Here is a 288,358-nt window from a genome sequence, read left to right on the forward strand (position 1 = left end):
CACAGAGAGTCCCCAACTCAGAAGGGTTCACATTACAGTTTTGTGGCTTTGTGATGTTGTAGAAGCAATATGCATTTGGTAGAAACGGTATCTCAAATTTTGAATTTTGATCTTTTCCCAGCCTGACTATAAGCAGTCCGATCCTCGCTGGCGATGCCGGGCAGTGAGCTGTGGCTCCCAGTCAGTCACGTGATCAAAGAGGGAACAACATTTACGTTTACAACCACTCTGTACGCATATGGCCATTCTGTTCAATTTCAGTAAAATATTCAATAAATTTCATGAGCTATTCAGCACTTTATTATGAAATAAATGTATTAAGATGACTGATATTTGTCCAAAATATTCTGCCATAAAACGTTTTTTTCTTTTCAGGTAAATATTCAGGTGTTTGTATTTTTGAACTTTTCCCATTACTTAGGTATGCATTATTCAAAATGTGCTATTACAACCTTTTTGAGGCTTTCAAGCTTGCACCCCCAGATCTGCGGGCTGTCAGCTCTCTCTTGCTTTTCCCTATTCTTCATCTTTCCTAGAATCTGCAACTCATTAGTGCATTACCTTCCTGCCAATTACCTCACACTGTTGTCCATCTATTGGCTCTACAGCGAGAAATCTATCCACCTTCTCTATTTTTATTTGTTTATTTTTGAGCTGGCACACTTTAGTTTTATTATGGGATTGTAACTTGGAGGTTTTCACTGAACATGCTGTTTCTTCCATCTTCACTCAATTTTCAGCAGAGGTCAAATTCAGTAGGTCAAATTCCCATTTCATGATTATTGTAGCGTCATTCTTTATCCTTTACTTTGTTACCTTTAGAAGTCTCTCTCAGCTGGATATAGTTTGTAAACAATGATGGTGCATTGATGTGATTTATCCTTTAGTCATACCTCACCACTTTTCAATTCCTCTAATCTCAAATTCAGGCTAGGACTGTGAGGGCAAAGGATAAACTCTAATGGTAGGAGTGGCGCTCTCTGCTGCCCTGTCTCCTCTCTCATGCCCTGTGACAGCTAATTCCAGCTTTCAAACTCTTTTTTTTTTTTTTAAGGATATCTTCTAATTTAATTTAATTTTTGGGTGGAGGGGAGACAGGTTTATTTTATTATTAACAGAAGTACCGGGGATTGAACCCAGGACCTCGTGCATGCTAAGCAAACGCCCTACCACTGAGCTACACCCTCCCAGTCGAGCTCTCTTCTAACCTCTTTATCTCTACACTTCCCCTTCCCCTGTCAGGAGGAGACCTTTCACTTGGCCTGGAAGTATTAAGTGAAATTTCCTTTGTTTACTATCAACATACCCGTGACTCTGCCCCCTTTCGCCTTGCTTCCAGATCATGCTGGCAATGCCACTTCTTTGGAGTAATTCCCTCTTCATGGCAAGACTGATTCACCATTTATCTGGTTTCCTTTCCCCCTAATTTTCAGTTCCTCTTTCTCTATCAGCATCAATCCTATGAAAAACATTTCCATTTTCTTTTCTGTTGAATTAGAAAAAAAAAAATCTCTTATCGTCATATTTGCTGAATGTATGTTGACGTGAGTTTATAACCATTACCTTAAATTCATCACTTCCCATTCATTCTTCTAGCCACTAAAATTTGTTTTCCCATTCACTTATTTTTTTTACTGTCTGTCTTCCCTGCTTCTGAAATGGATGCACCACCAGGGCAAGGGTTTGGGTCCGTTTGGTTTCGGATGTATCCCAAGCCTGAAAGAGCTCATCTTTTCTTTTGAAAGAACCCTATTTCTTGGGACAGGATGGGCCCAGTTTTTGAATGAGTGAATGGTTGGTGGACACCGGGCTGGGCACCGAGAGTTGGGAGGGGCGCACACAGACATGTTTCCGCCTTGATTATAATTTCTTCTCTTCCACCTGACCCTCCTTATCTCTTACTTCTTGAAACAGGTTCTTGCCTTGAGTTTCCTGACCTTGCACTCAATGTTTTTGCCCTCTAATTTTTCAGTCTTGTCAGGGTTCTTTGCAGGGTCTTCTTCTGTTAACCTGTTGGTGTCAACTTCTGAGTGTTAACACCTTCTTTTGTCATCACGCCTTATGCAGACCCCCTGATTACGCACCCTCATTCCCTGGCATCAGTTTTACCTAAATGCAGACCATTCTCAGATCCAAAGAACTTGCACCTGAAATTCCATCCATATTTATCTCTCCCTTCTCACCTCCAGTGGGCCACAGAATCAGGTCCTGCTCGCACGCACCATGTAGGTGAGCTGTGACACCATCTCCCCACTTTCCCAAGTCAGAGACCATGGTGACAGCCTTATATTTCCTCCATCTTTTTTTTCTTTTCTTTTCTTTTCATCACTTTTCTTTTCCAATCTATTTTATAAAAACATTTGTTGGAAGGATAAGAGATGAATTGTAATTTGAAATAATTAAGTTATGTCAGTATCTTTGAGTTCACTAATATTGAGTACACAGTTGCTAAAAGTATATATTGGGGCAATATTTTAAAGCTCTATCTTGATAGAGAAAACAGACTAGACACCATAGATTTGAGTCAAAAGCATTCTGCTTGATGGGGGGAGGGTGTAGCTCAAGTGGCAGAGCGCATGCTTAGCATGCACAAGGTCCTGGGTTCAATCCCCAGTATTTCCTGTGAAAAATAAATAAATAGACCCAGTCACCTTCCCCTCACCAAAAAAAAACAAAATAAAAAAAAATTTTTTTTAAAGCACACTACTTGCATATAGCCTATTAGTGTAAAAAAAAATCATTAGACAGGTTATGAAAACTTCACATAGAATCCTCAAATACATGTACGTTCCTATATGACTGAAGCACTGTGCTGTGCACCAGAAATTGGCGCAACATTGTAAACTGACTATACTCCAATAAAAATATATTTAAGAAAAAGAATCCTCAAATAAATATGAGTGCTACTGAACAGAGAACTCTTTCCTTGGTTGCACACATACGTTAGACATAAGCAGACAGAGTATGCTGCTGACGGGTAGAAAAATATGTTTAGAAGTAGGGAAGGTTCCCTAAAGAGAGACTCGCCAAGTAATGATTATTGGCAGTGTGTCAGAAATGTAAAGAATCTGAGAAATTCAAACTACAGCCTGACTGAATTCATCTTCATATGCTGATGTGAGTTTTTAAATACCCTACTGGCAGCTGTAAAGTGTAAGAAAAAATTTAACATGCCCTCTGTCATGTGAAACACAATCGTGTGAGCCCTAACCCTTCTTACTTCCCAGTACATTTTTTTTTGAAGTGAATAGACGTTTATTTTTAGAGCAGTTTCAGGTTTATAGACAAATTGAACAGAAAGTACAGCGTTCCCGTGTAGCAAAACAGAAATGAATTATCTGAAGCTGGGGGTAAGTGGAGGTTTTTTAGTGAAGTTTCCCAGAGGAAATGATTTCCAGGCTGGGTTCTGAGAGGGTAAGATTTTGCCAGAATAAAAGTCATCCATCTCTAGGGTTGTTTTTTGTTTTTTTTTTCTTTGCTTTGCTTTTTATTTTGTGACAATTTCAGGAGTCATTTACACTAAATAAATTTCATGCCTTCAGCCACTTGAAAACCACCCCCCATCTGTGTATCCTTGATACAATCTAGGGTTGTAGTGGAAACATGACCTGGGCACAGGACAAATAGACACAACAGAGCACAACTTAAAAGGCTGGCCATGCGTATGCAAATAGTGATGCTGTTGGCCCAATCTCCTTGTACTTTGACTTGTTTTTCTGTCACTGATGATAAAGTGTGACCCATGCAGCTGGAATCCTTTAAGGGTGTTGTCAGAGACTGTAAAAGAAAGTCATCTGTCACACACTGAGGCTGAACATATGACCCCGAGTTCTCGGCCAGAGTAAACAGTCAAATGGCTTAATGGTGGTTTGTTCAAATGTAAATATATGCACATACATGCACAGTATATATCCAAAGCCATTGCTGATTTTTCCTTCCGGCAAATTTCTATTCTGACAAAAGGAATACAGTAGAATGATTAGAGATGATTTCAAGTTTTTTTTTTTTTTTAATTTCCATGCTCCCTTAGTATGTTTTGGGTATCTGTAATTAGAAATGTGAATTAGAAAAGCACTCATAAATATTTATTGGATGAAATCATAAGTACAAGGTTTCTAATCCAGAGGGTAAAAAAATGTGAAACTAAATATCAGATTGAGATGTTTTTAAACATTTTTTGGACATTGCCCCTAATTTATTACTCAGACCCTCAATTTTAGACCATATAGTCTGGATCTTGGCAAGTAACTTTGAAGACGTAAGGGGGTCTTGGCATGAATCTATTACTTTGGGGAATTGAGGTAATAACTCTTTGGGTTACTGTGCACAGCAATCTCTCGGAGAAATTTGCAGATGATGGGCAGAGTTTTAATTGGCTTTTTGCCTCCAATCTTCTGAGAGACTCACCCTTTAGTCACGCTTTAAATAAAAAAGAAATGCAGCGTGGCTCAGGCCATTTCCTGTGCTTAAAACATTTGGCAGAAATGAGTTCCAGCGTGGTGGAAGCCCTGCGCTGGATTCTGGCAGCTTCTTTTGTCCTTTGGGTGCGTTGTAACATCTGCTTTTCCATAGTGCACATGCTAATCACAAGCGTCGTCGTCTTACTATTGTTTTTTTTCAATCCTTAAATATACACGAAAAATAAAACTCACATACGCCTTTTAGGGTGAATGATATGGTAAAATTTTTGTGGCCAAGTTTGGGGAAAACACATTTTCGTTTCATTTAAATCCAAAGTGTGTGAATGGAATACCTCCAAAATAAAATTTCCTTTTCTTCCCCATGCAAAGATCTTAATAAAAATGGAGATATACATCTCCTGAATTGCATTATTGAAGACAGTTTGTAATGACCTTGAAGGGTAGTGGAATATACCACCCCAAAATATGCCCCTTTGGCATAAGGAGTATTTTGATCTGAAGGCAATTAAGAAGTAGATACAAGAAAAGCTCTCTGTGTCTTTTTTTTTTTTTTTTTTTTTTTAGATTCCACATATGAGTGATATCATATGGTATTTTTCTTTCTCTTTCTGGCTTACTTCACTAAGAATGACATTCTCCAGGTCCATCTATGTTGCTGCAAATGACATTATTTCCTTCTTTTTTATGGCTGAGCAGTATTCCATTGTATAAATATACTATAACTTCTTAATCCAGTCATCTGTTGATGGACATTTAGGTTGTTTCCATGTCTTTGCTATTGTATATAGCGCTACAATGAACTTATTTATAAAAAAGAAACAGACTCACAGATGTAGAGAACAAACTTATGGTTACCGGGGGGAAAACGGGGTGGGAAGGGATAAATTGGGAGTTGGAGATTTGCAGATACTAACTACTATATATAAGATAAACAACAAGTTTCTTCTGTACAGCACAGGGAACTATATTCAATATCTTATAGTAACCTCTAATGAAAAAGAATATGAAAAGAAATATATGTGTGTATATGGATGACTGAGACATTATGCTGTTACCAGAAAAGTACACAATACTGTAAACTGACCGTATTGACTATACTTCAATTTAAAATAAAGAAAGATGAACAAACAAACAAACAAACAAACAAAAACAAGAAGGAAAGAAAAAGAAAAGCTCTCTGCTCTTCCATTATTTGCCTAAGAGCAGGGCATGAATTTGTAAAGGTGTCCCCTCTCCCCTTTCTACCAGGAGGAACAGAAGTTAATTCGCAGAGATCATTCTAGACGCTCATCAGCCCAGAGTCTGCACCAGAGGAATCTATGTAACAAACTTGGCTAAAACCAGCTCTCATCTACCATCATTTCCCCATGTATTTGCCATCCCAGAACTACTACCCTTAGAAGCTCAAAGTCTTTTTCTTCTGTTTTGCCATTTCTCTATAAAATTATCGTTCTTTTGTTAAGACACTGTATGAACATTAAGTTCTAACCACCCCATTACTGGATGCTGCCATGTGTACACACGTGTTCATAAATTTTTGCTTGTTTTTTTTTTTTCCTGTTCACCAGTCTTTTGTCAGTCTAATGTACGAAGCCCTAGCCAGCGAACCTAAAATGAGTAAAGCGAAAAGATATTTTTTCTTCCCTTATAACCTTAACTCTCATTGATTGGCTTTAAGTATCAGTTCGTATGAAATTTCTTCCCAGACTTGGGCACGTCTTGGCATCTCTAGCTAAGAAAGCTAGACCCCATGAGGCACAGATAGACAGAGTGCGCCCCTGTGCAGCTGTATGTGTGATTACGAAGCAAACAGCTGTTTCAGACTCCCTGAGCTATATGTTGAAGAGAAATTACATCACTCATTGCTCACTGAAAAGTCTTGGGGTTTAAAAAGCAACTTCTCCCAGGCTCCAGGGAATAGGGAGACGTTTTTAACCCATATGTCCCACAGTCCTTGTGTGTGCATAAGCACGTGTTGTTTATATGAATTAAACTTCAGATTTCAGAAGCATAGCCTGAGTGTCAAATATGCATGTACTTACTAAAAAGTTATTTTTAAAACGAATTTCATTTTGGGGAACAGTTTTAGATTTATAGAAAGATTGTGACAATACAAAGAGTTTCTATATCCCTGGCACCCAGCTTCCCCTATTATTAACATTTCAGATTGTTAGGGTACATTTGTTACAGTTCATCCACCGATATCACCCATTATTGTTAATAAAGTCTACCTGCTATGCAGATTGTCTTAGTTTTCAGCCAAATGTCCTTTTCTTGGGTATTACACTTAATCGTCGTGTCTCTGTAGCCTCCCCTTGGCTGTGGTAGTTCCTCAGACTGCCCTTGTTTTGAGTGACCTTGAGAGTTTTGGGGAATATTGATCAGGCTTTTGCATATTTCTTCCATTAATCACTCTCTTAAAAAATTATCTCGGCCATAGCCAGTGGGTAAATTTCCCTTTGTCTGAGTTTAGGGATGCAGAAGAATGACAGTAATTTCCTTGAAGGGAACACCATGTCCCCACCACACGGTCTCATTTGCAAGAAGCTTGCATGGGATAAAAGACCAGAGAGTCTTCCAGGATTCCCACTGTGTGAAGCAATATCTTTGCGTTTTAGGGAGCCTTCTTTTTTAAATACATTTTGTGAAGATGTTCTTGTAAACTGTGAAGGTACTGCTGTGACGACCTAAGTGGCTACTGAGACAATTCCGGACCATTCAGGTTATGTCAGGTGCTATTCTGAATCTAAATAAAAGCATGGCTGCCCCGAGCTTCCCTCATCTGATCGAAACACTGCATTATAAGCCGTACTAGGAAATATGGTGTGTGTGTGGGTGTGTGTGTGTGTCTCCAACAGAATACTTTGTCATTCAGCAAATATTCATTGAGCCTAACTCTTCCTAATACATTTAGGGAGAAATTTGTCCTCCTTTTTAAGGATTCACCCAGGATTTTGCCCCGTACAAAAGCTAATTGGATTAAGCCCTAAGGAGGCTGTGAGTAATTTTCTTTTCATCAATTATGTATTTTCCCCTCTTCCTCCTAAGAAAGTAGTAAAAGTTCAAAGCATCTATTTTTTTCTGGAGCGGAGAGCCTGGAAATTCTTCAAAGTGTTTCACTGTGGGATGTCCCACCAGAGCCCTTCAAATGACCTCTTCCCCATCCTGAGCAAGAAATGCCAGTGTAGGGTAGGGGGCTCTTCAGACGCTTCAATGTTTCACCTTCAAACGGAAGCCTGGAAGCCTTATGGCTACAACATAAACATTTATAGAACACTGCATTCATGAATGTGTGATACGAAATGAATGAGCATGTAAAACCCACAGACCAGTTTCTGCCCTTCAATATCATGAAAGTACAAGGTTATTAGGATTAAAAAGAAGAGAGCATTCTCTAACTCAGACTCGGGAGCAGCTCCCAGGTAGGAAGAGCTGTGTTTCTTGACCTCAACCAACCACAGAAAAAAAAGGAAAAAAACAAACAAAAGAATTCCCACACATATAATTGATTTCTTCCTTTATCCTGTGCCGGTAAACCAACAAAGTGTAGCAATTTCTGGACAAAGGTCCAAAGCTATAAGGAAGACGGTTTAATAATCTCGGGTAATTGTACTAGTTTGCTAAGATTGCCATAGCAAAGTGCCACAAACTAGGTGGCTTAAAACAGTCACAAGTTATGGTCCCACACTTCTGCAGGTAAGAAATCTGAAATCAAGTGGTGAGTGGGGCCATTCTCACCCCGAAACTCCCCCCTCTTTCTAGCTTCTGGCGATTTGCTAGCAGTCTTCGATTTTGCTTGATTGACAGCTGCATAACTCCAGACTCTGCCTTCGTGATCACCTGACTTTATCACTGTGGGTCTCTGTCCTCACATGGCCATCTCCTTACAAGGGCACCAGTCATACTGGGTTAGGAGCGCACCCCTAGTCCAGTATGACCACGTCTAAACTTAACTCATTACACCTGCTGTGACCCTATTTCTACATAAGGTCACATTTTGAGCTACTGAGAGTTAGAACCTCAACATGTCTTTCTGGGGACGGGAGAGGGTGGCCAAGACACAATATAACACATAACACTTAATCATTTACTTTTCGTCAGTTGTGCCTTACGTGGCCACCACTTGCTCTGAAAAGTGGAGTCACGTTTACAACGATAATCCTCAGTCAGCAGATCTGAGCTGGCAGTATCTGAGATACCAGGAAGAGAGGCTTCCTGTCCTTAAAAAGGTTGGAATCTCATTGAGGAAACGGACCATTTACAACTGTTGTGTGTAACGTGATCATTCTTCTAATAGCAATTCGAGCAAAGCGCTGTGAGAGCAGTTGTTGCCTGCCACATCAGTAAACACAGGGTGTTGTGGCCATCAAACCAGCAGCCACTGCAGCTGCCCCCAACTGTACACCCTGAGGGGACTGAGGATGGAAAAAAATAGGAGACTGGCCCTAGACAGTTGAGGTGCAGATCAAAGGAATGATTTCAATGAGCCCAGACTCTGGCATCTTCCCATACATAGAAAAGGGCTAAATTTACTAACTTAAGATGCCTGCTTTTGATGCTCTGGCTAGCTGAATGATAAGAAACAAGAACTTTCATTTCCCCATCCATCTATTCATCCACTCAACAAATATCTAATGAGTACCTGCCAGGCACTATTCTAGGGACCAAAGATAAAATGTGGAACAAGACAGATTATGTTCCTACCTTCAAAAAGTATATGGTTTATGCTGAAAATAGAGTCAAAGTCCCTCAAAAAGAAGCAGCAAAAAAAAGGGGTGCAACTTAAATTTTTAAACATTCATAACTGATATTTTTAGACTATTATCTCATTTACTTTACTGAGGACAAATACATATGCCTTTAACAATACTGAAATATTAAATTAATATGTAGCACCTTTCAGATGAAACAACAGTAATGCCAAAAAATAAAATCTATTCATCCCTTAAAAAAAAAAAAAAAGAAGTATACGGTTTGGAAGGAGACTAGACAAAAAGGTGAGATACATATAATTAAGTCCCTGAAATTGATGATGAAGACGCACGCGTGGTAGGAAAGCAGGAAGGTCCCACTAAAAGGGAATATTTAGGCTCTGAATCCTGAAGGAGGAGAGGGCACACACCAGACAAAAGGCAGGAGAGCTCTGAGGGGACTTTTGATGGAGAGATTCAGCAGGAAATTGGCAAATAAGGTTTGGTGCTCAAACAAGTTTCAGATAAGAGATCTACGTTTACAGGTTACCTTCAGGAAGACATTGCAGGGTAGATTAGTGCCACATTTATAATGACAGTCAAGTACTGCAACTTCCAAACTCCTTTGCCTTCAGTGTCAGGTGCAGGGAACCTTAGAGAAGCAAGCAGATGAACGAGATGGAGGCAAGGTGCGGGGAGAGGACAGTGAATTGTCAACAACGTTGAGTCGTAGAGAGGTCGTGAAAGGGTGCTAGGAAAACCCCAAGTGATTTGTCTGTACTTACATCTACATGCAAATGAACTCATGAATACGTATACCTTTTGCTTCCACAATTCTACTTCTTCACGTTCATCTTACAAAATCAGCAGAAATGTGTGCAAAGGTGTCTGTACAAAGAAATAAATTTTCAATGTGGTTTATGATAAAAAAAAATAAAGGCAAACCAAATACACACTAATAGAAAATTAGTTTAATAAATTGTCATGGATCCATGTAAGGGAATAGTGTGCAACTGATAAAAGGTGTATTATAAAGTAGCATGTCTCAAATGGTTGGTCTCAAGATTCTTTTACCCTCGTAAAAATTATGGAGAGCCCTAAAAAGCTTTAGTTTTTGTGGGCCATATCCTAAACTATTCTAATACTATAGTTCCATCCTGTTTCCTCTTTCCTGTGGGCTGGGACCAAGGTCACAGGTGCAAAACAATAACTCCTTAGACGTGCAGATACGCACAGAAGCATATCAACATAGGATTTCTATAATGAGGAGAAAGAAATGAATAGAAAGGTTTAAAAATACTTTTTATATGATTTACCACTGAGAGCTGACTCCTGAGAATTCCACACAGACTGTATGCATTAATCTGCCTCAAAACTTAGAATTGAAAAAAAAAAAAAACTAAAATAATGTACTGTCTCTTCTTCTGGGATCCCTCAAGATGGTTCCTGAGAATGCAGAAGCAAGTTTCTACGTAAGAACCTATGCCTGAATCAGGACCAGTTGTCAGGAACCTCCCATGTTGGCTGCTGGATCAGAGTATCCTTGTTTCTTGTTTAGCAATAGCCTGAACAGGCTTTACAAGATGCCCAGAAATGGTTTCATGGGTGTAGCTACAGGACAAACAGGAACTCAGAGGAAAGAACTAACAGGCCCCGCTGGTTTCTCAGAAGCACCCCAAATATTGTAAAGGCCTTCATTAGAAGACATGCACCCCGCAGCCGGCCACCCAGATCAAACCCACTGCCGGCTCGCCCCTCTGCTTGTCGGGGTTTAATCAGACAGCCTCAGGGCTGCAAGGAATCAGGGCAGCAAACCACTGTCATCCTCACGCCATCATCTTGTAAGATTTCTCATCCAGCACTGGGACTGCTTGGGCCACATCTGTCATCACCATCACCCAGGCTTCCTTTCACGCTCTGAGTGTTGGAAAACTCACTCCCTACGCCAGGCGTCTGCGCTTCTGCTGAAGAGCTCAGACGGCTCTGAAGTTGTTTGTTATGTTGAGCAGCAAAATATTTCCTAGCTAGGAAAGCTCTATTGTTCTGATTCTGTCCCCTGGGATGACAGAGACCCCCTCTGCCCCCTCTTCCTCATGTTATTCTTTCAAATACTTGGAAGCAGCCATGGTATTTTGCCCAAATATTCTTGCTTTCATCACAGATATTTATAGTTTGTTCATCACAAGGTTTTAAGTCTCCACAGCCCTCACCATTTTCCTCTGGCCATATTTTGAATTAGACAATTTCCCAGATCTGACCGTGAAAGTCTAATGGTATGCATACCGGGTGTAGTAATGAGAGGTCCTATCACATTGCACCATGCCTGTGGTATTTGCAGTTAAACAAAGTGTCAAATATTTTTCAGATACATTGTTATCTTACCTCTTTTTCTTTATTGTACTTTTTCTTTTTAAAGCTATCTCTTTTTTACTCAATATTTGAACTTTATTCCTAACTCTGTGAAGTTTACCTGTTGGTATTGCGTAACCATCCAAGGATATTCTGGTTGTCACATTTTTCATGCAAAAACTTGTCTGTCTTGACCGGCTTGCAGCAATTTGTTTTTCCTTTTGAAAGTGAAAGCACTGAAGGTGTGCTTCATGCATTCCATATAGTTTGTAAAGTTCTGCTGTAGGCGTCGCGCTGGTGCCTGCTCTGACTTCTTGACGCTCACGCCATACCAGTTTTTGAGTATTTTGAATGTCACCCACTCTTGCTTTTAAATATATTTCAAAGGACCTGAACATAGATTGAGAGACAGATTTAATATGAAACATCAGAATAATACCTCTACATGCTCTTCTCCTAAAGGATGGAGAAAATAAACTAATAATTGCTATGTGGTTTATAACATCCACATTAAAGACTTGAAAAATTATTTTCATTAGTAAATATATCTATTTTTAAAATGATGATAGTTACAAAAGTCAAATGTTATCCAACCTTCAGGAGTACATCTATTTGTACTTTTGTTTTGTTTTGGTTTTGTCGGGGGGAGGTAATCAGGTTCATTTATTTTATTTTATTTTTAATGGAGGTACTAGGGATTGAACCCAGGACCTCATGCACGCTAAGCATGCGTGCTAAGCATGCACTCTACCACTGAGCTATACCCTCCCTGCAGGAGTACATCTATTTGATGGGTATTTTTTCCTTTTTATTTTTTATTTTTAATAGTAAATACTGTGGGAGTGTGTCCAACCCCTTTCTTGGGAATGTAAGGACACTTGTTATCAATTATTCTCAGCTTTGAAATTTGGTCAGAAGTTTCAAATAATAGAAAAAGTCCCATTTCACATCCTTATACATATATACACACACACATATACATATATACACACACACACACACATACATACATAAAATAATAATTGGAACCTTATCACACCCTTTTCCATCCTACTTGATTTCCATTAATGTTTTATACTGAGCATTTCCCATGTCAAGGAGTAGTCTCCAAAAATGAGATTTATATTGGCTCATCATTTTTCAGATGATTCTTTTTCTGAAGTTCATCTCTTTTAAGCAAACGTGTTATTTAGAATGTGGAGCCCTTTCCATGCAGCTTGGTGAACATGTAAAATAATGCATCGTTCTCAACTCAGATGATTCTCTAGGACTATCTTCTTTCGATCTTTATCTTTTGTGTAGTTTTGAATCCGGATACATAATTTTCCTGCCAGAAGTTAGTGCTTACTTCTCATTTATTCTCATTTCCTGTTGCTTTCAGAGCTCCGCAGAGAGAAGGCGCTCTATCTGCAATCTCTAAGACATGTGGCTTCCCAGGGCAGATTGTTTATTTAATGAAAAAGATAGAAGAGAGGTCCACTCTATTTGTTTGGAGTTATATAAATATTCTTAAAAAGGAGGATTTCCTCATTTATTCCACTTTAGCCTTCCTGTGCAAGGAGCATTTTCAATGCACCTTTCATCACTCTGTGATGACAGCTTGAGTTCCAATTTGATAATTGTACCAAATATCTCAAAGACATTGGAAATAAGCAAGGCAAAATGGAGCGAAAATTCTGAATTTCTCTCCATATACATTATAAATGTCTAGTGGTCACATATATATATCCTTAAAACCAGTGTATCATTACAGACCAATCATAAGAGCAGCAGAGGCTGGGCTATAATACTAGCTGAATGTGGGTGGAGATTACAAAAGAGGAGACTGACAAATAATTGTTTTATGTGTCAGTCTTATAGCTCTATTTCCCACTTCACATTCTCTTCACATGAAGTGTGCTCGCCATGTTACAGTCGAAGTTGAAAAATTCTTCAAAAGGCACCAAAATAGAAGAATCTTTTCAATCAGAAGCAATATATTGTACATTCCCTTTGACATTATTTTGTGACTTCAGTTTTAAAATAAACGTAGAACTCAGATAACATTGCTACTAAATCTTAAGCTATTTGGCATGATTCAAATACAATTCTCAAATATGTAACTAAGATGGGACACAGAGGACCACCAAGAGAAGAGAAACAACGATGATTAAAAAACAGTAATGAAAATAACGTTTAATAATAACTGTTAATGCTTAATGGAATAAATTTTAATACATACTATTTCTGGAAAGATATTTCATACAATGCATATAATATTTATAATACATATCTTATAATAATTATATGATATTGTATATTTGATACATCTTTTTATAATGCATAATACGTACTTTTACAAGGTACATATGTATTTAATATAATAAAATAACATGATAGTATTTTGTGACTGATGTGTTTTAGGACCCATGTTATAGGCTTTATATATTATCTCTTTAATCCCTGTGCCTCTCAGTGAGGCAGGCCCTACTTCATCTCCTTTCTCACAAGGGGAAACGGGAGGAACAATGTCACAGGATGGTCACAGCCACAGACATATGCAGGGGTGAGTAGGGCAGAGCCCTGCTCGTACTGGACCCCACATTTTTCTCTAACCTCATTATATTAAAAAACAGACCATTCAGAGAAGTATTACCCTGACTTTGCATTTTTTCCACAAGACTTTGATTTTTGAAATAGATTTACCTTAAACATTCTATTTAGCTTAGTATAATATTGAATTGATACTGTCACTCGAGGGCAGAGAGTTTGCTGGGCGAGCAGCACTAACCAGGGCTGGGGTTTTTAATTTGCAGAGGCTAACCTAAAGAGTAACCAAATGTGTAGCTAGTGGCAAAGACATTGCAAACTGGGAGAGAGAATATTTTGAGACATTTTGACAGGACTACTGTCGGTCCCTTGAAAAGAGTTAGTATTTGGTTTTATTGAAAATGACTTGGTAACAATTTTAAAAACTTGTTCTAATAGTAAATTATATTTACTATAATGTCTATGACTGTTACTTTCACAAGGAGAAAGAAATCCAAATGAAAATAAAAATAATAATCAAGCAGAAGTTATAGCACGTGATCGTTAGTACAATAAATACCAATGTTTTACAATAGAATGTTAGTACAACAGAACCATGTTTTCTTCTTTATTGAAAAAGCTCTACAGACTCTGATGGCGAAATCCTCTGATGATAAACTCGTATGAAATGATAGATGGGAAACCACTATGTGAAATCCCCAAGAGTTAACTACCAGCCTGCACTTACGTTCCAGAAATCAGCACACAAATAACTGAAGCATCATTGTGTCAAAAGAGGAGAAATGGAGACTGAATCATGAGAGTTGTGTGATTCAGTCCTTACAAAATTACAGCAAGTTTCTAAGTCATTTAATCATATGCTAATTAATCTGGAGTCCTGATCGATAGTAACGGTACAAATACCACTTGGTCAATATTTTTGGCTCCTGATAGAACCTTAGCTTCTACTTCTTCATTACTGAGGAAATAAATGTAATTTAGTTTTCTAGTCAGACCGAACAGTTGCACTGAACATTGGAATTCCTAAGAGATTAAAAACCTGCATCCTTTTATACCAGTTTTGTCTTTTGAGTCTAAAATGTTATGAGAGTAGCCTAGACGTAGTCAGCTGGGCATTTTATACTGTTGAGGTTTGAATTACATTAGGGCTTTTTCATTTTATAAGGTGAATTACATTTTCTAGGTGAATACCAGTTACTGATTTTTTTTCTCAGAACTTTTTTTTATAGTACTCTAAACATTCTAGTATAAAAATAGTGAAGTCAGAATCTTCAAACTGGCCGTCCCAGCTCAGCATAACTACTTAAAGAAAAGAAGTTAAAAGAAGCATATAATCGTTATCTACATCATGATACCCGTAAGTGTAGATGACCCTGTTTAAGGAGAAAACATACTCAAATCACAGTGGAACAGCCGGGAAAGAAAAATGTCATGGGCTCAATGTTATGTAAGCGACACATCATGTTTTCTTTAAATAATAATAGGAGGCTGTCAGGTGTTTTATTGCAGCTTCTTGAAGTTGACACATGATCTTCAGCTTTGTGATGCATGATACGTGATTTTCTTGCAAAACCAGGAGTTGCCCTGGTTTTGTTCTGCAGTGAAGTGCATTCATTATTCTGTTATTCTTTTTGTTTAGAATTTTGGACGTTATTTCCAAGAGAGTCAAAGTTTGAAGTGCCTGAAAGTCTTTGATCTCCAAAAGGTAAAGGAAGTTGCTTTATGTCAAATGTTACGATAAAAGCAAAGTAAAAAGCAAACAGACACTGAATAAATACTGGGTAGACTTAAAGAGTTTTGTTTGTGTTCATCTCAAGCATACATGGAATGCTTATTAAACTGTATTAACTTGTGCAATAAATGTCATGAAAGAATCATGGCTCTGGAAGCTCCTTGGTTCCTTTAGGGAGAACCACATCCAAAACAAACTGAAGAGGGAGAAAGTATGATTATGCAAGACACGAAGGGGAGGCTTTCCGCGCTCCCTCAGCAGCAGCTCCCATGCTCAGCTGTTACACCTGTACTGCCTGCTCCTTTTACTGTCACATCCGACAAGCCTTTGCTTTCTGCTCCATCCCCAGGTTTGGGTGACACTAGTCTACCACTGACACGTGCCAGATGTTTCTCTGATCTAGATGGCTGGTTCTTCTCTGTCTTTCTCCTCAGGATGAAGAATTATAATCACTTGGGACTGTCACTTTTTTTTTTTTAATCAAACCTTTCATCACCATGAAGATTTTCTTCTGTGCCTTTCCAAGTTTCTCTACAGCGTTCAGAAACTACGGCTCATTATCACTGACGTGAGTAAGTGCCTTGATTTCCTAGTTACGGTTTTCTTGATAAGAATTCTCTTCTTGAGATACCTTTGAGTTGTTTCCATCTACCAGTCTCATAATTTTATATGACTTCTCCCTTCTCCCTTTGCATTTTCTAGGATATTATGACAAGAAAGCAAACGGGGGGTGAATTGAAATAGTGTGGAATAAAAGCTCTATGCTTTGAGAGAGAAGGCTCATGCATTACTGAGTTTCTTTACTGTCAGAATAGAAAGAAGGGCTATTCTTTATTTTGCAAATATGAGACTTGAATCCCAGGACTTCCGTTAGCTCAGTAAACATCCGTATAACAAAATATTTGCAACTTACTGCTATTGACAGAGTGTCAGGAATATGGAGTGACATCATTATTGTTCCTAGGTCAGTTCTGAGTCTGCATCACACAGAAGTCCACTCTCAGATCTAATCTATTTTGTTCCATGGCTGATTTGGACATTTTGTTCTCATTTTCTGCTCCTAATTTATCTTCGAGTGATGCATGCTGCTGTAACCGATAGCCACTGGGTTTCGGTCCCAGAATTTCTCACTGACTGGTTCCCCTCCATCAGTCAACACAGGGATTCACTCCTGAAGTAGGTGGTATGTCCTGCAATTAGCCTGTAGAGCAAAAGTCCCGCATGTTGAAAGTTACTGAGACTATTTTAAACAGCCCACGAAGTACACTGAACATGATTCTGCGCATAAAAACATCAAATAGTAAGAGCATACATACACTAGAATATGGAGAGTACTAAGCTGGACTAATGGGGATGGGTAAAGAAGCTCTGTAACATGCGTAGGTTTCCATGCAAACCAGCCTTCCTTTAGGACAGGCATCTAATCCCCAGCTGCGAACTGGAGATGAATGGAGGCGCCTAAAAAGCTCCTTGCTCCCTGGTGCCTTTTACTCCATTTCTGTTTTCACAGCGCACTTCACTCATGCTGATAGCGAAACGAAGGTGACAAGAGACAGCGAGGTCATCCCTGCACGTGCGGATGAGGTGCTGTCAGGTTCCAGAGTCGGGGAGCAGGTCAGCTGGGTAACGCTACAGCTGCTCTGCAATTCTCCTTTGAACTGTCGTATTGTTTTATTTACAACTCCAATGGGTTACTATAGCATCTCCTTGGGTGATTAGTTATTTTATTAGCCATCCTGTAGACTCCAGGTCTTATATGTATGTTTACCTCGATTAAAAATAGGCACAAAACAAGGGAAGGGTGTAGCTCAGTGATAGAGCTCATGCCTAGCACGCACGAGGTCCTGGGTTCAATCCCCGGCACCTCCGTTAAAATAAATAAATAAACCTAATTACTCCCTCCTAAGAAAGAAAACCCCCCAAAATACAAAAATACAACAGAAAAATAGGCACTGATAATTTCTTGTCGAATAGCTGAATTAATTCTCACCTACAGCTTTCTAACTTACCCTCTGTAGTCCAGGGCCCGTCCACTCACGTGGGCTCTTGTTCGTTTTCTTCCTTCCTTTCATTGTTTCTATTTTCTATCATTTCCATCACGCAGCCTCCACTTTCCTCCCTCTGTCCCTCCTTCTCTTTCTCTTTCTCACCTTTCCCTGACACTCCAATTCACAGGTTTCGTGTGTTTTAAAATAAAAACATGTTTTTATAAGAAAAACAATTAAACGGCTCATCAAGTTTAGCAATTCAGAAAAGCAAGTAGGAGAATGCGCCGATAAAGTCAACACCCACTGCTACCGTGTGCGAGCATCATTCCGGGGGTCTGCACCAGCCTGTCTAAGGACGGCTGGCTGAGCGGACAACGGTCCCCAAAGCAGCAGCCACCAACACTTCCTGGCACAGCTAAACATGCTCTCTGTCCACATGTATTTATCCCTCTCTTGATGTCATGACTGCAAGTCAGAACTAACCGTATGCTTACAGAATTGCACCGAATGAAATCTCTGTTGCCCAAAAAGAAGAGGCAGGTTTAAATGTGATTTTTTTTTTCCCTAAAATTAATCCAATTATACTTGCCTGGATTTTAAAAGACACTTTTATTCTGATTTAATCAGAATGCAAGTTAGAGATTTAGGACAGCCGCTGGACATTCGTGGTTAAATAAATATAACTGTGGTGAACTGTTTCACAACGGGAAATAACATTTCTGTTTTTCTGTGCCTTAACTCATGTCCTGTGGGTCTTTAATAGTAATATTTAGACTCTTAGATTTTAAAGGACCTTAATATGACATCAAAACTGAGGCCCTCATCAATCACTGTTTGGATGTTTCTCTTCCCGGCTGGTTGGCTGGCTGCAGGTGTTAGCCAGGATACTCACCTACAAAAAACTGCTATTGAATCTAAATCAGAGAATCTGCCTTTCAACTTTGCTCCAATCTTATCAGGGAATTTAATGAGCTAGGAACTCAGTCCAGATCACCCCTGGAAAACTGAGTACACGATTATTGCCTACGGGGAGAGATTATTTTCTGAATACATGTGTATAAACAAAGAATAGACTTCAACTTTATTTTTACAATTGCTTTAAAAATAAATTCAAAAGTATTTACTAGAGGTTGTGTTTGAAGTTCAGTTTCCCGTCTTCACTTTAAGGCAAAATTCAATTGGAATTTAACTCGAATCCGTCAGCACATATATAGCAATGGTGTGAAATCAAGTGAATTCATTACATAGAACTTATGAACATTAATCATTCTAATAACAGTTGTTCCAAAGACCTCGTTCTATCCAGAACTTGATTTATTATAGAGAAAATGAAGTAGAAGGATTAAATGAACTAAAATAAACTCAACTTCTCAATGTTATTTTCTTTTATAAAATATTTAGATATCGAGAATAAACACTGGCGAGGAAGCTGCTGAAATCAGATGACAGTGTTCTGTGGGTCTTGTGATTCTAAAGGGCTGCAACTACCTGATAACAGCAGTGTGTTTACACGTCTTCAAGACTATCACGAATGAGCTCATCCACAAAACAGAAACAGACCCACAGACACAGAGAACAAACTTGTGGTTACCAGAAGGGTAAAGGGAGTGGTAAGGGATAAACTGGGAATTTGAAATTTGCACCTCTTGGGGAGTGATGGACATGCTAGCTGTTGGGATTGTGGTGGTGGTTTCGTGGATGGATATACTGATCAAAACTCATCAAAGTGTACATCTGAAATATGTGTGGTCCACTGTGCAGGAACCAAACCACAAAGAAGTTGTTTGAAAAAAAAAAAACGACTATCACCACCCTTTTAAAAACAGACCTGATTCTTCTTCAGCAATTATGTTCGATGGGCAAGTAGTACCATTCTATTTTGCTTTATAATTTCAACTTTGGAACACGGAGCCCTAAATAAATGACTAAGGTGGCTTTAACTCGAATTAAAAGTTACAGCGAGAAATTCAAACTTAAAAGAGTTCATGTATCAACTGTTGACGAAATATAATTAAAAATAAAATCTTTAACCCAGTAAACCTCTTTACAAAGGTGGTAGAGAAGGAAATCAGTTTTATTAGTGAGTATGTATTAAGCCAAAATGCGACACACTGCGCCGGCAATTGGCTAAAAGACTGCGAGGAGGGAAAGGACCCTCACCTCTTAACACAGCCAGGCGGATACAGCCCACTCCAGGCTGGCTGTCAAGATAAACATAGTCCTCGAGGAAGAGGACTTGAGAGGACCCCGTGTCACACCTGAGTCATCCCAAATTTTCGTGGTAGCTGGGGAGAACCCCTGTGTTTTACCCAGAGGTGAAACAAACTTCTAGTGAATTCAAGCAAGGCTGCAGGGAAGTGAGGCTCTTAACTCCCTCACAGGGCTGAGGGGATGGGGGGCTGTGTCCCGCAGTGCTTGCATTCCAGAAAGATGGCTTAGAGATCCTTGAGGAAACAGCCCCTTGTCCTGAGACTGGCAGAGACTTATTTAGTGATTATAAAGACTTACAAACACTTGAAAAGGACAGAGGAAAAAATTCTAGAACAAAAGGGAGAGGGAAGAAGAATTAAGCTTCTTATTTTTTGGCGAGGGGGGCCAATTAGATTTATTCATTTATTTTAATGGAGGTGCTAGGGGATTGAACCCAGGACCTCGTGCACATGAGGCATTTGCTCTACCACTGGGCTATACTCTCCCTCCTAAGCTTCTTACTTTCAATTCATATTTGCCCTTAAACCACCCACAGGAATGTAGAAATAGTATTATTTCATTACAACCCCCTTCCCCTCTTTTCCAATCATCTGGAGAGCTTTCCTTAGGTGCTACCTATAGAACAGCTTTATTCGGGTGTAATTGAAGTACGAGGCACGGCACATATTTAAAGAGTCCACTTGCTATGTTCCCATAGGTACCCGCCTGTGAAACCAACACCATGCAGGGATGGAAGGAGTTCTCCAGGCTTCTAGGCTCTTTGGGCTGTTTGAATAACTAAACTGACCTAAGACAGATTAACAGGAGAAAAACAAATTTAATTACCTGTGTACGGGAGCCCCATGAGGATATGAGCCCCACAGGTAGTCAGGCAACGGAGGTTGATCTGACATCTTGAGCTAAGGAGAGAGGACTGGGGTCTGGGACTTCAAAGAAGGAGGAAGACAACTTACAGGAAGGTGGGAAGAGAAAATGTTCAGGGGAAAAAAATGTTTGTTGTGCCCTCCAGAGACAAGGGAGCCCAAGATGAATTTGAACAAACTGGCTGTCCTGAGCTCCCCAGACCACCACATCTGCTCACTATCTTTGCAGTTACCCCTGCTCATCGCTCTCCTCTTGGACTGGACCCTCTGTCCAAAGTCTTTTAGGCAGTTAAGGGGGGAGGGTTAAAAAGCTCCTTCTGAGTCTTTTGGGTCTTGATCGTCTTTAGCTCAAGATAATCCACGGGCCCAAGTGGCACATTTTGGGGAGGCTCCTTCTGGACCCCCTCCAACCATAGTCAAGACAGGGAACCTAGTCTTCATCCAAGAGCATCTCCCACTTCTCTGTAATTCCTTCCCACCACCACTCCCACTCCCCAGGCACATGCTGTTCTACTTCCAGTGACTATAAATTAGTTTCATTTTCTAGAGTGCTAGATAAATGGAATTATTCAGTCAGTACGTTCTCATGTCTGGCTTTTCATTCAGCATAGTTGTTTCGAGACTCATCCATGTTGTCACAGGTAACAGTCGGTCCTCCTTGTCCTGGCCGAGTAACATTCTTTTTAGTATATGCTACAGCATGCCATCACACTCACCTTTGAGTGGACATATGGCTTGTTTCCAGTTTTTGGCTGTTACAGATAAAACTGCAATAAACAGTGTACGTTGGATAGACGTAAACTTTCTCTTTTCCTGAGTAAATACCTATGAGTAAATGTCTGAATTATATGCTAGTGAAGAGTAGCAGAATGTGTCAGCCTAAAATGTGCCTCTTTGGCATAAGGGTTATTTTGAGCTGATTATTTTGAGAAACAGGAGACGAGAGAAGCTCTTAAAACAGAGTAGACAGTACCCTCTTGTAAGAGAAATTTACATTTATAAAGGAAGCCTTTTGTAAAGACATCTCCGTCTCTTCTAGGAAGACAATGATGAAGCTAAACCCCAAGTTTATCACTGGAGAAGGCACTGACTTAAATCTGCATAGCAAACCTTCTTGCTTATCATGCTTTTCCTGATATGTCCCCCTAAATGCCCCCCACTCTTGTGTTTTAAGTTGAAGATGGTATTCAAGCTGGAGTTCTAAGCCACCTTGGAGAGTTACTCATTTTTCCTTTGGTATCTCCCATGTGTATCCAAGATATACATGTTAATATGCTTCTGTTTGTCTTCTTCTTAATCTGTCTTTTAGTGCAGGGGTCTCAGACGAGAACTCAGAAGGGCAGAGAAAAATTATTTTTCTTCTCCTACAGTAAGCATAGCTTAACTTTCAAATAAACCGCCAAACTGCTTTTTTGGAATGCCTCTGTTTTAAATACCCATCGGCAATGTATGGGACCTTCTCCAACATTTGGTATAGTCTATTTAGTTTTTTGTTTTTTTTTTAAATTTCAGCCAATGTAATAGGTATGTAGTGGCATCTCACTGTGGTTTTAATTTGCATTTCCCTAATTATAATTATCCTGAACATGTTATTATATGCTTACTCACCAATGAAGTGCATTTGAATGTACCCACTTTGGCACATGGATTATTTTGAGCTGAAGGCAATTGAGAAGTAGCAGACACAGGAAGAACTCCCTTTCTCATTTTCATAAGAATTTTAGAAACAGCTTGTTAATTTCTACAAAAATTTCCATCAGGGTTTTGATTGGGATTGCCTTACATCTATACAGAAATTTGGGGACAATTAATATCTTAATATTGGGACGCCAACCCATGAATGAGATATGTCTCTCCATTTATTTAGGACTTCTTTAATTTCTGTAACTTGCACACATATTACAAATATGGAAACAAATCATTATGAGAAGACTGTGAGCCCACAAAGGGAAAGCTACTAAATCCTGCCTGCAGTATCAGAGAAAATTTTGAAGGGAAGGCAATCTTTCTTCTGACTCTTGTAGTAAATACTAGTGAGTTCAGAGAGGAAAGAAGCACCGAAACACTGGGGCGTGAGTTAGGATTAAACAATTAAAGATCTATAAGTATTAACAGTTTGACATATTTGAAGTCATCAGTGCATATGGGGGCTGTGAAGAGAGAGATGTGGCCAGACCCTGCTCTTAGGTGCTCCTGGGAGATAATTGATCTTTTTCCTGTGAGCAGTGGGGGCTCTTGAAGGATTTTTAGCAGAGGAACAATAAGCATGTTGAAATGATCACTCCAAAAGTTGAATGACTTGTTTAAATATTTTTAAAGATGTTTATCTTTTAAACTGTATAAACCCCTGGAACAAAAGTCTCCATATTTGTGGAATATCTTGTATACTGTGTAAATATTATTTATTTTTGTTTGACTTAAATTTCTTTTTAGCATTACAAAGGACATCTTAGCTCTGTTGACACTGGACTCTGGTGAGCAGGCTTAACCCTAACCCTGAGCGTGATTCTGTGTTGGTCATATTTTCTACAGTTTCCGTTCTTTTCAACATGTTTTCTCATATCATCATTTAACTATAAAAATGGAGTTCCTTGTTTCCCTCTTTTTGTTGGTATGCTCTGTTATAAACTCTCTTATATACCTGAATTCCTTTGTTCCTTTGTAAAGAATTGCCATGTTATCAACATACATCTTGTTGAACTTCTGTAATTCCAGGGAGTCCATTTTGCCATAGACACTGAGGACCCTGTAGGGAAGGTTGACAAGTTAGCTAACACAGGTGTGCAGGTTAACAGTTGAGTTAAGGTTTAGAGACAGTAACATCCAGCTTTCTGAATCCTCAGTCATGTGTCTTTTTCACTTTCAAGTTTCAGAGTTAATTTCTGCTCTTTCAAAGAAAACTGTTTTTTTTTTCTCTAGTTAAATATTACTTCTTCATATTTTCCCTCTTCCTGAATGATTTATTTTGGTTGTTGACTCTTTTTCCTTCTCTCACACTGAAAATCTGATTTTCCTATCTGAGCAGGTTCTTCGTTGACCTTAAAACAAACAACTCTTTTCCCCATCATATATCTACTTTGCTTGACTCTCTTAAAGAAGGTGAAAAAATATTTCTGATTAGACCTAACACTTCTGTTTACCCAGATAACTTCAAATACAATGTTTCCTAAAGCGACTATTCGATCTTAGAACACATGTCCCCAGGCTAAGCAGTGAGGGTAAATTTGTCAAATTCCACATCTTCCTTGCAAACATATTGCTTATCCTCTTTAATCTTCTAAACATTTGACTCCAGCCTTGGATTGTATCTTCATGCCTAGCGTAGTATATTCCTGCTTTTTCGTAATCAAGCCTTGCCCGACTTTAATTTCTCAAGTATAGAAATCTGGATTTACTTAGCGCATCACTGAATTGCACTTTGATCATTGGAATGTCTTATTACATTTGATTAACTTGCATTAACTTGCCGCCTACCTTCAGTTCATATAAATCAATCTCCACTTGATAAAAATTCAGGTCTTTTGAAACTAATTTTCTAATATGACTTCTGGAATGATCTGGGTCTAAAGAAATCTCTGCTTATATTGTAAACAGTTGTCATGAAATTGAGTAATATGTAGATGTGTGTAAAGGTAATGAGTAGTTAAGGTTGTTTGTTTTTTCCTCATAGTATTTTGGATAAAGGTCAAACAAGGTTGCTTAGATTAGAGTGGGTTCATAATCATTGTCGTATGATATTTGTTGAAACTTTCAACTAAGTGAGATAGACTAAACTATAAATCAAATATAGTTCTACCTGAGATTAAGGCAATCACTGTAAATAATAAATCAGCCTTGTCCTCTCAATTACACACTTCCAGATATCACATTGGACTTGACCTCATTGTATTCAAACAGATATACTAGCTTTAGGGTAACACAGTCTGAACATAGTAGTAACATGAGTTTCAGAGTCCTTTAAAGTATGCAAATCTTTTAAAGTATTTTAGAGTTAATTGCCTAAAAAATAAACAGACCATGACAATATTTTACTATAAATCCAAAAACAATTTTAAATGAACCAATGTTTTACAAATCATAACGGTACCCTCATATATTTTAAGTAGCAATATGCATATACAAGGCATAAAACCTACTTTTTATTTATCTACAGACAATGTTTGGAGCCGTTGTGGGTTCCAGACACTGTGGATGATTTTGTGTTCAGAAGGCAGAGTTTTCACTCTCCTCAGCCCCTCTGAGTTGTACCTAACCAGACTGCCCACAGGCGACATTTTGCTACGAAGAGTTCAAGGGTATGGCTCAATTCATGGAAATAGATTTGTGGCACTTCTGTATAAATCCAAGGAATTCTAGAAACCAAGCCAAGTCAACCACTGTGAGTGGGAGCCAATGATAAGTGAAAATAGCTCTTCAGGCCCCTGAGTGCTACTTGGCATTGAAAAGCCACTGTTTGATTTATATCATCTTTATGTTTGTACAAGATTAAAATTCCTTTTTTTTCAAATATACTTTGAAGAACAATTAACAATCTCTTTAAAATAACTGAGGAAATGCTGGGGAAAGTGTTGTGCCAAATTATTCAAGGCAAAGGGTAGAAGTTTTTTCTGCCTTGTGTCATGTTTTGATCTCAATGAGCCATTTATTTTTCCCTTTTAGGCATTTTAGGTTAAAAAAAAAGATTTAACTATTTCATGATGTATAATGTCTACATCCCCCTGAAAATTTCAAGTACTATCACTTTTCAATGTATTCTTCTTAAAACATGTTTTAAGAACACATGCCATGATGCATTTAAAACAAGACAATGAGGGGTAGATGGAAGCTACTAAAATCAGGGCAATCTTCACAAATTCTCTTCTACCTTCTCCCTCTCTCCTACTTGATTCTAAATATATTTTGAGGAATTGTTAAATGTAGTACTATTTTATCAAGAATACAGGCACACAGGAAACACCCCCACCCCATATATTTAATTTAAAATCTACAAAAGCATTTTATTTAACCAAGGTAAGATATAATGCAGTGCAATGGACTTTAAGGAAAAGGTAAAATCTAAGATTTTTATTTAGGTTTCAGTTTTTTGCAAGGAATGCTTTGTAAGTTTAGATATTTGGGAGGATTTTCTTAAACTAAATAACTTATACATTTGGGGAAAAAATTGACTACCTACCTCATGTCAAACATAAAACTAATTTCAGATGGATTGTTGACCTAAATATAAAAGGTAACACAATAAAGTTTCTGGAAGGAAATGTACAATAATTTTCTCACATCCTTAGAAGAGGAAAAGGTTCCTTGAACAAGACATAAAAACCACTGGTGTAAAGAAAAATATTAAGAAATTGGACTATATTAAAATGAAAAACTTTATTTATCAAAGGGCACCATTATGAGATCGGTTAGCCTACAGACAGATCGGGACCAAAGATCTGTAACTTATTTACCTGAAAAAGAACATGAGTTGCGAATACTGAAAGAACTCCTAGAAATCAGTAAGAAAAAGCTGAACCACCAAGAGAAAAACAGGCAAAATAGTTGAACAAGAACATCACAGAAGAGGATCTCCAAACGGCCATAATGATGGAAAAATGTCTAACCTATTTCATCACCAAGGAAATGCAGACTAAACCCACAGGGCAATATCAGTACACATGCACCAGGGTAGAGTTGCCAAATTTAGCAAATAAAAATATGGAAATCCTAGACATAGGTGAATTTCAGACAAACCGTGAATAATATTTTTGATGTATGTCCCAAATACTGCAAATGTTAAGTGGAAGACCTGTATTTTATCTGGTAACAGTAAGAAAAAAGGATAAAATGGAAATGATTAGCAATGTCGAGCGCCAGAGGCAACATGGGGCCCTTGGAGCTTTCCAGCACCGCGGTGTGGAGTGGCGTTTGCACAAAAGCTCTTGGGAAAACTCTTTTAGAATAGTTATTAAATTCCAACGCAGTAAATCTTAGAACTCAGCAGTTCCTCTCTATGGAATAACCAAAAGACAGGCACACAGACGTTCCCATACCCTTCTTTGTGTCAAACTGTTTTCAAAAAATCAACACAAAATAGATGCCGATTAATCATGATGTGGGCAAATAAATCATGGTAGAATGACATAATGGAATATTAAACAACGGTAAGGGGGAACAGATGCGTGCTGGGCTCCACACTTCGCTAACACTTCAAAACGCAGTGCTGAATGAAAAAAAAGCCAGACTCGACCCAGTACACAATCCAGACGGATCCATTTGTTGAAGTTCAAAGGCAAGCAGAGTAAATGTCCGTGTGGGAAATCAAGGTTACCATGAGGAAAGTTGTGGCTGGGAGGAGGCGCTGGGGCTGGGGGGAGATTTGAAAACGTTCCATTTCTCGATCTGAATATTGGTTACCTGGGTGTGTTGATTCTGGAAAACCATCATGCTGTACCGCCTTTGACTTGTGCAATTTTTTTGTGCAGGTTTGTCCTTCAGTTTTACTGAAAATTTTAGGTTTGTTTTCTTTTCTTTTCTTTTTTTAACTAAACCACTCACAGAGTCAGGAATTTGTTTTTGGTGATAGAAAATTATTTGTGAGACAGGTGACAACGTTTTTGAGGTCAACCCCCTGGGAAGGCACCTGCGCCTCTGTTCCGGGCAGCAGCCTCCACATTCCCCCTGTCCCAGCTCCCGGAGGAGAGGCAGAAGTGACTGATCTGGGCACACACTCCAGCGGCACGTGTCAGCTTGTGGAAAATAACTGTCCCGCAGGTGTGGGTCACTGTGCTGTAAATCTGTCTCCTTCACTCTGCTTTAAACATTCCCCCTCTGGGGTGCTCGCTCTAGTTTGTGTCCTTTGTCTGAATTCCAAGCAGTCAGCTGGGATTTGGCTTGGCTTTAAAGTTTAAATGTTTCCTCTTTGTCTGCGTGGGCTTCAGGCTTCATGCTCGTTAGCACTTAGGATAATCTGAACGGATAACCATACGCTTCCTCCAGCCTGCGCCCTGGATGCTGTTTTTCCAGGATGCAGTAAGACTAAAAGCATCATAGTGCAGAGAAGGAACGTTCCCACCCAGCCATGTAACTATGGGGCTCCTTTATCTCAGCACAGGAAAGAAAGAATTTACCATTGAGACTCAACTATTTATCATTAACATAAACTATAATAATAATAATAATAATAATAATAATAATAGTTACAATAAGAATCCAATGTGTTATTGCCGCTGGTATGTAGTCCTGGCCTCTTGCTTGTTTGGAAACAGATTTCTAGTCTTCTGTTGGCTCTTCATAAAACTCCCCAGACTTTAATTATTATTTATAAACTTAGGAACGACCCTTAGCTTCATATCCTCTCCATGACTCTTTCCTGATCTTCTATAAACTTAAGTACAAATCCTTTGGAATACATGTTTTTTTCATGTGGTGAAGGCTCTGGACTCAGACAGACTTGTCTGAGTACCCGGGCTCCGAGACTTTCTAGCTGTGTGAACTTAAGCTGGTCGTTCCGTGAGCATCTTCAACTCCGGTGTTAAAAATGATACTGAGATCCAGAGCACGGAGTTCTGGCTTGATTACATGAAGCATAAGGCACTTACTGCTTTGCTGTGAGTACAGGAGACTCAGACAGCGCTGGTTCCTGCCTTTCAGCCTTCCTCTTCCATTCCTACCCTTACACTCACTGCTTAGCCGGTCATTCCCAAGTTCATCCATGAACGTCCTTCAAGTGTATCGATTCTGTGATCATGACAGCATCACATCCATAGCTGACTGAACCTTTACTTCCTACAGGAATACCTTCGAATGATAATCTTGGAAGATATTTATTGAATCTCATGCATGAAACATAGGCAAACAGCAGCTGAATGAAATGATGAGGGGTGTTTCAGAAAGACAGATCACCTGGCAGGTGAGGGCACATGAGGCGGGTTCTGGGGGAGCACAAGAGAAGAGAGGGCATCCCAAAGCAAAGGAGGGTGGTGTCAGAGGGTTAAGCAGAACGTTCCTTCCCGACTCTTCTTGTGACTCTTTCCCAAGGAGAATGCACCAAACTTCCAAAACTATTGTTTCATTTTCCCCCAGTATTCCCCTTTGACTCCCTCCCCATGATAGAAACAAACAAAAAAGTTACAGGTACGTAATAAATATATATTTACTGAATGAGTTAAATAAACGTATGAAATAATGACCAGGACAGGCTATGTATAAAGCATATGGATTTGGGTACAAGAGAAAAACAGGCTTAAATCCAAGATCCACCCCTTCCTAGTTGGAACATTTAATTCAGGTGCTTTGCCTAAGGCTAGGTTTCCTAATGTGCCAAATGGAGGTAAAAATACCTGTCTTGGAGGACTGGCATGAGGATGGAGACGATGTTTACAAGGTCTTTGGCACATTGCTCCATAGTGTTTATTACTAATCCATCCACCACTTTAATTAAGACTCACTCATCTCCTGTGTCCACGTCACGTCTCACCGTCAAGTACGGATCCTTTATTTGTTTATGTATCCAGTCATTGATTCACTCAAGTATCGTTGACATACACTGTTCTGTTATTTTCAGGTGTACAGCATAGTGATTTGATATTTGCATAGATTAGACGCCACACAAAATTATTATAAAATGCTGACTACATCCCTGTGACTTTATTTCATCATATTTCATCATCTCATCACTTAAACCCCGTCACCGATCTCGCCCCTCCTCAGTGCTTTCTCCCCACTATTCTTCTATTGAGCGAGAAGGAGACCCCAGACTTGAATTCCAAAATGACACTAGGCTGCCCTTCAGAGACATGTGCTCCCTCATTGCTTTCAAGAGTCCTGGTTTGCAGACTTTTTCCAACGTGGAAGCTTTTGAAGTCACTGCCTCGCTCCTTCTCAACCCTCAGGAGTTACAGAACCCCCTCAGCTCCTTCTCTGAAGAACTGGAAAAAACTGTCAGTTCCTTTATACTCAGTAGCCCCGGCTCAGTGAATTGCACTGCACTTAAGTTACCTGCATGCCTTTCAAACTACAGATGAAAATAAACACTGAAGGGTCTAATGCAGTCACCCAACATAAAATCTCCCTGGGCTGTTAAAATCAGGATATGTGGTTCATTTTGTTGCAGTTTGTTTCTGAAACCTCGCTTTTTTATGAGTGAGCCCCATCTTCTGTCACGTTTACACAGGAGGAATTCAATAAAAATTGTGGCGTGTTGCAAACAAATATTTCTGAAAGCAGAATACAGCATTTTAGCAAAAGACAGAGCTCCTTTGATGATATTTTCAGTTGTTTTTGACCAGAAAATCGATTTGAGGATAAACTCTGTCTAACACTTTGCAGTACAAACTTCTTTCCCCTCTTTTTTGGTCATTTCCGTAACTCGAAATGTTCTGCTGTTGACGGTGCTTGTGTAACCAGCCTGACACCGGCAGGATTTGAACCGGTGCAAACATAAAGCAACTCTGCTCCTTCTCCCTAAATGCTGCCTTTGACTTAATCTGTGAAATCATCCCCTTCTATTTCTGGAAGAAGATTCCACAGCTTTTCCAGGCAGTCTTAGGAATTAATGATTAGTATGATTTTTTTAGCAAGTAGGAAGTGCCATCCAGCCAGAAAGAAAACCATCGTTATCTCAACAGATTTAAATCTCTCCTTTTCTAGTTCAGCTCCACTGCAGAAATATCTGTGGAAGGAAGGAAGATACTGGGTTGTTTGTTTAGGGTTGTTTTTTTTTGTTTTGTTTTTTGGTTTTTTTTGCACTGTTTCCCATCTTTATCTTTTGCTTCTTCCCCTCCACTCACCAGGAGTTGGGTGTGGAACTGGAGACTGGGCACCATGGACGTCAGAGGGCACCGATTCTTACCTGCTCTGTGCAGTTATAATCTTGCCACGGAGCCCAAGTGGCAGTTTCAAATGCCGGCGGCTTCCCTTGTGAGCCATCTGGCGGGCTCTTTGAAGTTCCCCCATAGGGAAGCCCATCGGCCGTTTCCTAGGGTGGGCAGCATCCACCTCAGCGGGTCCCCTTTGATGCTGGCCTCGGTCCCTGGCTTCTGGCAGCCACCTCACACTGACTGCATTTGTTGAGTCACTTAATTCTAGGCAGTGCTCCTGGGTGTCTCCCTTCCAGGGCGGCCCGAGCTCAGAGCCTTTCTTAGGGCTTCACCATGTCTACGGAAGACCTGACCCGCAGCTCTGGGACAGCAGACCAGACTCCAGGCACCTCTTGGCTGGTGGCCACAGATTACTCTAGGAGACCTCTTGTCTCCAGATCCTCAAACATGAGTCAGACACCAGACAGCATTCCTCAACTTCCCAGGGACCAGGGATCATTCCTAATTCATCCTCCTGACTTAGTGAGGGGGGCTGGGGCCAGGGGCGGGAAGGAAAGCATCCCTGGGGTGCTGTCCTGCTGAGAATCTCTGAAGACTGAAATTCAGGCTCTGCCGTCTCAATTTTCAAGCCTCTTTTTATGTACACTTGAGAAAACAAATTAAGAAATGAAGGATCATGGGACTTTTTTAAAACATCGTATTAGTAAGTTTCGCACAGGTGCTGGAAATTCTCCTTGGACCACGTGGCTCCTTGAAATTCTTTGTTCTCAGCCATGGAGGCTCAGCCGGGAATAAGACAAGAAATGTGTTTTGTACGTATGTAATAAAACCTGTGCCACGCGCGGCTGAGAGGTCTTACAGCACATTTCTGATAGGTAAAAATTAACCATAATACATTTAAAATTTAATGATAAAAACATTTACTAATGCGAGTATTGTCATTTATGACACTAACGCAAAAATGTAATGATGTACCAATTGAATGCGGGTTATACTGTTTTCTCTCCCTCTGTTTTTTAGTGCTGGAAGATTCTCCCTCTCTGTTGACCTCACCATATTTACGTGGCTAAGCTCATCATTTTCCTTTGTGATGGGATAAAAAGTTGTGAGTCTAGGCTTTGACACAAGCTGTAATTATCTATCTAAACACTCATTCTGGAAGAGGATAAAAATGTCACTTCAAAAGTTACTTGTAATAACACAAGAGATTGGATATAAAAATAGTAAGAGCTTATTATAGAAAAATGAAAAACATAAAGTGCATAACAAGGAGATTGAAATCGTCAAGAATTCAGAAAATCAAGGATAGTTTCTTTTACATTTTGATATGTATTCTTTTAGTTTCTACTTTCGCAGGGTATATTTTGATTTATTAATGAGATTGCATTGGGTATATGCGGTGTACCCTATTTTTTAATTTAATACTACACACAGCATTAACGCATAATAATAAAGGACATAAAAATATCTTTTAATGGTTATAACACCATATATTTTATCACATCTTTATTATTGAATATTTATATAATTCTCAGGTTTTATTGTAACAAACACATCAAGAAATTTCATTATACATAAATCAATGTATGTAGTTCTTATTATTGCCTTAGAATGTACACCGACACTGACTGAGATGAAGGTCAAAGGGTTTGAACATTTTTGAGCTTCTTAAAATATATATATATAATTTATTTTTTAGATTCTACGAGCAACATACGAGTACCGGTAGTACCAAACTCCACTACATTGAGTACTGCTTTTTAATGTTTAATAGTTTCACACATGAAGATGGTATTTTATTATTTGTATTTTTTATTTCTCTGATAATCATGCCTTTTAAGTGACTTCTGTTTACAGCATATAAAAGTCTGAGCCATTGGAAATATTCAATCTGAAGCCACCTTACTCAAAATGAGATATTTAATGAGACTCTTTTCTAGTGTTTTTTTAAAAAACAGTTGCATTGACCATGATGGTAGATTGGTAACTCTGTGTCTGGAAGTCTGGGCCAGAACCATGTTGACTTGGACGTGAGTTCCAGAGCTTGGTGGCCTTGACTTTCCATTTATTTTGTGTGCAGGAGAGAATTAGGCCACCTCCTAAACACCCTGCTGGCCCACCGGGAGCCCACCCTGCATGGTGGTGCCCTGCATTTCTGTCCCCTTGCCTGTCCCATGAGTGTCACCCTGATGACTGCCTTCCCCCTCCTGGTACCCGCTCTTCCTCGGGCCAGCGGCTGGATCCACTTTGCAGTTTTCCAGCACCTACAGAACTAGTTCCATCGCATGTCGTCGCATTGACTGCAGCACCAGGAGCAGGTGGCCGCTGCAGAAGTTGGGGTTCCCCTCCAAGCTCAGGGGCCCTGCCATCAGCCAAACTATTGAAAAATGAGCAAACCCTTATCAGGACACATTTAGATTTGTGGCGCACCCTGAGTGCTGGCAGCAAGCTGATGAATGCAGCATGTGGTCTTCTGGGACCTTCCGTGTGGCCCTGGGGGAGGGGAGAGCACGGATTCGGGATGTGAATTTGTAGTTGTGATTATCCGTTTTGGTTTTTAATTTTTATATTTAAATCCACATTAAGAATAAAAATAATGTAACGCTCTATATTTTTTCTTACATGTGAGCTAAATCAGGGGGCTTCCCACTGTTTTAATTTCTAAGAAGGCAGCTCTATTTAGAGCTATTACTTCTCAAATCCAGAGATGGAGAAATATGAAAATGAAATGATGCAAAAATAATAAAAATAATTCTATGGTAATACAATTGCTTCATGAGAGCTTAAATTTGGGTGGAGGGGGAAATTTTTATAAGACTAATCTTTTTCATATTAAATCCTTCTCAATGCCCCCTCCTCTGTGATCTCGTGAGCTGGAAATCGGCACACGTGAGATGGATGTTTCTGCAACAGCTGTACAGCGGTTGTTTGCAGAGTGAGTTACCCAGCACCCTACTGTAAGCTCCTAACACGTTCGCAGGTCTGGTGTCGCCCGTTCCTCAGTGCAGCTCACAAAACAGAGGCTTGCTGTGCTTAAGACTTAGGTTATGCCAGCACCTTCCATGACAATCCACTACTGTCCTGAAGCCAGACTGAGCGAAGGAGAAAAATCTCAGGGTCAACAGGCCACCAGAAACCAGGAAGGAGTCAAGCCTTCCTTCTCTGTGTGCCTGTTCTGGTTCCTAACCTGTCAATAATCAAGGGCTGGTTTCCGGGAGGAAATTATCAAGAAACTCTGCCCAGGTTTTGGAAATCCTGGAGTAGGAGGGCAGGTCTAGGTGGATCAGGGAACGTGTAAATCCACATAAGCACTTAAACGTCAGGCCTGAGCACCAGCTTCTTGGCTGAAGCCAGTCGGCAAAATGCACTGTACTTACTGAACACTATTATGGTTTCTTAGTTCCCTAAAATGAGGTTTTTAACTATTTGTTTGTATCTGGTCTACAAATACATAAAGTAAGGTGTGCATCTCCTTACTTCTTTTTTTTTAATTTAATTTATTTTTTGATATGTTTTATTGTTTTATTGATTTTGGGGGTAATCAAGTTTATTTATTTTTTATTTATTGTTTAACAGAACTACTCAGGATCAAACCCAGGACCTCGTGCATTCTAAGCATGCGCTTTACCACTGAGCTATACCCTCCCCGATCCTTACTTCTTTATTTGCCTATTTATAGTAAAACAACACAGGAGTTTGCATAAAAAGGAGGGAAAAATCCCCTGCAGTCCCAGGAAGTAACCTACCATTATTCCGTTGATCCCCTCGGGGTTACTTTTATACGTGTATGTTTACATAATTGTGATCTTAGTGAAAATACAATTTTAATTTTAATATTTTATAAACTATTGAATAAAGGCTTTTTGTAAATATCAATTTACTGACAATGTAACACACACCTTAACTATGTCATATATATTTTACATATAACATAAGGTATGTAGGATATATTCTATAATAATTATTTGCCGTAATTTAAAAGCTCTTTGTTAGAAAACAAAGCTTCCGTGTTTTTCTATTAGAAACAATGGTTGTATGAATATCTTTATCCTTTCACTCTGGGGGCTTACAGTTTGTAATTGTTACCAAAGACAGGAAAGATAAAAAGCCTATATGGGAATGAAGGCCATGGCTTGGAATTTATTCATGTAGTAATGGAATTAGTCAATGTAAGTTAAGAGTTTCTACCGTACTTTTTAGTAGCTGAGCTGGTGTTTTCTTTAACACGATTTCAGAAAATTATGGGAAAAGAGCAGGAGGCACTTCAGCAGGGCACTCTGCTTCCTGATGTCAATTTTTAACTCTGCAGAGTTTCTCCTTTGCCTGGTGGAGACCTCTGGGTAAACACAGTTGGTGACCACAGTGGAAAATGGAAGCATGGCCCCGGGCAGGGGGCGGGGGGCTCTGAAATGGTGGGTATTTGGGGCTGGGTACTAGTGGGCTCATTGTTTAAGCATCATGTCAGTTGGAAAGAAAAATATCAAGAAAACAAAGTCCAAGAAATTCCAGTGGAGGAACAGAGAGCCTAAGGGAACAAAAGCAAATGCTATGAAGTTTTTCTTCAGAGACTCTTAGATTTCATGACCAGAATGATGTTAAAGGACGCAAAAGGAGGAAGAGGAAGGTGACGTGATTGGTCATTTTACAGCATCTCCAATGGCCATTGAAGTACTCAGAGTGTAGAATGGAAGTACATTTTGCCCACGTCCAGGAAAAGTTCATTTTGATTCAGGAGGTACTATTTAAAACAGACATTTGGCTACTTCATAATGACCTGGGACACACAAAATCTGTTTTTCCCAATTTATCATTAGCTCAATTTGAATCAAGCTGCCAAAATGTTATTTTAATAGATTTTATTGGTCGGCTTCAACTCTGAGTTAAATATAAACATATACAACCATTTCATCTCAGTTTGGTCTTATTTAGCATACATGTGTCTCACATAGATTAAAAAAATCTTCCAGCCACTGAGCAGAGTTTTAAGATAAGTTGAGTTTCTTGACTAGATTTTTCCAAGAAGGGTTCCCATGGATTTTTGAAAATAAACTTAAATGTGACCACAAAAATAGGGCATTATGAAGATACTCTCCTTAATCCTCTCCTGACTCTTTCCAAAACAGAAACTGAGACTTAGTTTGACCTTTTGAACCATGGTGTTCACCATGTATTCCAAAGCTAATTGTCACAAGTGAAACATTCACTAAAACATCTGCCATGGAAAACTGATTCTGAATGAGACATTTCAGAGTCTAGTGTTATCTGTGGCATCAACATCAGATGGAACTTGATCCCTCAGAGAGTGTTTGGCACTCTAATTGGCAGTTATATATATATATTTTTTTATTTTATTTTATTTTATTTTATTTTATTATGTTATTTTTTCTTTACAATTTTTAGTAAAAATACAATTAGTGTTTTTAATATACTATTAAGTAATACCACTTTGTTACCTAAGTGTAGTTTTGACTGGAATACTTTTTCCGTTGAGGAAAACATAACAAGAATTTTTTTATTCAATGAATGATGCTGAAGGGACTCAGTGGACTCCTGCAAATTTTGATTCCATTCATACAGAAGAGCCCCTCTGTTGCCGTAACATGCACCTCGAGTTGGTGTGGACTTTCCCCATCGCTCCTGCAGTTGTCAGGGCCGTGCCTCCATCACGCCGCAGGAAAACCTGTTCGTGCTCTGTGCTCAGGGTGTGCACAGGGATGGACCGCTCACTGATTGGACACCTGCCCTCCTTGATGCTCTACTGATAGCAAATCAGAAGCCAGGATAGAGCCATCCACGGAGGCAGGGTGACTTGCTTTCTTCCCCCTCTTCCATGGTGGGACAAAATTATAAGCAAGAGTGTGTTTTTTAAGGGGATGTGAAGAGGCACTGATCGGAGATTTCTTTAAAATTTCTTGTATATTTCCACATGTAATCAGGTCACTATCTCGAAAGATATAAATAATATTATAATTTAGATAATAGACAACTTACTTAACCTCTAGGAATAGGACTTAAAGGATTACAAGGTCGACTATGAGTAGCTACCACTTAGGTAACACTTGTATGCCACGCAGCATCAACCAAGTACATCGTCTGAATCTAGGTAGACAGCTTTACTATCCCATTTTGTTGACAACACAACTGAGGCTCTGCTCAAAGATGTTTAAGTTATTTGCTCAAGGTCACACAGGAGGTAAGTAGCAGGGTGGAGATGCAAACCCATGCGCCACAGCTCTCCACAGTCAAAGGGACATTTCCCCTGGTTTCTTGGTGGAATAGTAAATGTTTATCGGGACGTGCTAAGTGCCAGGCGTTGTGCTAAACACTTGGAGAGTGAGGTATCACTTAATCAGTATCACTTGAATTTACAGATGAGACAGCAGAGGGTCAGGGGATAATTCAACTTGCCAACTATTAACACAGCTAACAAGTAACGAAGTCAGAATTTGAATGGCAGACTATTTGGGTCTACAGTTTATGCTCTTAATAATTATACCAAACTTTTAAAGATCTGGCTCCAGGAAGACAGAATGTAGCACAGTGCATTTCTCTCACGTGGACCTTGTCGCTTTATAAGCTCTGGACTATCACCTGGAAGGGTGATAGTTTCCGCAAGGACGCTGGCGACGTTGGTGAGCAGGCCCGCGCCCTCGTGTGGCTTTGCAGTACCAGGTGCCCGTGTGATGGAGGAAGGAGGAAAGCATGTGTGAAAATCCTGGAGATTCCTCATCAAACCTGGGGAGGAATTCCACTGACATCTCATAGCTCGTGGCCGCGAACACTTAGCCAAATTTCCATATTAACGTTTCTGCGCTTCGTTTGTGTCTAAATGCTTGTGTAGTCTACAGACATTTGAGTTATTAGACAGTTTCATAATACAAATCAGCAGAGGTTTGGGGGGCTTGAATTAAATAAATAGCGAAGCACAATAAGAACACCTAAGTGGATGAAATGTGTCTCCCTAGGGTAAGAACTCATCTTTATCTTCAGAAATAATAATCTCTAAAGCCTGTATCTTAGCACACACATTTCCTTTCTGGATGAGAAAATTGCAAATACTCCTGACCACTTGGGAAGGTATTTCTTCTCTTGGGGTAACTCCCTTCTCCTTGGCACCCCCAGCCAATTCTCCCAGCGCAGGGTCCACCGCTGCTCTGCTTCATCCGTGCTCATCATCCCCGGGACTCTGCTCTCCCCTTGATCGGCCTCAGCCTTCTCCTTTAGGACTTAAACACCTGTGATGGTGGACGTGCGTGCATTCGGTGTCATCCCTGACCTGCACAGCTTTGCAGAATTTTTTTGTGAGAAGGTTGATGGTCATAATCTTTTTGGAGGCAGGCACTGGAGAAGTTCTTTTGGAGTTGTGTTTACCTGGAAAGGACACTGCTTTCACTGACATTTTGTGTCTATTTGAGGAGGCTTTGGGAAAGCAGATGGAGACTGTGGAGTGTCCTAGGGCCCCAAAAATCCTCTCTTGAATTAGTGAGAATATTCTTACCCAAAAGCACGTGTTTTAGCTTTGGAATTTCTCTGAGCCGTGTAGTGTGATATGGGAGACCTAGACTTGAGTATCTGACAGATAGCATGAAAAGAAGCATAGAAAATATGCTGGTTAGTTTTCAGTTAAGGGAATTTGAAGTTTTCTTTCTTAATAGTCCAATATGGTAAGAAAGCGGGCGACGTCACTGCTTAATCTCTCACCTGTTAACATTAGGTCACCTTACAGTTACAGCCAGTGTCATGTTTAAGCACCACCTGTTACCCCACTGACTTCTGTGGAATGATGGCTATAACTGAGTGGCAGTGGAGGTCGTGTTCACCATCCCGGCATCCTCCCTGGCCCTCCTTGATGGTGTAGCTGCAAACGTGATTCGAGTTTCTCCAGCTCTAGGGGTGAGCCCTGATTGTTTCCAGACAACCAGAGTGATCCCGTGTCCCTTGGCCACCGCGATCCTTTCTTGGACCACTAAGTCGTCCAGACAGAAAGCAGTCTGCCCATGCATGCTCCAGGGCTTGGATCAGAAGTGAGCATCTCATGAAGAAGGAACTGATTGGATTTGAACTTGGAATACTTGTTTTTTTAATGACTCCAAAAAGAGAAGAGATGTGAACAAGCAGAGCCTTGTGCTTCCACACAGGAAGGGGCACCAAGGATGAGGCTGGCAGGCAGGGAAGTACAGAGCCTCGAGAATCCATCACAAGGAAATAGTCTGAGCCAAGAGCATGTCATGCCTAGAGTTTGTCCTCCTGGGCTTCCGGGTTCATAAACTAATAAACCACCTGGATTGATTTTTGTTTTTACTCCTTGCAACCAAAAGCATCACAACCATTGTAAGAGTGTCCGGCCAGTGCCATGCTGGGGCGCTTTCATAACAGTAACATGGTATCTTATCTCGGGGGAGGAAACTTGGGGTTTGTTTTCAAGACCTTACATTTGTTTCTTCCTTATTATTTACAGCGGTGGGTGCAGCAGCTGCGCACAGTGTTGTGGTTACCCTTGCTTCGGAAGGAAATTGTGATACGGAGCAATGAAGCACTTCGTAGCAGTTTAATCCATAATTACGTAGAGTTAAATTAGAGAAGAGAGAGGTTGTGCAGGAAAGTAGAAGGAAGAGCTGAACAGCACACAGTCATTTAAATGGGAAAAAGCTTCTCTCGCTACCGAATTAAAGAAAAGCACCCGGGTTAGATCTTAGAGTCGGAGAGAGAATATTTACGTCTTTGGTCTCATTTTAAAACCTCAAACTCCACAGGCACTGGGTCCTTTTAAAGCTTAGTGTATTGAAGTGAGAAGAAGGAACACTGAGAGCCGCCACTGAAAGGGGGATGCAAAGGAGGAGTCCCAGGAAAATGATAAGACCATGAGCTTGCTAATAACTTTCTTAATTATTCCAATTTTTTTGGATTCGTCATGTTCACGTATTATTAACGACTAAGAATGAAGAGTACTTTTTCTTTCCTGGTAATAATATCTAACTGTAAGTTATTTTTTAAAATCCTGGCACACAGTGGCAGGTCCCCCCAGTTTGGGGGTCTAATCCAGGTCGGGGGGATCTGTTCCTGGTAGTGAACAGGATAAGCCAGGACCAGGGGACAGCAGCTACCCCCAAGTCAGCGTCTAGTTTTTATTATTGAGCACACGGCTGGAGGCACAAAGCTGAATCCTTAGCCGGCAGTCATTCGGTTGCTAGAACTTCCCATCCTGCAAATGTCACAATTAGAGTGCTCAAAAGTCCCAAGAGATTTGAGAATGAGTTCCTAATAAAAACTCGGCATCTACATGGATTAACAAGAAAGGAAGTGCTCTCTGGAGCACTGCGAGGCGGGCAGTTTGAGGCCAGCAGACACAGGGCATTGTCGGTCCCTTCTCTGAGTTACAAAGTGCCGAGCCTCAGTTCGGTCTTCTTTCTTACAAAACATCCAGCCTCAGTTTGCAGCTGCTCTTCACTAAGTCTGCTCCTTTAAATTCTTTCCTCGTTGATATTAAGTGGCCTTGTATCTTATGGAAGGTTGTTCAGATTTTACCAATAAAAATAAATTGTATTACTTACGGTGTTTCCCCTCACTTTAGTGCCTCTGGAGTAGAAGGCATTAATTTTTTAAAGACATTAAGACCTTGGCTATATGTACTATTGAATCTTCATGTTAATAGTGATTAAAAACAGTTTCCAGACTAATTACTGTCACCTATTGTATTCAGTGACGTTTGTCCCCTGTATACTTGAAGCCCTGGAAGAGACTGGCATTTGCACATAAAAGCTCTCAATGCAGTGCCTGTGTTATTCTCCAAAGAATGCAGACACTGTAACTCTTATCTCTGACCTTGACCAAAAAGATTTCATTGTTTTATTGCTAAGGATTGTAGAAGTCTTCTGCAGACTGGCTTTCCTTAGCTCAGAGTACTTTTTTGAGTACTTCATTTACTCAGGAAAGATTCCCTTAACCCTCTGAAGATGGTTTTCTCAAGATGCCATCACCATGTGGGTAGCATCAAACTAGATTTTATGGTCACCAGTGTGAGCCCAGTATCTCGGTGAGCTCTGCGAGGCAGCCAGGGCAGCACGGGAAGTCCACCCTCTCCTGAGTGCTCATAAAGAATGTATTTATCTAAGTTGACTCATTAGCAGCAAATCACAGAAGGAGACAATCAGACATGCACCCTCTGTCCTGTTGACAAAGGGTCACTTACGTCATTTTCTTCCGGACAGATGGGAAGGTTTCTTTTTTCCCCAGTGTATGTGTTGTGGCATAGAAGATGGAAGCAGAGATAACCCAGGGAGAGCTCAGGACTCTTGGTGACTCATATCTGGCAGGTAAAGAGGATATAATTTCTCCTTTCTATGTTTCCTGTCTCTTCTCTGCTGGTAGCACCCTGCTCTGTGTACACGCAGGGCTCCCTCACGGCCATATCATGCAAGTTTCCTTCTGGAAGAAATCCATCCTTGCCTTCCAACCAGTTGCATGAGAGGAGACTGAAACTTTTGAACCTGATGCATAAAAATTGAAATCAGGAAGATACCAGAGCGTCGGAGGTCTAGCTCAGTGGTTAGAGCACGTGCTTAGCACGCATGAGGTCGCGGGTTCAATCCCCAGTACCTCCATTAAAAACTAAAAGATGAGGCTTACTGTGAGTCAATAAAAATGAAAAAAAGGAAAAGAAATTATATGTGAAAAAGAATATCAACTTGTCATTCGTTTCTTTAAAAATAATGTAAAACAGTTAAAGTCAATTTTATTTAAAAAATAAAAACAATTTCATTAATAAACTGAAGTATCCCAATTAACATTTTCACACTCATTTTCATCATTTATTCATATGCAAACATATTACACATAATTATAACCAACAAATCCATATTGCCCTGGTCTATAGTTTATGAACATTTTTTCCATCTTCAAAGGAAAAGAAAGAAGTCCCTAAGAAAGAGAATTGTGTTCAACCACTCCATTGATAAATGTACATTAAAACAACTTATCTTTTTCTAAATTTTAGAAAGGCAGAACTGATGATCTTGGAGGATGTTGGTGAGCAAGGGTTCTTCCACGTTGGCTGCAGTGGGGCAGTATTTCTGGTGGACGATTTGGCAGTAGCTATAAAAATAAAAATATACATTCCCTTTCTTTTTTTTTTTGAGGCATACACCACTTTACTTTTATTTTTTTAATTCATGAGACATTGTATTTTTTTACTTGGGGTATAGTCCATTTACAATATTACATTTGTCTCAAGTGTACAAACATAATGATTCAACGTTTTTCTAGATTATCCTCCACTTAGAGTTCTTATAAAAAAGTACACTTCTTTTCATCCAGCCATCTCATCATGAGCAATTTTTCTAATATGTGGAGACACTTTCCAATACGCATGTCAGAGATACTTTTTGAACATAGTTCATTAAAGAAAGCAATAAAAATGGTAAGTAGAGACATCCATCAGTAAGTGAATGGGAAAATAAGTTTAATCAACACATGTTTTTGAATACTTTCAAATCATTAAGGAGAAAAAAAAGTAGATCTATATGTACTTAAAACACACACATATAAATATATATATATTTATCTATTTGGTGGGGTGAGTGATGAAACTATGGCTAAAGACTAAGGAGAGGTTGCTGACTGAGCATTCACCACCTGCCACCACTTGTCCTGGCCGGTCTTTTTAGTACGTATCTGCTACTCCACCCAGATTTCTTGGATCCCCTTCTGTGTCTTCTCCGAGGGCTGGGAGCGTGCCCTGAGGTCTCTGAAGCGGTCCCTCTTCAGGGAACTGCCCTGGAGCCTCTCGAGCAGGGTTGCCAGCAGGCGCAGAGAGCAGAGGTGCCGGGAAGGTGATCACGCTTCTCTCCGACTGCTGCCTGACAGCTGTTGGGAAGGAGTCTGAAAGCCTGGCTTCCCGACCTCTGGCTGGAACACCTCTGAGGCGTCACTTTGCTTCCTGTTGGTTGATGAGATCAGGCTGAAGCCTGTCCAGCTGCGGGACTCATGCTGGTGGTCACCTCTGTGCTTGGTGTCCCCTTTCCTCTCTGACCAGCTTCCCCCATTTCCTTACCCATCTCCCCTAGGAGTCCTTCCTTAAAGAATCCCTTGCAAGTGAATTCTGGTCGCCACATGTGCTTCTGGGAACCAGACTAAGACACTTAACCAACCACATGCTGGTGCCACTCAGGAGCTACTTACCGCTATGCTGCCTCCCCTCAAACATGGCCAGGCCGTGGGCCAGCCCAGGTTGCGCTCTCAAAATGATCTAATGTGAGAAAACAGAAGTAGTCAATCCTCAGGAGACAGTGAGTGCAATTCTATCTTCAAAAAATACAGGAACATTATTACCCACTAAAACAAGTTCCAACTTCAGATGTTGGCTTCTTCGTGATGGAATGCCAAGTTCTCGTGAAATGATGATAGGGGAGGACTGTTCCAACCAGGATGCTGGCCTCGGGCCTTCCTCTCTGGAATTGCTCCGGCAGTGTGTATCTAAGACGTGAATGCCTTGGGCCCTTTTTTTCGGCTTTTTCAGCTTTCTCGGACAATTATGCTTCGGCTTTTGGACTGTGCACCATTGTTCATGAGCAACAAGCTTAGAACATTAAGTATCAAACACGTGCCAAGCAAACTGAAGTGGATGATGGGGTTCTAGGCCCGGCCCCAGCTCCTCCTGTCCCCCCCAGCCTGGCGGACGAGAGATGGGTAAGACAAGGATCCATTTCATGAGTAATTTCTGAGTTCCGTCTCATGACTCTCAGTAGTCACAAGTTGAAAGCATGAAACAAGATTAGATTTTAGGAAAAACCATTTTCACTGCAGCAAGTTTGGTGGTCCCTGCTGACATTCCTTTAACTATTCCAAACAGCTTCATCGTAATCGTATTTGTTAGAACACATGCTCACACAGGAGCTTGCTGCGTAAAAAATGTGCTTGAGATGAGGCCAAATGCGTGATGAAATTATTTCCAGTCTATGGGATTTCCATCCCAGGGGAGAGGCCTTTTCCATGGAACCTGTTGCCTTTGGTGTTTTGAGGTGATTGCACAAACTGTAACGTGCACAAATCCTCTGCCGTAACACTTGCTGTCTGTTCCCACTTATCTTTTCTCAGCAGAATTCTTTCTCTTCAGGAGAAGAAATTCCCCAAACATAAAAGCATGAAATTTGATCAGTTTGGGGAAACACTTTCACCTATGTGGCCAGAGCCCTACCAAGGCCTAAGATGTGACTATTTCTGGAAAATTCCCTCATACCTCTTCTCAGAGAGTTGCCACCCCTCCTCACAGCCAGAGGCAACCAATGTTGTGTTTGTTGCCTTTGCTGTTTCTACCTCTCATTCATTTTGCCTGCCTTGGGGCTGCACACCAGTGGGCTCGCATGCCACGGGCACTTCTGTGTCCAGCGTGCAATTAACACGGCCTCTGGGAGGGTCTTCAGTGCTGTGGAGGATGGTGTTTGTTCCTTTCTTTTTATGGAGAAATTTTCCATTGAATGGGCTGCACCATTTGTTTCTGCCACGTTGTTTATGGGCCTGGGGTTGTTTACAGTTTGGGGCTATTATGAACAAGGCTGCTGGGAACAGTTATTGTAGACGTGTGTTTTCATTCCTCTCGGGGCAACATGCAGGAATGCAGTTGCTGGTTCTGAGTGTAAGTGCGTGTTTAATCGCACAAGAAATGGCCGCATCGCCTCCCAAGTGGGCTGCGCCGTTGTACATCCCTTCCAGCCACGTGTTGAAGCGCTGGTTGCTCCCCAATAGAACTGAAGCTGTTGTCAGTGTTTCAGCAATTCTCACGGGTGCGTGGTGGTTTTTCACTGTGGTTTCAATTTGTATTTCCCCATAACTAGGGATTTTGAGTACTTCCTAAGTGCTTTTTAGCAATTCGTGTGTTCTTTTTGAAGTACCTGTGAGCCCACTTAAAAATTGAATTATTTGTCTTTTTAATGACTGGGTTGTAGGAGTTCTTTATACAGACTAGATACAATTTTTTTGTTTGTTTGTTTTTTCAGTTTGGGATGTTAGGAATATGTTTACACATTCTGTGGCTTGCTTGTTCACTTTGTTAATAGAACATTTTGATGAAACTATTTTGATTCTGATGAAGTCGATTAATCATTTTTGTTGTTCGGTGGTTCTTTCTTTTTATGTCATACTTGAGAAATCTTCCACCCACAGATGAAGAAGGCATTCTCCTGTGGTTTCTCCCAGAAGATTTGTGACCTTAGGGTTTATGTTTAGGTCTACGACTCCTCCTGAATTAATTTTTTATGCATGATATGGGGTAAGAGTTGAAGTTCATTTCTTTCCCTAGAGGATATTCTTTCAACACTATTTGTTGATGAAAATTCCCTGGAACTCCAGGATAGCTGAAGTCAATGGTGGCTGCATTGGTCCGTATCTCCCAATACTTTCCCCCCAAATACTACACAACGATAAGAAGATTCAAAAAAAAAAAAAAAACTACCCCAAAACTTGAAGACAGAGAATGCTCATACTTAAACATAACTAGAAAACGTAAATGCAAAAGCACAAAATTCTAGTCAACAATGTGTCCCTCTTTTATCCTGCTTTGAGGTTTTGTGGCAAGAAAAAGAAAGCCAAAAATTCTGTGGGAAGAGATGAGGGGGAAAGAGATGGTCCTAGTGCCATCGAAGCAGGAGTCTTGCAAAGCTCCCGGGACCACAAACATGAACAGAAAAACAGAAATACATCCACACAGAGTGATGAAAAATTAGAAAATGAATCCCAGTACGCCTTCACTAGTGAATACTCCACCCTCCAGAATGCTGTTAGTGGCCCAGCTGGACCTAAAGTAATAATTACTGTGACATTTTATACTGTAGTCACCATGCGGCCGAGGGCCCCAGAGGTGGCTGGAATGAATCACCGTGGACTGGCCATGGCCGAAGAGACACTTTCTAGTCTGTCTGGGCTGCTACAGCAACATATTATACACTGGGTGGCTTATGAACAACAGAAATGCTATTTCTCACAGCTCTGGAGGCTGGAAGTCCAAGGCCAGGGTACCAGCATGGTCCGGGGAGGGCGCTCCACCAGGTCACAGTGTCCTCACGTGGTGGAGAGTTCAGGGTCTCTGTGGGGTCTCCGTGGGGTCTCCTTATAAGGCACTAATTCCACCCATGAGGGCGCCACCCTCATGCCTTAATCACCTCCCAGAGGCCTCTCCTTTTAATACCATCACCCCTGGGGGTTAGGATTCCAACGTCCAAATTCTAGGGGGACACAAACATTCAGACCACAGCAGTGCTAAAGAGTAAACCCTTCTCCATCTGCAGACCATAAAACAAACAGTCATTCTGAGGGATTATCGCGTGATCCTGCTTTATACACTGATTTGTTATTCTTGGAGGCAGAGTATGCACTAGTGAAGATGTATTGGGATCCATTTTCTAATTTTTCATCACTCTGTATGGATGTACTTCCTTTTTTCTGTTCATGTTTGTGGTCCTGGGAAGACCCCAGAGGGTCCTGCTCGGTTACAGGTTTGGGCTGTCTTTGCAATTTCCTCCCACTCAGTGATGGAGTCCGCTCATTTTATAACTTCTTTCCTCTAACTACTGAAATCTGACCATTCCTTCAAGGCTTACTCATCCTCCCTCTTGAAGCCTTGCAGAATTATTCAAACCTTCTCTGGGACATCAATGTCATATGCCACAAGGCATCTCTACCATTTAAAAGGCACCCATCATACACCACTTCCTACCGTGAACAAAAAATACTGCAGACCGTATCACTAAACAAAGAATGCTGAAGCCATCAAGTCATCAGTGGCTGCTGCCATCCCCCAGTGAAGACAAGCCTGCAGCCACTCACCATGGTGCACCCTGAGGGGACTCAGAAAGGACAGGATACTGGCCCTAGAGAGCTAGGTGCTTGTCAAAGGAATGAATTCAATGAGCCCAAATGTTAGCTTCCTCCCATACACAGAACTTGAGATGTCTGGTTTTCTTTAGTTAAGAAGTAATATTTTAACATTCCAACTCCTTGATCTTTGTTGTAAAGCTCCTGTATATCTTAGTTCCTCCTAACTCTTCGGAGCAGTCCCTCAGAGCATCTGAGAGGCTGTCATCCCGGCTCGAAGGAGTTCGAGTCCTCAGAAATGTCCGCCAAATAAAACATAGCTCCCAACTTGTAGGCTGTGCATTTATCTCAGTCAACACTATTAAAGTTGTTAGATCCGTGGCCATCAGGCTTGTGAATGTGGGGTTATGGTGTGTGTACCTCTGGGTGCCCCGGGGCTGCAGAAAAATAATTTACACAAAACACAAATTTATTCAATGAACAAACTGACTGAGTAGTTTTGATTTTTTGTTTCCAGGGGTGGCTGGATGGTTTCTGTGTTGCTGTAGTTGGAGCCATATTTTCCTATTTATTCCTTTCTGTAAATTTTGGCCTAGATTTATTTGTTGGGCAGGATGAGTGCCACAGAACGGAAGGACACACACACGCTCATGAACATGTGATCTGAAACTGGGCCATAGCCTAATCGGTCTTAAACAGATGGCGCTTCTGGGTCATAGTTAGGAGAACTGTTGCTGGTGGATGAAGGAGCCCCTAAGTTAGGAAGCCTACCAAGGCGGGTCCTTGCCCCCCCTCCCCCAGGCTGTGAAAGAATCTGCACAGCAGAGACAGAGGGACCAAGTGAATAGCTGCTTTTACTGCTCCGAAGGGGAAATGGAAGGAAAGTGCTCGATCAGGGAGAAATAAAGAAAAGCACTGGAGGGAAGATGAGGAGCTTGAGCTGAAAGCCGGCAGCCACCTTGGCCGGAGGAGGCAGCTCCGGCTGGGACGGGCCACGTGGACTTTGATGGGAGGCTTCTGCCATCGTGCTCTCCTGCTGGCTGTGATGGAGCCAGTCCTTGTACGGGCTTTTCAGTCCTTGTGTGGGCTTTTCTGGTGGTTGTCATGGCAATCGTCAACTGTCATGGCAACCGTGGGCGTGTCATTGGCAGCTAATACATTACATTCCGTGTATGATGAGGGTCAAGGTCCACTGGGAGTTAGATCCCCCACCATCTTGAGCTCTGTGGTTCTAACCAGTTCTTGTTTCTTCTCTGCAGCTTGGTTTCTAGTTGAGGGAGGGGCAGGGGTATGATCCTGGGGGCAACAGCCTTGGTAACAAAAAGGAAAATTGCTTTTAATCAGAATCATGGCAATTTGGTGGATTCAGTGCCCTCCCCCCCCAAAATCTCTGAAGATTCTGCTCCACCATAAACAAGAGGCAGGGGTTGGGGGGCCTTAGTTCCTGCAGAAGAACTTAAAGATATTGTTATGTATATTCCTTGGGGAGGCACCAGGACCCTGCCCCGGGGTTGCACCTCTTTCTTGGCTTTTCCTCCTTCATTTCTGCACTCCCTCCTTTCCCCGATTAGCAACTGTTTGAATCTGCCCTTTGGAACTCAAGGAAGGTCAAGGAGGCTGCATGAAGCCTATTTCCTACAAAAGAGAAATGGGGGACAGAAAGGATTCGTATCAGGGAAGGCCCGCAGGGTCCTTCCTACTCCCTTCCACTGTGACAAAATTTCTCTCCTTGACCAGACTCCAGCATGACTTCTAGAAGCTCGAGACTGTGTCTCTGGGCTGACTCAGCCCCCCTTGAGCTCCTGTCTGGAAAAGCTCGAGGCCACCCAGAGAACTGACCATTGTTCCAGCTGACACCTGAGGACAGCCACCCCCGTCCCCATCTGAAAGAATTTATTAACAAAAACAAACACATGTACTATTGTAAATCCTTCCTCTGTCCCTTTGAGATGTCTGTGTATCCCCTGCGACCAAGGCTGTCTTTTCCAAGGACTTGAAAGCCATTCCTTTGAACTGCAGTCATCGGGAAGGGGAAGGATGAGGCCCCGTCCCTGGGCTCTGTAGGGGGACAGAGTCTTAACTTCAACAAGTGCTAGTTAGAAGACACAGATGGCCTCAGGGCCTTAGCATTGACCTCTTACCCAATTTTTGTAATTTTTCACTTCCCTGCCTCCGTCTGGGCCTCTGCTACCCGCTCCCCCCTCCACTCCCTCAGTCAACCTTTAAAACACCCACAAATCCGAGCAGAGTAAAGCTTGTGGGCGGAACCAACAACCCTGCAAAAGTGTAAAGGGAAACCCCTGACTCAAAAAAATAGAGCCCTATGGGCTGTTACTTTACAAATAGAGCCAAAGTAATTTCAAAAATAATTTAACGACATTCTGTGATGACTTTTGCTTATTCCAAATTTAAAGTTTCACAGAACAGTAGAGAAAAGTGAAAACTTGCCTGCTTTGCACACCTAGAATGAATATGCTGTATACTGTTTTTTAATGTGTAAAAAACTTTCCTAGGAGGTGCATTAAACTCATACAAAGGAAAAGACAGCTGTGCAAAAGGAAACTGGTGAGAAAATATAATAAAAACAAAGTATCCTTAAATAGAAGTTAAATATTCAACTCGTCAAATGTTGCCTCTTTTATGGTTTGTAATCTGGTTTAATTTACTTTCTTGTCAGATATGCTGCTAAAGGAGAGATAACTCTGCCTTTTTTTTAAGTGTGTTATTACCTATTTTTGTCTCTGCTGTGACTCTCAGTTCTCTGCAGGTAAACTGTATTAACGTATTGGGGGAAATCATGAACGTTCCACACTAAATGAAACTGGCTTGCCACCTGATATAATAAACTGGCCCCAGTCAAAGAATTTCTAGTCTCATGAAGAAAGTACGGGTTGTATCAGGGTTTGGTATTGAGACAGGATGGAAGGGGGCAGGGCACAGCCATTCAAGGAACCACAGCAATTACATCAAAATGGTGAAAGATTCAACCCCCAGTAGGCCCTGAGGCTCAGAATGATGAGAGATTTAACTTCTAGTAGATCTTGAGCTTCATTATATGTCCATTGTAATATATTAACATGCCCACAGGCGCCACGGCAGCCCCAAGGCTGGCCACAAAAGGTCACAGAATGGGAAAAGGCCAATTGCCTGGGAATCCCAGCCCCTTCCCCTTAGACTGGTCCTTTCACTTATTAGCACATGAAGCCACCAAGCCCATAAAAACCAGCAACACGGCGCCTAGCGGCTGCCCCATCTCTCCCTCATCAGAGATGGCCCACGCTCTGTCTAAGGAGTGTGTACCTACTTTTAATCTGAGCACCCAACCCCCACACCTCGTGGCCTTTCTCTTGCCTTTCAGTGTATCTCTCTGAATAAATCTACCTTCACTCAACTGTGGCTCGCTCTTGAATTCTTTCCTGCGTGAAGCCAAGGACCCACACTTGGCGGGGCACGTCCCAGGGGCTCAGCTGAGACCTGGGACACGGCCCTCCTCATGCTCCACATCTGTTTTCCTGCATCAGTATCACTACAGGAGGCTAACTGGCAGAGGCAATTTTTTTTTCAAATCAGGAATTGGATTTCGTATCTCTAAAGTCTTCTAAATCACTGCTGGACATGGCTTAATCTTAAAGATCAGATTCGTTTTAGAATCCACAGTAAGAACATTTTAGATGCTACATTGTGAAACTTCTAATTTTGGTGTTGTAATAGGCAAAAGATAGATCACCAAGAGAAGCACAAACAGAATTTTAGTAAGGCTCACCAGGCATACACAGGTGAGAGTGCTCCGTGATGCGTGACCCAAAGAGGTGGTTAGAACTTGGGTTCATGCACTTCTCAGGCTAGAGAAAAGGAAATGAGTTCTGAGAGTGGGGACTTCTGGGCGAGGGACACAAAGTAGGGGAAGTGCCCCCAAAAAGTATGGTAAGCACAGGTTGTTTAGGAACACAGTAGAAATTGGCTCTTAGCTACTTTGATGGAGTCATAGAAATCAGCTAAGTCCTCTAATTTGCTTACTTGAAATATTCGCGTTCATCTCTGCCCCTGCAATTCGCCCTCCTGCCCTTCTCACCCTGTACAGTTGGATAGGAACACATTTCAAAGAAGACAACTTGGTGTTACTGAAATCCATTATTTGAATAAGCGTTCTCATCCATGTGGTTCCTTAAACGTGGAAACAGCCCTGGTCTCAGAGCCCGAGGTGGACAGTCCGGGGGCAGCAGTCACTTGGGACTCTGGGACGGACAGGTCTGCAGACCGTGCTGATCAGTTCCAAGTTTATCTATTTCAGACAGTGATTTCCTACACTGAATAGACCAGCGATGTCAATGAGAGGGACGGGGAAGAAGCCCTGGATAAGAGTGGTTTGGGTTGGTGGGGACGGCATAGCTCTGTGGTAGGGTGCATGCTTAGCATGCCTGAGGTCATGGGTTCAATCCCTAGTACCTCCAGTTAAATTAAAAAATAATAATGATAAAACAATAAGTAAACCTAATTACCTCCCTTCCTAAAACAAAACAAAAAAAATTCTTTTTATAGAGTGATTGTGATCAGGGTTGGATCAGGTCTTCAGGGAGGATGTTATGCAGTGTTCAATAGTTTGAACACTATGTATCAGAACTCTATGAACGTTTTCTAGCTTACCTGTTTCTTCCTTCTCAGACTTTGAGCAATGATGTGATTTGTTTCCACGGTCTTATATAAGGCTCCTTCACATACAGATTTTATTTCTTCTTTTTCCAATACTTATTTCTGGATTGTATTCAGCAGGATATATTTGATTCCATGGTTCCATACTTCATATAAATACAGTCTTATAAATCACAAAGGGATAAATTTTAGCCCTATCAAGTGACCATGCAGCAGGGACAAGCCTAGACACCTAAATGGGACCTTTAAGGACGTTCCAAATCAGATCTATGCCAAACTTGTCATCTTTTTACCGATTCACTTACAGAGGCACTTACTGTTTGCAGAGACAAGTATAAACACAAATAGAAAATAGAGATGAATGTAGCTCAGACTGACTAAGAAAAAGAACTGGTACTTGAATTGGATTTTAGGGAATAATTAAAATTTCAGTAAATCTTGGTAGATTAACACTATCCCAGGTGTAAGAAACATCATAAACGTTTTTGTATGACATTTTGGCAAGGTATCAAGTTTCTCGGAATGATTTGTTTTCAGGGTGGTTGTGGAGGTCGGGTAGAGAGAAGTGTTTATTCCTTTGGGTTAGGCATAGAGAGCCTTGAAAACGTGCTCAGAGGTTAGGGCATCATTCTGCTGTTTCCAGAAAGTCATCAAATGTCTGGAGTGAGGAGGATAAGATTAGATCTGCACTAAATAAAAAAAAATTTTAATTAAGCCTTATCACCTTCTAAAAGACAATGCAACTTACTTATGTACTATGTTTATTATTTATTATTTGTCCCCAAGTCCACAAGAACAAGATTTTGGTCTGACTTTTTAAAATGGGAATGGTACAGGGAAGATATTCAATAAATATTTGGGGGATGAATGAATGGGTACCTGCTCTGGGAATTAACTCTGGTGATAATGTGTAGGACACATTGTCCAGCAATTCTGCCTTGCTCTCATTCCTTCAAGGGACCTTTATTGAGCACTAACTGTTTACAGTATTACATTTGATGCTAGTGCTATAGAGGTAAGAGAGAACGTCTGCCTTTAGGAAGATCAGTCCAGGGCAGACAGATAAGAAAATGCAATTACCTGCAATTATGATGCATTACTGGAAGCTCTAGAAAAGAATATTGAGGATCATTGCAGGGATTTGGGGAACCCAAGTGAGAGAAATCCAGTCCCCAGATAGAGGAGGCCATGACTGGGAGTGGGTTTCACGGCAGACATCCCGTAGGAGGTGATACCTGACTTGAGTTTAAAGAATTTGAACACCTGGCCCACTGAGAAAGACTGAATTTTCAGGAAGTGGAAAAGCATCCACAAGCCAGGTGGCATGCAGTGTACGGCAAATTCAAAACCCGTACGAATGACGAGGGCCTAGGATGTGGATGGGGCAGAGTCAACGCTGCTGTCTGAGAACTTGGAAAGTCGGACCAAAATACACCCAAGTTATTGTGCTCAAAATGTCCAGTGACTTCCCGTCGTGTTCATGACATCATCCACAGTCCCTAGTGTGGCTTCCAGACCTCTCTCTTAGGGTGTCTTCACTGCTCACCACGGTGACCCCTCTCATCCCCACCTTTCCACTTCCTCCCCTAGGTGGCCTGGGTCCCTTTTCTGCCACAGGGAAGTCAAAGGTGGTGTAGACGCCAGTTTTCTTCTTCTTGGTTTCTCCGTGCCGTGGCTTCAGGCCCACTCCACGGCAGAAGCACCTGTGCTCCACAGACATCAGGACCCTGCTCACAGTTTCACCTGCAGAACGGGAGACAAAACCCTCTACTCTCAGCTTCCCCTTCCACCTACACACCCTTCTGAGGAGTCACCCCAGAGGGGACACACATTTCTCGCCGTGTGCCTGTGCCTTTCTCTCTGCTCCCCGACACATCCACACTTCCCTAGGCAAGAAAGGGGTGAGTCTTCCCCTCTTCCCTGATGTCGAGGAGTTCCTGTGTCATCTTTTGGCTTTTGTTCATCCCTGGCTTATTGGAATCTTACTAGTCAATTTGCCCAGTTACTGGACCTTGTAAAATTATCGGGAGCTTAAAGCATTTAGAAAATCCTTCTTTGGGAAAAACCTTTCATTGAAGTCTTTAGGCTTATTGTAGTCTCAAAAATCTGGTATCTCAGCATCTGAATATTGACAACACTTCCTTTAGATTTACACTCTTTATTAGCCATCCCGAACCACCATGGGGCAAAAGCATGCCTTTGGTAGAACAGAGATGAGGGAGGCTGAAGGAGATGCAAAGGAAAAAAAGCACGTTCATACCATCCTATAAGTATTACCAAGCTGCCCTGGCGAGTCTGCGATGCTGGAAGGAACAGAGCAAGGTCCCAGGGTCTCGATGTGTTGATAACAGAGGTGGAACTTCAGCAGAGAAAACTTCAAAACCAGGAAGGGCTTGGGGCAGCTGCCGTAAAGGAGAGCAAGAAATTCAACCATGAAGAGGAAATATTAAATCCAGCTGAGAGGGGAAGGAAGTGGTGTCACGACAGAAGTATTAGAGGACACCCATGACCTCCCTGAATGTCTCAGCTTCCTTTATAACTGATGACATTGCTCACTTGTTTCTCACTTGTTTTGACATTTCATCAGGGGGAGTGACTTACGGGAGAGAATAATTCGATGGTATGGCATTCCTCACATCTGGTAGGATGCAAGGCATACGTTGCTAATTGGGGTGATATTTCTTGTGGTCTTTCTATAAAGAAGGCGTATAGAGAAAGTTTAGATCAGGCCTTGACCATAGTAAGAAAATCATATAGCATGAAAGCAAAACAAATGAATTTTAGGAGTAGCTTACGTTAGTGAAGGTAGCAGAGAAAGCCACGCCCAAATAAGCCTCCTGACCTCAAGATTATTTAGAGCTAAAGGCACTTGAGACACAGCAGATACCAAAGGGAGATTCTGATTTCTGCCTGAAAGCAGGAGACAAAACTCCCCTGTGAGAGACGCCCTCTCTGTACCAGGAGAAAAGAAACATTCTTATCACCAGAGATGCTGAGTTGAGACTGAGAAAAATCTGGACAAATAAACTTCTAAAAATAGCTCATCTTCCTTCAGCCTCCCTATATGTTTGACTTTTTTTTTTTTTTTTTTTTTTTCCAGCTTCCTCTCTTTGTTCCTTCTCCTAGGTAAACATTCAGCTCCTGCTTCTCTTCTTTGGGTCTTTATTTCCCGGAGGGGCTCTGATGGACGTGAAAATATTTCTATGCTTTTCTCCGGTTAATCTGTCTTGTGTCAATTTAATTTTCAGACCCAAAGACCCTGAGACGAAAACAGGTAAAGTTTTGCTGCCCCTACAGTAGCTTCATGAAAGATTCCCTGGATATTTTGATTGGAATTGCATTAGATTTATACCTAAATTTGAGGAGACATTGAAATCTACATACTGGTGAATCTTCCCACGGATTATTAACGTCTTTCTCCAATTATTTCAGTTGTATTTATGTCCACCTATAAGGTTTCATAACTTTTCTGCGTAGCAGTTTTGCATTTCTTTGATTAATTTTGTTCCTATAAACACCATGCTTGCTGCTGTTACCTCAAATGGAATCTTTCTGTATTACTGCACTTTCTTATGGGTTATTGCTGGCGTGTGAAAACACTTTTTCATATTAATTTTCTCCCTAGAATTCCTGCAGAACTCTCTTATTTGTCCTAGCAGGTTGTCTATATATATTTTTTTAATTTTTTTCTATGAAGGCAAATGTTTACAGTTCTGTCTCTTCCTTTCTTACTCTGCTGTTTCTTATTTCTGTTCTATTTTTTTCAACTGACAAAGAACTCCAGTACTATGTTGATGTTCACCTTCCTTCTAACCAAAAGTTGGATTCACCTGTTCAGAATTCTTTGGGACTATCCTATAGTATTTTTTTAAATCAACATTTAGAAAGAAAAAAACATATTATCATTGTGATAGTCATTTTGTCTTTTAGTTTATTAGAATTCAAGATTCATACACTTGCAAAAAAAAAAAAAAGCAAAACCACAGTAGGCATCGCTGCGTCTTCCCGAGAACTCGCAAAATTATTTCCTTCTTCAGGAAATTTTCACCTACCATTTTCTATGCCAAGAATGCTGTTTTGTGCACATTTTTCGTAACTTTTTCTTTCACGTCGTTCATGGCAAAGCTGAAAGCTCACCCGTGAATAATTCATGACACTCTCATGACTAATGATACAGGAACCAATGACAAACTAAGTAACCCAAGTGATTTCAGGGCAATGCACTGGCCTCAAGCTGCAAAGCGCAGAGGTGACTGTGGCTTTAGTCACAACCGGCGTTGGGACGGAGGGCTTCTCCTTTTTCTCTTTCATTTCTCAGACAAGTTCCCTCTAGGTGGTCAGCGTGGCCGCAGCCCATCTTTTACAAGCTTAGCGGCTCCACTAGATGGGGACTCTATTTCTCCATTAAAGTATCAGATTCTAATTGCCCTCTTTTAAGTTACATGCTTATCTCCAGACGACTCACTGTTCTGGAGAAAAGACACAATCCTATCTCTGTGGTGGGTGGAAGAGGCACCTTGGCCAACAGGCTGTCCAGAATTTCTCAGGTCTGAGAATAAATAGCTCACAGATCAGGCAGGAGAGACCAAAACATGTGAGGTCCACTACACTTGCTCAGAGATATCTTTCCCGACACCCCCTATCCTTTAATCCTCTCCATAAGCCCTTTGTAACCTGGATGTCACTGATCCTGATTTGGGATTCTTCGATTTACACGTGTTTCCTGAATGAGAATGTCAAGTACATGTCACTGCCTTGGGATGGCCATACCAAGTAGCAATTGGTATATTTACATCATAGTCATCTGCCGATGGACATTTAGGTTGTTTCCATGTCTTGGTGGTTGTAAATAGTGCTGCTATGAACACTGGGTTGTAGGGTTTTTTTTTAATTAAGGTTCCCTCTGGGGGAACATTTTCTTGACAGTTCTAAAATTCTACAAAAGAGGAAATGAAGGGAAAAACAAGTTTACAAATTTCCTCGAGAACAGATGATGTGTACAGTACCATTTACTGCTAGTAGATGATGAAACCAAGTTTTTAATCAGGTAGTCAGGCCCCAGTTCGTGTTCTTAACCACTTTTCTGCACTGCTTTTCAAAACACCTTTTGTATCCTGAGTAATTACATTTATACGAATATGATTCTTCTTTTCTGATGCTCATCTTGCATCTCCTCATTATTTTTCTGGAGGGCAGGGTTTGTAATCAGCCTTTAATATGTACCATCGCAAGTGTCTATAGTTGAGAGATTATAAAAATTAGGGGATGATGAAGTGATAATTCTATGGCTACGTTGGTCACCAGTTATATCAGAAGATAATCATTGCTCTTCCTTGAAATCTTCCCAGAACCATCAACCACTGCAGAAGTACATATTATCACGTTGGCTAACATCATGATGAGTCACAGTAATTCTCAGAGAGATGTGCGTATTAACACATCTTGTGTATTTCATAAGCTCTGAGTCACGGGGTGAATCAGCATAACACATCTAGCCTCTGGGTACTAAGTAATTCTTCTAAAAGATGATTTATGTTGTTTGTTATTTAATATCATTTAGAAAGTTTTCCATATTATTCTCACCTTTGCTGCATGGTAAATCTCTACTGGTTCAGGCACAATTTTTTTTTTTTTTTTTGCATCTTCTTTAGATTGTTTTACTCTGTGGAACTGTACAAAACAGTTGAAAATCTGCAGGGTGCCCGAAATCCATGCACACCCCCCGTCGACCTCACTTCTGCTTCCTCAATTTACAGGAGTGCTGACACTGAGCCCAGAGTATTATGTTCACACTAAATTACTTACAAAAGTATTTTGAATATCATCTATATTCTCATTTTTCTTTCGACATATTGAATTTTGATGTAATTTCCCAAGATCCCCAAATCTACCACAGGTGTTTTTGATATATACCTAGGAGCCCCATCGGAGCAATGTTTGTTGAAATTCAAAGTTGAGTATCTCCCATTGAAATTCAGTAGCGGTGAAGGATTGAAGTGTTTGAAATGCTGTAGGTGGCTTTCAAATTTATTCCCTGAGGTATGATCCTGTTACCAAGGAAACCTTTTTGCAACCGCTAGCAAATGTCTCGCTTAAGAGTTTTTTACATGTCCTCCTGGTTTGTGTATGCCCCTGAGCCATTTTGCAGAGAGCTGCTGACAGCTTCCACCCTGTTATATTTATAAATACATTATAGCCCCTTAAAAGAACCACACAGAATTGTGGTCTGGGAGAAAATTCTTCTGGTTTTATTTTCCATGAGAAAGCAACAAATAGAGGATAACCCTGATTAGAAATAGTTTCACTGATTTGAAAAACCTGGAATGATCACGTTGGAGAAAATTTAGAGTAAATCAAACAGAAAAGCAAATTTAGCAATTGTAATGGCAACAATGTTTAAATTAAATCATACCAAATAATCTGGAGAGTTGTCAACTTGATTGTTGATCATTTGGGGAACAATGTGACGAACAGATTAGATATCAGAATTAAAGTTTGTCTTATAATAAGATTATTTTCTGGGACAAATCAAAGACCATTTTCTATTTTTAAGGGACCTTTCTCATCGCATTAAGTGTTTAGGAGAAAAATTTGCTATTACATTTTGTGATCTGAACTCTCTTCGACTCTCAAGTTCCCAACTTCAAAGCATGTACGGGACCATAAATTCTGAGTGCAAGAGACAGCTGGTGCACCAACATGCATTCTTTTACCGATTTTGAAAAGGTAACTTAATTTCAGATAACACAGAGGGACATAAGCACACAGGAAATTAATACGCCATAGACTGGATTGGTGCCTATATCCAGTCAATATTTATATTTAATTTTTAACAGGAAATGGTAAGGGAAGCTAAAAGAGGAGCATTCTGACAATCCCGTCTATGCTTCAGTTTCTGCAATGACCAACATCTGCTACTTTGCTATGGTTCATTCATTTATTTACAAAACAATCATAGACCAATTGATTACTTACTAGATAAGAACTTGATGTTGAGGTGACAGAAATAATGTGTGGTCCCTAAAGAATGCAGCTCTAAGGGGGACATGTAAAGAAGGGAATTAAGAGTCATGTGGTGAGAGAGAGATGAGTTAGGGAGAAAGTGTGAGTGTTTGACTGACGCAGAGCCTCATTACCAGACTTTTAATTCCATGAATAGAGAGATTGTAAGGAACGTTAGTCTTGCTGTGTATGAGAAACAGCTTACTTACGCTCATTAATCTTCCCTAAATTCTAAAACCTGATGATGACATAGGGCAGGTACAGATTACAAAGAGGCGGACAACACATTTATCTCAAAAAGTTACAATGAAACACATCCTGACTTTACTGTAATAGATTCTAACTTGCCAGAAGGAGTCATATAAAAAGACTTTGCTCATTGTAAACGCTTGTGATTCATTTCACCCATGACTATGGTTTGATTTATGTGTTTGCTTTTCAGGTTTTGAAAATGGCAGCTAAGCAGACTCTATAAACTGCAATGATATCTTGAGGAAATTTTAATTAATAAATGTACAGAAAGTGGGAGCAAACTCATAGTGTCAACCTTTCCACTGACCATCACATAAGCGCAAAAAAATCTGAAAAACTTGTTGAAGAATAAATACTCACTTAAAGACATAAGGGTGAATAATAAAAAGCACAGAGACACATAAATTAAATTTCAAATGTTAGATCAATTCAAATAATTTACCTTTGCTTTCTTTTTCCAATGCATTCTTCTCTATGTTACAATTTTAGCAGACTTGGCATGGTATTTCAAGTCTTCTGTCAATTCTTATGTTTTTAAATTATTCTGAAGCTGGAGCAGATCATCCATAATTTTTCTTTTTAAATTATAATTTTACCATGTACAATAGTAGTTGATTTATAATATAGTTTATCTCTCTTTGGAATGACATAGAACAGAGATGAGTAAAGAGATTTTATCTAAAGGCTTTGAAACCCAGGGATTCACGCATGAAACGAAAGTTTCTAATCTCTAATTAAAATAGTTCTCTTTTTTATTATTAAATAGAAATTGAAAATAAGGATAAAATTTGTCCATATATCGAAAGCCAGAAAGACATAGTAAAAGGAAACATCTAAGTTAACAAAGTTTCGCTTTTGTGATTTAAATAACACAATTGGGACTCTATTGTTATTTTGAAAGTATCGGTTTTAAATCATACATTGAAACAGTCAAATAACATGACAGATGGTTGGACTAAAACTTGGTCACCTTGACAACATACTTTAATTCCCTGGAGGTTATTTCTGTTAAATATTTGACCTGCTGCGGCTACGTCTTCTGCAGGTGTTAGTGGCCAGTTCACTCAATGAAATGAAACCAGCCATGTCAGTGTTTTAAGATAGAGGTTCTTGGAATGCTGCGATGATGGAGATACTAAGAAAGCAGCTTTGTCTTCTGTCCTTTACTTTTCTGTCTCTACATCTAGCATTTCCAGCCTTTCGGCCTCCAGTCAATCATGGATAAGTAGACACAGAATGGAGCACAGGGACGTGGAACGTCACTGTTAGGACGCAGGTGACGGAGACGATGCTGTGACCTCTGCATACGTTCTCTGGACTTCAGAGTCACCACGTGTCCTCCTCACTGCCGACTCCGTGTTTACACTCCTTAAATGAGCTCAGGGGGGTCTGCGTGACTCCCAGCGAGAATCCCTAATGGAACTGGAATGGAATTGGAAAACAAAATGGAAACTGTGGCAGGGTTTCCTCTATCCTCTTCTGTTTCTGTTTTATATTTTATGCTCATTTTAACTCTACGTTTCCTTCATGATACAGTTTTCTCAAGCTTTCTAGTGAAATCATCACTCTGGAAAGATGTTAATGTTTATCTGGGAACTTCTGAGCCCAGCACACCGGGGCCCTCTTTCCTCAATGAGAAGACGGAAGACAACGACCAGCTGAGAGGTTGGCTCCACTTCAGCGGCTTCTGGGACCCATGGTGTTGAACAAAATTGCTCGAATCTTTAGACTGCATTTCACCGCTTGTAAAATTTGGGTTTTGTGTAGGTGTTCCCCCAAAACCCTGTTTCACAAAGCTGTTGAAGAGCAGGATTATACTGAGTTGGGTAACCTTTCTGCGTATTAATACACTCCCGTATGCTTCAATGTTGAGTGAAATTAGCCTCATCACTTTTTTAAAATGACATTTAAAATCCCAAACCAACGGGAGGGAGCCATCTTGTGGTTCAGGCCCGGAGCGGTTCACGTTTATAAAAGGATGTGTAATCTCTGAAAATATAATGGCCTCAGACACCTTATGAATGTGGTCTAAATTCTTAATTTACAGGAAATTAAAATATTTCAATTTGGGGCATGAGTGGTTGATCTTTAGACAGTTCTGAGGATTTGGTTTGAAACTAAAGGGAGAGCGCACAACAGCTTCTCGGTGGTGTGACTTATTTGCTTATTTAGCAAAGGCCTTTCAGTACGTTCTGAGTTGGTCGTTGTGCTGTTTACCGAGGATGCCAGAGGGGTCTGGGCCGTCTCACTCAGGAAACAACACAGGGGCCAGAACAGTGATAGTAAAACAGACAATTGCATATTACTTTATATTCTGTAATTACCTTTCTGAGTCATAAGAACCAAACACGTTGATCAGCTAAAGACATTAAGAATGGCATGGAGCATGTCATATTTTGTTCCTTAAGAATTCAACATATAACACGTATTAAAGTATGTGCATGTTTATCGTAACTAACACCAATGTAACAGCAGAAATATGCCAACCATATTAAATATGATCACATTAATATTACTTTTTAAAGTTTCCTTTTAGAAACTAAATCATATGGTCTGTTAGGTGAATTAGTCATATAAACATATTTTCCCTGATGTATTTCTATTAATAAAGTCACATCTTTCTCCATTTATCCCAATATTTTCATTAGTTAACTCTCACAGACAGTATGAAAAAGACATTTCTAACATAACCAGTTCAGCATCAGTAAGTGGCTTCCGATTTTTTAGATTCGAAACAAATTACAATGAATATATTATTTCCATGTATTTCTCATTATTCCTCTTGTTCATTCAAAAATGAAAAAAAAATACCAATAATCTGAATTGGTAAAATATTTTAATTTACTATCTGCAACACATCCATTTAAATTCCATGATTGTGGAAAAGACTGAGTCTTGTTTAGAGGTTATTGACCACCCAGAAACGGTAGTAGCAAAGTGCACGTGAAATAAACGTCTTGTCCATGACATGTGGTTTCTGCAGATGTTAGCGGCCTCCTTGCTTTGCTCCTGAACACGGAGGAGGCTCTTCTGTTTGCTGCCTCTTGAGGTTTCCATGGCCTGATCAGGACGGGCTCGGAAAGATTTGTTGAAGATGTTGATGAGAACAAGGAAGCACAAGAGATAACACTGTCCCCCAGGCAGACGTCCAGGGCCGATCTGGCATTTATTAAATATGACGTAACAGATTAAAATTGTATTTCTTTCAAGGGGGATTTAATAATCCATTATCAACCTCCTATCAGCAACTTTCTGGTAATTAAAAAATAAATCTACGCTTTTGGATTTTTCTACTCTGCTTCAAATAATTTGGCAATTTGAATAAATTCACTGTTTCCTATTTTTATTTTTTATACTTTTTTTTGATTAGTCACTTAGGAAATAGAAGGTTACAGTTGTTAGAATGATCTTTCAAAGAGTAAATATTTCAAACCAGGTCAATCTGTACGAAATTACTTTTTTGGAAAAAAAAAGTAGCTGTTTCCAAAAACACCCTGTAAATCTATAAATAGTGATTTCTGTAACTAGTTATTTAGAAAAGTCTTATTTATTTTTTTATTCGTGTGTTTGTTTATTTGGAAGTTAATGGGATCTGACATCGTCTCCAAAGATTGAAAGTGATTTTTTTATGGATGGCCTGAAAACAGACACCTGTTTGGAAGACCAGGAGCCATTAGGCTCCACAAGCAAACACTGTCATTTGATTTCTAACTAGTATTTACTGTTTGGAGAATGAGTCTTCAGACCCCTCATGCTTCGTGTCATAGCAAGGACAATGGGTGAGCCCAGCTTCCAATTCCCCGAGTCCTGAGTGCGCTTTTTAGAGCAGTGTGCTGCTGGGTAAAGACCATGTACTGAGATAACTTGGTAAGACAACACATGGACAACACATCAAATATCAGGGAACAGAAAAAGAAAGCAGCTGCATATTTCTGGTATACTGCAGTTCAGGTACCATGGCCTCGTTCCAATTTAAGTGTTCCCTGAGGGGGTAATTAACAATGTAAAATGTGCAAAGTTACAAACAAGGAATATATATAGAAAACAAGTTATCAAGGATGAAAGCAGCTGTCGACAAGAACAAACTGGGATAAAATATCTAGAGAAAAATGACTAATTTAGTGGTACTGAAAATGTGAATATAATGAGAATAAGGGAAATATTTTAAACCATGAAAACACACATCGATTTCTAAAAATTACAGTTTACCACGCTATTCACATTATGCTCAGATACATTTTGCTTAAGGATCCTTCCCCTATGGATACCTCCAGCACCTGTCTGCGGCAGAGCTCCAGTCAAGAGTTTTCACTGACGTTACAGTCTGAACCATTCAAGTGCACCTCAAGCAGCTGATGAAGGCCAGCTCATCAAGGGAAGTCACAGTGCCAACTTAGCAAGGGATTATCCATCTAGCAATTTTCCTGAACCTTGTGCAGCCAATAAGTATAAAAAGACATATAAATTATAGTTACTCCCAAAATGGGAGCCAAGTCATCTCAGACCATATTGCAATATTTTCTTAAATTTCTTACACACTAATTTTTCTCTTATTTCTTCACTATTACACTATCACTAAACCCCAACCTAATTGTGTAAAGGAAAAAAGCATGCTGAAATCCTTAAAAAAAAAAAAAAAGAGAGAGAGAGACCAACATTCCATTTTAAAATGGTCTCTCTGGGCAAGTTAAGTAACAATAGCTTATTCAATAAACAGATTTTTGAGGAAAAGACTTTCAAACAAACAAAAATTATAAATCCAATAATGCCAAATCATTTTTCTAGATAGTAACATCTACACCTTCCCTCCTTCTATTCTGGCTTCAAAATTTCCACTCACCAGCCTCCTCATGGTCCTTTTCCTATGACGGAATGCACATACTAAGGTGTCTCTGAATGATGTATCACTGGGTTTGTAATCTCAATATAATAGCTTCCATCAGAACAGAAATGTTTGACCGTTGTCAGGAAAATGACATGACCCTCTGATAAAATTTGATAAAATGGGACAAAAGAGTTATTTGCATTCTTAAAAAGTGCTCATTTTTATTGTTTTTGATCAAATTATCGACAGTTACATGACAAATACCATAGACTGTACACAAGTTAATGACTCTGATTTGAGAATTTGTTAGTTGCAGAACTGAACCAAGGACCGTACAAAGAGAAACAAGTTGATGAAACCATGCGTGCAATTTTAAATATATTTTCAGCATAATTTCCTGAAAAAATAGGACATCACCTGGACAGGAAGACAGATGGACATTAGGCTCAGGAAAATGTGTTTCAAATCTACAGAAAAACAGTGACCACTACGGGAGAACAGCACTTTTTTGATAGGCTTGTAACCATCTCGGCTCACTAGTAACAATGAATCACTGCATGTGATATTACAATGATACATGGACAATATATGGCATAGTTTCTTTACATTTTGTTTTCCACAGCATGTTATATAATATTCACAGATTGGCAGGCTACTTCTCTCCATTTTCCCCAGCATCACCCTCTATCAGACATTAAAATACACATTTAAGGAAAGCCATTGCATAATTCATAGAGCTGGAAGTGAGGGAGTGCAAAATTATTCAAGCATGTTCAATAGCCTCACCTCCAAATTCCTTCCTGGCCTTTGACTCACAGCTCCTCACTCGTCATTTACGTTACAAGCCAGGCTGGGTACCAAGGATGTAGTGGGGTGGCAGGAAGTCGCCTTGCCTAAAACCACCCCGGAGAAACTACTAAAATAAAATTTTAATAGTTAAAATATTAAAATAAAATTTTAATTGTTAAAATATTAAAATAAACAATGAAACTATTAAAATAAAACAACTCTACCCATTATCTATGATAGCTTTACTCTAGAAATATTAATTACGTTTGGCTGATAATTTTTTTTTCTATTCATATTACTTTGTAGGGTTTCATATAATATCTCGATATCATGAAATACATTTTTAAATACTTAATTTAAAATTATTACTAGGTCATAGGAAGACATTTAAAGTTACTGCATACAATTTACATAGAAATTTGTCTCCATTTCTATTTCTCTACATAGACAAGTCATTTTATATTTCATTCTTTTATAAACCTGAAAACATCTTGTCACTGTTCCACATTTAAAGTGCATTTATGAGTGGCTTAAATGAGAATAAAGCTAACATTAAGGATTGGAAAACAGTATTCATTGAGCCTGAACACAGGAAGCAGATATGAAAAAATACAGTGAGCTGTCTCACAGGAATGGAGGAGGCTTTTGGGAACTTATGAATTGAAAGTCATTCCTTGGTGAAGATAAACTGTTTTCTTTTTTAATTGCTTAGAACCGTGTCACAATGGAAGAGGCTGCCTTCAGGGTAAGGAGCTACCTACTGCCGTAAGAGCTCGAGAACGTGGGTAGTTCTGCACCAGGAAAGGACCAGGAATGGTGGGGATCCTGCCATGGAAGGGAGGCTGACCTGAAACAGCTCACAGGCTTATTTTTCATTTTAAGGATACAAAGGAGAGACAGCGAAAATGAATTTGAAGAAAGAAAAAAGATGATAAAACTTGCAGTGTTAAATCGAGTGTCATTAGAAGAGTAGGCTGATGTAGGTTCATCTCAATTGCTCTCACGTGTGGACCTTTCTCAATAGCCCAGAATTTCATGTCTTACTCTGAACAGACCAAGTTCAGTGCCTGGTGCCTAGAAGGTGCTCGAGGAATATTTAATCAGTGACTGGATTATAATCTCTTCTGTTGAAGAGCAGTTTAAAAGCACGTGAGGGAGCCTGACACACAGCCAGGAATCAGAATCGCTATTTTAAAAATAATACACCACCATCTTTAAAAGCCTTTCATTTTCTTTATGTGCGAACCATAAAACATACTACCTGTTAAGATACTATGAGATTGTCCAAGTCTGCTAGTTAACACTGATTGTCTTTTGGAAGAACTGTTTGACAGGGATTGAGTCATTCTTCAAAGACAGTCCAAGCAGTGCTTCAGAATTCTCTGGTTAAGAGTTGGAGAAAAATCTGATCCACACAGCTTTGTTCTTGTGTTGTTGAGGCAAAATGCTATATTTTCATAAATAAGAGACGGCCAAATTGAACAACAGCCCTACTCACATTTCCCCCCGGGAATCACTGACCCTGCAAAACACATCGCAGAATTCCGGACCTGTGCCCGGACAAGTGGGCTTCTTTCGCATTTGCAGTTTGGAGAACTTTACCCCATGAACAACACAGAATTGTAAGTGTGTGTATGCGTGTGTAGGGATGGTTTTGCGTGTGTGTGTGCGCGCGCGTGTGTGTGTGTGTGTAAGAAGGAAACGGGAAAAGATAAAGGTTTCTTTCTCTTTTTCTGATTTCGTGTAGAATCTTCTCCAGAATATTTTCAAATCCCGGGGGGATTATATTTGACACGTGGACTCTAAGCACCTTTGTTCTTGAAGACTGTGCATCAGCTTACTTTTTAAGTAATTAGAATAGCAGCTGTCTGGCTGCTTAACATCAGTATGTTTTTAAAGGGGAATGGGGGCTGGGATGAAAGTTTAATTTTAAAGTTAATTAAATCAATGCAATTCGTATTGTGTGCTGCTTACTTATTCACGGAGAGTTTACAGGACAACGGGAATAAAACGGATGGCTGTACTTTGTCACGCTTTGTAGTCCATGGACAGGACAGTAAGAACCAGTGTATCTCCTGAGGATGACAGCACTGGCATTGGTGTTTTCTTTGCATTCGATCAAGAAGGAACCTGCCTGTTCGTATACACTGTTTTCTAAAATATTTTATTGAAAAGCACCCCGTTGTCTTACAGCTGCATACTGTACTTCTTACCATTTTTAGCATCCCTTTAAAATGCCAAAGTGAGGAGCTGATACATTTTAAGGTCTACACTGTGTCATGGAAACAAGAGTGGCTGTGTGCTTAGTTAAAGGTTATTATTCAGTGATCACTGAAATGGACATGATTGTCCCTTCACTGCTATGAATGGCACTGTGGCCCCAAGCAGAGGATGGGTAAGGAATTAGGGAGGCCTTTTGGGGAACAAGACCTGGTTGTCATTATATTCAAAATTTCAGTCCTTTATAGAAGTCTAATCTTCACGGACATACCTTTCATGTTATTCAGAGAGATTCAGCTTAAGAAAGCGGGCTTGTCAAAAATATTGAAAAAACTGCACCAGGAGGTCCTTTCATTTTGTTTGAGCAGATTGGACAATTTGGGGTCCAGTTTTAAGAAATATTGAAATTCGTCCCTTTAAAAAATTGTGCAGTTTTTGCAACTAAATTCTTCTCTGAAAAGCACATGCCACTAGCAGATTTCGAGAATCAGGGCTGATGGCACTTAAACTTCCAATCCCTCTACAGTAGCATGTAACTCAGTCCAAAAGCCAAGCCCAGGCGATCACGTTATCAAGTTCAAAAACTGAATTCCTGAATTCCCAAATGAACAAGCAAAATGCAGTTATCATGACTGTACTTAACAGGTAAGTATAACTCAAAAGACAAGCTTGCAATTATAAAGGTGCAAAAACTCTTCTCTGAGTCACTAAGACAATTTCCAACTAACCTCAGTGAACTAACATAATGACGAGCGTGTAGGTCATATTTCCATTGACTGTATTTGCCTTGGATAGACTGTTAAAATTAAAATGCCTTGCGGGTGGAAACCTTACTCTCTGAATGTGTTTTAATCAAGTCCATTACTCCACGGCCTTCGCTTTGTCAGCCTCAGTGAACACGGACAGACTATGTAAAACCGTGTCCTGTGAACTTGGCGTGGTTGGCTTTTCTTTACTAGGTCAGCATCCACTAGATGAGAAGTACAGATGGTATATGACTATAAAGTTTAAGAGCTTTTGCTATTATCTATGTTGCAAAGTCTGCAAAAGCTATTTTAGAGTAGGAGGCACGACCTCAAAGATTGTTAATGATTGACTGGTCTGAGCACTGGGGGCACAGCCATTCTGAGTTTCATTCTGAGAGTGCTCTGCGTCATTGCCAGGGGACACCTGTGAGTTCCAGTGTTGCCAACTTCCCAATGTCAATATTGAGAGTGCTTTCTACTTTTAATATTAGCAAGTTCTTCGAATCCATTTCATGGAATGTGTGCTTTATAAATGAGAGGAAAATCTAGCTGCCAGAATAACATTCAGTCTTCCGAAGTGACTAGCCAGTTGAGGTATATCGTGTTAAGAATAGAAAAGTATATATTTTTAGATGGGATGAAAGACATTCAGCAAAGAGGATGTTGGGTATAGAGGATACACATATTTTTCGCTTAAAATCATAACTACTTTAAGTGGCCCAGAAAGGTCATTAATAACCTGCTCTCTTCTGTTACACATGTTGGTTTGGTTTTTTTTTTTTCCTTCACATTTTTTTTTCCCGAAAATTTCCATTATCCTCTGTACAATCCTGGCAATTTATAAACCTAATGTATGTACTCAGATTTTAGGTATATACAGATTTAAAGCATTTGTAATTCAAATTTAAGGGGAAAGTTATTAGAATATAACCACAGGATAGGAATTGATTACAGGACATGAGGTGAGTGGTCACAATGGTCCCTTCAAACAGCCCCTGGGCGTTGGGTGGGCTCTTCAGGTGAGCCCATGTTATGGAGATGTTTGAAAGACCCTTGGCTTTCCTGCTTCTGCAATTTTTTTCTGGAAATCTATTTCAAGTTGTAAAGAATGTTCTAGGTCCTCACTATGGTTGAGCTCCAACCCTAAGGGCTGGGCAGGAAAGGGAAGGATGGCAAATGTATGCGAAGGTACAAGGTTTCCAGCCGTGTATTTCAATGGTTGAGATGCATAATTATATTTAAAAAAAAGTGATGTAAATTGCATGTACAAAAATTATAAACTTTCTAAAGTGGCTATTTCAAAATACTTCAGAATATCCATACTAGAATTCCAACTTACCTGTGGGTGGTCAATGTCTGTGCACACATTTTGATTTTCTCACCATTCATTTAATAGATTTCTGGTTGGTTTAACTTGAAATATTAGGGTTTGACACAGGACTTATGTAAGCAAACTCTACCTCTGGCTGCTAATTACAATGTCGTTTCCTCGTTTCAAAAGGTCTATAAGAATTCATTAGAGGGGACATATTCCTTTAAATATTTTGGATTCAGCTATATTTGCTACGTCACTGTGGCCCTATGAGTGAAACAGAGTATTTCCTTCCTGTAGGTGGACAAAGGCAAGCATATATACAGAAGCACAGAGAGATTTCTACCACACCGACGCCCCTGCTGAGAGAGTGCTTCATGACTAGTGTTTTTACAGGGAGGTTTCAGGCTTAAAATTAAATGAGACACTTTTCCATATTCTTAAATATGAAAACAAAGGATGCCTATGAATTTCTTTGGGGACACAGGTTCGTTCTCCCTCTGCTTTTGGCAGAATTCACTTCATTTAAGCAATGATGAAGAACTTTAAAAGTATGACGCGTGAAGTATAGAAAAATGTATTCAAGTATTTCAGAGACATATTGACACAATGTAGTTTATCATTACTTTAAAGTGCCTGGCTTACCCTCAGAGAACACAAACAACTGATCTTGCTCTAATCTGTCTTTAGTATAAGAACATATCCACACGGTTTTGGCCTACATACCAAATGAAAACAGAAGTGTTTTGGGGGTGCACAGTTCTCAAAGCAAGTAAAGTACATAGTAATAACTTTCTCAGTTGTGATATTTGCATTAAGTGCCAATCATGTATTTTTTCCCTTATAATGTTTTGAATTATTTATCAAGGAGGGGAAATTGGTCTTTTACTAGCAAGAACTGCTACACATACATTATTTTTTTAAGTTATTTTTCAAAAAACTGCAATTAGGTAGACCAAAGTTCAATCACATTGAGACACTTTTAGCTATAAATGGCAGTTCTTGCTTTTAGTTTGAAAGTGGTGACAAAGGTCAGAAAATAGTACCACCTGGTTCAAGAACTAGCTCATTTTGTCCCTCTTACATCTGAGTTAATCATTTTCTGCGCGGTCAAACCTTTCTCTGTCAATAATTTGGCACACCGAGTTTCCAGTTAGCGAATCTGACCAGTAATTAAACATATCAAAAAAGCATTCTAGAGCTTTTAAAAAATACAACATTAAAGATAAAAATAATGCAAAAAATAGCAAAACAAAAGAATCAGAATCTGGTCAGTGTAACCTACAACTCTGTCAGTTATTCGGACTTAACTGCACTGCATGAAATGCGTTAACGCCCCATTGTAGCTGAAATCATTCCATGGGGTTGCTGATAAATTTTAAGTCAAAATTTTATTTAGAATGATTCACATCTAGCGAATGACTTATATGTTGAAATCATTAATTCAAAAATATAAATCAATCCTTTATAGAAATGACTCATTTATATAATTTAGAATTAAAATTGTCCCTTCTTACATTTGGAGCCAGGAGTTTGAACCCACACAACTTTGATGGGAAAACTGTTCTTGTAAAAAAATCCTTCATAAATCCATTCTTATTTTCATTAAATTCATTTTTTATCAAAATGTAAATACTATAATCCCATTGAATTTTAAAGTCTCATTCTAAGCTAAAATAGAAAAGTTTTACTGAACTTTGTTCAATTATATCAAAACATTAAACTTAATTACCAACAATTAAGCAACTATTAAAAATCTAACAGAACAAGGATGCTGGCTTGAAATTTTCAGTGTTTGGCAATAATTAAAAATACATAGCTATAACACTTTTTAAAACAATAACATTTTCAGTATATCCACCTACATTCATAGAGATACAAAGTTAAGAAAAGTAGATTTTGTATATAAGAAGATGATCTCTTAGGCCATTAAAAATTTTCCAAAGAGGGACATTTAATATTTTAAACAAATAAATTTATTAGCTGAACAATAAAAGTTTTAAATTTTATTCTTCCAATTTGAAACATTTTTGTTATTACCTAAGTCAGTTCGATGGCATTTGTGTGTACAATCCTCTGTCATTTTTGAGTGAGTTCCCACTGAATTATCTGATTATTTGTCTATTTTGTAACTACAGTAGAAGAAAACACTTGGAAGCCTCAAGCTAGTGATGTTTCACCTTCAACATTTGCCCTTTTTCCTTCTCCAAAGTTTACTGCACAAGATTTTACTTTTATGAGATTTAATACCGACTTAAAAAAATTTCAAAGAAGTTTTCGCGTGTAATATTATGTAATATTATGTTACATATGAACACACTGACGGGAATACTTCCATTTGTACAAGTTACTTACTGTGAAAGAACAGACAATCTTAATTTAATAGGAAACAGAATCCCCGTTTTATATACTATATATATATAGTATCCATTAAAGGAATCTTAACTGCCTTGTGACTTTGCATAGCAAATCATAATACCATCCCACATGCCGCTTGAATACAGTGGTCATCATTTGTACCACACACACCCACACCCACCCACACACACACACACACACACGCACACCTCTATGGCCAAGAAACCGTCCTTTTGAATTGACAGTGTGCACTTACATGCTCCCAGGGACTTAATCTTGTTGCTGATGAATGTCCTCATGCCTAAGAATTTTATAGATAACCCAATAGAAAATGTTAAAAATCAAAAAGGCTAACGGGAAGCAGGCTCGAGAGACGGTGTCGATCTTCTTGGCCCGGTCGATAAAGACCTTCCTCATTTCATCGGGGCTCTTCGGCATTACCTGGACGGGATGGTTTGTGCCCTTTGGGGTCACTCCATCTTTTGTTTGTAAACACGGTCCCATTCCATAGGGTGTGAAGCTAAATCGACTTTCCCTTACCTCATCGTCCTGCCGTAAGGAAAGCACAGGAAAGCACTTTAGTCGTGGAACGGGGCGTGCACAGCAGGCATTTCAGAACCATAACTTGAGTTTTATCATGGTAAATATAAACATTATTACAATGAAAAGATAAAGCGCATAAAGATGAACCGCTTTTCCTTCCTCCTCGAGTTTTATTGACATACCCTGCTGCATACAGATGTGTCCATTAAGAAATATAAAACTCTCAAGTGATATGTTTTAAATGGAAAAACTAAATATTCTGGCATTGTCTACATATTGGCAAAATATCCAAATTGAGCAAGGGAAAAAAATTACATGGACATTATGGTACACACGTTCAGGTACTAGATTTTTGTCACGTCATGTGTCTGAATGGGTACGTAAGTGATGTCAAAGGGGAAAACACTAGGATCATTGACTGAATTTTTCTTTTTCATGGAGGCAAACATTTTAATGCGTGTTTCCTACAATTTCATGTTACTTCATTGGGAAAAACTCAATACCACTGCTAGTTGCTGTTATTCTCAATGTTTTAGCGAACCTGGGCTGGCCATCTGTTAATTTAAACACGAGCTGATCTAAACCATATCCTCTGACCTTCACTCTGGCTGATGCGCTGATCAGGGGAGTCCCTCAGGCACGGGTTACCCAGTAGCCCTCCTTTTGGGAAGGTAGGAAAATGCGTACAATTCATAGACTCATTTACTCTAGCAGTTGGCAGGCCGGGTTTCACTGATGGAAAAAAAAATCTGGGCTATTTAGAAGAAGGGGCGTGGCCAGAGGAGAGTCTGTTAGCTCTCCTGATGTGGATTTTAAGACGCAGAGTGAAAAGAGCAAAAATGGGCAGGATTCACGTGGAAGAGCTCCTGGCACGTTACCGCCGGCCGGGAGGAAGGACACCTGTTGCCGTTCCGGCAGCTGCTTCCCTTAAGGTTAAACCTGCTGCTTTCATCTCAGAAGTTACATCCAGTGGTGCCAGTGGGAATGGAAACAAGAGACGCTGATCCGCAGCTGAATTTACTCCATCGGCAAAGGCGGTCAGTACAGAGAAGACGGCCCTTTGCAAAGGCCAGGGCCTCCCGGCCCAGCCCTCGGTGGGGTCTCAGGGCCGAGCTGTGGTTAACGATGAATTGCTGGGGGTGACGAACACAGCCCTTTGGGACAGCTGGGGGCCAGCGTGCGTCCGCGGGAGGGACGACGGCTGGGAAACAACAAGGCAACATTAAGAGTGGAGAAAGGCACAGGGATGTTGTGTTCGTAGGTGCCATCGTCATTGTAGAGACGGCAGATAGGAAAATAAGGGACTAAGCCATACCCAGGAGGTGGCATCGCCTTTGGCTCAATGTGTAATTGGGAAGAACCTGACACCTGGATGAAGGACTTTGCTGTTTCTGGCTGGGGCCTGATCTTGGGTGGTTCCTTAGCCCGGTCATAGTTGGAGGTACTGAAATGGGAGCCCTCAGCCTCGCCATTGTAGAAACTGTGAAACAGCACAAGATTCCAGGGCGGTACAGGGAGGCAAAGAAGACCCTGCTCCGAATAAGGACGTGTGGCAGCAATGGTGCTCGTCCCCCACTACTGTCCTCTAGAATAGTCCTGACTGGCCTCTGTTAAAAATAAACGGGTCCTGCAGACTGACTGCTGACTGACCAGGTCCACTAAGGAAGACCCCCGACAGCCTGCACCACAGCAGACGGGGTGAAAATTGTTGGGGAGTTTCAGGACAAAGGAGGCTGGTATGCGCTGGTCCACTTGACCATAGCTTTCCTTTCCACCTCAATCTAAAAAAAAGACACAGTGTGTCTTCATGTGGGGCAGACCCAACTGTCACCTTACTGTCATCCCTTAGGGAAACCTGAATTCTCCAGCATCTTGTCACAATGCGGTTGGGAACAGCTGGGTCCAGACGACAGTCAAAAGTGAGCTGGTTAGTGATAAATGATCATCCTCCCGTTCCAGGAGAAAGTCAGGCAGCGTTCAGACGCTGTAGCCGCACGTGTGACGAGGTCAAGCTGAGAGGCAGACCGATCCAGCCAAGAGCCGGAGCCCAGGGCCGTCGGTCCAGACTCTGAAGCTAGCCTGGGAGAACCACCAGGGACGATGCACTAACAGTGGCTTCTGGATCCCACAGTGAGGGAGACCCTCGCAGCGCTAACTGAAATCTGGCAGATACATTTTGGGTCTCTGTTGGCTACACTACTCAGGATGGCAGGAAGACAGACTGGACATGACAGGGGAACAAGGGATAGCCGAAGAGATCTGAGGTAGGCAACAGCCCAAGCTGCTCTCTGAGGCCTTAAAACTCAGAGACGTGAGAGATATCTGCTACTGAAACGTGCAGACTGGAGTTTCTGGGAAAAGCGCAGTCCTAGCACCCACGGTGGCCGCTGGGATTCTGGACGAGAAAACGCTCCGATGCCGTGAGCAGGACAGTTTGAATGACAGCTCCTGGCATTGTCCTGCGCTCTGTAGAAGCAGTCCCCCGACTGAAGGAACTTGAAGGGCGTCGAACTTTTAGGGCTAAGATATCAACCACGCCATGGGTGGTGCCAAAAGGCATTCCAGTCCCAGCTCCTTGATAAGATGGAAATGGCGTGTTCAGGGACAAACCAAGGGGAGTCACTTGAGGGACGTACGTCACATCCGTCCCAACGGCCCTTCTGACAATGGACCAGTGATGGAATCCGTGGTCAGGCTGCCCAGAGTGCTGTGAAACTCACGACTCCCTTCCCACTGAAGCAAAACAGGCCTCCTGGTTCACCAACAGATACTCCCATACAGACGGTCAGGATTCAAACCAGCCCCTCGATGGAATGAGCAAGTAGCTGAAGGAGGCAAAGCGAATCTACACGGCGGGCTGGCTTGAGAACCAGTAAATGTCACAGCATCACAAGAATTGGTTCTTGATCTGAGCAATATCTGGATATTCAAAGACTCCTGGGCCCTGGCCAGTGGCCTTGCCTCATCATCAGGCAAATGGGCCCTTGTTCAGTGACAATTTAGAGCGTCCCAAGGTGGGAGATGCAATTTCTTACAGAAATTCCAAGGTAGAATTAAATTAGGCCATGTAATCCCCACCAAGCTGCTGGCTCACAAGAGGACCATAGTGCCAAGACCCATGTCTTGGATTAGCCTTTGATGTGGTCATGGTGGCATCCAGGCCACACAGAAATGGACAGAACACACCCCTCTGGTACCCAGGGAAGCCACTGATGGGCTGAAAGCCTGTCCTGAATATTAACAAGATAAAAAATTTCTTGAAAATTGCCTTTGAGATGAATTTCCCAAGGACAAGAGCTAACATATAGCCAGCAGATGGAACACTCAGGGTCTTTGCCCATTGCTTTTGGAGGATTCAGTGGATTATGGCAGAAATAGACAGTGGGTCCATCTTGGGCTTTGCTTACTCTGTAACAGAAGCCACAGCTGAAAATACTTTTAATGGCTTGGAACAGGCATCTTTATACCATTCTGCACCTCTGAAATGATCTCATTAGATAAAGGAACACATTTAAACATGGCCAGTACGATCAAATGGCCCAAGAACACAACAGAATAAGGGCACATCAGACCCCATCCACTCACAGAGCAGCGGTTTAAACAGCAATTGGAATGAGCAATTAAAACACTGCTCCTAAAGGCAGGCTGAGCAGGACACGAAGGGCTGGCTGGTTCACTGGCTGAGTGGGCAGACCACGTGGATATGAGAGACAGCATGCTGGAAGGCCTCTAGGGAGGGCTCCGGTTTCTGGGAGTGGAAGCGTAGGGGCTAGAGAACACAGCTGCGACTTAACTCTGTCTTTCTCACCTCTCAGGTTTCTCTTTTGTATTACCTGATATCGCGGTTTTGGATCCAAGATCGCATTTGCATCTTGTAACTGAAGGAATCATCGCTACTTATGATAGTGTATCTATTTCTTTAGACTAGGAAGACATTCCTGCCTTCGGCGGGTGAGGGGACTAAAAGTCTTGTGTGTCTGAGTAGATGAAGACACTTTATCTGCTGTCTCCCCTGCTTTTTATCCTACCATAGAGCTGAGGAGACGCCACATGAGATGAAAGCTTATTTCTCTCTTTTAAGCATGATTGCCTCTCAAACCTATAATCAGATCTCCGGAGCTGTACTGAACAAAGCCACTTCCAGTCTGGATACTGGTTTTGATAGAAAATGACACATTTGAACAATTTAAACTTAATCATCTTCATATAGCACTGGCCCATCATAAAAGCTGGCAACAACGTGTAAAATGACCATATTCTGTGTGCGTGCCCTGATGGCAGCCAGGAGAGGACGATACTTCTCATGCGGTGGTCCACGGAGTGGCTGCCTCAGACTCCCTGGGAGGGACTGCCAAGATCCTGTTTTCTGGACATCAATTGCAGAGATTTGTACTCAGTAACATGTAGGTTGCTCCAGTCATCTGCATCCCCAAGCTCACGAGGGATGATAATGAACAGCTTATAGAAGCAAACACTTCCAAGAGGCACAATGCAGCTATCACAGTTAGCCTAAACTCACGGCAATGAAACGTCTTTTGAATTTTTCCAACACTTTCTAATTTACATTTCAAGTGGTAGTTTATGAAAGTATACTCTGCCATGACTTTTGTGTCAGCGTTGGAAGCATTATTTTATTTTTTAAGAGTCCCTTTTTTTGGTGAGGCTGTTTCTAGGAGATGCTCTATGTAAGGCCATCTGTATGACCTATGTCTTTATCCATTTTAAACTTTATAACAGGACCTAGGACTCTCGTAGGAACAGACTTTGAGCAATTATACTCTACATTGTGACTTGGTGCAGTATTGTTTTCAAGATCATCTGGAATATGATTTCACTGACAAATATACCACCAGTGGCTTTCCTGCGAATTTTGGAGGTAAAGTAATAGAAACTTTTAATTTTGATAAAAAACACTTCCCTTATTAAAATGTCTCATTCAAATATTTATTTCCTGGCAATGGTAATAGAAAACAAGATACTGAAGAACGCTTGTTCCAAGAAATGAAAATAAACTAGGGGTCTGCTCTGTAAAAAACACATGTGCTGTAGGAAATAGTTGCAAATACATTAGACGGTCCGAGTTTAAAATCTCACTCAAGACTGACATTCAAAATGCAAATGTTTTATTACGGTGAAGCAATCTCATGGCTTCGTCATTAATTGCCAGGAGTCTAGATGGCCTTAATTATTTAGCTCTCAGATTGCTGGTTTCTTTCTCTAGGAAAAGAAGATGAAACCACTGTGTAGCAGAGTTTTCTTACAGTGAGAAAGAGTAGATACAACCCCAGGTAAGGCCCTCAGATTGTTACTCTTGAATTACTGGTATTTTGTTTGTTATAATTGTGTTATTATGGACATAACATAAGACACTACGTGAAAGAAAAGTACTGAGAACAAATGGAACGATGTTGCTATAAGATACTGTAAATCCACAGAAACTAAAGGAGCACGAAGTCCTGTGCAAAACAGGCCACCTAGTTGCTGGCACCCCCGGTGGCCTCGCATTTGGGTACTTTTCACTAAAAATTAACCAACAGCGGCCACGAAAGATCACGTGGCCAAGCAAGGCCTCACTGCCCTGTTGCTGCAGCGGCCGGGCTGGGCTAGATGACTGCTGGGGTTCTTGCAGATCTGATTCCTGCAATTGAGGGGGCTTTAGCGTTGTAAGTATGTTCCATGAAACCACACAGGTATCTGGGGTGTGCCCATGAGATGAGGCACGTGGAGGGAGCTCACTTCTTCAGCAATAGGATCTCATGGACCAGATTCCAATCTGCATCCCCAGGTCATCAGAGAGAGAAACAAGAACACTTGGACTCCAAAAAGGTCATATGATTCTTTTTTTCTTTAAATGACTGGCCTTTTGGGATCTTTTAAAGGGCTGCACTTAAAAGAATAATTTTAAGCATGAATGAAGCTTTTCCATTAGCCCATCATGAACACTAGGTGACTATGCTAAAAGGTGCATTAAATTATCTATGACTCCACTAATTTCTCTGCTTTGTAAAACAATCACAAAACTATCCTGTGCTTATAAATGCTTAGAAGCACAGTGATATTCTCGATTCCAATTAGCACTCAAATATTTCTTTGAAGTAATTCAGTTTTCTGGAGATTGCTTCAGCTTGGGTTTCTAATGGACTGAAGGCCAGAAGCAAGATTTAGACAAACATCCAAAACTTTTGACAGACACTGTGTCTTAGTGAGTATTTAATGGTCATGAAATCAAGACACCATACAACTCAAAATATAAGCAACAATAAAGATTAAATAGAAAGAATTAAAAATGAAATAAAAAACATGGCTGATCACAAATATATATATGCATATGCATGGCTGGGGCAGTATTTCAATAAAAAACAAAAAAACACGGCGGATTAAAAAAGCGAAATCAAAGGAATAGCTTAATTTACCCACAAGTAAATCCTCTTAATATGCTTCAAGCAAGTTACAATGATAAGCAGCAAAAAATATAAAAAGTCATTTAGTTCACGTATAATTATTTCTACAAGAAGACTTGTTTTCAGTAAATATGGCAATAAGAAAAATGTTTCCGTAAAAATGTTTCCACGTTGAGCAACATCCCTAGTGATTTTTCACTGTATTTAGAGAATTATGCCAAAGACCAGCTCAAGCTACATGCATATCAGAATTATTCCAGATACAAAATCGAAGGGTGGGTATGGTCATTCAGTTGAATTGTTTCATCTGTGTCAGGGAACACAATACACTAACATACATGTGAGATAAGAATTATTCTCTTATCCTCGTTTGAGTCCTCAAAAAACAACCAAAATAAAACGTATTTGTGGTGAAGGCACGAAGCTTGCCAGGGAGTGCTAACAAATCATTAATCACACAAGACAGCATTCAGTGAGGGTGAATTATGTAAATTGCTGTGGGAGCCAAGAGCATTAAATATATTATTTCATCCTAATATTTTCCCCCAGCGGATACTTTTGAGGTGTTCTTTACACAATCAAGATGCTAAGTGAGTTATCCCAAAGGTCCTTTTGTTTAAATAACTTTCTGTAACTTTTCATTGCCAAATAGGAAAAGGACAGAGGAAGGAAGAGTGAATTGCAATTAATTCCCATTTATATGATTTCAAAGTGTGTAGATTTGGGGGAAAAAAATACTAATAAATGTAACAATGGCTTGGTTTGGTTGAGAAAAATCAACATCACTTAGAAAATTCTGAGGGAAGATGAAATAAGTGAATGAATTAAAAGTTGTTTTTCTAAAATAATATTAGCCTAAAATAAAATCCTCAGTTTATTACATCTATTGAATTAAACTTTCCTTGGCATAATATGTACATCAGTCCTGTGTTGTGACAAGCTTTCTATCATGAAATGTGTGAATGAATTAAATTTTGTGGTTATTTTATTTATTGCCTCTTTTGCCAAAATATCTCTATATATTTCTATACCACTCAAGAATGGAAGGCTTAAAAGGATACAATTACATATGGGCTTAAAATTATTTTATAGTTGCAAGTCAATTGTTAATATAAAATTCCTTGAAATCGAGCTCCCAGGAGAACCTTGCATTTATTACAGATGATGTATGAATTTGTTATGAATTAGCCAAGTTTATGCTTGACATATTGACTTAAGATTCAGAAATGATTTGGAGATTATTGAATGGTAAAATGTAAGCTTAAAAGGATGAACATTTCAGATGAAATTTTATGAAAATATAATATGTATACTGGGGGATTGACAAGAAATCAATGAAATAATTTTTTAAAAATCTTTTTATCTGTTTCTAGGTTCTTTCAGTGCCAACTCATAATTATGGGTTGACATAAAATAATATATTACAATAGACAACATATACAAAACATAGTGTATTTATTTTAGTTAACTTTGAGATAGACGTCACCGAAACGCATGTGAAATTAGATTAAGTAGAGATTTTATTACTTTTTGGAATATTAGTCTCCTAAACAGATATTTCAGAGAGGATATATAGCTCTAAGAAATAGTTGTGTTTGACATAAACTCAAAATAATTGTTGGCAGGAAATGATTAAATTCTTACAACTTTTGTTTCACTTGAGAGGATGAACTTTCCAACCCCTGTGTCTCAGAATCACTCAAATAGAAGTTAGTTTGAAATTATCAAGAAACTCTTTTTTTTTTAAGTTATATATCAGAGAAATTTGTAGGAAATACTTACCTATGGAAAGGATATCTTATACTCTGGAATCTAGTATAAACTGACCTTGAATGGAAACTTTATTAAATATTTTAGTGTGACCATCACATTGCTCTCAACCATAAAGTCTCATCCTTTCAACCAAAATAGTACACATGCATATTTGTATTTTCCTAAGACTACAGAGCCGACAAAATGTACAGAAAAACCAACTATTTGCTATTTTTAGAAGTTACCTTGAGTTATTTTTGAAGTAAGACAGGATATAAATATATACATAAATAAAATTATCATTTGTACACATAGTCAAAATGCAGTCAATGATATCTTTATTGAAAAAAGATAACTATCATGCTTAACAAAATACAAACGTGGTAATTATTTTTTGAATCTAGAACTAGTGGTCTAGTCTTACTTCATTTGTGTATGTCAATAATAGTTAATACACAATAATCAATGGGAAGATAGAGACACTAGAATACTGGGTGTGTTTCTGCTCAGCAAACCACTGCATCATTACAGAGCAATGCAGAAGCTGCATGAAATGCATTCAAGCAATCCCATATCATCCACATTTCTCAACAAATAACTTCTGTTCAGAAATATTTTGGCTTGTCTTTGTAACCCACCAGGACTACAGGAATGGTATCAGACATGGGAAAAGCAACTTCTAACCTAAAGACTTTCATCTCATGCAGACACCCACCCACACACGCGCAGCACTGAGGATAAGCATTTATGATAAGGTGCGGGGCGGGCAGTCAGCACACAGCAGGCTATGACAGTGTGGGGTGGGGAAATCCGGGTTCAAGAGCAAACTTGTGTTCTTTCACACTAAACAAAAGGTTCGCTCCTACCTTCATAGAGGAAAAAATAAGGTGTAGAAGATTGTATGCAGTGCCTAAGCCAATGCTGGACCAAGTTAAGACTTTTCTTGGATTAGTATGTACATCCATCCTCTGTTGTGACAAGCCTTCTATAATGAAATAAGTGAATGAATTAAAAGTTCAGGCTATTTTATTTATTGCCTCTTCTGCCAAATTAAAGTGCTAAGAAAAACTCGTGTAAATCAGTACTCATGAAAAGAAAGGGCACTGTGTCAACATTTAGACTCATTTTGATTATGTTGATTTAAAGATTTAAATTGCTCAGACCGTTTCTAAGCAAAGTACATAGTTTTTTTTTTAATGATGAATTCATTAGGCCCAGAGGGCTATTAGGTTGAGAAAAATTGTTTTCAAAAAGTGCAAATGATTAACCCCAAATTTGCATGATGATTATTAGAAAAATAAATGGGATGCATGTAATTTTTTAAAATAAGTATTTACTCACTGTTAGTGAAGTAAACCCAAATTTCTTGGTCAGATTTCTTTTTGCATTGTTTTGTAAAGCACTATTTAATTGACTATGTATATTTTACACTAAAGCTCCTATGTGCATTTAGTTATTGAAAATTTAAATATATCCCTCACCAAAGCGGCTACTATGTGTAACTATGCATATTCAAGGCTACATTTGCAAATATTTAGCCATTGTATTTGCATGTGTGTCCTTGCGATCTCTTGTTACTCAGACATTTCGAAGGATGCTACTATCAAAGCCAAAATCATTCATTTTCTCGAAAGAATCTCAACAGATCTTGACATTAAAAATGTATTCTAGAGGTATATATGCTGGACAAAGCATTTTATTTTTAGATCTCTATTTTCCGGCAAAAGGGGCTGTTTTTGGAACTTATTTGAATAATTAAATTTGGCATTTATTTTGAAATTAATGTTATCAAAGCATAGGATTATTTCTTCTATGGAGACTATGTTAAGACATATGTGATATTTCTGCTTCATATATATTTAAAAGTTATTTTGACCAAACAAATAACCCAGTTAATAGGATGAAAGATAACATTGCAGGATCTTTTTACTGAATGAAGGAAGACAAATGGAGTTGATGGGAAAAGTGAGTACCCTCAGCTGAAGAGGGATGGCATTTGGTCAGCGATAAGTATGCAAAGGGCTGTTTCCCCACCAAACACTGCCTGAGTGCAGGATGTGCCGTCTGCACTTTACTGAATGACCGCATTCCTCTGCTTAGAGTTAAGAAAGTCAATTTACCGTGTCTGAGAAACGGTAAAACTTCTCCAATGCAAAAGCTTCTGTCTGTGGGAAGGTAAAGTGGACCAAGAGGGATTGAGAAACCAGAGAATCAGGTCATAAAGGATTAAATATAATCACACAGTTGGTGTTAATTGCAGAGATCATACATATGGATCAATTAATAGATTTTCATATATGCAAGATATCCACCCCCCAAAGTAGGAAGTGAACTAAAAAAAAAAAGGTTTTTTTTTTCTGCACCACATCTTAATTACAATATTTGCTCCCTGAGTATTTCAAACAAATAATTAGAAAATAATAATATATTACTATTTTTGCATTTCTACCTTTTTCTAAAGTGCCAGTCAACTGGAAAACTTAATCCTGCTGTTATTCTGTGAGCTGAAGCATAAGGAATGTCGAATATTGTTATCCTGATACACTTAGCGGTGGTAAAACTGAATAAAGAGCTGCTTTGGGAAGGATTGTTTTTTGTTTTGTTCTGTTTTGTTTTGTTTTAAAGGAGGAACCAGAACTGAGCATCTAAACTTGCAGTCTATTACGTTCCCCACTGGCTCCTCTGACTGTGGGATGGGTGGGAGGTGGGGATGATTTCAGCCCCTCTTTGGACAACACATGCTGCACTACTTCTCATTTCTCATGTTTGCAGCACGGTGCTGACACACCCTGAATTGCAGGAAGGAGAAGAAAGGTAGAGAAAATGAAAAATAAATGTAAACCAGTGAACCCAAAGGAGAGGGAAAAATCAGTATTGTTTTACTTCTGATTAATGATGTGAGGAGGAAAAATTGTCTTTATCAGGTATTAATGGGAAAACAAGAGAGAAGAGCTTGGCCCCCAGGACACAGGATGCTTTGTCCCGTTCTGATGTTTCAGTCACGTCAGGTATCATGAGAGAAGGGGGCAAACAGGCAGCGAGGGAGGGAGAAAGAAGGGGAGGAAAGACAGGGAGAGGCAGAGCGGGCAGAGTGAGGAAGGTATAAGGAGACCAGCAGGAGATAAAGAAAAGTTCATCTCCCCATGAAAATGTTTTAATGCACAAACGATGTGCTTTTATTTTCATAAAAACTTGATCCAGTGCAAACTCTGGCATTGTTTTCCTGTCCGATATGTTACCCAGAGTATCACAGTGCTAACATTCCTTCCAAGCTACAGTGAGTCTGCATATTTATGGGAGCAGCAGTGATTCTGGGGAATCACTTAGACACACCTGAACTAAATGATCGCTTTAGAGTATGTTTAATACTGAGTTGGCTCAGCACTGAGAGATCATGGCTTAGTGCTTTTAAAAAAGTTTTATAAGTGTATGAATCACCATCAGTAATTCAGAAACCATAAGAAATTCCTTTAAAAAAAATTAAATCCTTAAAAATGCACACTCCATAAACCAGACTGTTAATTTTGAGATTTGAGAATGTTTTGACTTAAACATTTCAGGGTATTGGATTCTGGCCACAGCTTCTCCCGCCATATACAACTTTGATATTTCTATTGCTTAAGAGCCGTTTGCTTTTAAAATGTCAGCTGGCACATTCTCTTAAAAGTAAACTCAGAGATAAGCCGCTCCCTTTCAGAAAAGGAAAGAGTTTGATTGAAATTATATGCATATAAAAAAGAGATGACATGATAACTTTGAATAAAGGGTAACAACCCCATCCTGTATACCAAGATCCAACTAGGAGATCATGTCTACCATTTCCTGTGGTCTCCCAGTGACGTTCTATGTAAAACCTCTTCTGGGTTTCATTTATCAGGTGACCCAGGGCAATAATGACATCTTACCGTGTTTCCCACAGGGAGTCAAAAGAAATGTCTTAAAGACATAAAAGTATGCGTAAAAAAGAGACCACGTGGTTTTATGTAAATATCACAGTGTTAATAAACAGGTAGTATTTGATGGAAACAATTAAAGGAATTAGTTTGAAAAAAGGGACAATCTTAATAGCTATATTTGATGATTAATGTCAGGTAAACCCATCAGAAACCCTATAACATTGCAAGTAAGGATGATAGATTTTACTAGTTGAAGCAAAAAAAAAAAAAAAAAATGGTGCTGTTCCAGGACGTATATCAGAAAGAAGCTGATAAAGCTCTGGTACCAGCAGGCCTCCTGCATAAAGCAGAGCTGGATATTACCAGTTTCTCCCTGAAGCTACTTTTGACAATTTAAGCTTCAGTTGGACAAAACCAAAGGAACATCATATCATTTGGTCCCCAGTCGCCATTTCTTCTCGATTACATCCTTATTAAATATAACAAATCCACTTTCCAGGGAGAACTGGCATCCTGGAGAACTTCATACGTGCAATCACCTACCTTGTTCTTTCTCTTCCGTCGGAATCTCAGAAGTTCCTTGTGCTGTCTCGACACAAAATTTACAGCTGCATATTCCAGAAGGGCTGAGAACACAAAAAGGAGGCAGACGGCCATCCAAATGTCGATAGCTTTGACATATGAAACCTACGGGAAAGAGACAGAAATTAGCTTTGCAAGTTTTCTGTATGAGTTACATGTTAAAACTTGGGTCATTTTGGCTAACATTTTTTTTTTCCAAGAGAAGCACTAGACCAAATCTTATGATGAAAGAAAATAAGATGAAAAGTAATTTTACCTCCAAGGAAGTACATAAAACAACACTGAAATATAATTCAGGGTAGCATAATGCTTAGAAAATCATGAAGTAATATTGAAATCTAGATAATGTTGTTGAACTTTTAGCTCCATATTTCTTCATTAAAACAGTTGGTTTTTTTTAATTTTGAAGTAATTTTAACCTTAGAGACATGTTGCAAGAACAGTCCAAAGAAGTAGGTATAAGTCTCTGTATCTTAATATTCCAGCCTCTTAAATTTTTATCTGATAGTGAAGAGCAACGTCAGTACACAAAATACACATTGTGACGGTCCTCTGCGTTTGCTGGTTCTGATCCTAAAGTCCGACCATCAGCTTCCTAACAGACAATGTAGACAAGGAGCCAGGAGCACTGTGTTTACCCCATAAAAACACTAGGTCAGGGGAGCATTTTATCCTCTGAAATACAAAGCGCCCTCAGCAGCATTCTCACATGAATTACAGTGAAGTGTTTCTCTGAGCCTGGAGACCACCACCTACTTGCCATGTCAGCGTCTAGGAAGATAGCCATAAATTACCAGCTGAATGTGCAGAGCTGGGTGACTGCAAGGCCTTGTCTTTTTCACTCTGAAAAATCGGTTTCATCATGTAGGAAAAGGAATGTTAAGCATCATATGTTCCATAGAGTTTTTATATCACAGGATTTTTTTTTCCAGAAAAATTCTGCCTTCGTTCTACTTTGCAGTGTTGTTAGAAAATAGAGAAAGTCTGCTTCTTGTTGCCAAATACACACATACTGGATTTTATCATTAATCATCCTGGTTACAAAGATTGGACTCCAGTCCCCTCGGCCCTGGGGAGCAGGTGTGTCAGGGAGCCTGCCTACGCACAGCTCTCCTTACATCTGCCCTTCCAGTGATCCACGGACGTGGACATGAGGAGAATTCAAGCTGGGATATGATAACAGTAAAAAAAAAAAAAAAAACAAAACTCTGGCTTGAAACAACCAAGGTCATTCCAGGTCCCTTCGCGCTGAATGGTGACAATGGACGAGTGTGATCATTGTCATCCTCACCATGACCTCCACTGACGGGGTCGTCACTATCTGGAACACTGGCAGTGACCACAGCAGAGGAAAACCAGGGCACAGGGGGTTCTTATGTTTGGAGATAATTACCCCGGGCTAGAAGTGGCACAAATCACTGTGCTCAAAACTCATCAGGCAGAATCACTGACAGTCACCCCGACAATGACAGCCCTGGGGGGGGGGGGCTGCCCCACGTGTGCCAGCACCCGTGGCAGAGGGAGTGGCAGTGGACACAGACCCACTCTTTGTGCCTCTGAAACAAAACCGAGGATCCTTTCAACAGGCATCCCTACCAGCACAGGATGGAAGATGGGCATGGACTTTGATCTGATGGCTGTGACATCTTGGAGACAGAACCGGAGAAGCTTTGTTAAAGAGCAAAACCCACTGCTGTCGAGAGAGAAGCTGTGCATTCACTAGACGGTGACACAGAAGAAGAGACCTATCCTGACCTTCTACCCAAAATGTGTCCAAACCGCGTCAAGTCAGAGTTCAGTAAAACCAGTTGTAATCGGGGACAAATAAGAAAGTCTGGGGAGTTCTCTGCAGCGCTGACTTAATCTAGGACAAGGACCACCTGGGTGGCAGAGGGACAATGGGCAGGCTGCAAGCCAAGTTCAGGCATGGGAATGGGTTTGCTGGCATCGCAAGGCGTCCCCAAAAAGAAAAAGACGATGCTTCCAGGTGTGGACTACACCTCACCAGTTAACCACCGGACTCATCCTCTTCCCTTCCTGGTTCCGCCGGACCCGCCTTTGTGCACTTACGTGTGCTCACGCCCTCTGCAGTCGTTTGATCTTCTGCTTGCTGACTCAGAGGAACAGATGGCTTGCACGTATCTCAGGCAACTCTTCATAAATCAGTTTAATTTTATGCTAGTGTTTGGTAAGATAATTGAGTAGCAACAAGTTTGGATTGTAGTCCTTCACAAGTGCGCTGGGTGAGCTGCGTTCCAAGTGCAGTATCATACGCCAAGACTCAGAACTTTCTCTTACTCCACACTGAGGTGGTCGGAAGGATTGCCTTGGGGCCAGTGCTGTCCCATATGACAGCTGGTAGGTGACAATGAGTCCATGGGTAAATATTCATTAGATTACAACCCAGACGACTAACATAGTAATTACACTGACTAAATTTTACATTACAACCCAGACTTCTGTTAATAGTTTCTCGAAATAGAAATTTACAATGCATTTACAAGCAGCAGAGGTTTTAAGGATAAAGAAACTGATTAAACCAGAACCTGGAGTTTGAACCCCCAAAATCTCACGCAAACCAACGTGGAGGCAACTCGATGTGGCTACTTTTTCCAGGAAAGTTCATATTTTGTCTATTCTTTTCTCAAGCCAAATTTGCTTTTTATCTAACTGACAAAGAGGTATAACAAAACATCACAGTGCACACTGCTTGTGATTAGCCAAAACAGCCCTTTGATTTGGGCAATTTGTTCTCTATTGAATGACAGTCAATCTTGGTGGATTCTCCCAGTTCCTCAGAATTGTCACGTCAACTGTGATGAGTCATTCTACCCGTGGAGCAGGAAAGTGGCACAAAGCTTGCAGCTCAGTGTCTTTTCTCTGAGTTATGCTGAAAAATTTCCACTTGTGCCGTGGCTTTTTTCCTAGGGATTTTGTGTCAGATCAGATTGCCTATTTATTTATCTTTGGATTTGTAACATTCAAATTGCAGGACACTTAATCCTTCATCTCTTCCACCTGTAAAGAGCTGTGTAAGAATTTTGCCTTTTGTGACCCTTAGAGGAAAAAATTATATTCTTTTCAAAATAATTCCGAGCTTCATTTAAGACTTGAAGCCAAAGAGACAGAAAAGAATAAGAAAAAAGGAAAAAAGTAAACAATGTTTTAAGAACAGGTGCTAAAGTAAAAAGAAGCTGATACTGAAAAGTCAAAGGAAGTGTCGGCTGGACTGTTTTCTTGGAACGCTAGGCAGTGAATCACACAGATTCTGTGAACTTTGACATTCATCACCCTGGAGGGCAACTCACAACAGCACAGTCCTACCAGTGACACGTTCATACTGATTATGATCCTCGTAAACCTTAGTAAATGAATGCTGCTTTGAACACAGTATTTATTTGCCACACAAAGGTTTTTGTTTTAAGAGAGGAAATATAACAGAATTACAAGAGCGGAGCTGCATTATTTCCGAAGTGATGAACATCACCAGTCCCTTCAGTCACCAGACAAAACAAATGCCATCAAAAAGGCTAAGGTATTTTTGAAAGGTCAGCCCATTAGCTCTGACTTTCGCTTCAGTTACGGAAGTTTCACCATCGTCTCTTCCACAGGATGACACGACACTGATGTTCAACACTAAGATGAATCTGTAAAATCCACGTCGCCGGAGATCTTCCCAGGTGCACGGCAAGTCTTACTGTATTATCTTTTTCCACCTGCTCAAGTAAAGTTGAATTATATTTGTGCCTTCTCTGTCCTCTGCATTCTTGCACTGGAGGGTTTTGTATTTCTATAACATCACTTTTATTATAACCATATATCTTCTCATTCTCTTTTTTCCTGAGGTCTAAGCCTTTCATTTATGACTTCAAACAGGAATCAGGAAGACAGACAGAGCCTGTATGGTGCTTTCCAACACTGATTTGGGGACCAAATTCTTTATTCCCCTGGGAAAGGGGGAGTTTTACATCTGTTTCTATCTGTCAGGAAGGTTCATGGTATGATTCTAGGATATATGTGAATGCCAGCAAAGGAGTTTAAGACATTATTTAGGTAAAATTGGCTCAAAGTTGCACATATATCTTTTGTTTTTAAATTTAGTTTGATGCCAAAGCCATTGTATTATGTCATTTCATAAATCTTTAAGCTTTGTGATTTGGTCAGATGCTTTTTCCAAATTGCGCCATCAGATTTAAGAATTTGTGCCATAGCTCTGTCTCTATGCCAACCACAGAGGGCAGGCTGGGTAACTGATAAATTCAGCTTCATAAGATCTAATAAGCCTACCAATTGTAGGCACTCAGAGTGACTGTAGCACCAGAGATATCCATCAGTTTCTATTCTTATGATAGGGCCCACCTATGTTTAGAAATTATCTATTTACTCATGATAAATAAAACACTTATCAAATTGAAAGATATTCATATGCAGTATATCTTTTGATTCTAACAGCAAAGGTTAGAAAAAAATTATTTTTTCATCCACCGTTCCTTTTTTTGTTTTTCTCCTTTCCCTAAGTGAACGTAATAGGGAACAAGATTATTTATACAGTCAATAAAACTTTTAAAGAACTAAATTAAATATATTACATCAAATATTGTATTATAAAGTTAAATTTACTTATTAGTGACTATTTGGTCACATTAATAAATTAAAAGTGAACCCACATGCATCACAATTGTACTGAACTTGAGGGAAATAATTTTAGTTAACTGTACTTTGAATAGATACTAGAATCCTGTATTTAAATGACAAAGACCAAAACATTACAGACGATAATAGTTATCAACAGGAAAGCCTGATTATTATGCAGCCCTCTCCCCCTCGTTTAGTGACTGTTGAGATTTACAACTTACTCTCCTTTAAATCTGCAGGGTATTTTTTTTAGAAGAATGAGGACATATTTTTTGAGAAGAATGAGGACTCATTAGGTAAGAACATAATAGTGAATACCAATCCTTCATTTTTCTCCCATCCCCTGTCTTTTCAGTGTCATGTCACATACATCTCTGTGTGCCCACACCGTCCTGGTATCCGAATATAAATGTAGTGGTTAGATTTCAATTTTCTAACCACTTCTGTGGTTGCTGTCTTTATGAAAAATAGAAACTTAATATGAAGGCAATCGTTATGATTTCTACGAACCAATGGCTTTACTATACTGTAAGGTAGATACAGGTAATTTTGAAGTTTTTTCATTAATTTGGTGATTCTTAGGGGAAAATATGATTCTACATAAGTAAAGAGTAATTCAATTAAGTTTTTACACTCTCTTTGAGAAATGAAAAAAAGACATACTCTTGCTTTTCCAGCCAAGACTAAGTACTAAGTAAATGCTTAAAAGCTCACACTGTCTTTAAATTTCTGAATGGTATTTACTCAGCAGACACATATTATGCACCGACTTAGGCTCTGGGGGTAAAAATATGTAAAAGATAGTCTGTCCACTCAAAAAACTACTGTGTAGATGGTGACACTTGTGAACTTGTCCAGCTGATATGAAACAGAAAACACACACCAAAGCGGGACCTCGGCTGGTCCTGTGAAATAAATCAAAAAAGGGGATGGGAGTAAGTCTCTCACAGGAAATAACCAATCTTTGGAAGCAGAAAAGGAAGAGAGCAAGATATATTGAATATTGCTGTATACCCAGATCTTCCCAGCGTCCCCTACTGTGGATTCTTTCTAGGATCCATAGTTCACAAATAAAATTACATTTTGGCCCTTCTAGGGTTTTCTCTGTTCCTACCTGTCCTTATACCTAACAAACAATAGAAATCCCTAGGGCCAGAATCTTAACGAGGAATTAGTGTAAATCAAATAAATGCTCGAAAATAGTTCAGTGACTCACCCTGTCCTCTTGTTCACCCCTGAGTAAACCTAATTCTCCCAGGGATTGCTTGTCCACATCTTATAAAAAAAAAAAAAAAAAAGAAAGAAAGAAATCACAAAATGTTGGGAATCTCAAAAAGTTTGGGAGAAAAGTTTTGGGGCGAGTGGGTCTTGCCTTTAATTAAGCTTTCTAATCTGTGTAGGAGGAGAGATGGCCCTAGAGGAGGAAGGAGAGAAGAGACCTGAATATTCAGGTCCGTCTCCAACAGGAGGAAGAGGGCCAGCCACAAACACATCTTTTCTCCTCTTTCTGGATTTTATTTTATTCTCAGAAAAATCATCTCTGGTCTAATTCCCTGTTTCATCTGGAGGGGACTCCCAGGAGTCTGAGGCCTGGGTGTCGCTGGTCTGGAAGTCCTGACTTTTAGCCAATTCCATTGCGTGCTTAATTTGTTCTTCAAATCAATGAGACTTAACTTTCTCAAAAATGTTTTCTGTTCTTCAAATTGGGTAATTTCTCAAAAATGTTTTCTGTTCTTCAAACTGGGTAATTTCTTTAAGTTCATTACCATTTTTTTTCTTCTCTTCAGTTTGTCCAATGCATTTTTTTATTTCAGATATTGCACTTTTTAGATCTTGAATTTGCATGTCGTAGTTTCGTTTCTCTCCTGAGATGATCCATCTGTTTACTGTTGGAAGATTATTTACTTAAAGTCATTGAAGGAATTCATCATAGCTGCTTTAAACATCTGCTGACTCCAACATTTGAGTCTGTTTCCACTCAGTTATTGTTTTTTGTTTGTTTGCTTTTTGTTTTTGTGGGGGTTTTTTTATTGTGTGTTTGTGTGTGTGTGTGTGGCTGTCTTACAAGCATCTCAAAGTGAACGTGTTCGATCCCAGAAGTTACCTCCCCACAGTAACTTTGTGCCCAGTTACTCACTCGAAGGCTTCTTTCAACTCCTGCCTTTCCCCTTTTTTTTTTTTCAATATTTATTAAGGCTTATTAGTTTCTTTTTTTAACATTTTTTATTGATTTATAATCATTTTACAATGTTGTGTTAAATTCCAGTGCAGAGTACAATTTTTCAGTTATACATGAACATATATATATTCATTGTCACATTTTTTTCTCTGTGAGTTACCACAAGATCTTGTGTATATTCCCCTGTGCTATACAGTACAATCTTGTTTATCTGTTCTACAATTTTGAAATCCCGTCTATCCCTTCCCACCCTCTGCCCCCTTGGCAAACACAAGTTTGTATTCTATGTCTATGAGTCCGTTTCTGTTTTGTATTTATGCTTTGTTTGTTTGTTTTTGTTTTTATTTTTTTCAGATTCCACATATGAGCGATCTCATATGGTATTTCTCTTTCTCTTTCTGGCTTACTTCACTTAGAATGACATTCTCCAGGAGCACCCATGTTGCTGCAAATGGCATTATGTTGTCGGTTTTTATGGCTGAATAGTATTCCATTGTATAAATATACCACTTCTTCTTTATCCAGTCATCTGTTGATGGACATTTAGGCTGTTTCCATGTCTTGGCTATTATAAATAGTGCTGCTATGAACATTGGGGTGCAAGTGTCTTTTTGAAGTAGGGTTCCTTCTGGATAGATGCCCAGGAGTGGGATTCCTGGGTCATATGGTAAGTCTATTCCTAGTCTTTTGAGGAATCGCCATACTGTTTTCCACAGTGGCTGCACCAAACTGCATTCCCACCAGCAGTGTAGGAGGGTTCCCTTTTCTCCACAGCCTCTCCAGCATTTCTCCTTTGTGGATTTTTCAATGATGGCCATTCTGAGTGGTGTGAGGTGATACCTCATTGTAGTTTTGATTTGCATTTCTCTGATAATTAGTGATACTGAGCATTTTTCCATGTGCCTATTGGTCATTTGTATGTCTTCCCTGGAGAATTGCTTGTTTAGGCCTTCTGCCCATTTTTGGATTGGGTTTTTTGTTTATTTCTTATTGAGTCATATGAGCTGCTTATATATTCTGGAGATCAAGCTTTTGTCAGTTTCATCTGCAAAAATTTTCTCCCATTCCGTAGGTTGTCTTTTTGTTTTACTTATGGTTTCCTTTGCTGTGCAAGCTTGTAAGTTTAATTAGGTCCCATTTGCTTATTCTTGCTTTTATTTCTATTGCTTGAGTAGACTGTTCTAAGAGAACATTTTTGAGATGTATGTCAGATAATGTTTTGCCTGTATTTTCTTCTAGAAGGTTTATTGTATCTTGTCTTATGTTTAAGACTTTGATCCATTTTGAGTTTATTTTTGTGTATGGTGTAAGGGAGTGTTCTAGCTTCATTGCTTTACATGCTGCTGTCCAGTTTTCCCAACAGCATTTGCTGAAGAGACTGTCTTTATTCCGTTGTATATTCTTGCCTCCTTTGTCGAAGATGAGTTGACCAAAAGTTTGTGGGTTCATTTCTGGGCTCTCTATTCTGTTCCATTAGTCTTCATGTCTGTTTTTGTACCAATACAATGTTGTCTTGATGACTGTAGCTCTATAGTATTGTCTGAAGTCTGGGAGAGTTATTCCTCCAGCCTCTTTCTTTCTCTTCAGAAATGCTTTGGCAATTCTAGGTCTTTGATGGTTCCATATAAATTTTATTATGATTTGTTCTAGTTCTGTGAAATATGTCCTGGGTAATTTGATAGGGATTGCATTAAATCTGTAGATTGCCTTGGGCAGTGTGACCATTTTAACAATATTGATTCTTCCAATCCAAGAGCATGGGATATCTTCCCATTTTTTAAAGTCTTCTTTAATTTCCTTCATCAATGGTTTATAGTTTTCTGTGTATAAGTCTTTCACCTCCTTGGTTAGATTTATTCCTAGGTATTTTATTGCTTTGGGTGCTATTTTAAAGGGGATGGTTTCTTTACTTTCTTTTTCTGTTGATTCATCGTTAGTGTAAAGAAATGCCACTGATTTTTGAACGTTAATCTTGTAATCTGCTACCTTGCTGAATTCTTCGATCAGCTCTAGTAGTTTTTGTGTGGACCTTTTAGGGTTTTCTATATATAGTAACATGTCGTTGGCATATAGTGACATTTTTACCTCTTCTTTTCCAATTTGGATCCCTTTTATTTCTCTCTCTTGCCTTATTGCTGTGGCTAGGACTTCCAAGACTATGTTGAATAGGAGTGGTGATAGTGGGCATCCTTGTCTTGTCCCAGATTTTAGTGGAAAGCTTTTGAGTTTTTCACTGTTGAGTACTATGCTGGCTGTAGGTTTGTCATATATAGCTTTTAAGATGTTGAGATATGTTCCCTCTATACCCACTTTGGTGAGAGTTTTTATCATAAATGTGTGTTGAATTTTATCAAATGCTTTTTCTGCATCTATTGAGATGATCGTGTGGTTTTTTGCCCTTTCTCTTGTTGATGTGATGTATTACACTGATTGATTTGCATATGTTGAACCACCCTTGTGTCCCTGGGATGAACCCCACTTGGTCATAATCTTTTTTATGTGTTGTTGGATTCTATTTGCTAATATTTTGGTGAGGATTTTGGCATCTATGTTCATCAGTGATATTGGCCTATAATTCTCTTTTTTTTTTGTAGTGTCTTTGCCTGGTTTTGGTATCAGGGTGATGGTGGCTTCATAGGATGAGTTTGGGAGTACTCCCTCCTTTTCAGTCTTCTGGAAGAGTTTGAGAAGGACTGGTATGAGTTCTTCTTTGTATGTTTGTAGAATTCCCCAGTGAAGCCATCCAGTCCTGGACTTTTATTTGTAGGGAGGTTTTTTATTGCTGTTTTGATTTCATTTCTAGTGATCAGTTTGTTCAAGTGGTCAGTTTCTTCTTGATTCAGTCTTGGTGGACAGTATGTTTCCAGAAACTTGTCCATCTCCTCTAGCTTATCCGGTTTGGTTCCATATAGTTTTTCATAATATTCTCATGTGATATTCTGTATTTCTATTTTATTTGTTGTAATTTCTCCATTTTCCTTTCTTATGTTGCTAATTTGTGCTCTCTTTTTTCTTCTTTGTGAGTTTGGCCAGAGGTTTATCGATTTTATTTACTTTTTCAAAAAAACAGCTTTTGGTTTGATTGATTTTTTTCTATGGTTTTTAAAATCTCTATTTTATTTATTTCCTCCTTGATCTTTATAATTTCCTTCCTTCTGCTGCCTTTTGGGGTTTTTTGTTCTTCTTTTTCTAGTTCTTTTAGCTGGTGGGTTAAATTGTTTATTTGAGATTGTTCTTCTCTTTTGAGGAAGGCCTGTATCGCTATAAACTTCCCTCTTAGCACTGCCTTTGCTGTGTCCCACAAATTTTGTGTGGTTGTGCTTTCATTTTCATTTGTCTCAAGGTATTTTTTAATTTCAGCTTTCATTTCCTCATTGACCCGTTGGTTTTTTAATAGCATATTTTTAATCTCCATGCTTTCCTTTTTTTCTCCTTTGTTTCTCTGCTATTGATTTCTAGTTTCATGGCATTGTGGTCAGTAAAGATGCTTGAAATAATTTCTATCTTCTTAAAATTGTTGAGGTTTCTTTTGTGCCCAAGTACATGATCAATCCTAGAAAATGTTCCATGTGCATTTGAAAGAATGTATATCCTATTTTGGGGGGGTGTGCTCTGAAAATATCCACCAAATCTAATTTTTCTATTGTATCATTTAGTTTCTCTGTTGCCTTATTTATTTTCTGCCTGGAAGATCTGTCTAGTGATGTTAATGCTGTGTTAAAATCTCCAACTATGATTGTATTCCCATCAATATCCCCCTTTATTTCTGTTAGTAATTGTTTTATGTATTTAGGTGCTCCTACGTTGGGTGCATATATATTAATGAGTGTAATATCTTCATCTTGTATCACTCCTTTAATCATTATAAAATGTCCTTCTTTATCTTTCTTTATGGCCTTTGTTTTAAAGTCTATTTTGTCTGAAATCAGTACTGCAACACATGCTTTTCTGGCTTTTCCATTTGCATGGAATATCCTTTTCCATCCTTTCACTCTCAATCTCTATGTGTCCTTCTCCCTAAAGTGGGTCTCTTGTATGCAGCATATTGAAGGTTCTTGCTTTATTATCCAGTCTGCCACTCTATGTCTTTTGACTGGAGCATTTAGTCCATTAACATTTACAGTAATTAATGATAGATGTGTGTTTATTGCCATTTTGAACTTATCTTTGCAGTTGATATTTCCTCTTTGTTCCTTTCTTCTTCCTTTTGTGGTTTGGTAACATTCCTTTGTATTATCATGGATTTTATTTAGTTTTTGTGACTCCCTTGTAAGTTTTTGGCTTCTGATTACCCTATCCTGTAAGTCTATTAGCCCATTACTATATCTTGAACCCATCCTACCAAAAACAAAAAATTTAAAATAGAAAGAAAAAAAATACTCTATATTTTCTTGCTTCCCTCTCCCACTCCTAATGATTTAGATGTCTTCTTTTACAATTTAGTGTTTATTTTATTTGTAATTCATAAGTTATCACCATTTCGGTTATGAGTTTCTCATTTCTGTAGCATCCTGCTGCTTTTCTATTTAGAGTAGACCTGTCAATATTGCTTTTAGCATGGGTTTAGTGTTGCTAAACTCTTTTAGTGTTTGCTTGTCTGTGAAATTCTTTATCTCTCCTTCTATCCTAAAGGATAGCCTTGCTGGATAAAGTATCATAGGCTGCATCTTTTTTTCATTCAGGACTTGGAATATCATCTTGCCACTCCCTTGTGGCCTGTAGTGTTTATGTAGAGAAATCAGCTGAGAGCCTTATGGGGGTTCCCTTGTAACTCACTCTTTGCTTTTCTCTTTCTGCCTTTAGGATCATTTCTTTATCCTTGACTTTGGCAATCTTGACTATGATACATCTTGGTGTGGGTCTGTTTGGGTTCTTCCTGTATAGGACCCTTTGAACTTCCTGTACTTGGATATCTGATTCCTTCTTTAAGTTTGGGAAGTTTTCAGTCATGATTTCTTCAAATACCTTTTCAATCCCCTTTGTTCTTTCTTCCCCTTCTGAGACCCTTATTATGCATAGATTGCATGCTTTGTATTATCCCATAGGTCCCTTATGTTGCTTTCATTTATTTTAATTTGTTTATCTTTCAGTTGTTCTGATTGGGTGCTCTCTGTTGTCCTGTCTTCTAGGTCACTAATTCGTTCCTCTGCATTATCTAGTCTGCTTTGCACAGCCTTTAGATCCATTCTCATCTCAGCCAATGAGTTTACCAATTCCACTTGGCTCTTCTTTATAGCTTTGATTTCATTTTTGACATATTTTATATCTCTAAACACTATCTCTTTTAGTTCCTTCAATACTTTGATCACTCCTTTTTTGAAATCTTGATCTAGTAGGCTATCAATGTCTATTTCATTGGTCGTTCTTTCAAGGGATTTCTCATGTTCTTTTAATTGGGAATGGTTTCTGTTTCTTCATCTTGCTCATATCTCTCTGGCAGTGTGGCTTATGAAGTATCAGTTATCTATTGAGGTCCTTAAAGGAGTTTATTTATTTATCTATCTAATGCCTATGTAGGAATAAAACTTAAAAAAAAAAGGAGAAAGAGAATTTTAAAAGGGAGAAAAAAAGGTTTGAAAACAGTGTATAATCAATTATAGAAGAGCAATTTGAATCAGACTAGCATTCAAGTTGAGACATCTTTTTAACAACCCTTATTTTAAAAAAAGGAAGAAAGATAAAAAAAAAGTGATATTTGAAACCTGTTTATAATCAATAACAGGAGATCAAACCCAAAAGAAATGAAAATGAACTCAGGTGGATTTTTTTAAAAATAATCATATAACTACTTTAAAAGAAAAATTGTAAAGGAATTAAAACTAGAAGCATATACAATTGTTTAGAAAGTAGAAATTAAAAAGGTAATAAAAATAGAACAGATAAAAAAGATATGATAAAGAGAGATTTTTGGAAAAGGGGAGGAAAAATGGTTTGAAAACAGTGTATAATAAATAATTGAAGAGCAAGTTGAAGCAGAATAGCAATCGGGTTGAGCTGTCTCTTAAAACCTTTAAAAAAGGAGAAAAGAGGAAAAAATATTTGAAACCTGTGTATAATTATTTTAAAAGAAAAATTTAAAAGGGATTAAAACTGGGAGAATATGTAATTGTTTAAAAAGTAAAAATTAAAAAGGTAATAGAAAATACAACAGGTAAAAACAGATTTTTTAAAAAGGTGGGGGAGAGGGTGTTCTCCTGCACACTGTGCGCTCTGAATGAGAAGTCTTTCTGTCTTCGCCCTGTTTCGAGGGCTCAGCTTGTTTCACGAGGCCCTCTGTTGGTGCCCTTGTCTGTGCTGCTCCCAGTGCCTGTCGACAAGCAGATCGCGCCCCCTCCCAGCACAGAGATCCTGCCGGAAAGGCGGGGGGCCACCCGCCGTCTCCCGGCGCCGGTCGCCCCGCAGCTCCGCGCCGCCGCGCGCTCCGCCCCGGGTGGGCGCTCCGGCTGGAGGCCCCGGGAAGACTGCGGAGCAGCCCCGCCCCTGCTCCATGTCCAAGCTCAGCTGTTTGTCCTGGCGGCGCGCACTTTGCGAGGCACCAGGGCGGAAGGGTCCTATCTGACTGGGGCTGCAAACAAGTCACTGTCTGGCCTCCGAGGCTGCCGGGCCCCAAGGCGTGGACTCAGGTTTCGCCCCCGTCCCCACCCGGGTGCCAAGCGCCGGAGGACATGGCGGCTGCGCCTGAGACCTGCCTCTCCTGGCCGAAAACCTTCCCTGGGTTTTCAGAGCTGGGGGTGTGCACCCTTCCCCCCGGGGCACCTCAGCCGTGCTGTTTCATGGAGGGCCCAGGTGGTTCTGCCCTGGGCATCCACGGCCACGGCGCGCAGCCCCCTGCAGTCCCCTGGGGCTGCCTCAGCGCAGCCATCCCCGTCCTCCGCCCGGCTCGGGCGGCCTGTCCCGGCCCCCAGCTCCCAACTCAGGTCTCGGGCTGGGTGTCTCGGGGACCCTCTGTGCCCGTCTAACTCAGTTCTGTCAGTTAAGGGGTGCTCCGTGCAGATCCGAGCCTCAGAGGCTCCGCCTCCGGCCCACTGGCCTCTCGGATGGAGAGGAGGAGACCCAGCGAGCGAGCGCCAGTCCTCCTTTGCTGCTCCCTCCCCGCGGGACTGGTCCCACTCTGCTTTGCCTTTTCGTCTTCCTTTTTTTTCCTTTCTCCTACCAGATTTTTGGCGTCTTTGTCTTTTGAAGAGGACAGTGTTCTGTCGGAGTTCCGCATGTGCTCTGGTTGGCTGAGTGGGTCCGTGGATGTGAGTCCTGGTGCATCTGTGGGAGAGGGTGAGCCACCAGCATCCTTCTACTCCGCCAACTTGGCCTCCCTCCCTGCCTGTCCCTTAATCCTCCGTGTTCAGTTCATGAGCAAATCCTGTCTATTTCACCTCCAAATACATTTTCTCAAAAAAAAATCTACCCTTTCTACCCACCTTCTACTTTCCATCTCTGCTGCTGCCAGTCTAGCCAGACCACCCTCTGCTCCGAGCGATGGTCGTTTTCTTGGTAGCTTCTCTGCTCCCATTTTCTCCTCTTCTATCTGCGCTTCACACTGAAGTCAGAGTGATCCCTCCTCTTGTTAAAATTCTTCTGAAATCCATCCAAAACAAACTTCATCCTGACCGAATTCTATAAAACCCTCCGTGATGGGGCACCACGATCACTGCCATTTTTCCTCACTCACTCTCCTCCAGATACACAATGGAAGGAAGTGTCCCTGAAGTTTTACAACTTTGAAAAATTGCTGACAGTAGGATGCATTGTCACCCTCCTCTGGCCACCTAACACAGGCACTGAGGAAACACCGGATTGTTCCAAGTTCCAGGAAATGAATTCACAGGAGTCTCCTTGCTTTGGGCTATTTATTACATGTTTGATTTATGACACCATGGAGGCCAGTGCATCAGGAAGTGTCAGAGAGGACTCTCAGGTCTGTAGTTCACGAAACGCTGGCTGAAGGACATTCTTTGAGATTTTCTACTTTGAGACTTGACTGATTTCCAAGCTCCTTCTTATCTACAGAAGATGCACTGGCACAGAGCCTGGACAAAATACTAAGCAATTATCATAAATTTAATGATTTATTGTTTCTTCCTCCTATCTCTGATAATCCCCTATTGTTTTCCTGAATTTAATTTTGTTTTCCTCCTTCCTAGATTTTCATCAGTAGGAGAACGGTGGATGTTTCCGTGACAAGATTTTCAGGCATCTGAGGGTTCTTTGGTGGGGTTGAGAAGAGCAGATCTCAAGTTGCATCGTTTCAGACCTTTATTCCCAAATGCCAGGGTGAGCCCTCGCCCGTTGCCTTTCCCAATCATAGAATCAGAACTGCGTTTTCCAGATTTTCCTTCCCGTTTGCTGACCTCGTCTAATAGGATATTTCATGTTTCTTCTGAGACTTCTGCATCTGCCCTCCTGATTCTAACTTACACAACTGCTTACCTTCCCGCTCCTTTCCCATCACAAAGCCCAAGACGTGATTACCTTCTCTTAACATATCAGCTTGATAATCATTCTTTTCTGTGGATCAGAGTTAAATCTGCTCTCACATTTCCAGTGGCCCCAGTGCCGACGAACTGAGAGATGGTGAGGGGTGGGTGGGGGTTGTATACATGTACGTGTGTAATTGAGCTCATGATTGAAAATTTATTCCTTCTCTGAGATCACAGAGAAATTAACACTTTTAAAAAAATTTCTTTAGGGAAAAGGATGAAGTCATTCCAGACCTTCTTTCCTATCCTTTCCTTTTTTTTTTTTTAAACTGTGCCTCCTTTCTGTTTTTTTAGTTTATTGCTTTCTTTATTTCTGCTTCCTCCATTCACACCTCTCCCAATTCTGCCTTGATCTCTGTATCCAGAGATGCCTTGATACTGTGCCTCAGAGAAGCTGGAGCTTCCTGAAATGAAACACTTTGTGTTCTTCCTTCTGGTTAACTTACAGAATGAATGAGCTTTCATTTCTGTTCAGCTCATGGAGAAAATCAATGAGTAAACTGGCAATTTCATTTACAAATTGACTGTGGAACTTCAACTATTACTCAGAGCCCTTCAGACATTTATACATATATAAATAAGCACTTAATCTTATAAAGCAGCTTTACAATTTTCACTTGGACAATATTTTATAAAACATTAGTTCAAATGGATCATCTTGAAAATGTAATTATGTGGTCATAAAAGTAAACCCTATTTTGAAAGGCAATCATTAAATCTTAGCAATCTGAGCATTGCTAAATATCAAGTTCTTCCTATATTAAGTAACATCTTTCATGATAAAATGTCCTGCCATCAACTTTTGTTTATTTAGACCTTCTAATTGAATAAATTGAATCAGAGAAGGCAATTCATAGTAAGGGTTAAGCAAGGCATGACAATGGATGCATAATTTCCTCGGCATGGCAGGGAGATAACATCAAATGTACAAGAAAAGTTAATATGATTTTATGACATTAACATACATCATTGTAATGAAAAGAACTGTGAAGCTCGCTGGAAGTTATATGGCATTATTTAATTTAGATAGTAAGAGTTTCTTTCTTAGACAACATTTAGGATAAGAAAATGATTCTCCATTGCTACACAGCTAAAGGGATGGAAAGAGCTTCCTGCAGTTTATTTCAGCACATCTTTTGAAAAGAAACATTGGGTCTTTTACAAGTTTTGTTTTAATTCTGGCAACTCAGCACAGACAAAAACCATGGTTTACCTAAGCTTTCCTTTTTATTGACCTATGGCTACTTAAAAGCCAGAGTTAAAAATTACACACAAAAAAATAATAAATGCTTGACCCAGAGTGTAAGCCTGTGGGCATTTTCATACAATACCTGTGGGAGTACAAAGGCTATAAATGTTTCTAGAGGGAAATTTGGCAACATGTGTCAATGCATACAGCTATCAATGTAGCAGCTCCTGTTCTAAGAGTTCCTAGCAAGAAAATAATACAAAACAGATGTAAAGCTATGTACACACATGTACACACACATAGATTCATCTGTGTAATATTCGTTATATAAATGTTCATTATTGGGTTAGTCCTGATGGTCAGCAGATTATTATGGCACATTTATTCAATGGAATATTGGGCAACATTAAAAACTACCCTATAGATTCAAATTACATACCTTATATATATTTATATATACTAATATACATTTATTTATATATTTATATATATTTAATTATATTATAAATAAAATATATTTATATATATATTTCTAAGGGTTTAAAAATCTATAGATAATAAATTCTATACTGCATGAGTGCTAATGATGTTTAAATAAATAATTGGGATCATAACACCAACTGCACATAAAAGATATCATTGGTTTGTAGAATTTTTTTCTTTCACCTATTTCTCTGTTTTTTCTGCCTTGGTTATACGTTATTTTAAAATTGGAAATGAATGAACACAGATCTTCTGCAACTTATGATGGGGATTCCATCCCAATAAATCTATCATAAATTGAAAGCATCATTAAGTTGAAAATGCATTTAACACACCTAACCTAGCTCAGCCTCGCTTTACCTCAGTCACGCTCTGAACACTTATATGAGCCTACAGTTGAGCAAAATCATCTAATACAAGGCCATTTTATAATAAAGTGTTGTACATCTCATGTAATTTATTGAATACTGTACTGACATGGAAAACAGAATGGTTGTCTGGGTCCAGAATGGTGGTGAGTGTATTGGTTGTTGACCCTCCTGATCACGTGGCAGACGGGGAGCCACTGTGGCTGCTGGCCAGCATCCTGAGAGCAGATGGGACCACACATCACTGGCCCAGGAAAAGATCAAAATTCAAAATTCAAAGTGCGGTTTCTGCTGAATGCCTATCAATTTCACACCACCCTAAAGTCAAACCAATCATCAAGGTGAACCATTGTACAACAAGGACCCACTAGAAATGCTATTGAAAACGTTCTGGCAAGAGCTGATAATAACACACACATATTAGTGCAAACATGTGTATATGCCCATTGCGTGCACTTGCCTTCGGTAAGGAAGCGCGTGATCCTGAACTCTGTGTGGTCATGGTCAGCACAGTGGTTATTCCCAGTGCCACCCTGGCTGGAGCAGCATCCATATTGATCCAGAAGGAAACCCAGGACAGAATAACGATCAGGAGACTGGGGATGTACATCTGGATCAGGTAGTACCCCATCTGTCGTTCAAGATGGAATCGCACTTCTATGCACGTAAACTTCCCTAATTGGGTGTAAAATAAATGCAACAATTGGTAAAAATAGGCCTCTGTTATTGCATCAAATGTCACAATTCTGTTTCATCATAATTTTTCCCTAAAAAAGTCTGTTGTAATGAAATGGGATCCTAAATCATATGTGCAAATTGGCTTCTGAAAAATATTGTTCTTATTTTACTGTTCCAGGAAATAATATATAATCTTCTATGACTTACATTTGATGAACACTTCATATTTGTCAAACTTCTCAAGGGTCTGTTACTTCACTTGATTGATGTCTACTTTTGCCACTTCTATTAAACACTGTTTGGGACAATCTGGGGAAAGAGGCTTGTGTCTAGAAGGAAAGGCAATCACAAAAGGCCCTGGAGCAGGAAAGGTGTGGTGTGTAGATGAGAAAGCAAACTGCTGTGTCCAGATGACAGTGTGAGGGGAGAGAGGGACAAGAGGGTTGGAGGGAGGGGCAGGGACGCCCCAAGTTTGTGGTGCACTGTTACAGCAGCCGACCACCTACACCAACTCTGACTTCTTAGATTTCTCTAAAAGTTGCGTATGATTGCTACTGTCCCTGGAGAGCTGAGCAAGGTCACCGGTAGTGACCTGCCTGCCCTTGACCTTTGTGTTGACCTGTTAACTTTGAACTCCCTACTGAATTAGCCTTAACCCCGAGGTAAGAAAATGGCACTGACTTTTTCACCAGATATTGTGAGTTAGCTAAGGAGATAAGAGATCGGAGACCTTGGACAGTCATCCTTTGGTATCCGTGAGGGATCGGCTCCAGGACCTCCATGGATACCAAAATCCAAGGATGCAGGGAACGTGTAAATGCTGTGTAAATAGATGCCAGTGCCCAGCAAATTCAAGTTTTGCTTTTTGGAACTTTCTGGACTTTCTTTCCCAATTATTTTCCATCCCGGTTGGTTGAATGTTTGGATGTGGAACCCGCAGACATGGAGGGCTGACTGTGCTGTGAGAGGTCAGGTCACAGTTCTGGAAAATGCTGAGCCCACAAGAAATCACAGTTATGATAAGAGCAGCAGCTGATGCCAGTGGGAGGCCATACATGGCCCGCGATGGGGCGATGCCTCAGCTCCGGGCAGTTTAATGGAACTTGTAGGAGAAGGGAAGGCAGCTGGAATAGATACTGTGGGAACAGCCTGTGCCCGCTGAGAGATGTGAACAGATAATGTGAATGTACAAGTCTTTCAATCCTTGATATCAGTAACTGGATCTGATAATTAATCTCAAATGTAAAAGGCTACTATGTCAGGTGAATAGCAGGTGCTCAGTAACAATGCCTTGCAACGCATGAAATTGTGGCCAAAAGAAAAGTTGAGGCAAGTGAAGCCTTCAACAAAAGCCAATCTCTTTCATTTTTGTTAGCAAACACAATGTGTACAGCCCAAGGAGAGTTAAAAAGTACATTTTATTGCTTACATAGAAATTAAAGGAACTTTTTCTGAAACATCATTACTATGTGCCTATGGGTTTTGGGCAGAAAAAAAAATTATTTAAATATAATTGAACACCAAGCATCTCTCTGGTTCCATACAAACCAATTACGTAACAATACGCAATGAGTCGAAGCTTCTGTAAGTTTCAAAGGCATCCATTCTCTGCTCTATGACTATAAAACGCATTCAGCTACAAACTGTTAAAGTAATTAACCCAGCATGATAATTAAGAAATATCTGAAACACAAGTCAGACGTGTAATGAAGAATACTCAACCCCTACCTGTGTTGTAATGTTTAGTGCAGTATCGTAAATCTTTCTCTTCTTTCAACAGAAACTGGGGCAAAGTCAGTCCTTCTGCCACTTGAACAGGTGCCTCATCTTGCCATTCAAAAATGAGGTCATTCATGGTGTACCCAACTAGGCGAAGCAAAATAAAGAAGTATTTACAGCACAAAAGGGCATTCAGAAGAATGAAATTTTTAAAAAAATCACCTACACAGCTCACATAGAATGGGGAAGACCCAAAAGTGTCATCTTAACTTTACTGATGGAGCTAAGCATTGCACAATTCCAGTCTAAGAAATCTATTCATATGGAATATTTATCAAATAATGGAAGAAGTTGTAGGAGGCTGATAGTAAGTACGACATGGCATGTGGAAATCTTAAAGGACAAGCACATACATCCTTCCCTTGGGACAGGGAGCTACTGGACTAATTCAACAATTCATGTCGATTCCCCTCCATCAGATCTCCCCTCGCCTTTTCTCAAATTACTCAGGACCCTTTCACCAAAAGCTGAACTTGTTACTGGTTAGGAAATGACCTAACCTATTACATCCATGGAGAGAACATGCCAGAATTGCTACTTTTCTTGATTGAATCATTAACTATTTTAGTTTAGGGCCTCAGCTTTTATGTCCTGGGTCCCAAAATAGACAAAAGGGTATTTTCAGCAGAAATGTCTGCTATTCAGGGAAAATCAGAGTACAAAGAAAATCCACATGGGATAGTTTGTGGAGGAGGAAACTCTCGCATATACCATGAGCAGATTCAGAATAGAATGAAATAATGTATTTTGTAATAGGCCAGCATCTTTTAGTAAATTCATATGTCACAGATCTACAGGAGAGGTAGCTAAGAAAAGCAGAATTTTATTATTTTCTTCCCTCCAAATGAGAAGCTGTTGAAATGGACACTTGAAGGCTCTGCAGATGGAGTGCAAGTGAAGGAAATCCGTGGAGGAGGGCTTTGTCAGAATTCACAGCTGCCCTGGAGATAGGAAGAGAGAGGACAGATGGTCTGGCCTGTGGGTTAAGTCAAGGGGTCAGATAAAGGAGGCAGAACTCTAGGTTATGAAGCAGCAAAGAAGGGAAACTGTCCCAAACGAATTCCCTGGTAGCTGATGTTGCAGGGAAGAGGTTGTGTGCCTGATTAGAAACTGCTGGCACGGAGCAGGTTAGACTGAACAGACTGATGTGTATGAAGGGGAACCGATCACCCTGCTCCCTCCCCCAGTACCCGGAAGAGGACGGCCCCCAAAAGAGCTGATTCTGATCCAGCTGCAGTGGCAGTGACTGGAGCCAGACGCCCATCCCCACCCACCTGGCCCCGAGGCGCACCTCACGGCATCGGCTCCGCTGGCTATGGGGGAGGTGGTAGAGGGGCACCTGTGGTTAGAGGGTATCCTTAGACCATCTAGGGTTCTGCTGTCCAAGTTTCAGCAGCAGGACCATCATTGTGACGGCTCACTGTGGAACACGCACTGTTTGATAGAGGCGGTAAAGTCCTCCAGACTGAAGGGGACACGCCTGAATTCTGGTTTCAGAACAGACAGGGGAACTTGCAAGACTGTCCTCAAGACCCCTGGACTTAGCACAGCAAGGACTTCTTCTTGACTTGCTTACACAGGACACAGTCCATGGACACTGCAGTTACTGATTTGGTGGCTAAGAACAGAAGGTTCTCACATTCATGCCTGAGTCTTTGGATACATCCAGCATAAATAACATTTTACCTAGAGAGAAAACAGATGCACGTCTCTCAAGGATCAAAAGGTAGAAAAATGGGCACTTATTTACTTTCAAGTAGGACAGTACCCAATTCTTCCATACGTGCAACCCTTGAAGTCAGAATATGTGGGGTATTTCCCAGTGTAGACAGATAAATGGAGAAATGAACTGAAACCCCATTTTGTTTTTACGGCCTGAATTTTTCTGGAATTTTTCTGGAATCTCCCTTGAAAAGGAAGTAGGTCTCTGACACTCCCTCAGAGACAAGCCTTAGGTGGTCTCTGGGGCAGTTTACCCGCCGCACAGTCAGCTGCTCTTGTGTCAAAGAATCACCCACACTAAGTGATTTCAGCCCGGGCATTTCATTATCAAACGATGCTACTTCCTGCAGGGCCATAAAATATTTAACTTTGAAATCAGAAGGAAGATAGTGAGATGGCAAATTTAGGCAGTAACTTACAGGGTGTTCAAGGAAAACAGCCAGACGTTAATTTTGTCTCAAGGAATCTTCAAACATAACTAAAAAATCAATACTCCTACACGGTTGGCAGTGTTGTAGCATCCTTGCGCCTCTGGCTGGCAGAAGTTCATACCATTCTGAGAACAGACTCGCTTATGAGATCAAGGTTGGGAGACGAAATGCCTTGTACCATAGTAAGTTTCCCAACCAGGGATACTTCACTGAGGGGACAAAGACATCGACTACCCCCTTCAGCCAACAATTTCACGTGGTAGCTGCAGTGAAACGTGTAAACAAATGGCTCAATGCAACCAGTTGCTTCTTCAACTAGTACTTACTGAGCACTGACTGTATGTAAGGCAACCTACTGGACTTCTGGGAACACGAGGGATTTTCAGCAGGTAGGAAAGAAGTGGCCTGGGAGAGGTACAAGGAGCTGTGTGCGTTCAGAAGAGGGGTCGGTGTCACTCAGAGGCCTCGTTCGAGGTGGATCTTGAAAAAAGACAGAACCTGTGTATAACGCGAGGGTAAGCGAGGTACTCAGGCAAAGGGAACAGTATAATTAGTTGAAAGAAACTGCAAACTCCCAAGGCTTATAATAGGAATAGCAAGAACTTCATTTTTCTAGAGCCAGTTTGCACGCAGAAGCATACGGAATGAAAAGATAAATTAATGTAAGACTATGTCAAATTTAAATTCCAGGTTGAAAAGTTTGATTTTTTAAAAATTCCCTCTGGGCAATGACAAACAATGGAAATCTTTTGAGCAGGGGAGTGACATGGTAAAAATTGTGCTTTAGAAGCATTACTGTAGCAGGATTCACAAGGTCCAACCTGCTTTCATATTCATAAGACCTTGTTCGCATTTTTCATTGTGTTGACATTTGTCCAGATGGTGAAAACACAATGGGTAAAACTTCCAGGGCTTTAGCATAATAAAAGCGTGCTGGTGGTTACTGTTTTCTTTACTGCCATGCCTTGCAGTGAAAACAATGCCACTTTTGTTTAAGAATGTCCTCGATCCTTGATGAAACAGTAACAATTATAATCTTATTAAATTCTGACCCTTATATAAATGTACTTATAATTCTGTGTACGGAAATGGGAAAAACAGATAACACACTTCAGCTGCCTACGGTAACACGATGCTTCTTTTAAGAAAACGCACTGGCGTGATTGATTTGCATATAAGCCAGCTGGTTTTTCTTGAAACACCATTTTTACCTGAAAAAAATGACCAGCAAACTGTGGTTCTTGTGATCAGGTAGATGTCTGATCATTTTCTTGAAAATAAAGCTATTGAGTGAACCTATCATGTAGAGGGAAATAGCCGACATTGTTGTTGCCAATGACACAGGTTGAGCTTTCAATTCAACATCAGAATTTTGGAAAAATGTATCCCCAATACGTACAGATTTTTTTTTTTGATGAGCCTGATGGTGATATGAACAAATGTGACCTTTCGATATTGTACAATGTCACGTGTCAATATTGGAATATACTGAATAACTCATTAAGCTCCTGTCTTCCAAATGACCAAAGCATGGTGTTAAAAGTCATGCAGAGGTAAAGGATCCATTCAAAGTTCAAGACCCACAAACAGAGTAATTTACAAGAGTGTGGAGGGTTCATTGCTATGGCTCCCAATTTCATATTGCAACTAACATTTAAGAAACTATCACCTTTAGAAACTAAAGTTTTTTTTTCAGAACATAGAATTTCCTTCTTTCCAAAGGCTAAGTAGTGTCCTATTGAATGTATGCGATACAGCTTCTTCATCCACTCATCCGCCACGCAGAAGTGGTCTGTTTCCCCACAACTTGACTGCTGTGAACAACGCTGCCACCACAGCAGCGCTAATATTCCTCCAAGGTCCTGACTTCAGTTCTTTTCAGTGAATATCCAGAAATGGGATTACTGGATCACATGGTAGTCCTATTTTTAATTTTTGCAACACCATAGATACAGCTTGAGGAGAGGGTGTTAAGGGAAATAAGCCAGAGAATGTTCACCACCAAGAGTGAACCCTAATGCAGGTCTGTGGTCGTAACAAGTGTACCACTCTGGGGTGGGGTGTTGATATCGGCAGAGGATGTGCGTGGAGGCAGGTAGGGGACAGGGTAGTGTATGGGAAATTGTTACTTTTTGCTCAGTTTTGTTGTGAACCTTAAACTGCTCTTTAAAAAAAAGTACTTTTTAAAAACCTCATCTAACAAATCATTCAAATAGCACAAACAAAAAAACTTATTACTGAACTGTTGCCCAGGAATTAATTAAACTAGTTCATTAATTTCATATTGAATTGCTGAGTGCCTACTCTATATGAGGTCCTAGGTGAGGTCCTGGAACTACAGAATGCCCTGGCTCCAGTTAGGATGCTCACAGAATATGAGGTAGCTGATAATAACACAGATAAACTAACAGACTGTGAAGAGTCTCACAGAGAAATAAGCAGGGAGTTCTGTGTGAGCGCAGGAAGGGGTTACACGAAGCTGGAGAACAGGAGAAGGAGAATCAGGTTAAGTTTTCCAAAGGAATGACTGTAACAATTATTCAGGTGTGCAAGATTAAATATTTATTATATTCAGATGTGAAAAATAGCAGGGCATTTGTTTTCAATTATTTATATCTGTATCTGAATATCACACCCCCATTCCATCTGATTAGGGTAGACTTGAGAGAGAGCAACTCAGATTAACCCTCTGAAGATGACTCCATCTTTCTCCGGAAGCGTAGAGTCTTAAAAGAAAATATCTAGTCTTTCAGGCGTTCTCGCTTCCTTCATTTCTCCTAGTCAAGAAGTCGCTTGGTTATGAAGAGGCTCACCGTACATCTTGCTTTGCCAAGACAGCCCTGGATTACTTCTTTTTTCCTTATATCCTCTCTGACCCAGCTCTTGTTCTCAATTTTTCATTTTTAATGAATGGTTAATAAATCATTATTAACCATTTTTTAAAATACATCATTATTGGTTTGGTAGATCTTCGATTGTACTTCTAGACTCTCCCATGGCATGAGTATGAGATTATTTTAATACTTTTTGTTTTAATATTTTAATATTAGGTAAAAAAATCTCTGAAACAGCCAGTGTTAGCAGTGGTCCATCTGTCATTACCAAACCCTTTCAGTAACAAACTAATATTTCAAGGGCAGCTAACTGCCTATCTGAGAAGTGGCAGAAGTTTTCAACTTTGTTCCCCCAGCTGGCCACTTGGTGTACAAACCTGTGACATCCATGAAGTGTCAAAGTGCAGCAGGAGTATCACAGAAAATTTTTCAGTTAGTTGTAAATCCTGGGGTGAGGGTATAGCTCAGTGGTAGAGTGCATGCCTAGCATGCCTGAGGTCCTGGGTTCAATCCCCAGCACTGCCATTAAAAAAATCCATTAAAAAAAATGAATAAACCTAATTACCCTCCCCAAAAAAGATGATTAAATGAATAAAATTCTTTTTTTAAAAAGTTAGTTGTAATTGAAAGCTGAATAGCACTGCTGTGGACCATGTAGAAAGTAATCTGAATGCTTTGAGTTTCAAAACCTACAAACATTTGCTATTTTATTATTTGGCAACACTCATATTTTGTAATAAACTCTTCTAAGCTGCAACGGCTAAAAGAAATGAAAGCTCAATATTAATTGAAAAAGTAAGCTCCGAATTTCCATTTCACAAAAAATGTTGGTGAACGGGCAACTTAAACCGAACGTTGTTTATATTTAACGTCACAAAAGGGGCTACAGCAATAGCCTTGTCCACACAAAAGTGAGCTGAAAACGTCTTAGCATTTATTTGAAAAGTTACAGTCCTTTTACAGACACTGTCCAAATATGATCACTTGATAAATGCATTTGCAAGGGGAGCAAGTTCAAGTTTTCTTGGAAAAGTGCCTAACAGGAAATTTGTAAGCAATCAAATGATGTGAGGTTTGTTTTAGTATCCTTTCCTGCTTCAAAGAGAAAATGGATTAAATTAATTTTAAATGATCTTGATTCTTAAATCCAATTCTGTAATCAAAGTAAGGCTTCTGGAATTACATTTGTTAAGGAAGAAATATGTGATGGCATTGTAAATTCTATAGTAAAGTCTCTCTTAAATTCATTTTAGAAGTTCAACATTGAAAATAAATGTCGCTTACCTGTGATGGATCTGAAGAAAATATTTGTTGGAACTCATCACTGTGGTAAAAATTATGTTCTTACTAAATTTAAAAAAATCTATGGAGGTCCAGTATTCTTCAAATTAGTAATGAAGCCTGTATGATTTATTTTACATCCGTAAACTCTGTTACAGTCTATCAACTGAAGAGAGGCTATAGTTTTTAATATTTACATTTTTGTATCAACACAAGTAACTGAACTGTAATTCTGTGTGCATGACAAAGCTGATATTGAATTAAAACTTCTGTTTCATCATGGCACAACACACTTCCTCCAGTTAAATTTTTTTCAAATGTGAACATTTGAAGAAGTGCTTTACAGATCAGCTTACGTGTTCTGCCATGGTACTGAACTTTCAGTAAGTAGGTTCTCTAAATTTTGGCTGCATTTGTTTAAAATCAGTTGGAAGTATTTAATCAAATTGCTTTATGAATGGAACTAAAATTTTAGATTCTGAAGCTTTTTATCAACTAGGAGGAATTTAATTATGTTGTTTCCACCCAAGGACACATTGAGATTAATCCCCACAATAGAAGGGGAGACACAGTGGGGTCTCACATGATGCGCCATATTTATTTACTTTTATTTGATAACTGTGCTTTGGAATGTCTTAGGAGAAGATTATATTGACCAACTGCTTATTTTTAGTTGGATAACTTATACCGAAATGCAATGGAATTCAGAAGGCATAATTTCTAACATGCAAATTAGGTGAAGAATTTTTAAAAGATTCCTATATAGAAGCAACTAATTTGACTCCTAATGACTTTATCCTCTCTGGGCATTCTACCCCTTCTCATCTCTAAGAAACTGAGACAAATACCGTTTCAATATACCATCCACGAGAGAATGGATTTTAAATGTTACCGCATCATTTAAGATGAAGATGAACAAACTTTTCATTCTCGGTGTCAGCAAAAGTCTGTAATATGTGTAGTAAAGGACATTTACAAAGAAATGTAAAAACGAGATGATGAAACATCATTGGAATAAAGATAAAGACATGCCATGGTCTCAGGCAGGTGGACTCATGGTTGCAGAAAATGCTGTTCTCCCATGGCTGACCTGTAATCTCAATGCAATTTATGTAAAAATTCTAATGCACTTTTCAACTGGAAATTAATTCTGAAGTGTAACAGTACATACATATCAAAGGCAGTTTTGCCAAATAATAAGTAAAGAAGTAGACCTGTCTAACAAGGGACAAAATACACAAATAAAGCTATTGTGTTTAAACAGCTTCAGAATAGGGCCTCTGTACCAGGTAGATAATTGGAACAGAACAGAGTCCAGAATCAGACCTATACATGGAAATTTAAGGCAAAAAAATGACATTTCAAATCAACATGGAAAAAATTTTAATAAATGATAATGGAAAAAATTTTGATCCAGTTTAAGAAAGATTTACGCAAAAATAAAATCTACTTGTATTTGAAATGTAAGCACAACCTATGTTATAAAATGTCTAAAATATCATATTTTTGTATTTTTGTCATGTAAAAGGCATAATTTATGAAGAAAAAATAGATTTAATTATATTATGTATTACATATATATTTAAAACCCTTTGTGCTATGAAAAATATCATAAAGTTAAAATATCAATTGCATATATAAAACAACACATATAAATAAAAATGGAGTGATGTCCCTGTATAAAAATCAGAAAAGGTTTAAACAGGCAATATACAGAAGAAACAGTGACAACTGTGAAGTATGCAGAAAAAAGAAGGTTTAACCTAAGGGAGACAGAGGTACCACAAGGTACAATTCCACATCATTCAGGTTAGAAAAAAGTCTTTAAATCGGAAGTAAAATGGCAAAGTTAATATTTTGATACAAAATATTGCTTTTTAATTTTCAGTATTTTTATGCTTGAAATGTCTTTTATATTTATAACCGTATGTGGATACATATGTACTTATCCATGCACGTATTTACATGTGTATATATAGTCTATATATATAATCACACACACACGAGCAAAGGAAAAGGGGCATTGGGGCAGGCTTGAAAGGGTTTAACAAGTAAAGATGATTGCGAACTGAGGTCCCTGTTTGTTTTTCAGTTTCTATTGTTCAAATCTTCTAGTACAAGCTTGCTGATTTTGAAGACGTCATTCAAATGTACTATATACTATCATTTTAAAAAATTAAGTTATTACTGCTCATTAAAAAAAATGTTAAAAGACGATAGAAGAAAAAAAGAGGTTATTGTTTAATACTTCATACCATGAGTAACACCTAAAAGTCATACCTATTCAAGGAGGGAATGGGTGCTGAGAACACATTTAAGTTCTAAATGAGTTTTGAGATTTGTCAATAAATTACAGCTTCCCATTTAGTTTTAAAAGTGAACTAGGATCCTATTTGGCCCAGGCGCCTCAACTGAAAGAGACAGAGACTGAGATTTCTGGGGTCAACCCAGCTTGCAAATGCTCATGTTCTTAACTAACAGCTGGAGCTTGAAAAACAGAAGGAAGAAGATGGTCACAGTTGGCGGATCCTCGCCGTCCATGGCCGGGAGTGATGTTACTCCAGGAAATTGCATTGACCTGACAAGGAGCAACTGCCATGTCAAAGTGTATTTAACTAAAACAATCTTATTTATAATTTGTGCGTTTAATTTGAATAATCTTCCCCTAACCCGGGTTGTTATCTGTGGTTTCATTTAAGTTCTGCTGAACTATTTTCTTAGTAATTACACTTTCTCTAAAACTCTCTGGTATGACTCACCTGTAACCACTATTCCCCGGTACTTTGGCCACTCCTTGAAGACCTTAAAACACTTTATCATAGACCATCAGTGTCACATTTCTCCCTCTCCCTCTCTCTCTCTCAGGATAATTGTGGAAATAAAATCCGTGGCTCCTAACTGGTCTTCTTAAATGACAATGACACTGATCACTTTGCCCACAGTTTTCAAGGCTTCACAAAATTACCACACATTGAACATACAGTGTTTTAAAGTTCTCATTAGAAATCTCAACTAAAATGAGAAAAGGACCTGATCTTGAGCCCATTTTAATGAGTGAATGGTGCATAATTGGAGGGATTTCTACCCCAGGAGAGGCACAGGAAGGCTCTGCCTGGCTACCCCGTTGGAATAAACTCCGAGTCGTGGGAAAATACTCTGTCTTCCTATCAGAAGGTTGGAGGCTGAGATCTGCTCAAGTGTACGAACTAATCAGTTTACTGCATAGACCCAAACTATTCAAACAGACTCTGTGAGCCAACATTATAATTACAATTTTAAACCAACAGTTCTCCAGCAAGCTTCAGGGCTGGGAACGGTATGGATCCTCCTTACTCCTGACAAAGGCTGACAATTTGATAATGGGCTTTTTGTTTCGCTTTTTGTTTTTCAGATTTGCCTCTGGACTTTCCTTTGTACTCTGACGCAGAACTCAGAGAAATCAACAGATTGCCAGCAACCAGTAACTACAGGTGGGGTATGTTGTGGAGAAACACAGGGTCACTTGGAACTTCAGAGATCCCAGAAATCTGGCTGAGCATTCTATAAATGCCTTAGAGACTTTAAAATCTCCTGGAATGTGAGCAGCATACTTGCAACACAAGCAAGAGTCCATTCATAGTGGTCCATGACCACAGCTGCCCCGGAGGGAAAAAGTGTAAATTTGTGAATGTAAACTCTTTAATCACACTCTTGTGTTCCTTTAAAAAAAAAAAAAGATGATTTTCTCCCAACTTTCATTATATATTTTTTCTTTCTTTCATATTTTCTTGTTTTTGGTTTTGGTTTTGGTTTTGGTTTTGGTTTTTGTTGTTGTTGTTGTTGTTTTGTTGTTGTTGTTGTTGTTTTTAGTTTGGTGTATTTTCCTCTTGGTCTTCATGACAGATCATTCATGATATTATTTTTGTTCAGTTGTATTTTTTTTCTTCTTGATTCTTCTGGTAGATACACCATGGTTTCTAGATGCTATGTTTTTAATTTTACTTGTCAGATTTATGGTCTTCTATATTTAAAGAATTTATGGAGTCCTAAAGTTGAGGGAAATTTTGTTGTCATCTAATGTAATTCATTTATCTCACAAAAGGGAAAACGGAGTCTCCAAAAAAAGTAAATAGGTTTACACAGTTTTATGTATTTCTTAAAGAAAGACTTAAAGTTATAACGCACAGTCTTGAATTTGTTCTCCTAGATGGGCAGCAACAATGCATGGCATAGCTTAAGGAATTGTTGAGTTTGGACACGGGGCAACCTCTGGGGAAGGGGCTACCAAGTTTTGAAAGAGCATCAAACATGAAGGTTGGAGGAGCTGGGGTTATTTGGGGAATTAATTAAGGAAGAGAGAAAATTGTGACAGCTCTGAGCAGTAAATAGCAAATGACAGGATCACAGAAAAATGACATAATGCTTTGATTACAGGTGATCTTGGATGTTCTAAAAGGACTGCTGAATCTCATACCCATTGGGTTGGTTACAATGAAAAAAAAAATCTAGATAATATCAAGTGTTGGGGAGGATGGGAGAAATTGGAACCGCTGTGCACTGTTGGTAGGAATGTAAAACGGTGCAGTCACTGTGGAAAACAGGGTGGCAGTTCCTCAAAAATTTAAAAATAGAATTACTCTATGATCCAGGAAGTCCTCTTCTCGATATATCACCAAAAGAATGAAGAGCAAAGTCTTGAAGAGATATCTGTACTCTTGTGTTCATAGCAACACTATTCACAGTGGCCAAAAGGTGGAAGCAACCCAACTTTCCACCAGTGGATGAATGAACTGTATGAATATCACATGGAAAATGTGGTACACGACACACGATGGATGTTATTCAGGCTTAAAAAAGAAGGAAATTCTCCTGAATGCTACACCGTGGATGAACCTTGAGGGTAAGTGAGGTAATACAGTTACAGAAAGACAGACGCTGTACAAATCACTTTAGCGCGTATCTGGAGGAGTCAAACCCACAGAGACAGACAGCGCGGGGAGGGCACAGCTCAGTGGCAGAGCACGTGAGTGGCACGCACGAGGTCCTGGGTTCAGTCCCCAAACCTCTGTTAATTAACAAATAAATGTAAACCTAATTATGCACCCCCACACACACACACAAACAGACAAAACCCCACAGAAACAGAAAATAGAATGGTGGTTCCCAGGGGCTGCAAGGAGGGGAACTAGGGAGGGGCTTAATGGACAGAAAGTTTGTCTCCCAAGATGAGACGGTTCTGGAGACTGGATGCACAGCAGCGTGAATACACTGAACACTACTGAACTACACATTTGAAAATGATAAAGATGGAGAAGTTTATGTGTGCATTCGATTACAATTAAAAATAAAAATTAAAAAGAAACACATGACTGGAGGTCTGGGGAAAGCATAGCTTACAGAAGACCTTGGTGGTGTCACGGCGTGTGCTGAAAGCTGAACCTGGGGAATGCAGGCTGAGTGAGCCTGAAGGCACCTCCCCAGTCACCGCGAGTGAGGACAGCTGTTCCACGGAGCTACTGATGAGACCCTCAAAAGAATCCACGGACTAAATGCGATCACAGTGGGCCACGTTAGCTGCTCTACATAACACAGGCACACATGACTGATCGCAGTTTAGAGAAAGAAAGAGAATATTATCTTAATTTTCATCGGGATTTCTGGGGATAATAAATTGTAAACAAGAGCGACAACTTCCCTGTCCTTCAAGGAGCTTGGATGCAGTGGGTAGGGGTAGGGGGCACAATAAAAATGTAAACAGAAAGAATTAAACAAATCACTTCAGATAGTGACATGCATTATTAAGGAAATATAATATAATTGGTTAGGAGGCGACTGGAGAGCAGAGAGGTTAAGTGAGAAGAGGTGGTCAGAAGTGGCCTGAAGAGATTAAAGCTGAGAATATATTCAAGTTTACTAACAGGCACGTTCTGTGCACTGAAGATAAAGGAGCCTAACACCAAATCCACTCAGTTCCAGAGCAGTTAAAATCCAGTCCATGAGCAGGTGAGTTAGGAAGCTGTGGTCAGTAGAAGCCACCAATCAGGTCATAAAGGAAAAGCCATGCTTGTGACACCATGTCACGATCATGTCACCAAGTATGCCGGAATTTTAAGGTCGACTAGAAACAGTGTTTTCAACAAGACACTTGATGAATTTTAATGTTATCCTTACGAACAAGGATTTCAAACTCCTGTTAATGATAATATGCTTAAGTGATTTATAACTGATTCAAAGAGCAATCGTGGGAGTTTAAGATTTGCAGATACTAACTATATATAAAATAGATTAAAAAAACAAGTTTCTTCTGTAGAGCACAGGGCACTACATTCAATATCGTATAACCTATAATGAAAAAGAACATATGTATTTGTATGTGTGACTGATATATTATGCTGTACACCAGAAACTGACACAACATTGTAAACTGACTATACTTCGATTTAAAAAAAAAAGAGAGAAAAAGTGTCAATTTTTTTTTAAAGTAGTACTCAGTCTAGAGGAATACCTCTAGTGCATCACTGTAGCATTTTCTCAGACCTGACCTTTTGGGAGTGCAAAATGATATGTTGCTCAGTCCTCTGGACAATTAGCAGGGCATCAAGTTAGATTGTGGACTGACTCCAACAAGATGATATTTAACTGGGGCAAAGGCAAACTTGGCTTAGCAAAGCGAACAAACCGGTTCTGTAATGCGCAGAACTTAGCTGCGGCACCGAGCTAACCGCACATGTGGTCTGAGTCAGGAGTGTTTTGCAGCTCCCTGTGATCGTAGACTGCAAGTCACATAATGATTGGCACTGTCACCAGGAGGGGGTGCCCCACGCTGCACATCTGGGTTTAGGTCACGTTTAATACACGGCAAGGCATCCAGGAAAGAAGAAATTAGCAGAGGAAGGAACTCTAAGTCTTTTCATCTGAGAAAGCAAGTAAAATTACTGGGTATACTTAACTGTAGAGCTAACTTACGAAAGCCACAGTCACAATGTATAAATATTTTGAAATTGTCAGATAGATTTAAAAATGACTGCTGCTTGTTGTATGTTTGTGGGCAATTAATTCACAGGAATTTTCTTTGTCCACTTCATAACTGTGTGACTTTGAAAGTCACTTAAACTTGGTAAGCCTATAATTTGATGATATGTCAAATGGAAATAAAACCTACCTTGTTAAATTGTGGTTAAGATTCAATCAGATAATATAATAGACATAAAACTATAGTGACATCATCATTTTGTAAGACTTGTAATGACATTGTGTTTTTGTTACACTGTCCTGTGTTTAGAGTACCTGACAATCAGCAAAAATTCAAGCTACAAAGATGTGGACAGATTGGGAGAGAACAGTCATGGTGTTAAGCAGGATGGCATATTTAATACTTAAGCGGAGATTGACTTTCTACGTGGCTAGTTAGTTCGTTAGGGAATAACGTCTTGGGAAAACTTGCTTTCTAACCAACACTGTAACTGTTTAAGTCATAAATACTCAGAAAATAAGAACTCTCTGTATCTCTGACTAGCCAGGCAAAAGGCACACTATGATTTTGAACAATATGCACAATTTTAAATTATGAAAGAGCTTGAATAACAGCAGACATTATTAGGAAATAATTGTGAAAAGTCATTGCCCAATCCTACCTTTCGCTTTAGCATAAATTCCAGAGTAACCAGGCTGAGTCATAGCAGATGTGGTTTTGAAATGAAGCTGAAAAATCAAATAGCAAAAACCTCCCATCTATTTTTAAATATTTCTATCCAAAAGCCCTATTAAAGCATATTTCAAAAGTTTCTTAACATTTTTAGTCAGTGACTTTTTTCAAGTTGACCCTTAAAAATATCTTTTAACTGAATTTTAGGAATTCAGGCTGTTCTTTGTGAAAAAGGATCCTTTCTTCACTGAATTGTTTTCTTGCGTTTTCTTTTCCAGCTTGAATCATTAAAATTTCTTTCACATTCTCTAACTGATTATGTTTCTCTCTCTTGTTACCTCCATTCCTCTTTAGATACGAAGTACAGAATTAGACTCTTTATGGATACCGTGATCATTTACATATCCTGTATCACCACTGTTTTTTTAATAAACAACAAAGCTTTATTATTATCCAATATTCCTCTAAAATTAAAAACACCCTCCATTTCTTTCTTTTTTTTTTCTTTCACCTGGGAAAATAATTGCTCACTTAGAAAGTTTCTTTACGGCATAAACAAAAGGCTGAAAATTGAATGCTTTGTTTTTCCCTCACCCCTTTTCCTACGCATTGATTTGCACTGTAAATTCCTTAGGAGCGTAGTCTAAGTGATCACAAAGTTTGTCTCCCTCCGTCAGAGATTAGCTATTTTCAAAGAAAACAAACAAGATGCATTCAGACAACCAATGGAAAAAAAAGGATCACGCAGTTTTCCTGAACTTCAGTAAATCAGTACAATCTAATCCTGAGAAATAAGGTTACTTATCACTTGAATGTTTAGCTCATCTTCAAGAGAAATGACACTCAGTTTTATATATTACCAACAACTGCATCCAAAAATTGGTGTGTACCTTACACTCTTTCTAAAATTAAATAAAATATTTAGTGAAAAGCAGGCCTTCACTGCAGAATGCTCTCTGCAACATATGCGATTTAATATTTTATTAGGTTTCTACTGATGTGAATTTTGGAAGTGCAAGTTGTCAGGGCAACTGGCTTCTATTCTCTGGCTGAACTCTGAGAATGAAAAATGAGTATAAGAAAGAAAGAGAAATAAATGAAACTAACACAATTTCCTTACACCCCAAAGCAAGCATTCACAATATCTATTTCAGAATTCTCTTGTGAAGTTGAGTGAAAGATATTCGAGACCAGAGGAATAAATGGTATATTGGGCTTCTGGATTTTATAAAAGCAATCAGGTAGGAAGAACTCTTGTTGAGATCTGAGGAATACGGAGACTATGGGACAGGCCGTTAGATCTCATAGGGAGACGTCTGAACTTGGACCATAGAAATAGGACCACAGTCTTTCCTTTGGCTTCAGTGGACTTCTCAGTGGTGGCATTCAGCATTCCAGGTTAATCTAAGGGTAAAGCTTCAATTGTACTGTGGTTCCCCTTTCCTTGGGTCCCTCAATTTTTCTTCAGCTCATGGATGCCATCTTTCTTTTGCTCTCTTTGGGTTGTTATTTTTAATACCATCTTCAGAGTGCTCATTTATCACCATGTTTTCAAGAAACATTTAGTTCTCTGTATTTCGACCACCATTCCTAATTCAAGATTTACTGCAAAATGTCTCGTAACCTAAAATAAACTTCTACTTGAATATGTTTCACAAGCAATACCACACACTTAAGCAGAGGTCAGCTTCGACATTACTTTTCCCATGAATCACCAGCTCTTTTCTAATGTATGTAAATGAGGCAACATTCAACCCTCAGGACTGAGAGAAAACTAGGGAGAATCATCTTTATGCTTAATTCTTAAGCAAATCGTTGAAAAAGTCTGCAAACCATCCTCTGTTTTTCCCATTCCTGTCCCAGCTTTTTGAACTTCGCATTAATTTATGACAAAATTAGCGACCCACATGCATTTCTTTTCATTTTCTTTTTCAAACAAAGCTTTTGCCTGAGATTCTCTTCTGATGCCATAGCAGGAGATATGACTAGAAAAGACAGAGTCACTCAGGATTTTCCTAAAGGTTTGATACCCACTTAGCGCTTTCATTGTCATTTAATACCAAGTTTTTCTTAATTTTTTTCTTTAAACAAAGAGCCATTTAGTCCACGCTGTCGGTCTCCAGCTAACAGAATTGTATAGTAATGTATAATAATTTATGCTCACCCATAATAATTTACAGTAATTTGACACTGTTATTGATCATACTGCATTTTAATCAGCGATCACATTCCATCATGTGTGGATTCTTCAGAATTTATAGAAGCTTCCTTTGTGGCTTAGAGCAAAATTTTTGTAAATGTGCTTGTATGCTAAAAACAAACAAAAGTATGAGTTTTCTATCTATACGTAACAGTTCTGTTCAAATATTTGTACTTGTATCTTCAAGTAAATTACTGAGGGAGCTACTGTTTTCATTGCAGCCCTGCCGGATCTTGCTGTCTGGCTCAGGAAGTCACGCGGGAGGAATTTTCAGTCACTGTAGCTCAGTTTCTTGACCGACACGGCACCCAAGTGTCTGTATCGTATGAGTTTTTTTCCTACAATTTATTTTATTTTTTTCTGATATTGAACTTGTTACCCTGGATTTTTTTTTTTTTTTGACACACGTTTCTCTGATATGGATTTTTCTATCTTCCCCGATTGTCTGCATGGTATTTTAAGAATAATTTTATTGAAACAGACTGTTGCATCTTAGTAACTGTTTACATCTGGCTTGGGGAAGCTCTTCGTTTCCTTCTACGTATTTAACCCTTTGCATGTGTATTAATTGTGGTAATGTCGAGAGTTCTTTTTGCTCTCTTTCTGTGCTTCATATGTACTATATGTTATTTTTATTTCTTTTATTTTCTCCTTTCTCACATTTCATTTGATGAAACAGTAATTTTGAGTTCTGTTTTGAGAATTATCTATTCCACCTTTATTTTTTGATGCTATCCTGAGCTCATAGATTTTTTTTGTTTTTCTCATTAATTTCCTTTGAAAGGTTTCTCTTCCCCTGGACCCCTCCCTACATGCCTCTCCCCGGGAACTAAGACACTTTCCCGACACGAAGACTTCTGCATCATCGAGGTTTTACGTCTAAGTCAGGGATGCCCACTTTTATGGGTGTGCAGTCATTGCTGGTTTAGACAAAATATACTTTCCTAAGTTATTTATTCACTCAACACTGTCCTTCCTTTAGTCATCTTCTCCTTTGTGCTAACAGTATGCTATTAACATATGCTTATCACCTTTAATGGAATTATTATATTTGCATAGATAATTCCTCAATTAGTCCTAAAGCCCTTCCAAACAGGACATTTTGTGCTTTATTTTATGTGTATATTTTTATGTGTCACCAACGTATTATGTAGAATATGTTAGGTATTTGACAGAAATTTCTCAATCGACACTTAAATGCATGAGCTCTTCCCAGGTCACTTAGAACAGTCCTGACCATTGACACACACTGAACATTTACTGAATTTAAAAAGCTGGATCATCACAGGCTATTAAGAACTTTGCCTTGAAATTCGGTTTCCTTTTGCTTGTTTTCCACGCCTCTAAACCCAATCTGTTTTCTTTTTCCCCTTTGCTCTCAGAATTTATTCAACAGTAGACACCAAGTTCCTTACAGCTCTTGCTTTCCACTGAGTTGAACTCTTAAATCTTTTAACTTGCCATTTTCAGCCATTATTTTAAAAAACAAAACAAAGTGAGGAATGGCTCTAAAAAAGTTTAAGAAAAATGCCTTGAAGAATTTGACTTCAGTAGCTTCTACTTTGATAGGATTTTCTTAGCATCTGCCACAAAACAGGGACAAATGATATCTCTATCGTGAGTTAGATGACTTTCTGCTCAGAGCGCAGGAAGCGTTTCATGACTGCAGCGTGAGAGGATCTACCCGCTCCTACAGAGGAAAGAAGAAACAAGAGGAGGCAGCGCAAGGCTCTGCTTCCCCACGTTGAGTTTTTGGTTGATTTGGAAACGTTCTGGGAGAGGAAGAAACAAGAAAGGTCTCGTCACGTGAGCACCTGTATCCTGGGAACAGAGACGCCCAGGGACCCTGCCATCTCTTGGCTCTGCGCACTCTCATCTTTAATAACTACCATCATGGAACCAGACATTCCACTCACTGCTCCCACCTTCTCAACACGCTCTCCCTGTTTTTAAAAAATCTTGGAATCCAGCTTTGACCCTCGTCACTCTAGTCAGCTTGTCTTTGTCATCACTAACAATGGCTCTTTTTCAATTACTTAAAAAAAACAAAACCAAAAATCACAGCATTTGGTGCCATTAGACAGAACTCCTTGGCAGCCCCTTCTCTCTTGAGACTGAGTGACTGAGATTTTAATTTGCTATCTGTGACAACCCCTTGACTGGCGTTCCTTCCAGCAGCCTCTAAACGTAGGCCTTTCTTAAGGATTTGCTCTTCTGTGTGTGTTTGTTTTCATCTCCAGTTTCTCTCCTCTAGAAATTTCACCTTAATGTTGAACCACTCTGTTGATGGCTTTTAATAGCATATCCTCAGTTCTAACTCCTCCCTTTGGCTTTATACCTAAATTTCCCAAACCTTAAATATACTAAGATGGGATTTATCAATATTCCCTTCAGCATTTACTTCTCATTCTATGTTTTCTTTCTCTGTCAATATTTCCAATACAATTCTATTTATCTAAGCTCTTTAGCTCTGACTCATCGGCACCCAGATGAGTCTTTGCATCCACTTTGTGTTGAAGTGAATGAAGAATGGTGGAAAACGCACCCCAAAATATGCCACTTTAGCAGACGGATTATTTTGAGCAAAAGGCACTTGAAAATCAACACATGCAAGAAGGGCCTTCCTCTTTCCCTTTTTGTTCCTGAAAACAAGAGGTTAAAAACTTCCATGCAAAAGACGTGCTCTCCTTACCAGGAAAAAAGAAACATTCTTCAACTGGGGATCAAAGCTGAGAGAATTCTGTACAAACAGAGCCTGCTAAAATAATTCTCATCTTCCTTTAGTTCCCCACAGAGTTTAGTTACTGCTCCACAATTGCTTCTCTTTGTTCAACCTGGTATAAAGGCATTTAGATTCTGCCACTTACTTGACTTTTCATTTCCCTGTGATGGATCCCCCGCCATGTCAAACCTGCATTAAATAGTCTGTATCCTTTTCTCCTGTTAATCTGTCTTATCTCTGTTTAATTTTCAGGCCCAGCCTGAGGAGCCTAAGAAGGTAAAGACACCAGTTCGCCTCTTCTACAGGAGCAACCTCCACATCACTCCTCTTCGTCCTGACTTTTGTTCTTTTTTTGTGGGGTTACAATGAAACTTTCTTAAATAACCTTAGTTCATCTGGGGAATACTGACCAAGTCATTTTCCTGAATAGTTCCTCACTGCCTCTGGGGTAACCCCAGCATCTCTGGTTTAGTAATTAGGGGACCAGTCTGTCCTAGACTGTTTTCATAAGATTTTTCTTTCGATACTCTCCCATGGACCTAAGTTTGTAACCAAGATGCAGAATCAGCCTGTCCTCAAAGCGTCCTCATGGTACAGTTAAAAATCTGCACCGCTGAGAATCCCGCACTGCTCACCCCCACTGCGCCCCCAGTTTTATGGCTAAATAGCTCCCCCAACTAAAATTAGATAATTTTATTTTCCTTTAATCTAGTAATTTATCCATGAGTATATTTAATATTGAAGAACTACTTATAAAAGTAATGGATTGAAATTTAACTAGAAGGAGAAATAGTTATTTCCACCTCCTTTAAGAGAACCCGAACGTGGAGGGACGGCCGCATCCCCCATGAAGTAGGCACGCCACCTAGTGGCCGCGCCTCCACACTACAGACCTGGCCTCAGGCCTGCAAGTCTGCACACCCAGTTCAATTTTTCGCAAGGAGGATGTCAAACAAAATTTTTTTTTCGTGATGTAACACAGTACCACAAGAAAAATATGGCATGATGCTTACTGTTGGTATGGCATTAAACGCTGAAGACCCAATTACGTTTGGGCTGATTATACAGATCAGTTCAGAGAAATGCAACGTGTTCCCTGAGTTAGTGTGAATCTCTGATGCACAAGGATCCACTTTGAAAGAAAAGATTTAAAGAAACGCCTATAAGCTTGGGTAAACCTCAGATCAAGTGCGAGAAGCATCTTTTCTCCTGAGATAACGTACGTCACACAGCCAGCAGTGTTGGCTCTGGACAAACACTAGCTGAGGGGTGGCAACATGGCTCAGAGCAAGCATAGACTTTGACACCAGATGGCTTGTCACCACCTCCATAAACTGGAGCACAATCACTCAGAATGACCATTGTCACATGAGGAAGCCTGGGGGTGGCAGCATCTTTGGTGTGAGTATGAGAAATAACATATTCAAAATGTTCAGCCTGCAGCAGGCACTCAATAAAAAAAAAAACGGTGATTTGTCTTTAATGGTTATCATCCTTTTTACCTTTGATGCTTTGTCTAGAGAGAAGAGCTGTTTTTCCAGCTTAAAAACTGTTACTTCGAGTCCTGGATTTATTTCTTGATCACAGTAAAGAGTGCATGTGCTGATAAGCATCATTATTATTTCCTAAACTCGGTGGAAGACAACATGCCTATTTAGTAAATATCTGACAAAGACAATTACAAAGTAAATCAACTACATACTGCATTGAATATATGTCTACTGTATTTTTAAAAGACAAAGTAAATTGGTTACACTTACAACTTTCCAGTTGCATTATACATGTTTGTACATCCATTGGAAAATTCTTGAGATCCATTGGGCAGGAGAGTGTTAATGTCAATCTGAAAGAATTCAAAGCAAGTATTTTAAAAAGAAATTTATAATAGCATATTAATATCCTATTGTCAAAGGTACAACTGGAAAACAGTGTTGCTGTGGTGGTAACTGACATATAAATAAAATTTGCTGCAGCTTGAGTATGTTATTTACTGTGAAATGTATGTCTCCTCTTATGTAAATCTGTTCTTTGTGGGGAGAAAACCTGTGTATATAAACATCCAATCACATTTATTTATTTCTCCTTTAGAGAGGGCTGTAGATGTCCAAAAGAGGTCTATATTTTCAGAAGAGACCCTCAAGAAAGATACTTGAGCATGAAATTTATAAAATTCATACCAAAGGCCAAAAGACACACTTTCCCCCAAATCACACGGACAGCACACTTGAAGAGGCAAGTGTATGCAGGGTCTGGAGTTTGAACGTGGAAAGGCTCAGTTCAGGGAACCAAGTCTGGGTGACAATGTTCCGCTGTCTTCTTCATTACACTGAAGAACTTGTCTGCGAGCATCCAGCAGTATTTAGCAGAGGAAAACCCTGAGTCTGGAGGACGTCAATGTTCTAGGTATTCAGACGGGGCTGGGTCCCAGGTGCAGGTCTAGAGCATCTCACCAGACCTCATCGGGGCCGTGAAGGCGCCCCCGAGAATATGTGTGATGGAACTGCAATTCCACGTGCACCGAACTAAGGTCTCATGTGGCTTCACAAAAAGAGAGATGATCTGAGGACAGACACCAGCGTGCCACCGACTTTTTTCCCTCGGGAAGGTTTTCGTATGTCAGCATTTCAGATGATTCCTACTCTTGGATTTTTTTTTTTTTAATTGGAAGAGTGTATTACTGAGATATCTTCAGGGATTACCAAGAATTTGTGGTTCCCAGACATGAGAAAAAGAGGCCCAGATCCAAATAAACCAAACGAAGTTCTTTTCTGAGAACTCTCTAGAAGCCCCTTTTACTGAAAGTTTTCCCACTGAAATGCAGAATATTACTGAGCACCCTGGGTAGAGTCATTTACCGAAACTCTGTGACCACAGGCAGATTACCTCATTTCACTGCATTTCAGTCTTCGTATCTCCAAAATGAAGAGACTAATAGGACCCACCCTGGAGAGATATTGTGAGCAATACGTGAGTTCATGCAAATAAAATGCTTAGACACATGTTTGACACGTAGGCAACACTCAATCAGCATTCATTAGTAAGGACTGCTAGTACGTTCTCGCACCTCCAGACTTCCCCATTGTCCCCTCTTCCCTCAAATCATCCAGGATGCACACAAAGATGACTGAATTAAATCACTTACAAAAAATTATCCAGGCCTTAACAAAAAATAGCCATCCACTCTATGAAATATAACCACATTCTCCAAAGTGGCATTTTTCCATAGACCACAGACATAAAGTTATAATGATGTACATTTGACAGTGAATACTCTTGGTGGGATCCAAGGTACATAATTCAAGAGACATAAATGGGCAGACATGAAACTGCAGAATTTTTAAGAGTCCCAGAGGCTCATGGGACCACTCATTCAAGTCAGAGTCCATAGCACACTCAAATAATTCATGGAGTTCATTCTTCCAAAGCAATTTTCTCTTAACTCGGCTAGGTTAGGTGATCTTGTACACTTGCAAAGTTCTCTCGTAAAAAGGCAATTGTAAAATCAGGTGGATGCAATGTTCTCTGTCTTGTGAAAGGGTTTATTAGAAATGTAGGCACAAGTACACTGTGAACATACACACATTAATTTTCCAAACATCCAAGGCTCCCTGGACAGCCAGTTGCAAATGTTGGCATGGAGCATTAATTCTGTGACCTTGTGTATGGAAGTAAATAGCATTCTCAGAACCTTCTCCAGACGCTCACCATGCCTGTGACGTCAAATTCATACCCTAGCTATTTTTCTGGCATAAAAAAGATATTACATTTTTTTTAAAAAAGCACTTGAAAGGAATTATTTGGCAAAGAAAAACACTGTTTGTAGAACTTCTGTCATAAATCATCCTGAAAAAAATCTATTTATTGACTTTCTTTCTTTTTGTTTAAGGCACAACACAATTGCTTCTTTAACAGAACACAAATGAAATAATGGGTCAGCTTGGTAAGTGTGATCCTGAATTTCTTTATCAGAACATTACCTATAAGTTGAAGATATGCCCTGACCACATCAAAAGAAAACCAAACCCAGAGGCAATTAATCACATTCCGCTGTTTTGGAAATATCTTCTTGTGTAAGAGAGGACAGCAAGTTCTCTTTCTGAGACAAGACGTACAAACAGGATACGAGTTTTTAAATTTTCCCTTAAGAAGTCCTGGCTTAGTGAAGTGGTGATGTCAAAAGAATGGCTATAATCCTGACAAACAATCCAGTAAAATCGAGGTATTACCCATTTTTGAACAAGCATTGCCTGGAGTATTCGACCATTAATTTAAGTATGAAAAAAATGTTTTCTGACTCCATTTTAGGCATCCTCTTATGAAAAGGATAAGCATTTTATTAGTTTGTAGTATTTCTAAATGTAGTGTTTTAAGGACAATTGCCTCTTAATTGTCAGCTTTGAAATATCGTCTGTAATAACATACCATATTTGCTTACTGTGTGGCAAGCATGATTTCAAATTCTTTATATGTATCTCAGCTCATTTATTCCTTACTACGAATTTACGAGGTCCGTAGACTACATTATCCCTGTTTAGAGATGAAACGATTGAGATGAAACATCACAAAGCAGAAACTGGGAGAGCTGAATTAGCAGTTGGTGGTCTGGCTGTGGATTCTGTGCCCTTTACCTTGAAGTCCACTGCCTTTCAAAGACACAGGAACAGTTTTTCCTGAAAATGAACAGGACTTTTAACATATTCTATAGCATAAGAAATGATACATTTCATACACGATTAGTTATTAAATGTAAAGATCCGTGAGTGATCCTTCTGAAAGAAATCAGGGAACTTTAGAAAATATAAAGAATTAAACCATGGAGTGTATTTATTTACTTGAGCGATTTGAGACTTTATCATGAATGATTCTACAAAGAGTCAATAACTCTCAAGAGAGGTTAGGCTGTCGGAGCACCAGAAGGGAGACTGGAACGAGTGTTCTAATTGGAGCCTTGTTGTCACCTGATCGCAAAGACGGTGAAAACGCATATTAACCCATCAGCAGGGCCATTTCAGTATTGGTGGTGGTCCTTTCCGGAGGCTGAGATAAGCTGTGGACCCCTTCATCAATCTATACATAACCACACACAGGCAGCATCCTCCTTACAACATCTATTTTATGGCATTGTAAACCGATTTACCTTGAATCAGCAGCACCTTAAAAAGCGTCTGTTGAAGTAAGTTTGCCTTTTCTGTTTAAAAACTGATGTCTGTTGGTGGGGAGGGTAGAGCTCAGGGGCAGAGCGCGTGCTTAGTGTGCATGAGGTCCTGGGTTCAATCCCCAGTGCCTCCATTAAAATAAATAAATAAATAATAAAAATACATAAAACCTAACTGCCCTCAGAAAAAAAATTTTTTTAAAAAATGAATGTCTACCAAAGTTCAAAAAATAAGTAGATATTGTTCAAATAATCTTTAATTCTTTCCACAGCTGAATTTCAGAGAAAGTGGTTCTATTTACCTTAAATAAAAGGTGAAACTGTGTTAGGACCTTGGACAAGTCACTGTGCCTCGTATTTTGGACATAAAGTTTCTTCCTGGTACTTGATTGTTAATGCAATGATGCTTCTGTGATAGAAGCAGGGAAGCTGGGTGGATTGGCAGCATCAGTAAACTAAGCAGTGGGTTGTATTTACCTGCCCACGATGTGCTTCCATCATCTCGTGATGAGGACGTTACCATCCCCATTTTATAAGCAACAAGACTGAGGCTTAGATGATTGATAGCTTGCAGGTGTCCATGCAGTGCTAATTAACGGATTCTGGAAAATACCAGAACTTAAGTGTTTGGGTTTTGTTTGTTTGTTTGTTTTTGGTTTGGTTTTCTTTTTGGAGAGATAAAAATGAAAACTTGAGTACTTACTGCACGCCTGGCACTGTCTTGCTGTCTTGCGTGCTTTACAGACATCATCTCAAGCCCCAGGTCCTTAGCATTTTCACCATCAGGCGTGTAAGAAAAAGGAGCCTTTCACAGGAAAAGAGACCTGCCCCACATCACAGCTGGCAAATCACGGAACCTGGGTCTGGCCTGGGAGAGGCTGCGCTCCCAGCGGGCCTCCTGGGCCTCTTGCTACATCTGTCGCTGGGTGTACCAAGACTGTGCCGCCCTGACGATCCTTCACCCAGGTCACTTCTCAGGGCTGTTTATGCAGCTGCTAACTCTGAGACGTGAGATAACATTCCTCTGGACAAAGATAAGGCTTGCCTACGGCTTGCTATGAAAGCAGTGGATTCCCCAAGCTCAGTGTTTCACAGCTGTGACGCAGACCCACGGGCGTGTTGTCCCCGTCTGGGCCTGGCGGATTGTTCCAATGAGGCCGGAGGACAATGGGGACGTTGCGGCTGACGCTCAAGCTGCTTGCTTGCAGTGAGTAATAAATTCCTTCGTCTCTGACCCCGGAGTCCTGTGTCTTCAGTCAGCACCCAAGAAACAAATAATTGCCTAACTTTATAAGTAAAGTAACATCAAATCCCAAACTTGACAATCTGGAGTCTTGCGTCTCGCTCCAACACCCTCAGTTGAACAGCACTCCATTTACAAATTATCAGTGTAATTCGTGGCTGCCATTCACAAGCTCAGACGGTTCTGTAAAACTCATCAAAACCAGCTGTACGCCTGCCCGACCCCCAACCCCCAGCACGTTCCAGCTCCTTAGAGACCACCCACTTCAGAGACCTGTCTGGGATTCAGATACCTCAACTGATACAACATTATGCTCCATTTTTGAAATGTGTGAAATGGTCTGCTAATTTCCTGCAAAGGGAAATAAGAATTTACTTCCCCTATACCACATTCCGTGTCCCCGTAACTCTCCAGCAGTATTCAGAACCAGAGTTATATAAACATTAGTGGTTAAATTAATAGTCAGTGTTTACATGTTGTGAGTATGTGATTACCGTTCTTGGCTAAGCTGAGTACTCTGCTGTCATTACGGCTTGTGTGCAGCATTTCGTGTTCCCTGGTGTTAATAACTGTCTCGTCTTAATAATCACTTCTGTTTCTGTTCCCTGCTGTGCCTTCACACTCCGCAAACTCCCTCCCAGACCCGAGCTCCTCTCAGTGATGAAACACAGCAGGTATCAAATCTTGCTTTTCAAGGAAATCTTCTTTTTCTGGTCTTCCTCAGTCAGACACTGAACCTCTGTGTTGAAACTCTGGTTTTCAGAGCCTTCCTTTCCTGTTTTCTGTGTCTTAGTATCTAGACTCTATTTCTTGGCAGGTTTCTTCGCTTCGTCTTTCAAATATTCTACAATTTCCTCCACTTGGGTTTATTATTTGCTCTCACTGTGCTTGGAATGACTCACTTCTTTCCTAAAAGTATTTCATTTCTTGCCTGCTGTTGTCTCGTCTGTCCAGAGATTTTTTTTTTTAATGGTCTCTTCTGCTCCCTGCGTTTTCTCTTGAGTCATTTGTTTTCTTGTTTCTTTTATTTTCTTCTCTTTGCTCTTTATTTCCCCGTCACATTTATTCTGGCTTCTGCTCCGCTTTTGATCACTGTTCTTATTGTAGAATGTCTGTCTATGTTTAAGAATGACATAGCAGCAGGCGGTTCTCTGAGAAATGGTCTTCGCCAGAGGATGGCTGCCCAGATTTTTCGTTGGTGGCTCCCCCGTTATCTGCAGATCTTTCCTCTTGGGCATTTTAGGGAGAGCACCTCTCAGTGTGCAGACCTCCCATCACCCTCATTTTCTGGGTGCGATGCTCCTTGACAGATCCAGGTGTGCCCGGGGTCCCTGCCCCTGAAGCTCCCGGCGCAACCTCGTGGGGGTTTCCTGTCCTGCTTTCTGCCCTGTTCAGAAAGCATGAAGGTAGGTGCTCGTCTGAGGAACACAGGCAAGAAAATCAGGAGAGCAGGGCTTACTGTTGATCCTGCAGAGCTGACATCAATTCTTTTTCTTTTGTTTCTTTTCTAGCCCCTACTTTCTGAAGCCAGAAGTGCCTCAAACTTCTCAAAGTTTAAGGATATTACTTCCCTCCTTTTGTGTTCCCTCACTTTGGCTTCGGTTCCAATGTCCCTGTTAGGTCAGTTTTCACATGTGCATTCATTTTCAAGCTTCCTAAAATATCTCGTCATCACTTATCTGTCACTGCTTTCTTTCCCATTACTTTCATCTTCCTGTGTGTTAATGTCATTTTATTCCTTATGCAGTTTCTTTCTTTCCTTTGGTGGTTTTTAAGGAGGAAGTACAGACCAATGGGTAAGTTCAACAGGTCAGGTTTTCCAGGACACTCTGCTTCTTTTTTTAAACAAGCAGGAAAGCAGATCTCTCATGAAACATCACAGATGCTCCACTTGTAAACTGAACAAGTTTTTTTTTTCCCTAGCACAACTTTTGTTAACAAAGAAACTGTTTGCCATTTGAAAATTTCAAAGTCTTGTGAGGTTTCCAAAAACAACTCACACAAAGTCCAAATTTAGTCCTTGATCAAGTGAGCCAGGATATAGCAAACAAAGATGAGGACCTGAGAGATACCACCTCTCTCACCTGAATCCATATGGAAAAGCAAAAGATGCAATTCTGGATTGTTCCATAGTTTTTCTCAAAATATTAGAAAAGTGTGGGCAATTCATAGTAGATAGAACCATTTTCCAATTCCAATAAGACCTGACATAAACAACTATACAGCCATGATCATACAGGACACACACACACACACACACACGCACACACACTGTATTTCAATCCTATCGATGGAAATCTTCTAGACATTATAATTTTGCAGAATGATTATTCCATGCTACCTGGGGATGTATTCTGACAACCTATAATACCCAAAATCTGTCTGAAATGAAAAAGCAGTTTATAATTAAAAATAAATTGTACCTTTCGCTAAGTTAATTTTCAAATTAGCAGGAAAAGAAGTCAACTTGCTTTGTCTGCCCCCTGTCGTGGGTCTCCTGATATCCACCACGAAGCCACAGCACAGGGGAGTCAAGCACCACGATGTCAGGTTAAGAGGCTCTGTCACTTAAAATACACGTGTCTGATCTGTAAGTAGTTTGCAACTCTGACTGAAAAACTCAAACAATATAAGCCTATATATATATAGTGAAATCTACCACTCACCTTTATTCCCACCCAAATTCTACTGCTCATTTCCACAGCTGGTCATTCTTAACCAATGGTTGGACATCCTTCATGACTTTTTGTGTGGATTCAGATCTATGTACATTTTTACGTACACAGTTCTAATAAATATATAGAATGTTTTAAACAAAAGTCAGCATAAAACATTGCCCTTAACCTTAAACATACTTTGGAGTCTCTTTCTCATGCATATATCTAGGTCTGTCTCTTGCAGGGCATTTCATGACGCTGGGTAGTCACTGTGTTCTGTGTTCTTAATAGTGAATGAACAGGGTCTTTTGTTTCTCAGTGCTGCAGCGGGCATGTCTGTAAATATGTCCTGTGTACATGTGGACACATAATAATGTCAATCCTGAGATGCAGGATTTCTGAGTTGGGGGATAAACAAATTTCATATTTTACGTGCCCTGACAAGCCATCTTCCCAAGCAGTTAAGGTCAAGTTGTGCGCCTACGAAAAGGTCATTAGGCAACATTGAATCGTCCAGTCTTGTTAATTTCTGCCAATGTGGTTCTTAAAAATAAAAATGTTTTCTTATTGGGTACTTTTCATTGTCCCCTACATCACTGTTATGCTTTTTGCTTGAAATGTCAAAGTTTAATTTAGAAAATTCAAGAGGAGAAGAAAAGTCTATTTTATTTGCTCATATTTCTGACGACAGTTTGCTTTCTTCCCCCTTGATGTCCCCTTCCTTCTTCTTTTATTGTTTCCCTTCTGTTTAGAAAACTCCCTTGAGCTGTATTTTCAGGGCAAGTCTACTTGTGCCAAATTCTCTTCGTCTTCCTTTATCCGTCAACGTCTCGATTTCCCCTTCACTCCTGAAGGGTATTTTCACTGGATACAAGATTCTAGGATGACAGGTCCCTTCCTGCAGCACTTGAAAATTACCTGTCCCGTCTTTGTGGTCTTTACGATTTCTGATGAGAAATTAGCTACCATTTCAACTGTATTTCCCCTGTAGGTAAGGTGTTGTTATTCTCCGGATGCTTCCAAGATCTGTATTTAGTTTTTGGAAGTCTGCGTATGATGTGACTTGGTGTGAATATCTTATTCAATTTCTTGAATCATTGCCTTTGTACCTTCTGCAAAAATTACGCAAGTTTCATCCATTAATTCCTCTAATATTTTTTGTAGCTCTGTACCCTGTGCTCCTTCTCTACGGAGACTCCAATGACATGAACGTTAGATCTTTTGTTATACAACCACAGGTCCCCAAGGCTCTGTCCTCCCCTGGCCCCCAGTCTGTCATTTCTGTTGGTCAGAGTGAATGATTTTTATTATCCTTACAGTTCACTGATTCTTTCCTCTGTCCTCTCCATTTTTCTCCTGGGCCCATCCACTAGGTTTATGTTAATTGTTGTGTTTTTCAGTTCTGAAATTTTCATTTGGTTCCACTCTGTATCTTCTATTTCTTTGTGGAGTCTTTCTATTTTTTCATTTGTTTCAAGCATATCGTGACTGCTCACTAAATCATTTTCGTCATGGCCACCTCAGAGCCTGTCTGGTAACGCTGACATCCTTGTCCTCTTGACGTTGGCAACCGTTGATTGTCTTTTTTTTCATTGAGCTTGAGAACTTTCTGGTTCTTCATATGGTGAATAATTTTTGGTTGAAGCCTAGACATCTTTATATTATTTTATAAGACCCCAGATCTTATTTAAATGTTCTCTTGGCACTGGCTGTCCCTGACGCTGCTCCATCAGACAAGGGGGTGTGGGTGCTACCATGTTGCTTCCAGGTAGAGGCAGACATCCAGGTTCCTTAATCAGCATCCACTGACATGTGAGGGGAGGGATTCCTCGTTGCTGCCGGGTGTTCCAGCTCCCTGCGTGGACTCCCCGACACCATGGTGGGAGGGAGTCTCGTTACTGCTGGGGGATTTTGAAAGTCTCGACTCTCCCCTAGGACTCCTCTGAAATTCCTCTAGGATTTTGCCTGAAGGAAAGGAGAGGGCTGCTATGTTACTGCTCAGGGAAGATGGAATTCCTGGCTCTCCCCATGATCTCCATGGACACCACGTTAACTACAGGCTGGTCGGAGAGGAGAGCCCAGCTCATTCTTCAGCTTTTCCTGGCACCACTTTGGCATGGGTGCCGGGGGACTCATCGCCGCCCAGCAAGATTGGCATCTGGGCTTCCCACTCGGCCTTTGCTGGCTTGAGTCACATCTTCTTCTGCGGTATTTGGCTGAAATAAAGTGAGATTCTGTCTTGCTAGCCTGCCTCTTTTCTAAGATCTGGAGAACGCTAGATTGGCTGGAGAAACCAGACTTCTGTTGGGACTCTTTCTGTCCGTACCTGTTGGTGTTTCCAGGTTGCTGACTTCTTCATCCTCAAGTCTGAAATTTATGAAGAAAAAAATAATCCCATGAATTCACTTCCGTGTTGCTTCTTGGGTTCCCAGTCCCTTAGTCCGTCTTCTCACAGCTGTCATTGGGAGTCTGCTGTCTATTTTGTGCTTAGTTTTCAGTTGTACTCAGAAGACGAAACAGGGAAACGTGTGTCTGCTCCATCTTCCCACTGCCTTTGACACTTACGGTTTTTAGTAATTTTCCAAAAACAGTTCACAGTTCTCTTGCTTAGACCTAGGATTCACCATTAAGTCAGTCATTCATATGGGCTTAAGTAGTGATGAGATCTGAAATCTCCCTTTATGCCCCATGTAGCAATTAATAATTCAGGAGCATATGAACACATGTTAGCTAGTTTTCAGAAATCTGGTGCAAGTGTCAGTTCACAGCAGAGTGATGCCACCTTGTCATTCTTAGGAAATGATAATATTGAAGGGAAATTTGCTCACATGAAATAGAAAAATGTGAAAACCAGATATAATGTATTGGGATACAGAGACCTGCATTATTCATGAAACGATTTTGTAGAAAAAAGTTTTCAAAATCACTAAGCTACTAAGATTACATTTTCATTCCCGTTATTTCTATTTCACACTATTACCTGCGAAAACAGCAACCATCCCTGAGAGTGGGCAGACGCACCCAAAATCAGACGTATCCATTCTTAATGAGAAGAAAAGTTAACAAAAGAGAAAATGGATATATAAAATCTAAGGAATTAATATTCAGCCTAAAGCCCCAATATTAAATTTACCTCGATACTTCTAAAATATACTCCTGGTGATACAAATATTTTTGAAGCAGTTGTCTGTACCTATAAATAGAGCACATTATCTCTCCTAAGAAATATGAATTCTGGCCTTAATATCCTGCTTTCTTTTTTTTAAACTGAACTAAATGATGGAAATAATCATGGAAAATTTAAGATAATCATTTTATTTTACAATACTTTTCAGGCGGGACAGAAATCACCAAGTAGATTGCTGTACATAGGTATTTACTGAATTTATACCTGTTTGATATTTAATGAACAACCAAAATTGAATGATTCTAATGTTCGACAGTCAAGAAATGTTATTATTAGTGTTTACATTTTGCTATTAATTTTTGTTATGTTTTGGTATTAGCTTTAAAAGCCTACATGGTCTTCTGAGAAATGTATAATAAATAACGAAAATGTAAATAAGATCTTTCTCTAAAGGATGCCCGGAGAAGCTCGGAGAACTTAAAAAATGCATATACCTGAAATAATTCATGGAAAGTGGATTCCAAGCAAACATAAATTATTTCTTCACCTATAAATATTTAAAGGAAGTATGCATACATAAAAATGCAATCACAACATGTGATTCAGCTACATCCAGTGTGCCTCTGAGCCACGCACCAACTTGGCTGATGTAAGAACCTGAGCCATTTGTTTACAATAGCGGGAACTGGGATCTGGATCTGGAACTTGATATGTTGTTGCTGATTAAATATATTTAGGAAATGGTATATTAGAGGAGCTTAAGTGGAACAATGAAAGCACTTACTCAAAAATTTCAAAACACTCACTAAAAACTAAAGAAAACGCTACTCTGTTTCATTGAAATCAGAAACTTAAGTCCATGGCTTACCTTATTGAATAAAGAACATTTCCATTCTTGAAAATTCTTAACAATTTGTTGTCCGTAGTCACTTCATGAAAGTTGGCTCCCTTTTCGTTGGCAAAGAACAAATCAGGTTTCCAAATGGAGTCCAGCATGGACGGGTCTAGGTCCAAAGAGTCGTCAGGGTATTCACTGTAGGCAAGACGAGGGTCGTTCCACTTCTGACGGAGAAAGATATTCACTCTGTAATCCTGTAATGACAGAAAGAGGGGAAAAGCCTGCTTTAAAAAGTTTAGAACCTTAAGTGTTATTCTCTGGGCTTCTCTGAATCATAACAGAAGCCACGGACACCCTTGTGAGCTTCCTGTACGCCTCAGCCCTCCCTCATTACCGCCACCAAGGGTCACCCTAGTTCTGAGGCTTTGCTTATGTTTTTGGTGACCTATATGCCTGCAAAGAAAAGGCCACAGGAGAACACAGTTTTATCATGCTTACATTTTGCTTTTCCATTCAAATTTTACCCTCTTGGTTTGTTAGAATAAAATATTGGATTGCTGCTAGACACTAGCATAAAGCAGTTTCAGCTCTGCATTTATTATTTAGAACCATTTCTTTTAGTAGGTATTCATTAGCATCCAGAAAGCACTCAGAGAAATTTTCTTGAAAGCTGTCTATTTTGTTAAAATGACCATACGTACTTCCCTTTACAATGAAGACACATTTTCTCGTGTTTAACATAGCATGTAAGTTCAATGAAATAGGTGATTTGGTAAAAATAAAAGGTGGTTTGGGAATGATACAGGAACATTATTGCCAGTAATCCCTTAAGATGTGACCTATGAGATTTCCCAATTAGACCTTTCATAGTTCAGTTAAGAGTCAAAGATAATGTATAGAATGGCAGAGATTGGTAGCCATGTGTATATGTGGCATTTGTACTCAGTATATAACATAACCAGTATTTATGACTTGATACAGTTTTCCTCAGAGACTTGAAATAAGCAGATTAAACACAGACTTCATTATAAGCATGAGTAAAGCGAAGGTTTTAAGAAAGCTTCATTACCATGGAAAATAGCCAAGGCTGGACATACTCAGAGGAACTGAATATCAGTTTTCATCTATTTTTTTTATTCCTCGAATACCAAATTTCCATCATCAGAATAGAGTAACTGAGCAATCACAAAGAAGGCTTCCATGATGTCAGACCCAGGAGATTGCCTGTTTTTGCAGGTCCAATTCGGAGTTTGTAGTGTTTACTTATTTTTATTGAAGTACAGTTGATTTACAGTATTGTGCTAATTTCTGGTGGACAGCACAGTGATTCAGTTATGCGTGTATATACATATGTTCTTTTTCATCTTCTTTTTCATTACAGGTTATTACACGCTATTGAACATAGTTCCCTGGGCACCACAGTAAGACCCTGTGGCTCATCTATTTTGTACACAGTAGTTTGTATCTGCTCATCCCACACTCCCGACTGACAGTGAATGTTACAAATGTGCGTGTTCCCTTGATCATTGCGCACTGAGACGCCTGCCTTCCAACTGTAACTGAGGTTACACATCAGATGATGTTTTTTTCGGCTTGCTAGGTGCCCCATGTATCTTCCAAAGGGACAACAGAGCAGCGTTCACTTCAGCTTTTTACCGCAAAGCTCGTGATAATGTGGAAATCTCACTGGCCACAAGGATCTGCAGAACCCGTAAACGGGGATAGATGACAAGCTTCTACCAGCCCAGGACAGGCCCTCATCTCCCCGCCTAGGGTTCAGAGCACCAAGACGCATAGCTCCATGGCTGGTGCCCATCTCTCACTTTTCTGCAACCTGTCTGTCAGCCTAACTGTTACTAAACAAATCAGTGATCAAACCGAAGTCAGTTTCTCTCTGCCTGACCTCTAGGGGAAGCCTGAAACAAGACAGGTTATAATGCTGCCTGCCAGGAAAAATCACTGACTACTAAAGAATTTCCTTTTGGACCAATTCTTAAGATATATTTTTTAAATGAAGTATGTTTCTCCTGTAACTAATTTACTGATTGAGAACACTCTAGAGCTGTTCTCTGCCGTGAAGCTAAAATAAAAGTTCTTTTAAGCTGCAGTATATGTAATAAAATTTGATTGACTCTCCTCATCCTTATTGCTTTAGTGATAAACTTTATAGACACCATCTCAGATCTTCCAGGAACACTTTTGCTCCGAGAATGAGCTAAAAAAAGACCTTTCAGTTTCTGTTTCTAAATCACACAAGGACAAAGTCAACTGTCACCTGTCACCAAGGCCAAATGTTACCCCACATCTGTTGTGCTCTTTCTGTAAATAAGCAGAACTCTCTTTGTTTGCTATGTTTAGGTCTTTGGTTTAGGGCCAGGGTCCAAAGAAAAACTGAAAAAATGACTATTTCCTGAAAACCCAGAAACGTCAGTTTTAACAGCCCTCCCAGTTTGGGATTTGATCTGCACACTGAGATGTTTCTCTATCAAACAACCACATTCAGCATTTTCAAAGTAAATTTTTAGGCCTAATTCCTCAAAGCCAAGGTATCCCATTTATGCTCAGCAACTGACGATGTTAATTATTTTTGAATCCTGATCATGTGTGAAAATGTCCAAAGAGAAGGGTAAAAAAAACACCAAGCTCCTTTAGCACAGGGAAATATATCCGATATTCTGTAATAAACCGTAATGGAAAAGAAAAGAAAGGAAAGAGTAAATAAAATGGCGCAGTGAAATAGCACACCCTAGAAGGAGTCCTTGTAACTCAGTTTGAAATAACTTGCTTAGAATAAGGCTGTGGACCGAAGAAAGAACAAGCTTTGTAAAACAGAGTCCAATGAATGTGTATGCAGCATATGCAAAAAAAATTTAAGTAGACTTACTAAACCCAGTTTAGAAATTCAATCATTCTTTGACTACACTTGAAACAAAGACTAAGTGTTTCATTAGTGGAATTTCCCCTGTTCACCTGGGCTGTGCTTCTGTAAGGGTGAAAATGTAGAAAGGTTATATGTGAATTTAAAAAAAGACAGTAGTAAGTATAAGATGATATATCATGAGAATGAAATCAATATTTTGTATCTAACATTTCTAAAATCTGCACATACATTGGATTCATTCATAAGTCTTATAAAGGTCGCTGAATTGACATTTATATTTACAGAATCATAATATTTTAGGACAGACATTAATGATTCCTTTTCCCTACAAACTTCTTTTTGCTGTAAATATACATTTTTGCAAACCCTTCAGAAGTTAATTTTATGTTTTCATCATTTTTGTGTGTTGCATAATTAAGCTATTTTTCAATGTCATACCAGCACGTTATTAATATTGTCCAACAGTGATAGAAATATTATTTCATAATATAGAAATTCTAATTTTGACATTTTAGAAGTCAAAATGTATTATAATTATTAAAATAGAGTGTAGCACACTATTCTAATTACTTTAAATTAATTGTGCAGGAAAACACTTGGTGACCAAGTAAAATGATGTATCACGTTTGGTTCTGAAAATAAGTATCCATTAAAATGTGGTTTAAGTTCCATCTGTACGTCACATAGTAAATAACAGACCCACACTACATTTTCTGATCCAGTATTTGAAATTCTTACATTATGAGGTACAAATAAATAATAATTCTATTAGGCAAATATTTTAAAGATTAATATACGAGGCTCAGAAGTATGTCTTCTTGGGATCAAATAGCAGCTCTCTCAATAAATAGCTTTCTAATCTCCCTGTGCCTTGTTCTTTCAACTGTGAAATTGGGATATTATAATAGCATTTCCTCTGATAGGTTTTTTGTGAGCAGCGGGCCGATTCACATAAAGTGTTCAGAACCACACTCATTAAATGTTAAGTTTTTAGACCCTCAAAATTAGAAGCCATATTAAATAGAAATTTGCTTGTACTTTCTGTTTCTAAATTAGTTTTGAAGTCCCAGGGGCATTTCGATTTGAACTTGGGATATTTGAATCTGCCAGAGAAGAACCTGGGACAGATAACTGCGATGTTGACATCTGGCGAATAGTGTCTTTGAAGGTTTGCAGAACTATCATGATAAACTTGTTAACTTTTGTGTTTCAACATTTCTATACTTTTATGTTTTCTGTCTTTATTCAGTTGCTCCTCCTCCCTCTTTATAAATACACACACATACACATGTATTAAATTTGTCTGTTTGAGTGTGTAAAGTCCTCTCCCATCATAGTAAACGCAGCTGTTAACATTTCACTTTGTGTTAGATGTTACCCTAGGGGCTTCTAGTTTACTCCTCCTACCCTCATAGCAAATCTATGGGTAGGTGTTATTATTTGCTTAGCTTCACGGATGTAACTATGGGACAAAGATACCCTCAGGAACTTCATCGGGATTACACAGCTGATACTTGGCAGAGCTGTTATCCAGACCCAGGGGTTCCGGTTTCAGGGTTTAACGATATACTGACTACATGATATACTGCCACTTATGGTTGCCTTGTACGCAAACCAAACATTTGACGAACTAATACAGAGCTTCTGGGTTTATGTGGTTTATGTTTGTTTGCTTGGGTAAGGAATTGGGGGGTTCACTGATCAGCATGTCCCCTGATAGGAAATTTCAAGCACCAAGTCTAAATGCTCTCAGATTAAATCTAATAGTTGCCACGGTGTCATCTGCCCATGACAGGTACCCTGTTGGGAGACCAAAGTTAGTAGAAAGCACAACCCAGTGTATCAGCTAAAATGACATACAGAATATTACTTTCATCTTTTGCTGTCTAGTAAAGTATATGGAGATTGCTAGAAACTGATGGAAATTAACAATTAGAAAAAAAGCAGAGAAGTAATAATCATCTAATATTAACAAAGTTAAGAGTTTCTCTTTCCTATAGTCCATAATCCAGCTAATTTTTATTAGGTTTTTTTCAGGGGGGATTAGGGTTATTTATTTTTGGAGAAGGTGCTGGGGATTGAACCCAGGACCTTGAGCATGCTAAGCACGTGCTCTACCACTTGAGCTACACCCTCCCCCTTAATCCAGTTAATTTTTAAACTCCCTGGTATTTTTAGGCAACTTCTAACCCAGCAGCCTACCCCTTTTTCTCCTTGCCTTCTCCTTGCCGTCCCATTCCCTCGTTTCTGCCCTTTCCTCCCCTTCCTCCCCTGTTTCCCTCTGTTTCTGCATCTCTGTCTCCCTGTCCCCCGCCCTCACTCACACACATGCGCACTGGCCCGCCCGCCCCGCCTCAGGTGCTTTTAAATTCTACTGTTACAGAGCCAGGAAGACATAGCTGCAGTCCTACCACTGTTGATATCTTGATGCCTTTGTTTTCTTTCTTTTCTTTTTCCCATACAGTTTCACATAGTTGAAATTATGTCGTACTTGGCGTTTTGCCATCTTTTATTTTCACTGAATGTATTTTATGCATTTCCTGGTATTCTTGATCATCATTCCGATGGCTATGTGATGCACTTTTCTTATACAAGCAATTTTTCACATGATTGATTAGGGTCTAGTGCATATGGGATTATGCTATTTGTGAAAAACTTAAATGTGGGCATTTATTTTCAATCAGCAAATACATTTTTGCTTTATGTCTCAATAAATCTGAGCAAAATGTAGGAGTATAAAGTATTTCTAAAAAAGAATATGCCAGACATATCAGCAGATATCTCTAAAAAATGTTTCTAAAAGCAGATAATATTTCTAAATATTTTTTTGAAAATATTATGGTAAAAATAGTCATCACAAAATAGCACCAAAATAAACACCATATAGCACATTTTTTTCTGAACACTTGAATGTTTTCCAATTGATTATAACATTTTTCATCTAAAATGGGGTTTGTAGTGGTAATTGTCACTGCCTTTCTTATTTATAATTTGATTTAATGAGAATGGTTTTACAAATTCAACATTCAGTATACTCATTCATCTTTGGCAAAGGATATTCTTTTCCAGGTTAGAGAATTCAGTTTCTAGCCCCATTTTTGAAATCGTTGGTGATGTTCTTGATGCTGTTGTCAAGAGGTGGTACTTAACCTTATTAAATTACTGAAAAAATTTTTGAGAGTCATATGAGTTTTCACTTATTATAAAATTTACCCCAGTATGTCATTCAACAAATGTTTATTTATCATATATTGCCAACCTGGCATTTAGTTTAGTGCTTATGATACAATTCTGAAGGATAATCTCTGCTGTCAAGCTGTTCATTATGTTGTAGAAGAGAGACTGTAAACAGATGATTACATTTTTACATTATAAGTGCTCTGTTGGAGGCGTGCACAGCAAGCTACGGAAACACAAGGAAGGGGGAGCTAATAGGGACCAAGGTGGGAGGCTTAGGGAAGATTTCCAGAGGAAAATCTAATTGGGCTTGGTCTTCAAAATGAAAAAGATTTAGCTGGGCAAACAGTAGGGGCATAATAAAACATGTCCTGTAAAATATTGGGCAGAAAATCCAGGAAACACTATATTTTTGTATGATCAGTATAGGAATTTGGCTGAATTTTAATGTTATAATTTATTATTTATTTCATTTGGCATTTATTGCGCACCTTCTGTGTAGCAGGCAATGTTCTGAGGGTTATACAATTAAATTATGCATTTTGTCTGCCACCTGGAGGCAAAGGGTCTAGACAAGGAAAGGGATGGAACACAAGATGAATAAAAGCAGGGCATGTGGAAGGAACAGACTATGTAGGTAAGAGCTCTGCTGATTTTCACCTGGCGTTAGTCTTCTGAAAAATAAAACAGTGTGAGAAAACAAGTCTTCAAGATTTCATGTGATATATACATACACACACATATATATCCTTCCACAGAAAATTACTTTCTGGATAATGTTAATTTATATATACTTTTCTAAAGCATTGCTGTCTTACAAGAAAATAAAAGGATTCTTTAAAGACAAAAATAGTAACAAAAATAAGAGTGAGCTAAGTCCAAAGTGACAAATAAAAATGCCTGTATTGGGAGACTGAGCCTTGGGCCATTGCAAGGTGGAAAAACTGAACCTGTGACTGAGGATTAATTAATTAGATCCTTGAGATTATCACAGATTAAGTTCATTCAAATATGAACTCATAATTACAACAATATTTTATCAAAAACAAAAGAAAGCAGACATGAGCAGACATGGATCCAATGGAAATAGCAGATCAAGAATAGAAAATAAACATGTAAAATGTATTTAAAGAAATAAAATATAAAGTCAATAATAGGAAGCTGTAATACCAGACATAACTGAAAAATAATAGAATAATAAATTAAATAAAAATACAATTATTGAAATTAAAGATTTAATGGATGTGTTAAATCATGTAAATTAAAAAACAGCTGAAAAGAGAATTTGAGTAGAATACAGAGCTAAAGAAATATCCCAAATTTAAATAGTGGGAGAAAAGGAAAAAGGTAAATTTCTTTTAATGTTAAGAGTCTTTTAGGATAAAATGGGGAAGCCTACAGTAATCTACATCACACTGGGATCCCAGAAGGATAAATTATAATAGAGAAAGCCAGTGGTCATGGGAAGTGACAATTAAAAAGCATTATATCAAATAATAGGCTATGTTTTATACTTTTAATTAAATAAAATATAACTATGCAGATCAGACATAAATGATAATATGCAAAAGTGGAAATAGTTGCAGTGCCAGATGAAGGAAGGAGTTGTTAGTGAAATTTTTTCAGCTGGATTTCTGACCTCCAGGACTGTAAGATGATACATTTTTGTTGTTTTAAGCCACTAAGTTTGTGGCAATTTTTTACAGCAGCAATAAGAAATGATACATATTTTTCATTGATTTGCATATATTCTCATTCTCATTTTTTGAAGAAAGTTCTAGAACAACAGATTTTTTTTTTTTTTTGCTAGTCACTCAAGAGGGTAGAACATTTAAGGCAAAAAAAAAAAAAAAAATCACTGGATTCACAGCCAAATGGGAAGAAAATAACTCAGAATCTTTCCTGTTTTTAGGAGTCCTAATCAGAGATCCTGGCTAATTTCAAAATGATCAGAAAATAACTCTCCTATTTTCCAAGAAACAAGGATAAAGTGCAAACTTCCTAACGAAGCTCTCACTGGTTTAGTTTTGTACCATTTTCTAATTCTGAAGTACGGTACAACACGAGGTCCCCAAGCCTCACAAAATGCAGAGCACTAATAGTGAACAGCAGAACAATTGCTCCTAATGTCAACCCCGTGGCATCCCCCATGTGGCTCCTACCACCTGCTCTATGGACCCCACCACAAGGAGGGTGGTCCTCTGGGACCACTGACTCGGAAATAATGGCCCACTGGGAAAGTGCATTCCAGTTCTGACTTACTAAACCAACAGGGAAGAAAGCAGTTTTCTAAGAACTATTCAGAGACTCGGAAAGGTTATTTCAAATCTCCCCTTGACTTCTTCATTATGCGTATGTTTAATGATTCTCCAGGAAATGGCAGAATTATTTTAAAATTACAATTGTTTTTAAAGAAACCTAATTATGTACCAAATCGGGAAGCATATAAAGAATTCCAAAGAATTGAAGTAGATTCTCAAAGATAAATAGAAAATGAAACACAAAATCGATCCCTGTTTTTCAGAATTTAAGAGGCTCTTTCTTATAATAATAGTATTTAAAGGAAACAGTTGCTTAAATTCGTATGATTTATCAGGGTTGGTCAGAGCGTAAGTGTGTTGAGTCAATGAAGTAACACTCTACACTTCATTCAGAGACCTCTGTTTCAGACGTGAGATGTGTCTTAAGTCTGCTCAGGCTACTATAGCAAAATGCCGTAGACCAGGTGGCTTGTAAAAAACAAAAATTTATTTATCACAGTTCTGGAGTTTGGAAGTCTGAGATTAGGGTGCCAGCTCTCTGGGGATCTCTTTATACGGGCATTAATCCCATTCATGAGGGTTCCACCCAAAGATCCAACCCACTAATACCCTCACCTTGGGGGATGGTTAGGATTTCAACATATGAATTTGGCTGGGGCCGGGGGAGAGGACAAAACATTCAGAGGATAGCAAGATTGAAAATTAAACCACAGCAGAGGCAGTAAAAGGCTATATTCATTTAGAACACTGCCCAGTGCTCACACTCCACGGGTAGAAGTTCTGGGCAGGTAAGCTTGGGCCACGAGAACATTCTTCAAGAAGCTGATAGAGATTTCTTTCAATAAGTATGGCTCCTCCAGTTTGAGGATGCCTGGCTTTAGAGATAAAGACCCGCACAGAGCCGGTACTCCTAGCAATAAAAAGCAGTCATTGGTGTTGCTCTTTGGTTGGAGGGTACCAAATGATTCTCTGCCTTAATGCGCTCATCGAGCTTGTAGGTTCCACGTATCTAGTGATGCTCGTCTGCCTCCAGTGCTCACTTCTTGCATTCCTACTCAGTCCCCCTGTGTCTGCAAATTGTATGCCCAGTGCTCAGCCTTCTCACAGACTGGGCTGGACAGCAGGTGGAATGTTTTGTCTCCTTCACAGCAAGTTGTGCCAACAAACCTACAGATTGAGGGAAAATGGCATCATGTCCTGCCTCATATTTCTGCCCAGATCAGTTCCTGAACTTCTGTTTGCTCCATCCGATATTATACCAGGTAGGAAGAGGAAGTTTATATGTGTCCCTGGCTGAAGCAACATAGACATGGAAATTCTGTCCCTACCACTTCCATTCCTGACCCCAGATTTATATCTAAAATTTATACCCTACATAGAATGTGCTCACTTGTTCACTTTATTTCTACTTAATGTTAATCACACAATTTGCATATTAAAATGAATCACAGCACTTACTAATTTTCAATTTGTATATTTAATGACATGTAGGCAGTGATCTGCTTAGTATTCATTTTTTGGATTTCCATTAAATAATTGTTCCACTACTGGAATATATGATTTGGATCAGAAAAGATCCAAGTCTTTTGGAAAATGAACCATTGTTTGGTCCTCAAAACATCCTAATGTCAATCAACATTATAAGAGCTCCTCAAATCAAGCAAGAAGTTCTAAGGACCCACTAAAAGGAAGAAAACTTTTCTGAGGATAGCTGAGAGACATTTCACACTTGAAAGGATGGATAATTGCACCAGAAAGTAAGAATTTTGAAGCTCTTCGAACTAGTGTTCCCATAAACGTCTGACGTAAACTGGATTATATTTTATGCGTTTTTTTTCTTTAATTTAAATTGTGGTCAAATACATGTAACATTTACCATCAGTAACAGTTAGTACATTCACAACATAGTGTAACCATCACCCTGCCTAGTTCTGCATCATTTTCATCACCTCAGGAGGAAACCCTGTGCCCATTATTAGTCACTTCTCAAATCCCCCTCCCCTCTAGCCCCTGGCAACCACTAATCTGATTTCTATCTCTGTATATCTGCCTGAATATTTCATATTAATGGAGTTATACAATATATGGTTTTCTGTCTGACTTAATACACTTAGCATAACATTGCCAAGGTTTGTTATATATGTGTTTTTAAAGTGTATTTTAAAACACATAGAACTTCACACCAATCAAAATGGCCATCATTAAAAAGTCGACAAACAATAAATGCTGGAGAAGGTGTGGAGAAAAGGGAGCTCTCTTACACTGTTGGTGGGAATGCAGTTTGGTGCAGCCATTATGGAAAACAGTATGGAGATGCCTCAAAAAACTAAAAAAAGACTTACCATATGATCCAGCAATCCCACTCCTGGGCATATATCCAGAGGGCAGTCTAATTGGTCATGCATACAAATTATTCCAGTAAATATTGTTCTTAACATAGAGGTTTAAAATATAACTTTTTTATTTTAATCAATATTTCAGTTTTCAGTGGTTTTTCTGAAAAACTTCTTATGACCTTTGGAAATCTTTTGATTCATGAGGGCTTATATTATATATTATTTACTACGACATGGTAGCAGTTGAATAGTAAAAGAAAAAAGTTCCACTTTGGAAAAGTTTTAGTGAGCTAAATATTATATGTTCAGGATGAAATTAAATTATATGTGGAATGATGTTTTGCTTCTGAGCACTTCAGATAATTCTTAACTAGCTGTTTGTTGATTTGGAGATTGGCCAAGAAGCTGTGTGAAGGCTATTCATTGCACTTTAAAGCTGTAAGAGGAATTAACTGCTTTTAGAAACGATTATTGATGACTGCAGCCTCATTTAGGATGGCTCTTGAGAGAAACAGACGAAAGGTTTGCTTCTTCTGCATCAAATGAAACAACCACTTAAAAAATCCACAATGTACTCTTATAACAATAGTATACATACAACCCACCAAAATCAGACTTAAAAGGAAAAGGTGATCAATCATTAAGTATTTTGTTTCTTGAGTAGAAAACACTACACATTTTAATATTTCTGTATTTACAGACATTTGGGAGTATGCATTAGGGCATGGGGTATCATCAGAGGCAAAATATAAGCTGACAAATTTCCACGTGTTTTCACTTTTTATAAAATAATTGGCAGCCTGTGGGTATGCTCTTCTGTTAGAATTTGTAAACTTGAAGACATACTTTCTTGATTAGATGCAAGTTCTAGAGTGGGTTCAGCACAATTGGGATGCTAAAACTTTTAGAAATATTTAAATATGATTTTTCCATTTTCCACCTTATAATTTTGTCCTGGCCCATTTCTGAATCTACTGACATGTTATTTTCTCTGTGAAATCAGCTTGATATTGATACTTGAATACTTTCATGACAGGAAAATTATTTTAAGTGATGAGAATGTGTGGAATAAATTAAGTGTCTTCCCCAAAGCCATTTTACAGCACAAGAGCGAAAACTGAGATCGCCCCAATTTTCATTCAGGCCCTGATCCCTCATTGCCTGGCACTGAATACGCTGGTCCTGCAGGTGCTACCATCTCAACGGCAGAGTCTCTTTTATGGTGGTTGATTATTTTCTCCTACGTGCCCAATGTCCATCCACCAGCTGCATCCCATTGAGTAACTTCCGTGGAATTATGTGAAAAAGTCCCGGAAGACCTGCCCAAAACTCTGACCTACAAAACTGTGAAATGTAACAAAAGGTTTGTTTTTATAAGCCACCAAGTTTGGGGGTAGTTCGGGATGGAGCCATAACTGGACTGGAGTTAGGTGACCGGAAACATGTACTAGAGTGAGAAAAACCTTAACAAGTGTGCAATTAATTCACTTTGGAACCAGGCAGCAGGCAGAAGCTGGAAGGGCTTTGGACACTGCTGTGTTGGTGGAAAGGATAAGGAGGAAATTGCTATTAGAGGATGAAAAAAAAAAAAAACCACCCTTGTTTCGTAGTGGCAGAATGTCTGGCAACACTGTCATCTCAGTCATGTGGGAAACAGAAAATGCGACTAATGAACTGTTGTATTTGGCTAAGGAGGTTTCTGGGCAAAATCTTAAAAATGTCACTTCACTTCTCTATGGGTTCCGGGGAAAAATCTTCTAAGGATGTAGCTGTGAAACCCTGTTTTATCCTTCCGAAGATTGAGAAGTTGCCTCATGAATTTTCTCAATGCAATTAAAAGGTTTCTAAGAATCTTAACAGCATTATCCCACAGAATTCTGACTCCCAGTCCAAGGTGGAGATGCAGAGGAAAGCCATAAAAATGGTCAGAGAATTCAACTGGCAGAAGCACCGTGAAGTGGACAAGGACCATTCCAAGTACAAACAGCTTGGGAGGTTCTCAAAGTTCTGTGGGCAGGAGGTAGACTAAAAGGCAACTTAGCAGCAAACATGGCCCTTTTTTTTTTTTTTTTACAAAAAAGTAAAGATGACTTAGAAGGCAGAACCCAGAGCCCTTATGGTGGTGAAGTCAGATCCACAAAGAAATCACTTGCAGGGAGCATGGCTGGGCCCTCATCATGCAGCTGGAGGGAGGGTCTTGCCTAGACTTCCGAGTTGCTGGAAGCAGTGACTGCAGTGGGCTCCCGACACCCCCACTTTTGAAGAGGAGTGTCTACCACAGTTATTCTGTCCTTACATCACCTTTGAATGCATGCTGACATGCCAGTGTATGGGGTAGAGGTCTTACATCTTAAATCTAAAGATCCTTTGATCAAGAGGAGCATCATCAAGATCTGCCCTTTGGGAGTCTGATTTACACTTGGACCTGATTTCTATGGCAAGACCCTAGAATTTAAGACAACGCCATAATGGAATAAGGAAGCTTGTCGGGGGGTGTATTTTGTGTGTTGGAAGAATGTGAGTAATTTGTCACCAGGAAGAAGATTATGTCTAATGAAAGATGGCCAGGAAGTCTGGCAGCTTTCACCAGGTCTCCTGAAACACTGGAGCAAGGAGGCTACCCAGCCGTGCTGGAGGCCACCTGGGGGTGCTCTGGTCAAAAGTCCTTGCCGAGTCTAGACTTCCAGCCATCCCCACTAAAACACCTGGTGTTACTGAAGCCATTTTGAACACTTCAGACAAACCGATCCTCCAGATGAATAAAACTGAATGGCTTGTGTCAATGACAGTGGAGTAAAAAGTCACCCAGTTAATCTCAGTCCAAATTTCTGAACCACATAATTATGAGATGTCAAAAAATGGTTGCTTTTTAAGCTGTTATATTGTTAATGTTGTTATACTTCATTTTTAATTCAGAAAAATATACATTTACAATCCTAACAAATGCATAGAGGTGTGTAACCAACACCATAATCAAGACTCAGGGCAGACTCCTCACCCACAAATATTCCTTTGTGCTGCCCCTTATGGTTAAACCATCTCCATCCATACTTATCCATCTAGTCCTCATCCCTACAGTTTTGGCCTTTCTAGAATATCGTACAAATGAAATCATACAATATTTAAACTTCTGAGTCTGCTCTTTCACTTAGCTTAATTAATTGTGTGTATCAGTTTGTGCCTTTCGGTTGCCGAGTAACATTCCATTGTATGGACGTACCAGAGTGTTAATTCACCCACTGATAGACTTTTGGTGATTTTCAGTACTTTTTGATTATAGATAACTGTGCTGTACTCATTTTATGTATAATCCAGGGATATGCACAATGTATATAAACAGATGTACAGTGTATCTGAATTATTAAAATTTCATGGGGAGGGCAATAGGGGAAAAGATGTCTCAAAAGTCTCCTAAAGGAGGCTTAGTGGGGAAAAAAAGTTTGAGAAACGTCGCCTTAGAAAAAAACTAAAGAGAAAAAGGGATAGAGAGTGTATTCATTTCTTCCGTGTCCATTGTCAAGTTTTGATTAACCATATTTAATTTTATGCTGCACGAGTGAGGAATAGTAATTATCTTTATGGTGAGTTGAAGTATGATAAAGAGTAAAAATATATTTGGAATCTGAATTTTTAGCCTTTTTAGTAGCCGCTTCTTGGGATGTGTATGTAACAAGCATGTAACACAGGGCATGTCAGAATGGCCAGTGAGCACTGAGAGATGGGGTGAGCAGAAACCGCAGGAGGACCTGGTGTGGCTCTGGGAAAGAGGAAGCCAGTGAAAGAACAACTCAAAGCAAACAAAATGACTTCCACCAAAGAAAGGGGTTGAGTTTCATCTCATCAGCTCCGAGAGGGATCTGGCTACTCTCTTATTCCCTCGGGAAGGTGGGGGAGTCATGGGCCAGGCCAAAGGCTCCTGGAAGTCTGGAAGTGAAACAACATCACTGCCTAACACCACGGAAGGGATGGAGGCAACGCCAGTGGAAAGAGAACGAGACAAGAGCTCAGTAAGAGCAAGTAGGGAGGAATTCTTCACTAATTCCAAACGCCTGTAGAAAGAAGTCTCAGCTGGGCTGGAAGACTTAGGGGAGAAGCAAGCACTCCCAAAGTTCTTCCCTACCCTAAGACGAGAAACAAGACTCATTGTCATCTACATGTAATGCGAATGAGCTTTGCAGATGACAGCAGCCGGGGACTGCAATTTGTCAATATTTGCAGTTTATCTGCTTAACGTTGATATATGTTATAAGCTCATTGTTGTTAATTAAACCTCTTAATACACCTTTGTGGCAGGATTATTTTATGCTTCAGCTAGCCTCTGTAGTGTTGGCGATATTCCAAGAAATGACTAAGAATTTTTCAAAGGTGGTGCAGATTATAGTAATACAGATGTGCTAATAAACCTGTTTCTTTGTGCTCTCCCAGAGGACAAATGGTCTGTTATCAAGGCTCCTTGATGAGATTGAGAGAAAATGATTTCCCTTCTATTTCAAAAACCAAATCTCAAAGTACGAAACTCATTTTGGGGCTATAGACGCATCACGGTGGAGGGATGATGGTTTTTTTCCGTCTTCTAATTGGCTCCCCAAGTAGCATGAGCTGCCCGACTCTGCAGCCTGACCTGTTGTGTTTGATGGGACACTTGTAACACAGCCCCAGGTCCTGTGAGCCTGGCCAGCTCGAGCCCATCTGAAACATAGTTAGTTGGCTTGTTTTGTAGATGGGCTGTTAGTTTCATCAGGGCAACAGAAATGTGTCATCTAACTGGTCTAGAGGATGCCAGTGTCAACCTTAGCTCGTTTGTCTGCCAGAGATCCAGCATCACAGCTGAAGAGCTATTTGCAATTTAAATGGATGGCCAAGGACTTCACATTAATTTACATGCTAAATCCATGACTCAGTAATAAATCATGACTAGTGCCAATCATCTCAGGGAACACAGTTCCCCATCTTGCTGCCCATTTTCTCTTTAGAGGTTGAAATGACATTTTGGAGTATCCTCTTTCAGAAAATCAAATTCTCTTAGAAAGGGGTGTCTGGTGATAAATGCCACGAAGGATGCTGCTATGAACCTTTTGTGGCATCAGGTCATTTCTGCGTCCTGTTAGGTGGCCAACAAAAGTACTTGGATGATCTGCTAACAGGGAATTATATAAAATGTCCTCCTCTAGAGAGGATCCTGTGCAGATAATAGTCACCTTTCATTCCGAATCAGCTTTACAGCAGGCAGAAAGAGGAAAGTTAAATTAAGTGACATATGTCTTTGATCCTACATATACCCCTCCTATCTTCCTCATTTTTTCCAACCCAAATACTTCAAATGCCTAAACCAAACACAATTAATCTTCCAAGCTACTCAACCAGAGTAAAAGGAAGCTCTAAAAGGTGTATGTTCAAATAAAGGGGAGACGTTGAAGAAGGATGTGCCCAGCAACGCCCCTCTCTGCGCACAGTTCTCTTAGCATCAGTTTCTCCTTGGCACTTTTCCCCCACAGAGTTGCAAATGGCCTTTTAAACATTGTGTTTATTTCACCCACACTGCAGCACAACTAGACAACAGTGTTCTCTGTGATATTCTTTATAAGAAAATGTACCTGTGTGAACAGGATTTGCAGACAGTCTCTCTTTGAGACACTGTGATTGTAAGGAAGGTCTTGTGGCTGACTACACCAGGCAGGGATTTAGTCATATTTTGGATGGGGTCACCAGGATGCGTAACCTTCATGCATACTTATCTTTCTGCACCCTTCCCATCAATATGCCCTGTGTCTAATTCATGTTTATAAATGATAGTTCAGAACACATTCATGATGCCAGTCACTGGTTACTCATGCTTGAAATTAAAAATCTTTCAGACCAATTCCACTGTTATATTTGGCTAGGCTTTACTTATTACTCAAAGTAAGAAAAATAAGACAGTGGGGATAAGATGTTAACAGATATAAAGTGAAAAAGATAGCAGGATGCTTTCAGGTTATTCTGAAAATGAAATAACTTCCATCTAATCATACGCTACACTAACATTATTGAATCTAGAAATATAAATTAGACGGAACTAGTCACCAAATGCTTTTATGGCACTCATAAAGTGAAAGTACCTTTACAAGAACTGAACTGGCTGGCAATAGATAAAGAACCAATGACTCATTTGGGGGAAAGATTACAAACAGAACAGGAAAAAAAGTGGACTATTTGAATTATACACATTTACTTCCAATCGCCATGAGAAACACTACTGAGAAACCTAGTTGATACCCGAAATACTTGCATCTTAATAGTTTTTATTTTTAGACATTATTCTTCAATCACCATAAGCACTGTATAACAGCTTAACTTCTTATCATAGAGAACTATTCGCAAAAATTTTATCATTCTTAATGAATTTCTCTCTCCATCAATACAGCTGAAAAAGCAAATTCTTTTTGAGGGAAGATTATAAAATCACATGGGAATATGTGAATTTAAAAAGCCAAGCTCATCATGTAGGCAATATTAGCCAACATTAACTTTTGCACTAGAGTTGCTTAGCTCCTGTTTTAGGACCTGAAGTGCCAATTTAAGAAGGTGGCCAGGACTCAGACTGCAAAAATAAAACACATTGCAAGGTAGCAAAAATAAGTTTATCCACTTGTGTCAAGTACACAATATCAAAGTTCTCTTTTTAGAAACAATATTCTGTGCTAGCCAATAAATTTATTTATTTATTCATTCATTCATTCAACACCATGCACTTACAAGCTACTGTGTGCCAGGAATTACCCTAGTTGTTGGTGACGTAATGAATACGTACGAATATGTCAGACTGGACTGCTGCTCCACGGAGCCTATTGTCAAAAATTTAAATAAATGCCCACAGATTAAAGTAAAATATTAAAACGGAAAAGATAAATAGAACTTAAAAGTAAACTGGGTAAAATAATAGAATGTCAGTGAAGTCTGTTTGATAAATCAGCACAAGGAGTTAAATGCCTTTCTCACAGAGCCAAATAAAGTAGGGAAAAAAAACTTACTTTCACCATAGTGTGTGAATGAATTGCCTTTATGTAAGACATTGAGTTATTTTCACTGAAAGAATCTAACATGGACTGACATGGAATACAGCTTATTTGGGGCTTTTATGAATTCCCTATAATGTATTTATTAATGACAATTCTTAAAGAAAGGGAATATGAAGCACAGAGACATAAAGAGATAGAAACTCTGGTGAAGAGAGTGAGCCACAGAACATCCAGTGTGACCGGCTTCACACAAAGAACAAACGGAGACGTAAGAACTGAGCAGAGCTGGGGTGCAGCTCAGTGGAAGAGCATGTGCCCTGGGCCGGAAGGTCCTGGGTTCGATCCTCAGTACCTCCACGTAAGTAAGTAAATAAATAAAACTGAAAATTGAGTAGTAGTATTCTTAGAAGATTAACACTAATCATAGATTCAGAAAGCAGCAAAAATTCCTTGCAGAATAAAAACCCGTATGTAAAATAATAAAAAAGGAGCTAAAACCAAATTACCAATAAGAGAAATGAAAACAGAGACATTACAAAAATCCCTCCGATAAAAGGATGAGGTACTGTAAATAAGTTTATGTCAATAATTTGAAAATGTTAAGGAAATGGACAAATTCCTAGAAAAACAAAAATTCTGCAAAATGCATACAATAGAAAAACTGAATCTTCCTATATTTACTCAAAGAATGAAACTCATCATTAAAACCCTTCAACAAATGAAATGACTGGTTCAGGAGGCATTATTGGTGAGTTTTACCAAATACTTATGGAAGAAATAATGCTGCTTTTACAGAAACTATTTTAGAGAGTAGTGGAAGAAGGAATACCTCCTAATTTTTTGAGATTAGCATAATGCTATTACCACACACTGCTCTTGACTCTGTAGCAAAAGCAAATTATAGTTCAATTTTCAAAATAAACACAGCATCAAACATCTTAAATCAAATATTAGAACATTAAATCCAGCAGTGTATAAAAAGGATAATCAATTATGATCAAATGGGGTTTATCCAAGGAATGCAAGATGATTTGCCATTTGAAAATCAATCCACAGTTATTTGTATATAGTCCATAATATTAACAGAATGAAGAGTCAATCATTTCAATGAATGCTGAGACAGCATTGAATAAAATTCAATGTCTCTTCATGATTTAAAAAAAACAACTCAGCATACAAGTAACAGAAGAAAATCTCTTCAATTTGAAAAAGATCATTTAGGAGAAACCTAAAGTTAATGCTGTCCTTAACTGTGGAATAATTACTTCCCAACTGATAACAGAAGAAAAGACAAAAGGTGGCCATTCTCCATCCATTTTATTTAGCATCGTACGGAGTTGTGAACTAGTGCAGGAAGATAAGATGGAAAACAGAGAAAGGACAAGGAGGAGAAGGAAAAGGACAGGGAGAGGGAGACAGATTTAAAGCATAAACGTTGGAAAGGAAGATGTACAACTGTCTTAACAGTTTGCATGAACATATTCACAGAAAATGCAAAGAAACTGGCAAACTACTAGAACAGCTTATTACCAAGTCCTTAGGATATATGGCAATATTCCAAAATGTATCATCTGTCAGTAGATTCATAGAAACAATTGGAAAATAAAATTTAAATTAATAACATTACACACACATACACAAACACACACCTCATGTCTGCCGAGAGGGCTTAGAGGCAATGGCACTTCGGTAGCAATGAGCACACCTGGTGCCCAGATCTGGGTCTCTAATGCCCATTCTTTAATAAGAGGAACCAGGGCTCCTTGGGGAAATTGCTGGTTCTAGGCAGGGAATACACAAGGTGAGTCTGGAACATCTCACAGAGGCAGAATTCAAGGAAGTACACAAAAAACAAAATAATGGGAATACGTCAAGGGACACAGGAGCCAACTGAATGAGCTCCCAATGGCCAAAACTAGAACAATTTGTGCAACAAAATGTATAACTTACCACTGAATTATGCCCCAAAGTATAAAATAAATATCCATGAGCCTATACTGATATAAATAAATTATTGAATAAACAATTATGTTAAAATAAATTAATTTAAGATGTTGATGGGTACATGAGTGTTACTTATATCATCACCTATGCATTTCTTGCATAGGAAATAACTTAATTTGATAAAAAATACACTCAGAAAAATGACTGCATAGGAGATTAAAGATTCCATTAAGAATATGTCAATGAACACTATCAATTTTTTATGCCAGATTAGCTTAGATTTCTCTGGAGAACCTAATGATCCAGTGATTCAAAGTAGCATCTACATGTGCATGATTATGGCTGCAACTAAAATGTGAACCTATAATTTGTGTGGAAAATTGAACAACTGCACGGGTTGACAATTCTGCGAGATCACAGCAGACCTACGGACACTGTCAACCAGCCCCACCGCACATCCCTGTGTCCAGGCATCTGAAAAAACCTTGGACCAAAACATCTCTCCTTTTTTGTCTTTATGTCATAAAAATAATTTATTCTATGGGCACTGATGAAAAGTAATGGTTCAGTGAGTAAATATTGACTTAAGGATCACAGCAGAGCAATTCTCTCTCTAACATATGTGTGACGAGGTGGAGAGCCATCTGTTTGCTGAAGATGGGAGGTTAAGCCAACATAACCCCTCTGAAATACCGCTACTTATACACCCTCCAACTGCGACTTTAGGTATATATGACTTTTTTTAAAAGCTCAACTTAGGAATGCAGCCAGGGGGGAGATACCAAGCTTCGCCTCATTGTAACAATAAACACAATCAAGAGTTCCTCTTTTCACCACAATTTTAAAAGACAGAATAGATGCACTTCTCTCATCAAAGCCATGTTGCAGAACAGGAAGGAGAGTGACTCTTAACAATAGTAAACCAGTGTTATTTTTAATTTAATCTTTTTAAGAACTGTAGTTTCCAACAGTTTTTAAATCATTATCTGCTTAAGAAGAATGTGAACTTGGGATAATGCAGGCTAAACAAACCCTTAGAGAATCTCATTAAATACAACAACATATGACTCAAATGTGAAGGAAATAAGGAAATTTACCATTTCCAAAATATATATAGAAAAACTTTGATGACTGTATGTCAAGAATAATAAAATTGTACCAAAGTGAGAATGGTTGGCACTACCTTAAGTTATTTAGACAAACACTGAGAAAGGATGGGTTTAAAAAGAAATTCCAGCTTATGCTGTTGGAAAAATGCATATAAATACTAGGAAAAGCATAGTTGGTGCAAGAAGAAGATGCAAAATATGTTAAAGATTTGAATTAATTTAATTTTCAAAAAAAGGCCAATGAGGTAAAATATCTACAAGAGAAATTTTCTCAAGAATCAAATGAATCAAATGAGACTAAAGCTGTATTTTAAAATAGGGGGACACCCAATAGGTTAGAGACTAGACCAGCAGAGGGCGCTTCATGGAGTTCAGTAAAGACATTCAACATGGTTAAGACCTTTGTTAAGCAATATACATGGATTGCGAGTTATTTAGTTTTATTTTAGATATGAGTTCTCAGATGCAAAGATTTTCATTAGTGATTACAGGTAACTTGAAATTCCATTCTCTCAATGTCTTACATTATCCCAGTTGAATTCAGTTATCTGTACTGTAAAAACAAAAGTAAAGTATGTTCATATAAACAATGGGAATGTTAAAAAATACATTAATGATTTTATAAAAATGAATTAACTTACTATTATGGAAAGCAAAACAGTGGGATAAAGTTTGGTTGCAGGGCTGTGATGGTGGAAACTATGAATTAAATACATCAAAGTAACTGAGTGGTAGCAAAGTATTTCATGATTCTTAAGATAAAAAATATAGTAAGTTCTCATTTTCTCTGTGCTTGTGTAGACGGACTCAGTGTTGCAGCTATTCTATCTGATACCATTAACATTTTTCACAAATATTGAATCGGATTATGTGAAATAGAAACAATGTCACCTGCTTAGGAGTTTGGAAGACTGAAAAGAAAGATACCAGGTAGACTTAGTTAATTTTATAAAACTTTACCTCTAGGGCATTTGATTAATGTTCACTGATGCAGCTTATAACTTTGAAGAGGAAAGTGATGGATGCTAAAAAATGATTGTAAAGAGATACGCTGTGATGGAATGTGTAGGGATGGAAAGGATTTCTACACCAGAGAAGAGAAATAAAACTGGGTGAGGGTCACTGGGAGGATCACTTGCAATATTCTGCAAGCTTTTTGTAAAATATTATTCTGCAGAAGAAGTCTGTCTAAAATTATCACAGGTGAGAAACTTAGCTAGTCTAGTCATCCTACGAAGTGTGTGTTACAACCACTTTGCAGTAGACTGATGAATTATGCCATAAAAAGCAGAGACCTTCAGGAACCTGACAATCTTTCAAGTTTTAATGAGGCATAAATCTGGCCACATCTCTTTTTTCCAAATCCCTGCCTCCACCCCACAAAGACAAGCAGGCTGTAAACCTTTCTGACTATTGCTACTGAAAATGTTTCATGGAAGCGATCATGCAAAAGAAAAAATATAAACATATTTCCAGGATTTCAGGATGGTACAATGATGTACAGTAGTGATTAAAATGGGAAGGTTGCCAGGGCTAGAAATATAATTTGGGAAGTCTAAGTAGAAAAAATCCAGTAGAGATTCCTTTATCTTTAAATATTATTTGAACTGGGTATGTACAAATACAGGATATAAGTCAGGACCAGATATTCAACCAGAATTCAGAATATGTCAACATCTCAACAGGATTGTAGTGACTCAGGGTCACTATCATTGCACCAGAACCACACTGTGCTTATGCAAACAAATTATAAGCATTTTCTCTGTGTTCATACACATGTACACACATCTGTGCTAATTTTCATACTGCAATGTAGACAGTTCTACATAATGCCAAAATATGTGAGCTCAGTTCTTCTCCACTGATGCTTTTACTGTAATTATATTGAGTTTGACTAGAACCACAGAGATGCCACTAAATGACTAGATATTGTATGAGGAAAACAGCATTTTAAAAAAGCAGTGCCTGAATGAAGTCTCTTTCTATTGAGAAAGATCCTCTATTTACACACACACACACACACACACACACACACACACACACACACACCTCTACACAGCACCCCCACACATAATAATCTGCCTATTTATTTTTCCTTAGAAAATTCACCATCAAGTCATACTGATATATTTAAAGTAAGAATAATTCTCTTAATAATGGCGTTGGAAGCTAATAAACCTTTAAGTATTTCATATCCTATTTTAGCTAAAATCAACTTTGAAAATTAATGCAAATTATACTTGCTAAATTTAGGAATGGAGTATAATTCTAGGCAATGTAAGAACCACAATACATAGTTTTAATTAAAAAAAATCCTGCTAGGCAATTTCACAGATACTCAGTGGTTCATGAGTCTATATCTGCATTTCATTTCAGCTAAACTGTACAGTGAAAGCTACAGGGCAAAGAAAAGAGACAACATAATCTTTAGAGAAAGTTATAAAATTCAAAATAGAATAAATTTGGTTTGTAATGATTTTTTTTGGCTTTAATAACTTGATTATGTAAATTGTTCTCAATCACATAGTAATGAAGTCTTGGTTCAGTGAGTTTAGTTAAATTAAAGCATACACTACAATTTGAAAAATATTTCTATTTGAGCAAATACCTGATTCATTTGGAAAGGTAATCAAATACTTAAAATAACATTATACACATATTTATAAGTATACAAAATAATTAAACATGAAATTATTTACTCCTGTGTCTGGTCATAAAGAGCACTGAAAATAAATAAATAGTTCATAGGGAGCATTGTGTTGTGTACCAGAAATTGACACAACATTGTAAACTAACTATACTTCAATTAAAATATATTAAAAAGAAAAAAAATAAATAAATAGTTCACATGGTAAAATTTACTTTCAATTTGAGATCTAACATTTAATCACTGAAATGAGGGGAAAAAGTCAATCTTGTTTTCACTTACATTTATTCTCTAACATACCATCTCTAAATGACACATTATTATCTGCAGTTGATTGTAATCTAATTATACCATTCATTTTAATCTTTAAAATCTCATTATATGAATTTTGGCTTTAAATTACATAACATTAGCAGAAAAATTGTTGTTAATGTGATTATAAGTCACTCCAGTCTGAAATTTGTTACAAAGGAAACATGCCTACCTACCATGGTTGTCTCGGCAATAGAACCAAAGCTGTTTATGAATATGTTGCACGTGACATTAACTGGAGGGCCTGAAAAAGAGATTAAAACAGAAGGGCTGTTTAGATATTCATTTAATACATTTTCAAATAATTCCACTTTTCTAGTTTGTACTTTAAAAGAAAGAAAAACTTTTTATAGGCATACACATAGGTGCTTAACATTGAAGTCAACCACTGTCTGAAGAAATCTGGATTGCAGATCCTGGATTGAGCACTGATGCTGCCCAGCGTATAAGTCAATCTCTTTCAGCCTCAGTTTCCTCGATCTAGTAATCTCTCAATGGCTCCATAGACGTCTGGTTTAGCAAAGCCAACATCTGAGCCCTTCAGGGAGATTTGATTCCTCCCTCCCCCATGTATGGACCATATTTTCCTGTTTCTCTGCATGCTGCACAAATCTTTGTTGAAAATTGGATACTTTGGATAATATTATGTGGCAGCTCTCTAAACCAGATCTCCCACTTCCAACCCACAGTGTTTCTTATTGCTGTTGTTTGTTGCTTAGTGACTTGCATGAACTAATAATACTTGTGGAGTGTATTTCCCTAGAGTGCCCAGCCACTGGGGTGTTGGCTCGGTGAGTTTGGTGGTCATCTAATGATTGATCAGAGATTTCCTACATGCCTTGAACCAATAAGCCTTCCCCCTTTGCCATGTGACTTCAAGTTTGGGGGGAAGAGCACGCCTTTAATGGTCATGCCTTGCCTCCACTTCCTCCTTGCATGGAGTTTGAGTTCAGTCAGAGGTGAGAGGCTGGGGCCCTTCTAGGACTTTCCTGGGTAGGACACAGCCCTACATATACGTGTAGCGTCTAGATCTACAACAGTATGTAACTTTTCAAAGCTGCCTGTGGGCATCTCATTCCCCAGATCTTCTTCTGAAATGTGTGTTGAAGATCTTGTTTGCCCGGTTGGTATCACAGCCTTAGGCAGCCACAGTGTTAAACAATTTTCTGTGATTGTTTTCAACAAATGCCCCGACGATAGGATTTTCCTAAACTCAAGTAATGACAAGCCCTCTGAGCGGGACTCTTCTAGGAAGTAGGCCAGGCAGGGTGAACAGAAACATAGCTGGGGGAGACTTTCTGAGGAGCAGATCCAGTCTGCCCCTACTGGACTTTTACAGCTTCTGGGGTTGAGAGGCTGCTGGTTTTCAAAGCTACCAGGAAGCTGGGGAGTGGGCCAGACTTAAGTATCTTCTATTCTTAGAGAAATTCATAATTTTTTCTTAAACACTTCTCAGAGTGTCGCAAGCTTTTGGCTAACTTTCAGAGTTCTAAAGGTTAATTTTGATAATTTTGCCAGTGTTTTTGTTGCTTTTCTGAAAGAATGAACTTACAGAGATCCTCACTGCACCATTCCAGACGTTCCCTATCAGTGTCTGATTTAGTATTCTCATAAAACAGAAGATTTTTTATATTAATTTGTTTACTAAATATCTAAAACCTGTGTACACCAAATCGAAGAAGATAATCACTATATAAACAAAAAATACTGAAATATTGTGTGGTAGGGGTTAAAATAAATCTGAGTTGATCTCTAGCTAAGTTTGTCAAAATTTATCTGAGCCTAATTTATTTTTTGTTTTTTTTCTCCTGAATATGATTAAGAGTAACTTAATTTTACAAAGTTCACTACAGAAAAGACAGCAGCCCCTTGCTCTCTCCTCCCACCTACCCCCCAACTAGAGACAATCACTTCAACTCATTTAATAGATTCTCTGGGTGTTTACCTCAATTTCTCCGAGTAGTAGATGCTTCAGTTTTAGACCTATGTTCTGATGCCCACAGCAGAAGGTAAGGATTTTACTTTCTTTCACACATTATTCCCACCCTACTAACAAAAACCTTTCTTCTGTCCTCCCGTTACCCACAACAGTTGTCACTGTTGTTAGATCTGTATCCACTGTTTACATTATTATGACAAAGGAAATACTATCTCCAACTAACCATGTAATATACTGTGATTACTCTTCCTTTCCTGTGGAACGTTTTCCTGGAGTCGATGGTTATTTCATGTATTTCACACAGTTTCCTCCATAGGTACCATTAACTCACCCACAATGTCTAAATTCTGTTTCAATATCAGACTCATCTGATATTCCATTAACTCTGTCTTCCTTCAGGCTTACTCCAGTCTAGATTTTTTTGTTCTGCAGCATCGGACTTATCTTATGAGAAAGACTCATCACCTCTCTCTTCTGTGGGACCTCCTTTCATGGTCCCCATACTTTCTTCTTTCCTGGCATATTTCTTCATTTTAGAGGAATATGTCCTTCAGTAATTTTTTTGAAAAATGGTGCATAAAGATGTGAAGCCTTTCAGAACTTGCTTGTTCACAAATGTCCTTTCTTACGCCCTCACACATAATTAACATCTAAATTTGCTACAAAATTTGAGGCCAGAAGTTGTTTTTTCTTCTCCATTTTAAAGACATTATTTTTATTATCTTATATTCTCTAGTATTACTATTAAAAAATCCAAAGCCATTCTGATTGTAGCTCCTTTGTAAAAATAAAAAGGATGTTTTCTTTGTACCATTTTTTTTTAATTTTAGAAAACTACTTCATTAGTTAAAATAGATTATTACTTGAGGTTTTAATTTACATTTACTTCATTACTGGTGAAAAATTTTCATCTTTGTCTTTCTACTCACTTTCTGATAGCATTCATCTTGTTGGAATAAGGTAGAGGAAAAAAAACAAAAACTTATTTTAAAATAAAATAAATCCATAGGCCTAGGAATCTATGTACATTGAAATCATCTGGTAATCTTTTAAAAAGATTGATACCTTCTAATTCAGTTGGTATGCCATGCAACCAAGGCATTGATATTTTTAAAAGCTCACTACATGACTCAGATGTGCATTAAAGAATTCCAGACTAGTAAACATCTGTGGCCATTATAACATAGGGCTAAAAATGAACTGGGGTTTTCTTAGAGATAGTGAAATAGAGAGAGGGGAGTCAGGACTTAGAAAATGCAAAGCTATTATAAATTTGGTCAACCTGCAAATAAAACATAATCGATATTATGTATTTAAAAAGAGCCCGAAGTCTCTTGAGTATCAAAATGCCTGGAAAATAACATTCAAACAGATACAGAAGCTACCTTTTTTTAAAATATAAAGGATGGACATGTAAGAAAACCTCAAAAAGGCCCTGAGTCCTGGAAATGCTATAATTATATTTATGACTATTAAAGAGTTTTTTTAACTTGTTTTAAAAACATTTTTCAGACTGGATAATAAAGCAAGAACCTTCAATATGCTGCATACAAGAGACCCACTTTAGGGAGAAGGACACACATAGATTGAGAGTGAAAGGATGGAAAAGGATATTCCGTGCAAACGGAAAAACCAAAAAAGCAGGTGTTGCAATACTGATTTCAGACAAAATAGACTTTAAAACAAAGCCCCTAAAGAAAGATAAAGAAGGACATTTTATAATGATTAAAGGAGTGATACAAGATGAGGATATTACACTCATTAATATATATCCACCCAATATGGAGCATCTAAGTACATAAAACAATTACTAACAGACAAAGGGGGATATTGATGGAATACAATCATAGCTGGAGATTTTAACACCACATTAACATCACTAGACAGATCTTCCAGAAAGAAAATAAATCAGGCAACAGAGAAATTAAGTAATATAATAGAAAATTTTGATTTGGTGGATATTTTTAGAGCATTACAGCCCCCAAAAATAGGATATGCATTCTTTTCAAGTGCACATGGAACATTTTCCAGGATTGATCATGTAGCTGGGCACAAAAGAAACCTCAACAATTTTAAGAAGGTAGAAGTTATCTCCAGCATCTTTACTGACCACAATGCCATGAAACTAGAAATCAACAACAGAGAAACAAAGGAGAAAAAAAGGAAAGCATGGAGATTAAAAATATGCTATTAAAAAACCAACGGGTCAATGAGGAAATGAAAGCTGAAATTAAAAAATACCTTGAGACAAATGAAAATGAAAGCACAACCACACAAAATTTGTGGGACACAGCAAAGGCAGTGCTAAGAGGGAAGTTTATAGCGATACAGGCCTTCCTCAAAAGAGAAGAACAATCTCAAATAAACAATTTAACCCACCAGCTAAAAGAACTAGAAAAAGAAGAACAAAAAACCCCAAAAGGCAGCAGAAGGAAGGAAATTATAAAGATCAGGGAGGAAATAAATAAAATAGAGATTTTAAAAACCATAGAAAAAAATCAATCAAGCCAAAAGCTGGCTTTTTGAAAAAGTAAATAAAATCGACAAACCTTTGGCCAAACTCACAAAGAAGAAAAAAGAGAGCACAAATTAGCAACATAAGAAAGGAAAATGGAGAAATTACAACAAATAAAATAGAAATACAGAATATCATATGAGAATATTATGAAAAACTATATGGAACCAAACTGGATAACCTAGAGGAGATGGACAAGTTTCTGGAAACATACTGTCCACCAAGACTGAATCAAGAAGAAGCTGACCTCTTGAACAAACCAATCACTAGAAATGAAATCAAAATAGCAATAAAAAACCTCCCTACAAATAAAAGTCCAGGACCGAACGGCTTCGCCGAGGAATTCTATCAAACATACAAAGAAGAACTCATACCAGTCCTTCTCAAACTCTTCCAGAAGATTGAAAAGGAGGGAATACTCCCAAACTCATTCTATGAAGCCACCATCACCCTGATACCAAAACCAGGCAACAACAGTACAAAAAAAGAGAATTATAGGCCAATAACACTGATGAACATAGACACCAAAATCCTCACCAAAATCTCAGCAAATAGAATCCAACAACACATAAAAAAGATTATACATCATGACCAAGTGGGGTGCATTCCAGGGACACAAGGGTGGTTCAACATACGCTAATCAAACAATGTAATACATCACATCAACAAGAGAAAGGGCAAAAACCACATGATCATCTCAATCGATGCAGAAAAAGCATTTGATAAAATTCAACACACATTTATGATAAAAACTCTCACCAAAGTGGGTATAGAGGGAACATATCTCAACATCTTAAAAGCTATATATGACAAACCTACAGCCAGCATAGTACTCAACGGTGAGAAACTCAAAAGCTTCCCACTAAAATTGGGGACAAGACAAGGATGCCCACTATCACCACTCCTATTCAACATAGTCCTGGAAGTCCTAGCCACAGCAATCAGACAAGAGAGAGAAATAAAAGGGATCCAAATTGGAAAAGAAGAGGTAAAAATGTCACTATATGCCGACGACATGTTACTATATATAGAAAACCCTAAGAGGTCCACACAAAAACTACTAGAGCTGATCGAAGAATTCAGCAAGGTAGCAGATTACAAGATTAACGTTCAAAAATCAGTGGCATTTCTTTACACTAATGATGAATCAACAGAAAAAGAAAGTAAAGAAACAATCCCCTTTAAAATAGCACCCAAAGCAATAAAATATCTAGGAATAAATCTAACCAAGGAGGTGAAAAAATTACACACAGAAAACCATAAACCATTGATGAAGGAAATTAAAGAAGACTTTAAAAAATGGGAAGATATCCCATGCTCTTGGATTGGAAGAATCAATATTGTTAAAATGGTCACACTGCCCAAGGCAATCTACAGGTTTAATGCAATCCCTATCAAATTACCCAGGACATATTTCACAGAACTAGAACAAATCATAATAAAATTTATATGGAACCATCAAAGACCTAGAATTGCCAAAGCATTTCTGAAGAGAAAGAAAGAGGTTGGAAGAATAACTCTCTCAGACTTCAGACAATACTATAGAGCTACAGTCATCAAGACAACATTGTATTGGTACAAAAACAGACATATAGACCAATGGAACAGAATAGAGAGCCCAGATATGAACCCACAAACTTTTGGTCAACTCATCTTCGACAAAGGAGGCAAGAATATACAATGGAATAAAGACAGTCTCTTCAGCAAATGCTGTTGGGAAAACTGGACAGCAGCATGTAAAGCAATGAAGCTAGAACACTCCCTTACACCATACACAAAAATAAACTCAAAATGGATCAAAGACTTAAACATAAGACAAGATACAATAAACCTCCTAGAAGAAAATACAGGCAAAACATTATCTGACATACATCTCAAAAATGTTCTTCTAGAACAGTCTACTCAAGCAATAGAAATAAAAGCAAGAATAAACAAATGGGACCTAATGAAACTTACAAGCTTCTGCACAGCAAAGGAAACCATAAGTAAAACAAAACGACAACCTATGGAATGGGAGAAAATTTTTGCAAATGAAACCAACAAAGGCTTAATCTCCAGAATATATAAGCAGCTCATATGACTTAATATGAAAAAAATAAACAACCCAATCCAAAAATGGGCAGAAGACCTAAACAAGCAATTCTCCAAGGAAGAAATACAAAGGAACAATAGGCACATGGACAAATGCTCAATATCACTAATTATCAGAGAAATGCAATCAAAACTACAATGAGGTATCACCTCAAACCACTCAGAATGGCCATCATTCAAAAATCCACAAATGACAAGTGCTGGAGAGACTGTGGAGAAAAGGGAACCCTCCTACACTGCTGGTGGGAATGCAGTTTGGTGCAGCCACTGTGGAAAACAGTATGGAGATTCCTCAAAAGACTAGGAATAGACTTACCATAGGACCCAGGAATCCCACTCCTTGGCATCTATCCAGAAGGAATTCTACTTCAAAATGACACCTGCACCCCAATGTTCATAGCAGCACTATTTACAATAGCCAAGACATGGAAACAGCCTAAATGTCCATTGACAGATGACTGGATAAAGAAATGGTGGTATATTTATACAACAGAATACTACTCAGCCATAAAAACCGACAACATAACGCATTTTGCAGCAACATGGATGCTCCTGGAGAATGTCATTCTAAGTGAAGTAAGCCAGAAAGAGAAAGAAAAATACCATATGAAATTGCTCATATGTGGAATCTAAAAACAAAAACAAAAAACAAACAAAGCATAAATACAAAACAGAAACAGACTCATAGACATAGAATACAAACTTGTGGTTGCCAAGGGAGCAGGGGGTGGGAAGGGATAGACGGGATTTCAGAATCGTAGAATAGATAAAGAAGATTATACTGTATAGCACAGGGAAATATACACAAGATCTTATGGTAGCTCACAGAGAAAAAAATGTGACAATGAATATATATATGTTCATGTATAACTGAAAAATTGTGCTCTACACTGGAATTTGACACAACATTGTAAGATAATTATAAATCAATAAAAGATGTTAGAAAAAATAAAAAATAAAAATGAATAAAAAATTTTTTTCAGAACTTTATTGGTTATTTCTAATTATGAACATTTTTTTAAAAATTTTGTAGAATGAGAGATGTCTTATATGTCACTGTGTAAGAGATGAGAAAACACAGAAAATTTACTCCATGATTATTTTTTCCCATCAGAAGAGAAGTCTGAAGTCACAATTAACTGTTAGAAGATAATATATATGTATAATTTTTTTTTACTTAATTTAAGTCTAAGGTGGTAAACTCTAAAATACACACACAAGCTGACTGGAATCCTGAAACACTAAAACCAATCTCTCGTATTTCCCAGGCTAGTCTCTTTTTTCTCAAGAACTCTACACCTCGACGATTTTCTTTTGCTGGTAACAGCAATATGAGTCTGGGGAATATCCTTTCATTTGAGATCAATTCTGTTGTGCTTTATTGACTCACATCCTTTGCAAGAGGGAAAATACAGAAGTTTCAGTGTCGGCTTAATTCATCTTCCAATAAAGTGCGGATGGGGGTGCATGCCCGCTGGGGGACACGCCCAGCACGAGGCTGCCACTGCGGGGCTGCGTGTTCCAGCTCACTGGGATCTCTTTGGCTGAAATTGGAATGAATAAGACATGGAGGGGGTGATTTTCTTATTTTAATTTAGCAAGGGAAAGGGTCTTAATTTTTTGGTCTTATCTTCTGAATGTAATTATTATGCATAGAATTATAGATAATATTGGTGAAAAAGAGAATGAAGAGGAAAATTCAGCGTGGGCTTCGGTGGCCTGAAGTTAGTGATGTCTGTTCTGATGATTTCAGCGTCTCTTGGGAGCAGGTGCTGTAAGGCGCACCCTAATGACTGCAGACAGGTTCTGAATGGAGCGGTATTAAGTACTGTGTTACAGGGAGGACTCCTCTGATACAGTTCTTTTCTCCCCGAAATGACATGTCTGCACAGAAGGGCAATGGGCAAAGAAGAGTTGATTATCTTTGTTTTCACTAATCGTTGGGAACACGATGCCTCCGGCTGTATGAAGCAGATTCCAGCCCTTGCCTCTCCAGTAAGCCTCCCATCAGATGCAGGAAGCTCTTCCTAAAAGGAATAAATGAGCCTGGTTTCAAAAATCTCAGTGTCACGTGGTAGCAGAGTAAATCACAGCGGCCTCAGGTGTAAGCTTTATTGCCTAATCCATCAGTTATCAGATGTGCTCCTTGCCTGGTGATTAGAATATACAACAGTGCCATTTGATTTCCTTTTTACTACTTATTTGTGTTATGTATTCTCCTCTTCAGCAGAAAGAAACATGAATGGATTCAGGCACCAAACCTCAATTTCAGATTTCAAAAATAGAGCAGACACTCACTTAAAAGATACACATATAAGATATATACTTACATGCTGTATGTATGTATATGAAATACAGATACAGATATGGAATTTATTTTATTTAAAAATTTTAAAAATCATATTATGGTATGAAGCAATTTAGAAAAAAAGTCCATTGTATTTAAAGAGAGTCTTGATCATAGAATTCAAGACCTATGATCAAGAGGCTAGATCATAGAATTTTTTCAATGGAACACCAAGGTATTTGGAATTTACTTCAAGAACACGAAGGAGCCGTTACAGGTCCTTGATCATGAAAGTGCAGTAAACCAGCACAACACGGTGAATGGTTGAATGGATGACACCAGCTGAGAGACAGACAAAACAGGAACTTATTGCAATGGTCCAGATGAGAGATAGAATGGCTCTGACCAAGGACAGCGACAGTGGAGACAGATTACAAAGAACGAAATGACTACAGTTCCATCACGTTTCTAAAGCACTGTATTCTCCCCAGTAAACTTCTGGTCCATGTCAGAGGGGGGCAGAAGTCTTGGAACGGTTCTACTCTGCTAGTAATAGGTATATTCAAAAATTCTGTAGAGGATGAAGCTCAGAGAAGGTTGTAAATCTTCTGTTGCCTTTACAGACGGCACCTGTTTAGCGGTCGCTGGCCAGTCTGGTACTCCTCTGTGCCAGAGCAAAAGCTGTTACATCCACCTAATGCACTGCTATGTTTAGCAACAGAGCAGATAACTGTTATAACCTCCATATGGTGAATCGTGCCTTAAAATTGTCCACTGCATTAGCCATCGCTGGCCTCAAAAGCAGATGACAGTACTTGCAGATGTGATCAGCGGCACATTTTTCTTCTAGATGGCTCTTAAAGAAATAGACTACGGCTTTTAAATTCAGAGATGGATGAAGGCAGAATGGCAAAGTACAATGCAAAGCCTTGGCAGTTACATTACTGCTATTCATATTGGGGGGAAAAACTGTTCACCAGGCAGATCTAAGCAAACAAAGGGACAAACAAACAAACAAAAATAACTCAAGTGTTTGCGGAAATGATTCTGGAGAATTTTTATTGTAATGTTGCATGAAAGCCTCACCCTTTTTAAAAACATAGAATGCAACTGAAAGATTAAATTTCAAAACAGTCCTGTTTAGTGATTTGTGTTTATTTAATTTAATTATTTATTTATTTTTATTTTCAGGGGAAGGGGGTTAATTAGGTTTCTTTATTTATTTATTTATTTTTAATTGATTTAATGGAGGGACTGGGGATTGAACCCCTGACCTCGAGCATGCTAAGCACATTCTCTACCATGGAGCTAGACTCTCCCCCCTTGTGTTTATTTTAGATAAGTATACATATTTACAAAATCATGTAATTAGGAAACATTTTATTTTTAATTGGCAAATGTATTATTTGATGACTTTAAATCCAGATTTTTAAATTATTTGTTAAATACTTGAAAAAAATTTTTGAAAATAATGGCATAAACATCCAGTTTATTCTTCCCCTTCCCTTCCATTTCCTCTTTGAAAATGCAGTCCGAAAGCCTTTCAGTCCAACAGCGCAGCAGCCCCTTCCGTGCTGGGGGTGGCTGCGGGGAGTGTGGGAAATTAGAGCAGGATGAGAAGCACATGGGTGGGGAAGGATTCCACGGCGGGGACGCTGAAGCCAGAGCGAGTCGGGCAGCCTGGTGCGGGGTATTAGAACGGGGGAAGTGAGGAGAGTGTCCACACGGGGGCATCCTGGCATGGGGGAGTCAGTCTGAACAGGACCTAGGGCGTCTGTGCAGAAGGAGTGGCAGCCGACAAGGGAGCTTCATTTTATACATTAATCAAATATGTAATTATATTAAGGCTGCAATATAATTGGGAACCAGGTGTCTTACTGTCAAATGAGGGAGTTAAAATATGAAAACTCAGAAACTTGAATAAATCCATGGTAGTAGAGATATCAGTGTGAACTCATGGTTTTCAGTACGTAGAGAAGTAAATATGAATGTAAAAGTAAAAAGAGGTCAATGTAAATTAATACAAATATAAATATACATACATGTATGTGTGTATGCTTATGCATGTATGTGTATGGATATAGATGCACTCTGGCAGGCCTCAACTTGGTCAATTAATCAACGTGACCATCATCAGTAATGGTAAAAATTAACATGGGTCCACAATCCGATAAGATGCAAATAGAACACGGCATCATTTCTATCAAGATGCATTACCCGAATTGAATCTAAGAGAATGTTCTTATTTGTATGATACACTCAAGTACTGGGGCAGCAGGTCAGCAACTTACTTTCAAGTGGTTCAGGAAAAAAAGAAAACAGTTTTGTGCTATACCTGCAAATCTTCTGTTGGTTTGCGATTGTTTTAAAAGAAAAAAGAGAAATAACTACTACAGAGAGAATACATTAGAAAATAACAACCAACCAAAACCTAAAACTACAGGGGACAGAACTGAAATCTGTGCACGTTGCAGGTGGACATCGACAGTTCTAGAAAGGCCTGTTATTCAAGAGACTCTTTTTGTTAAAATGACCTTGTATTATGTAAAAATGCAAATAGAAAATGTACTTTTTTCAAAAAAACAAGTGCGAATTTTATTCAAGGACAATAGTGTCTGGATGGATAGGAATAATTAAAATGAATAGAGGAGATTCTAATGCTCTCCCGGCAAAAACATTACAGGCAGAAAAGGGGTATTAGGTACGCATATTAGTCTGGGGATAGAATGTGTCACAGCAGAACAGACTGTTTGAAAACTGGATTTGTGATGTGGCAGAAAGGGATTAATATAGAGGAATATTACGGATGAAAAGACAGAAACCACAAAGACATTGTGAGGGCAAACAATGTTATTTCTAGATAAAGAGGGTAGCCATTGGGGACAATGAAAAAAGCTTTAAAAACCTGCAATAAATGTTGAAGAGGAAAGCATAATCAGGTGACCGCTGATGGGAGTCCTTTCTGCCTGGATCCAAATTAGACTTCAGGTTATCAGAGACCAACCGGGGCGTAAACAACAGGGTCAGAGGAAAGAAGTCAAAACTAGAAAAAGCTGGAAAAATAGTCCAGTGAAGCCAGATTTTATTGTCTGTGGATGCGCTTTTATTTGCTATTCAATTGCTTTTTAAACTGGCTTCTAGTTTCAAATGATATAAGAAAAAAATCAATTCACTGCGTCGTACACCTGAAACTCATGTAATGGTGTATGCTCATTATAACAACAACAAAAAAAAACTGACAAGGGGAAAAACATGGAAACAATAAGGCAAGGGGACGCTGTATTTTTAGTCTTGCGAACTACCGCACAGAAAAACTGAGTTCAGTATTATCAGGCGGACAGTGTCTCCACTCCATACTTCTGTCTGATGAGCTTCTGTGATGGGTCCCTTGGTACCTGACAACAGAAAGGCTGATCTTTCTCTCCCCTTGTCTAAGCATCTCCTGACAGGCCTTTGATTTAGCTTGTTAGCATGTAAATATCGCAAAAATATCTAACTATATTTTATTTATATTTCAATATTGGCCATTGAGCAATGGTCAAAAGATTATGATTTCCTTTTACTCAATAAAGTGAAGCAGTGTTGAATTTGCTTAATTTGGAAGTGGAGTTGTGAGAGGGTCCCCTAACGAAAAAAAGTTTTGACTCTTGACGAAGGTGAAAAGCCACGTATTGTTTTTATTATTTTTGGTAATCAAGTGCAGCACGCACTTACTTTTCTGAATTTAGAGCATAGGTATTTTGAAAATTATAGAAAGGAGAAAATCTCCCCTTTTTTCCTCTTCCTTTAAGGCCTCTGGGGAGTTCGAACTGATTCTCCTAATCTCAATAAAAAAAAAAAAAAATCTACTTAACTCTGAACTGGCTTGGTTATCAGCTAGTTTCTAGGTATGTGGTTTTTATTCATAAAAGAGAAACAGTGCTTGTTTTAAGCAATACCAAACCCTCGGAGTCCTTTTCTGGCCTTGCACAGAAATAATAACAACTAATCACATTTAAGATGGTTTAAAGTTTCCTTTGCTGGATAAATGATTGAAATAATAAAATAAAAGTAAACTTTCCAGTGAACAAGTAGGGCACTGGGACCACTAACGCATGGTTAGTAACTTAACTGTATTTTTAATAAGAAACTGTTGGGTCTGTTTCTATGTTTTTAAATGTTCATAGACATTTAAAAATAGAATACATTTTCCTCTTTAATTTTCAGTAAAAACAAAGCAATACTTCTGAATCCCTGACTAGAGAGTCACTATAGCAAATCCACTAATTACTGATTGTGTCTTGTTTACTCACATGATACTTGCATGTTTTTCAAGCTCAATTCAAAGTTTGTTCTCAACCTAATGTCAGGGAACCTGCTTTCCTTCAATTTGTAAAAGATCCTCATAATGCTGAAATTTCTCATTTCCATTTGTATATAATACCCCTTAGGCTGAACTATTTCTCACGATTGCTTTCAGCGTTTTTCTCCTGCAGAGGTAAAAATATTTATGCCCAAAATGACTAAAAACAAATCAAGAAATGTAATCCACAGTTTAAATGTTAAGCTCATTTTGAAGTTGAAGCAATTCATAATTTTCTACCTTTAATTATCAACAAACATTACTTCTATCTTTTTCTCCCACTTGCTATTTGTTAGTATTCTCTAATTAATTCTTACACCACTGCTAAGCAATTCTTTTTTTTTTTCCTCCCATAAGAACAAATTTAGGAAAAAAAAATTATTGTAGACTATATTGCTTTTCTTTTCACCTTTAATAATGAAAACAGCTTACCTGGATCATGTGGAAAAGTGTGTATTCTTATAACTTAGGTTATTTTCTTTATTGAATAAAATAATATTTAATTATTTTAGGGGCATGGGAACAGCTCTCTAATCTTTTACCCTAAATTAAATTACAGGACATATTGCGGTTCTGGATAATCCACATATAACTCTTATAAAAACGTTGCTTCTCAACTATACTAAACAGAAGAATAAAAAGGGGCACTCTCAAATTGATCATTATACTCTTGTCAATAAATTTAAGTAAGATTTGGTAGATGAAATAAATTCTTGAATGTTATCAGTGACGTTTAGTTATCCAGACCCTTCCCCAGTACCTAAATTCAACAAATGTTAGATTCTTTACAATATAAAGAGTCTTTCTGTGGGGGATTTAAAATATGGGAAGGTTTTCTGCCAGCCCTAAAGAAGCTTCCATTCCAGTTAGTGAGAATATATATATAGACATATTACTATATTAGAGTTTCCTCAATGGAGATGTAATTTCCTACAATGAGTCATCATGTCAAGCACAGGCAAGTCTCATATACACTGTGGGTTTTGGTTCCAGACCACCACGATAAAGTGAATATTGCAATAAAACACAAAACTTTTGGTTTCCCAGTGCATATAAAAGCTATGTTTACACTATATTGTAGTCTAGTAAGTTTGCGATAGCATTATGAATAAAAAATAGTACATATCTTAATTAAAAATTACTTTCTTGCTAACCACTCATCTGAGCCTTCAGCAAGTTGCATTCTTTGCTGGTGGAGGGTCTTGCCTCGGATGCTGAAGGCTGCTGACTGATCGGGGTGGGGGTTGCTGAAGGTAGGGCGTCTGTGGCAATTTCTTAAAATAAGACAACACTGAAGTCTGCTATGTGAACTGACTCTGCCTTTTGTGACTGGTTCCTCCGGAGCAGGCAGTGCTGCTTGAGAGCATTTTAGTCACAATAGAACTTCTTTCAAAACTGGAGCCCATCCTCTCAGACCTTGCTGCTGCTGCTTTACCAGCTAAGTTTAGGGCATGTTCTAAATCCTTTGTTGTCATTTCAACAGCCTTCACAGCATCTCCACCAGGAGTGGTTTCCTTCTCAAGAAACCACTTTCTCTGCTCACCCACAAGAGGCAACTCCTCATCTGCTACAGTTTATCATGAGATTGGAGCAGTTCAGTCCCATCTTCAGTCTCCACTTCTAATTCTAGTTCTCTGGCTGCTTCCACCACATTGGCAGTTACTTCCTCCACGGAAGCCTTGACCCTCTCAAAGTCATCCATGATGTTTGGAGTCAACATCTTCCAAACTCCTGTTCACGCTGACATTTGGACCTCTTCCCCTGAATCACAAATGTTCTTAGTGGCATCTAGAATGATGAATCCTTTCCAGAAAGTTTTCAAATGACTTTGCCCAGCTCCATCAGAGAAATCACTGCCTGTGACAGCTACGGCCTTATAAAGTGTATTTTTTAAACATTAAGACTTGGACATTGAAATGACTCTTTGATGTTGTGTTAGGAGGCATGAAAACAATGTGAATCTCACACGTCTCCATCAGAGCTCTTGGGTGACAGGTGCATTGTCAATGAGCAGTAATAATTTATTTTATTTTATTTTATTTTATTTTTTTGAGCAGTAATATTTTAAAAGGAAACTTTTTTTTTTTTTCTGAGCAGTAGGTCTCAATAGTGGGCTTAAAATATTCAGTAAACCATGTTGCAAACAGAAGTGCTATCATCCAGGCTTTGTGGTTCCATTCATAGAGCACAGGCAGAGTAGATTTAGCATCATTCTTAAGGGCCCTAGGACTTCTTGGACGATAAATGAGCATTGGTTTCAACTGCAAGTCACCAGCAGCACTAGCCCCTAACAGGAGAGTCAGCCTGGCCTTTGAAGCTTTGAGGCCGAGCACAGACTTCTCCTCTGTAGCTATGGAAGCCCTAGATGGCGTCTTCTTCCAGCGTAAGGCTGTTTCATCTACACTGAAAATCTGCTGTCCAGCGCAGCCACCTTCATGAATGCTTCTAGCTGGGTCTCCTGGACACCTTGCTGCAGCCTCTGCGTCACACTGGCTGCTTCACCTGCACTTCTGTGTTATGGAGATGGCTTCTTCCCTTCAACCTCATGGACCAACCTATGCTGGCCTCAGATCTTTTTTCTGCAGCTTCCTCACTTCCCTCAGCCTCACAGAATTGAAGAGAGCGAGGGCCTGGCTCTGGATTAGGCGCTGGCTTAAGGGAAGGTTGGGGCTGTTTTTACTTTCTATCCAGACCACTCAAACTTTCTCCATATCAGCAATAAGAATGTTTGGCTTTCTTATGATTCACATGTTCACTGGCAAAGCGCTTTTAGTTTCCTTCAAGAACTTTTCCCTTGCATCCACAACTTGGCTAACTGATGCAACAAGCCTTTGGGCTTGTCTCGGCATTTGACATGCCTTCCTCAGTAGATTTAATCATTTCTAGCTTTTAATTTAAAGTGAGAGATCTGCAACTCTTCCCTTCACTTGAACACTTAGAGGCCATTGTAGGGTTACTAATTAGGCCTAATTTCCAGGAATAGGGAGGCCCAAGGAGAGGGGGAGAGACAGGGGAAGGGCTGGTCAATGTAGCGGTCAGAACACATACATTTATTGATTAATTTGCCATCTTGTATGGGTGCAGTTCATGGTGTCCCCAGATAATTACAGTAGTAACACCAATGATCACTGATCACAGATCACCATAACAAATATAACCACAACCAGAAGAGATTCAAATATTGTGAGAATTACCAAAATGGGACACAGAGACATGAAGTGAACCAACGTTGTTGGAAAAATGGTGCCAAGAGACTTGCTCTATGCAGGGCTGCCACACACCTTCAATTTATTTTAAAAAAAAAAAAGGTAATATCTTTGAAGCACAATAAAGTGAAGTACAATAAAAGAGGGAGTCCTGTATTTTTCCTCTAACTGTATTACAACAGTAAGAGAAAAAAAAAATCACTATTGGTCCAAAAAAGACAAAGTATGGTAGCTATGAATATGAGAACATATTTCTTCTTTGTCTTTGACTAATACAGTACTTGGAAGGTTGTTGGAAATAAGCATTAGAATTTGGGGGGAAATCAATTTGAAACTTTATCTTGTTTAATCATATTGAAAACACATTCCACATAGAGGAGGAAGCCGAACAATTACCTTTAAAATTGGGTCTGATTCGTGCGTCATACCCTGACGTCCTCCCCATTAACTTGTCCAGAAAGTCAGAAGGCGACATTGGTGCGCTTCGAGATCTTGCACTATCTGTTTCCTTTGTTGCAACCAAACTACAAATGAGAAAAAAAATATACAGAGTTTACCAAAAAAAAACCAAAAAAAGTCTTCCTAACAGCTGTTACTTAGAAATACAAAATAAAAATGCTAAGCAAAAAAACCTTTGAGAACAAACAAAAAAGGTTTTATACACTATATAGTGAATATTATCATAACAGTCAGGTATGTATAAAATTTACAGTCAAAATTTATAAGTTTTCACATGGATTCAGCCCAAAGGTCAGAGGCAACAATATTTCGTGTTAAGTCTAGAAACAAAGCCACTCTAAATCATTAGGGTTTCAAAATTAGTGTTTACTCAAACTTGATTTCTGATTGCAATTTTTAGCTAAAGTTATCCTAAGTGATTCAGGCATCAGAAAATATGAATGTTCAGCTGATACGTGACTCTTACTGCTTTTATAGAGGGAAAAGAATCACCTGTAGGGCTTTGGGAGTTTTTCTTAATAATAATAAAACTGTCCTACAGATTAAACAGCAGTGTTCTTCCCTTCAATTACAGTGAGCGCTTCCTGTGTTAGTAACATGCTCAGGTGAACTCATCCTGCTTTCACTCTGTGCCGCTCTTCTGCAGGACATTTTGTCCAGATCTAAGACTTGTGATGGAGACTGAGAAAATACCATAAATGCAGTCTGTGCACTTGGCTGTTACCTGGTGAGACCCTGTGTCTGGGGAAAGGGACAGGATCATTGCATTTTTTCCATTCAAACCTTTCCCTTCTTATGCAGCTGCTCACTCCAGGAGCCCGCAGGTGCGACAGCACCCCTGCCCTGCTCCTCATTTATCTAGGTTGATCCACAGGAGGCCTGGGCCTGCCTGCTAACATCGAATGTTTCTTTTTACCCACAGAGCTTCGCTCAGGAAGGTGAAGCAGACTTCCTGGGCACACATGTTTGAAATATATATATTCAAGTGGATGTTACTTCCTGGAGACTGTCAATCATCACCTCTTCCCAGCTCTGTCACTGAGCTCAGAGCACTGCCTGCACCTCTGTGGTCACTCTCAGTAGTATCAAGTTAGGAAATTCCTCCTGCCAGGATTCCCAGCAAATAGTGACAGTGAGCTTAGAGCCATCACCATTAAACTGTCTACCACATACATTATAATCAGTAATTTATAAACACAGCTGTGAAATGCAGCATGAATGATAATGTGGGAGTGGTGTCCCTGAGAACACAGCACCACAGTGGACAGCACCCACTAACTGCTGCCTAGTCCTGGACATGCTGAGTCACGTATCTGCCCGGTGACTCTCATTCTGTCTTTCTTGCTTCCTCTCCAAATAGGGGTGAAGCTTCTCTCGCTGTTCTGCGGGTTCCACATTACTTTGCAACCCTTTATCTCTGATATTACTGGTCAGTTGAACTCCTTGCTGTTGTGATCTCTGGAAAGTTTATTCTAATGTCATCATCATCATCATCATGGAAAGGAAAAAAAACAAAACAAAACTACTCCCTTCTCAGTAACTCCAGAACTGTCCTCTACCACCTGGTTTTAAGTCACTTTTCTCTGTCCTCTCAAGCAGGACTTGCTCATTTTCCATGGCCCAAGAACATACTGCTGCTTCTAAGCCATTCCTTATATTTTCTCTGCAAAATCCTTCCTTTCAGTTGTCAGAAAATGCATGTCTATATTCTCTTACCAAAAAATTAAACCAACTTATCCGGATCTGAACTAATAATATTCTGCCCCTCAGCTGTTAAAAATAACCCATAACTACGGGCGCTAGAGTGACAGTCCCTCAGGTTTGCACTGAAGGGGGCAGGTTATCATAGGCCACCTGGGTATGTTGCTGCCCGCAATGGCATGCTTCCTTCTGAGAGAGATGCTGCGGTGCATTCGATCGCAGACAGAAGAGAGAAGGCCATGTGGCCGCCGAGGCAGAGATCAGTGTGGTGCGGCCACAGCCGAGGGAAGCCAGTGGTCAACAGAGGCTGGAAGAGGAAGCGACAGATTTTCCCCTAGAACCTCTGAAGGACTGTGGGTCGGTTCACACCTCACGTCTTGTTTTGGGCCCAATGAACTGATTTTAGACTTCTGGCCTCCAGAACTGTGGAAAAAAATGATTTTCTCTTGTTTTAAGCCACACCGTTAGCAGCAAATTGTTACAGCCGTCAGAGGAAACCGGTAGGAGCTTTCCAGTGAATTTTTCATTTCAGTCACTCTACTTTTCAACTCCAGAATTACTCTTCCATTCTTTTGTAATCTCTGTCTCTCTGTTGGTATTTTGTGTTTGGTGAGATTTTATTGTCATTCTTTCTTTTCAGTTTTTCGGGCATGGCTTCCTTTAGTTCTTTGAATGTATTTGAAATAGCTGATTTCAAGTCTTTGTGTAGCATTTGACGTTTCTGAACTAACGCTGTTAAGCCTACCTTCCTCCGTGTATATGACCACGGGAACATCCGCTCAGTGGGGTTACAGATCCGCTGATGACTGCACAGGGATTTTCTTAAATTCCTAGTGCCAGTAAGTCTCCCAGCATTTCCCGGGGGCCCTGTGTTCACGGAGTCAGGCTTCAACACTGAGTCAGGCAGCTGACTAATCTGCCTTAGCCCTGACCGCCTATTTGCACAGGGCCCAAGGTCACCGGAGTTGAGAGCGCAGGGTCTTCTCGGAACTTCCCCGAGCACGCGCACAGCCCTGGGTGTACTCGTTTGCTAGGCCTTTCTTAGCAAAGTGTCACGGCCTGGGGGGGCTTACACAACAGAAATTAATTTTCTCACAATTCTGGAGGCCAGGAGTCCAAGATCAAGTTGTTGGCAGGGTGAGTTTCCCCTAAGCGCCTCCCTCCTTGCCTTGCAGATGGCCACCTTCTCTTCGCTTTCACGTGGCCCTTCCTCTCTGTGTGTCTGTCCTAATCTCCTCTTCCTAGAAGGACACCAGTCAGATTAGATTAGGGTCCACCAATACGACCTCATGATACCATAATTACCTACAAATAAAGTCGCGTCTGGAGACATTGGGAGTTAGAACTTCACCGTGGGAACTTTGGAAGGATGCGTTCAGCCCTTCGCACTGGCCGCTCACAGCCCCGTGCGCATGCGTGGACTTCTAGCTGCCTGGGACTACAGGGAGCTTTTCCAGACGCCTAGGGACTTACCTTCCACTGCTTCTTCTTTTACGCTTTCTGGCTAGTCTGTTGTTTTCACCCACGGTTCTCTACTGCTTCAGGTACCCGTGAAGTTAAACAACTGACAAAATCCCCAGGAAAAAGCCTTTTCAAACCGAGTGAGGTCCGAGTTAGGTGAAATAAAAGCAGTCTCACAAGTGGGGTCTTCCAGAAAAACCTTCAGATGGGTCAAATAATGACGATTTTCCAAGAATATTGTTTTAAAGATATTCAGACTCCATTCTGTCCCCTCTGGTGGCTGCCAGGCTGCTTTTTTTTTTTTTTTTTTTTTTTTTTTTAACTGTAATTGCAACCTACTGGCTTGCAACGCTACTGCGGGGCTAGAGAGAGGGGGTGGGAACAGGGCAAGTTAGACCGCGAGAAATCCCACTCTTCTTCCCAAGATTCAGGTGTTCTTCCCGATTAAACTACTTCATGGATTCCTGCAAGTCTCTGATTAATCACAAGAGTTCTGAAAAAAGCTGACTGTCACCTTTTTGACAGTTTTCTCACTGCTTTGACGGAGGAGATAATTTACGGAGGTCACTGTTCCACTAATTTTGCTCAGATCACCGCTCTGACCATGTCTCCCTAGGTTTCTTTTCCTATTTGTTTTATTGTATTTGTGTTTCAAAGAACAACACTCCTCAAAGCTCCAGCCATCTTCTCTCTCTGGATAATTGCATTTCCTCCCATAGTAACAGCTAACTCCCATAACACTATTTGGTAGACTTGAAAAAAAAATGTATCTTTTTTCGCAAGTAATATAAAGATTTGCTTTTAAAAGAAAAGATACAGAGATTACCATTTGGGTCTCCCCAAGATGAATAGTCAACAATTGTAACTGACTAAGTATCAGTAAATATTCTATTAATAGAAGAGCGAGGAGAGGGAGAGAAAGAGACAGACAGACAGAGTGAGAAAGGAAGAAAGAGTTAAATTCGCCATGACAAGTGTTAACTGGGCATTTTCAAAATTTGGTTACGTTTTTCCAGCTATATGAAGCCTTAGATAGCACGATAAAGAAACAAAATTATGAAGGGCAGCAGATGGAGTTAAGATTTACACTGCATGTCTACAATTTTAACAAAGTGAAATTAATTTGATTTCTTTAGGCAGATAAATACTAAATTTTAAAAAAATAATGGATTGCATTCATATAGTACCTATCTTTCAGAAAATCTGCCTTTTCTTAATAGCTTTTTTAACTTCCTTATAAAATAATTTTTTTTCAAATGTTACATCTAACATTAATCTTAAAATGGAATAAGAACATTTTAAAAACCACATCTGCTCATATCCTATCAAGCAATCATTTATTTATTGTAATGGGCTATTATAAAAGTTTGATATTTGAACTAATGTGAGGAATAAGGTATTGGATAGTTTCCAGGAGTGAAGTTAGAGATGTCCACTATATATAGGTTTTTTGGAGGGGGCGGAGGTATTTAGTTTTACTTATTTACATATTTTTTTAATGGAGGTACTGGGAATTGAAGCCAGGACCTCATGCATGCTAAGCATGCACTCGCCCACTGAGCTATACCCTCCCCGTCTACTTTTTCTTTAATTATTACTCCACACTCTAGCAGTGGTCAACACTGACATCTAATGCTATGTGATGTACTTGCTGTTATATGTCATCATGCTACCTAAGAATCCCTGGAATTCTGCACACCTATACGAAGATAACAGGGTTAAAAGTCAACGTGTAAGATCTTCTGTAGTTAACGTGATATGATTCTGCTCATGGGCATTTCTTCACTTGACCTTGAACACCGTGGAGATAACAGCACAGCAGTTGTGTGCTGTGCTCTACCTGCTTTCTCTGTGTGCGCCAAAGAGCTGAATGCAAGCAAAATAATTTACCCCCATCTCACCAGATCAGTAGAGAGCCTCTTCACAAAGAACACACACGCATTTGATGTGCATTGTCCCAAATTCCAGGTTGAATATTTCAGATTCTATTACCGAGCACTGTCTGCTCCCAATGTCTCAACTTATTTGAATAATTAAATAATAAAATCAAGATTATTATTGTCTCAATAAGATAAAATAATTCTTGATCTTCCTTAAAATAAATAACTGATTCCTATTTACCTTTTTAATCTTAATTTTTTGACATATTCAAAAAAACAGTAACTGGGCTACTACAATAATCACATAGTCATGCCCTCCTGAAATCTGACCTGACATTATTTGTTTTAAAATTTCATTTGAAATACATTCTTATTGCCAAAAATGTTATATACATATTATACACATTTTACATATGTGCTCTTTGAAATTATTCAGGCATGATGCCAGGTTCTTTGGAAAGCATTGATAATGGTTGTTAAATAAATGAATGAGTGAGGTTCAGTATTTAGTCTTTGATATATACACATGTATATATAATATCCTTAGCATTCAACTATTTTAAAGGTGAAACAACATTTTTAAAGGTTATTACAAAACGTTTTTAATGACCCATCTGCTGTTGAAATAGTTTCTATTAAAAATATGAATTTTCATTATTTATGCAATTAGCAATTAAAATAAGCTGAAGAAAGGAAAACACAACATTTCCTGTCACTACCATAGTCTAGGATGGAAGAAATATATCACCAGTAAATGATCTTAGAAAGCTGAGTCATTTCCTCTCATACCAGGAAATCTATTAAAATCATCTATATTCTAAAACAAATATATTTTACAGTAATATGTGCTATTATTTTTCTATTTTTAACACTGAAAATTTTAAAATTACTAAACATTTAAATTAAACAAGAAATTATAGTTATTTTGACATGATACTTAAAAATTCGTAAAATCACTAATGTAATTTAATTAATGAGTTGAGAAGAAAACATGAAATCACTTTGGACTGGGAAGGAGTGAGGGTAGGTTGGGTGAGATAAATCATTTAAAAAATACAATACACAATTTTTATAAGCCTTTTATAAACTGAGAGATTCATTAACAATAAAATTATACTGCATTTTTGCTATATAAAAGTGTCCTTTCTCATGCCAAAATGTGTTTAAATATCTGTTAAATGCTGAAACGATGAATTTTGAGTTCTCATATAATGTATTCGGTGCGAAGCACTCTGCTAGGAACGGTAGAGTATACATAACACAAATCTGATTCTGCAGAGTGTTCACAGTTCAGTCGATTACTCTGGGCCCATCTGGAGTCTACTGGGAATCCTTGGAAAGTATCGGGGCACAGAAGCTGGAAAGTGAGATTATAGTGAGAGGAATGGGAGGCCAGCTCCCTTTTTCCTGCCACTTTAAGCAAAATCTTCAAACCTGTTATAACCCTTTGAAGAATATGAAAATGAATATATGTATGCATATGCATGGCTGGGACATTGTGCTGTACACCAGAAATGGACACACTGTAACTGACTGTACTTCAATTAAAATTTAAAAAAAAATAAAAATAACCCTTTTATAACAGGGAGTCACAACCACAATCTACAGAATAATGCCTATTAAAAATGGGAAAATTCTGAGCAGAGCAAGAGTCCAAATTTCTCTACTAGTTATGTCTCCTTCAATGACACAAGAGCCATTCAACAACTTAGAGTCAATTGATTTTATTTCTAAAGGTTCATAGCTTTGACTCAAAAGGAATTATCGTCAGCAAAACTGCATTGAGTATTTGGCTAAAAAGCATTTCTGCACAGTCTACCCCTTCCTCTTCTGAAAATGGTGGAGGCTGTGGCTTTGGGAAGACTTCCCATAACCCACAACGCTTGCTCTGGTGTATTTCTCCCGGAACGTTCTTGGCTGAGACTAACACCATGTGCATATTAACAGACTGTCTTCAGAGGACTGTAATCATTTAAGAGAGCTTATGGTAATAAATACATACATAGTATGAGGGCATGTGACCAGATTGGACTCTGATTTTTAAATAGCCAATATCATCTATACATACACATTCGACAACAGCTTTTTGTAAGTTAAAATTCAGCGTAGGGGGAGGCAATGGAAGAAATCTGAGATGAATTTGGAATGGATTTTGGATAAAAAACCTTATTTATTATCAAGTACTTTTTTTGGGGGGGTCTAAATCTCCTACTTTCAACAAAGCTGTCATATTTATAGCAATTTACTAATGTTGTTGGTAAATTACTCATGATCAGTACTTCTGAAAGAAGCAGCTTTGGATATTTTAGAAGTCTTTTATTTATGAAAAGCTCAGAAAATATCTGCGCTAATTTGCCTGCCACCCACACTTGGCTCTTTTTCCCTATGCTGTTCCAAATACCGAATTTACTATTAACTTTTCTAGGATATGCGGACTCACACAGTCCCATCAATGAACTTTTTAAAAATTTAAGTATTATACATGTTCTTATTTTTATAAAGACATGCCACTTGAAAGTTCAGAGACTTCAATTTCTGAGAGACTGGGAGAAACCTATTTTATCAAGCATTGAAGTCGAATATCAAAGTTCATCAAAAAGGTAAGTCCCCCACCTTTTATACCTCTGTTCCTCTCAATGAGACAAGAAAGTAAAATATAACCACTTTTGGAGGACAGAAATAACCCCTAAATATAGATGCTTTAAAAATTAATAAATTTGTCAGTACTTATTTAACTCTGCTAAATGCACCTTAAAATTGAGAGAAAATATGAAAACTGTAATTGGGAAACAAGACGTGGGTTGGGATGAGTCTTGGCACGTGGGGCCACAATCTCTGTGTGTCTCTTGTCACGGTTGATTTGCACAGAAGGAACAGTGACCAGTAAGGAAGAAATCAGTGTCCAGACTCCCAGGACGGAGGTTTGGGGTATGAGGGAGAAAGACAGCAGACGACATACTGTATCTCTTTATAAACCAATCCTATAGGGTTACAATTCTTTGTGGAAAAAAAATTGTCACAGTTATTTCTTGGAACTTTCTAAGTTGTAGGAACAAACAAGTTATATTTCAAGCCCCACTTTGGAAACTAAAACACGCAATGAAAGAGATGAGCATCCTTCCACTTCTTTATGGCCTCAGCCTATTTATGGGAGAACTGAAGGGAAACTGGGACATCTGGGAACAACGTGAAGTTTTGAGTATCTTACTCTAAAGTAAGCAGTGTTTGCCATGATGACCCAGGCAGTGAAGCAGGCTTTAGGTTGATTGTTTGATATTAATTATTTTAAAAGGAGGCCAAAGTGGAAGAATATAAAGGGACTTTTCTAGAATACCTTTTGGGACTCAGAGAAATAGCTAAAAATTAACAGGGTTCTGGGATCTTGATTCTTGCCCCTGTGGGCAAAGTACCCGTGAAATATGATTCTTTTTAACGTGATCTCACTTCTCCCTGCTGTTTTGAGGCCTGGGCTATTTTAATTAACCTAACAATAAAAATGGTAGCTTCTTCCTGTCTCTCAGGCACATTATTCATATATATATGAACAACTCTTCATAACAACTTTTCTAGTTAGATATTATTACCTATGTATTACAGATGAAGAACATAAGGTCTAGAGAGGTTTTTTGCCAGGCCACTCAGGTATTAAATTTATAAGGCTTTATTTTAATTTTTAAATTGTAATTTTTTATTGAAGTACAGTTGATTTACAATGTTGTGTTAGCTTCAGGTGTATAGCAAAGTGATTCAGTTTTATATATACATATGTATATATACATACATTCTTTTTGAGATTCTTTTCCATTATAGGTTATACAGGACAGTGAATATAGTTCCCTGTGCTATACAGTAGGTCCTTATTGTTTATTTATTTTAGATATAGTAGTGTATATGTTAATCCCAAATTCCTCATTTATCCCTCCCAATAAGCCACTGGAAACAACTAGACAAGATTAAAAAGAAAAAAACTACACTGGAGAGCTAAAAACACAGTGAAAAATCAGTCACACGGCTAAGACCTAAGACAAAGGAAGCTCACAGAAGTGAGCCAGGCGCTTAGAGCTGCGTTTCCCTTAGGGGTGGCAATGAACTTCAGAGTCGTAGCTGAGTGGTTAATAATGGGTGCACAAGTTTTAAAAGCTTTCTGGATTTAGGGGGACAAACAGGAGTGAACTCCTATGAGTTGGCTGGAGGTCTCAAAGAATTACAGCTGATGAGTAAAAATGAACCAGAAATATAGAAGCCTTAGCAGGAAGCTAAGCATAGCCTGGAATCGTCTCACTTTCTGAAACTGGAATAAAATAATCACAGATTGCCAACAACCTAGCTCTCTAATAAAAGAAAACATAAATCAAACTCCTGCTATTTCCACACCAACCTGTTTCTTTTCCATTCTTTTCAAACTTGGTTAATGGCAACTCCATCTTTGGTTTTCTCAGGATGAAAATCTTTGACATTCATCCCTTGACTCCTCCGTTATCTCACATATCATATCCATCCAGCTGGCCCTCCCTGCTAATTTTATCCATAATCCAACCACATCTCACCTCTTCAGCTTCTCTCCTACAACCTCCCACTAGCTATTATCTTTGCCTGCAATACTCATTGGTGTTCTGTTCAGCTGATTAAATTCTACTCATCTTTATGATCTTGGTTTAAACATCATTTCCTCAAGAAGCCTTACCTATGCTCTCTCATTTTGCAAAATCCTGCTACAGTATTTCTCAGATTTGTCTCTCATCGACAGCACTTGTTGCAATGGTAATTGTAATTTGTAACAGGATTAATCAATCAATGTCTATCTCCTACTTTGTAAGGTCTACTATTCAAGGAATATATCATGACTGTTCCATGTGTTTTAATAGCCCCAGAAGTATTCCAGAGCATCCACAGTAACTAACTGGATAAATATTTTTGACATGAATTTAACTAAAAATAATGATGGAGAGGTCAAACGTCAGAATATTACCTTCCGATTCTAGCAATATAATCAGTGCTCACGTACATTAGGGCTTATTAGGAGCATCTGTATTCAGTGTTTGCTAGTTGTCAGTGATAAATTACATGTTGTCTGCGTGTTTGTAGGTGAAGGGTTAATATAGGGTGATGGCAAGGGATAGGGTGGGGAAGGAGGACTCCATTCAATAGTAAAAAAAAAATGACAGAGGATTAGTGTAGACATCTAAGGCTTCTTAACTCTAATCTTTATACAATTTTGTTCGTGTTATCTCCAAAATTTATTTTTGTCTTAAAGTCACTCATTTTCACTAAACACTTTGAAAACACTGTGCTCAAAACTCATGCTAATTTTTGCAACTTCTGTTATAACTTCGGCGGAAACTGTCTATTCTCATGGGTAGGTGTTTACTTCTGTATAGTTTTGGCATCAGCTTATTTCAACCCAAAGGACTGAAAGGCCATATAACACAGCTAATTAACTCACTGATTCATAGCTTCTTGATGACTTATTTATTTTAAAGAAAACTAATTAAGCATTTCAGAAACACTGAAAATTACCTAGAATAGACTTAATAGTTCTTATTATGTGTCCAGTGCATGAGATAATTAAAGAGAAGTCATCGTGATACAATGGTTGAAGCTCCAGGTGGGCAGCCAGGAGGCGTGCATTTTGTTTAGTTTTGTCATTAACTAGTTGTTCTGCCTTGGGCAAGCCAGATACTTTTTCACCAAAATAAAAAGGGAGGTTGAAAGTGGCACACATTTTTCACCAAAAAGTGCAGTAAAGCAAATGACACATTCCACACATATGTTTCCAAAAAAATGCAAAGTTCTTATGCCAGTGTTTGGATTTTGCCCTTTGATAGCATGATTCTTTGCAGCAGGGATGTTTTTAATTGAAATAAGGAGAAATTCACTCAAGCCAATTTATATAATGGTATACCAGTATCTCATGAAACCCAAGTGTAGAAAATGTAGGTAAGCCTCAAGAGATACTGAGCACCATAAAGAAAAAAGTCTGACAGACGCATCCCAACTCATGGATTCAACTCATGGCTGAATTGCAGGTGTGGGATCACTGGACACAGTTGTTCACTGTTCTTCCTTAAACAATTTCTCATGCAGGACATTCAGTTTTCAGAAATCAACTACTGAATGAATATTTAAAGCACTTTGCGTTTTATATTGCCTTTAGAGCATACTTTGGTTTCAGTTTTTGTATTCTAGCATGATTTTAAATAATTCAAAAGAAGTCTATCAATTTGTGTAAACTCAGTGAACAATTCTAGGATTAGGGGCTACTGAAACTGCAGTCCAGAATTTCAGGTAGGAAAAGACTGAAGGACACAGATACAAAGCAAATTATCTTAGAACCTGTGGTGTCACGGGAAGGACAGAGACTAACAGAATGTTAGTGTGTCTGGAATAGAGCCAAGGAGCGTCAGCACAGTAACAAGGGGGGCTGGACAGGGCTGTAGGTACCAGATCACTCAGCGCCTTGGAAATCATGTGGACTTTCATCTTTATCGCTCCCACTAGGAGACAGTTCCAGTGGTCAAAGTGAGAGCTGAGGATAGTTTGAGTAATTTCTACTTGCAGCGGGGTTGGAGAAGAGAAGAGGAATCTAAAAGATTTATATCGTCACTGATAGCATCCACAAAACTGAGTGATGGTTTGGTGTTGGATGCCAACGAGAAAAAACGTTTCAAGCATGACTGTGATGGTTTTAAAAATGCTTAATCAAGCTGTTTGACCCTCCTCCCTTCATAGTGTGGAGCCTAATTTCCTTCCTCTTGAAGGTTGCCTTTACAAAGTAGCTTCCTGATGACATGGGAATTCCATAGTTTGGTCATAAAAGGCATTGAAAAGGCATTGCTACTTCCACTCAGCTCTCTTTTGGATCATGCAGTCTTCCCTTGGTCACTCAGGTAGCCACCTGTAAGAAAATGACAGCTTCTACTGATAGAATTCACCAATTTGCCAGTCATTTTACTGAGCCACCTTTGAAATCAGATTCTCTGCCCCCGTCAAGCCTTCACATGGCTGCAACCACCGCTGACATCATGACAGTGACCACATGAAAGACTCTGAGCTATTACACCTGCTTAAGCTGTTCCTGAATTTCTGACCCACAGAATCTTCGAGGCTAATCAATATTCCTTGTCGTTTTAAGCCACTAAATTTCAGTATAATGTGTTATGTAGCAGTAGTTAAGTAATGTGTTAACTCTTAGTTTTCTGGCTTGAGCAACTGTATGTACGGAAATATTCACTGATGTAGGACTGTGTGAAGAGGGGGACCAGATTCTGGAGTTATGATTATGGGTTCAATTTTGGACCTGTTGAATTAAAGAATGGTTTTCAAACACCTAAGAGAAGCTTATCTACTACAATAGGTTATCCGTATTGAGAAACACAAATTTGCAATGATATTTTACAGGTTGGTTCCTTTGAGAATTTTTCATAGGCATGCTGGAAGCTGAGGGCCATCACTTGCCACTCCTTCCACCTAGAACAGCCTCCTCTAGGTCCTACTTTACTGTCCCCCAATCACCTTCAAGTCTTCAGTCAAATGACACCTTCTCAAAAAGTCTCACTGAATCACTCAGCTAAAAAATCTTCTCTTCTCACATTTTCTCTCTTCCCTTTCTGCTTTACTGTTATCTAAAATACTATTTTTTCACTTATTTATTTTGATCTTTTCCGCTACTAGAAGATAACTTCATAAAAGCAGGGATATTTGCTCATTTACAGCTGTATCCCCGAAACCTGGAACATTGATTGGCAAATAGATGTTACATAACTATTCTTGGAATAAGTGAATAAATGGCACTTGAAATATGTTATGAGACGGAGAGATAATATATATTTTTTAGACCAAGAAGAGTTGGAACTCAATAAACTTTCAATAGCTCATATGTTTTATTATTGTTATTCTCATAGAAGTCTTCAAGAAAGCGGGTTATGTTTCCCCAGTGATGCTCTCTGACAAAGTCAGTGATTCAACCCTTTCAACTTTAGTGTAGCTCCAGAGGGCAATAAAAGCACCCTTTATTTGATTTAGAACTCACTGTCTCTCCGGAAGGTAGAGCACATGGAGTCTTTGTCTGGATGCTACTTTATATTTCCTCTGAGGAAAAGTGTCCTCCTGGAAAAGATCAGGTGAAAGTTATAGCAAAGGCTTCTGAAGTTTACAGTTCATGTTCTTTCTCCATTGAAACATTTCTGATAACTCATTGTTTTTAATCTGAGAAATTCAAAGTTGTTAATCAGGCATTTACAATCAGTAGGCTTAAAATTATAAACTTAAATCTGTACCTTTATACACATACATCATCACACTAATAGCTGTTTCGGTAAAACTAGGTTTCATTCCCCCAAAATGGCAACAAAAGCAGGTTTTTAAAAAATCTAAGAATAAACCAAAGAAATTCAAAATTCTTATGGAAGAGTAAAATGAGCAGATTGCCAAGATAAGGCAAAGAAGAGTATTTGTTTCTCAAGATTTTGTTTTATATGTAGAACATATATGTGTGTAAGTATATACATGTTATTTATATGTCTGTCTAGATACACGAATATATACACATTTATGCAGATTTCTACACTCGTCTGCAGATATACACACATGTACAAAGCACATGTTCCTGGGTTCATTTAGTTGTACATACCTGCCAAAAACCAGGTACTGAAGACTCTGGATGCAGTAGAGAAAAACACCAGGAAAGCCTCAGTGGCCAAGGAATGCACATTGAGGCAGAAGAGAGAGTAAACCAACAGATAAGTAATCAAGAAAATTAGATCTGGTGCAGTGACTGTGGAAAACAGTATGGAGATTTAATAGACTTACGATATGGCCCAGTCATCCCACTCCTGGGCATATATTCAGAAGGAACCCTACTTCAAAATGACACCTGCACCCCAATGTTCATAGCAGCACTATTTACAATAGCCATGACATGGAAACAGCCTAAATGTCCATCAACAGGTGACTGGATAAAGAAGATGTGGTATATTTATACAATGGAATACTATCGAGCCATAAAAACCGACAACATAACACCAATTGCAGCAACATGGATGCTCCCGGAGAATGTCATTCTAAGTGAAGTAAGCCAGAAAGAGAAGGAAAAATACCATATGAGATTGCTCATATGTGGAATCTAAAAACAAAAAAAAAAGAACATAAATACAAAATAGAAGCAGACTCACAGACATACAGTCAAGGGGAAGGGGGGTGGGAAGGGACAGAATGGGATTTCAAAATTTGTAGATACTGACAGGCATATGTAGAATAGATAAACAAGATTATACTGTACAGCACAGGGAAATATATACAAGATTTTGTGGTAGCTCACAGCAAAAAAAAAACGTGACAATGAATACATGTATGTTCATGTATAACTAAAAAATTGTGCTCTACACTGGAATTTGACACAACATTGTAAAATAACTATAACTCAATAAAAAAAAGTTAAAAAAAAAAAAGAAAGAAAATTAGAGATTGTTCTATGTTCTCAGGAGAAAACAGCCAGGGTGATGAAATAGTAATTAAATGAGAGAGGCCATGATGGGTGGGATGGTCAGTGAAGACGCTCTGAGGAACGGAAATGGGAGCAGAGTGGGACCAGGGGAAAGGATGTCCTGGGCAGAGGGAGTAGCCACTTCAGACCAGTGGTGCCATAACAACCAACAATCTATTGGCAAATAGAACATAAGCTTGGCCAGCATGAAGGTAAACGAATTTCAGATGATTAAAGTTCTAACTATAAGTATGTCAATAATTAAATATTTTAAAATAGTTTAAGAGCAAGCACGTGTTTATTTCCTCTTTCTTGACCTTTTCTTTTTTTGACAATTCCACATTTTGTAGGGGGAGGTAATTAGGTTTATATATTTATTTTTAATGGCGGCACTGGGGATTGACCCCAGGAACTTATGCATGCTAGGCACACACTCCACCACTGAGCTACACCCTCCCCCTTATTTCCTCTTTCTTTCAACATTCATTAAACTAATATCAAATGACAAAAGAGGTAGAAACTTTAACTAAAGGACAACAGGAAGGTGATGTCAGCCAAACAGAGATTTCTACAGGTTCTGGAAGATGAAAAGAGAGGAAACAGTTGAGAGGTAGGTGGAGAGAGAGGGGTGGGAGACACTTTTCAGAAATGGATAACAGCACATTCTTCAAAGTAAATGAGCCCACTGAGTTCAAACAGAGAATTATGTTTAGACCTATTACTGTAAAACTGCCAAACATTAAGATTTAAGAGAAGATCCTGAAAGATTTTGAAAGAAAAAGGGAAACACAAAAGAATGAGACCAGACTGGCTTTAGGCTTATTTAAATGGGCATTAGTACAGGCTACAAGACAACCATCAGCATTCTGGGTGAAAACTGGTTTTATTCCATATTTTCAGTGCTGTATTCCAGTCAATCTATGAATGAAGGGAGAAGTAATGAAGCAAGCACAAATTCAAGGAATGGAATAGTCTACTTGCATAAATGCTCTCTTGGGAAAATCTTTGAGAAGATACTGCAGCAAAATGAGGAAGTAAACCAAGAAACAGAATCCTGGAAGGAGATGATACAACCTGGAAAGTAGTAACAAGATTTCCTCAAATCACATTTATGTGAAAGTCCTCAAAAAACAAACAATATTGTTTTGATCAAAAGAAGAGAGAAATCTAGGAAGCTCATTTTTCTGCAGAGAGCCAAAAGGCTTAGAATACATTGCACAGATAAAATGGTAGGATTAAACTTCAGGGGGATAAAATGAGTCTTTGAAGAAGCATTTGATATAAGTAAAGACAAAAGAAGAGAATTAGAAAATTGAGAGAAAACAAAATGTAGAACCATAATGATATAAGGATATATTCAGATGTGTAGAAATGGCCATCAGAAAAAGAAAAACACACATTTAAAAATGGTTGCTCTCTAGAGAAAACTCTAATTCAAAAAGATACATGCACCCCAATGTTCATAGCAGCACTATTTACAATAGCCAAGACATGGAAGCAACCTAAATGTCCATTGGCAGATGATTAAATAAAGAAGTTGTGGTATATACATGCAATGGAATATTATTCAGCCATAAAAAAGAACAAAATCATGCCATTTGCAGCAACATGGATGGACCTAGAGATTATCATACTAAGTGAAGTAAGTCAGAAAAAAAGACAAATACCATATGATATCACTTATATGTAGAATCTAAAATATGACACAAAGGAAACTATAAAATAGAAACAGACTCACAGACATAGAAAACAAACTTATGGCACAAAAGGAGAAAGAGGATGGGGGAAGAATAAATTCAGAGTTTGGGATTAGCAGATACAAGCTACTATATATAAAATAGATAAAAACAGCAAGGAAACTGTATAGCACAGGAAACTATATTCAATATCTTGTAATAATGTATATGAAAAAGAATATGAAAAAGAATATATACATATGTATAACTGAATCACTTTGCTGTACACTAAAAATTTTTTAAATCTAAAAATAAATTTTAAAAAATGGTTACTTTTAGGAAGGACACCTAAGTGCAAGGAAGATGAGACTGAGAAATACTATGAACAACATTAAAGCTCTTTGCATCATTTGATTTTTTTAATCCATATGCAAATTATACTTTGAAAAAAGAGACTACAGTCAGGGGTTTAAAATACACAGGAATCTGTTTAAAACTTGTCACAGACAGAGCAAGACAAAATGGAAAGGCTGATTTACTTTGTACCCACACTTACTCTTTTTCTTTATTAAATATTTATTGAAAATGCATAATATGCCAAGCATTGTCATGGGGGCTTTGAATTCAGCAATAAACAAAACAGGCCAAAATCCTGATCTCTGTGAGCTTACATTCTAGCATAAAGGGATGTAATTAACAAGTAATATAACAAGTTAGTAAGTTATATACTACTTTGAGAGAAAGGAAAATTTAGAGTTAAGCAAAAGATAATCAGAAGTGATAAGATATGGGGGCTTGTTAACATTTAAAGCAGAGTAGTTAGGGTAAGCTTCTCTGAGAACGGGACACTCCATCCAGATGTTGAAGGAGGTCAGGGAGTTGGCCCCCGGAGGATCTGAAGGAAGTGTATTTACTCCAGGCAGAGAGAGCAGCGAGTATAACAAAGGTCTAAGCCAGGGGTTCGCTTGATGGATTCACAGAACGAGAAGGGACTAGAGTGGAGCTAGCAGTTTCTTCCAGTGATAATTAGGAAGTAATTACATCAAACCAATGGGGGAAATGGTGATTAAAAATTATGTTTCTCTTCTGAATCTTGTTTGGCAAAACACCTCTTAGATCTTTAAAATATGCATAATGCTTGTTTAAAAACACATTCTCCAAATTTCATTTTAATCTATGTGCATTGTACCAAACATTTCATTAAAATACAGTAAAAAAAAATAAGGGGGAAAAAAGAACCTTAATCCCACCAGCCAGAAATGAGTGCTACAGAAATCATCCTTTCACTTGTTATTTCTAACTGAGCCATATTTACAAGGGAAACAATACAGCAGAAACACTACTGCTTTATTTTGAACTAATTGTTCTCACATCCGTGCTTACTAATAAAATGCATTTTTATAAATCCCCAGATCAATAAGATTTAGGGCAGAAAAGCATGATATTTTAAAGCACCAATCTCTGAGTCTCTGAACCTGAATAGAGATGCACACAGAATATTAAAGTTGAGTCATTCTAAGGTTTTTTTAACCTAAATAATACTGAACCAGCGGAGCAGTGAGTTTTCCAGATTATGGTAGCTATTCCCTTTTGTGTGACTGCAAATGTTCATGTTAATGTCACCTCTCAATGGAATATGCTCTGACTTAAGCATATTTGAGTTATTGGACTATTTTCTCCTCATGATGCAGGAAGTCCTACATTTGCCTGATCCTTACATTCCTTTAGGGAGAGAGACATGGCACAGAGCGAAGAAGGGTTTCAAACAATAAAGCAAAAAGAAGTTTATAATTGGAAGTGGTAAGGAAAGGTAAATGCAGCAATGAGTATGATGTGGTTCAGACTCCCCCTGGTGAAAACTAAACTATCTATCAAGGTTTTTATTGGACTATATTCTTTTTAAAAATTAAAAGAGAGAAGAGCTGAGCAAGATGACAATCAGTGATGTCATCATCCTTAAAGCTAATACTCAGCTGCGTTTACTCCCTTCCCTCCTCTCCCCTCCTCTCCCTTCCTCTCCCCTCCTCTCCCCCGCCTCACCTCCATCCTTTCTCCCCTTTCTACCTTCCTTCTACTTCTGTGCCTAAACTATTTTGGGCAAAACATTTACAGTTTCCCAGGAAACAAAAGGATTGTAAAAGCCTCTGGATTATAGAAGTTATTTCCTGTTCCCTTAAGAACATATGTTTCCCTTTAATCAAGCATAGCAAATCCATGGAGACAATGCTTTATAGGAAAAGACCAGCTATTTTCAAGATGCAAAAGAAAAGGGTCAGAGCTGCGAGCGTGCACGCCTACACTGGCAAACCTGGTGTTCACATGTAGAAATCCGAGAAGAGCAAAAAGTATGAAAGTAGGTCTCATTCTTGTATTTTCTGATGAAACTATTAATAAGAAAAATCTCACTGTGATTCTGATTGAATGAGTCACATTTCACCTTTTAAAGAGTGATGTGATTGTTTCTTTTTCTACTTTAGGAATTACAGTGCTCATTTGGAAAAATAAGCAGTTAATTCGAATTAGGTGGTGTGGGTTCTGCCTCTGGCTTTGCCACCTGAACAAGCATAGCCTGAATAAAACTCCTGTCCTGGGCTCCACTCCCCTCCTCTGCAGAGCGATGAGGGCTCCTGCTGCAGCGGGCTGGACTGACTCTTCCACCCGAACTGGGAATATAGGCTGCCCTGGTACCTGGGGTAATGAAGACTCGCCCTGCTCTGTGTTTTGTAACCGTTAAATCAGCCTAAACCTGCCTGCTTCGTTGTTCACCCTTATCTCGACTGACGACCTTGCCTCCTACTTCGAAGAGATAATAACTGAGCACTCCAATGCTGAATCACAAAATCGCAATTCCCTTCTCAGCCGCCTGCCACGTTCTGCCTCTATATTCCGCATCTGGCCCCAGAGAAAGACTTAAGACTCTTCTGGTTCAAAAGCTACCCTTCAACTACCCTTCTTCAAACTCTTCCTTTTCATCTTTCTAGTCAGTGACTTTGCCCCTTCGCCCCTGAACCCCTCTTGTCTCTTCCTAAGCATTTCCTAATCTGCCGACTTCTTTCTTCCAGATTATAAACAAGCTCAAATCTCCTTTCATTGTAAAAATAAAATTAAATAAACAAGAATTGTCTGTCTCAACTGTGTCCACTGTTACTCCCTCTTGCAGTAGCCTCTTTAAGAAAGGAAATCTACTCTCAGGCTTAGTAAACAGTCTTATTGTTACCAGGGAAAGGGAGTGGGAGGGGGTAAATTTGCGAGTTTGGTATTTACAAATGTTAGCCACTATATATAGATTTTTTTTAAAGTTTCTTTTGTATAGCATGGGGAACTATGCTCAATATCTTGTAATGAACTTTAATGGAAAAAAATATTTTTGAAAAGGAAATCTATATGTATCCTTTTCTTTAACTCACCATTCAATATGATTAAAATATTTGAACACGTATCTTTGTACCAAAAGTGCACTTGAAAAATGTTACTAATAATCGTCCATATTTCTCTTTGTTTCTATGGCATTTGATATTATTATATTATTGATATTCTTTTATTTCCAAAACTTTCCTGTTTGGTTCTATGCCATACTCTGTGTTAGTTCTCCTTTTTCTCTTACCATACCACCTCCCCTCTTTTGTTTTTGCCATTACCTCTCCTGCCCATCCCTTAGACGCTGATGTTTTTTAAAAATAACAGTTGCTTTTCAAACCTGAATGTGCTTATCAATCATCTGCCGGGAGATAAGATGCAGATTCTGATTCAGTAAGTCTGCAGTGGGATTTGGTGTCTGCAGTTCTAACAACCACTCGAGTGAAGGTTATTCTGTTGCTTAAGGGACCACGTTTTGAGCAGCAGTGCCCCGGGCCGGGGAGGACTTTCTGACACCTGCAAGCCTGTGAATTCCAGGTGTGCGGTGTTAGCCACAGCTCAGCCCGCAGTATGTGAGATGGGGCAGCTAGAGCCTGGCTAGGTGGCTCTGTGAGTCGCTAAGCATGTCTGTTTACCCCAATGAGATGAAACATCCATGTGTGCTCAAGTATAAAAAAAAAAAAAAACAGGAAAATCTTGCCCCAGAATTGTAGCCATCCAGCCTCATCTATTCCCAGCTCTCATACTCTCGCCTCTGTGTGAAGTTCCCATCAACTGGGCATCTCAGAGGCATCGCATTCACCGTATCTGGAACGCATGATACTTTTCCACACGGCCATTCCTCTTCTTCTGCGTTCCGTTCTTGTCATGGCACCGGTGTCCACCCAGTTACGAAAGGTGTAAATGTGAGGATTATCCTAGACTAGCTTCTCTTTTTCCTCCATGCTCACTTAGTGCGCAAGACTTTTTTGGTCATTTCTCATACCTGCTCCCTCCTCTCCATCCCAGGACATCTCCAGGATGTCCGGTTGTGTTTGTCACACCTCCTCTCCCTGAGGCCACTTTTAACCCTCCACACTGCCAGCATACTTTTTTCTACATTTCCATGTTACTTCTTTTTTTGGGGGGGGGCGGTTAAAATAGTTACACTTTATTGGTATATGCTGGGGTATTCTTACCATAAACATTTAACCATTTTGCTTGGATATAAGAAGCACAATGAGTTGGAGAAAAATAATCAATTTCCTTTTTCTCTTTAGAAAATTCAAGGTCATAGTCCCAAGTTATTTCTTTTTCTCTTAACATTAGGATTGAAAAAATAATAAAAGGAGGATAAAAATAAAAATAATGCCAAACACTGGAATTTAGAAAGATCAATCATGGTATCTATTGCTTAAACAATAGCAGGTCAGTGTTTAGAAGCATTTGGAAAGGTCCTAGGTTTTGTTCAGTGCTTGCACTAACTTGAGCTCACCTGCAAAAGTATCAGAGTGTTTCCTTTTTTCTGTATAATAATTTAGAAATTATTTAAATTATTAAAAAGAAAGATATATAACCCTGATTTTTAAAATTAATATTTAAAAAATAATTTTGACAAAAAGAAAAAAGTGGTATAGCTGGAACATTTTGAGAAACATTTTAAAATAGAAACTTCCTCTTGTTCGGGAAAGTTGTGTAAAAAATACGGCTTCTGTCCTCTCCAGCCTCGCCTCTCACCCGTCCCTGACATGTAACGTGGCTTCCGGACTCCTTGAACGTGTGGTTCCTACGTCTTTCATGCTGATTAGTGTATGTGTGTCTTTGCATGGATTATTGATTCTGCCCAGACCACGTTTGCATCTCACTTTGATGATTCAATTCAAGGACCACATCTGAAAAGCTGTCCTGCCCCGACCCCCACTCACAGTTACATGCCCTCCTGTGCACTTAATCTCATATTCTCGTTAAAGCAGTTCTCACACACACACACACACACACACTGTATTATTATTTCCCTGTATATCTGTCCTCTAGACATGTGCTCTCTAAACGTCTATAGTTGCCCATTCCAAAACTTTAAAAATATCTGAACATGCACTTCCAATAGATGTATACATTATTACATATATGTTTGCATGTAGGCTTATTAATAAATATATTCTTTGACAATAATTCATTCAGTTATATGAATAGTACTAATAATCCATATGTCAAATTCACCCAGGGCTTATTTTATTTTTTAGTTTTTATTTTTTCAAACATAGTGATCCAATATTTTTATAGGTTATACTCCATTTAAAGTTATTACGCAGTACTGGCTATCTCCCCTAAGCTGTGCATTCCGTCCTTGGATATGGTTCCTATTACTTCTTTAGTGATATTTCTGAAACACAATCTGATCATGCTCCTTTCCTACTAATAACAGTTCCCTTTTGCTTCAGTTAAAAGACTGAGTTCCATAGAGCTGAATGCAAAACATGATCTGGAACCTTTGGAGCTCCCATTAAAGGCACTTACAAAAAGCTAAATGTGCCACTTCCATTTGCGACAGAGTGGCCAGAACTTGGCCATGTGGACACACAAAGCTGCCAGGGAAACTGAGAAATCTTTAACTTCTTGGAAACGCCTTAAAGATAAGCCTCTTCCTCTTTTCTGATAGCTGGAAAGCAGTTGTGATGACCGGAAGCTGAGCATCTCTCTGGATCTCAGGGCAGAAATTCCCTGCTATGAATGGCAGCTCAAGAAGATAGTAAGAGTTACTGCTCTTATGTGCAGTGGTCTGCTCACTTCCATGTTTTTACTTTTTCCTTTCTTTCTTTCCTTTTTTTTTTAAGAAAACCAAATCTTTCTTAAACCAATATTATTGTGCACTATCTGTCAATCACACATGAACCTAATCTGCACCAACACAGCAATAAAAGGCTAGCCTGTCCATCCCTTTTTCTTTGTTTGTTTGTTTGTTTTTCCTACCTCTCAGTACCTCTCACATCTACCACCATAATGGATTTTAGAAAAAAAAATAGTTTTTAGAATAAAGGCTACTGATATTAAGTGAAGTGAGAAATTATAGCTGTAATGCTGGGTACATATTTTCTACTAAAGAGAGATTAGCACATTTTTGGCTATGTTAGTCTTTTTTTTTCTAATTGTACTCTGCAGATGGAAACAGGTCTATGCATTACATTTTTAAAGTAACATATTCAGTACAATCACTCAGTGTGCAGAGAAGCCACCTCGCCCTTTAAAGACAGACCGAGACCTGACCCTGAGTCTTCTTTCTCCAAATTTCTTCTTGCTTTTTACATGTGCACACAAATGCACACCCAGGGAAGACAGAGGCAAGATCGTTAGCTTAGAAAACATCTAAAATAAACTAGTTCTTTCCTGTGGAAGGATAAATCTCATCATCTTTTTACTACTATATTTTCTGAGCTTGAATTTTCATATGCTCTAGAAATTTGAATTTTTTTCCATACCAATTAAGCTTTTCCAATGTATTTTTTTCTTTTTTGCTGTAAGTGGACATATCTGTTAACTGTACAAACACACACACAGAAGGTTATACCCTTGGCCTTTTGAAGTAGAGCAAAATTTTCAGTTCATGTATCATTATTTAGGAGGAAATATTTAGGCTACACATAAAAACTAATTCTCTACAATAATGTCAGGAGGCACCGACCGAGGTCCACAGCAGATTCCATGTTTTTGATAATATGTACCCTATTTAAGATCTGCAGGAAGAAAGAGAGACTCTCAGCTTCAGGGATTTAAAGGGAAAAAGGGATTTCACAATCTTTTAAAGGGTTTTAAGGTTGTTAGAAAGAATAACATAAAGCAGAAGGGTGACTTCTAATAGGCTTATCCATGCAATCCTCCATTACCTCTATTCTTCTCAATAAATAAAACAAGAAGCAAATTAAAAACATGGAAGTGTCCTTTCTTCTTACTAGGCTGTAGGTTACACTATACAACATGGGGGCTTTTAGTGTTTTAATAGACTAGATATCTCTTCTTAAATGGAAATGATTTAAGAACTGGTGGAAAATATTATTTAATACATATTAGAGTATTTTATTATTTTTTAACCACAAAGTAATGGATAGATTGTTTTTAAGGTTTTCATTAAGATTTTATTACGTACGTCATTCTTCTTTCCCTTGTCAGGACTCATTTGTTTATAAAATGATGGAAAGTCATACATCTTTTCTTTCCTTGGATTTTTGTTGTATTTAATCTACCAATAATGATGTTTCAGTCCTCAGATGTCTGATACACACAACAAAACACATTTAAATGATACAAATTAACAAATATATATATATAGTGACATCAACAAAACTAGTGAATACAGAGTAGCTTATCTGAACATTTTCTTTCATCATAACCAAGTGATTATGATGAAATATTTTGTTTGGAAATAGAGAAACCTATTATTTGAATTAACATTTGCTGATGTTTTCTAACAACCTACAATGGTCATAGATTTCCCCCGGGAAGTTAGTCCTAAAACAACATAAAGCATAAATTTATGAGAAAGGGAGGCCTGGAGGAGGGTGCCGCTGTCAGGCGTTACCATGGAGTTCGCAACACCCTCAGCTTCGCATGGAGACTGGCCCATTGTCTTTGCTAATGATGCCTTTCCTGTCAACCCTCTTTTCTCTTTCCTGCCCACTCACATTCCATCAACTGCTCACGGTCCATTTAAATTCCCTGCTTCACTGTAAAAAATTTATACTCCTTTCCATCCCCCAAAAGATGTTTCTTTTTCCCAATATTTCTAATTGTCCCTATTTTGGGCAGTTACTCATGACTACATTTTCAGTAACTGCCAGCAAAAGAGAAATCTTCATTCCACCCATCACCCTTTGTAAGAGTTTCTTGGGCCTAAAACGTTAAATGTATGTGAGTAAACAGATTAAAGACAAAAACAAATATTCTGTGATATCAATGGTTCTGAATTTATTTAGAGAATTGGAAACTTGTCAGTGATTCTGACCCCAGAACTGTGATGGGCGCCATAATAGAAATGTCAGTGTTATGCCTTGAGAATATGTATTATTTATTTGATTATTACTTAGGATGGTCAGTTAATTATGTCTTCTTTTTCCAGTGCAGAGATCTTACAAAAAGTAGATGATTAAAAATTATATATTGATTTAAAGATATATATATGTATTATATGTATGTATGTATATACATTTTATATACACATGTAATAGTTATTTGCTACCATTATTTTTATATTAAGTTCTATTTCCCTGATCCAGTGTTTAAAAGAAGCTATCACAACAGGAAAGCTCAGTCCTGCTTCATTTAGTAGACACGGGAATGGAGCCCACAAAGAAGCAAGTGAGACCAAGATAAGTAGCGAGTGAAAAGAAAAATGTAGCAGATTTTTTTCTGGAAATTTTCCTGTGAAAGAAAAGAGAGCTAACAGACAAGTGGGCAAATATATTACCACAGACAAATAAAATCGGGAATAAAGAAAAAAAATGAAGCACCGAATCTCCCACTAAATTTCCTCCTAAATGCTAGAAGCAGAGAAAGACAGCACAGTGGTTTATTTATGCCGAGAGAGAGTTACTGTCCATCTGCTTTTGGGAAAAATATGTTTCACTTCAGAAATTAGCAAGCCCTTTTAATGTGCCTGACACTCTTTCAAGCCCCGGAGATAGAAGTGGAAATATGCGACTGTCCCTGCCCTCCGGAACGTCACAGTTTGAAGACCATAGAGGCAGTGTTCAGGCCGTCACCACAGCCCTGGGACGTGCGCCATAACAAAGGGACCAGAGTCCTGGAAACACGGAGGAGGTGTCCTCGCCTGAACTTGGGGGAGACCAGAGGATTCCTCAAGAAGGTAGGGTTGAGTAGAAATCAGCCAGACAGATGGAAAACATATTTTCTCCCAGTCATTGGATGGCATTTGGTCATTTTTTTACGTTTCAAATTACTTATCCTCATCTTAAATATTGTATGGCCAACCTGACCCAAGTCAAACCAAAGCAAACCAAGTAACAAGGTGAACATTGTCTTTTGACAACTTGTTCACAGCCTACTGACCATTGATTATCACTCCTACTTCCTTTCCTGTGAGTGGCGTTTTTCTTCTTACTACAATCTTCTGCCAATCAGTTTTTATTTTTAATAGTAACATCACTCAGCTTTTTATGCCTACCCTTCACTCCTGAATTGGAGACGATCCAGAACTAACCCTGGTACTGTTGACACCCTAACTGTAACAACTATCAACTTAACTTGAGAAAGGAAGATGAACTTTTTCACTTACCTAACACCAAAAGCAAAAGAAAGTCAAGAGAGTCTAAATCACAGAAAAATAATCGGTAAATGGTATTAACTCCAAGATTTTTTTTTAAAGATAGTTTCATGAAATTATGAAAGTTACTGAACTAATGATGTCAGTAGGGGCAGCAGTGATTTGAAGTTTACTGATGGAAGCCTAGTGGCTCATGGGAACCTTACGTATTTATGGGAAAAGATGTTGCTAAAGTTCCCTAATGCTTTTAGGATCAAATTATCTTGAAGGGTGTCAAGAGATAAATGATGCCAACCATCTCTTTACTTTATAGAGCTGCAAAACCCTAATAAAATCCTAAACAAGTGAATACTTCCTTTATTGCTTTATTTCTAGGTCATGTTTTATCCTTTACCCCAAAGGATAAAACTATACAACTCTAGTCTAAGAAGCATCATGAAAAGTAGTGCCCTTCATACCATGCATTCTCACCCGAGACACTGGCACCCTGAGGAGGGTGGGCAGAAGTTTTATCTTGGGGGTGAAAAATCTTATTGTTCTTGTATATAAAGCACAGATCTATATCATCTGTAACTGTCTATATACTAACATGAGCAAATTTACATCATACTGTGATACTACAATTTCATTTGGGCAATTAAAAAAAAGGCTAAAAATATCTTTTAAAGTCTCCTTAGGAGGCAGTGATGGGGGAAAAAGGCTGAGGAATAATGCATTATACAACACGAATTTCAATTTCTCATGGAGAAAAACAGGAAGTCCATGAATTTTCCCCTAGATGCTGCCAATTTACATCTGTTTTACAACCTCTTCTCTGAGCAGGTAACATCTTCTAAGAAGATTTATTTGACTTTATACCTTTTATGTGGTCTTGAACACAAGACTCCCTTTTCACTCCAAGTAAAATAAACTTAAATAGAATTCGGGTCGGAAGCCATAAATAGACAGAGCTGGTAGGCGGGCAAATGTCATCTCAGGGCTTTCTTGTTGTTTATTGAGCATCTACTCCGTGCAGAACATTGAATTAAATATTGTGGAGGTAAAACAAAGATCAGAAACAGTCCTATCCTCGTGGGACTTACAATTAACACACATTAAAGGGGACGGTGCATGCCCCCCCCTTCAGTAGTATATTATTGAAAGTCGAGACTCTGTTTCTCTGGTGCTTTACACACTGCCTGGAACGCAGTCATTGCTCCATGGATTTTTATAAATTTATGAAGAGATTCAGGTAGAATGCTCCAGGCACTCTGAAACTGGAAATTTCAAGCTTCATGCTTGGAGCAATCACATGGAAAAAGTGATCAATTCAAATCATGTCTCAAAAAAAGCCACACTTTCCACAGGCAGGAGGATTGTTTTACGTGGAGAGGCAAGCATTAAAAAAAAAAAGAAAGAAAGAAAGAAAGAAAGAAAGAAAGAAAGAAAAGAAAAAATGCAGAAACAAATATTTGGAGTTCGGGGAGGGACACGTATGGCAAAGAGAAGTGTCCTATGGCCAGGAGAAAATAGAATGGTATTTTAGTTTTTGCTCATTAAAATTGTTTGATAAATATTTTCCTTCTGGGGTAAGAGGTCCTTATCATTGAAAATTTTAGTTTACATAGTTGACAACCTGTTAGAGAGATTTTTGAGAGATTTCAAGTTCAGGTGGGATGTTGTTACCTCTAATGTAATCAGTTACCTCTAATGTAAGCCTAACCATCTTATGTTGGCAATGTTTGTACAATTGTATCAGAAATATCTCAAGGTCTACAATTCCTAACTGGTTATTTTTGTCTGTATGCAAATTTTGTGTGCACTCCTAGGGAATCCTTCTCTTGCACTGAAAGTTATTCCATTCAATAAGCTATTTCCAGAGGATGTTAATAACCTTTCCATTTCATGCTATTCCTAATTGTACCTCTGTTTCTGTGCAGTAAACTGGCTAAGAGGTACCGGTATTACTTCCCCCTAAAAGTGTCTCTAGTATGGAGATTTTGGAAGAATTTCAGAAATGCACTACGGCACAGCTGCTTATTCTTTGCTATTGTTTCCTATTCCGACAATATCTGAGGATTTCAAACTCTGTTTCCTTAAAATATGTGTGGTTGCCATGCAGTTGTTAGAATAGCTTCATTTTCTGTGGCTAAACAGCTCATTCTATTCACCCAGTTTTTTCTTTTTTTTCCTTTTCCTTTTTTCTTTAAATTTTATTTTATTTAGTTATAGTCGGTTTCCAATGGTGTGTCAATTTCCAGTGTAGAACACAATGTTTCAGTTATACACGACCATACATATGTTCATTGTCGCATACTTTTTCACCGTGAGCTACACTTTCTGTTTGTTGCTAAACAGTTGGTCCTGTCTGACAATTCCTGCCTTCACTCCAGAACCAGTTCTCTGAAGGTGACTCACTGTGTCTCTTCCTGACACATTCTTCCAAGCAAGACAAAGCTACAGCTTTCTCCTGGTGGAGAAAGACAAACCATCCATGTTTCAACATGGACATCTGTATACACATGAGTTCACTTTCAATGAGCCCAGATATAAGGATAATCATAAGGAAAAGGGTAAGAGGCAGGTTTGGTGAGAAAATCAAGGTGGCTCCACTCTATATATTTCATGAAATAAGGAACAGTAAAAGATGTCTCTTCTCCAAAATAATTCCCTACAAATCTTCTGAGAAAACTTAAGTGGGCAAAATAAATCATCTGCAATTGTGGACTAGTTGAAATTAGAGCATTTGAAGGTTCCATTAAAAAGTAATAGAAAGAAAGATACATGCTATCGAGATGAGTTGAAATTCGATTCGTTGAAAGTAGAGCATTTGGAGGTTCTATAGAAAAGTGATAGAAAGATATATGCTATTGATAAGAGCAGGTCCATGGGCTCGATGATGAATCTATGACTTGTCACTTGGTTATCCATCTCACTTGCACAGTTTAGCTCAGGGTTCTCTGAGTGCTTCTTCTCTGCACCCTGCTCTAAAGTGCTCTACCTTCACTACACATAAATACTTTCTCTCTTCTTTCTTCTTTGCACACAATATGATCACCTGCATAGCACTTTAACTGTTAAATCTACAGTCCAAGCATTGTCTCTGCGTTCTCAGCTGACAGCAGGTTGCCCAGATCTCCTGCTAGCATCTCAGACCCAAAACACCCAAAACCAAGTTCACTGCCTCTTTTCTTCCAACGATCCAAATCCTCCACCTGATTTTCTTTCTTTAAAGAGTTTTATCACTGTTGTCTACGTAGTTTTTACTATTACTAATGATTATTAGCAATGTTATGATTAATTGTAATTTTGAGGTAAATTCTACCCCTGAAAGAGAGAGATTTATAGAGATATTTGAACCAAGTCACAAGACCACTCACAAAATGATAACTATCCAGTTATAATTAACTTATTTGCTTCTAAACTTTATATTCCATTGTGAAAGAAAGTTGGAACTCCTTCATATTCCTGCAGGTTTATTATTGTAGCCAGCTCATCAGTTGTTCGTAGTAGAATGATTTTGAACCATAATTGGAAATGTTTCAACTGAATTTGATTATCACCATTCCCTAAGCATACTATAGGCCAAAATCATTCCTTTTGCATAGAATATTTTCTTTATATCTCATTTCTGCCCATTGGACAAGCATCTTACAAGATCCAGCACAAGTATCAAGCCTCTGGGTAGCTTCTATATCCCACATTCCTTAAAACATTACTGTTTTTGTCTTTCTTTTGTCAGTAGGCCCTTTGTATTTTCTTCCTTGCTAGACTCTGTGTTCCATAATGAGAAAGGTGATAAATTTCCCAGTCATCCATAGCCAAACTGCACCTAGCATAACCACATGTGCACAGAATTTGGTGAAGAAATCTTGTTGACTTGCTTAACATTACACATTAAGCACACATTTTGTGATTGACCTGCCTCAGTACATAGCTGTGTGGTCCAGGGAGAGAAAAATTATATACAAGAGGAAAGAATTTACAAGCTGTTTTCTGAATCTGCAGGGTAAACTGCTTAAGGCATTGAGTAGAGAACTGGGCCACAATCATTCTACAGGAGAATGTATGATTATTTATAGATACAAAGGGAAGAAGCACATATTATGTGTAGCATAACTTGAAACCACTATATCGAATCCTGCGACAGTATCTACATACAAGGAAGTATAATAGTAGAAGTTTATTCCTTGAAGCACATTTTTCTTCAATATCTTATATAAGAAAATAGACCCAACATTAAAAAGAATTTTCCCCATCCTCTAAAACATACCAAAAGCAAAAAAACAAGAAACTCTATGCCAAATGTTTTTCTTAGGCTTTGACCTAAACCAAGAGAACATTTTCTTTGTGATTATCATAAAGTCTGAAATTCACACATTCAGTGTTTGACACAATGTACCATAATTTATTCAAATAGCAAGTCTGTGTTGGTGTCAAACCATAAAAATGAAAAACAAAATTGTATGTTATGAAAATAATTAATTTAGACAAAAAATTTTTTGGCAGTTGTCCTGCTTTTGGAATTTGCTCTGCAAGCTATTTGTTTTCATCACTTATTTACATTACAAAGAAAGCTGAGCACTGGTGTTTTGTCCTTTATTTTATTAATACGAGAACTAGCATTCAAGAGCCACAGAGAAATTTTTTTTCAAAAAACAGCAATATCTGAGCAAAATGTGAAAATTTTAGAAACTTCACTACTAGGAAATTTAGATTTCTTATGTCTGTTTCTCCCTTGTTTTTGTTAAAAGAATTAGCCTTTTTAATAAGTCCCCTTAAAATACATTTCTAATACCTAATATATATTCTGATAATGAATACTCCTAATTATATTATGGTAGTAAATATTTCTGTTCTGCTGTTTTTGCCTTAACAAAACTCATCTCCTAAAATGCAGAAATTATGCCGAGATAAAAACTAAAATATCATCTGTAGGTTTGCAATAATAGTCTAAGAAACTGTGATAAAACTTGATAATAATACTGCATTGATCAAATTTTGTACCAGTAGTAGCAACAGGAACTCATATACTGCTGATAGGAATGTAAAGAGGTACAATTACTTTGGAAAACGTGAGATGTCTACTAAAGCTAAACAAACTCATATCCACACTATGATCCAGCAATCCCTCTACTGGAGAAACTCTTGGATCCAACTCATATTGTCCCCAAAATGCATATATTCACAAACAAAAAAAGGTATACTCAAAGCTGTTCATAGTAGCACTAGCCAAAACCTAAAAAATAAAAAATACTCAAATATTCCTCAATAGGACAATGGCTAAATTGTGATGTCTTTATGTAATGGAATACCATACAGCAATGAGAATAAAAAAAGTTATCACAACATGGGTAAATCATATAATCCTCATAAAAATAAAGCAGACTCAAATAAGTATTTATACAAAGTTCAATGTTAGGGAAAAAAGCATATTTATTGTTCTGTAAGTCAGGATAGTGATTATCTTTGGGCAAAGTAGTGCCTGGGAAAGGATTTGGTGGTGAGAGGGAGCAGGGTGAATGCTTCCATGATACTGATAATTCTACTTCTTGGTCCGTGGTCTCTGTGCATTGGGTGTGTTACTTTTGTGAAACTTTATATGGAACCTTGTTATTTGTGCACTTTTCTGTGTGCATCTCAATAAAGTGTTTTTAAAATGTTAAACCTATAGGAAAAAAAACACTCTATTAGTACATTATTTAATTATAAATTTCTATGGTTTCTGGTTGTTCTTGCATCTGAACTGCCCTGGAAATAATATGTTTAAATTAAAAAAAAAATTTATAAATTAAAAAATACTTTTTTGACTTTGTTTTTTCCTCTACATATTTCCTGTTTTTGCTCAATACGTCATGAATGCACTTAGTGAATAAAGAATAGTCTCAATAAAGAAACTGTATTTTACAAAATATTTCCAGCAGAGGGAGTTTCACTTTCTAAAGGAAATTTCTATAGGAAATTTTCTTTCAAGGGTTATCACTGAAAATAAAAATATTTAATTTTTTTTACAAATGATTAAAGTTTTTCATAGAGTGAAAGACTTTCATCTAAGACTAGTCTAAGAAGAAATTTTTATTCAATTTGTGAAAAAAAAGCTTGATTACGAATATCTATATCACATAAACTTCTACATTGGGTATGTCTTCTTCAAGGGATTACATTTTGGGGCTATTTGTTAAAAGAATTTTAAACTAAATTATTTTATGGTAATGAAGATAAATTCTTATAATCATAATTATGAATTTGAAATACAATTTTTGTGAATTTCAATAAAACTAGACAAGAACAGGAAAATATAGTGATGAAGATTATATATCTAAGAATATATTATAACAAATATTATGGCGAATTGGCATTATACAAATTTGACCTCATCAGTCAAAACATTTTAGTTATTGCCATTAAACTTCCTAAATCTAAATATCTCGGAAGTAAGCTATTCCAATTTCTTTGAAAAAATAAACATGCATACTATCATCTAAGATACTAAGAAATAATTATAGTAGAAGGATTAATTTATCTTACAACATAATTTTTTTACCCTTTCCATGAAAGTTACAAAAATGTAAAAGCTCTACACTCTACTACATATAAAATTTGTGATAACTGTAAAGTTACAAAAATTTACTGTCATATTAAGCATTTTTCACTGAAAATATTCTTATTTGCAATGGTGCAACCCCTTACTTCAGGAAAAGTTAATAATTTCAGAAATACAATAACCTTCACAACTAGTTCCTGTTACTAAAGGTCGTTTTTCTGGGATATGTTACGTTTTTCTGAAGTGCCCAAAGATGAAAAATTGACATAGCAACTCAGCAAAGAATATTTACATACTTCAAATGGAAATCAGTATACACATAACTTGATTCCTCTAATTATTTGATTTCAATCTTCTTGAAAAGCTTGTGAGCCATAAAATGTAAATTCTAAGGTAATTATAACAGTAAAGTAATATTTATATTGGTAGTCCAGAAATCTACATGAGCAGTGTCTTGCTTATACTTTGTTTGTTTAAGAATGGGAGTTAAATTACCTGATCTTTTGCTTAGGCTCTCTTCTCCTCTTTTAATTAAAAAGAAAAAGAAAGGAAGCCTACCAAATATGACTGGACATGATAAGAAAATGACAAGTCATAGAACAATGTTACTGTTCAATAGGTTTCTTATTACTTTCTCGAAGACGATTATTCTCGACATAGAACATACCTGGTGATTTATTTATGATTTTGCCTCCATGAACTAAGCTCTTTAGAAAATAGTACTTGCAAGGCCTTCACGATTTTATTCATTTAAACTTAACCTCTGGATATATCAACACTGTTCAGAATTTCTCTGATCACTAAATGCTTATGGTCTGGAATTTTTTTTTCCTTTTAAAAAATTAGTAATGTTATATTTCTAATTACTAGATGTTTTGTAACTTAGTAATTTTTTATTACTAAATTTTTTTAACTTTCTGGGAGTGACATTCAGAATTTAGCATTCATTTAGAAAAAGGAAACTCTAAAAGCAATCTGAGAAGGAAAACCTAGGCTTTGGAAATAACATTTCTAGGGTAATCTCAGCTGCAAATAAGATGTCGGTTACTAAAATACACTAATTAGTGAAAATAGAGCAAAGTTACACGTTTTCTAGGTCTCAAGAGACAGACTGCTAGGTACTTTTAGACAGAAAACACGATTTAAGGGATACTTTCAACAAGTCATTCTTGGTTTCATCGATAACAAGTGGTTTCAAGGCTTGAATGAGTTCTCCAACTGTAATACACAAGTGGACTCACCTGAGTAACAGCGCTGCTTCCCAGAAGTAAAATCCCGAAACTAATGTCCGAAAGTGTCTCACGTAGGCCATGATACGGAGAGATGTATTCACAGTTCTGAAATTAGTCTTATCCAAGGCATGGGAAAGGAAGGAGAGAGCCGGGAACGAGAGTGCGCGGTCTAACTCCGCGCGGGGTTGGCGGAGACAGACGCCGGCAACGCTTCAGCACCTGAGACAGCTCCCCGCGGGCCGAGGGGACCCTCTCTTTCCAAAGCTCGAAATTCCCGTTCGACCCCTTCTCCGAGCATTGAGCAGAAGGGACAGTCACGGGATGACAAGTGTGCAGGTGACTGGCACAGTGAGAGCGGAATAATGGGTGAGATGAGTGCCTAGGCTCTGGGCAGCGGTTCACCGGAGCTCCAGCGGCAAAGGAAGAATGCTTGTCCTTTCCCGACTCGGACCCACGACTGGAGAGAGAACAGCAACAGCCGGAACGGGAATGCGTCTGCACCTGCTTCAAGCGCCGCCCTCCCGAACCCCACTTTCCACCTTTGGGTAAACCCCAAGCCTCCAGCGCGGCAAAGGGAAGCGGGGCGGGGCCCGCCGACAGCGTCTCGTCCGCCAATCACGACCGCACAGCGGGGCAGAGTGACAGGCCACTCACGACGGTAGGCGGTGCTTAGCTCACCAGGCTTTTTTTTAAAAAAAAAAAAAAAAAAAAAAAAAAAGGCAGTAAGTGGTGCAGAGCCTTAACCGCGACTGGAGGGAATTGGGGGAAGGAACCCTTGGGGCTAAGAATCGGGGGAGAAAGTGGCACTTACGGATTAGGTAGCAGGATCGCGCTTGAGTCACCCTCCATTTCTCCCTTACGGGAAAAGGCGCAATTTAGTAACGAAAGATCTCTTTGGATGTGACCCTGTCTCTTTGACCTTACATCGAAATGCCAAGAGTGAACAGTAAACCCAGACCCTTGGAAAGGGCCGGGGAAGAGCAGAGAATGTAGTGCTGAGCACCAGCGGAACAGGAGAATCAGTTGCTTCTAAAATCCTCTCACAACCCTGGCCAGCTTCTGGCCGGGAATCACAGTTGACTAGAGAAAGTCGAGTTCCCTTCAGTCATAATAAGGGTTCTAAAATGCTGGAGGTGGGAAATCTAAAGAGACGGCTACTAGAGGCACAACACTACTCACCATTTGTCATACACGTTTTCCATATTTAACAGTAATTTCAAGTGAGGACAGCTAGGTCACAGCGTACATCTCTTCTTCTGTCTTCCATCTCTCTCTCTCCCTGCTTCCAGACCATGACCGTTTATATACCGACATGGATTGGAAGACTAGAAAGGAAAATTGTGTGTATGTGTGTGTGTGTGTGTGTTTACATGTTTCTATGCTTATTCGTGTATCTCAAGATTCTGGAATTTGAGGAGTGTGGTAATTAGGTTCGTTATTTTTTTAATAGCGGTACTGGGGATTGAACCCACGACTTCCTGCATTCTAAGCACCCGCTGTACCACTGAGCTATACCCACCCCTCTTCAAAAATTATGGAATTTTCAATAATTATTAAAACTTATGCTATTAGATCTTTGCAGTGGCTTTTCTTTACTATCAACCAGGATCAAAATATTCACTCCTTGACTCAAATTTTTTCCCAAATTCCCTCAAATATTTATTCTGAAAGCCCTACTTTAATCTCTTACCTTTCTCAGTGACCAAACTGCAAGCCAAGAATGTGTGTTCTTTCTCATGTTTTCTTAATTAAATCCAACAGCATTTGGCATATCAATTGTCCCATAATTTTCTATTTAACTAGAAATGTATGTCACTACCTTTTAACTCTCTCAAATGACCGCACAGAGGGGGGAAAAAATCTCCTTTCTCTTTACTCTTTAGTAGACGAGCTTATTTACATTCAATGAAAATAAAGATATTTTGGATTTATTTCCGTATGTTATTACCAAACCTGTCTCTTTTCACACTCGGTTTTCTGACTTTAGTCACTAACTTCCAGAAGCTTCATAAGAAATATCATTGATTCTGCCCATGAATGTTTCCAAGTTGAGAAGTTTCATGTAATTTTAATTAACTCAGTTTTTTAATGAATCTTTTTAGAGCTCTCTAATGCAAATCCTTTTTAGCTGGTCATTCCCTGAATAGCAGCAATTAATTGTTTAAAAAACCACACATAATCAAAAAACAAAACTTAATATATTTCAAGAAGACCTGGGTTCCTTGCCTTGCTTCATCACTACCTGAGTATCTTTGGAAAAGCAGCTTACTTTAAAATATATATTTATTTAATATATCTTTAAAAATATATTTATTGAGGGAATTGAATTAAATGACCTCTGATATTCATTCTCTGGCCCAAAGGAGAGAGCCCATGAATATTTATTTAAGTGAGAAAATTAATGGATAATAATTAAAGTTCTCTGTTTACATGAATATGGATGGTTATATTACATGGTAGCTTAAAAGACGGGATAATTTAAGCTATTTTATCCCACCATTCATATGAAAGCATAGGAATATTATACTTTATCAAATTAATATATACCTTGTCAATCAATTTCTTGGGTATAATGTCATATAAGATGATAACTGGAATCTCCGTATTACTTTGTTTTTCATAGCACCATGATTATTTCCTTCAAATTTCTTATGGCAAGCTACCATCCACCTCATTTATTGTTTGACTTTTCCACCAGAGTGAAGACAATGGCTGTTAGTTAGCAGAGCACCTAGCATATAGTAAATGCTCAATACTTGTTGAATGCACTCATGATCATATTAGAGACATATATTTTTTGAGTTAGCAAATGAATGAACTTGTTACAGTGCATTGGTTAGTAGATTAACTTTGATTAAATAAATTAGAAATTAATCAGGGTGGGTGGAAGTGCCTTGTTTCTTTTAACATTTGGTGATTAATTTTCCAGGGCTTCTTGTCCACGGATTTTTATATGGCTTGTTTTTAATTTCTATAGAGTCAAAATAAATTTCATGCAACTACATATTGCGGTCGCCATTCTTGTAAATTTTACTCTTTTGAGAATAATAATCATGATTGGATGGGTAGATGAATGGTTGTGTTTGGAGGGAAAGAAAAGACCATTTTATGGCTGATGAATAACTGAATAGCCTACTCCTGGATTTTTGATATAACCAAATCTCTGCTCTTCTTTTTGAAACCTTTATTATTTCTTTCTTGCACTAATGGATTAAAGTTCACATTGGACAAGACGTGGGACTTCTGAGCTGAGGGACATATTAATCTTCATCAAATTTAATATTTTCCAGTTACAGAGGAAGTAGTTGTAGCCCAAAGTGGTTAAGTGATGGTTACTAACCCTTGTATTCAGCAAGTTGAAAATACCAAACTTGATCTCTGTGCTTCTGGCTCATTGTTAGTATTTTGTCTCCTACCACAGAGCTATCTTTAATGGTGTGTTTTCACTACTGTCTCAGAATATATGCATATAACACAAGCTACAGAAAAAATAGATCAATTTCAATATAATAATAAAGCTTTTTTCATATGCTCAGTTGTAACTACCAATGATCTAAAACATTTATAATATGTTGTACATATTGCTAAAATGTTTTGTTATCTACACTGGCATTTGGCACAACATTGTAAAATGCCTATAATTCAATAAAAAATGTAAAAAAAATTTAAAAATTTTTTTAAAATGTTTTGTTATTTGGTAAAAGATTATTTACTCTTTTGAAGTCAATGTACTATGCGGTTAATGATAGTTTACTGAGAGTTGATCAGATTCAGTAGCATTGGGTCATTCTAGCCATCTCATCAAAAGCTTATGTATGAGTCAAAAAGTCATTTTAAAGACTTACAGAAAGCAATGCCACCTCTGCAATAATCAGAATATTCATACCTTTGAATTAACACTCTCTAGGAAGATTGAAAACATGTTTTAACTTAAAAATCAATCAGAAAGTCACTCGCTTAATACAAATTAGGTAGAAGAAAATTAATCCTCTGGCAGTGATAGATGTTATCACCAAGTACGCACGCCTAGTAAGTTTATCTTTTACGCAGAGATCCACGGGACAGACTACAGTAATTACGACATGTTAGATGATTAGGTGACCCTCTTGTTTGGAATAAGTGGCAGAAATATCCAAAGATTTATCTCCATTTTTTCATCCAGGCTACAAAATTTCTCACGTGGATCTCAGCAGCAGCCTCCTAATTGTCCTGCTTGCTCTCTCATTCTGCTGGGTTCATCCTCCACTGTGAATATTAATGGATTTTTGTTTGTTTCTGTTTGTTGGTTTTAGTAAATCAAGTGATGCCAATTCGATTCCTAAAACCCGTCAGTGCCTTTAAGTTGCAACAGATGAAAGTCCCCATTCCTCTTCACAGCTGACAAGGTTCCAGATGATTTTCTACTGACACCTCCTCAGCCCTTTTTTACTGGTCTCCCTTTTTCCCTGTTGACTAGTCAATAAGATCTTTAAAATGTACTCAGATGAATTTTGTTTTTCAACAGGGAGATTATGTAACTTGTTTATGGCCAAACAGCAGAGAGCAGATATGACTCAGTCCCATGTGTGTCCGACTCCAAAGACCATATTCTTACCTACATCACACTGACTTTAGTGCATGGAATGTTAATTAAATCTTACCCACCTCTAAATGAAAGGGTGAGGAAGATGAACTGATTTCACAGGATAGGGAGGGTTTCAAACTTTTATGACTCTGTTGGATCAGGCACCCAAAGTGCCAATCTATTCACTTTCATGGACAGAAGAGGTGCCAATGCAGTTTGGCTAGGATTCACAAGGGTCCCAGGAGGTGAGGGAAACTAATGTGACCTTGTGGGTGGGCACATTGGTCCAACTCGATGTACTTTTTTGGTTGCTTCTACCTCTAAAGTACAGTAGGGATTGGTGTATTTTTATATGCATGTAATTCCCATCCCAATGGTATCTGGGGGGTGCTCCCAGGGGTTGGTGTAGAAAAGTGCTATTACCTTTGAGGCACTGCAACCCTACCTCTGAATTTCAGTGACTGATGATTTTGCTAATTGGAGCCTACTGTGGGTTGCACTGTATCCTTCTAAAAGATACATCGGCGTTCTAACCACCTGTACTTGTGAATGTGACTTTATTTGGAAATAGGGTCTTTGCAGATATCATAAAGCTAAATGAGATCATAGGGAATTAAGGTGGGCTCAATTCAATGTCTGGCATCCTTGTATGAAAAAGTACATTTGGACAGATTCATAGAGATAACACAATGTGAAGGTGCGAGAGGTACAGGCAAGAAGTCCTCGTGATGATGGAAGCTGAGATTGACGTGACTCAGCAGCAAGCCAGGGGATGCCAAGTATTTCTGGAAACTTCCAGAAGGTAGGAAGAGGCAAGGAAGGACCTTCCTCTAGAGATTTCACGGGAAACAAAGCTCCACTGACACCTTGATTTCAGACTTCCAGCCTCCAGAGCTGGAGTTGCCACTTGGGGCTTTGAACTCATCACCTGCCCGACTACCAGATACTGATCCTTAGAAAAGCAGCTGTTAGCTTGGGACCGAGCTTCTGTTGAAGCTAACCTCCTGACTTATAGACTCTCCAGACTGACATTTCCACTTTGGGGTGATTCAGCTCTGTCTTGATGATCAATCAACAAGGTGGGAAGGATTCGCCAAGCCTCACCTGTTAAACACAAATGGCATATTCAAGAATGCAGCCAGCCCACTTCCAGTGGAATCTCTGTTTTCCATGAAAAAGTGGCAGCTGTCCCTTTGCGGAAAACATTACATCCCACTTCACAGCCTAAAGCAAAATTTCTAGTCCAGTGGGGCCAAGAATTCACAAACGTCATCCTGAATGCCTTGTCCAAGATCACTCGTGGTATCCACTGGGGTTCCAGACTGTTCGACCTCAGCCCTAACGATGCAGAACCAAAAGCACTGGTGGTCACTCCACTCAGCAGGCAGAAACAGAGGCCATTCTCTTATCTCTGGCTGATACCCTCCTTATTAAACTTTTTAATATATTTTTTTCTGGATGGTGAACTGTTGCAAGTGGCCTAGCTGTTTGGCATGCCATTGTAAACGCTGCAAACTGGCAGCTGAAAGACACCCTTCTTTGGAATCACAAACTACAGAAACGAATTACAGTCCAAACTCCCCAGTTCACCATGTAAATGTTCATGGTAAGGGCTTGTTTTTTAACACCAACTACAATCGACAATGGACTCACAGACAAGGTATTTGATGGACTTTTCACACCCCCTACTATCCACAAGCATCTGGTATTGCTGAACATTGGAATAAGCTCTTCAAAAATTGACTCAAAAATTTTTCCGAGGTCTACATCCTTTACGTGTGTTCTGATCCGTGTACCTTGGAAAGGCCCATTCGTCAACGAGTTAGCCTCCGGAAAGGCATCAGATCCTCTTGGATGTCTCTTGGGTGGTGATCAGGATCAAAGTGATGGGGGGTATGCAGACCTATTCAGGATCCTGAAAATTCAGGATTCTGCCCCGACCATTCCTGGGTGTGATGCTTCTTTCTCCCCTCCTCGCGTTAACGCCACTCGGGCCTTATTTGTGCACCCTCTTGGAGGTGGTCTGGTGAAAAGAAGACCTAGAAGATTCAAACTTAGTTCTGATTTAGCCACTTAGATTCTCTTATTGGATTAACATGGTCATAGATCATAATGAAATGATTACTTGGTTGAGGACACAACTTGCCAAGTTCCCCCTCCAATAGTGGCCCATGTGTGCCCTTTTGGATGAGGTAGTGGGTTTCTGTAAGTTTTATAAAAATTCCCTTGTACCTGGATTTTCCAGACTAAAGGTCTGGGTATGAGTAGAAGATGACTGGGTGGGAGGGGAATGCAGTTATAGCTACTGGAAAGGGATTTGGGATTGTAGCAGACAGAGCATGGCTTCCCAGGACCCCCACCTCTTGATGTATACGGTGGCAGAAAGCTTAGCAAAGTTGTCTCCTGATTTTAGTGGAAAGCAGGACTTGTAAGTGATAAACTTGTTTGTTTAGCTGATGAGATTTCCAAGCAAAGTGATAACTGTTCCTGGTTTCTTCCTTCTGCTTGTAGTAAAAATACAAAAGAGAGAGACATTGAGAGTAAACCGTCAAACAAAAAGGAACCAGGACTTGATGAATTTAGAAATCCTCACATGTTAAGATGGCAAAAGATGCTAAAATTCAGGCATCACTTTTGAAATCTTGGCATAGGAAAAAAGCTGGGGATCTGACTGTATAAACTTTTGCTAAAACTTCAGAGAAAAACAAAAAACAAAAACAAAAACAAAAAACAAAAAAAGTATCCATTCACACACACAAGAAATCCTTTGAAAAGATTATGAGTATGCCTCTTAGATCCTCTTAATCAAACCACCAGGCCTCCAGGAGACTTGAGGGCACTGACCCTTATCCATCTCAACAGGAAGCTAAAACAGAGAAAGGATTAATTTGGAAATATTTGTGGGAGATGGATTTTGTCAAATGGCGTTAACTCCACTGAAATCCAGAGGATACCTACAAAGTTTTTGAGAAGTTTATTTAAAAAAAAAAAAAAACTGCTCATTGGACTGAAAGGGGCACAGAGAGTGCAAGATGAAAGAAAGTTGTTAGATCTCCAAAATTCTGCTGACAGGAAGCAGATTGATAAAATTATTCAGCTTTAGAATTTAGAAGTGTGCTACCTTCCATAAAAAAAAGAAAAAGAAAAAGAAAAAGAAACCAGAGAGTGGAGTTGGATGACATGGAGGATTACCCCAGATTTTGAAACAAAATTCTGACCCCCAGATTCTGATCAACAAATCCCGAATGTTGGCCCAAATGTGTTTCAGATCAGCTGAACCAGTGACCCCCTTGTATCTCCCAGGGCCCCTCCTCTCTGACCATTGAAGTGTAGCAGAATACACCACCCCAAATATGCCTCTTTGGCATAAGGATCATTTTGAGCTGATTTTTTTTTTAACTGCAGACACAGGAGAAACTCTGAAAGCAGAGTAGAATTTACCCTTAACTAAAGGAAATTACATTTTTTTAACGTACATTAGAAAGGGGACCTGTATTAGGAAAAAAGTTATTATCTGAGGTAACTTTTCACCTGAGAGATTTACATGCAGGGAAGGGCCACCCTTGTTTACCAAACATTTTCTCCACTCACTTTCACTTGAATTGCCTCCCCTCCCCTAAACATTTTTCTTTTGTCTTTAGCTGAAGACGATATTTAAGCTGCTGGCTTGGGCCATTTCAGGGAATTACTCGGTTTTCCTGGGTGTCTCCCATGTATATATGAGGTATAACTGTTAATAAAACTTTGACTTTTCTCTTGTTAATCTGTCTTTTATTACAGGGTTGGGGGAGGTGTCTCAGAAGTAGGAAGGGTAGAGAGAAAATTACTTTTTCTCTTTTAAGTGGTCTTTAGCTCTTAAACTGTGTTATTCTCACCACTTTACCTTGGTGTTCTGGTTGTTTATGGTTTGCCTCTTTAGTTTTGCAGTTACATAGAAGGAGAAGAATTGTGCCCTAGGAATTACCTAACAAACTACAACCAGGAATCACATCTGCACCAGGACCTTATTTAGATGGTGAGATTTTGGACCTTGGGCTTAATAAGTGAATGACAAACTTGAGGCACTGAATGTATGTTGTATGTAAGGAGGGACACAAATCACAGGGGGCCAGAAAATAGACGGGGAAGACTCTATGTAATTCCTTCCTCCTGGTGTACACACCCTTGTATAAGCTCTTTCCATGGGTCACGGGCATGACCTGTGACAGCAAAAATGATGTCACCCCCATGATTACTTTGCAATCTTATATGACAAAGGTGACAAGACGATGTTACTCCTGTGATTATATTATGATACCTACTATGTAGCAAGGAGCGGTGCTTTCCAGAGCTGTGGATAACCTCTAGTTGCTCAGGTAATCTCCAGCAAGAAACTAAAGTCTTAGCCACGCTGTAGATGGACAAGCGAGATGGTTTGAACCAAAATGGGAATATTAAGCAAACATCACAGCCCTCACTAATAACACCATGACTTTGCTGTCAACGGTAGAATCCTCCCTTCAAGAAAATGCTTGTAACCATTTTGTATGGCTTGTCTGGAAACTTCTGTAAATCTTATGTTTTAGTAAAATACTTTTTGTTATTCCTTAAAAAAAGGGGGGGGGAGCTAGTGGAGAGGGATCATCTAATGAGAAAATTTTCCAGAAACCAAGGTGATATTGAAGGGTGGAATGGATATTTTGTGGGCACAATTCTCTATGGGTCTTTCATGTCCCCATGTCTCACAAGCAGAGGCACTGCACTGACCGCTGTTCTGGACTATCTTCTCAGACACGTGTGTGCACAGATAGGATTTTCCCCTGGAGCTAGGGGTATGCATGTTTGCTGTCCAGTACAGTTATCTCCCCCTTAGAGCAGAAAGCAGGCATGCTTCCTGCCCATTTCTTCAGAACCAGGTTCTCTAAACTCAGGGTTCCTCTCCTGTCGGATACAACCTGCTAGCAGTACACGTATCATCTGACCCTCTTGGTGTCAGCGTCTGGGAATGAGGACTCAGAGAACAGGAACAAAATATAGGTTGATACTCTGCTAATGCTTTGGGGTAAATAATAATCTGTCCATTGTTTCTGACTGAGGAGCCTAGTGCCTTCTGTCAGCATCCATGAAGCCGTGAAGTCTAACCTGTTAAGTCTGCAAGTAGAGAAAACTCTCAGACCTTTCATAGTTCTTGACAAGATGACATGTCAAGACATATCATAACATGTGTCACTTCTGGACCAAGACAGAGTGGAAAATTATATGCATGCTCTGTGCCCCCGACCCCCCCCCCCCCGCCGCCTCTTTTTTTAACCTCTGTCATCAGAAGCACACAATGAAAGGAACTGTTTGTCTGAATCACTTCATGGAAGACAGCCCCCAGCAAAATAGGAAAAACTGGTTGCCCTGATAGATAAAAGAGAAATAATTTTTTAGTATACTAACTCACTGAAATGTCCGGGTTTATTTGTGATAGTGGTGGGAAATGTGCATCAACTTGACAAAAAAAAAAAAAAAAAAGGGACAGATTAACAAATGAGGCATCCTGAAAATCTCCGTGGAAACTAGCTATTGATGAGTGCTGAAGGCAGTCCATAGTAAGCACCAGAGGGGTGATTCTGTATACTCAGCAACCAAGTTATATAAGTTGTAACTGCAAGACCAAAAAGTCCCATAGAGTGAAGGGTGTAGGGGAGGAGGAACCAAAAGACCGACCTGAGAACTATTTCTAAGAAAGAACTTTGGTATGATTCCCGGTACCTTGAACTGGAAAGAAGCAAAAACCTTCCCAAGTTGTAGGGAATTTTATTGCCAAAGAAACCAAATCCTTGGCACAGAAAGCCTTTAACATTTGTTCCTTAAACTGACTTCAGATCCCAAAGCTTGCCTAAGCAGAAAGCAGACCGCCAAAGCTCAACAGCCAGTGCGGAGTGTGTGCCACTAAGCTCCCCCTTGTCTGGGGCTGTGCAGGAAAACGAACCAAGAAAAGCTGTGCAGAGCGCAGCCAAGGTTCCCAGAGAAGAAGTTCTAGGTCGTTAGTTTCCAAGGGCAGAGTCGGGGTCTAAGCAGGTAACTTCAACTCCAGCCAGGGCAGGTCCTCCTGATGCCTTCCCCAGGATTGCATCTTCGATATTTTCTCCCAACTCTTCCCTTCTCTGAATGTTCAGATGTTTTTTATTACGGATATTCTGTAACTGCATAACGGATGGGGGAGGGGATAACGGCATATGATCATCTGGTTGATAGGACACAGGACCATGACAATATGCCTGACAGCAAGATCTTGAATTTTGAGCCCAGAGCAGAGGTCTCTGAGGCCTTGGGAACTGTGCGAGCCAAAATTTGGAAGCGATATGAATGCTTGAATCATCAAGCAAAAGAAAAGCAAGATCCACATGAATACATTAATGAGAAACGTAGTTCAATTTTGTCAAGCTGATGAAATTGGAAGTTTATTTCTTCAAGGACTAGCATTATCCTAAGTTGATGATTCTCAAACTTACATTCATTTTCAGCCCCTAAAAGGCCTTTTTAAGACATTTTTTCCTAATCACAGCCCCTCATTAAATTTTAACATCCTAGATATAACCTGTATCTGTTTATAAACTGTATGTATACGTATCTGTGTTTTATACATAAAGGTTCACCCCCTCCTTGACCAAGAACCAATTTTTGGCCCCTGGGGGGCACTGTTGCCCCGGTTGAGAATGCCCACTATAAATGGTACTAAAATGGATCTGTCTCCCGCACATCTCGTGTGCTTCAAATTTCCAACCCATCCCTGCACGCTAATCATTTTAGCCTTCTTTCGGTTCCTTGGCCATATCAAGCTCTTCTGAAACTTCAGACCTTTTTTCCTTGTTTCTTTTTTTTTCTCTTAAAAACTTATTTTCAGTCCTGGCACTGCTGCCTCCCTCTAATTGTTCATAACATTTCCTAATATTTTCTTGAATGATTAGTTACAGACAAACCTGATTCTAAAGTGGTTCTCACTTACATCTCTCTCCTAGTTTTCTCTAATACCACTTATGACAGTTTAATATATTTGACTGTTTTGATACTTAATGCCTGTTTCACTCACTAAAAGACACTCCACGTATACTCAGAACCTAGTGTTGAAATAAATTTCTAAGCCCAAGGTGGAGCTGTTCCTACCCCGCGGTGCCATACCAAAAAACTGAAACATGGGTAATTTAGTGTCCCTGTAAATGCTCCATTTGACCCGAAATGCAGCACATATATCCAGGCAGCCAATCCCCAGCTGCCAAGAATCTGTAATGATGTCCTTGTTCTAAATAAGGCCAGACATGCAAACCCAGACGATCAACTTAAAACAAATACTCTTTTTTTATTCCCTGGTTGGCTTCTAGCTTTATAAGGAAATCCCTGAACTGTCCTGTTTCCACATTGCTATTTCCAATACTTTACAAAACTTACTCATCCCAAATATCCAATGACAAATTTAAGTTATAATGGAGTAATTGCAATTCAGGCATAGCAAAAATAGAGTCAGTCAGCCATTGAGGATCTGGTCTCAGACACATCTCTGCACCACTGACGATTTAAACTTTCTCCGAACTGTACCAGGTCCAAGGACACCACCAGCTGTATTCAGAACACCTGCCAGCTGCAGCCTTGTGGTCTCAAGGTCTCCCCTTGTAACTATGGAATCATTTCGAACTCCACCCAACCGTTACTTAACAAGTACCCTTATTTCTTACCAGCTCCAATTATAATTCTTCATAAATGACTCATGTAACCAATCGTAACCTTGCAGACTTTTTTCTTTATAAGCCTCCCCGATTTTGTAGTCCGAGGGAACACAATTCAAGTGCTGTAGCCCAAAAAAGCCCCATAAAAACACCTCTGAATTTCAATCAGGCCTCTGTTTCTGAATTTTTGGTTAACATGTCCCTTGAGAGGTGCTTCACTGCTTGTGAGGCACCTTACTCTCCCAATTCATGGACTGTTTTCCCTTGAATAAAGGACATCAAACTCATTATGAAACTGAGCAGGACCTTGCAGGGTCTTCCCAGGTACAAGCCCCTCCGTGTCCCCTGCCTCTTGTTTGACCTCCCCAAGTTCCAAAGAGTAGACTCAAGCAGGAGATGACTAGAGAAGTAGAAAAGGCAGAAACAAAGGAAAGCAGTCAAGCAAGAGAAGTAATAATGGCTTGAACAGTCGTCAAGATTCTGAGTTGCTTCTGAAGAGATACAGGTAACAAGCTGATTCCTATCTTCGAGTTGTTCTGCGAAGTTAAGTCTCCCTACCTAGTGGAGGATGGTGACTACATGCTGACAAGCATGTAGACCCTAGGTTAGTTGGAACCAGAGAGTCAATGATTAAGATTATCAAAGCATCACCCTGTTACTTCACCACCAACCAATCAGAAAGATGTCCAGGGGCTGATTACACATACTCACTCTAAATGTTACCTTTAAAAATCCTTGCCTGAAGGTCATTGGGGGGCTCAAGTCTTTTGTGTATTAGCTACCTGTTCTCTTTACTCGATTCCCTGCAAATAAACACTGTATTTTCCTTCACCACAATCTGGTGTCTGTAGATTGGTTTTGCTGCATCTCAGTCTAGTGCACCCAAGTTTAGTTCTGTAACAATTTCCAATTTTTTGGTCATTTGACAATAGCTAATTAATACTGAAGAGTGGATATAAAAAAGTATAAGTGAAAGAAGGAAGGCAGGAAGGAAGGATCAGAGGGGAAAAAGAACAATTTCATTTTTCTTTTTATAACCTTCTTTCTCCCCTATTTTCTCTTTGCTCTCTAGAATTCAAAGTTCATATCGTGAGTAGGGGAGGAAAAATAATTTTCCCTCTACCCTTCTGAGTTCATGGCTGAGACCCCTTGTAGTAAAAGACAGATCATCAAGAGAAAAACGAACAGAAGTACATGTGTACATGTACAAGAATGCATGTACAACTCATGCATACACAGGAGATACTCCGGAAAACTGCATGACTCCCTGAGATGACCCAAGCTGCCACCTTAAATACCATCTTTAACCAAAGACAAAAGAAAGAAAGGTGTGCATCTGGGGGCTGTTATGGAGGTTACCAGGAAAAGCAAGGTAAACAAGGGTAACATTTGTTATGCAGCTAAGTCATTGTCTTCTTAGTGATAAATAGTCTCAGGTAATATAGAGCCACTCTTCTCCTGGTACAGAGAGGGAGACACCCTTAAAAACAGAGATTTCCTTATAAACATAAATTTCCCTTACAAGAGGGCAACTTCTACTCTTGTTTTTAGAGCTTCTCTTGCGTCTGCACATTCTCAAAAATGATAAGCTCAAAATAAGCCTTGTACCAAAGAGGCATATTTTACAGTGGCCTATTCTTCTACCCATGCTGCTGATATGGTGTGAACTTATGACATGATGGGTCTAACAATAATCAACATGTGCTGGACAGTTTCAGTCACATAGTCTCTAATGTTTCACAATCAGACACTCAACCTCCAACAAGGTCCCAAATCCAGAGCTTGTACCCAAGTGGTATACAGCTTCCTTCTGAACATGGGAAGGTCTTATTCCCAAATCCTAGTGGTCTGTGCTGTTACTCTGTCATTAAAGTCTTCCAAAGATGCTACACCATGTTCTTTTCTAGAGCAGGAGTCAGCATAACTATAGCCCATGGCCACATCTGACTCAGGGCCTGCTTCTGTAATTAAAATCTTCCTGGAACACAGCCATGTCACTGATGCACTATGACTGCATTTGCACTGCAGCCACAGAGGAAAGTGGTTCTGCTGCAACAGCAGGGCCGAACAGTTGCACATCAGCAGACTCACTGGCAACAAAGACCCTGTGGCCCTCAAAGATATTTATCATCTGGCCATTTGCAGAAAAAGGTTGCTGACTCTTGCTCTATATGTCATTGACCCCACTAGGATCACGTGACCCAAGAGGCAGAGCTCTTTGTATTGCAGTCTACACCTGATGCAGGACCTTCTGCTCTGGACCCCACTTGAAATTGGCAGCCTTCTAAGTCACCTGATAAATGAATCAGAGCAGTTTTCCTAAGTATGGCATATGTTCTTCCAAAGATATCTACCAAGCACTATGACTCTTAGTGGCAGAAAGTTCCAGTATCTTGGCATGTACCAGGTCAATGAATCCTTGAAAGCTTTATGAATGTGGCAAGCTCTCAACAAGTCAAGAGTATCTACTACTTCTTGCTCAACAAAGAATCAGAGAGATGTTCCACGGGAAGTTCAGATAATCAAGACCCCTTTAGACTACGCACTGACAGAGTGCAGCAGACTTAACAGGGTCCCAGGGCAAGATTATTTTCTTTCCTGACAGGGAATGAAATGAAATGCATTCACTAGATTAACAGCTACTGTATTAATTTTCCATTGCTGCTGCAACTAATTATCACAAACTTAGTGGCTTGAAACAATCCAAATTTATCATCTGTAGATCAGAAATCCAATACAGAACTAAGATTAAGATCAGGTTGGGGCGGGGGGTACATTCCTTTCTGGGAGGCATTAGAGTAAATTCCTTTACCTTGCCTTCTCCAGTTTCTAGATTCTGCCCACTTTCCTTGGCAAGTGGCTGCCTCCTTCTACATTCTAGAGCCAGAAATGCTGGAAGGAGTTCTTCTCACTCTGCCATCTAAGTGGTTCTTTCTTCACCTTCACTCTTCTACTTTTAAGGACCCTTGCAATTACACTGGGCCCACCTGGATAATCTAGGATAACCTCCCAATTTAAGATCGGTCAGTTAGCAAACTTAATTCTCCTTTGCCAGGTAATCTAATGCACTCACAGATTCTGGGGATCAGGACATAGACATCTTTGTGGGGCCCACACTGTGCCTGCCACAGCTGCATAGAAGGGCAGAGTCTATGTTGCTCCTGTACCAGGAAATATGACACAGAGAGAAGGGAATAAACTCTCATCTGGCTGTGAGAATGGATCTCTTGGTTAAACATATGGAACTCCACTGTCACCTGCCACGACCTATTTGAATTTTCTTGCATGTGGCTCTTGGTGAATTCAATGATATGAATGAGGATCACAAAACTTAAATTTTTTTAAAGTCTTTGAGTTTGGCTTCAATTTCTACCACTTGACTTGAAATGCGGTGGTGTTTCTGACTTACTATCCTGGCAAGGAGGAAGAAACAGTTTCAAAGATTTCTGCTTATTCTTTTCATCCACACTGGTTCTCATTCCACAGAGCAGGGAACCAACGTGAGGGTTCTGCCAGCTGCTAAGTATATCTATGTGAGCACATTCAGGAACTGTGAGAATGACCAGAGAGAGGGTGGACGGGTCTGTTGGATCTACTACTAGAGACGAACTCGATCCAAGTGATTATCATCTGGCACCTACGCCCTCAAACCACTCTCACAGGTGGGTTATGATAATGTTTTATTTTCATTTTGCTAAACTTATCCCAGACTTTATTCCCAGCAGCTTCAGGAAGATCTGCAAACCCCCCTTTCTGCAATATGGAGTTACTTTGGATATTGGATGCTGGCCATTTGGGAAATGACTGGGAGAGTATCTCCTATATATACTTACTGTGCTATCAGGATCCTTCAACCTAAGGACCTGATTTGCCTTTCAAACTCCATTAGCAAAATTTCTGGAGAGGAGGTGAACTTGCTTTGTCAAAGAGAGAGATTTCTCTATACAGACTAAGTGTTTCAGAACGACACTACTAATGAACAATACTATTAATGACAGACATTGCGGTAGGCAGAATTCCAAGTTGTTCCCCAAGATTCCTTGCCCCTGGTATATGCGCCCTTCTATAATCCCCTCGAGTATGGGCAGAACCTCTGAATATGATAGGATTTCACTCTTGTGATCAGGCTACTATTAGCTGATTTTGAGTTAATCAAAGGGGAGATTGCATGGGCCTGATCTATCCAGCCTGAGGGCAGCACCTATGAACTAAGAGCAACACCTGGTCAACAGCAAGTGAGAAAAAGGAACCTCAGTCCTGCAACGGCAAGGAACTAAATTCCATCAACACCTAAATGAGTTTGGACAAGGACCCCAAGAGCCAGCTGAGTACCCAGTCCTGGCAAAAATCTTGATTTCAGTCTGCAGAAACCCTGAGCAGAGAATGCAGATAAACTGTGCCTAGACTCCTAACACAGAAACTGGGAGAAAATAAAATTGTGTTGTGTTAGGACCCTAAATTTGTGATGATCCGTTATGCAAAAACAGAAAATGAATGCACATGTCCTTCAATTAGCATAGATTTATAATGTTCTTGCCAGTGAACTAAACAAATTGGTATAAAAGTTTCTGCTAAAATTAACCAAAATGGGTCTGGTGCTCTGTGTATTGTTGTGTGTGTGTGTGTGTGTGTGTGTGCTATTTTAATTATTTTTCTATTTATTGGAAATCTTTTAAAATTAATATGATTGCTATAGTTTGAATGTTTATGTCTCCCTAAAATTCATATGTTGAAGTCCTAACCCCCAAAGATGATGTTGTCTGGAGGTGGGGCCTTTAGGACATGCTTAAGTTATGAAGGCAAAGTCCTCATGGGTGGGATCGGTGCCTAATAAGAGAGACTCCTTGCCTTCCACCTGTGAGGACACAGCCAGAAGGCATTCATGGCGAGCCAGGCAGAGGGTGCACACCAGGCTATGACCATACCTGCACCTTGATCTTGGACTTCCAGCCTCCAGGACTGTGAGAAAATAACTTCTGTTGTTTATAAACTTCCCAGTCTGTGGTAATTTGCTAGAGCAGCCTGAATGGACCGAGACAATGATCATAATCAAAGCAACTGGCTGTGCACTGGAAACTGACACAGCACTGTAAACTGACTAAACAAAAACAAACAAAAAAGCAAAACAATTGGGATATTTCTTTGTTGTGGCCGTTATAAGCATTTGGAATACTTGGTGGGGGTGGGGTTTGCAGGCCGGGTGTGGCTCCCACATTGCACCCTGAGAGACAGCACAGCAAACGGGGGGAGGGCATGGTCTCTACGGCAGATCTCCGGGTTTCTGGTGTCAGGGTGAGCACCTATTAGGGTCTTACCTTGGGAAAACCGCTTAACCTCTGATTCCTCACCTATGAAATGCGGATTGTGGGATCTACCTCACAGCGCTATTATAAGGACCAAGTGAGGTAATACTTTCGCTGTATGTAAAGGACTGCCTGGTTGCATGTTAATATCCACATAAAGATGTATTAAGTGAAAATAAATTGATTTGCTCCTTTTACTTTGAACAGACTCCACAGTGTAGCGATCACCACATCAACTTCCCAGAAAAGGAACGATATGAAACTTTTTGGAAAGGTCACAGGACTCGAAATCACTCAGCATGAAATTAGTGTAAATAAATTTGGGAAACATGGCACAGTTATTATATAGACAATGGTAAATATTCATTAAGAGAGATTTTGTAAAGAAAGGAAACATAATCATACCCAAACCTGGTGATACTAATCTGGTTTACCATCATTTCAGCCTCTCTCTCACAGGTGCCACGTACATGCAAGGGTGGAGACGGGGACTTTGGTCACATCAGCTGAGCAATTTACTATCACTGTATGTAAATGATATAAAACAACAGCAAAAAACAAAAGCAAAAAATAAGGGTGCTCACAAAGTTGTCAGATCTTCTATATACCAAACACACAAATACTGTTCATATCTTTGCATATGTCTCTATTCTAAAGTTATCTCACATTTTGACAAAGTATATAGACTTTGAGAGCTTTGCAAAATTACAGGTACTTGGGAGTTAAAATAATCTCTGAAAAGTGTTCCTATTATGTAACAATTGTTTGGTGTCAACCCTGAACTATACTCAGAACAAAACAAAGATTTAATCATAGCTTAAGACAATTATCTTCATTAAAGTTCCACTAATGAGCAACTCCTAAGGCAATATTTCATTCTGAAAACAAGAAAGTTCTAGTTTCAAATTTAAATGCGTTTAAATTAGCATTTAAATGTGCCCTATAAACATGTACCAGGCTGAGTTATTATTCAGTGCGATCACCGTTGTGGTGATTATTATGTGCCATTTAGTGAACACTCACTGTGTATTTGCAGGCTTGCTGAATACAGTGTGTTTAATTCTGTGGATTTCTGATGACTTTTTTCCCATAGGAACACAAAACACATTATAACATCTCCCTTCAAGCATAACACATAGTGTTAAAAGGTTAAAGGAATCTGATGTATTTTTTATTTTTGTTTCTTACCAGTTTTGCTATTCATTGGGATTTAAGAACTCAAGATAATTTAATATTTTAAAATTATAACTGATTTATAAGTGGTTGGTTTGCTATTTTTCTTGTGAATGTTACAGGTTTCATTCTGAGGTCATCTCTTTAAAAAACAAAAATTTTAGTATTTTTATCTTTTTATCTAATTATTTGATTAGTATTCTCTATACAATGCAATTCCTGTTTTTATCTGATATATATTATTTATATTTAACAAATTTAATTCAAATATATTTTTATTAATTTTGAAAAAAATGGAATTATTATATAATATTCCTCTACAAAACACTATTGAATATTATAATTGGAACAATATTTTGCATATCCAGAATCGCCCTTTATTTTGATTAGATTACAAAATATTTTGGTTGGTGATCTTTCAGTGCTTTCCTTCAGTTACTTGAATATCAATGCATCCATTTAGACAAAACCTCATTGAAGAACTGAAACAACCACACTCAACCACTTCCCTTGTTCCTGAGAAAGTCTATTAAAAAAAAAACAGATTGAGAAATAAACAGAATCATCACAGAATTAATGTCACTGAACACCAAACACTGTTTAATATTAAATGTTGTAGTTGGAAGAATGTCAACTTGGACATTTCTTCAAAGTGAAGAACTTTGCTAACGTCAAATTGTTTGATTGGCATCGTTATCTTTCAAAGGTTTTGTTTAAAAAACCTTATCAGGTTTCAGCCTAGACAAACTAAATATTCTTGGCAGTACTGAACTAACTCTTCTTCCCCTCTTCTTTTAAACTAAAGGTATGCTATCAAATGATTCAAAATCAAAACCAAAATGAAACCTCTTATGGCTTAACCATGGACACCAAATGCATCACCAAAGAGAATGCAAAAAACATGACCCTCCCAAGATCCAGAGCCATTCCCAAAAACAACCAAAAGGAAGAAAGACTTAGATGGTCCCTGCTGAGAGCCGGCATTAGTCTGCAAGGTGCTAGCTGCAAATGGAGTGCTGCTCACATTTCTGTATGGCCTTATTTTGGGGGCCCTCAACCTGACAGATGATTTGACCACACCCACAAGAACCGACGACCTGCATGACCCAACAGGCAAAACCAAGATGCCAAGTCAAGTTCTCAGGACACAAAACAAGACAAACAAGAAAGCAACAGCTGTTGCCGGAACAGAAAGGACTTAGAACCAACGGGTACCTGAAAACAAACTCACAATTCAAAGATAATCACAATTCAAAGATAATTCTTACAGATGAGTTGTTGTTTAAGTTCACAAAGGCCAATGTCTTCCTCTCACGGCTATTGTAAACATTATGATTAACAGTTTTCAAGAGATAATTACTGTGAATTTCAATTAGCACATCAGGACATTTAAAATTATTTATTACTTAAAAATGTATTTCTTGTTTTACTCATAAATTTGGTTATGGCCTCAGTGATTTACAAATACAGAAAAAAGAAAAGAAGCTGCTCTCTATTCAAATAAAATGAATTTCAATAGTTTTGTGGCAATTTTCAACATTTCAAAAGGTAGAAAAATGGACAGTATTAACACAACTTTTTAATTTGAGAAATAATTATCTCGTATGGATATGAGGTCACTGTTGGCATTCCTCAACTTCTCTGCACCAACCTGACTTTGTTAATGGATCTTTGATCCCAGTGGATCCACTTACCTTATCATCACTCTAAAATAAAGAGTGTTTTAAGAGATGCTAGTAATTATTTATAATTTATGAATTAAGAGTGGTTGGTATACAAACTGCTTCAAACATCTGAATAAATCAATGGATAAATAATTGAGAAAGGACGTTACTGAAAAACATAAAATTATTTCAAATTAGAAAATGTAACTTAAAACCATAGAGCAAAGAATATGTATAAACTTAAAAGTCAGGACAGATAACTCTGCTCTTCCACACCAGGTTCATTTGTATAATTAAGAAAGAAATCTCTTGCTTTGCTTTACTTTCCTGTCCCCTCTCCTGTCATCCTGCCGTAATGTCTATGGCTGTGGCCACACAGAATTCCTTGTCATTGCCTTTTGGAAAATTACATTATTCCTCCCATCTAGAATGACCTATCAAACCCTACCTGCTTAATTATTTCAGTATCTCTTCCTTGGGGGGCCTTCTCTGACTTGCCAGCTCCTGAAGCTTAGTGAGCAAGTAGAATAATAGATTCTGTAAACATCCTTTGAAAGAATGAAAATCATCCTAATTAAAGACGACTTTCAGTTCCATATTGAAACACTGAGATATGCTGTATCTATTTGTAAACAGCTACCCCAAAGTCAATGTCCATGATTCATTTCATGGTCACTAAATACCCATTTCATTGGTTGAAAGAAACTGTATATTTAGATTCCTCGCCTTTGATGTCAACAGATAATCATACGAGCATATTTTACACATTTCTTAGAAAGTTGAGTCAAATACATCCTTTAATACTCTGAAATACATGAGTATTTGTGACACTGTCTGCAAAGTTTGCATCCAAAATCTAACACATTCTTACCAATGTGTTGTTGACTGAATGTTTTGTGTCCCCTATAACAAATATGTTGAAACCCTAATCCCCAGTGTGGTGGTGTTTAGAGATGAGGCCTTTGGTGGGTAGTTAGGTCATGAGTGTGGGGCCCTCATGATGGGATTAGCGCCCTTGTAAGAAGGGACAGAAGGAAACCTACTTCCTCTCTGTCTGTTCTCAGCCGTGGAGAACACAAAGAGAAGGAAGCTGTCTGACATCCAGGAGGAGGGGCCTCGTCAAGAATCTGTCCACACCTTGATCTTGGACTTCCCAGCTTCTAGAGCCGTGAGAAATAAATGTTTGTTGTTTAAGCTGACCAGTTGATAGCAGTTTGTTATAGCAGCCTGAGCAGACAAAGGCACAGTGGCATGTTTTTAAAATGTGTCACACAGAATATGCAAACAAACCTTCAGGAATAACTAAAGAAATGACTCTCTAATGTTCATTTGTCTTTTCTTAAAAATGTCCAATTTCCATTTTTATCAAATCCTGAAGATTTAAGTAAATAGAAGAAAGCATTAAATGTACCAAAAAAAGTGTAGATGTCTGTCTGATCTATTGGAATCAAACCACTTTGAAAAGTTACTTTATTTGCAGTAGCCTTAAATTCCTCATATATATCAATTTAGGAATTGTATTTAGACTTAAAATAGGCTTTCAATTATAAGTGCTTAAACATGCTATTTCCCTTACCTTTGGGGAACATGGAGAGGATATTTAAGAGATTGATTTGGTCTGCTGATTTGTGGGGTGGGGAGAGGGGGTGGAGCCAAAGACATATAGATGAACTGACTGATACTGAAATTTCATAAATTCCTCTAATGGGTACAAATCTTTGGAAATGGCTTTTTCCACACTAAGGGAGATGTTAGATACTTCTAGTGGAATCAGGGTTACAAAAATGAAGTAGATCATTATATTTGTTTCCTATTTCCACTGTAACAAATTAGTGCACACACATTGTGGCTTACAACAACACGAATTTAGTGTTCTAAAGCTCTGGAGGGAAGAAGTCTGAAACGAGTCTTACAAGGATAAAGTCAAAATGTCAGCAGGGCTGTTTCCTCCTGGAGACTCCAGAGCAGAATTTGTGTCCTTGCCTTTTCCAGCTTCGAGAGGCTGCTGGGGAGTCCCTCCTCCATTGCCAAGCCAGCCGCGCAGCATTTCCTGTCTCTCTGACCCACCCTTCTTATTTATAAGGACTCATGACCGCATGGCACTCGCCCAGGTAATCCAGGCTGGTCTCCCCATTTCAGGATTCTTAAACACATCTGCAATCCTTTTTGCAATATAAAGTAACAGTCACCGGTTCCACAGATGAGAATGTGGACATCTTCAGGGAGACACGATTCAGTCTATCTTAGTTAGAATAGAGCCTCCTTTCCTACATCTACATATGTGAATCCAAATGCCCCAGTGGTACATGAAAAAGCTGCAGATATCTGGTTTTGATTTAGTGTCCTTTAACAAAGGGAAATGGTCTCTCTCCCAGCCTATACTGAATCCCAAACAAAATTATTCATTTTTTGAGAAGCAAATTACTTCAATTTTTCATATTGAACCATATAAACTTCCTTTTTGTTTCTAAGTTTCGATTAGATGGTAGCAGCAATGAAAGCAGAATGGAGAAAGTGTGTGTGTGTGCATGTGTGTGCGTGTGCATGTGTATTATGTCTATTGTGTGATTGTTCGCATATGCGTGCGTGTGCGTGTGTGTGTAAAGGTCAACACTCATTTATAACAACCATAGAGGGTATCTTTGTGGCATAAAATAATCTGTGCATCTTTATTAATGCCTTCTTCTGTGTCAAGTTGAAGGCATTCAACAACTCTAGAGCAACGTATTTCAGGATGTGAGCAGGAAATATATACATATACCTTCAGTGATATACCACAAAAAATAATGTTTTTAAATAAAACTCCTTGTAACTGAATCTAGACGGGCGGGCTGGCACTGTAGGGTTATGAAACTGCACCTCTGCCATGTAGGGCATGCTACAGACTGAATGTTTGTATCACTGCTAAGTTTGTATGTTTAAATCCTAAGCCCCAGTGTTACAGTATTAGGAGGCAGAGGCTTTGGGAGACGACTAGGTATGAGTGTGGGGCCTTCATGATGGAACTAGGGCCCTTATAAAGAGACTCCAGCATGCTCCCTTGCCTCTTCTGCCCCATGAGGGCCCAGAGAGAGGGCCCTGTCTGTGAGCCAGGAATTTGGTCCTCACAGTCCCTAAATATGCCAGCACCTTGCTCTTGGAGTTTCCAGCCTCCAGAACTGTAAGAAATAAATCTTTGTTGTATTTATTGTATTTAAAAAAAAAATAACAGCTTCAACTCAAACCAGAGGTGAAAATAAATGAGTGGACTATAGCAGGAGATAGCACTGAAAACTTCACCACTATACTGTTCCATCTAATCCCTGCTCTGAACAAAGGGACGTGCATCTCTTGTTGATTCTTTTTATGTCCCCAAACATCAAGGTCAAATATCAAGTTTGAAGAAAGTGAAGGACTGCAGCATCATCCACTGTTCCTATTCTATATAAAACACAACAATGAACTTGGTTCTTTTTACATGGCAGTCAACCAGATTTTACACATACTCTTCATTAACAACCTTGAAGAGATCAAACAAATGTCTCCATATTGCAAGTTGAAAAATAAAAGTATGTTAATCGCTTTCCTTAGACGCCCTTCTGATTTGGGGTTGCTTTTGCCCATTGGGTGCTCGGATACTTACTTTATGGGGTCTCCTTTATGCCAAATGAGGCGCCCGTCTCTCTTGCCCTGTCATGATGGCTTATCCTTTACACTTGGGGTCATCACTGAAGTTCTTTGTTTTCTGGATCTAGTCTGAGGATTCACTGTTTTGCTTTGTTTTTTTCTCTACAATTTCCCCACAAAATGTTGTCTGATAGTCATTCTTTTTTTTTTTTCTTTCAATTTTTGTCATCAGTACTTGGGTCTATTAAAACTGCTTATTGACTGTTTTTCCTTCTCTCAGTAGCAACTTCGTTCACCAGTTTGATTACTCCTTCTGGACCTCGAACAGGTTGTGAGGGCCTCTTCTAACCTGTCACAGTGTTTGTAGCTCCTCACAGCTGCTGCAGCAGGCGGCATGGACTTAGTTACAGTTCAGTATCAGTGGAAGTTCTCAAAACTTTGACTAAATAGCAAAGGATGTAACAATCATTGCTAAACTGTCAACAGTCATCACATACAAGCACATGATAAAAACATAATAAGTGAAGTTAACAATTTCAAATTTTAAAATAATTAAGTCCCGGGGATAATATACTGTGTGATGATGAAAGTTAATAGTTCTGTATTGTATATGTGAAAGTTACTAAGAGAGTGGATATGAAAGTTCTCATCACAAGAAAAAAATTTTTTCATAACTATGTATCCGGATGGATATTAACCAGACTTACTGTGGTCATTTCTCAATATGTATGTTGTATACCTAAAACTGGTAAGTCAACTGTACCCCTATAAAATGTTTTTAAAATGTAAGTGGATAGTTACTATATGTGTATAGTTATGCTTTTATTGTATATGTATATATATGAGTGATGATATACCGTAATTACATATATTACAACATATATATACACAATGTATATATTATAGTGACAGAGTAATCAGTTAACTTGTTATGTTTTGATTTTCCCATTGGAAAATATGGCCAACTCTCCTATTGTTTGAACTATTCTTAAAGAATAAGTTCATGTTAATGGATTTATGTGAACAACTGGAATAAATCATTACATAGAAGAGTAGAAAACTGAAAATGGATGGAATTCTTTATTGGATGGAATTCTTTATTCAACCACATTTTGATTCAAGTCTTAGTTCCATCTCTGATTAGAGTTTGATTTAGGATGACTTATTTGACTGCAGTGAGTCTCAGTTTCTTCACAGGTAAAAATGAGGAGAGAAGATAACAAACAGGGTTATTACAGGGATGGAGGATCATGTGTACGTAAGTACCTCATGCAGGCCTTGGGTTACAGTAAAAGTGTTTAAAAAACATTCACAATTGTGTTTATTACTGCTGTGGACTGTAAATACTTTGATTAAAAAGTTTACCTCTTTTGTGGGGGGATACCATAATACCTCCTTGAAGTTAGTGAGAATTAGTCAAAACTTCAGTGATATATGAATACAGAGACATTTAAAAAGTGATGAAGGAAGACAGTTCAGGTGATACAAACGAACTTTAACAGCTCACGAAGAGAACAAACTCTTTCTGGAGAAACGCAAAATGGAGGGGAAGGCAAGAAGCTTTCGTAGGATAAAGAAAGAGTAAAGAATATGGAAGAAAAAAAACAGAAAATACCCGATAGGCTGGGGCTGCATGGTCGGCCTTATTTGCAGTGAGCCGGTGCAGGGCTGTCTTGGCGTTTGGGGATTGGCTGATGGATACACTGCACTTCTGATCAAATGAGCGCTTACAGAGACACGAAAGTTACCTAATTTGGGTTTGCTGATGTGGTGCTGCTGTAGAAACGGTTCCATCTGCAGCCCAGATAGTTATTTTAGCAGACAGAAGTTACGTGCCACATTAATTATTGAAGGCTGCTTAGGGCACAATTTTGTTTTTGTAATCTAATTATAGTGCTTTGGTTAATTTATTCTGATTGGTGTAGTTGCAAAAATGTAGGGTTTATTTTGTAATATTCTCTTATAAACTTGTATAATGTTATTTTCCCATAAAATAAGAGCAGAGAAAATATATTTCTTATTGATGGGAGATTTATTTAGAAGACTTATGTAAGATTTTCAAAAACACAATTTAAAATAAATGGTTTAGGTTAATAATAAGCATACTTTCTTGAAATATGATAAAACTCAGCTTAGTCAGAGTATGTTTAAGAAATTATTCTTCACTGAAAATTCTTACAGATTAGAAAGCATGGCTGTAACACAGAACTCTTTTAAATTAGATTTTGTAGATAGTTACTAATGGCGACAAAGATAAAATGATAAACCTTAAAATGTTTTACATTTCTCTCCACATTTTGTAAGCTCATTTTATAATTCAAAAGTTTATTTTGTTTGCTTACACATTAAAATTATTCTAAATGATATAAGTTATTACTCCGTAATACTTTACAAATGATTGAACAGCTACAATTAATGAATTAAAGTAAGAAAAATTTAAAAATAGGTTATACTGTGTGAATAGATGCTGCTTTCATATTATAGATTTATAATTATTTAACTTCTTCACAAAAACCTTTAATTAACCTTTACAATATTGTATCTTACGACTACAAATGAAAAATCCTTTCTATAACACCTGCTGCAGTTTTCATGGTAGCAAAATTTTGGTTAATTTCTACATTCATGAAACACTCACTGGGACCCTCTATTATAAGGACCAAACTATTGTTATCATTTCAACATGTGTTCTTAACTCTAAATTTATAGTTTGAGCGCTATGAGTATTTATACATATGTAAGTATAATAACTGCAAACATGCTGACTTAATCGCAAGTAACGGGTCAGGTTAGTACTGTCGAGTCACACTGGGACTTACTCTTCTACATTCCCACTTATTCTCTGGGGTCTAGACCCTGTTCTCTGTTACCCAGGGGCTATGAGCTTTATTTTTCAGCTATCCATATGGAGTTGTCAACAAAGGAAAGAAGGGAAAGCTGTTGCATTAGACGATCCACGGTCAAAATGCAGGAAGATGTTCCTAGAAAACCTACTAAGATAGAAGGGAAGCATAGCCCACATCTGACCACCCTTCCTGGACACAAGAGGGCGCTCTTTGACTGAGCAGGAAGGGGCCACAGGAGCAGCCTGAGACATGGTATTTTGGCTGATCTTTTTCACCCTCCAGAAAGGAAAACTGTGCCTCCTTGGAGGTTCACAGGGAAATTATCTGAAAGGTCCTTTCTAGGTCTTTAAACATACAGTAAACACACTCAGGATTTGGCAGCTCCCAGACAGTAACCAAGCACCTGTAACCAAGTTTTCCTACTTCAAAGGCCACTTAGGCCGGGCCAGAGCCTTGTGTTACATACACGGAGCCTCTCACTCCACCCCCTCCTTTTCCACGTGAAGGCCTCCCTTTCTGATGCTCAAACATACTTCGAAAGTAAAAATCTGAATATCAATTGTTGCTGTTGACAATCTTATTTCTCTATGAAGTAGAACCTGAGTTGACCCATGAGAACCAACCTTGCTACCTACTAAACGTATGAATTAACTGGTGAAAATCAGTCAAGAGAAAGAGAGAGAGAACGTTAAATTGAGTCACAGGAATTAATTGTTGGGGTTGCTCCTGAATAAGAGATGTGCCCTTCACTGTAAGTCTTGCCATTCTATTTGTGATGACCCTGGACATTTATGCTTATTTTTGAGGGATTTGAATGTTTTGAATATTTAGGATGACTTTCAGCTACAGCAAGGAGAGAATAGGCTTTGGTGGGGGGGGGGGTCAGGATATCAATAACTATCACTAATATATTAACTGCATTGTGACAACTAAAATCTATTTTTATGAGGCTTTTTACTCATTCTTCCTATAGGATAGACATTTATGAATTTTTAACAAGGAAACAAATTCACACAGTATGTTTCACCTAGAATTTAAATAAGGATCTGTTTTAATTTAGTTGGATAACACATCATATGCAGTTAAATAAACCACATTTATTGTACTCAGTGCTACTCTGGATCAAATATTATAGCAAGGAAGGGACTTTGTATAAACCCTATCTTTTAGTATCATTACGGTATTAACTAAAATATTTGGCCCCTTAAACAATCCCCAGCCTCACAAACCAACACTGCACATGGTTTGATAATTTAATAAAGATGATCTCTCTCACACACACACACACACACACACACACACACACACACAGTCTCTTTCTGTTTCCCCTTGACTTTTAGATAAGCTTGTGAGCTACTCACATTTGAGAAGTAAAATGACAAGAGTTTACTTCCTCTGAGGACTTCTTGCACTTTGAATTACTTGACGGAAATATAAACCTATTTGAATTACTGTGTTTAATCTGAGAATAACCCATAAAAAATGAAACATAGATATGTAGAGACTGACGTATAGATCAATAGATATTTATATATAGACATGACTGTATATATAAATATAATCCACTGGTAGAATCAGTGGGAATACCTCTCAGTGTCTTGCCAATGATTTTAATCTGGAATGACATTTCTCCCCTCTGATATTAACATGAATTATTGAGGTTAGGACTTTAATCAAACTGAGTTTTATAGTGTTATTAATTTTTAAAGTTGATTTATTATTTGGCCTAATAGTTTCATAAATAGAGCCACTGTTGACAAATTACTCACCACCAAATACGGAATACAGAATTAGAGCATAAAATTAGTATTGCTCATTCCATCTAAACAAATCCATTGCTTTTGAAATTAGTGTTATGAGTCATATAATGAATAAGAAGCAAGTTATCTTTTTGATTTATAAGCCGTCTGTTCATAAAAATTAGTTACACTAATCACACAAAAATGAAAATAGGAGCTTAGAAGTCAGCATTATTTTCCAATTTACCCTATGATTTATTATCTTCTAACTATTCTATGCCACTAGTGGTCAGCTGACTTTTCAGAGAAAATGGCTTTGTTTAAGACACAGAATTGGAAAACACTTTCGATTCAAACAAAATGGTAGGAAAATTGCATAAAAACCAGCTGCTGGTTCTAATATCATCTCAAAGAGGTGAACAAGTAGACAGTGTTTCCCTCTCCCTTACAACAAGAAAAAACCTTGAAAAAAGGCAAATTAATAATTTTCCAATTAGATAATGAAAATTGCAAGGGGAAAAATTTTTAAATAAAATCAGGAATGCAAACAGCACTCTTAGAGAGAAGCAGGATCCAGCAGTGTGCTCACTTGAGACCTAAGATGCTGAACGGCATAAAGCAGGTAAGAGGAATCAACCGGACTTTACCTAACTGCTCAAGTCTGAGAGTTGTTGAGCCTGAAAGGGACACCCACAAATTAATTTTTTGCCCTTCTGCAAGCTTTTCCTCCAGGAACCCCACAGGTACCCACAGGGAAGCCTGGAGGAAATCCTCAGAGAGTTTCCCCCCTGCAGCTGTCAGGGGAGTGAAGCAGCAAACACTGCCTAACATCTACCCAGTCTCACCTCCTCTGCGACCCCTCTGGAAACAAAGCCTTAATACACAAGTTCCTCAAAACTCATTGCCCAAGGGCACGAATGGGCACCCACTCCAGTTATGAGAGAAAACCAGGAGGAAATAAACCCCTACTCCTTGTGAAGGGTGAACGCATGCTGAGCCCAGCATGACCCCTTGGGGAGGGGGCAGGATCGCTCATGAAGGCCTCGCACCTGGGACCCGCTGTTTACAGGAGCCCCGAGGACTGCAGCTCAAGGAGAACTGCAGAGAATGGACCCCCTGCCTGGCCCCCACCCAAGCATCCAACCACCATACTCACAAGATTTAAGTAAAAATAAAAACAGAGTAAGGCTGAGACAGAGGCAAGAGAAAGACCCTTTCTGGGGAGCAGCACAAAGCGAACAATAAAATGTAAAATTCCACACAGAACAAGAGTAAATCTAGAATGACTGTAAAACTATATTAAATCCTGCTTAGCAAAGGCAGGAGACTGTCCTTAAAAATCTTTTTTATAGACTCTTTAGTTCCTCAACTGTACATGCTTTGAACAGAAACGTCTTGGGAAAATAACTGCACTGTTTTATTAGCTATGAAAGAACAGGAAAAAAACAATAAAGTTGGGCAATTAATGAAGTTTCTCCAAGGGGGAATCAAGTGACCAATTTTCCTTTATTTCATAAGGGCCAGTTTCTCTAAATATTAAATTAAAATCTTGTAAATGTTTGATTTACAGGCTCTGTGACATCTGTCATATATCCTGAAACTCATCCAATTTCTCACTGGGAACCAATGGCTATTATGTGCAAAGTACCTTCAATAACTTTCCAACACTTTGCCTGTCCCAACCTGTCGCCCTCAGACCTTTAAAAGAGAAGTGTTCTTTCTTCTTTTGTGACATCACACCCACTAACTAAATGGGGTGGTATAGGGGGCTTACTATAAAACAGATGCTCTACTGATGGCCTCTTCCTGGACTGTCCTGAGGACGCCTTGATCATAATCAGGTCACAGATAATTTAAATACTGATTTACCTATGCTCTTAATAGAAGTTAAAAGTCTAAGGAATAATCTTACTTCTGGGAATAAATTTTGCTGATTTTCCAATGTTACTTGGGCTGACCCTATCTGAATGAACTCTCCAAACATCCACCCAGACTTTCACCATACCCTCTAGAACGAGAACCAAAAGAAGTACTAAAATCAATAAGATAAAAACCTAACAGAGAAATGAGTCATTAACTCTTGCATTATTCTTTGTAATACTTCTATTCTCTAAGTTAAAGAAGAAAAATAAAATCCAAAGGGCAGGGACATAGTTTTGTTCAAAATCTCAGGAGTATAAATCTAACAATCATTTCCTTCTTCCTTACAGCACCAAACTCAAATATTCTTTTATGTTGGTGCATATTTCACAACTATAAACCTGTTTTCTGTTCTTTAAGCATTTTTCTATTGTTATTTCTTTGCTGTCTCAGGAAAATCAATAAAGTCCTCAGCCAAGACCTGAGTTACATTTCCCTATATTTTTATCTCATATTTGATCAACTTTTTTTTTTTACTCAAGTTCATTTGAGCTCTAGAACTGACCCCCTCTATCTACTTACTATTTCTAATAAGCTATACCCTTTCTGAAGAGAAGTAAAAATTTAGTCAAAGTAAAGTGTATTCCTTGGGCCACAATTTATACCAAGCAGGTAAATTTCTCACTTCTAAAGAAGTGTAACAATTCAGAATTTGCCCAGATTAGTAACGAAGAGATCACTCAGATGACTCCTAGGTCTCATTGGCTACAGTGGGCACTGGGTTTCCAAATGTATTCATCTTCTCCTGCAACAACAAATTAGCACAAACTTAGGTGCTGAAACAATATTCGTTTATTATGTCACAATGCCCATGGGACAGGAGTTCAGGCACGGCTTAGACAGGCCCCCTGCTAAGGGTCGTGCAAGCTGAAATCAAGGAACCGGCCACACTGCAGTGCCCTTCTGGAGCTGGAAGTCCTCTTCCAAGCTCATCAGGTGATTGATAGGATTTAGTTCCTTGTGATTGCAGGACAGAGGTCCTCAGCTCTAGAGGCTGTGCTCTCTGCTGGCAGCTGTCAATCTGGCTGTTTCTTTTTCTTTGAGGACAGCAGGAGAGCCTCTTGCTTTCACAGCTTTCACTTGATTAGGTCAGTCCCACCCAGAATAATGTCCCTTTCGAATTACTGTCAACTAATTAGGGATCTCAATTACACTATGAAATATTTTCACCTTTGCCCTATAGCGAAATCTAATCACGAGTGACCTTTCTCATCTTCACAGATCTTTCTTACATACAACAGGAGGGGGATATACTAGGGTGAGCACATCACAGAATTTGGGGGGGGTGGTATTCTGCCTACCACACCAATCTTGCCCCTTTTATATGTTCATGCCTCCAAGGCTAAGAAATATAGAATTAACTAAATGGATCTTTTGTTAAAGATAGGATGAAAGAAATCTCACGATGAGATAGCGGAAATGACTTTAAACTATGCAGTTTTCCCTTTTAAAACGCTTCAATTCAAATATTCTCAGACAGATTTTGTTTTACACTATTAAATCTGAAAGAGTTTTTATACCTCTTATGCCAAAATTAAGGAGCCAGCAAAAGTATCCATTTCAAAGGGAAAAGGAAGTGGCTATCCAGTTTGTTATGCAAAAATCTTGTGCTCCTGAAAAACAGAGAAGTGAACCAAACAGAAGATAAAATGTTAGAAGAAAATTGATTACAAAAATTACTTTAAAAGGCTTAGAAAAAGCTACGAATTCATAGTATGTATTTTATGCTTCCCTTGCTTGCTGAGAGAGAAATGGATAACAATATATTAAGGTACAGATGTTTCTAAAGATAAGGACTCACATTACAGGAACACTGTTTCACACAGACACTCTTGAATGAAAATCAGCTTCCCTCTAAATCCATTTGTTTAGAAAATTATTTTCTGTTGAGTGTAAAAGCAAGCATGTTTTGTAGGTCATTAAACAGAATGAACCGGAAACTTGTGAAATCATTTGTTTGTTTTATTTTAAAGTAATAGAACTATTATTTAAGAAACATATTTAATATGCTAAGCATTGTCCATAATATTTAACCTGGGTTATCTCATTTAACCACCCAAACCACCCCAGGAGGTATACATTTTGTTTCCATTTTACAAAAAAAAACAAAACCAACACTGTAAGAATTTAATGTTTCTATTCATCTATAGTGTTGGTTTTTGAATCTAGCTTCAGACTGATGCTCACTTTGTAACACTGCCTCCTAGTCATAGGTAAATAAGACTACTTAGCCTACAGAAGCTTTGCCGCAAAGAAGATATAAGATTTGTCAATATTTAAGCACCCACCTAAATATATAAAGCAAATACTAACAGATTTCAAGGGAGAAAAAGGCAGCAATACAACAGTAGTAGGGGACTTTCATACCACACTTTCATCAATGGATAAATCATCCAAACAGAAAATCAAAAAAGGGAAACACTGGGCTTAAATGACACATGAGACCTGCATGCCAATATTCCTGATCAACAGAGATGTAAAACTCCTCAACAAAATATTAACAAATTGAATTTAACAATACATTGGAAGGATCATAAACCATGAGCAAGTAGGATTTATTCCTGGGATGCAAAGGTGCTTCAATAGACACAGATTAATCAGTGATTTACACCACATTAACAAAATGAAGGGAAAATATCATATCAACTTAATAAATGCAGAAAAATCACTTGACGAAGTTCAACATCTATTCATCATTTAAAAAAACGGGTATAGAGGGATCACACTCAACACAATAAAGGCCATCTACGACAAGCCCACAGCCAGTGTCACACTCAGGGGTAAAGAGCTGAGAGCTAAGAAGCATCTTCTCTAAGATCAGGAACAAGGCAAGGACGTCCAGTCTTGACACTCTCACTCAACATAGCACCAAAAGTCTTAGCCAGAGCGAACAGGCAAGAAAAGGAAATAAAAGGCATCCAAACAAGAAACGAAAAAAATAAAACTATCATATTTGCAGATGACATATTATATATTAAAAACCCTAATGACTCGATCAAAAAAACTGTTAGAACTAATAAATTCAGTAAATTTTCAGGATACAAAATCAATATACAAAAATCTGTTGCACTTCTGTATACTAATAATGAACTACTGGAAAGAGAAATTAAGAAAACAATCTCATTTTCAATTGCATCAAAAAGAATAAAATACTTAGGACACAACACTGTAAAATGACTATAACTCAATAAAAAATGTTTATTAAAACAAAGAATGAAATACCTAGGAATAAATTTAACAGATGAGATGAAAGGCCTATATACTGAAAACTGTAAGACATTGATGAAAAGAATTGAAAAACACAAAAAAAATATTTTGTGCTTATGGATTGGAAGAATTAAACTGGTAAAACGTAACACTCAAAGTGATCTATTCAGATCCCAATGAAAATTCCATAGGCCTTTTTCACAGAAATAGAACAAATCCTAAAACTTGTATGGAACCACAAAAGACCCATAGTAGTCAAACCAATCTTAAGAAAGAACAAAGAAGCTGGAGGTATCACACCTCCTGATTTAAACTATATCACAAAGTTATAGTGATCAAAAAATATAGTACTGGCATAAAAAAACACACATAGATCAATGGAACAAAATAGAGAGCCCAGAAATAAATTCATATACATAGTCAATTAATTTAGGACAAAGTCTCCAAGAACACGTGGGGAAAGAACAGTCTCTTTAATAAATGGTGTTGGGAAAACTGGGGACAGCCAGATGCAAAAGAATGAACCTGGACCACTATCTTTTACCCTACACAAAAATCAACTCAAACCGGATTAATGACTTGAATGTAAAACTCAAAACCATCAAACTCCTAAAAGAAATCATGGAGGGTAAGCTCCTAGACATTGATCTTGGTAATAATTTTTTGGATTTGACACCGAAGGCAAAGCAAAAATAAACAAGTGAGACTGCATCAATCTAAAAAGTCTCTGTACAGCAAAAGAAACCAACAAAATAAAAGGCAACCTCCTGAATGGAAGAATATATTTGCAAATCATATATCTGATAAGTGGTTAATATTCAACAAAGATATAAAACTCATACAACTCAACAGAAAATTAAACAAATAACACAATTTTAAAATGAGCATAGGAACTGAATAGGCATTTTTCCAAAGACATACAAATGGCCAACATATACATAAAAAGTCCTCAACATCAGTGATCATCAGGGAGATATAAATCAAACGCACGATGAGTTATCACCTCACATCTGTCAGATGGCTATGATCAAAAAGAAAGCAATCACAAGTGTTGGCAAAGACAGGGAGAAAGGGGAACCCTTGTGTACTTTGGTGAGAATGTAAATTGGTGCAGCCACTATGGAAAACAGTATGAAGTTTCCTCAAAAAACTAATAATAGAATTTATATGATCCAGTAATTCTACTATTGGGTATTTATTCAAAGGAAACAAAATCACTATTAAAAAGAAATCTTCGCTCCCATGTTCATTACAGCATTATTTACAATAGCCAAGACATGGAAGCAACCTAAGTGTTCATCCATGGCTGAACGGATAAACAAAATGTATATATACAGATACTGCGTGAGCTCCCCTGTATGTGGAATCTAAAACAAACAAACAAATGGAATTCACAGATACGGAGACCAAATTGGTGGTTGCTAAAGGCAGGTGGTGGAGGTGTGAACAAAATGGGTAAAAGTGGTCAAAAGTTACAAATCTCCAGTTATAAGGTCCTGGGATGTAATGTACAGCATGGTAACCATAGTTAATAATACTGTACTGCATATTTGAAAGTTGCTAAGAGGGTAGATCTTAAAACTTCTCATCACATAAAAAATTTCTAACTATTTGTGGTGATGGATGTTAGCTAGATTTATTGTGGTAATCATTTCTCAATACATACATATATTGAATCATTATGTTGTATGCCTGAAAGTAATATATTACATGTAAATTATATCTCAATTTAAAAAACATACATGTAAAATGGAAAAGCATTTGCATTTGTGCAGTTGTCAATAGGATTAAATTGTGTCAGTATTATTTATCTTGTTCAAGTTCTGAAAATGAAGTACACATTTAGCTATGAAGTGTTGATAATGCAAAATGTAAGAGCAAATATAACATTTTCCATTCAAATACCAGTTTTGTAACTCAGATCCTATTGATAATGTGAGAATATAAAATTATTTAGTAATGATAGTGACAGTCCATATTGATTGTAGTATTATAAAACTGTAAATGAGGATTTTTTCATAGAGGAAATTGGGAAAACAGTATTAAGAATGTAAGAGAGGAATACACATCTGCTTTTTGTGGCATACAGCCCTATAGATTTTGCAAAATACACAGCGCCATTCATTTACTGCCAACGTGCTGTACAGAGCAGTTCAATCACTCCAAAGATTCCTTCATGCTGTGGTTTTCTGGTCAGTTACTCCCCACATCCCCAGCTTTTCACACTCACTGACAGGTTTTCCATTCCCACTTTTCGCTGCCCTTTTTGGAATGTTACATAAATAAAATCATACTGTGCAGCCTCTGGGTTCTGGTTTCTCTCACCTAGCAAAATGCATTTAAGACGCATCCATGTTGTTGCATAAATAAACACACAGGGTTCGTTCTATCATTGCAAGCATGTTCCAAGTGTGTTTAACCGGTTGAAGGGTATCTGCACTGTTTCAGTTTGGGGTGACTAGGTTTTAAGCTAGTGTAAACAAACATTCACATGAACTTAAGTTTTCAATTCACTATGGCCAATACTTAAAAGTAGGGTGTCTGGGTTGATGGTAATTGTATTTTTAATTTCATACTGTTTTCATCTTCACCAGTAGTGTTTACACTCTGCATCTTGCTAGCACTTGATTTTTTTTTTTTTTTTTTGGTATTTTTCAGTCATTCTAAGAAGTGTATTGTGGTATCTCACTTTAACTGATTTTGTATTTCACTAATGAATACTGAGTCTTTCGTATGCCTCTTTGCCATCTATGTATCTTCTTTGGTGGAATGTCTGCTGAAATATGTCTGTCTATTTCTTACTGGGTTTTGGTTTTTTCCTGTTGAGTTTTAAGAGTTCCTGATATATAACAGATACAAATCATTTATCAAATATGTTATTTGCAAATTATTTTCTCTCAATCTGTGACATGTCTTTTCATTCCCTTAACACAGAGTTTTCTAGAGCAGAAGTTTTTAATTTCACTAAGTTCCAGTTTACCGTTGGTTTGGTTTGGTTTTACAATCATGCTTTTGTTGTTGCATCTAAAAGCTGTTTTCTAAATTCAAGGTCACACAGATATTTTCTTCTAGAAATTTTTTAATTTTACGTTTTACATGTTATGCCTATTTATATATATTCTACATCTTATTGGTTCTATTTCTCTAGAGGACCCAGACTAATATAGTCAGCTTGCCAACATTTGCAAAATCTTACTAGGATTTTGACTGAAGTTGTGTTGAAATCTATAGATGTAATTTGGGAGAAACTGAAATAATAATATCAAGAAATTACAAGCATGGTGTATCTATTCACTATGTCTTCTTTGATTTCCTTCATTAGTGTTTTATATTTTTTAATATACCTTCTCTCCATGTATTTTTAGGTTTATGTGTTTTTTCCTTTTTTATTTTTTTAATTGAAATTTAAATGAAAAAATTGTAGGTACATATGCATTTGTAAAAAATAGTATAAAAAATCACATTTTCCCTTTATCCAGTTTCCACAAATAGCAATTTGTTGCAAAAGCAATGGGACAATATCACAACCAGGATGTTGACACTGACACAATCTGTGATTTTGCTTAGATTTGCCCAGCTTTATTTGCACTCATTTGTATGTGTATTTAATTCTATTTAGTTTTTTCATGAGTGTATAGTCATGTGCTCATTATCACTGTCAAGAAACGTAGTAGTTAGAAAGACAACCCCAAAATATTGAATATCACCCTCCTTCCACAGATGCATTAAATACACAGCATCACGTGAACCAGTTCCCTTTGAGAGGAATCAGGGGACAAGTGGAATGATTCCAACACACTGGGTGGTTGAGAAGATGCCCACATTAAAATGAGTAGGAAAGGCTGAGTCACACTCTTGTCATAAACCCAACTCCCTGTAAAGTGCCTTAAAATTGGGAGGGAACCTGCAACTCCCAGGTTCTCCTGAAGAGGGAAGGCTTTGGAATACAGAAGTAGTGTCTCAACTCTTAAAGCTGCCACCCAAGGGAAGGACCCCCAAATCGTCCATCTCTGAGAGCCAACGGGGCTCAGCAGTCACGAGTCCTACAGGACCAAATTACACAAAGAAGCCGTTTTTAAATGGGTGTGCAAGTACCTCCCACAGCTGTACCCCTGGGTTGAGTGCACAGGGAGCAGGCAGAAATGCTCGCCTCTCATTTCTCTCTGGAAGGGTTTGCATACTTTCACAGCTGCTGCCCGAGGACCTGCCTTCCAATCAGCCCGCATCTGAGTGCTGACTAGAAGCCTCCTGGGAGCCTAAAAGAGCCAGTGGACGCTTCCCCGACATTCTCCCGTTGGCTTGCTCCAACAGTAAAACAAAGCTGCCAGCTTTTCCCTGGAAGGAGCTCATCCACACATCTCACGTCCCAACTTTAATGGCTACCACCTAAGGGACAGGCCATCAAATCAGCCAGCTCTGAGAGCCAGCAGGACTTGCATTCATGAGTCCCACAGGACTCTTGCAATCAAAGAAGCAGTTTTTAAATAGGTGTGTGAGTACACCCTGGAGATATACTCAGGCTCAGAGAAGAAAAAAGCAAGCAAAAAAGCCCATCTCAGTTTCTCCCTGGAAGAGATTTGATGCACACTTTCCCAGCTGATGCCCGAGGTGCTGCCTTCTAATCGGCCTACATGTGAGAGCTGACCTGCATCCTCCCAGGAGCTTGAGATAGCTGGTGAGCACACACCTCCCCCTGGCTTGCTCCAACAATAACCCCAACTCTCCAGCCTCTCCTTAAACGGAGCTTTTGCACACACCCACCACTCCAACCGTATGACTGCCAATCAAAGAACTGGTCCCAAATAACCCAGCTCTGGGAGCTGATGGGGCTTGGCGTTCATGAGTCCCGGGGGAGCACACAGATGAAAGAGGCTGTTCCACATGGGCACACAAGCGTTCCCAAGGACTGTTCCCGCTGACTCAGCACAAAATAAGAAGGAAAAAACTCAGCTCCTTATTTCTTCCTGATAGGGGCTAGACTGCATATCTAAAATCCTGATTTCCCAGTTGCTGACTGAAAGTCAGGCTTCCAATTAGCCTGTCTCAGGGAGCTAAAGGGTCAAGTAATTAGCAGTCCTCCAGGAGCCTAAATAGGTGTATGGGCATTTTCCACACCTTTGGAACAGTGGCGGGTGTCGGCACATCCTAACCTACTGCAGACACCAAGAACAAACACAGCAGCTTGGACAAGCACAAGGTTTGAGAATCTACCAGGAGCTCAGGCCAGGCTGACTGACAAGGTTCATCTCTTACAAGAGACCCGTCTGTCAACACTGGGACAGGTGACTGTTTTAACATACAGAAACCAACACAGAGTGTCAAGGGAAATGAAGAAGCTAAGGACTATGTTCCAAACAAAAGAATAAAATTCATCTTTAGAAAATGGCCTTAAAGAAACAGAGTTAAGTGATTTACCAGAAAGAGAGTTCAAAATAATGGTCATAAAGATGCTGAAGGAGATCAGGAGAGCAGTGCATGAAGAAAGGGAGACTTTCACAAAGAGATGGAAGATATAAAAAGTACTAAACAGAGATCATAGATCTGAAGGGAACAATTCCTGATAAGAAAAATTCAACAGAAGGGTTCACTCAACTAGATTAAGTGGAAGAAAGAATCAGCGAACTTGAAGACAGGACAATGGAAGTCATACAGTCAGAAGATCAAGAAGGAAAAAGAATGAGAAAGAGTGAAGACAGCCTAAGGGATACATGGGACAAAATAAAGCAGACCAACATATGCATTATAGTTACCCCAGAAGCAGGAGAGAGAGAGAAAGGGAGCAGAAAAGATATGCAAAGAAATAATGGCTGAAAACTTCCAAATCTATGGAAAGGAACAGACATCCAGATGCAGGAATCCCACAGAATATCAAACAAGAGAATCCAAAGAGACCACATTGAAACATATTATATTTAAATTGTCAAAAGTTTAAGACAAAGAGGGAATCTCAAAAGCAGCAAGAAAAAAGTGACTTGTTATGTACAATAGAATGATAATTTATAAAGAAATATGATTTATAAATAAAAATTACTTTTTAGAAAAATAGAAATCTTTAAACTATGAATATTATATTAAAGCCTTAGAAAAACTGAATTTTGTAAGAATTAAAGGCCTTAGTATCTATATCTAAACAGTGATTGCATCTATTTTTCTCCACTATTCATTTTCTTTTTCACAAACTCCTTTTCTAAGTGATCATATTCTTCTACTAGAATTGGAAACTCGGCACTGAACAATTAAAATAGTCCATAAGACATTGACAATCTTCATGTAGAAGAATGGTCTTCTTCTGGGAAATTCTTCATTTGTATGTTTACATTGCACTTTAGTTTACTATTATTTTCTTATATTTTAAAAGCAATGAAAACTTTTGGTTTTTAGCTTATTATCTTTGTGTTTAGTTAATAAGCTTTAGCTTACCGAATTGCTGAATTTAGGCTATATCTGTCTCATTTTCTGCTACAATATTCTTTATCAATTTATAATCCTTTTTCCCCTCATTTCAGAGAATACAAAACAAATTCTCCCTTCAGTCTCATGATTGTGAACAAAAACTGCAGTGAAAGCTCAGAGGATGACTCTCTCAGAAAGTAACTTTGCAATACTCCTCTGATTCTCATCAGGTAAGAAAACAAATTTGACTAGAAACATCTAGTCCTCTCTGTGTGGCTCAGACCATCTTTTTTATTATAGTCAACCTAGTGGGTGTGATGTGGTATCTTATTGCGGGTTTGGTTCGCATTCCTCTGACAGATAATCACGTTGAGCATCTTTTCATCTGCTTATTGGCCGTTCTGTTTTATTTTGAGAAATGTCTATTCAGATTCTTTGCATCTCTTCCTTTCAGTATGGTGGTCCTTCCCCCTTTGCCTTGATTGTCTGTGGCCTGCTCAATTTGGAGTCTGTTCTACACAGTGTCTCCTTATTGTGGGACTTTGTCTGGATAAGGACTTACTTGTTCAGTTGTGAGTTTATAAAGAACCAACCTCCAGGTGCTTCAGGCTCTCCCATCAACAACCTGTACTTAGTTGCAGACTGGAGTGGACAAGCTCTTTCCAGTTTCAAATTTGACCTGAGTCTATTTCCAGTGAGAACCCAATGACTGTATTTAAGGTCCTGCTGCTCTCTGGACCATGGAATTCCCTTTTTCTTCCCTCTGCCTGCTTTTGCACAGAGGTGAGGCAGCACTACTGCATCAGTCTTGGAGCTACTGGTGATTCTTCCTACCTTGTTACCCTGGGTAGGATGCATACGTGGGGCACTCTGTCACTCAGTTCCATTATATTCTTCATGGATTTTAGATTTTACTACCCTAGCTGTTCTGCTTTTATAGACAGATTTGGTAGATTAAAAATTTATCCTCTGCCTTTACCGTGTTCCACTAATTCTCCATATTGAGCTGTATCCAAACGCCATATGAGAGTAGTTGCAACTCCTCCATATTCTTATGTTTACAAGGGCACCTACACAATCCTTTGTGATTGTGTGACCTGAAGATTTTATCTGGATTTCACTTTCATGGATTGAGAGTTGGGCTCATTGATAACCCCAGAGACTTTCAAATGATTTACGCCATATTTTTCTCAATCACTAATTCTCTCCCTGGTAACCAGAGCACATCTTTGAATAATAATTTCAAAATGAACATGTAAGATAGTGTATTTCTGAGATGTTACATACTTCAGAAATCTTCCTATTAACTTGATCCATAAATGAATAAAATGCTTGGTTCACAACATTTTCCTGTTAATATTCCCCATAGTTCTCAACTGAATTGGGGATATATAATTCTAAAGAACACCAAAGTCAGTATTATTTTACTTCTTTTAATATGTTCTGTCTTATGGGGGACTGCAGGAACCTAGATTTTAAAGAAATATTTTAACCTTGGTAATGTAACACTTTTCTACACCAATACATCTTAAATGATTACAGATTATAGTGAAACCTACTTTTATGGGTCTTTTCTCAGCTCAGAGGAGTTTTATTTAATTATGTTTTTTCATAGTTGCTCAGTTTCAGACATATTTTCATTCTCAGAGATTTCTACTTAAGAGTTTTAGTTTTAATATCCTGTATTTTCATTTTCTGCTTTTTATTTTTATTTTCATTTTTTAAATGTGCATTCCTATAGTCAAAACACTTACTTGGCTTTTTCCAGTGTAACTGTAATCATAATTTGATGCAAATTTAAATTCAGGTATTGCATTTTAGTTTCCTATAAACAAATCTCTTCTTTTTCAACTCATGTTATTATTTTTTTCATCTTTTTATATTTTACTTATAATTTTTGTCTGGCTACCAAAAAAAGGAACCGACTAATTTATTTTAGTAAAGGTGCTGTAGGTGGTTCTTATAAAAATAAGTATTTTCCTCACCTTGTAATACAGGCTTTCTAGACTCCACACTAAGAAGGAGAAATCTATACATGTGTGGTGTTTCCCTTCAGAAAGTTAGTCTTTCACACCATACTTTCCCCTTGGATCTAATCAAATTGGAAAGTCTGATTAACGTGCATCTGTCTCACTTACGGCTTCTTACTATGGGCTGCATATGTGTTGGGAAGTTTTAAGTTCCTGTATCTGAGCTCCATCTCCAGCGAGTCTGTCTCAGAAGCTCTGGGGTTTACACACCCCACTGGAAATACTGAGGCACAGACAGAATTGAAAGACACTGTCATCACTCCACTCTCAGTGTCTATCAGTATTTTATCTGGTGAGTCTGTTATTTTGAAATGGGATCTTCAACTTGGCCCACAACCAACTTCTCTGATACTAATTAAATGCAAAAGGTAGATTAAAAGAGGTATGAACAAGGCTCTCTTTCCTTAGAAAGATGTCCCTACTATGTAGAAGTAATCCTTTTGATTTACCTGTTTAGCATATATTGCATTATTTGAACGTAAGGAAAAATAAAAGAATAAATAGATACATAACTATATACATACAGCTGTAAATATATTCATATATCATAAGCATCATAGACAAGAGGAGAAAGAATTGCCAGGTCTGCAGATTTTTTATTCTTTGCCAAAGTACCTCAGTTACACTATTGAGGGGTCCTTCTCTGGAAAACCAGTTGATCTCCTGGATAAGGTCTCTATTTTTTACCTCTCAACTGGAAGAGTTTTATAAAACATACATAATAGAATTGTCTACTTTTGATACAAGTCATGTCATTAGAAATGCACTGAATGTTTATTAGTATCTTCCCATAGGAAATTCAGAGTTTATTGTGAGAGTAAAATATGTAAATAAGAAAAACACTATAAGGTCAGTGAGAACATGCACACACAGAATATTGGTGGGACATCTTGAGGTTTGGGACCACAGGCAGCAATTCCCAGAAGAGGTTACAACTGGACTTTCTTTTTTTGTGACATCTCTTTGTTCAAATGTAATATAATACAGTCTAATTTTTATAATATTAATGTCTTTTGTGAAAGAGGATACCCAGGAGAGCAGGGTAGACTGAGACAATACAGCATAGAATTTGTGTAGCATTCCAAAGTACTGAAGTGTATGTATGCTTCATTGTTGCTAAAACTCTATACTGCCGTAAAACAAACAAACAAAAAAGACTATCTTTAAATGAAATTCTATAGTTGGAGTATACCCCTCATGAGAGATACATTCTTACAAAAATTACATGTAACTGGTGGTCCTGAGCCACTAATATGGCATCATATTGAATCCAGGTTTTGAGAAAACTTGTTGCATCTAAGAGTTAAAAGTGCTAACGTATCAGGAATGATCCAATATATAAGATTTAATTGGTGTATACAAGTATTTTCAAAGTTCCTAAACTAGATTATGTGATACATAATTTCTCTTCAAATAAATAAAGGAAAATTCATAGGCCTAACAGACAAGTATAAACCCAATGGCTAAAACAATACCAAATAACAGAACTCTTCTGAACGACCAGCTGGTCAATAAAGACAAAATTCACGCAATCACTGACACACTCTGTTACACCTGGGTCAGTGCCTGGGAAAACTGACACTGAAAAAAATCAATTAGGAAAAAGCAAAGCTTAATAATATTGATTAAACTGATCTTTATACTCATTCTTCTAATTTGGCCTGAAACATAAAGAAAATTAATAGGTCCAATTTTTTCTCATAATAGTTATCAATGTTCTCTTACCTTTTACTCTGGTTTCCTGTCTAATCTGCTGGTAATGAATTTGCATAACCATCTACTTAAGCCAAAGAAAGTGAAATGCTTAAGTTCAGATTTACTCCATCAGGTGCTGGTTTGACTGAAGTCAGGGAGAAACTGAAAAAGACCAATGAGGGAAATATTACTGACCTGGACTGTTAAAATGGAAGGTCTAATGGAAAGACACCAGCTGATATCAAACTGTCATCCACTCCCAGAGCAAACCTCCTCTCTGCTCTCCAGCTAGCCTCTCAAGATAAATAACTAATCTTGTTTCTGCGGATAACCTCAGCCAAGCCGCACAAGGCAGGCTGCTCAGGACACTTAGATAAACGGCCAATAGTCAATGTATATTTACTCTCACATTTTTTCCATTACCATACCTCCTCTTCCAAGTGATATTTTAATCTTTATTTGTTGTTAATAGTCTCAAAACTGTTCTCCCTTGTATAGGAAGCAAGTATATGTGCAGACACTAAAGGACTTAAGTTATTTTTTGACATTATAGAGTTACAGATGCTCACTGATGGCCTGGATTTTCAGGGAAAATGTTTTACAATAGAGGTTTACTTTTTTTCTAGACCTTAAAGCATCTGAGTATCCTACAACATGGCTGGTGAGGGAATAGTCTGGAATCAAGGGAACAACGTAAGCAAAAATAACAAAGTTAAAATCAAGTGAAGCACTTAGAGAGGATGTAGGATAAGGACAAGGAAGCACGTCTGATTTATTCACGTTGAAGATAAATCAGAAATAAAGAGAGGGGAGGGGGCGGGAAGGGACAGACTGCGAGTTCGAAAGTTGTAGACACTGATAGGTATATATAAAATAGATAAACAAGATTTCACTGTATAGCACAGGGAACTATATACAAGATCTTGTGGTAGCTCACAGTGAAAAGGTATGCAACAATGAATATATGCATGTTCATGTATAACTGAAAACGTGTGTTCTACACTGGAAATTGACACAACATTGTAAACTGACTATAACTCAATAAAATAAAATTTTTTAAAAAAGAAAGAAAGCTGTATAGAGACAGTGGAGCTAGAGTGGGAAAGAATTTGAAAGCCAGTTGTCATGGTCCGTGGAACCAAGTGATTCTTGTTGCTAAGCAGCTAAATCTAGAACTTAATATAAGAGAGAAAGGAAGAGGGCGGGTTTGTTTTCCTTTGCCATGTGAAGTACCAAACACAGAGACAGGCAGCACCACCAAGTACGACGAATGTCACAGGTAGAAAGCTTTGTGGAGACCACTAATTCTCTTGCTGGTAAGTCATTGAAGAAGGAAAGGAAAGAAGTACCAAGTATTTCTGCACACACACACACACACACACAGAGAACAGAATTTCCTGTTGCCAAGTTTTCTGATCCTGGTAAGAATGCAGGTCTTTACTATTTTCTTGCCCTACTGTATTTTTTGTTTGATATTCACTAAATGGACTTTTTAATGGGCTTTTTTCAGGTGAAGTGAATTTTATTAATTAAAACAGGTAACATTTTATTGAATGAAAGGTTCTTTAAATTCCACAGTGCTTTAAAATTTTCAAAAGTCTCACACACGTGACTTCGTATAATCCCACAGCCCCTTTTATGCCCCTGCCCTTACGACGCCCCTCCCCACTTCCTTCTCCCCAGTGGTAATCACTAGTTTGTTCTCTGTATCTGTGAGTCTGCTTCTTTTTTGTTAGAGTCACTATTTGTTTTATTTTTTAGATTCCACATATAATTGAGATCATACAGTGTTTGTCTTTCTCTGACATTTCACTTAGCATAGTAGCTTGCAAGTCCTTCCATGTTGCTGCAAATGGTAAAATTTTATTTTTTATGGCTGAGTAGTATTCCATTAGGTACACTGGGTATATACACCACATCATCTTTATCCATTCATCTGTCGAGGGACACAGGTTGCTTCTGTATCTTGGCTATTGTAAATAATGCAGCTATGAACACTGAGGTGCATGTATCTTTCTGAATAAGTGTTTTTGTTTCAGTTTGGGAAACTGAAATAGGCTATGAAAGAGAATGAGAGGGGAAGTAGTAATTAGGGTATATATCTTTATGTATTTGAAAGAGCTGTGGAAAGTTGATGAAAGATAAAGGGGAAGTCTCCCTGTATACTTGTAGGTCTCCATATTATTAGATAATAATGGATTTTTATTGGCACCAGTTCATGTTACTCATGAAAAGGTGTCATTCCTTAAGATATTATGATTTCTGGATTCTTAAAATACTGTAATGTAGACAAATTCTGCTCAAATGTTTTATTCTCTTATTATCTTTCCCCAGCCTCAGTTCTAAGGAATAAATTCTAACACGTATATTAAGACAAGGATCAAATTCTTCATTAAACAGGGGTAAAATGAAGAATTGTTGGCTTAGCAATATAAAGTAATTTGACTGAAAGGCAACAATAAATAAAGGCAATATAGACTTTCAGCCACAAGCCCTGTGAGGAAGTGCAAAGTCAGATAGTTATGAAGACACTGAGCAAAAGAACAAAAATGCATTGAAAGAACAGGAGGTTTTGAATTATCTGCCATGAACTTGTCTGTTAGTCTGCGGACTCACAGTATAACACTCCAATTTTGAGTTTGTTTCCCCTTTTTAAACTTGCCCTAACCATAATGTTCTGTCTGTGTGTGTGTGTGTGTGTGTGTGTGTGTGTGTGTGTGTGTGTGTGTCTTATTTCATCAGTGCTGGCCACTTAATTGTAGAAGAGGAGAAAGCAGGTGTCAGGGTCAATCCAGTTAAGACTGAGGAGTTTAGCAAATAGTGGTTGAACTGGTGAAGTCTGGAGCTGGGGTACCTAGGGATGGAAGTAAAATCCAGCAGCTTCATGAGAAAAACAACATTTAAAAAAGACATTAAATAAGGTTTCTATGAACTGGAGGAATAAGTTCAGATAAAGAAACAAAAGTCAAAAGCAATTAATCAGATGACTCCTAGTGTTGTGGTTTGGAATTGCCATTGGCAACTGAAGCAATGGGGCTCCAGCCTCTGGACTGTATTCATATGAGGACTTTGAGAATGGGAAGCTTCCACATCGCAAAGCTTCATGTTGTTGAGAGGCAGGTTTTAATAAAACCAGCAGGTACTGGGAGTTCTCCATGAAAAAGTGTGAATAGAAACACAACAGTTTATCTATTTTTTTTGAAAAAAGGATTCCAGAAATCACAGAAGAAATACTCCAGATGAATTTCCTATGTTACTCATTCCAATGGGTATACAGTGATAGCTCATGTTGGTCTAAATTTACTTTTCCCTCCTGGCTAATTATTTCTGTTGATCGATATTTTCATGTTCTTATTGTCCATCTGTGTATCCTCTTTGGTAAAACATTCATTCGTGCCTTTCAAACATTTTTTTCCATTGGATTGCTTATTTTATTAATGTTGACTTTTCAGAGTTCTTTATATTTTATAGATACAACTTCTTTATCAGATATGTGATTTTAAAATCTTTTCTCCCACTGTATAACATCTATTTTCATCCTCTTAATTTAATCTGCCTAGGAAATTTTTTACTATCTTTTTCTGGTGCAATTATCAACCTTTCCTTTAATTGATACAATGCCAATCTATAGAGCAGATTGATCTTGCTTAACTGAAAGTTTATACCCATTGATTAGTAACACTATTTCACAACTGAATATTAGCTGTGGGCTCTTCATAAAGAGCCTTTATTATGCTGAGATAATTCCCTTCTATTCCTAGATTTTTGAGAATTTTAATAATGAAAGGGTGTTGGATTTTGTCAAACATTTATTCTGCATCTTTTTAGATGAGCCTGTGATTTTATCCTTATGTTATTGTGGTATATCAAATTAATTAGTATTCATAAGTTGAAACACTTTTGCATCCCAGGGGTAAATCCCATTTGATCATTGTGGATGATCCTTTTAATGTGCTTTTGGATTTGGTTTGCTACCATATTGTACTTGATTTTCGCATCTATATTCATCAGGGAAATTGCCTATAGTTTGTCTTGTGGTGTCTCTTCTTGGCTGTGTAATCTGGCCTCATAAAATGAGTTTGGAAGTCTCTTCTTTTTTTAATTTTTTGGAAGAGTTTGAAAAGGATTAAAGCTAATTCTTTAAATGTTTGGTAAAATTATCTAGTGAAACTATTGACCTTGGACTTCTCACTGTTGGAGGGTTTTTGATTACTGCTTTGAAATTCTAATTATAGGTCTGTTCAGACATTGTATTTTTTCATGCTTTAGTCTTAGAAGATTGTTGATTTCTAGGAATTTATCTATTTTTTCTAATTAATCCAGTTAGTTGGGATATAATCGTTCTTTAGTAATTGCTTATGATCCTTTGCTTTTTCTGGGGTATCAGTTGTAACATCTCTGATTTTATTTATTTGGGTTCTGTCTCTACGTCTAGTTAAAGGTTTGTTAATTTTGTTTATATTTTAAAAGAGTCAGCTCTTTTATTGATCTTTTCTATTGTCTTTTTAGTCTCTATTTCTTTTATCTCCACTCTGACCTTTGTTATTTCCCTCCTTCCACTAGCTCTGGGCCTAGTTGGCTCTTCCTTTTGATTCCTTTAGGGTGTAATGTTAGATTGTTTATTTAAATGCTTTTTCCTCGTTTCTTGAGGTAGGCATCTGTCATGATGAACTTCTCTTCTAGGACTGCTAAACTTATGGGATTATTATATGCATTTGTATTTTTGTTTGTCTCCATATTTACTAGTTTCTTTTTTGATTTCTTCTTTGACTAATGTTGTTCAATAGTGTGCTGTAAAATCTCAGCCTATTTATAAGTTTTCCATTTTTCCCCCTGCTTTTGATTCTAGTTTCTTTTCATTGTAATCACAAAAGATACCTGGTATGATTTCAGTGTCTTTAAGTTTGTTAAGATTTGTTTTGTGACCAACTATGTGATCTATTTCAGAAAAACACACGTGTACTTGAGAAGAATGTGTGTTCTGCTGCTGTTGGTAGAACGGTATATATATGTCTTTTAGATTGGTTTGGTCTACAGTGCTATAAAATCCATTATTTCCCTGTTGACACTCAGTTTAGATCTTCTATCATTTGTTGGAAGTGGGATATCGAAGTCTACGTTTATTGTATTATTGTCTATTTCTCCCTTCAGTTCTGTTAAAGTTTGCTTTATATATTTACATGCTCTGATGTTGGATGCATATATACTTATATTTTTTTATCTTTCAAGTGGATTGATTCATTTATCATTATATGATGTTATTCTTTATCTCTTTTGACAGTTTTGACTTAAAGTTTACTCCATCTGATATAAGTCTAGTCATGCCTGCTCTTCTGTTTTCCATTTATATAGAATCTTTTTCCAATCTTCACTTTTAGCCCATGTGTTTCCTTATATCTAAAGGGAGTTTCTTCTACACAGCATATAATTGAGTCATTTTTTTTTACATCCATTAAGCCACTCTATGTCTTTTGACTGGAGAGTTTAACCCATTTATATTTAAAGTTATTATCAATAAGGAATGATTTACTACTGCCATTTTGTTCTTTGCGTTCTATTAATCTTTTTTGTTCTTTTGTCTGTCTTTTTCTCTCATCTTCCATTGTGCTTTGTTGAATTTTTTGGTATTTATATGCATAATTCCTTTGTCTTTTTATTTTGTGTAACTTCTATAGGTGTATTTTTTGTGATTACCTTGGGGCTTACATAAAATATCATAGTTAAGGTAGTCTATTTTAAGCTGGCAACAACTTAAGTTTAATCACATACAAAAACTCTATACTTTTTAACTTCTTTTCAGTTCACACTTTGTTACTGTCACAACTTATATCAATTTTTACTGTGTGTTCTTTAACATGCTTTTTAGTTTTAGTTACTTTTACCTTTGATACTAAAATTAAAAATGACTTATGCACCACAATTAAAGTAATAACGTATTCTGGTTTTGTTTATAGATGAATTTACATATATACATTTATATATAGAATGTATGTATACTTCGTACTTTCTTATGCTACCATGTTGCTGTTTAGCATTCTATCAACCTGAAAATTTCCCTTTAGCAGTTCTTGTAAGGCAGTTCCAGCAGTGATAAACCCCTTCAGATTTTGTTTGTTTGGTGATGTCTTTATGTCTATTTTTGAAAGACATAGTTTTGCCAGGGATAGTATAGTTAGTTGATGGTTTTTTCTTTCAGCATTTTGACTACATCATCCCACTCCCTTCAGACCTTCAAGATTTCTGCTGAAAAACCTACTCACAGTTTTATGGTGGCTCTTTTGTATGTGACATGTTGTTTTCTTCTATCACTTTCAAAATTCTTTGACTTTTTGCAGTTTTAATGAGCCTTGGTGTGGATTTCTTCAGGTTCATCTCATTTGAGATTTTGGATTTTGTGCATGTGGACACTCATTTCTTTCTTCAGATGTGGGGAATTTTCAGCCATTACTTTTTTGAATAACCTATCTGGTCCTTTCTCTCTCTTATCCTTCCAGGACTTCCATCATGGGTATAATACTGGTCTTCTTGCTGGTCTCCTGTAATTCACTTGCTTCATTTTTTTTCATTCTCCTCTTTCCCTCCTTGGGCTGAATAACTATCAATGCTCTATCCTTCTGTTGATGGATCCTTGCTTCTGCTTGATCCAGTCTGACGATGTTCTGGGTTTAACTGGTGTTACTGGGTCATACTCAGATCTGGAGAGGTAAGGAATGGAAGCCAACAAGCTGTGTCTCCTTCTGTCATTTGGCAGAGGGGTGGGAGGTATCAGGCCTTATGAATGATACTGCTATGTTTAATATAGGGTTCCATTCCTTGCTCTAGTGTTGAGCTGAGGTATGGTCAAGTTGTTGGGATTTTGCTGTTTCCTCTGAAGTCAGATCAGCTAGTTAGCTACCTAAATACTGAATGAGGGTTAGGCTGGCCTGCCAGGGCTTTTACACTGCCAGTGTAGGTGGACTGAATAGCCCATCAGGACACTGATTGTGGAGTGTGTTTTCGGTGGCCTACAAGTCTTTTTGAAGTTGACACTCTTGGTGAATCAGCACACGTGTGTCTTGGCTCAAGAGCAGGTGCTGGAGCGCCGTACTGCTTCTTCACTGAGCTTTTCCTGTCATTTGATGAGAAAGAGCAAACTATTCTTGAGTCTTCTGCTTGTCTGTTTTTGTCTATGCCTGTTGATGGTCCTGTGTTAAAGACCTCCCCAGTACCCAATTTACGGTACATATGAGCGATGAAAAGAAAGCCCAGGGAATGCACCCTGGTGCCATTCCTCAAGTCTAGAGGTCTCTAGCCAGTCTGTCTTTTGCTTTTTGTGTGTCTTCCACAGAATTATACCTGGAGTATTTAGATGTATGTAGAGAGAATAAGCAGGGAAAACTGAGTCTCTACTACTATGTTCCAGAAACAAAATTGGCCACAGTTGTTGAATAATGTGCTACATTAAAATGCAATAAAGTGTAAATACCTTTTGAGTAACACTCCAGGGAACAATAAAAGTCAAGCTGACCATTATTTACTAGACAAAGAATTAAGCTAGGCATTATAGGAGATGCTATCATTTGTGAAAGGCACAGATAATGCTCTTGAGTACTTCCAATCTAACAAGTCTAGTGAGGAGAGTAATGTAAGAAAGATAAAAGAAAACTAAATGTGGTCTACAGAGGTAGTGGTAAGTATCATTAAAGGGATTTTAAAATAACAGGAGAGTTGTTGTTGTTTAACATGTCTCTTAGGTAACTGACTAATTTATCACTTGAGGTTGACAAAAACAGGTATTATTACTGATTCCAATCTACATGTGTAAATTAGGACAATCGCAGCATCCAATATATATGGTCATCTCACCCTTAAGATCTTTTTTTTAAAAAAAACTATTTATTGTGGAAATGTTCACATATATGCATGTATTTAGAGAATAGTATAATGAATCCTTAATTGCCCATCATCCAAGCTCAATAAATCTATGGCCAGTTTTCATTTTTCTATATACTTCTATACACTCCCATTTTTCTATACACCCCCCCCTGCCTTATTAACATTTAAGAGCAAATTCTGTGCAGCTTCTAGAGTCATCCCTTGATCAAAACACTAATCACTTTTATTGCACACTTTTCTCTTTCTCCTTATCAGGTCGTTTCTAACTACCCCCATCCATATGTTGCCTTTTGTTTTATTTACAGGGCTGATGATACTCTAATGGTTAAACTCCGCCAGAAGCCAAATACTTAATGATTATCCCTGGACATTAACCAGCTCAGAATAAGGAGCCAGACCATCTGTGACTCTCAGCCCTGCCTGCTTTCTTCTCTGGACTAATGTTACCATTATAGTAGCTTCATAATGACTGTAATTGAAGTTCTGTTGTACATGAGGATCATACCACTGCTACACTGGCTGGGGGTGTTTCTATATTTTTCAGGACACACTCAGGCTGAGCACCCTCAATATCACAGCCCCCCAGAAGTGGTGATTCCCTTGAAGGTACCTGACACTAGCAGAGGCATGAAGCCTAAAGGCTGGCTCTCTTACAGCCTACATTTTGGGGGCCAGAGACATGTTGTACACATGAAGGTCAAGAAGCATTTGCTGTCCAGACACCTTCCAGTGTTCACCTACACAGACCAGGGTGCTCTCTTGGAGGACCATCCTTTTGTCCAGAATGACTGCTACTATCATGGTTATGTGGAAGGGGACCCAGAATCCCTGGTTGCCCTCAGTACCTGTTTTGGTGGCCTTCAAGGATTATTACAGATAAATGATGTTGTTTATGAAATTAAGCCCAAGATTTTTTCTACCAAATTTGAGCATCTGGTATATAAAATGGACAGTGAGGAGACTCAATTCCCAACCATGAAATCTGGCATTATGGAAGAGGAAACTGTAAGCCAATTTGAGTTTCAAGAGATTGGTAATTCTACTCTGAAACAAAGTGGTATTGAAGGCTGGTGGGTCCATGTGTACATTGTTGAAATTGCAGTCGTGGTGGACAATGCTCTATATCATCAGTTTAAAAAGAATGTCACAAAGTTGAAGGAGAATATATTTCTTATTGTAAATATAGTGGATTCCATTTATGAAGATATGGGTATTAAGGTGTTCATGTTTGGTATGGAGATCTGGACTGAAAAAAATCACGTTGAAGTGGATGCTGTAAAGAGATCTCTGAGAGATTTTTGTGAATGGAAGGCTGAAAACATTGATGCCCGCATAGCCCATGATACCGTACACCTGTTTATAAACAGAACATTAAGAGGATTGACTGGTTTAGGCTACATTGCAGGAATGTGTAGATCAAAATTTAGTTGTGCAGTTGTTTCCTTTGGAGGCAAAACCTTGCCCATTATTGCGATCGCCATGGCTCATCATATAGGTCATAATTTGGGTATGTCTCATGATGAAGTAACATGTGTGTGTGCAGAAGGTTTTTATAGATGTATAATGAATGCTGACAACCCACCAATAGTCAAATTTAGCAACTGCAGTTACTCTCTTTTTTGGGGATATACTGTACATACGGCAAAATGTTTGCACTACACTATATACACAAAGGACATATTTTCAAGGACGCGCTGTGGGAATGGTGTTGTGGAAGAAGGAGAACAGTGTGACTGTGGATCTTTGCAGAGCTGTTCAAAAGATGCCTGTTGTCTGACAAACTGCACTCTGAGCTTTGGGTCTGCTTGTGCTTTTGGGCTTTGTTGCAAGGACTGCAATTTCTTACCATCAGGGGAAATGTGTAGGAAGGAGGTCAACGAATGTGACCTTCCAGAGTGGTGCAATGGAACATCCCACATGTGCCCAGATGACGTATACGTAGAGGATGGAATTCCCTGTAACGAGAGCGCCTACTGTTACGAAAAGAGGTGTAGTGACCGTGATACTCAGTGTAGGCAAATTTTTGGCCAAAAGGCCAAGAATGCAAAAAACACTTGTTACAAACAAGTAAATACTCAAGGTGATCGTTTTGGTAACTGTGGAGTTGAGAACTTCACATATCTAAAATGCAGTATGTCGGACAGCTTGTGTGGGAGAATTCAGTGTGATAGCGTGGCAGAAATTCCCCGCCTGAAAGATCATTCTACTGTGCATGGGACTCGTGTCAACAACACCACCTGCTGGGGTATAGACTACCACATTGGGATGACCATACCTGACATCGGTGAAGTGAACGATGGCACAGAGTGTGGCCCAGAACATGTCTGCATCCAAAAGAAGTGTGTTCATCTTTCTCACTTGGATAGTGATTGTTCACCCAAGTTCTGCAACATGAGGGGGATCTGCAACAATAAACATCACTGCCATTGCAACTACCTGTGGGACCCTCCCAACTGCCTAATAAGAGGCCACGGAGGGAGTGTCGACAGCGGCCCACCCCCTAAGAGAAAGAAGATAAAGAAGATTTACCTGATATTTCCATGTCTTCTTTTGTTGTTACTTCTGTTATGTTGTCTTATTTACACTTGTCTGAAGAAAAAACCTAAAGAAAAAAAAGGAAACATTCAGCCTCGACCTGAAAAATCAAGGCAAAAAACTCAGACTCCACGTGGGAAATAAAAACAATTAGTACCAAAAAGATATGCCTGAATAGGTATGCATTAAAAGAAATAAAGGTAACTCCTAGAATGCTTCCACTTCTTCTTCTTTATCTTAAACAATCAGAAGTTTTATTTTTCCTGAAATTTATTTCTTTATATTTTCTAGAAAGTGGCATGGCACATGGGTGGTGTACCAGTTTTTAAGTTACTGCTTTTCAGTGCCAAAGCCCCTTCCCATTTTGTACTCTGCATTGTAGGAATCACATTTCTGCTGCATCAGCCCTCCTCCTACAGGAATCTGTAATAGGGTGAATGAGAGGGAATTTGGAAATCTGGGAGATCTGTTTGCTTCCTCTATGTCAATGTTACCTCAATGACAGATCTCACAGTGGCAGTTATACTTAGTTGCAATACCCTTTCTTTAAAAATTCAACCCAGATCAACATCATTGTCTGTCTAAGACATAACCAGCATAGCTCTCCGTGTGTTACCCTCAGAGTTCCTTAGCCCCAGGTCTTTGATCTCTCTACCAAACGCCAAATCCTCTGCACCAGCTTAGCAGAGAGAGTTTTGAGTCTCATGAGACCCTTGGGGGCCAGCTCTACAGTTCTCTAGATTCCATAACCCAGTCTCTTTGCTTTGCTCTTCAGCTTCATGAATGAGATCACCCTCTTGCAATTACGATTTTATGGTTACTGACCAGTTACTAGCACAGTGTCTCCCTTAACTTGCTGTGTTCTTTAGTACCTGTTGATATAATTCCCTACATTTAATTCTATCCCCCTAAAATCACTGAGTTGTTTTTTTGTTTTCTGACTGGATTCTGACTGTTACAGTACTTATGTTGGCATAATAAAGAAAGTGGGATTAAGGCAACATCAATTTTGTTTGCTTGTTTGCTGGAGTTTTTCTTTACCACTGCCCTTAACCATCTTGGGAAAAGCACTTAAAATCACTGCCAGTTTCCAACAAAATAAGAAAATACAGGATGGTAATAACAGTTGTCTCTAAACTTCTGGGTTTCTTTGGTAATAAAATGAGGTAAAGAATATACTTCCAATTTTAGGCAGGTCTTGGTAGACAATCTGTTTTTCTGAAAACAACAGCTATACAACGCCAAATACATTTCTCAAAATTATATTTTAAAAGTATCAGAGAACTGTTGAGGAAATGAAGATTAGAAGACTTAAAAATCACAAGAAAGGGAAAACAATTTGAATTGTCAGTACTTTTTCCCCCTGGAACAAAAATGTTTGTTCCCTATAACATGATGATTCTGAACGTAAATTAAGGACCATGCTTGGCCTACCAAGTTAGAGATCCTCCGTCGAAGAAAGAGAAACCTGGAAAGCTCTTAGTGTGTAGAATAGACTAGATTGATAAATTGGGCATTTAAGGACATCAAATTCAAAATCAGTTTTTCCCATAACATTTTTGCTGAGTTTAGATCCATTTGCTGGGAAATAGATTAAAGTCTTTAAAGACAGAGATATCTACAATCTGTTGTGTTTAGGAAGCAAAGACCTAGTGGAAGGGATTTTGCCTCAAAGATGTGTAAAGAAGATGTGGTATATTTATACAGTGGAATACTATTCAGCCATAAAAACCGACAACATAACGCCATTTGCAGCAACATGGATGCTCCTTGAGAATGTCATTCTAAGTGAAGTAAGCCAGAAAGAGAAAGAAAAATACCAAATGAGATCGCTCATATGTGGAATCTAAAAACAAACAAACAAAGCATAAATACAAAACAGAAATAGACTCATAGACATAGAATACAAACTTGTGGTTGCCAAAGGGGCGGGGGGTGGGAAGGGATAGACTGGGATTTCAAAATTGTAGAACAGATAAACAAGATTATACTGTATAGCACAGGGAAATATATACAAGACCTTATGGTAGCTCACAGAGAAAAAAATGTGACAACGAATATATATATATGTTCATGTACAACTGAAAAATTGTGCTCTACACTGGAATTTGACACAACATTGTAAAATGATTATAAATCAATAAAAAATGTAATATAATAATAATAATCTGAAAAAATATATCTATGTATATGTAAAACCGAATCTCTTTGCTATACACCAAAACATAACATTGGAAATCAACCACATTTCAATAAAAAGCAAAATAATTATAAAGATAATAACAATTAAAAAAAAAGATGTGTAATGCCTTCCCTTTAAAATCTTTGCTTGATTTTGAAGGAGCTTAGAACATAAGCTAGAGAATTCAGCTTTGAAGATTTAAGTATCAGAACATAATTACCCATTGCTTTCAGAGCTGAGAAAACAGAGGCCTATGGGCTCCCAGTAGAAAGTCCAGTAAGGCATATGTGTCTTCCTGAATTCCTATGTTTTCTTATATAGAACATCTAGCATACAATTAAAAAAATTACCATACATATCAAGAGGAAGAAATTATGGCCAATAATAAATGGAAAATAACAACAACAAATATAGTAAAAGAAAAGACAGAAGCCATCTAAAAGATGACCCAAAGAGTGGAAAAGACAATAATGAACAAAAAATCACTATGACGACTATTGCAGAGAAACTGGAAGGAAAATGAATAGACCACAGAAAAGAAGGTAGGTTCACTTCACCAGACAACTGGCATCTATGCACACTTGTCAAATACACATTCTAGAGCTGAAAAATAATGTATTTAAATTCAGGAAACCAGTGAACAGTTTGAATCATAGACTGCATTGTATAATTAAATTAGTTAACTATAAGAAAAGTTAGTGAAAAAAAGTCAGCAACTGACACACAGAAAAAAAGCATTAAAATAGAGGAGTGATATGTGAAACATAGCAATAAATTTGAAATGATTAAAATAGAGTCCCAGTTGAGGAAAAAGAGAATTGAATAAAAGTAATAAAAAACATATAATGACTGAGAATTCCCTCAAAGTATGGAAACCTCCCCCTGCTTCAAGAAAAACCAATGAATTTCAAGCAGAATAAACATACAAAAACACACATGTAACCATATTATAGTAAAACTGTTGAAAACCAAAGACACTGAGAAATCTTAAAAGCAGCCAGAAATAATATATCCATATCTTAAAAGAAATGACAATAAAATAGATGGTTGAGCTCACACAGAAGGCATGGCTAGTGTGAGCACTAGTGACCAGAGGGGAGTGTGCTGCTGAGCTCCGCAGGCTGTTCCCCACATAAGGCCACTGCAGAATGGGAAGTGTAACCCATCTATCAGATACACAGAAATAAAAACATCAAGTCAAGCAAAGTGAGGCAACAGAGGAGTATGTTCCAGATGAAGGAAGAAGATAAAATCCCAGAGGAAGAACTAAGCGGAGATAAGCAACCTACCGATAAAGACTTCAAAGTAACGATAATAAAGATACTTAAAGAGCTCAGGAGAAGAATGGCTGAGCACACTGAGAATTTTAACTATAAAGAAGAACCAAACAGAGTTGAAGAATAACTAGTATATATAATATATATAAAATATACACACAGATATATACTAGAAGAAGAAATCAATAGTAGATTAGATGATACAGAGGAATACATTAGTGAACTGGAAAACAAAGTAGAGGAAATCACTCAAGTTGAACAGAAAGAAACTAAAAAGAATTTTTTAAATGAGGATAGTTTAAGAGACTTCTGGGAAAACATCAAACATACTGACATTCACATTAAGGGGTCCCAGAAAGAGAAGAGAGAGAGATAAAAGGGCAGAGAACATACATGAGAACATAATAGCTGAAAACTTCCGTAACCTGGGAAAGAAAACAGATATTCAGGTTCAGGAAGCACAAAATCCCAAACAAGATCAACAAAAGAAGACCACACCAAGACACACTGTCATTAAAATGGTAAAAATTAAAGACAAAGAAAAAATATTAAAAGCAGCAAAGGAATAGCAACGAGTTACGTACAAGGGAACTCGCATAAGGCTCACAGCTGCCTCTGCAGGCCACGAAGGACTGATATGATACACTCAAAGTAACAAAAGAAAAAAAAACTAAAACCAAAAATGCACAGCAAGTGTATCATTCAGATTTGAACGGGAGACAAAGTTCTACAGTCAAGAAAAAGCTACGGGAGTTCAGCACCACAAAACTGGCTTTTCAGAAAATGTTAAAGTAACTTCTTTAAGCAGGAAAAATAAGATAATTTGAAATAGGAAAGTTGGGAAACATAAAAATCTCACTGGTAAAAGCAAACATACAGTAAAGAGAGTAGATCAACCACTTATAAAGCTAGTAGGAAAGTTAAAAGAAAAGTAGTGAAGTCATCTGCAACAACATAAAACACGGCGGGTGAGTAAAGACGTCATGCTTTTAGAATGCGATACAACTTCAGTAACGAGCAACTGACAATAGACTGTTACACGCATAGGTCATTATATATGAATCTCAAGGTAACCACAAACCGAAAATCTATGACAGACACACAAAATAAAGATAAATACACCACAAATAAAGAAATTTACAGGCCAATATCACTGAAGAACATTATGCAAAATTCTTCAACAAAATATTAGTAAGTAAAATTTAACAACACATTAAAAGCATCATACACCATGGCCAAGTGGGATCGATCCCAGGAATGTGGTTTATTGTTTGCCAGTCAGTCAGTCAGTGTGGTGTGTGACACACCACGTTACCAAACTGAAGAATAAGAATCACGTGATCAGCTCGGACGCAGGAAAACCTTTTGGCAAATTCAACATCCATTTATAATAAAAACTATCCCCAAGTGGGTACAGAGGGAACGCACCTCAACATAATAGAGGCTAAATATGACAACCTCACAGATGACATCATATTCAATGGCAAAAAGCTGAAACTATTTCCTCTAAGAACAGGGACAGGGATCGCTCACTCTCACCACTTTCAGTCAACATAATATTGGAAGTCCTAGCCACAGAAATCACTAACAACAAACTACCAGAAGGAAAAATTAAGAAAACAATCCCATTTACGATCCATAAAAAAAAGAAGAAAATACTTAAGGATAAACTAAGAGCTAGTTCTTTGTTTATTTGAAAAGATAAACTAAAATGACAAATCTCTAGCCAGACTCATCAGGAAAAAAAGAGAAAGGGCTCAAATAAATAAAATCAGATACAACTGACACCACAGAAATACAAAGAATCATAAGTAACTGCTACAAACAGTTACACACCAACAAATTAGAAATCTAGGAGAAATGGATAAATTCCTAGAAACATACAAAATTCCAAAACTGAGTCAGGAAGAAATAGAAAATCTGAGTAGATGAATTACTAGTAACAAAAATAAATCAGGAATCAAAACAACTCCAACAGACAAAAATCCAAGACCGGACGACTTTATGGGTGAAATTCTACCAAACATTTTAAGAAGAGTTAATACCCATGCTTCTCAAGCTATTCCAAAAAATGGAAGAGAAAGAAAAACTTCCAAACTCACTCTATAAGGCCAGAATTACCCTGACCCCGAAAACAGGGTAGAGGGTGTGCTTTGCGTGCACAAGGTTCTGGGTTCAATCCCCAGTCCATCCATCCATCCATCCATCCATCCATCCATCCATACATACATACCTAATTACTACACACACACACACACACAAACTTTTTTAAAGAAAGAAAATAATCCCATTTACAATCACATAAAAACAAATAAAATACAGGAAAAGTGTCAGTATCTTGGTGGCATGAGATGTTCCCTTTGTCTCTCCCCTTCTACTTACGATCAGTAAAACCTCCATAACTCAACAAAGTTACCTCTGCCCAACACACCAGTGCACAAGAGAATCCCGCACGTCTGTCTATCTACCGGGGGTGGACTGGACCGCACAAAGGCGGCGGGACCACAGGAATCACGGAGGTAGAGCCTGCAATCCCAGATTCCCCCCGCAATGGCGGCTGAGCCAGCAGCCCCCGAGAGCTGGGTAACTTCAGGGGAGGCGGCACACACACCACTAGCCTAACGGCCACAGTGGTACTCGCAGCCACGGGGACCTCGACAGCAGTGACAGTGGGGCCTGCAGCTCTGTCCCTCCAGCTGTGGAGGTGTCTGTAACTCCACCCCCTCCTGCTTACAGTAGAGTGGTGTGCACCTGCCAACCCTGGTCATGGCCAAGACTCCAATACTGGCTCCCTCTCCCCATCTTCCTCCTCTTGCAGCAGTAGAGCCTGTGACCAAACAGACCCCAGATGTGGTGGAAACACCCACCACCCTGGGGCCCCAGACAGTGACACCAGAAGCAGCGAGGCACCAAATGACCCTGGTGATACAAGCAGCAAGGAGGACACCAGGCAACACCTATGACATATGGTAGAGGGTGAAAAATGTCACTTCTAAAGTATCATCAGGCTGAGCAGGAGAAAATAAACATTTATGCTATAGCGCCACCTACTGGAAATCAGAAATGGCGTCCAACTGCTAACCTGTTGAATCAGTGGAACCAAATTAAAAAAAAAAAAAAAAACAGCTTTATCTGAAGAAAAACATTGTTCACTACTTCAGATGTGCTGGCAGAAGAACAGCTCATCAAGCACCATGAAGAATCCGTGTAAAACGGTACCACAAGAGGAAAATGACAATTCTCTAGAAACCAAACTTAAAACTGGTGGAATATTGCAATCTGAGAGAGAATTCGAAAATAGCTGTCATGAAAAAAGTCAAAGAGCTACAATAAAACTCAGGAAGGCTGTGCAGTGAGTACAGGGCTACAAGTTAATGAATAGAAGGAATATTTTACCAAAGAGATTGAAACTCTAAAAGAGAACCAAAAAGAACTCAATGAATGAGATAAATAATGCATTAGAAAGCATTGGAAATGGTGCAGATCATATGGGAGAGAAAACTGGCAAGCTAAAAGATAGAAATTTAGAAATTATACAGATAGTAGAGGATGAAGAAATTCTATGAGAACCAACCGACTCTATTAGGAAGGGCAACATTAGCATGCAAGAAGAAGAGAGGGAGAAGGGAGCAGGGGGATTATTTAAAGAAAACAACAGCTGAGAACGTCCTAATCCTGCTGAAGGAACTGGATATACAAGCCCATGAAGTTAGGAAAACACCTAATTACTCCAATGCAAAAAGACCTTCTTCAAGACACATTAAATTAAAAACCATCAAAGTCAATGACAAAGAAAAAGTTTTTAAAGCAGCCGGGGGTGGGGTGGGGGCAGATAACCTACAAAGAAACCGCCATTGGGCTTCAGTTGATTTCTCAGCAGAAACTCTACAAGCCAGGAGAGAGTAGGAAGACACACTTAAAATACTGAAAGATAAAAGCTGTCACTACATCTGGCATCTTTGTTTTCGTGACTGACACCTAGAGGGATACCCACTGATTGACTGTGTCAGGTGGCCAGGGGGCTTGCGTTCCTGGGTCCCGTGGGATTGTAAGGATCAGAAAGATGGTCCTCAGCAGGCTACCATCCACAGGATACTTTACACAGAGCACACTGAAACACACAGAAAACCCGTCTGTGAAAGATCCCCATGTGCTTGTCCTGGGGGAGTTCAACAGCAGACTAGGTTAAACAGAAGAACGGATCGGTGGTGAGCACAAAGAAAAAGGGGGAAAACCGCCTTACCAGAGCACCAAACAGAAAAAAAAAAAAAAAAAGAATTGAAAAAATAAAGGACAGGTTAAGGGGCTTATGGGACACCACCAACTGGACTAACTGTAGTTTGCATTATAGGAGCCCCAGAAAGAAGAGGAGAGAGGGGAAAGGACAGAAAATGTACTGAAGTAATGATGCCTGATAACTTCCATAACACGGGGGAGGAAACAGACATTCAGGTCCAGGAAACCCAGGTAGTTCCACATGAGATGAACCCAAGGAGACCCACACCAAAACACATAATTAAAATTCAGTCAAGAGTTATAGACAAAGAGAAATTCTTACATGCAGCAAGAGATAAACAATTTGTTACATACAAGGAAACTCAGATAAGGCAATCATCAGATCTTTCAGCAGAAACTTTGCAGGCCAGAGGGAGTGGCATAATATAATCAAAGTTCAGAGTTTTCTTGTTCCCTGATTTCTCTGTATTGCTGTAATCTTCTTAGTACTGCTTTTGTTGCATCCCATGGATTTTGCTATATTGCATTTTAATTTTTATCTGTCTTCAGGTATTTTAAATTTTTCTCCTTTGATCTCTTCATTGACCCAATAGTTGTCTGGTAGCATGCTATTCAGTCTCCACACATTTGTGATTTTTTTCAGCCACCTTCTTGCAGTTGACTTCTAGTTTCCTACCATTGTGATTGGAAAATACACCTGATACGATTTCAGTCTTCTTAAATTTACTGAGGTTTGTTTTGTGTACCAGCATATGGTCTATCCTTGAGAAAGTTTCATGCGAACTTGAGAAGAACGTGTATTCTGCTGCATTTAGATGGAATGTCCTGTACAAATCTATCAAATCCATCTGGTTTAATGTTTGATTTAAGGCAGCTGTTTCCTTGTTGACTTTGTCTGGAAGATCCGTCCGTTATGTAAGTGGGGTATTAGTGAGGTTTGCATAAAATATCTCATAGGTAAATAGTCCTTTTCCTCTGATAGCATTCTATCTTCATTTGCCTATAAGAGTTCCATCCTTTTTGACCTCTGTCTTTACATTTTTGTTGTCTCAAATGATCCCTTTTTATTTTGTGTGTTTGTTACCAAATTGAAGCATCTGTAGTTATTTTTACTATCTATACCCTTTAGCCTTTATGCTATAATTGTTTAACAACCTATTCTGATACACACTTGCAATTGTCTAACTCTGTTTGTTTATCACATTACTCAAAGTTTTGTGTACTTTTGCTTTTTAATTTCAGGTAGAAGAAATCCTTTTAACATTTATTATAGGGCAGGTCTAATGTTGATAAACTCCCTCAGCTTTTATTTGTCTGGAAAACCTTTATTTCTCCTTCATATCTGAATAACTTTGCTGGATCAAGCACTCTTGGCTGACAGCTTTAACCTTCAGTAATTTAAGCGTGTCATCCTACTCTCTCTCCTGGCCTGCAGAGTTTCTGCTGAAAAAAATCAACAGAAGCCCAATGGCAGTTTCTTTGTAGGCTGACATCCCTTTTACTCCATTATTGTCTCATTTTCAGTCACTCCCTTTTCAGTAAACTTGTTATAAAGTGGAAGTTTTTGTCCCCCAAAGTTTATATGTTTGCATCCTCAATCCCATCAAGAGGTGCTAAGAGGTGGAGTCTGGGGAGGTAATCAGCTGTAGATACAATCCTGAGGGCAGACCTGCCTTGCTGGGGTTAGTGCCCTTATTAGACAAAGAACAGATACCAGAGCTTCCTTTCTCCACCAAGTGACAGCATAGCCAGGAGGTGGCCCTCCTTCCACAAGTAAAGAAAAGGCCCCTCAACAAGAATTAAGTCTCCTGGCACATTGATCTTGGATTTCGCAGCCTCTAGAGTTGTAAGAAGTAAATGTGTTTGAGTCACCCATTCTATGATAGTATGTTATAGCAGCCCAAGCTGACGAACGTGAAACTCTTTTTTCCTCTAATTGTCTTTTTCTAATAATTCCAATGTTTGTCACGTCATTCCACCTGAATTTATTATCTACCTTCAATAAAGCCTAAGATAGGATCAATCTCAAAACCTGTACATGCTTTCAGTAGATATTATTAAATTGTTAAATGACTAAATCATCCAGGTGCTCAAAGAACCCAAGAGATATCAGAAAATAAGAAGTCATGGAGCCAGTAACAGAAATGAGGTTTCAATTATTATCTTATGACATCATACATACCATTTCATAATTGTCTAACTTCTCCAAAATCAATTTTTCCTCCACAATCAGACCAATTTAACGCAAATAACTGATTCCTAAGGTAACCACTCCCAAACATTATGTCCTCAATGTAAGTCTCCTGGAATATAATTCTTGAATAATCAAATGGCCCTCTGCCTTTTCAAATGAATAGCTGTTTTGTACGTGAACATATGCTTTTTCCAAGGACTGAAAATATCCCCTATCAGATGTTCATATTTTGTTGAGAGCCAGATGTAGTAACTTAGGTTTTATCTCTGTGTTCGAGAATTTTACACTGCCTCGGAGTTTCTAAACGAGGATATGTGGTAATTTCTGTGACTATGGTCTAATAAATAAAACAACATAAAATGTGGAGACCCAATAGACAAAAATAAACTCGCTGGCTGGAATAGATCTAAATAATACAATAGTTCTCAACTATTTAATGCTAAACTAGCACAAAACTCACACAATAACTGTCTCAGGCTGTACAGACTGTCTTCCGCAGTCACAACAAAACACCAAAGAATTGGTGGATTATAAATGGGGAATGTATTGCTCACAATTTCGGACGCTACAAGTCAGTGATCAAGGTGCCAGGACAGCTGAGTTAGTGCCGACTACCTGATCCCTGACTTCTTCTTGTATAACCACTCGGCAGAAAGGAAGAGGAGTTCTCAGGAATTCTCTTTTCTGTGAGCAATAATCCCATTAGTCCACCCTCAAGACCTAATCAAATCACATTCCAAAGTCCCCACCTACTAATACCATCACCTTTGTGGGTTAGGATTTCAACAAATGAACTTGAGAGAACATAAACATTCAGATTCTTGAAATGAGTAATACATATTTTATGCTAGAATAAAACATTTTAAAAAGATGAAATAACCAATTATCAATTGTGAAAAGAAAGCCACTTAACTAAAGTTGATCAGGCGAATTCTCCTAGCTACGACCACCATATAGAAAACTTGGATGGCACAAAATTTTTCATAATGAATATTGATAAACATTTTCCTACATTTACGTCCCCTCCTGTGTATAATACTTAATTGTAATTAATTGTCACTATCCAGCCGTTAAATTTTAAAGCCAAAATGATCATGATGGATTGAACTGTATTCCCAAAAATTTATATGTTGAAGTCTAACTCCCAGTTACCTCAGAAAATGTTCTTATTTTGGAATCGTATCACCGTAGATGCAGTTAGTTATGATAAAGTCATACTGGAATAGGGTGAACCTCTAATTCAATATGACTGGTGTCATAATTAGAGAGACAAATTTGGACCATGAGAGGACATCATGTGAAAACTGAATCATGCTGCCTTGAGGCAGGGTGACTTGACCAGAAGCTAGCAGAGAAGCCTAGAATAGACCTTTCCCCAGTGCCTTCAGATGGAGTCAGGCCTTGAGGACACTGATATTGGACTTCTAACCTCCAGAATTCTCAGGCAATAAATTTCTGTTAAATCACTCATTTTGCAGTACTTTGTTACAGCAGCCCTAGAAAAATAATAGTGAGAAGAACAAAGTCAAAGCCAAATTTGGTCCTTTAAAAAAGTAGCTGTGAAGTAAGCCAGAGAGAAAGTGAAAATTACCCACGTTGGAAACGGAAGGGATATGAACTTCCGAAGGTGGAAAGGCAGTAAGACACTAGCAGATGCCAAACTGGCAGACATTACAACCTCCTCTCTGTCCCACGAGTAAACTCTCAAAGATAATAAATAACTAATCTTGCATCCTTGGTTTATCTCAACCAACTTGCTAACTACCATTAGCTTATGTTGTCAATTTGTAACTGTCAGCTAGTCAATTTACCTATTAAATGTATTCCCACTGTTTCTACTCAACTCTTTCTTCTTCTAAATTTAGCTTCCCCTTTTTAATGATAATGTTTCATAACAGATGAATTGTATTTATGTGCAGACAAGAAGTGTCTCTTTGAGTGATTCACTGTCCTACAAAGAAAGTTACTAATGATTACCAACGTCCATATTCCATGTAAAATATTTTAAATAGGGTCAAAATTTTCTTATGGAAGTTGAGGTCCTTTAAATGTTCCACAATATGATTCAATACTGAGAAAATAACAAGGGACTAGGGCAACAGAATGATCAAAATCACTGAAATTACAAAATTACTCTGGTGCCCATGCTGTTTGTCAGGGGCTCACAGGTTGGGGATAAGGAATATAGTCAGAATTCTTCATACTGAAGAGTAATTAGAACTGACGTTTGATAAAGATGGTGGAGCCACAGTGAGGAGGGACTTTAGCCAGTTGTCATGGTCTGTGGAACTAGGAGTCTTGTTGCTAAGCAGCTGATCTAGAATTTAATCAAATAGAGACACAAAGAAAGGAATTTATATTTTTCTTTGCCATGTGAGGTCTCAAATAAGAACTTCGTTCACATAAATGAGCAGCACAAACTTTACAAATATGGCTATGGCTAGAAAAGACCGTGGGAATTACTAATTCATCTGGTAAGTCATTCAAGAATGTAACTGTAAAGGACAGAAGCACTAGAATTTGCGCATGCCTGAAAACACACACACACACACACACACACACACACACACAAGCAAGAGTCTTTAAGAAGTATTCAGATCTTGAGAGAGGTCAATGACATTTATTACTTCATCTTCTACTCTTGTTTACTTGTTTGAGAGCCACAAAATTGTGTTTTAATGGATCATTACTCATATTTTGGAAAAACAGTGCATTAGGCTATAAATTAAAGTGAGAAGGAATGTGATAATTAGGGTACAGAGATTAATGAATCTGATGAAACTGTGGGGAGATAGAAAAGAATTTATAAAAGATGATGTGTAAGAGTCTACGTGGAAGTCTGTGCCGTTGTACACTGCAGCACGTCACTGAGGATGACGTTACATTCTCTCAAGAGGTATAACTTCTAGTCACTGCACAAAATGATGTAATGGGGGCAAATGTAGCATTGCTTAAGTATTCTTTGCAGTAATGACTATAACTCAATAAAAAGATGTTAAAAAAGACAACTAAAAAAATATATATTTTTATATATGTATATATAAATATATATACATATTCTTTGCAGTTTGTTTTCCTATTACCTGCTTGCAAACTGAGATTTTAGGAATAAATTCTGATATGGTACTCCTTACGTTTACTCTCAAAAGTCCTCTATTATTCATAAATAATTCACTTTTATCACAATTCATACTCCATAACAAGCAGCAAATATGTATCAGAGAGACACAGAGATTAAACCAGTATAGTAGGATTATACTCAACTTTTAGAGGCACTGGCCTTAAATTTTTCATTTAATGACCTTGATTTCTTCTTGTGGACTCTTAACATTTTGTGAAATTAGAACTAGAACAGTACCAAAGCACCCTAGGAATTCAGGTCACTTTAATGATGACAACATTTGGCCTGAAACAAGTCCTCCAACCAAGTATTTGCAAGAATAAAGTCAGGACAAAGAAACATGCCAGATCTTGTATTAACTGTCATAAAATGGAGAATTCTTGCAATTACAGTTGAAATTAACATTTTTGATATTTAATAATAACATCTATAGAAACAATGATAATGTGGTTTTTAACTGAGGGCCATATGTACTGATAAAGGAATTTAGAATCAAAGTTAGGAAAATTGTGGACAACAAACCTCAAATTATTCCAAGCATAAAGATTTTGAAATAAAATATCTACTGATGACTTCGTCTTCTAGTCTAAATTACCAAGCTGTCTCATCCCAATTTGTAGTTTCTCCCTTTATGCACTCCCCTAAAAGCACCAATTTGTCTTCCCAGCAGTGTTGGTAGTATGTGACAGGAATGGCAAAAGCAGGCAAAAAAAGATTAATCTAGTTCAGGGTGAAGACTTTAGCTGACAGTGGTTGAACTAAGGGAGGCTAGAGCTAGGCTATGAACACTAAAGCTAATTTGAACAAAACCAAAAATGGGGAGTGGGAGGATAGAAAGAAAGAATATTTGAGTTCTTATCAATTTGAAGAGTCAATTTATTCAGAATAAAAGTGGTAGTTAAATTTTTCATATGTAAGCATGAAGATGCTCATAGGTGATAAGATGAAGTTCATAGTCAGAAGTGAATGGTGAATCATCACTGAAAGTGAGTTGAGAAGATAAAATAACCTCGGTGTCGTGTGGGTTGTCCATATGCTTGCTTACAACAAGATGTGGCTAAAATTACTGGTAGAGAATAAATTGCTAAATCAGATTGCCCAAACTTTGAGGTTTCAGTAGGACTGACTGAGAGTTGGTATAACAGTAAAAAAGAAAGATAAATAGTGGTATAGTGAGATGGCTACTTGTTTAGTGGTTTGAAAGTGTCTTAGGTAATCCAAGCAAACTACAATCAGAGATCTAGTCTGTATGGCATATGGGAATTCTGAGAATGAAAATTTTCCTTTCTGCTGGTCTTCACATTGTTGACAGATATGTTAAATAGAATGAAGTAGGAATAAGGATAGAAGTGTGAGTAGAGAAGAGATTTCTGTTGCTTTTCATGAAAAGTAAGATTCCAAAAGGGAAAGAAAACTGATTCCAGAAAGAAGACGTCAAGGTACTTAGAACCAACATTTTAAAAGAATTCAGTAGAAATTGGTACACAGTCCAGGAGATGATAGGTCCTGAATCGAACATTTTTCAGTTTTATATGACCTACTATGGGCTCTGCATTTGGTCCTCACAACTGACTTCACTTTCTTCTGTTTTCTCAATTCGTCCAATTGTCCTTAATATCATTACTTTGAGCACTCTCAGTACTTCAATGACCTGATGGAGACTGCGGATATTCATTAGATAAATAAACATAGGTATTTTATGTGTAAGATGTTGAATGCAATTTAATAAACACCTAATCTGTATCTTTCCCACAACCACTCTCCTCAAATTTGTGCCCAGGACCATCAACTCATTTAGGCCTGTTTTACTCATCTGTGTTTCCCAAGTGGGCAGTACAGTATATGTACTTTATGCAGCTCATTAGTATGTTATTCAAGGAGGAATGTAATGTACTAGGGTTGGCAGACAGGCATTGTGCTAGTAGCAGAGTTCTCATTTTAACAAATGTGTGATAATATGTTTATTATTCCCACAAGACTTTTTGTACATGTATTTTTCATACAGGATACATTTTTTTCTTTTATGAAATATGTACACGTGAAGGTTGAACTTAAGAGTTGGTTGCTTTGAAATCCTAAAAATGAGCAAACTCAGATGTCTTTGCCCTGTAGGAAAAGAGGATCTTCCCCAACATTTTCCTCCCTCTTTTTGGGATTGAGTTTCTTTGCATTTTTCAAGGTACTTTATTTTGCCTTCAGCACACAGGCGTTCCTTGGTATCCATGGGGGAGTCCTAGGATCCCCCATGGATACCAAAATCCAAAATGCTCATATCCCTTATGTACAATGGTATAGTATTTGTATATAAGCTTTGCACATCCTCCCACATATTTTAAATCATTTCTATATTATAACAACTACTACAAGGTAAATGCTATGTAGAGAGTTTGAAATAGACTGTTTTTACACACCCCCTTTATATATACATACATATATACATATAAATATATATGTACTTTTAGAGGGTTTGAAATAGATTGCAAATGTTATATAAATAGTTGCTTATGTGAAGCCAGTTTAAGTTTTGCTTTCCAGAACTTTGTGGAATTTTTTCGACTTACTTTTGATCCACAGTTGGTTGAATCTGGCTACATGGAGCTTGGAGACACAGAGGGCAACTGTACTCCAATCTCTGACTCTTACTTTCTGAGCTAGCTTGATTTCTTCCAATTTTATACTTCTACAGAATCTGAAAATGTTGTTCTTCTTGAGTATAATCAAATCTAAACATATTTGAGTGCTATCCATCACAATCCACGGCCTTCCAATCTCAAGTACAAAACTGCCTATTATTGAGTGAATGTACTAATATATGTATAAGACAATTGATACTTTGACACTTACAGCTGGACAGAATTAAAAGTAAAGAGGAACTAGGAAGAAGGACTAGTAATAATTAGTTACATGGAAAAGAGAAAATAATGATATGAGTACTTTTAAAATATCTCCTATAAATAATGTGACAAATAATTTATCATTTGAAATTTAAAGAAAAATATATCTTGATAATTATTCCATGTGAATATCTATAAAGACTCCCGCTCAAAACAGGGTATCTGATTCCCCTTCTGTTGGGACCTATATGTTTTATATGTTTATTGTGGAACTGTCCCCACACTCCCATCTATTTAGAGAACAGAATAATGAATCAGTAGGTGTCCTTCGTGTAAGTTCAACGAGTGTCAGCCGAGGCCAACCACCATCCTTCTGTACCGCACGGTCTCACTCAGCCTCACCACTGCTTAAGAGCAAGTGCCGTGCAGCGCACTGAGCCACGGCGTCAGCCCAGCGCTCATCCATTTCGCCCACGCCCTTCTCTTCCCTTCCATCTAGCTTGCTCATAACAACCACCCCTGTCTCTGCTTTTCCTGTTGTTTTAGTGCTGCGGCTCTGGCAGTGTGACTCTGCCCGAAAACAGACTGAAGGTCAATGCTGCATACAGTGATGCGTCCTGCCCTGCACACTTCTGCTCTCACCGGTGGCTCCATATCCTGGCGCCAGAATGGCTGTGGGTGAGGCCCTGGCGCACGTGAGGACCACTCTCCCACTGCTACTCTGGTCGCAGCTGCTTCTGTTGCTTTCTGGATCGTCCTGTGTTGGACGCTCCCAACGCCATGGTCCTCCAGAAGTGGTCATACCCTTGAGGGTGACACACACTGGCAGGGGCGTGAAGCCTCCAGGCTGGCTCTCCTACAGCCTGCGTGTCGGGGGCCGGAAACACGTTCTTCACATGAAGGTCAACAAGCATTTGTTCTCTCAACACTTCCCAGTGTTCACCTACGACGACCAGCATGCTCTCCTGGAGGACCAGCCCTTTGTCCAGAATGACTGCTACTACCAGGGGCATGTGGAGGGGGACCCGGAATCCCTGGTTGCCCTCAGTACATGTTTGAGGGGCTTTCGAGGAATACTACAGATAAATAACATTGTTTATGAAATCCAGCCCAAAAGGCTTTCTACTTCATTTGAACACCTGCTATATAGAATGGACAAGGAGGAGACACAGCTCCCACCCATGAGATGTGGGTTAACAGACGAAGAAATAGCACGACAACTGAAGTTCCAAGAGAGTGTTGAGTCCACTTTGATGCAAAGTGGGTATGAAGGCTGGTGGACCCACAGGCGTTTTCTGGAACTGGCAGTGGTGGTGGACCACAATCGGTATCTTCATCATGAAAGTAATACTTCAAAAGTGCAGGATGAAGTATGCCTTACCATCAATGTAATAGATAACATTTTAAGTACAATAGATGTTCATGTGGTTTTAATTGGAATTGAAATCTGGTCTGAACAAAATTACCTTGCAACAGATGACATAGAAGACCTCTTGAGTGAATTTTGTGTTTGGAAGTTATCAGGTTTCAATGTCCGCTTGCCCCATGATGTTGCACATATTTTTGTAAAAGCAGACTTTGGCATCACCGTTGGCTTAGCCTATGTTGGCTCAGTATGTCAGCAACAATATAACTGTGGAGTTGACAGCATCCTGGATGATGACTTGAATAGTTTGGGATTTATTGTGTCACACGAGCTTGGTCATAACTTGGGCATGAAACATGATGATAACACATGTACATGCGGGCGTAAAAGGTGCGTAATGTACCCAAGTAAATCACTGATACATAAATTCAGCAACTGCAGTTACGCCTATTATTGGGACACTGTTAGAAGGAAATCCTGTTTGAACCTTTTACCAAAGAAAGAGAGTATCTTCATGTACACACGCTGTGGGAACAGTGTGCTTGAGGAAGGAGAAGAGTGTGACTGTGGCTCCTTACAGACGTGTACAAAAGATCCCTGCTGTCAGCCAGACTGCACTCTGAAACCTGGGGCTGACTGCGCTTTTGGGCTTTGCTGTGACAACTGCACATTCAGGCCACCAGGCTTCCTGTGCAGAAAAGAGGAAAATGAGTGTGATCTTCCAGAGTGGTGCAATGGGACGTCCTATCAGTGTCCAGAAGACGTGCACAGGCAGGACGGGACCTCCTGCACGGGCGGGGGCTACTGCTATGAAAAGAGATGCAACAATCGCAATGAACAGTGCAGGCAAATCTTTGGCAAAGAGGCCAAGAGTGCAAATCAGGATTGCTACAGGGAAGTGAATATCCAAGGTGACCGTTTTGGTAACTGTGGTGTCAGAGTCACTTCATATGTAAAATGTGGCATCTCAGATATCCTGTGTGGGAGGGTCCAGTGTGAGAATGTGACCAAAATTCCCGTTCTGAGAGATCACACGACTGTGAGCTGGACTCACTTCAATGGAGTCACTTGCTGGGGTACAGACTACCACTTTGGGATGACCATACCTGACGCTGGTGAAGTGAAAGACGGCACAGAGTGTGGTGCAGGACGGATCTGCATCCAAAGAAAGTGTGTCCTGATGTCTACTTTGAAAAGCAGTTGCTCACCTGAGACCTGCAATTTGAACGGAGTCTGTAACAGCAGACATCACTGCCACTGCCACTCCAGGTGGGCCCCCCCCAGCTGCCTGGACGAAGGCAGCGGAGGCAGTGTGGACAGTGGCCCACCCCCGCAAAAACCAGAAGTCAAAAAAGAAAACATGCTGGGCAAGAGGTATCTGCTACTATTACTGCTAATTCCTTTTTTTATTTTATTGTGTCTGTTAATTTTTCTTTTTATGAGACGCAAAAAAAAACAGACGATGAAGCAGAGGAGACGGTTCCAAACACGACTAAGACGAGCAAGGTAAAAGGTGAGACTTCAATAAGAATATTCCAACTTTACCTAAGGAAGAGGTGCAAAGTGTACCAACTAAGACACCAACTTAGAAAGAAAAACCAGTAGTTCCAATTTCAAGACAGAACACCAAAACCAAATGATCTTCCCCACGTATTAAGTTTTAGTCTCCTGGCAGCAGAAATGTCACCGCATGTGTCATAGATCACTAACAGAAAATCCCAAGTATCTTATCATTTGGGACCATAAACAGCCATTAAACAACAAAATACCCTAATCCCTAGTTTGTGTCTACTTTCCATTATTTTGCCATTTTAGTGGTTAATTTTTATGAAATTCCTCTTTCTGTTTCCTGAGCAAACACAGTTTCTGGATGGTGTTTTTGTGTGTGTTGTGATTTGCACGCATTTTGATTCTCAGCCCAAAATACATCCTTCCCCTCTGTACTCTGCTCTGTCACACAACGAATGGGAACCTACAAATCGCATTTCTGATTGCCAGTCCTCTCCCTACTACTTCCTGCCAATGGGGGGACCTAGCAGGAGACTGGAAACCTGGGGAGCAGTCTGACTGGTGTTAACGGCAGTGTCGCATCATTAACAGCTTTCACCTTGGCATCAACACTAACTTTCCGCTATACGTACACGTGCGGTTTCACCCAGGACCAGCAACGTGATCAGCCTCAGACATGCTTGCCACTAGGCCCTGCTACCCAGCACCTTACCCAGTGGTTTTGACTCCCGTGTCTGAATCTTCTCCAAATCCCCCAGGTCCCAGCACCAAGGTGGGGAACCTTCTCCTCAGGGATCAGATACCAGATCCACAGGATCTACCTCAAAGGTGTAGGTTCCCATCACAGCACCTCTTCCCTTTGATTTCTAGTCCTGGAAGGGACAGACACATCTTTGTTAGTAACTCATGGTTATCTCAGGGCTGTGCTTTCTCTCTTTGTGCCTGAATTCTGACTGATACTGTACTTATCATGGACTAATGGAGAATGCAGGGCAGAGTCTGACATCAGAAGGTTTTGGATTTTTAATATGCTGCCCTTTACCAAACTGGGAATAGGTTTTATACCAAGATGGAATTCCTTCAAGACTTGAAAACAGAGGAAAATAAGACTTGCCACTCAACTCTTTCATAACTTTACCAATAAAACAGGATAAAAATAGGGTAAGAAAAGATACAATTCTAGGTAGGATATATAAATCTTGGTGGAACATGTTTCCTCTAGGGGGAAAAAGCTTAGACAATCCCAATTATATTTAAAGAACCATATTTTGAGGACATCAGGGAGCAAAGGAAGCAACGTGAAGGAGATGAACCACAATTTCAGGCAGGGGAAACAATTTTTCTCAGAATTGAAAGTCGAAACATTGAGTCATGCCAGCTATTTTCCCCCCTGAGCACTTACTGATGCTGGATGTGATCTGAGCCCAGGGAGAGGACCTCTGTGAGGGAAGGAGAAGTCCCCAGTGGTCCTAGTTACTACGCAGGTCTAGATTCATAACTTGAGGGGCCTCTGATCCACAGTCATTTTCCTCCAAGTCACATGTGCTGAATTAGCTCTGTTGTGCGCTGTTGAGCTAGTCTGAAATATCTCCAATGCATTCCTCCCCAAAATCATGTTATATTTTCGACACGAGCCATAGTAAAAGGAGTCTTCTCTCAAGTTCACGTACCATCTCCCCGTAATACACTTATGTGACATTGACATTGCGCGCAGCAAGAGGTTGGACAGCTGTGCCGTGAACCTCTAGGTGAGAGACACTAATCCCCTATCGTCCTTCAGAGCTAAGAAAAGAGAGTCACATAAAACTCACAACTGAAAGTCTAGCAGGCCCAGCTAGACCTAAAGAAGAATTAATCCAAGATTCCCTAAGAACTCATCCACTCTGACCCAGCACAAGCCAGGGCTGAATGTAGGGAATCAGCTCCGCAGCCTATCTTCCTAACAGAGGAAAGATAAAACTCCCTAGAGCAGCTACCTGGAGCTTCCATTGCGTTTCATACACAATTACTGAACACAATAAAACATTGCCATACATGCTAAAGATCAAAACTGATGAACTATTACTAAGAACAAAAAGGGAAGGGAATAAATAAGAAGAAACTGCAAGTGGTGTCAGATGATCCACACAGTGGAACAAGAGTACATGACAAAATATAATTATGATTAATACATTTTAAAATAGAAGGAAAATACACAAAATATAAGAATGTAGAATACCCTCAGTGAGTTGGAATTTATACAAAAGTTTCAAATGGATATTTTAAAAATAAAAAGTACAATATATGATGAGAATTCAGTGGGTGGTTTGGACTTAAACATAAGGCACTATAAATCTCCTAGAAGAAAACATCAGCAAACATTACCTGACATAAATCTTAGTAATGTTCCCTTTTCTCCACACCCTCTCCAGCATTTATCCTTTGCGGACTTTATAATGATGGCCATTCTGATTGGTGTGAGGTGATACCTCACTGTAGTTTTAACTTGCATTTCTCTGATAATTAGTGATATTGAGCATTTTTTCATGTGACTATTGGCCATTTGTATGGCTTCATTGGAGAATTGCTTGTTTACATCTTCTGCCCATGTTTGGATTGAGTTGCTTTTTTTGTTGTTGTTATTAAGTTGTATGAGTTGTTTATATATTCTGAAAATTAAACATCTATTAGTCACGTCATTTACAAATGTCTTCTCCCATTCTGTAGGCTGTTCATTTTGTTTTGCTTATGGTTTCCTCTGCTGTCCATACATTAGATAGCTGAAATATTATGACCTCAGCAGCCTCTAGGTATTTTATTCTTTCTTTATGTTGGAATATCATCTTATCCTATATTTATAGCAGCAATTTTTGTAAAGGATTTCAACTTACTTCATTTTATTTTTTGAACTCATAATCACGGTAAATGAAACACTATCTTACAGGTCCATGAATTATCTTTATTTACATCATTCAATTAATTTATATTAAAAGTACAATAAATATAATCCCCAATTCAAGAAATACCACTTCATTAATAATTTGTATCTTTCATTGTGCCCCTTCCATATAGCAAGGAACCCCATTTCCCTAATAGGAATAGTCACTATCAAGCCTTTTGTGTACTCATTCATCACATACCAAAATCGGAACAGTATAGAGATTAGCATGGCCCCTGTGAAACAATGATATGCAAATTCATGGAGCATTCTATACTTTCAAAATTAGTTGTTGTCACCTTAAAATAGACTATTGATATATATATGTTATAATATGTAAGCCTCATGGTAACCAAATCCTACAGTAAATACACAAAAGATAATTTTAAAACAATCTAAGTATAGCACAAAAGAAAACCATCAAACTACAATGGAAGAGTACAAACAAAAAGGAACTACAAAAAAGCCAGAGAATGATTTTTTAAATGACAGTCAGTACATAACTATAATTACTTTAAATAAAAATGGACTAAATCTCCGATCAAAAGACATCTAGTGGCTAAATGAATAAAAAAACAAGATAGATCCATCTGCATGTTGCCTACAAGAGACTCATTTTAGATGTAAGAACACACACAGACTAAAAGTGAAGAGATGAAGATATTCCACAGAAATGGAAACCAAAGAAAACTGGGATAGTTATATCAGACAAAATAGACTTTAAAACACAGACTATATTAAGAAAGAGTACTGCATGATGAAAAAGGGTCAACCTAAAAAGAGGATACAACATTAGTAAACATTTATGTGCCCAACATCTAAATGTATAAAGCAATATTAACATACTTAAAGGGAGAAATAGACAGCATTACCATAACAGGAGTGGCCCTTACCCCATCTACATCAATGAATGATCATCTAGACCAAAAATCAATAAGGAAACACTGACCTTAAATGACACATTAGGTTAGATGGACTTAGTTATACAGAGCATTCTATCCAAAAGCAGCAGAACATATTCTTCAAACGTGTACATGGAACATTCTCCAGAATAGATATGTTAGGCCACAAAACAACCCTCAATAAACTAAAGAAGACTGAAATCATATCAAGAACTTTTTTTGACCACAGTGGTATGAAACTAGAAATCAAGTACATGAAGAAAATTGGAAAATTTACAAATATGTGAAGAATATAAAACATGCTACTCAACAATCAATGGATCAAAGAACAAATAAAAGAGAAACCAAAAAGTACTTTGAGACAAATGAAAATGGGAGCAGTTTCTAAGAGGGAAGTTGATAGTGATAAATACCTACCTCAAAAAAAATTAGAAAAATCTTTAGTAAACAACCTAACTTTACATCTCAGGGAACTAGAAAGAGGAACAAACAAAGCCCAACGTTAGGAGAAGAAGGGAAATAACAAAAATGAGGGCAGAAGCCAATGAAATAGAGACTAAAAAGACAATAGAAACTATCAATGAAATAAAGAGCTGCTTCTCTAAAAAGATAAAATTGGCAAGCCCTTAGAGAGGACTCAAAATTAGAAATGAAAGAGAGACATTACAACTGATATCATAGAAATTTAAAAAGACCACAAAACTATTATTAACATTATATGCCAACTAGACAACTAGAAGAATTTGACAAACTAGAAGAAATTTGAAAAACTAGAAGAAATGGACAAATTCCCAGAAACATACAACCTACTAAGACTGAGTCATGAATATATATAGACCCTATAGAAAAACTCATTTTACTAGACCAACATCACCCTGATACCAAAGCAAGACAAAGACGTCACAAGGAAAGAAAATTACATGGCAATATCCCTGAGGTACATAGATGCAAAAAAGACTCAGCAAAATATTAGCAAACTGAATTCAGCAATACATTAAAAAGATCAAACATCATGATCAAGTGGGATTTATTCCAGAGATGTATGGATGGCTGAACCTGTGCCAGTCAGTCACTGTGATATGCCCAATTAACAAAATGAAGTATAAAAATTGTATCATCACCTCAAGAGATGTAGAAAAACATTGGAAAAACTTAAACATTCCTTTAAGATAAAAATTCTCAACAAAGTGGGTATAGAGGGAATGTACCTCAACATTAAAAAGGCCATATATGACAAACTACAGCTAACATCATACTCAATAGTAAAAACTAAAAACTACTCCTTAAGATCAAGAACAAAACAAAAATGCCTACTATCACCTCTTGTATTCAACGTAGAATTTGAAGTCCTAACCAGAGCAATCAGGCAAGCGAAAGAAACAAAAGGCATCTGATTGGAGAGGAATAAGTAAAACCTCACTAACTACAAGACATGACCTTATATACAGAAAATGCTAAAGACCCCAGCAAAGAACTGCTAAAACTAAAAAATAAATTCAGTAAAGTTGCTGTATACTAAATCAATACACAAAATTCTGTTGTGTATTTATACACTAACAATAAACTGTCAGAAAGAGAAATTAACAAAACAATCTGATTTTCAATTTCACACACAAAAAAAAACTTAGGAATAATTTTAACTAAGAAGGTCAAAGACTTAACCTGCACACTGAAAACTACAAGATATTAATGAAAGAAATTGAAGAAGACAGAAATAAATGGAAAGACAGACCATGCTCATGAATGGTAGAATATTGTGAATATCCCCACGCCAATGGCATTTTTCACAGAAATAGAACAAATAGTCCTAAAATTGGTAAGGAATCACAAAAGACTCCAAATAACCAAAGCAATCTTGAAAAAGAAGAACAAAGCTCTGGAGGCAACATGCACCTGAATTTAAAACCATATTACAAAGCTATAACAAAACTTTATAGTATTGGCCTTAAAACAGACACACAGATCAGTGACAAAGAATACAGAGCCCAGAAATAAAATCATGCATATATGGTCAATTTACAAAAGTGGACCCAAGAATACACAAAAGGGAAAGGACAATTTCTTAATAAATGGTGTTGGGAAAACTGGGAAGCCATATGCAAAAGAATGAACCTGGACCACTATTTTACACCATATACAAAAATTATCTCACAATGGATTAAATATTTCAGCATAAGACCTG

At 38.6% G+C, this 288,358-nt stretch overlaps 3 protein-coding genes and 1 pseudogene across 4 annotated transcripts; 3 read left to right on the forward strand and 1 right to left on the reverse strand.

Moving 5' to 3' along the window:
• Positions 1 to 70,809: 70,809 nt before the first annotated feature.
• GLRA3 (glycine receptor alpha 3) lies at positions 70,810 to 209,530 on the reverse strand. 2 transcript variants are annotated; one of them, XM_010973189.3, is made up of 10 exons: positions 209,410 to 209,530; positions 175,774 to 175,901; positions 159,174 to 159,241; positions 135,363 to 135,586; positions 124,073 to 124,155; positions 103,448 to 103,585; positions 101,502 to 101,716; positions 83,675 to 83,818; positions 81,356 to 81,400; positions 70,810 to 71,088 (listed from the first exon to the last, which is right to left on the reverse strand). In XM_010973189.3, exons 1-10 carry the CDS (start codon positions 209,478 to 209,480, stop codon positions 70,810 to 70,812), a joined length of 1,395 nt encoding a protein of 464 aa, XP_010971491.1. In that variant the 5' UTR covers positions 209,481 to 209,530. The 2 variants fall into 2 exon arrangements, with proteins under 2 accessions (XP_010971491.1, XP_010971492.1); XM_010973190.3 differs by lacking the exon at positions 81,356 to 81,400 and having other exon boundaries at positions 209,410 to 209,480.
• A 52,065-nt stretch (positions 209,531 to 261,595) lies between these two features.
• LOC105083419 (disintegrin and metalloproteinase domain-containing protein 29) lies at positions 261,596 to 263,782 on the forward strand. The gene has a single exon (XM_010973256.2). The coding sequence runs from the start codon at positions 261,596 to 261,598 to the stop codon at positions 263,780 to 263,782; it is 2,187 nt and encodes a 728-aa protein (XP_010971558.2).
• Positions 263,783 to 280,111: 16,329 nt separating this feature from the next.
• On the forward strand, positions 280,112 to 283,047 carry LOC105083420 (disintegrin and metalloproteinase domain-containing protein 25-like; the record flags this gene model as incomplete). Its single annotated transcript, XM_074355553.1, has 2 exons — positions 280,112 to 282,222; positions 283,008 to 283,047. Coding segments are annotated over 2 exons (2,151 nt in total), but the record flags the coding sequence as incomplete, so codon positions are not given.
• A 2,408-nt stretch (positions 283,048 to 285,455) lies between these two features.
• LOC123613745 (U6 spliceosomal RNA) lies at positions 285,456 to 285,555 on the forward strand (annotated as a pseudogene).
• Positions 285,556 to 288,358: the final 2,803 nt, after the last annotated feature.

Source organism: Camelus bactrianus, chromosome 31 (genome assembly GCF_048773025.1).
Source record: "Camelus bactrianus isolate YW-2024 breed Bactrian camel chromosome 31, ASM4877302v1, whole genome shotgun sequence".
NCBI lineage: Eukaryota > Metazoa > Chordata > Mammalia > Artiodactyla > Camelidae > Camelus > Camelus bactrianus.

Excerpts from the sequence above, each read along its gene's own strand:
- GLRA3 (XM_010973189.3), bottom strand. The coding sequence starts at position 209,480 with ATGGCCTACGTGAGACACTTTCGGACATTAGTTTCGGGATTTTACTTC. Across the intron at positions 175,902-209,409 it reads GAAGCAGCGCTGTTACTCAG|TTTGGTTGCAACAAAGGAAA; the intron begins GTGAGTCCACTT and ends TCTCATTTGTAG. Across the intron at positions 83,819-101,501 it reads CACGCGCTTCCTTACCGAAG|GTTTCATATGTCAAAGCTAT; the intron begins GCAAGTGCACGC and ends TCTTTCCCGTAG.
- LOC105083419 (XM_010973256.2), top strand. The coding sequence starts at position 261,596 with ATGAGGATCATACCACTGCTACACTGGCTGGGGGTGTTTCTATATTTT.